Genomic DNA, 288,358 nt, shown 5'->3' with positions numbered 1-288,358 from the left:
CTCTGGTTCTCTGACATCAGGTATGTCCGTCCACGACCATTCGTTCTCTCAGGCTTCTCAGAGGGGCATCAACAACCTCGGGTTCAGACTTCTGTGAGGTCTCTTCACGACTTTTGGCTCCCTCAGATTTCTCATAGGTCTCTGCATGATCTTATTCCATTAGCACTACCCCCCCACGCCCCGATCAGGGTCTTTTTCAGGCAGACAGTATTCTCTCCCTCCTGACCGGGGTTCTTCTTACTTTTGGATTCTACAAGGAAGGACCCAAACATCAGGCCACCCTTCTGGTATCTGCATTTGTGTGTAGGACCGGTCCCTAGGTCTGTTCTCCAATGTAGCTTTAGCTCTTGAGGGATGTCAAATCCTGAGGGCCACGTGGATTAGTATACCTCCGTCCCCAAGCACCAGTCAGAGAGGGCAAAGTACTCGCTGACCGGTTATTGGAGCCACAGGTGGGGGTAAACAGGAAACTCCAGGGCCCGGGTGGCTGCAAAGAAAATACCAGGTTAGCTAATGGCTACACAGTATTCACAACAAGCATAAACAAGTAATAAGAAAGACCTACCCTGGAGGTGAATGATGAGTGACTTGAACATAAGTGAGTTTTCCCCCCAAGGGTCAGATGAGTAGTGCAGAGGGGATAACGGGACCACAGGATCTGAAGGGAGAGGAGAGGTGTTGATTGTAGGTGCACGGTCCTTGACAAAGTTCCAAGAGATCAAACAAAAGGTAGCTGAAGGTTTATCAAGCGCCAAATCCAAAGGTCAATCCATAAACAATCCAAGAAAACAGTTCAAAGTTCAGATAATCCAGTTATACAGGTCAGAAGAAATCCAAGCGCCAAAATTTGAGGGCAATCCAGAAGAAAAACAAAGTCCAAAATCCAAAAAATTCGATAAGCATGAAGTTCAAAACGCAGGAAATCGCTAAACGCCGAGAGATCAGCTGAGAAGCAATGTGTGCAAAGGCCAAGCCCCTTTTATTGCAGTCTTCCTGATTCGTTGGCCAATCGGGGACGATTTCCTGGTCACATGATCTTTCACTTGGTCACGTGATCTTTCACTTGGTCACGTGATCTTTCACTTGGTCACGTGACCCAGTGGTTCATTTGGTGCCCGTTTCTTGGAAGCCATGTCACATGACCCCTTCTTCGTGACGATCCGCGTCGAGCGGAGGACCGCAGTATGGAGTGGCGATCTCCTCCGCGCCTGCAGTCTCCAAGGCAATCTCCACTGCAGGCGTGGAAATCGACGCCAGGGATGCCTCAGAGTGTAGCGTCCCATTAACGATCGAGCAGAGGTGATCGCAGGAGGGGTCCATGTTTCTCTCCGCCGTCTGCATATCAACCGGTCGTGATTGGGTGAGTCTGAAAGCATGACAGAGCCCCCCCTCAAACGCACACGTCCTCGTGGGCTATGGGGGTTGTTCTTATGAAACTGGGCGACTAGGAGTGGGGCATGTACTTGATCAGCAGGTTCCCAAGATCTTTCCTCCGGGCTGTAACCCAACCAGTCCACTAGATAATAAAGACGGCCCTTCGTGAGACGGGATCCAAGAATATCATTGACCTCGTACTCTTCAGAAGTACCTTTCAATACAGGGGAAGGGGGTAGGATGATACGAGTGGAGAGAGGACATGGTTTGAGAAGGGAAGTGTGGAACACAGGGTGTATTCGCCAAGTGGTTGGCAGGGAAACCTTGTAGGCTACTGGGTTGATAACTTTAGTAATACGATACGGCCCCACGAAGCGAGGAAGCAGTTTACGACAACCGGGTACAGGTAGGTGTCTGGTGGAAAGCCATACCCGATCCCCAACTGCAGAAGTGGGGGCTGAAGTTCGTTTCTTATCAGCAGCCCGACACATAGAAGCCTGTGCTTCCTGAAGATGTAATGTGACCTGGCCATGGATGTCTTTAAGATGCTGTACACATGAGGAAACAGAAGGAGAGAGTAGGGGAGGTACATCTGGAATAGGAAGTATGCGAGGATGCTGCCCATACAAGGAATAGAAAGGTGACTAGCCTGTGGATGAGTGGGGTGCATTATTGTAAGCAAATTCAGCTACATGCAGTAGTTTGTGCCAGGATTGTTGATGTTGTAAGGAGAGACAACGGAGGTATTGCTCCATGGTTTGGTTGACACGTTCTGTCTGCCCGTCGGTTTCGGGATGGTAGGAGGACGAAAAACGTGTGTCAATGCCTAGTTGTCTCGTAAGGGTCTGCCAAAATCGGGAAGTAAACTGGGAGCCCCTATCAGAAATGACAATAGCAGGTAACCCAAAAAAACAAAAGACATGGCGGAAGAAGAGGTCAGCCAGGGCAGGTGCTGTAGGTATACCGGTGCAGGGAATGAATCGGGCCATCTTCGTGAAGGAATCAATCACTACCCAAATAGTATCAAACCCACTAACTTTAGGTAAGTCAGTGACGAAATCCATCGTAATTGTATGCCAGGGTTTAACTGGGAGAGGCAATGGTTGTAATAGGCCTAGAGGACGACCTTTTCTGTTTTTGCATTGGGCACAAACCGAACAGGAAGACACATAAGCCATTGTATCTCTGTTCATGGAAGGCCACCAACACCAACGTTGGAGCAAGGCCAGTGTGCGCTTCTGGCCGGGATGACCATTTATGGGAGCATCATGAGACCATTCTAATGCGATGGAGCGAGTGTCTGGTGTTGGTAAGTATAATCTGCCCTGTATATATGGTAGGCCTTCATACAATTCTATCTCCCACTCCCGTAGTTGTTCTGGATGTAACTTGACCCATTGTCGAACTAAGGTTAGTAAGTCTTTAGTTGGTGTACAGAGACAGATGATGTGTTTGCTGTCCAGAAGTGTCTCCGGAAAGACAGGCAAAGAAACGCCCCCAGGAATGCGGGCGAGAGCGTCCGCTTTGCCGTGGGCTATGCCTGGTCGGTGCTTAATGACAAAGTCATATGCTGCAAAGAATAAATGCCAGCGGACTTGGCGGCTATTAGTGCACTTGAATGTGGCCAAATCCTGAAGATTGCGATGGTCAGTATAATCCGTGACCTGATGTTTTGCCCCAAGTAAATGGTGACGCCAGACTTGGAAAGCATCTTTAATGGAGAGAAGTTCTTTCTCTGTGACTGTGTAATGGATTACAGCCTGTGTGAATTTTCGAGAATGAAAGGCAACTGGATGTAGGAGACCTGTGGAGGGGCATGATTGAGATAACACAGCTCCCAGAGCATAGGAAGAGGCATCGGCTTCAAGAATAAAGGGAAGACCTGGATTGGGATGCTGTAAAATAGGGGCTGTGGTGAAAGCCGTTTTGAGAGCTGAAAAAGCATCTTGTTGAGAAGAGGACCAAACAAACGGGGTACGGGGGCTAGTGAGTTGAGTTAATGGGGAAGCCAAGGCTGAAAATCCTGCAATGAATCGCCTGTAGAAGTTGGCGAAGCCAAGGAATGACTGCACTTCCTTGACAGTTTGTGGAATGGGCCAATCTGCGACTGCACGGATCTTGGTTGAATTCATAGCCAAGCCGCCAGACGTGATGTGAAAACCTAGGAAGTCTACTTCCTTGGCGTGAAATAGGCATTTTTCTGGTTTAGCGTAAAGGGAGTGTGTGCGCAGCCGACTCCACGTAGTTATCTATGATGTCGTGGAATATTTCATTCATAAACCTCTGGAAGGTTGCGGGTGCGTTACATAGCCCAAAGGGCATGACTGTATATTCGAAGAGGCCGTATTTGGTACAAAAAGCTGTTTTCCATTCATCCCCTTTTCGGATGCGTATGAGATTATACGCTCCTCGCAGATCGAGCTTGGTAAAAATAGTGGCATGTGTGAGACGATCTAGCAGTGGAGTGATAAGGGGTATGGGGTTTCTATTCTTGATCGTGATGTTGTTCAAACGGCGATAATCAATGCAGGGGCGAAGATCGCCTTCCCTCTTGGGTACAAAGAAAATAGGACTAGCTGCAGGAGACTGTGAGGGTCTGATGTGGCCTAAACGTAAAGAATGTTGTATGTACTCTTTAAGAATAAGGTCTTCAGATGCTGAAAGGGAGTATATGCGTCATCCAGTCTTATACTTTAAAAAAGCATTTACAGTTGCCGATTTGAATCTGGCCATCCTGGAGGATATTGGGACAGTCAAGAACCGACCTTTCAAGTAAAGACAGAGCTTTAAGATTTGAGGAAATATTATGAGCCTCATTACAAGTTTGGTGGTGTGGGAAAAAAGTGGTAGTAATTCTGGTAACTTTTCCTGCACTGCCAAATTATAGTTTTGGTGGAATTACCAGGTGGTAACTCCTCCAAAAATCGGCAGAATTAGCACTCGATAATTGCACCAGTGGTAATTCCGCCAAAAATTCCCAATGTCGACTAACACCACCGTACAACCGCTTTTGATTCTGTGGTAAACCCACGGGACCAAGTGGCAGTAAATGTAAATGATTTTGAGGTAATTTGGCAGAATTACAACCAAACTACCACCAAACTCGTAATGAGGCCCTATGTGTCTTAGATAAGAGCGAACCCAGGGAAAGTTTTTCCAACTCATCACACGTCCCCCCAAGTCCCGGGGGAATAAATGTTCTTGCTGGATGGCATACATACCCTGAACATTCGATAAGCCTGGGAAGGCGACCCACAGTCTGGGGTTCTCCATGACTGAGCCAAGGTACCACCCGAGGAGACCTCAGAAGAGCTGATGTTCCATTTCAAGAACGGTTTGGGGACTAGGAACTTTGGGGAGTCAGGACACTAGACCCTAAATGAGGCTAGGAAAACTTGGACCTGTGCATTAAGGAATAGGCATGTGGACAGACCATCCTATGAAGATCTGCCCTTGAGAAACATTTTAAGTTATACGCCTAGACAGGCACTTTTTGTGCAGCCATTTTGAGTTTTGGGTAACTGATCTGGCAGGAGTTTACTACAAGCCATTGTCTGCCTGGGAAACATAATGAGAATTGTCTCTAGTTGTGTTTATTCATTATCTTCCACTGGCCACAGGGAATAGCGTAGTTGTAGAGACTGGGGGCCTAAGTACTAAAAGTCTGAAACTGAGATAAATGTAGGTCTGTTTTTAGTTGCGGGAAAAGCAGGCAATGGCTAAGGGCACACATGAGGAAAGGGCACAACAGGGACAGCCTTTTACATCTCTCACCTAGTTGAGTGTACTTTACATAATGACAATCTTTAACAGGCGGCAGCAACACAGAGGAAGAGGGTGCCCCTGCCCTGCCCACCTCCATCTACCCCCCATGATACAGCAAAAGGCTTAACTTCTCAGCTCAGCGGGTTCTACAAGGCTCTCGCCTCCCAAAAATGAGCAACTCTTAAAACGGTAGCATAACCTTGGGCAGTGTAATAACTATGAGACGGGGAAACTGGCATGCCAGACTGGAGCGTTAATGGCCTTAGAGTGGATAACCAGGACACTGGCTTTGTTGCTGGCTCAATGAAAGGGTCAGAGGCTTCTTGGAGGAGCAGGAGGTTGTGGGGAAGGAGGTGGAATGTTAAAGGTATTTGTACCGCGCACCATCACCAGCGGAATTGGTCACCAGGCGCTCTGGTGGATCTGTAAATGATAAGGGGGGGATTGGTTAGTAGGATGAAGAGGGAGTAGGATAGTGAGAGGAGTGGTGTTCTGTTGGCAGATTCAACTCGGTGTACACCGGGTACTGAGCTTTGGTGCGGTATTGGATCGGTGTCGGTCCGCGTGTGCTGTTGCTCCGGCTTATGTGTTGTTGCAGTGTTGTGCAGTGCGTGCGGCTTGTTGTGCGAGAGATGGTTGTGTGAGTTTTTTGAGTGAGATAAGTATGCAGAGTTTGAGCTTATATTGGTTAGTGGGTTACATGACCTTTAGCATGCTAACATTCACAGTTTTGTCTAAGTGTGGCACTTGTTAGCCTTCACATGTGGGCATGCCTACATTCACAGACTTTTCTAGGTGCGGCGCAGGCCAGTGTTTAGAAATCTGTCTAGGTGTGGGCATGCTAACATTCCTAACTTAATCTGGATGCGGCACAGGCTGGTGTTCACGATTCTAAGTGTGGCACCTGCTATCATTCAAGTTTCATCTAGGCGCGGGCATGTTGTCCTTCAATTAATCCTATCTAGACGCGACGCAGGCCAATTGTCCACAATTCTAAGTGTAGCCTGTGCTAGTCTTCACATTTAGCGTAGGTGCGGGCATGCTAATATTCAGAGTCCTATCTAGATGCGACGCAGGCTAATAGTCACAAATCTAAGTGCGGGCATGCTAACATTCAAGGTCCTATCTAAATGCGACGCAAGCCAGGATTCACAATTCTACCCAAGTGCGGGCATGCCAACATTCAAGGTTCCATCCAGATGCGACGCAGGTCAATATCCACAACTCCATCTAAGTGTGGCCATGCTAATGTTCACAATTCTATCTAAATGCGTCTGCCGGTCTGAATATGGTGCGTCCGAGTGGGCGAGGGGTCACTAGAGGGCTTTCGTCTGGGTCTAAGTATGTGATCAGTCTCTGGAGCCTTCCTTTAGTGGCTATTTTCCATGATATCTTATGCTCTGTTGAGTGGTTGGTTCTTTGGTTTGAGTGTTTGTCCGATTTGAGAGAGGCCGAGGTTGGAGTTATTTTCATCGTTGTTTTAATGTCTGCGCATTCTAATGCATCTCCGTTGTGGTTACGCTGCGAAGAGCCATGATTTGAGGAGTTTCCTGAATGCTAGGTGGTTTGTTGTGTTCCGTATATTCTTAGGTAGGTCGTTCCAGGTTTTGGGTGCCTAGTGAGAGAAAGAGGATCCTCCGAGTTTTTTCCTGTTGTAGGGTTTTGGTTCCAGGTGTATGTCGGTGATTGATCTTAGTGTTCTTGTCGGTTGATGTAGGCGTAGTTTCGGCGTAGACCGACGTAAATGGCCAAAAGAAGGGATGACTTACTTTCGATATATGGGGTTCATGTGGCAGAGGATTAAGCACATTTTCTTGTGCGTTTCCTGTTCTGCGGTCAAATGAATGTGTCCAAGTCATCTGGACACCACTGGGGTTTCTTTTGAAAATCACTGTTTTCTAGTACGTTGTTCCAATTGAAACCAAAAGACTGCAATTACCAGAATGCAATGATCTGTTAAATGGAAGCCCAGGTCTGGAAGGGATGTGACCTGGGGACATGGCATCACCAGGCCAATCTATGCTGCTCCAGGGAGACAAAAAACAATTGTTTAGGTAGGGTAAACGCACAGAAAAACAAATATTGTTGCCTAGTAAGTTTTGTTGCTCTTCACGTTTTAGGTGAAGGGGTGCAGTTGTAAAATTAGATGGTTAATGGTTTAGAACAGGGAAAGGTTTGGGTCTTGCACGTGTGTGCATGTGTGTTAATGTGCGTGTTATAGACTGTCAAATACTTATATGTACAAAGGTAGAAAACAAGCAAAAGCAAAGCCAATAGTCTTGACTTGTGGATAGTGAGCATTTTTCGGTATTGCTACTGAAATTGTTGAGATCACATTGCCATGTGCCATCAGGATTGTTGCAGTGTTTCAACTGCATGTCCATGTTACCATCATTTACCAGGTGTTACCATGATATGTCGGCATACTCCAGTATATCATCATGTTACAATTATTTTCATCATATAGAAAGGTACCTGCAGCATTTCCAAGCGCTCGCAGACATTGTTAGCTTTTGGCCTCAGATGACAGCAACTTGTGCAATGTACTAGGTATTTCAATAAGTTTGCTTTATGCCTGCATCATATCATAATAATTTGGTGATTTGTATAGTGCTTGATCTAGAAAGACTCTAAGTGCTGTGATAATATAGTGTTGGTACCCGTTCAAAGGGCTATACGGGGGGTAAAGGCAGTGGTCCAAGTGGGCAGGAGCGGTGCTCCGCTACTTTTTGTTTAAGGTTTTATTCTTCCTATCCTTTAATTTTAAAACGAAACAGTTCCGGAATGGTTTCGCTTTAAAATAAAAGTGTAGGAAGAAGTCGAAATGTGCACTTCAGTGCAATGCACTGAACGTTCCCTTAAACAGCAGGTGTGTGTTTGGGGGTTTGGATTGCACATGGGAGGGGGACGTGGCAATGTGGTTTGTGGGGAGCGGGGGCAGGCCACATAGTTCAACTACTTGTTTGCGTACACTTCGACCACCGGGTAAAGGCCCAGCTGCCCAAGTTAAAAGCCAAAGCGAAGCGCAGGCATTTAACGAGTGCACAGGAACGTTATCCCCGGTATAGCCAGTGGAAAGGGTTACTAACGCCATAAGCAACCCTCGTTACTGAAGCGATAACCCCAGGTACTGATAGCACATTGTTTTCTATGAATGAATGGGACAAACTGCTCCAAAATGGGTGCCACGGAGATGAAAGGAAGGGGAGCCCTTCTTCTATTTCAGTTTCACCAAGCAAAGGGAAACGGCGAGTAGCAGCGGTGGCAGCGGGCGTCGCCACAATCAGGTAAATCGGGCTGGGGAGGGGGGTTTGGGATATTTTTTTAAAAGTTAACAGAGGGTGGGGAGAAGATGGCGGTCTGGTTGGGGGAGGCACCCTACAAGTTCCATGGAACGCGAGCTGAGATCAGTAGTTTCTGCCTGCAAACCAAGGAACCTGATTGGCCGGCCCCCACTCCGCCACGGGTGCTAATCCGTGTTATTATTAGACACTTGTGGTACTCAGTTTATCAACCTCAGAAGAATAAATTGCCTATTATGCCCAACTGGAATTTTGAACCTATGTAACATGCCATTGTCTAATTCTGGCATGCTGAATGACTCACAAACCCGTAGCACATGATCTATCCATTCCGGCGTTCCACCATTTGCCAGATGCTAGCATTATACATCCAGATACTCACACCATTAGGCAACTGTTGCCATCACATGCCTACGTACTCATTCCATTTTCTTCAAATTGCCATCGTATACCCAGGAACTCTCAATATATGCCAGGTTTTTCCACTAAGTGATCATGCTTAAAAGCTCATGGAAGTGCACTCTGGCCACTTGGCAGATATTGTTATACCTATTCTAAGATATGATATGATATTTTATTTGTATCGCGCTCCTACACAAGTGTTTCAGAGCGCGAAACATCATACATGACGGCTTTACTTCATAGCCTTCCTTCTTCTTTTGGCCCCTGTACCGTTTTGATGTAGCTTCAAGGGACTCAATGGCTCCAACCCTGTATCCTAACCTTACTTAATGTAGCTTGGAATTTCCCCCATTTCCCCCAACTCTTTCTTCTTCACCCGTCCATCATTCTTCACTGGGGCCTCCGATCTGTGGGCTCACTCGCTGAAATGAGCTACTTTTACAATTGAGAGCAAAATTGTTGGAAAAATAGATGACACTATCGATCGACGCCTTTGCGGCAGCCACATCTAGAAGAGTGCCCTTCATTTGGAGATCTACATTTTGGCGCACAATAATCACCTACATCTGCCCCACCCCTATACCCCTACTCCCTACCCCTAAATCTTACCTGCGTGGGCACATTTACCTTATGTCACTCCCACAGCGCTTTCCCTGCGACGCGAGTTCCTCCTTCCGATTGTGGGGTGGAAGTTCCGCTGCAGGGTCCCTTTTTATTTTTTAAACTTTCATTTTTCCCCGCTTTCCTTTTTATGGAAGCAGGGGACACCCCCGCAGCCCGGGCTCCCCTTATTACACATTTTTGGAATTCGTTATTTTTTATAATGCCGAATGCGCATAAGTGGCACATTCTGCATTTATTCTTCTCGACATTTTCAGACGATTCGTTTCATTTAGCAATAATTAAAATAAATCTGGAATAATTAAAGTGAACTCTTGTTTGTAATATAATCTACACGTCTACAACCAACTTGCCTAACACGGCCCCAGCAAATGAATCCTAGCAACACGGGCATGCCAGGCTCCAATCTGTACCCAAATGCCTCTATGCCCTCAACAGACCACCTAGAAACAGGTCCGCCCACAGTGCCCGGGTTCTTCCCAGCTGCATGCACACAGCAGGGAAGTTAACTTGCACTTCCCTCCTGTCCCCACCACCCTCTCTTTCAGATCCGCCAGGGCACCTGGAGGCCATGAAAATAGCAGTGGTCCCTGGTACAAATGCCCGTAACAGAACAATGATGTCCCTTTATTTCTTATAAATCCAAGGGCCTCATTACACGGTAGGAGGAAACCATGGTGCTAATAGCGCCATGGCTGCCTCCAAAACCTTAGCGACTCTGCCCTGGTGAATGGAGCAATTACCCGTCCATTCCATGGTTGGCGGGACCGGTAATTCCCCATTCACCAGGGCCCTTCCCCATTCCCACTTGAGCCCCCATAGGGCTCAATGGGAATGGGGCAGGCGCTAATAACGGTACCGCAAATTGCGGTACCGTTATTAGCTCTAAAGTCCCTCTGCGGGTCCTGTCCTTAACGCCTGGAAAAACCAGGCGTTAAGGGAGGACCCGCAAAGGGAACTCGTAGTAGGGTCAAAGGGGATTACCGGCACCAGTGCCCTTACCGGTAATCCCCTACCGCCTACCGTGTAATGAGGCCCAAAGTCAATAGAACGCTATTTATGTTGTAATGATTTAACGAGTTTGGAGAAGGCGTGCAGGGTTTGCGGTGTGGTATGTTGTCTGGGTTAAAGCAGGAATATAAGGGATCGGACTTCTGGGGATGCATTTCGCCAGCACTGGAAGAGCGTCCTGGTTTCAGTCCTCTTAAGAAAGAGTTGCTTGTTCCAGCCACACAAGCTGCGTGCCATGATGGCAACCTGCCGGAGTTTGACTTCTGGGAAGGGTTGCGCCCTACGGACATGCCATCTAGCCAGTGTCATCTAGCGTTGTCCCGACTAAGCAAGGTATAATGCCTGACCTCTAAAAATGTCTTCTCAATTAAAACATTATTTCGAAGTAAGACGCTTTCTATCTTGCCTCCTTTCAGGTTCGACGTTTTCACATTGCGGGTTGATGAGCATTTGGCTTCACATGTCTGTTTTACTTGGCAAGCTGTATTATTTGTTTCTGTTTGTAATTACAATCTACCACTGTTCCCTTCGGAAAGAGCTGTGATAGGAAACAGTGCATGCGTTCTCACGTCATCAGTTCATACTCCACTCTCATACGCCACTATGACCAATCCATCAGTGCCCGTGGCACTGAACTGGATGAGGTACGAGGGAAGGAATATTAAGAGAGTATTTCGTTTAGACACCTTGGCTTGTAGCCAGAAATGATGCAATATACACTGCACACATGTATAATGCACACACATAATGGAAGAGCCGCCGCCCCCCGTAATTGTTTAAAAAGGTAGACCGTATAAATGCCCTTCCTGAAAAAACTCAGACTTTCTTTGTCAGTTTGATACCATGCCAAAATGTAGAGTCCGTGGGCATTTTTGGCTGAAAATCAGAGTGTACTTGTACGCAGTAATATATATATATATAAAGCAGACACTTAATAGAGCGAAGAAAGGACCGACTGAAGACTCAGAACAGAGGCACATTGCACAAAAGATATGAGAGCCCTGCAAAAGGGCTGTGACGAATCAACCTCCGGGGCACCAGTGGTGCAGGGATGAATATCGGTTTCTAAACCATAAAAATCAACCCCACACCTTTAGTACACCAGAAGGGATCCGAACAGATTGGAATACAAGTGAAATATAAGACCTCCTTGTCCAATTTTTGGTCACGTGGACGGAACGGCAGGCTTATCTCTGCAAGGTCGTGGATTGTTGGTTAGTTGCAACACAGCGAAAATACAATTATTACCCAATGAAAAAAAGGACTGTCCAATCAAAGTTGTATAAAAATATCTACTTTATTATTAATACAACAGACAGTTCTAGCACACTACAAAAAACAACCCACCCTGTAAAGGAACACAGAGGACAGACAGTTTCGTGAAGGAAAGGGAAGCACTCTGAATACTGACAGGAGGGTAGTTGGTAAAGTAATCAGTCTTACTGTTCAAGGTTATTTAGTTTCGGCACCAAGGGGGCTAAAGGGTCATAACTGTCACTAGGGGCCTTTGTAGAAGGACCCGGTGGGTAGCACCACAATGTACCTGGTGCTGAAGAAGTTCTTGGTGCGCTACAGCATCAAGGTGGTTCCAGGGCGCTCCACAGCCCTTGAGCCAGAGTTAGTGGCGGGTACCAGGCGGCAGGCAGTTCGGCAAGCAAAGTTGGACAGACGTCTGCAGGCTGTGCAGCACGGCGGCTGATAGTCAATAATCGGTGTCTCTGTGCTGGTTGACGGATCTGGAATGCTGGTTGAGGCATCTTGGACGGCTCTGGTGACTGTGGCGTGACCACAGTCAGCGGTGCAGCCGGATGTGGTTCGAGGACTCAACTGTCTCGGAAATATCCTTAAAAGATGAACACTGGATGATGCTTGTCGGACACTCCTCCTAGCATCTTCACAAGGCTTGTGTCATCCTTTCAAGGTGGACAGCCCAAAGCTCTGGAGAGTGTTTACAAGCAACAGCCTTCTCCTTAGTCCAGATACTCTCTGGCACTTCCCACCTAGGAAACTTGCTGGCAGAACCTAGAAATTAGCATGGAAATTTGAAAAACACCACTTTATCCGTGGCACACATAATTAACTGCTCTAAACACACATAAATCATAAAGGCAAGTTAAAAAGAACAATTCTTTCTGTAAATTTCACTTCACAGAATAATTACACTGATCAATAAAGGCGGCTCTTATGTAATGTTGTGCGATTTTGGTTTTCCTGCAGGCTTAAAAGGCTAGCAGTAGGAGTTCAAGATTGGTAAAAATATATATGACAATTATAATTTCGCCCACAAATTTGGTTTAAAATAAACACGGGGTGTTTTCTTGCTTTGTTAATCAGACCCCCCCTTGCTTTGGTCTAGGTTGGTAAATCAGACTGAAAAATTGCAATGCTTTGGAGGAACTTTGGATTTAAGACCCCCTTACTGAAAGGCCAGTGTTGGGGAAGCTGGATAAAAGGGTTGGACTGATTTAAGAACAAAGACACCCCTCTTCCTTAAAGAAGTCGGGGTCAGTCGGACAACAAGGATTACCTAATTAAATTATAGACTTTTGTTTTCAGCGCACACTGTCATGTCAGCTTTGTTAATTTTGAATTTTAACAAAATTCACCGTGTAGTTTTCTGCCGAATGGGGAATTAATTAAAATAATATTTTTGGTTACATAGGCTAAGGATCTACACCATTTTGGCCCTTCCCCACCCACTATTGGTGGAAAGGATTCAAGGCAAGCAGACCCCCCCCAATCTTTTGGTTTTCCAGGGCTTAGTTCTACTTACATAGCAAGCCTCTGTTTAAGGTTCAGGAAAGCCAGTGGCATCTCAGGACACTCTGGAATGATAGGCAGGGGTCTGGTCACTCCACTCTCAAAGATGGCCTCCCGCTCACAACCACAGGACCCAATCAGCTTTGAAGTCTTCCTAGAAATAGACAGGTCCACCCAGATGCACTCTCAGCAATCTCCACTGGTGTCTCCTTACAGCTGTCGGATGGTAAGTTTCAGCAGCCTTCCTGTCTTTCTCCTTTTTCTGTCTCCCCGGTTTTTGTGTGTCCTCTGTCCTAGGGCTGTGCCTCTTATATAGCAGAACTGACATCACCAATTTTACAATCTTGGGGAAGCACCCATTAATAATTCCTGCCTCTAGGATTGGACAGTTACCGTCTCTCTCTCTGCCTCAAGTCAGTATTGGTTTAGTGTTTTTGAGCAGCATGTCTATTCCCATTTGTCATGCTCCTTTGTTCTCCTTGCCACTTTTTGGCAAAAACTAGTTATGTATCACGACTTCATAATTGTACTAGCAACTGCCATACTAAACATGTTTTCTGTTTTAGCTGATCATGGCGAATTAAATAAGCTGACCACCAAATCCGTATGATGTTGCACATTTTTGTTGTTTCCATAAAATAAACAACAGTTATAAAGATATAAGTTATTAAGCATATCCATAATTTCATTTTCCACCTTTTGACCATATATCACATTTGGAACATGTTCAGATCAGCCAGAAACCTAGTCTAACTGGTCATTACAGTTCCCAGAATCACAGGTAGATGCATTTTGTATCCCCAAAACCGCCTGTAGATTACATTAAAAACTGTATAAAAATAAAATCAGTCCACAGTATGGTTGCTGCAAAAAATGCCTAAATGATAAGTCTTTTAAATAATTTTGGAGTGTTCATGTTCAGCAAATGGGAGGTCTGCACATTCAGCACAGTCATCTGTCTCCCTGGGCCAGCCTGTGACCAGAGGTTTTTCACGAGTCTCTTTGAAGTTGGTAGTGTGCTATTTGAAGCGGGTGCCCCCAGTCTTCACACCTTTTAGTCATGCTCCAGTCAAGGATGGCTTTCTTTGAAGTCCCTGCTTTCCTAGCCAGCAGGTCTGGAGAATATTGAATTTTGACACCTTTGGCAGCACCAAATTTTATTGTGGGGTCTTTAGATGGGAGATGTGACATCCAGGTTGGAAGTGGGGTTTTCCTTTGTGAAGGTTTTCCCCTCAGCCAGAAACAGATTTTTCCTGAAGACTAAGTGTTGCTTCAAATGTCACTGGAGTTTTGTGGGTGAAACAGAATATACATTCTTTTATCAACCCACACACCATGTTTTGTTTTCGTGACATTTTTCTGTGAACAGTGATATTTTTTTCCATTGTGGCTTTTTAAAACCATTTTTATTTGCACACACATGCGCAGGCCGTTTTTGCTATCAATGTTTAAAAAAATCCTGTTTTCCTTGTCACAGGAATCTTACATTCCTCTTCCTTTTGTAAATTAAACTGCTGCTTGTCCATTGCTAATGACAGGTAGGCCCCTTTCCACATGGCTCTTTAACTTTACGTGAAAAACAAAAGCCAAGCCGTTTTTGTTGCAGTTTTTAAATGCCTGCCATTCATGTGAAAGGGACTTCTGTTTGGAGACTTTAAATGCACCCCACACTTCAATTATCTCTCATTAGTATGAACTGCCACCAGCCGGGGGACAAAGGAAAGCAGATCTATGGTGCCTTTGATATTTAAAGGTGTGTCTTCCCCCTCCTTGAGATGCTTTGATGTACCTGAGGCTGGCACATTCCAGCTGAATATGACAGGGGAAGACAGCACCTGTAGACTGTGTCTTCCCGGAGTACATGTGACTAGGAGTTTTGTGCAGGAATCAGGTGGACTGTTTGTGGAATGGCCTCACACAGTCCTCAGGAGGTTGGTCTCCCATCATTCCTTTTTCATTATTAAAAAATCAAAAAGGCCCAGGTGGGCAGACTCTCCCCATGCGGATGGTCAAATTCCTCACAGGGGGCAAGCACAGGGGCAGACTGAAGAAGCAAGTAAGTTATCAGAATGCTGGAGGATAAAAAAAGGGAAACTAAAATGTCTTACTGAATATTGAAATGCTTCAAGGGCCAAAGGACATCTTCACTTTTGAGGTACTTACATTTTCTTTAGCCAGAATTGGATAGTCCTTTTGAATTGTCCAGTTGGTGTTTTGGCGCACAATTTTCAGGATGAATCAAAGGATTTTTTCTCATCATTCAGTTCTCTTTGTTTTAATGTCTGGCAACTTTTAATATCCCCTACAAGTACACAATTCAAATGACTTTATTCAGTTATCATTAAACACAGAGTTTGGCTACATCTGCAAGCATTGAACATCAGTAACTTCTTTTAGTTATCTTAGTCTCAGGCTAGCATTCGTAATCACACAGGCCAGGATACAACATGTCATGTTATGTCAAAAGAAGTTTATAGTGTGCCCATTAGCACCATAGCTGTGTTACAATGCCAAGGCTTGTCCGGATAAGAGTGTAGTGTGCCCCCACCCAGAGTGAACTTGACCATGGACTGCAGTGGAAGGGAATGGGGGGGAAAAGGGTGAAAGGCTAAGAGGAGTAGGCTAGAAATAAGACATACAAATGGAAAGGTATAATTGCATTGAAGGGGAGGGTGTATGCTTCTGATAGTAGGGGTGCACGTGTAATCATTGGTATTGGATCCAAAATGTGTTGACCGGAAAGAAAAAAGTAAAACCCTCCCATGATACAGAGAAATGTTCTGAGAGGGTAGTTTCTAGTGCAGCGATTTTGGGGTACTAGAATTAGTCAGAGTATGGTTGTGTTATGTACTCGAGTCTTGCGTATTCATGAAGTGTGGGGCTTTTTTTTAATTTTTTTTATTTTATTGTTTGAACCTAGCTCAAGAGAAGAAAGGGTGTGTGTAGCCAGCGTTTGGGCTGACATCCTTAACAATAGCTCAGTACTGTGAGTTGCTGTCTCTGCGCCAATCGATTCATCCATTGGAATTAGTCCTTGGTCAGCTTTTGTAGAAAAAAACACGTTTTGAAAAAATGTGCGAAATTGGAGAATTGTGGGGCCATTCCGAGGCGATACTAGAATCAAGATCCAAATGACCCGTCTGTGACAAAAGGAGGATTGTTTGCGGATCCTCTTTTTTGCAGACACATTGTGATTCCAGCTAGTTGCTTGATTTACTGTGCAAGGATGTCTATCACCAGATATGTGGATCTTAGCCACAGGTAGACTGGTGTGCTACTTGTGACTGCTTTGCAGATGAATAAAAAAAGAAAAGCTATGGTTGCCAAATGCATTGTGACTGAGCCACTCTTTGATCCATTAGTAGACAAGTAGATCACTTGTCGGAGCTGCCTTGCTCTGTAGACCTCAGCATGCAACCTAAAGCTGATGTATTATAAAGTTAAAAAATTTGAACTACTGTGCAGGACGTTTTCTACTTATACACATGGCCGTGTTTCTCAATAGTACAAGTATATGGTTTCTCTATGTATAAACACTTTACATTGTCACTCGATCATACATGTGAATGCTCAGGATACCTTGTGCAGCAACAATGTATACCGGCATGACTGTGTAACAACAAAGCACCATATTAAAGTGAACTAAAGTACAGTAAAAGAAAGCTTTCAATTAACTCAGGTCTATGAGAGCTTATATAAGGACCGCCTGCACAGGGGCCCACATTTGTTTGCTTTGTAGATGATTTAGATGTGCCTTGCAGAGTCCTCCTTTCTTGAACAGGAGCAACGGTCTCCACGCAAATATGATGGCTGCATCACCAGTTGCTGGGAAGGTGTCCTGCATGGCTGCGGATGTATATAGATGGGAACGATGGGATGACAGCATTGGCCTCGATGTAGGACTTCCGAAGAAGCAATGAAAGACAGGTAGTGTTGGAATGCAGGGGTGAATATTTAGTGGGAAGATGGAAACAGTTAATTGGGAAATTACCTCCACAACGATTGTTAGATTTAAATGCATTAGCACGTTGTAGAGAAAGAGATGAAGTAAGGGAACATGTATATGGACCTTTTTGAGCTTAAAAATAAACTTGATAATGAATATGCTGAAATGTTTACCCCACCTGGGTATAGAAGAAAGGACGTTGGGAAAGGGAGGATGCAAAAGGCTATTGTTGATGAGTTATTATTGTTAAAACAGGTGGAGGAGGATTTGAGAGCATGCTTATTGAAGACGAGAGTGCTACTTCAGCAAGTAGCGGGACACAACAGAGGGAGGGGGAACGCACAAGGAAGGAGTAATTCAAATATGCATGGAGGACCGTTGGGACAGAATCAGTGTGCATACTGTAGAGAGGAAGGGCACTGGAGAGCGCAATGCCCACATTTGCAAAATAGAACTGGGGGTGGTCAGAGAAGACAGCACCGGGGCACCCAGGAGCAAATGGACCGAATAGAAATAATATGCAGCAGCACCAAAGTAACCAAGGAGGTCAGAATCAAGCTCAGCATCAGAACACTACCAACCAGAGTCAGTGCCAGAGTAACCAACATGGGAATACCTAGAATGGGGGAGCCAGAGGAAGGGATGGGAACATTTTTGATACACAACAAAATGCGTATTACAGCAATAGCAGTGATTACACATCGGACGATGTGTTATTCCCTCAATAGGACAGCCCAAGACAGGGGTCGGAACCAGTGTCTATTCCCATGAATCAGAAAGGACCCTATGTAGAGATGAGAGTCGGGGATACAGAGCACCGTTTTCTTGTAGATACGGGAGTGCAGAAGTGTTCAATAGATCATCACTTGGTTCCAGATATACCACTGTCAGGGCAAAAGAATATTTCTGTAGGGTTCCCAGGTACACCAGTAATTAACCCAGTGTCCCAATCAGTCCCAGTAACAATAGGTCCATTCACTGAGCATTGTCCATTTCTCTTAATTCTCTTAAAAGATAATTGTGGAGAAAACCTTTTGGGATTGAATTTATTGAAAAAACTAGGTGCAGTTATTCATTGCACTCCCGATGGTGTGTTTTTAACAATTTGGCCACAAGATTCACAGGTGTCTGAATTTTTGTCTAAACCCTTGCCAGGAGAGTTGAGTAAGGTGCCAATCTGTATATGGGCAATAAATGACAATGATGTGGGATGCTTAAAGATAGAGCCAGTAAAAGTGATTTTGAAAGAAGGGGTCACGCTGCCGCGTATTCCACAGTACAGAATTTCAGCTGACGGAGAGCAAGGATTGAAAAGAATTGTTTCAGATTTGATGAAATTAGGGGTAATTGAGGAAATTGCAGGTAGTACATGCAACAAGCCCATTCTTCCGGAATACAAGAAAGGAGATAACGAGGTACCCTATCGTTTCATAATTGATCTGCACGCGTTAAACAAGGTAGTCGACCCTCAATTTCCCTTAGTGCCAGACGTCACCACCATTTTGACAATGATACCTGCATCAGCAGAATACTTTAGCGTGATTGACTTAAAGAATGCTTTCTTTAGCATTCCAGTGTGCAAGGACAGTAGATATGTGTTCGCATTCACTTTATGAGGACGGTCATTCACATTCACGCGCATTCCACAAGGATACACGGAAAGTCTGAGTATTTACAGCAGGGCATTGAAGGAACAACTAGATATGCTAGAGCTACCAACAGGTTATGTATTGCTACAATATATAGACGATCTGTTGATGGCTGCAGACAGAGAAGATTTGTAAAGAAAGTACCATTTTACTATTAACACACTTAGCAGTGCATGGCCACAAAGTCAGCTTGAAAAAATGTCATTGTCGAAAGGAAGTGGCGTATTTGGGTTACTTACTGTTGAAAGAAGGGATAAGACTAACGCCAGAGCGAATAGAGAGCATTTCTGGTATGCCTATTCCAAAAACACAGAAAGGAGTCAGAGCCATAATAGGCATGGCTTCTTATTGCCAGCAGTGGATTGGAAACTTTGCGAATTTAATAATTGTGAAACCTATGGTGGCATTGACGAAAAAGGATGCTGTGATGCCTTTGCAGTGGAATGAAGAATGTCAGAGAGCATTTGAGTTGTTGAAAACTGCATTATGTTCTGCTCCAGTTTTGACACACCAAATTATGAGAAGATTTTTAGACTGTTTGTATGCAAAAGTGAAGGATGTGCATTGGCTGTTTTGACACAGGAACAAGGTGGAAGAAATAGGCCATGTGCTATTTTTCTTCCGCGCTGGACCCTGTAGCATGCGCGCACTGCCACGATGTTTGCGAGCTGTTGCAGCGGCTCCTACGTCAGTGAAACAAACGGAAGGGATGGTATTGGGGCACACTTTAATTTTGATGGTGCCACATGCCATAGACGTTCTACTAAATAGAACACAAACGCAACACCTCACCTCTGCTAGACTGACTAGATATGAAATCATCTTATTCGCGCCCCACATCCAAATTATGAGGTGTAGCGCTTTGAATCCAGCAGAATTAATGCAACTGCCCACAGAAGAACTTGGTGACAACAAATCACCTCCCCATGATTGTTTAATGGTTACTGAGGAAGAAACGAAGGTGGGAGTTGATTTAAGTGACACCCCACAGAAAGAGCCAGATGGAGAGTTATTTTGTGACGGCTCTTGTTTTAAATTACCTGATGGCACATCAACTGCCGCCTACGCTATCACTACCCTAGAGAGCATTGTAGAAAGCAAAGAAATCCCCTACAACTCGGCACAAGCCACAGAAATAATAGCCTTGACCAGAGCCTGTGAGATTTCTGAGAATTTAAATGTGAACATATATACTGAGAGCCAGTACGCCTTTGGCGTGGTTCATAACTTTGGCCGACTCTGGGCTGAGAGGGGTTTCTTGACATCACATGGGGCCAGAATCCAACATGGCCCTTAGATTGTACGATTGCTGTCAGCACTCACGTTTCCAAAGCACCTAGCAATAGTGAAATGCGAGGCGCATAAAAGAGTGACATGCAAAGTGGGAGAGGGAAACGCATTTGCAGAAGGGATTGCGAAACAAACTGCCACTGATTTAAATACCAAGATGATGACAGTACAGTCTGAGGAAGTGCCTTGCATGATAAAAGATGGGATTGCCACTGTCAAAGAAATGCAGGCCGAAGTTACTACTGATGAGATACAAGGGTGGCCTGAGGGCTCTGCTGAATTAGATTTGGAGGGTTGTTGGGTGGACAAGAGAACTAAAAACTGGATGTTGCCGAATTCCCATGTAAATGCAATGGTCACAATGGCCCACAGCCCTACCCACATATGTGCCAAGAAAATAATCCAGCATCTAGCTACGGTATGAGAGAATGTAAACATAAAAAAGAATGTAGAGAGGTTGTTCCAGAACTGCATCACGTGCTTACAGCACAATGTAGGAAAGGGAACGGAGACTCAGACAGGAAGGTTTGGCCCTCCCTCTATGACTTTTGGAGGTAATCCATTTTGATTTCATAGAAATGGAGCGATGCCAAAACTTGAAATATGTTCTAGTGGTAATATGTGCATTCAGTAAATGGGTGGAAGCATATCCTTTAAAGGACTGCACGGCAATGAGCACAGCAAAAGTAATGCTAAAGGAATATTTTTACCGGTTCGGCCTGCCCCGTGTCATATGGTCAGATAACGGTCCACATTTTGTGGGCGCAGTGATATTACAGATATGTGCAGGTCTCCAGAGTGATAAGCGATTCCATAGTTCGAGACATCCGAGTTCGGCCGGTCTTATTGAACGCCATTATGGAATCTTAAAATCTAAGATCAGTAAGATATGTGCAGGAAGCATGTTGAGTTGGGTGGACGCATTACCATTAGCGCTATTGTGCATGCGCACATCAGTACAGGCAAGAACTGGGCTCTCCCCGTACGAAACTGTCATGGGGAGGCCGGCGAATGTTTGGTGCGCACCTCAGCCTAAGCGGCTTTGAGAAGTTGAGCATCCTGTGCTTAGTACGTATTGTGGACTTTTAATACAGAAACTGCATTTGATTCATCAGCAGGTGCAGAAGGCTTTACCCGTGAGGTATAATGGTCCGGGGCACGCGCTGGAGCCAGGAGACTGGGTTCTACTTACAAACTTCGAACGAAAATCATCGTTAGCACCCAATGGCGTGGCCCCTATCAAGTACTTCTGGCAACGCAAACAGCGATTCGTGTGGATGGGAGCAAGGCGTGGATCCATGCCACGCATGCTAAAAAGATCCCACCGACGCTGAAACACTTGCCTGACCGAGACAACCAGAAAGAAACAGCAGCTCCAGAATCGAAAGAAACTGTTGCCAGTCCCTTACTACAGAATCTGCCTAAACCTGAAGTGAAGCTCGAAGCGAAGCCTGGAAGGATTGCTTTAAAGGAGAAAGGGCAAAGAGTGCCCCAACGTTGGCCAGCTGAATCTGCATCACTGCGGGGCCGACACAAAGCGTGTACCACTTTGGCGCCCACCAGCATCTGCCATTGTGCCACAGCCTGAAACGAAATCTGCATCACCGCTGCGGCGCCCACAGCCACTTGATATCGCCACAAGACTCCGAGTTTGAGTCTGGGAGTGCACCAGCACTATTCATTGACCACACTGTACCGGGAGCTAAACGGTACAATCTGCGGCTTCGAAAGAAGGAGTGATCGAATCTACATTTCATTGATCTTTCATCATTGCCTCTGGATCCCATCACGGATGGAGAGGGAACTGGAGGTCTAGAGGAGAGAAGCGTGAGAGTGGTGCAAATCGGGCAACTCAAGACTCGCGGCTCCTCAGTGCGATCATAAAAATCCATGTGTCCGGAACCCGAGTGAACAATCGGGGTGCACATGGTCAAAGGCAATTGCTAAACTGCTCTGGAGTTCTTTTGAGCAACATATAAATGCATAATGATCTTGCCTAAACGAGTAAGCAATCCAGGCTGCTAAGCACTGGTAGAATGAACTGTTGACATTTATCAAACTTATTGACATTCGGACGAATGCCACAAGGAGAGATATTCACGAGGACCACTGCAGAAGAAGGACTGTGAGAGAGAGAATGCCAGAACCAGCTTAAGCCTCCTCCTGCACCACTGGTGATAACAAATTAGGTATAAAGACTGAAAAGTCAGAAAAAACACATTGTCGAAAAAACTGTATGCTGATCTTAAGGATAGTTGTGTGTTATGAGTATGTTAGCACCAATAATGACAGCGTTGATACTATGGTACGTGGAAGCAACGCACCCATTGAATATGCTCTTGCCAGTAATTAATATCACCACCACTGAAAGCCTGGTTAATGTAATTACTTACACTTTGTCCCCAATGGAGGAGAGGCACAGAGAAGAATATGGGAATAATACCCTATTGCTCATAATGAACAGGACACATGCAATTTTAAAGAAAAATAATTGCTGGGTATGCGCCCATTTACTGCAGCATGCTGGGAAGGGAATAGGTTGGTATGTGCAGCCATTACCATTAATTTCTGCATGCAGTGCATCACTGAGTGCATTATTTTATGGGAAATGGAATAAGAGTGATACGGGTCAATTAGATAAAACAAACATGAATGAATCTGAGGAAATAATTATGAGACCCATAGGCTGTTCTATATTTCATAAAGCACGAATGATAATCCAAAAACCTACGCCTAAACCTATACGACGAGATAGATTGTCTCCACCATCCAAAACATCAGTAATCACATTTCGTGTTAGAGCAGAAAAAAATAAAGATGCAATGCCCCCTTCCTATACAGTGAATTATAGCCCACAAACTGTCCCTTTTTGCCTAAAGAAGAAAGGCTCCTATTCAGTAGGAACGTTTACTGGTTGCATGAATACAGCGGTTCTCAAAAGAGAAGTAGAACCAGTGTAAGTAGGTGATCCTGTTTATTTTATATGCAGAGAAAAAGTGTATCCCTGGTTACCCAGAAACTGGGGAGGCACATGTTATTTGGGTCTACTGTTCCCAGGAGTTTTCCTCTTAGAGACAGCAGATGTAGCAAGGCTATCCAGATGTATGCCGCGAAGAAGTACAGAAGGCGCTTTGATTACAGAAGACTTAACAAAATCATTCATACCATTTCTGGCCCAATCAATAAATTCCTATAACATAAGGCAACTGTCCAGAATATTAGAAAATACAATAAACATAACAGATATACTATACAACATGACGCTAGAAAAAAAGGGGATTAGATTAATGACGTTGCAAAATAGAATGGCCCTTGATGTAATCCTGATTGATCGTGGGGGGGGTTTGCAAAATCGTGGGATCAGCGTGCTGCGTATTCGTAAATGACTCCTCCACTACGAAGCGATAAGAAAGTTACACGCCCAGAGTTCTGAACTCCATACCATGAATGGGACTGTGAGGTAGGGTCCTGGTTCTGGGAGATATTACTTGGGTGGGGATGGAAGTTAATTGCAATACTAGTAGTAGTGTTCGGAATATTTATGACTTGCTGTGGTTGCATACACTGTTTGCCCCTAGTTTGCACTGAGATAAGTGAAAAGTGTATGCATATGGTAACCCAAAAACAAACATATGGCCAAGATCATGAAGATACTCATGAAATGAAAACAATAGAAGAATTCATGGCCATAAATATTGGTGAGAATGAAGACGCATATAGTGGCATGCAAGATTCAGGTTCAAATTCAAATTCAGATACTTCAGACACATCATCAGAGGAGGATGCAATGTATGGATAAGGCGTTTGGCCATCGGCCAAAAGGAGGGGTTTGTCAGTCTAGAAAAATAGATACCTCTCACAACCAATGGCAATGTATCATATTGGCCGACGACCATCCGTCTCATGTACTAAACGTCAGAAATACAGACTCATAAGTTTGACCAATGTGTGTCCATTTTGATGTAGCTAGAATCGCCATTTTGTTCACTAACGTTTGCTCATTGCTTTTTGTTCAAAACTGCTTAGCCGAAAGCTTATTCTGCTTATTCTGCTTCACTGATTACTTTGTTGTTCAAAGCGAAAGAGCAAGGCCGCGAGGCCGGGAGTTATTCGTTGAACCATAACGTAGGCAGCCCCAGAGAGGAATGCCCAATCCCCTCCCGCATATAGCCTTGGAGGAGAGCAACACAGCATTTAATAATTTCACTGATGCCAGCCAGTCTCGTTAATATGGTAGAAATGCTAGAAAGAAACAGCTGAGGGCTTGAATTATGCTTTTCTTAGGCCCCCCTTTCCTAAACCCAGCAGAGCGAGCTGACTCCCAGGAGACGAATAGCAAATAGGAGATAGCAAGGCCTGGAATGCGACTCTTCCCCCCCCCCGTACGCAGCTTGCCTGCAAAAACAGAAGCACTGTGTTCTGTTCAGCAAAGAAATATGTCTCTAGACTCGCAATGTTGCATATTGTTGCTAAAATAGATGTTTGAAGGTGTCATATTCGTCAAAATTGTCAATCATCAGACCCAGTTCAAAGAAACTGTACAATGGGCGCAATGAACATGTCATGACTGATTGCAGGATGTCCATTTTGTTTATATGTAACTGATGTACGTTATTTGCTCTCTTGCATCCCTCGAGGTCTGGAGACACATGTCGCGGGGCGTGAGACCGAGTTGGCCAACTGAGACTATTTGCTTTGCAATAAACCCTAGCTTTTGGGAATACAACCTCGTGTCTGACGTGTCAGTTCGTCTGTGGTGATTTGCCTTGTTTCCACTATGCGAGCGTCCCCTAGGGGCCCCTTCACTCCTACAGATGTCAAAGAGCGTACACTTACAAGGCCACTTTAAGCATGGCATCCATAAGTACAGTCCCATGGTCTAACCACACACTTGTAGAGTTCACGCTCTCCCTCGCCAAACTCCCCACCACTCCTGCATCTGTACTGAATACAGTGTTGATGCGCAACACCCTTATCTCACTCATGAACTACTCAAGTCCACTCTCCTGTCCATGCTTGCTTCGCTCACAGAACCACATGACAAGAGTCCCAAACATCTTTAATCTCTACCACCAGAGCCTCCTACATACTACATACTATGGATCATCATGCCCCGATTAAAGCTAAAACTCCTAAACTACACAAACTCACTAACATCTGGTTTCTAGAGGAACTCGTTACCTTGCGCAGAAACAAAAGAGCCCTCAAACATCTCTACCGGAAGCACCCCACTCCGTACAACCTTGTAATGCTTGCATCAGTTACAAAGTCCTAGAAGAAAGCAATTGTTATGCACAAAGCTAGCTCCTAGGATGCCTGAATTGCCAAAGCTGGATCCAATACCAAAGAGCTATTCTCCATACTAAGAGAGCTAGAGAACCCAATACCTATTTCCCCCCGACCCAGGCCAACAAATCATGATGTTCCACCATCCAAACTGTCCTATCCAATAAAATTGATTTACTTTGTTCAAAGATCACGGCAAAAAATGATTTACTCAATGCCCATACCTCTCCACCAGCTGTACAAAGCCCCCCCATCAGCAGATATGCCCACCATGCTCCTGCTCTTCACTTTTTTCAAAGTCACACAAGATAAGGTATTGGAAACTATCCTCGCCCTGAAACCCTCATACTGTAAAGGTGATGATTACCCAGCACATACAGGTAAGCTCTGTGAACCCACTTTGACACCCATTATCACTGACTTTGTGAATGCCTCCTTTTCTACCAATACAGCTCCCACCAGTTGAAAATCAGCTTTGGTCACTCCACTCCTGAAGAAACCATCGCTCAACCCTACACTCCCTACTAACTATCATCATATTACCACAGTCCCCTTCCTTCTCAAAATACTACACCGGCTGGCCTACTCCCAAATACAAGCGTTCCTAGAACAACACCATCTGCTAGGTCTCAGACAATCTGGCTTCCGCCCTAAACATAGTACAGAAACATAATTACTGGACTCAAAAATCCAAATGGACCACATCGGCGACTCAGGCAACCAGGGGAGTTGCTAGGTCTGGAAAAGACCCGGGGCTAAGCTGATGTCAGAACTGTTGGGACTGGGGGCTAGCTAGTCTTTTGGCTGTAGCTCCTGAGATTCTATCCGGGGCTACAACCAAAAGATCAGGGGCTATAGACCCCTTACCCCACCACACCTAGCAACGCCCCTGCAGGCAATTTAGCCATACTTCTCTACTAGATCTCTCTGCAGTGTTTGACTTTGGTGGCCATGATACTCTCTGCAAACACCTCAGCTTAAACCTCACCTTCTCAGCAGAGGCCACACCCTGGATTAAATCCTTTCTCAGTGAATGAACCTCAAGAGTCTTCATTGGTGACGCAACCACAAATCCTATACTGACGCCCCTTGGTGTTTTTCCAAGGCTCCTGCCTCTCACCTGCCCTCTATAACACTTATACAAAGCCCCTATTTGACCTCCTTGACCCCCTCATAATCACCTATACCAATTTCGCAGACAACACCCAAATCCTCATCTGTAAGCGATATTCAATCAACACTACAGCCAAGTCAATGCCTAGTCTGGGATGCTGAGGAAAACCCTTATTAATGTATTTTTATGTCTAGTTCAGTACTCTGGATGACCACCCTTGTATAACACCCCCCTCTTAGAATCCCCCTGACCCCACTGAGCCAAGAAGGAGGTTTGTTTTGCAAATTAAAAGGTTTATTTGAGAATTTAAACAATATATATATATATCACACTTTATAATAAATTAATATCTGATAGTACACTTAGACATATGATGTTGATCAACAATGGGTAATCTGGCACTAGCACACTTCTTTACAATCAATGAGGAGTTAGTATAGGATGGATAAAGTAGCAAAAATACTTTTATGATTTCAAGGGAAAAGCAATGAGGAATAAAATGCAGTACAGAAATACTTGATATGATTTTAGCAAAAGATAAGATGATCACTTTTTCTCTGGCAATTCACCCCCCTCCCCTATGCAATGTAAGAAATGGAAGGAGATGGAAAGAGGAGCACACAGTTCTCTGGAATGCAATCAAACACAATACGAAATTCAGTTCCCCCCCAGCAAGCTTAGAGAAAACAGGTAGGAGTTTGAAATACAGGCCCAAAATGCTTTTTAAATGTGATGGCAATGGATGGGAAAATGTACCAATGATTTTAATTCTCTCTAGAGATTCAGGGTGAGTGGGAGATGCATGTTGGTATTAGTTCAGGCTCACTTTAGAAATGCTCTATGAGTTATTACCAAGTTGCAAACGGATTTTAACAAAGGAAAGAATGAAGCTGCTATTTTGACAAGTGGAGAAATTGAGCCAAAATCGCAAATCGCGGTAAATTCGCGAGTGCCTGAATCGTGATTGCGGCAAAAGTATAAGTCGGTCCTAGGTTTGCTGGAAAGCTTAGATCCTAAGCTTTCAGCGGAAAGTTAAATCTCGTTCCTAGCCCAAACGGTTCCAGAGATACGGACGATTAAATAAAGGTAGTTTTTCGGATTTAAAGTAAAACTCAAAATGACAGGTGACAGCTTGCAGCTTCAGAATTGACAGGTGACAGTTGTGCAGCTTTACAAATGACAGATGACACGATTTCTAGGAGGCTGTTCTACTTAGTTAAAATAATCTAATCCAAACTATTTTAACCTAAGAGATTGGTTCTGCACAGTTCTGCTAGGTACTCACAAAATAAATTTGAACTAGGCCTCGTCACGGATCTGGTCAACACGTCCGCCTGCGGTTCTGTCTGCTCGGAGGGTCAATCAGGCACCGGTTCTGCTCACAGCGATCTGGGTCAGCTCTGCTCTGCTGGTCTAGCCTCTCTGGATTCAGCGGCCTCTGGTTCTGGATACTGCTCTGCTTTCCGGTCCGGATCAAGTGGATTCTGGATGTAACACTGCTTTCTGGGTACTGGCAAGAGTTCTTGGCAAAAGAATTCAGACAGCTCGCCCGGCTGTAGAATAGTTTGCAAATGATTTTGAGGCCTTCTGACAAATACTTTTGCTTGCAGTGGGCCTTCTTGGTTCAAAGTTCTGTAGTCTCTGTTCAGCTTGGAAGTCTAAGTGTTGGATCTATGGATGTGAAGTCGTCGGTCAGCATGCTCAGCAGCAAATGGAATTGAATGTCTCTACCTGTCCCAGCAGTCTCTTTTTATGTGTTTTGAAAATGGGTATGTGCCTGGGCCTAGCTAAGCCTGCCCCTCTCTACTTGTCATTGGCCCAATTCTCCCCTCTCCCATGATTGGGGGAAGGAAATGGATTGTCATCATGATGAGGTCTGTTTATGGGTCAGAGGATCCTCCCCTGGTCAGTTTGCCCACAAATCTATATTTGATTCAAATACATCTTTCCCAGATATACAATTTGTTGAAATTACATGTGCACATTATATATTCCTTTAGGTCCATGCTTGTCCGCCTCTGATCTTCCTGGGGGCTTGCATTCAAAAATGAAAACATTTTGCGCTTTTTAACTGGTTTTGCAATATCGGACATTTACCCACAATTACACACATGCGCGCAAGGAGTATGGACATTAATTGCTGAAGTGTCAGATTTTTAACATGCAGACATTTGGAGTGAGACCCTATTTTCCGCTAGCAACCGCCCAGAATACACCACAGGGTCCTAACGCCTCAAAATGTTCACAGAAAAATCACAAAAATAATGATATTACTTATATAATTCTGACAAGTCCGCACTATGAGTTATCTATCTTTTTAAAATTATGCCCTGGTCAATAAGGGGTGTGGCTTCCCACATCACAGGGTGGAATAACTGGTTTATCCACTTCCCCCAAGCTCAGGCTGCTAGCAGAGGCACTGCCCCTCCCAGTTTCCCCCAAGAGGAAGCCACTTTACGACGCCCCCAATATAACATTTGCCCTAGGGAGTTGCATTGTTCTGTTGCTTCCAGTTCCCAGGTGCTCCACCCCTAATCTAATCAGAGAGGTGACAACTCCTTTTGGTAAGGGGCAGCAGGATGCAGCTAGGCCTGGGAAGAGTGGCTGAACAGGTTTCTCCTGTCGGGGGTAGTCGTCAGGCAGAATCCAGTTTCACTAAGCCAGGTTTCAGCTAAATGTCACTTTTTGTTCCCAGTTTTCTACATTCAAATCAAACTGACAATTTGTACCTATACATTAAATAATTACTTCCTTCAAGTCATTTCAGAATATGGTTTTACATTCTTCCACCTCTTAGCAAGTCTTTCCTTGGTCTGGTTTTGTTTCATTTGTGCAGTTTTACAGAAAAGTCTGGTGGTTTTAAAACGCCGGCTTTCTGATAGTGGTGAGTACTGGTAATGCAACCATTTTTGGGATTAAGAAAATGAATTCCCCACAGTTATGGGTTGCTTTTGGCAATCAGCATTGCCATTCCCAATGGTTTCAGGCTACTGTGTATGTAGCCCAATGGTGGTTTTAGGCAGTGCCCTCCTGTGCTCACAACATAGGCAAAAATGGGTGGCAGCCTATTCTTCATGTTTTCCCTGTGCACTCTCTGGGGAGTTCTGGCCATCATGATGTTTTCCATGCCAGTACTGCACAGTTTTATTGTAGGGCTTGGATGCATGGGTAAAAACATCCCACACATCCCTATCACTGGCAACCGCTCTTGTGATTCTGACATCATAAACAATGTCAACAGCATCATCCAGAAATGGATGGCCACCCACAACCTTTGCCTTAATGACGATAACACACAGCTGCTCATTTTAGGTTCACCTCACAGACTGAAAAGCATTGAAAAAGCCTTTTCCAACTTCTGCATTGATGGCTCTGTAATATCAGTCGTGAAACATGTTAAAACTCTGGGCGTGCACTTGGAAGCAGACTTTACAATGATAAAATATATCAATGCACTGTCCTCAGGCACAGCCCACACTTCAAGATTCATCTCCCTGAGCAGACAATTACTCTCCCTGAGCAACTGATTTATAGTGACTAGGGCCCTCATCCTCAGCAAATTGAATTACTTCCATGTACTGCTCATACATGGCAGTGCCTGGCAGTCCATCACACGAAAGATCCACTTGTGATATGACTTGGTGGGTGGAAGTTAAGTCCTCGTCCAGGAAGATGTCCACTTTTTATGGCTCATCTTCTGGCCCCTCGCAGCCCACATCATGGGGTGTGGGCAATAGCTGCATTGGATGCTGTGCATAGTGTTTACCCACTACCACCCTCATTCTGTGGCAGCATAAAGAGGCAAAGCAGTAGGTGAAGCCAGGGATGGGGGAGATGCTTGCAAATTAAGCCGAACCTCCAAAAGAAGATCCTTGACAAATGAGCAAATTGCTGGGGTGGTTATAAAAGGTCTGCTTGTCTGGATGCTTGCCTCTTCCTGTAGAGAGGATCAGTCCCGCCTGAGAGAACCAGGAGCAGTGACAGACCCAGAGTATGTAGAGGCACTATATATAGATAATTCTGGGGGTTTGTACTGCAACAAATAGGGGGTCACGGGTAGCCCCGCTGATCGAAACACTACCTATCTGCCCTGTGTTAGACAAACTGGAAAAATTGAGTTTGCTACGCTGTACAGCCACATCATCTATTGAGCCAAGGCTTTTGTGCAGAGGAAGTGCCCTCTTCCTAAAGAAAAATGCCCATACCCCAGACATTCAGTGCTGGAGGCTTTTACCAAAGCAGAAGATTGCTGCGATTTCTTCTTTGGATATGATACCCTAAGCCTGTCAGACCCCTCCCTCATCTGCACATAAAGTGAGCTGGAATTAAAAGCTCCAGGCTCAGCCTCTATGGACATCTCTTGTAATTTAGAGCTGAAGCTGGGAACGAGAGTCACCTTGCGACCCACCCCAAACTGGACGATGATGCATAGGCAGAGCCACTATCCCCCTGTACTGTATTTGGAAGGCTACTAGGGTTTCCCTGCAGCCACCACCAACAGGCTGATGTTCTTGTTTTTGCCTTGCCTCTGGAAGGCTTCTGGTCGTGTGCCATGCTTGTAGAGGACTACCCAGAATCCTCGTCCCGATGCAGCCTGCAGCAACAGAGGCTCAGGAGTTTCAGTGAAAGGTTCAGAAAGACACTCACTCAGGCAAATCGCCTGTAGAAGAATCTGGAGAACCCTTCATTTACAAGTATCTGGGAGTCTATATCAGCAGCTGTAGTAAAGACCAACCCTATAACGAGGACATCCGTGCGAAAATAAACCATGCTATATCTCAAACAAAAATTATACTGTATAAATTCGGAAGGTTTTCAATTGAACCAGCAATTACCTTCTATTTACAAAAAAACGGTTCCAATTGTTTTGTACGGATCAGAGACGAAGCTGGTTAACCAGAAACAATGGTTAAAAATAGAAAGCCGCTATTGGAAGTCTATCTTAAACATGCCTAAATCTGTCCCGATGGTTCAACTGCTCTACAAATTGGTTTACCCTCATTACATGGAATGTACAAATGGAGGATTTGCTTGATGTACAGGAGGCTTGTGGAGCTCGAGCAACGACCATCTGTTCTTACTATACTTGCTGAGTACATGAAAAAAGCAGAACAATCATTTGCGCCGATTTGGAGAAAAACCATAAAACAGATCTGAGAAGAAGCGGACATTAATGAAAAAAAATACTCCTCTCTAATCCTACACACGCAAAAAAATACGATTTTTTTGTGCGACTGGGTCACAACTAGGAATTAAGCAAAAACATACAAATGGGGTGACGCTGCTATATTCATTGATAAGAAGTTGAAAGTGACAGAAGACTATGGGCCTCATTACGACCCTGGCGGAACGGGTTAACGGGTGCCGCAAAAGGATGCGGACCCGTTAAACCCGTTCCGCCACATTACGAGGTCCCCTCGCGGTACCAAGTAAGCACGCCTGGTAAAACCAGGCGTGCTTACCGGGTCCCGCGAGGGGAAGAGGGAGCAAACAACGGGCCACTCGTAATCGACCCGTTGTTTGCTCCCTCTCCCATTCCCATTCAGCCCTATGGGGGCTGAAATGGGAATGGGGAAGGTCCGGGTTCTTGGAGGGAGGAATTACCGGGCCCTCCGAACTCGGAATGGCCCGGTAATTCCTCATTCTGGGAACCTGGACCCGGACGTGATTTCGGCGGCAGCCATGCCGCCAATAGCGGCATGGCTACCGCAGAGGTCGTAATGAGGCCCTATGTGTTGAAAGCTCCTAGTGTAGACTATAGATAGACTATTTTACGATTTCGATTCAATATGCTCTACACTAGAGAAAAAAAAGCACATCGGAAACATCATTCATTTTAAAGACCGTAGTTGTAGATTTAATTGTGGCTGTACTGTAGAGAATCTCTTCAACATTTAATAAGCGAGTGCCACAAGTTGAGAAAGAAGATGATTTTTATTTTAAACACCTGTTTGACAACTCTGTAATAACTACACAACAGGAACTATGGAACTTGATACTTTTGACAACAAGAGGATTCAGAAGGCTACTGTAAACTTTGTTCAATATCTTAATTTGACATAGTACAGCTGAATGGTTTTAGGAATACTAGGTTTAGATATTTGTAAATGAAAATGTAAATACATTTTGTAAAGGTTTATATTAAACCAAAAAAAGAAAAAAAATATTAAGTTTGGTTACTGAAGTCATGAACCGGACACAAGCTGATAGAGTTTTACTTCAGTTCATATGGTTACAGCTCAAATGCAGATATATATAACACGAAGTAATAAGTATAGGGAAAGACATCAACCAGCCCCTCACTCTGGCCAGATCTCCATCCCCTGCCCTCACCAGAACTCGGAGCAGGGAACATTCCACACATCAACGTTCCAACCTACCTCACTCACTCAACAAACCTTAGAACATAACACTTAAGGAGTTGCTTTGCTGGGGGTGTCTCTATAAAAATTAAGGTATACCCACGTGCCTCTTCATTACAAAGCCTGGGAATCCAGTGGAGGAAGTCTAAATAAAAGCTATCCCCCACCTTTTGAGCCACACTATTTGCATCACACAACAGGCTGCCCAAGCTGTTGCACATGCTGTGCAGCATTATAAACCCTGTGCTATACACACGACGGAGAAAAAGAAAATCAAAAAGAAACTCCTTTAGGCACCTCAAAAAGGCACAGCTGCTCATGCATGCTCCTGCCCATCAGTGTAGAGAAAGGCAGACAGGTGGGGCCAGAAGCACACGCTTCGAAGGTTCCCTTAAGAAGAGAGTGAGTGACCCGTTACCCAGATTTCTTTCCAGGAATGTGAAGGGGGCTTTTGCAGATTTGGAGAAGGACTCCCCATTGAAACTCCGGGACCTTTTCCGCGAGGGGGAACCTCTCACATTCGACGAATGTAAGACCAAATTTAGCCTGTGTGAAACCGAACAGCTCAGCTACCTCCAGCTTAGGCACTGGAGCAACAACCCGGCAACCAAGAGGGTGGCTGCTCCCCAAAAGGACTGAAGGTTGCGAAAGACAAACTCTGGTGTTCTAATATTCAGAACACCCTAACAAACAAAATTGCCTTACTGCAGAATAAGATTGCTGATAAAAAAGCAGACCTGCCAAACCTTGATACGCATGTTAAACTGTCAAATCACTCCACCAATATACTGCAACAATTTAGATTTTCCAAAGTCTCTATTCTTGAGGTCGAAAAAAAATCATCTCTTCCCTTAAAACTTCTAGATGTCAGGGAGACAGCTGTCTGGCTCAGATAATCAAAGATTTAGCCAGAGATCTGGCGCCATTCATATCTAAACGAATCAATGATTCCTTCTCTTCAGGCATTGTTCCAAGTAACCTAAAAGAGTAATGGGACCTAGCCTTGCTAAAAAAAAAAAAAATAAATAAAAAAATTAAAAAAAAATAAATCTGGACCCTACTAGCCAGACTAATTATAGGCCGATCACAACGATGCATTTTTTACTTAAAATACTAGATAAAGTAGCACATCTGCAGATACAGAAGCATCTAGAAGCTAACCATCTCTTAGGTGTCTGCCAGTTGGGCTCTAGGCCACAACATGGCATGGAAACAGCACTAATCAACTTAAAAACTCAAATCGCAGAGCCTAAGGACAAAGGCAAAACTGCCTTGCTATTCCTCCTGGACTTGTCCGACGCCTTTGACTTGGCGGATTAGAACATATTATGTAAACACCTTGCCTCAGCGGCTCACTTTTCCAAGGACACGATACCCTGGGTCCAATCTTTTTAGTTTTAGAAAAATAGGACCATGAGAGTCTTCTCTCCGTCAGCTGCCACAGACCCTATCCCAATAACCAGCGGTGTACCACAATGCTCCTGCGTCATAGTCACAAAGTCCTTGTTTGACAAATTGGACAGTCTGGGTGTAACCTACACCAATTATGCAGATGGCACCCAGATCCTCATACCCCTTTCGGGCGACTACGATAAGGACACAGGTCTTGTGAATACAATGTACCTAATCATTCAGGCATGAATGGCAGCCTATGGCCTATGTCTGAATGATAACAAAACTGAGCTCCTGATACTTGGAACTGTCGCTAACCTGAAAAACTTAGCACCAACTACGCCACCTTCGATTCTGCTTTAACCTCGAGTAAACAAGTCAATATTACGGCATCGGCAACAGTTTACACATGCAATGCCCTCATACTCTCAAAACTGGACTAGTGTAATGCCCTATATTTAGGTGTAAGAACATTGTGAATAAAATTCAAATCTTGCAGAATAACGCACTTAGAACGCCACTTATCATTCCAAACAGAGATCATATCTCAGATTTGAGGAGACAAAACTGGCTGTTCATCAATGACAGAATCTTGCTTAAAACAGTCTCCCTCACATTCAAATGCCTCAACAATGCCGCTCCACCTTACCTGGTGGAAAGAATAGTCATGAAATCTACATTTCGCCCCACTAGAACAGCCAACTGTAACGCTCACCTGGCTCCCACGGAGGCGCTGACCTGGTCTGGATTGCTGTGACCTCTTCAAGCGTGATGCGCAGGATTCGAAACACCGACTGAACTGGACCCTCAAATCTGGCTTGTCTAGCCCATAGAAAAATCTTTCTGTAGGTGGAGAAGGGGGATTAACCGTCTGCAGAGTATTGTGATTGCTTCCCACCTCCCCTTTGCTCTTCTCTGACCACCTCCGAAATCCCCAATCAAGGTTCACCTTAATGTTTGAATGGATGAGCTCTCCATCCTGCTTCTGGTGCAGGGGCGCGTATTTGACCAGTTACTTCACTGGTTTCGGAAGGCGAAATGCCGTAAGTATGCAGTTTAATAAGTTCCAGAGTAGAGTCTTCTCTTTGTTTGCTTTTCTTAACCTGCGATCTGTCCTTATTTTCAGGTGCAGAGTGGAAGTGATGCTTCGAGGGATATTGCCGGAGATAAACTCAGGTGAGTTTGTGATAAAATGATCCCTTTAAATGTCTTTGAATCCCTCTAGTAATGTCTTTCTTTTTTCCCCTTAGGGGCCGGGGTGCGGTACCAGGCCAAGAAGTGGCGCCGACCCGAAATGAGGAGTGGTTCCGTCAAATATGGCCAGGTAAGTCTTGTGACGGAAAATCAGGCTTTCCTCATTTGTTCCTCCTGCTCACCTTTTGTCTCTTCTTCTCCCCTGCAGGTGCAGAGATGCGGCGGAATGCCCAGAAGGTCGCGGTGGATAGTGAAGAGCCCACGAGGCAGGTGAGTGATGCGCGGCGCTGCAACAAGTAGCGCGATGCTTTTAAAGAATGTCTATATTCAGGATCGCTGGCGTGATGGTTCCGGACACAGGTAGGAAGTTAGATTAAGTTCTTGGTTTTCACCTTTTCTCTTCCCTTCCTTCCTTTCAGGTATCCCAAGATAGAGGGGGGCGTGGCTGGAGGCAAGATGCAGGAGCAGGCACGGTGAGCGTTCAGCTGCTAGATGCAGAGCAACGCCAAGCACGTGTGGCAGTCCGGGCGTGGTTTAAATAGCCCTGGAAGAAGTTCCAGGTAAGTATTCTTCCACGGTCCCCACCCAGGTAAAATAGTTCCTTTGATAAAATAGTCCCTCCTAAGCCTCATTTGGCTTGAGGCTTCATGCAGCATGGTCTGCGTCAGGTAAGTGCACCAAACACCCTCTTTTATGAGCCTGGTGCCTACGGCGCCAGGACTGATGTCCAACATGAGCCTGGCACCAAAGGCGCCAGGACAAAGTCCAAAGAGCCCCTATTAGGGGCCGCTGGGCTTTTACCCGAGGGCATGATGCCTGCTCCCTGGGGTGCTGGGCCTGTCCTGGTGCTCCGGGGGTAGGCATCATGACACCAACTCCTTCTGACTGGTCATACCCAGATTCAGACTAAAAAAATCTGGAGGAAGTAGCTTCCCTGTCATGGCAGTAGAGACCTGCAACGCACTCCCACATTCCGAGAGTGGGCCAATCCTTCCACAATTTTAGGCGCAAGACCTTAAACTGGCTGAGAACTAACAACAAGTGATTTCCATTGTATTCGGATCATTCCTTGCACTCAATACTGTATTATGTAATATAGATCTCACCCGTGCTCATCACCACCTTTCTGTATTTACCATTGATGTATGTAACATAATGTCTTTTCTTCTATTCTGTCTTGTATTCCCTGTACATTCCAATTTGTATCATGTGTATATCCTATTTTGCAATATCAGTAAACATGAAGCTTAAAGTAAACTTGTAACCTTTGCACCCACATACCTGTGGATTCTGCACGCCATACAAAAAAAAAAAAAAAAAAACTCAGCGCCTCTCAAATGGAAGAGTTCGGGGGGGGGGGTTCAAACTTAGGCTTCTGGGAAATGGCAGTAAGCACCCTTACATGGTCAAGTGGGAAGAAGATTTAGGATGGGACATCCCAGAGGAGTCATGGGCTTAGATCTGGCGGTGAACACATACTAGGTCGAGGTGCACGCCGGCAAAGGAGGGGGCAAAAAAACTCTGCTATAGGTGGTACCTCACACCGGCAAGGCTCCATTGCATATCCCTGGAGCTGTCGGACCAGTGTTGGCACGGGTGCAGAGGGGTGGGAAACGTTGTATTGCCCCGTCATAGCTGTATACTGGAAGGAGGTCACAGATTAAAGAAATAACAGGCGTCCAGCTTCCCCTCGACCCCCTGGTGGTTTTGCTCGGGGACAACCCAGAGGATGGTCCCAACCCCCTCACAGGCCCTCAAGCCTCGCTGATATCCCAACTACTCCTAGCCGCAAAGATCACCAGAGCTCACTTTTGAAAAATCCCAGGAGGACCCCTCCCTCTGGCTTACTGGTGGACCAAGGTTTGGTAAATGTTGGCCATGGAGAGAATCACAGTGCTCCTGACTAATTCCATCCCCAAGTACATGCAGGCCTGGTCTCCGTTCCCTAAAAATGTAAGGGATTAAGGGATAGGGAAGCCCATTTGTTTCTACCTCGTCTCATGCAAAGCCTGTGCTTTCTGTGAACAGTTGATTGAGAGATACCTGAGCAGGCAGGGGCAGGTGTTCGGAGCTCCGGGGAGAAGGGAGGATGTCAACAACCTGTGGGCTGATGGCTTCATCATGGACTCTCTGTACTTTGAGGTGCTAGGGGATGTGGGACCGGTTGAAACGCTGTCCTGGCCTAATGACTGAAACCCGAAGAGGCCGAAGCACAAGCTGTAAATTGCAATAGTTCCCCTGTTTTTTTTTTTCTTTCTCTCCCAAGGGAGAGGGGGAGGGGTCTGGGCATTGGGGAGGGTGGGTGTAAAGAAACGGTCACTAAGCGGTTTAATGTTGACATTTACTGTATTGCTCTGAGATGTGAAGCATCCGCTGTCACATGTTTGGGTTTACTATTACGCTTTATTGCATATATATATAACATAACCAAGTCCATGACATAAAAGGGGATATGAATGCTGGCTGTCAGTCTTCCGTCTGCTCTGACCTCACTCCAACCGTCCCAAGACTCTCATGCTCCCTTCGTTTCATCTGCAATCTTCCTCCAGCTCCAGCATTCTGCACAATACTACACATCCACCTTCCTTCACACAAACACATCTTCCGGGTTTATTATGATTATTTGGCATAATCAACCAGATACCTTGCTCTGCGGTAGCTTCTCCCAAATCTCGATGTTGTCAGAAAAATATTGGCATCTTCTGACAAGGAAAATGCACTCCTAGCTTCTCTAGTTTCTCTATTCATCACCTTCCTCCCACTGCTTCCTTCACCATCCCTCGTCCGCATCATCATTCTTTCTTTGTTCCACACTCTACCATCCTTTGCTCTCACAGCATGCTTGAACACTTCCACAACTTGCATTGGTTTTGACCACTGACACCCATCCTCCCTTACCACAACTGGTAATTTGATCCTGACCCAACATCCCACCAAGGGAAACTTTGCTTTCTTAAAATGCCTGTTATCTTGCCATGACTTGTTGCTTAGTTGCCTCTTCCTGATGTTGCCCTTCACAGCATCAAGCCCCACTTCCACACCACTTACATCTCCCATCCAACCAGGAAATAATTTAGTGTTGGCCTTCCTCGTTCAGCTGAGCTCAAAAGGAGACAACAGTCATGCTATTGGGAGTGAACCTATGAGCCACAATCATGCGCCTCACAGCCACCATCCAATCTTTTCCATAAGACCATGCCTACCTAATTGCTTCCTTAATCACTCTATTGTATCTCTCTACAACACCATTCATTTTGGGGACGATATATGGCACTGGTTTTGTGAGCAATGGACCTTTCATTAAGGTACTTTTCCATGTCCCGTGACCTGAATTGCGAACCATTACCAGTCAAATTTTCTTCTGGGTAATACCTCACAACCACAAAAGTCTTCCTGAAAATCAATCAATCAATCTCTGTGTTGTTACATGCAGGGTCATTGTCAGCTCTGCCCATCTAGTCAATACATATATAACCACTATACAGTAGGTCTGACATCCCCCACTCCAGACAGGTCCTAGTATATCCATAGCGGTTTTCTTCCATGGTCTCTCAGGTATCTGTAAGAACTATCAGATATTTCTCACTCACACACACACTTTGTCACAATTGATACACAGAATACAGTTCCTGACACTTCTCTCAATTGCATGTCACAAGCCGGCAACCAATAGGTATTCCTTATTCTGTGTTTAGTCTTTACAATTCCCTGGTGACACTCATGTCCAAGGTGTATCACCTTCTCCGGAGCACCCATTTATCTGCTCTCATTAGACAACCATCTTGAAGATATAGCTCATTCCTCACATTCCAGTAGTCGTCCTGTACCGAGAGACTCCCGGCTGGCCCATTGAGTCGGGGTTTGCTCTTCAGTACTTTAAGATGCGATAGCTGCACCTTGAGACGGATGGGGGTGCAGGTTTTCTTACTCCAACACCAATCAATAAGGACAACTCAATGGTTTGGCAAAGGGGAGTATGTTTAATGAAAAGTACAAAAAACGGGGAACATGGAAATCGACAGTGGTGCGACAGCCTGTCTCGCTTTAACTCCCTCGAACTTCATGCAAAACATAGCTTTTGTACCAAAAACGCATCATAATCTGACGTGTAACACTCAAAAGTTAATATGCAATTCTATTGGTTGGAAAAAGGTAACTTTAATATAGGTGCTATATCTGTATATGGTAACGGAGTGAGGGGATTGGGTAAATACTGTCAGGTGGGCATCTAAGCCCTTCCTTCAAAAATGACTACTGTAGACATCACTAAAAGTACAACGTCTCATTGGTTCTACTAACTATAGAACCCTAGATTATTTGGTCTATTGTGATGGGGTTGGCATTAACCCCATGCATAAAACTCCACTTTGCTTAGCAGCACACAGAACGGTCAATCAGGTGCAGGGTGTCCCCCAATTCACCCTGCCTTCCTTTATTCAATCATTACTTTATGGGCTATGTGTCAATTAGTTCGCTGTGGTTGACCTCGAAACTGCATCTTCTGGTCTCGAAAAAGTTCTGGTATCTCTGTCTGGGTGGGTGCCAAGCATAGGTGTGAAACTGTGCCTCGTCTCGCTCGGCTGGTCACATGCTAGCACACAATGGATTTACTTTATTTCTCTCCATATGTGCATTTGATTTTCGTTTCACCCTGCCACCTGCCTTCGCTTTCTTATCTTGATTCTTCAGAGGCAGGATATTATGTTCTTAGCTTCAATTAAAAGTAGCTACTGTTCATAGCTTCTATCGATGGGACCTCGGCTTTCCTGGCATAAGCTGCCTCCGTCGAGTTTCGATTCAGCCTTTTTCCTCGTAATACCAAAATATGAAACTTCTTGTGTTTGCCTGTAATAACCTGGGTTAGTTCTGCTTTTGTTGCAAAGTGGATTTGCACTTGTATAACATGCTTCATTTTGAGGTAGATTGTGTACAATGGCGCTTGCCGCTCTATTCTTCTACTTAGCATAGCAAGGCGCACTGTTTTCTTTAGCTTTTTGCGGTTACAAGCATATGTACAGGCATTAGGTGGTTGAATATCTATCCTGCTTTCAGCTTAAGCTCCCTTGTATTTCAACAATGTTCTCTTCTTTTTGTTTCACAATATCTTTATTCATGGTGTTTCGTCTCTTCACATCATCCTTTGGTCATCGTATCTTCTATGGGTGCGTTAGTCCAGGCCCTCATGACGTCACCATTCGTCTTCCATTAAGGACATTTTGGTTTCTTTCTGTACAGCACTTAAACAATCTTCATTTTGTTTCATTTGCTGGTAGGGATTTCTTAATAGGTACCTTACTGCCCATGGTTGTCGGGTTATTGGTACTTTAATAGGTGTCATTCTTCTAATAGGTACGGGGCAGAGCCCCACTGCAGCTCTCTGCTGGTTTATCTGCTCATCATACGTCACATATTTCAGTGTGAATGTTCCTGGTACTTCAAAATGGGCGACTGGAGTGCAGGCTATATTTGGGACCTCCTCTACAGTCCATTCCTGCTTCTTTCATTTTATCTCTGCTCCATCCACCTGAGCATCATTTTGTCAACCCCACTCCTGTTTAGATATTGCAGACTCATATTTCAAATTATTTCCCGTTAATCATCGCTAGCATCCACATTGTTTGTCACCCCTGATAAACAATCTGCTGCATAGTTTCTCACTCCTGGAATGTATTTTACTTTAAAATAAAATTCTTGGAGTCTGGATAGCCATCTTCTTATCCTACCGGACACTTTGTCTAGGCCCTTAGTCGAAAATACCTCCACCAGTGGTTTGTGATCTGTATGCAGTTCAAATCCTACTCCCCAGACAAAGCTTCTGAACTTATCTGCAGCCCATCTGAGGGCCAGAGCTTCCTTTTCGATATTCGTATGTGCCTTTTCTGCTCCTTTCAGTATTCGAGATGCAAATGCTATTATATACTCCTTTCTTTCATGGATCTGTGTCAAAACCACTCCTGGTCTGACATTACTTGCATCTGTTGTAATGATTTATTGTGCATCTCCCTCTCTTATAATTCTGCAACGTTGGTGCTGCTACCAATGCTTCTTTTATATATTGGAATTCATTTGCACATTCATCATACCATGCAAATTTCTTATTCATCTTCATATCCCTCAAGGCAACAGTGTGATCAGCGAATTCTCAGATACATTTCGAGTAGTACTAGGCCATACCTAAAAAATGTTCTGACCTGTTCCTGGCAATTCGGCATGATCATGTGTTTTATTGCATCAGCCAGATCCTTTTTTGGTGCAATCCCTTCCTCAGAGATCACATGTCCCAGATATTCATTTATTTCCTGTTAATCTTTGATTTGTCTTTGAGAGTCATTCCGACATTGTGCAGTTTCTTCAACACTCTAGTCCACTGTTTTGTTGTTCTTCATTTTCGGCATAGACTAGAATATCATCCTGAAAGAAAATGACACCTTCCTCATCATAAATGCGATACATGATCTTATGAAAACACAGAAGCCGTAGATGTTAGTCCAAATGCTATCCCACGATATCAGAAAAGGCCTTCAGGCGTGAGGATTTCAGGCAGATGCCTGGATTCTTTGTGCAATATTACTTGATGTAAAATGCAGTGTCGAAAATACTTTTGCTGACCCATTGTTGAAATGAACTCTTGTATATTAGGTAGTGGATGTTTTTCAGGGATTACACATTTATTATGCTCTCAAGTCAATGCACATGCTGACCTTTCCTGAACTCTTCCTTACCACAACTAGAGGTGACACCCATTCAGATGCATCGATGCTTTCAATAATTCCTTGCTCTTACAATGTTCTTAGTTCCAATTTGACCTCATCTCCCATGGCAATCGGGACACTCCAAAGTTTTTGTGCCACTGGTTTGCACCTTTAAGTAGTATGCGATGTGTGAACCCTTTCGCACATCCAATCTGATCTTTAAATATTCCTATTTGTATTTTTCCTTTGTTCATTTCTGTGGTTTCATTTAGGAACACTGATTCCACATCATTTGGATCTAATCGCACCTTAAGCAACCTTTGGTGTGTCCAACTGAGAAGCAGAGATGTCCCTTTCGTTGAGACATAAATGCGCCCTTCAGCCTGTCTGTCTTTGAACCCCAAGGTTGCTGTGAACCAACCAATCAGGTCAATTTTTGCAGCACCATAGGATCTCGGTCTGATGTCCACTTCATACAAATATTCTGGTTCAGATTTCCTCCACATCACTTCTGGAAGGAGTGTGCATGTTGTGCCCGAATTCACCATCATAAGTATCGGGACACCATTAACCATGATAGTGGTTTTTGGACTATCAAAGTTCTCGTCTTCACCTCCTGCTGCAGACACACATTCTTCGCCTTTGTTAGCATCTTCATTTCCAATCCAATTCATGGCCGAGTTTGTATTCCTGCAGCATCTAGCCAAGTGTCCTCTTCATTACAGTTTCAGCAAACTATTCTTAAAGCAGGACAATTCTGACTGTTGGCCCGGTGGGATGGGCCATCACATCTGTAACATGTTCTCAATGTGGACCATCCCTTTCCTTGTTGTCCACTTCGACCACGTCAAAATTCTGTATTATGACCTTTGTCTCTGCACATTGTTTCTCTGGTGTCTCTGTTTTCACCATTATTTCTGTTCCCACTGTTGAACCTATTGTCGCTACCACCTATTCTCCTTATCCCTTAATGGCTCACACTTGCAACCATTGCTCCATCTGGATAGCTGCAATGTGTTTATTGTGGTTTTGATTGCAATTTCTTTTACTCTGCACTCTAATGTCTTCACACACTTCTCGGTGGGCTCAACCTCCTTAGCCATTCGTAGCACTGTATCTAGAGGTGGGTCATCTTCGGTCCACAGTTTTTCCTCGCACTTTACTACTATTGCATTCTAGCATAAATTGATGTCTCAATCTTTCTTCCAATTGTTGATTGAATTCGGACGCTGTCGCTAGTTTCCTAAGAGCTGTAATGTGTGGCTCAACACTTTCTTCCTATATACGCTTGGAAAATTTTGTATCGTTCTAAAATAGAGATTATTTTTTTCTCATAATGTTTGTTCATCTTTTATATGGATCCATCTCCTGCACTCATTAGAGCAGCCATTCTGATGTGTTAGGTAGTGCTGTTGCAAAGTTTAGGTGCTTTGTTACAATGCTGTTTTTTTTAAGATACTCCATGTGCTTGTACATACAAATTCACGACAATGAACTGGTCTCCTTTTCTATTGTTTTTATTTTAAATGAGTGAAGAAAAAAAAGAACATTTTAATAATAAAGCAAAATTAACTGGGACGTGGAAGAGGCTATGTAGGGTGCTTTCACTCTTATCTTTAAGGATTCCTGGCCTCTCAAAAGGACTTCCAGCTGCGTGATTGTGACCCACGTTGTTGTTCCTTTCCTATAATGTGTTCTTAACACTAACGTGCCTCCTTATGTTCCCCAAAACACGGTGCAGCCCTCACTCGCTTGCTGCTTGAACAGCAATGCATTGGCTTCATTACATAAGCCGGAACCACTCTCACCTCAAGTCTTTCGCTGCCTGCAGGGATCTTAAAGGCATGGTCTAGTAAAAAAATGTTATTGCCCCTACGGGTCGGCCATGTTTTTTTAAGCCTAAGTGGCTCGATTTTAGAAAACTTTCCTATGGACTTTACCCGAGTTTTCGTCCATTAAACGCACGCGAAAACAAGCACCAGGGAGCCGTCATTTTCTGATAATCCTATCTTTTCCCCGATCGCCCTGGCTGACCTGCTTTTGCGGCACTAAATCAATTCCCCCGCCCCTGAGCCTGACATTATCAAAACATTCATATTCCCCGCCTCTCTCCGTGACGTTTCTGTGCTGCGTAGGCAAACGCGCCCAGTCGTCTTCTACGCGACTTCACACAGAACCCGGAAACCAACACAGATCAGCTCACAACACATGCGCGCCACAATTCGGAATATGAAACCGTACTTTAAAATGAAACAGCAACACAGTACATTTGGTAAAGTACATTTATTTGACATTAAATGTTTCGAGAATATTCAGCAATTGCCATATGTATCCGCAATAACTGTTCCGTTTCATCTTGAGTCACGCGCTGTTCCTTTATGGTACACAGGGTGTTCATTTTCGTAAAAAGAATCACTTTGGAAGCACGGTGAACCGCAAGGCTGTTCCATCAACTAGGCACTAGTCCAGCCTAAAGGTTGATATGTTACTTCTAGCCACTAGTACAGCGTAAGGGCATATGGGCCCTTGGCGATCATCCCATAATATGGTGATCGTGCTCCAGTTGTTGACACGAAGCTGCAGGTGTCTGCTGAAGAATCCATCCGCCGGTGTCTCAAACAGATGGCAGTGGCAGAATGGGATCAAATACCTGTTATGAAAACAAAAAAAATTATAATTAGTCTCGCTAGCCAAACTTCATTAATATTACTCATTTTATTTATTACGGCCGTCAGAAACTATTTGCTTGCAAGGATAGTTCAATGGAGTATGTTCGTCTCTAGAATCAATGCGAAAAGTAACGAGATAAATCGAGGCCAAAACACAATGATAAACGACAGTTAGTCTACATGCGTGAGGAATGATATGATATGATATGGCATTTGTAACGCGCCTATACTCAAGTGTTTCAAGGCGTGACGAGGCAGGTGGGGAACAAGGGCAGACAGACAACGATCCTACTAGGCCAGGTGTCTTTCTGATAGCGCATGGGGAAGGGCTGTACATGGTTAGTTGAATACAAATTAAATAATAGGGCCAGCGGGTGGCAAGTGCAAGGTAAATGCCGGGAGAAGGGGCTGAAGCATACAGAGACAGTCCCGTAGTGCAGGGAAAAGTGGCTGGGCCAAGGACCGAGATCGGTGAGACCAGTGGACCTGCATGCCCATGTGCCCACTATGAACACGTTTTACTTGCTTTTCCTAGCTCTTCATTCATTCATTTATTCATGCATCCATTCATTAAATCTTCATTCCGGTATAAAAGCATGTAAAGATTTACTTACATTATATTTGAAATTTCCATTGTGTCTCTTCGTAATGCAGTCTGTAAAACGGACCATGCTCTTGACAACGATTTTTCGTATACTGAACTAAAATGAAACTCGGTCTAGTTTCTGAATTTTCTGCCTTATCGTCTCTTACGTTATTGCGCACTCCCTTCAAATGTAGTTCTTTCGGCATGGTCCCTGTCTCAAGGTCAAAAAACAATAGACCCTTATACTTCCAGTGCGACTTGTGGGCCTCATCTGGGCGCTGTCCTTCGCATTCTTTATTTGCAACATCACGTAGTATAGGCATCTGTGAGAACTTGAAGTTTAGAATCCGTCTTTGTAGTGCGCCTCAATGTGCAAATGCGAACTGGCTTCTCTCCCAAATGTCACGGCCCGCTTGGCTGGCGCGTTCTAAGTGCCCCAATTTTGTCCCCGTTGTCTGCGAGCTTTGCAGCCCAAATTGAGACATTTAATTTTTTGCGGAAGGTCAGGGAAAGTATAAAGTACCACAGGAGTTGAGTTAAAAGTGAGATTTATTGTTTGTTTTATTATTTGCAATACGCAAGCCTCACCTCCGTTAACAGTGCGAAGCATTTACATTTACATGAGATGAGACATGAGAGAAATATATACATACACATATGTGAGGTGAATAGAGAGAATTCAAAGATGACACCCAGCTTGTTCGCCACCCATGATGGTGAAGGTAGGGGTTAGGTTTACAGGTACACTGTACAATAACATTTATTTACAAAAAGACAAATTGTATTGCAATTATTTAAACCGGGATTTGTACTTCACAATCGGCTGTGCTTCGGGTGGGCATGGCACAGTCGCAATGTTCGGTGGCAATGGATCACTGCTCTGCACAGAAATGTCCAAAATTCCATATCTGTGCTTCTCTAACACAGCAACAATAAGGCATTTCACAAAGTCGAACTGCATTTCATCATAGACTGGTTTGATCACCCATTGCTTACTTCGTTTTGAAAACACCTTAGTGTAGCGAGGCATCCTTACTTTACCCCTAGTCCTAGATTGTTCAGGTCCGACATTGCTGTTATGGGCCAAGACCGCTAGTAGAGTGCAATGTTTCATGCCCCGAAAGCTAAAATGCAAGTGCTTTGGCCTGTACTTTAGGCACATATTGTGGAACACCTCCAAATCTCCTGTGTGACAGAATTCTGTCAGTCCTCCCAAATCTCTTGATAGAGTTTTGTCGAAAACAATCTTCTCAATGGCTTTGTGTGTCGGTGAAGATGGAATCAACCACTTCTTCTTCCGTGCCTCCTCTGGGGACAAAGGGCCATGTTCACATTGGTGGAAATGTTCATTTGCTGTCCAGCGGTGAACGTTGGTACAGTGGTGCATCAGTGACCGCCATTTTTCAAGTAGTATTTCCACTGACCCCTCACAAGTTTTTGAGCTCCACCAAAGATGGTTGGTGATAGAATGTGACCACTGCAAAATACTTTCAAAACCTTTTTTTTCCCCCTGCAGCCGAGATTTTCTTATTGATTGATTTAGCAAGATGCCATACGTCAAATTGATGTTTAATATGTGGGAACTGCTCTCTCATTGTCTTGGCAATTGAAACGTGTCTATCCGTGGCTATGAGGTCGATGTGCATTCCCCTTGATTGTAGATATTCAACTGATTTTATAAATCCTAGTTTCTCCATGGCCACTGAGGATGTACATTGTGTTACCTGCACGACCACCAAACTCACAATTGTCTTACTATCCATGTCCTGAAAGTGGTAGGTGCAGTACTTGGCAGAAAATCCAGGGCTGTCGCACTGTCCATCGCCGGCTAGCCTGAATTGTTTGCCTTCGAATGTACTTGCTAGAGACAATTTTTCAATTTTCCAAGCATAACTAATGGCCGGAAACAGATAATCACGTTGGTATATGTAGTACAGCGCTTTAGAAATGAAATGGAGTCCCACAAACTGAAAGAAAGCCTCTAACTTTCTAAAACTGGAGCCACTAAAAAGTGATGCAGCTGCACACAGTAGATTGCCTGCTGGCAGTTTCCCCAGCATCGGTTGTGCAGACCATGAGAACCTATGATTTAATCTACAGGCGGCATTTATTTTAACATTAATGCCTTTTATTTGACGAATCACATTAATCAATGGCTTCCCACATACTTTCCCTCTAATGGAATGCACACATTTCAGCATACTTATAATTTCCATCAAACAACTGTTGAATACAATGTATTTGCTCTCTTTCATTAGACGGTCATCCTGCGTCAACGTTGTTTCAGCCTGTGACGTTGTGGAGATTTCAACACATTGGAAAGTAATATCGCTGATATCAAGTTCTGATGAGTCTATGGATGCTGCGGCTGGTTCATTCTCTGTCATTTCAACCTCTATTACTTCAACATTGATGGCAGAACACAACAATGTCGACAGGTTTTTTGGTGGCAAATTTTTGGCGGGTGTAGATTGTGTAAATTGATCTGCAACTACTTCAGAGCTATCTTCAATACGTTCAATAACATCTTCTTGTGGTGGTGCGGTCGCACTGTAGCTATGGTCCAATGCAACTTTGCTGTAGTCTCCAAACACAGTTAATTCATGTTCTGGCCATTGGACATGAGCATCTCGAGCCTGAACACGCCTCGCCTCAATTAATAGTTCCTCCATAGTGTACACGGTCTGGCAAGCCACATCTCTCATTCGCTTCACTGTCTGTGTGTGTATAGTTCTGACACCCCCGGGTAACTGGAGGAGAGATTGGAAAAGGGATGTTCAGTTTAAACACAAGATGGAGTGTAGTAGAATTGACTGGAAAAAAACATAAAATAGTCCCCAGCACAAACATTTTTTTAAAGTTATGAACTGTTTGTAACTAACCTTTTTTTGTTTTTTTTTCTTTGCAACTTTTTTGACTCGACCTTCAACATCTGCACGCTGTAGCTCCGATTCGTTTCCGCATGTCCTCCCTTCCTCTTGCGCTGCAACGACTATATTTTCTGTATCCGCATAGACAGCACGGAATGAGGCTCCATCGTCTCCCTGAAACATAGTACTTTCATTACTATGTATCAAAATATTGTTAGCATAAAACACGTGAGGACGAACACACAGGTACAACTCAATAGCCAAACAAGATTTAAACATTGTGTGCAACAATCAAACGACAAGTATTCGACCAGTGATGATCTATTTCGATGGAACTGTCAGTATCCATACCTCTGCATGGACTGCCATGAATGGTTGTATTGGAGAGGAGGCATCCGCATCTCCCTGAAACACAGTACTTGCATTAGTATGCTTTTCAATATTGGAAACACAGCACACACTTGGGGTCGACGGCACAGGTACATATAAAGAGATAACTGCAAATGATGCATTGTCCAAAAGAAATCAAGGAAAATCTAAATATGATCACATTTTATTGACTTTTTTCTCCGATTTATTTACATCTGCATCATCTAAATTGGATGTTGTGATTGTAGTGGAAGCTTTGTCGTCTCCCTGAAACACAGCACTTGCGTTAATAGGGAAGAAAGTATAGCAAACGGAATCACGTTATATGATCACGCATGATGGAGCTGTCATTATCCATACCTCGTGCTGCTGAAGAATATCTATGGATGTTGCAAATGTAGTGCGCACTTCCGAAAGCTGTTGCGCCGATTCGTATACGCATGGTCCCGCTTCCACTTCCCCTGGAATTACTTGAATGTCAGGCTCTGCATCAAGTGCAGGGGTTGACACTCCATCAACTGCCTGAAACATAGTACTTGCATTAGTGAGGATTACAATTGTGAAAACAGAACACACACCTGGGGTCGACAGCACAGGTACATATCAACGGCTAACCACGAATGAAACATTGTGTAGAACAAACAACAAGAATTCCAGCTCTGATGATGACGCTCGATGGAGCTGTCAGTATCCATACCTCCTGCTGGTGAAGAACATCTAGAAATGTTGTAGATGTGGCGGACGCTTCAGCATCTCCCGGAAAGACAGTGCTTGCATTAGTATGGATAACACTAATTATAACTGAAAACAAACACCAGTGGACGATAACTAAGGTGTATACCAATTGGAAAGCACTAACCAAACATTCGGTAAAATAATTACACGATAGAATAAAACTATTACTTGACATGCATAAAACAAGTATGTAGCGGATTAGCCTAGTAAGATTACATGATACGTGCTAGAAGTGGTTGATAACTGCGACCACATCAAGGATGTAGAATGTTCTTGCTTCAGATTCAAGGGATAGTCAAGAAGTTGTAAAGGTCAATTAATGATTGATAATGAAATGCCAATATTAAAAATAGCCATGTAAGGCGACAGAATACTTGAAAAATGCTCAATACAGCACAGTTCCCTGTCCCCATATATATATACATTGCGTTTGTGGGTTATGAAATCGAAAAAGAATATATTGATAAATGTCATTGAAAAAACTATACACTCATATCAATATCGAAATTACTACAAGGGATAGAACACCTACAATATCAATTAATCCATTCGGCTACCTACACACTACCGCAAGGCCTAAAGCTAAATCCGGACACTTGACTCACCGGTGGCGGAATGTGGACGAATAGAGTGGGAATAGCGGTCGAGCAATTTCCGTGTCGTTCGCCGTTTATTCTTCTTTGTTACCCAAGATGTTGTGTACATGTCCAAGGAAAAGTGCCGGCTGCAGATGCGGTATCGATCACCCCGCTTGTCCTGTAAGACTTGTTGGACTCTACTTTCCAGCTCATCCAGTGGATATCCGCAATGTCTGACCCATTCTCATATTCGATCAACAGTTTTCGGGAATACATGCATTGTAGTGCCTTCAGATTTAGCATGGGTCTTCGAAGGGCAACCGCTAATCGAGCAGGCAGGCATTGTTGATAAATCTGAAAAGTAAATATCGACATTATTATACAATCTTCAAGAATAAAGATTTGATACAAAAGTAAATGAATCATACAATGATCAATGCAAGGTTTGTTTTGGTCGCAGGAACTATACCAGTTCATTATGTGCGGCTTAGTATTTGCATAAGTTGCAGAAATGTATAAATGATGTGACTAAAAACTGAACATGTGACTCATCCCTTGGAGGTTCTGTATTGCACGAGAAGGAAACATGCTTACATTATAGACTGGACCCCCGAAGGGTGCAATTCGATGACAATAGACACAGATGAAAATAAATAGATCTATTGATAGCATAGCAATGGAAACTCAAGTCAATAGCAATGAGACCAATGAACCTAGCACTATTGTGTACTCAACTCGTAAATAGATAGAAATTTAAAAATCTGCAAAATATGACTAGGATACATGGCCTTACCTTGACCAACAAACAGTTGGATTCAGCAAGCAGAGCAGTATGTTGCAGGAGACTAGGTGGGTGGCCACAGGTAGCACACTGATGGGTTTGCTCTAAGCGGTCACAGAAGTTCACGGATAGCACGACGACGAGCAGATTAGCGTAGATCTCAGTGGTTGCCAGGTAACACGTTCAGGAGTTGACTTGCAAAGCACAAAGATGTTCTCATGAGACATATCAAGTGGTTTATAAAGTATTAGAAACAGGGGTGCGTTTGTGAATGAATGACGTATGTCGTGGTTTTAGGGGGGCGGCCTGGCTGGAGACACGGGGTCTGATGAGGCCATGTGACCGATGGCCCCTTGGCGTGGGAAACCTTTGGAAGTGTACATGTAGTTTGGCACCTTGGCCGTTTGCGCCCCTCACAGCCCCCCATGCCAGCGCGCATCCACTGGCGCAAACCACCTTTGATAGAGGGTGGGTGGGATGGATGGGCCTGGGGCGTGCAGATAAGGCACAGGAAGACTGCTGAATGGAGACACACTTATGTGGATTGCAGGGGGGCGGCCTGCTTCAAGGGGAGGCATGGCTGGAGACACGGGGTCTGAGGAGGCCATGTGACCGATGGCCCCTTGGCGTGGGATACCTTTTGAAGTGTACATGCTGTTTGGCACCTTGGCCTTTCGCGCCCCTGACAGCCCCCCATGCCAGCGCGCATCCACTGGCGCGAACCGCCTTTATATCAATATATAGTATATCGCCTTTATATCAATGATAGTATATCGTTGCTTATCAATAACAAATGCCACATACCGAAGATTCTTGTGAACACAGACCCACACTTCAACCAGTGTATTATAGTGGTCAAGACCCTAAGGCCTGTATAATCCAATGGTAATTGTTAGTATAGATATATGTGTGACTTTTATAGAGACATAACCTACTAAAAGACTTTGAACAAGTATTATTTAGTGCATGCATTATCGAGAATATGTTATGTTAGCTTAGATAGATAGTGACCACCCTGCTTCACAGCGACCAGACCTTCACCCATTCGGAGCACAGATGTCTGACGTCCATCCTTCAATGGGGACACTTGATTAATTTAAAATATCGAAACACCCGTTGTTAAAATATATGTGGTGTTTTATTTTGTATCTTATTTTCATGACACAAAAATACAAGACTTTAAAGATTATACAGGTCAGGTTGCAGCACAGCGAGAGAAAATCCCCTGTACTGACCGCTGTCACTCGGGAACGTTTCTCTAATGGCACGAACGGCACAGGTGGGTATCACTCTACGAACGCGGTGTCCAATCCTCCCGTGGAGCCACCATGTAAAGGAACGATAGGCCACCAGCCTGTACCACCTGTGAAAAGGAATGAAACAAACTGTTTTTAAATGACCAAGATAAGTTTAATAAACGTTTGTTGTCAATGACAATTCTTGTAACTAATGGCATTCTACACGGACAAATGCTATCTAGACAATGCACACTATTGAACGACTTACATGCGTTACAATGATATGTAGATGTAATTTTGGATATAGTAGAAGAACATGAAATAGGAGTGGCATGACAAGCAGAGTATACTAACTCGTTACTCCGATTACGAAGACGAACAGTTGCGCGAAGTAAGTGCATAAGCACCATCATTATTCTCAACACGGCCCGTGTGAGGCAGGCTGCCCTGAAGTCTGGCAGCTTGGTGATACATTGCGGTTGTGGCTCGCCTTCCGAAATGTAGGCCAGGCATCCAGAGTTTTCTCGGCAGCAGCAGTTCTTGTCCTCAGTTGGCATTAGCTCGCACCGATTGCATGTGCACCAGGTGGAGACGCCGTCCATTCGACTAGGCCCAGGCTCTTCATCTGTTGATTCGTCCTGCCAACTGCCGTCCGAATCCCCATCGTTTCGCGTGCTTCCCTTTCCAGTAGTTCCTCCTCGGTATACTCGGGCTCGTACATATAGGCCATTATTGTAGCCATTGTGTGTTAAACAAACTAAAATAATTTATAGCGGTGGTACTGGTATCGGTTCACACGGGCTACAAGCGGCGAAGGTAGATGACCAGAGCACTGAAACGATTCACAGAATACTCAAAGTAACACAGAGAGAGGAATGGAATCGAAAATCTGCTGCTGTGTGTTGTGAAACGGTCTGTTTATACTTATTGAGGAAAGAGGCGTCCTGCCATTTCCATGGCGACACGTCATTAGCTGAAGCACAGCGAATGTTGACACGAGACGTGCTTTGGCGTTGGGAAATGGGCGGTACGAGTATGCTGATGACAGGCTCAGGGGCGGGGGAATTGATTTAGTGCCGCAAAAGCAGGTCAGCCATGGAGATGGGGGAAAAGATAGGATTATCAGAAAATGGCAGCTCCCTGGTGCTTGTTTTCGCATGCGTTTAATGGACGAAAACTCGGGTAAGGTCCATAGGAAAGTTTTCTAAAATCGAGCCACTTAGGCTTAAAAAAACATGGCCGACCGGTAGGGACAATAACATTTTTTACTAGACCATTCCTTTAAGATACTGGTGGTTTTGTTGCAGGAGTGCTCACTTGAAGCATCCGCGGTCACACGTTTGGGTTTACTATTATGCGTTATTGCATATAACTAAGTACATAAGATAAAAGGGTCTGTGTTCTCAGACTCTGGCGCTCCCTCTGCAAATCTTCCTCCAGCATTCTGGACAATACTACAAGATGCTATGTTACAGAAAAAGTAAAAGCTTATAAAAAAAAAAAAAAAACAAATTAAGAGTTTGTGTATTTCCCCAGGCATCGTTTTCTTTTTAGGAAATGCAAGGCAGTTTTGGACTCTGCTCTGGTCCTGCCCTTGCTTCACGAAATGACCTAATACACATGGAAAGGGAACAAGATATAAACTAAGTAGCTCATGTTTCAGAACTTTGAGCAGTGGGGAAAGAGACACAAGTCGGTAGTTGAAGTTCTTGTACTCAGCACATGGTTATTTCAGGATGGGAAGACAGTCGCTACCTTGAAGCGGGTTAGGAAGATTTCCCAGGGCGGTACAAGGTTGACAAAGACAGTAAGGGTAGGTATGGCCTTAATCACCTGAGGAGCAAAAGGTTCCAAGGATGCACCGGAAAGGTGGCCAGCTAGGAGAAAAAGAGAAAAAAAGGAAGAAAGAAGAGAAACAAAGATAGACAAAGAGAGAGACAAAGACAGAGACAAAGAGGAAAAGATTATGTGATTTCCCGCCTTAACCTACTCACTTTGTGATGCAACAATAAACAATTGTAGGGCCTTTAAATGGACTGATGGCACATACACTGCAGCTCTCGTAGCCTCACCGTGTAGGTTCGTCACAATTCAAGAAGGTGGCACAAGCACCTTTCCAGAACACTTCACCCAATTATTTGCCCCCACCACATCGCTCTGTAAAGGTAGGTAAAGGGTAGGAACAGAGTGCAGGATTGTATCAGGGATAGTGAGACCCCATGAGGCCCCGCGTCAGAGAAGACTACATTTGAGTCTACTTTCTTTGGGACTACTCACGAGTGGCAAGGGGTTCTATAAAACTCTCCGAAATTAAAGCTAGCCAAAATAAGTGGGCATTCTTTAAGGTGGTAGAAGGCGGGGCCCTGATCACAGGAGAGTTGAAAGGCAATGCAGGTCACACTAACAGTTTCAACATTAATCTTGGACCTTGCACAAGTCCTAGTGAAAAGTCACTTGAAGAACAGAAGCCCAGGCAAGTGATAGGAGGACTGAAACAGGAGACGAAACATTGGTCATCATTATTATTATTAAAGTATTTATTATGCGCAACCAATTTGGCTCGGGGCATGCAGGCGCAGGTCATGAACCAAGCACGTCCAAAACTGGGGATTTGACTCAATTTATTTAAAAAGGGGAGTCGTGAGTTTATTTTTAAACTCCTTAATTGTCCTTCGATTTCTTATAAGTGGTGGTAAAGCACTCCATTTGATTGGGGTACTCAATCAGAAAGGCACAGTTTCTTACTAATTCCAGTGAGGTTTTAGGAACCTGTAAGTTCCTATCTCCATTAGAGCGAAGTGAACCCGACGCCTGCTTAATTTTTAGTCTATTAGCAATCTAAGATCGTGCGTCACCAGAGTGTATGTAATGCTGAGCAGTCTAAACTCCACTCTTTCCTCAATTGGCAACCACTGTAGCTTTCTTCTTACCTCAGACACATGTACATATTTACGTAGGCCCATAATGGCTCTTACTTTGCTATTCTGCACTACTTGAAGTTTTTAAAATTGGCCTCATTTCCTCCAATAAGGAGTGATCCGCAATAATCTATTTTCGCGGAAATAACGGCTCTAGTAATGATTTCACACCGTGCGTGTGATAGAAAATATAATAGGCCGATGAAGTCACCAAGTTATTTACATGAGCTGACATATTCAGGGATTGATCAATTGCAATTCCCAGAATTTAGATTTTTTTCCTTAACCTGAATATCATGATCTGCAATGCGAAATGAAAGGTATTCTGTTGCCAGTTTGCTGAGTCTGGGTTTAGAGCCGACCAGCGTGAGCTCCGTTTTCCTGTGATTGAGGGCCATGCCATTAGCATCCATCCAATAACAAATGAAATCATATTTCTGTCACCATGATGGCGTCCAGCTCATAATTCCCTGAAAGTGTAATAAGGCACTGAGAATCATCAGCATTATTCGAAAAACAAATATTCTTTTTTTCCTAGAGCATTGAAAAAAGGAACCGTGAATAGGTTATATAAGATTGAGACAGTGCTGCTCCCTGTGGTATACGATAACTCATTGCTACTGGGTCTGCCTCGGCTTGTTTGCTGCATACACGCATTGTCCTTGAACCTAAAAAAAGGCTATATCCAGTTTCTTGCAGTGTCACTAAAATTGGCTCCATTCTCCAACCTCTCCAGGAGGAGCGGATGTTCCACCAAATAGAATGCTGCTGAAAAGTCCAGGGACAACAGTAACATGGTGGATCCCTTTTGATTTTTAACATATTTGATTTGAGTTCCAGGAGCGCTGACTCCGTACTGTAACCAGGACGGAAGCCTGATCGGCCATTGTTCAAAATTGGGTGTTCCTTAATATAGGCCGCCAACTGTTCTGTTGTTGTTCTCCCCTGCTTCCCCTCCCTTTCCTTGTCGCGCTCTGAAACACTGGTGTACAAGCGCGATACAAATAAAATATATCCTATGCTATTCTATCCATAACTTTTAAGATACATGAAGAGTTAGTAATTGGCAGATAGTTTTTTGCCTCTCCAGGATGTAGGTTGGATTATTTTAGAAGAGGGGTAATCCAAGCACCCTTCAGGCTAGTAGGGACTTTACCCTCTTTGAATGATGGATTGACAATCTTGGTTAGAGAGCCAATGAGCAGTTCTGAACATGCTTTAATGGCTGTGGCTGGGAATTGGTCGCCTTTGCAAGTGGAAGGCTTCAACTTGGCGAGAATGACCCCAAGTTCGTCCTCAGATATATTCTTGAAGCTAAACTCCGGTATTGTTTGGGAACCATTAATAATTTGTGCAAATTCAGAAGGATCTATGGGACCTGTTATGAGAGAAGGATACAACTACTACAAACTTCTTAAGCCATGGTGCAGCAGGAGATCAGTGGGAGAACGGGGACAGGCAAAACCAACCGGAAGATAGAGGCTGTACCGCCAGCGTATCCATCATCCAGGGTTCTGTGTCCAATTAGGAAGCGGGTGGGGGCTCATCTGGAGCACTGCCCAGTGCTTGTGACATGTCTAGAGCATAGTGTCCAGTTCTCAGGGATATGTCCGGACCAGCATGTTCAGTTCCAGGGGAACTCTGTCTACAGCATTCGAACCAGTTATTGGGCCAAATCTCATTCATAGTATCCAGTTCTGTGTCCAGTTTAAGGTAACAGGGGGGGTATCTAAAAAACATCTGGAGCATCACGTCCAGCTCGGGCTGTAGGCCATAGAGAGAATTTTGTAACATTGTGTCCAGCTCTTGGGTCACATCTGGAGCATTATGTGGAGTTCTTGGGACACATTTGCAGCAATGTGTGCAGGCCCAGAAATCCCTCTGCACCATCATGTCCAGTTCCAGGGATATACCTGGATCATCATGTCCAGTGCAAAGGGGTCTAACCTGTAGCAGCGGGTCCAATACTAGGGAAATGTCAAAAGCATGGTCTCCAGTTCTGGGGGATACATCTGAAGCACCATGTCCAGTTTGGGAGGGTTACATGCCCAAATAATATCCACATATGTGTTAGACATATGGAGCATGGTGCTGCATTTGAAGGGCGGGAGACACCCAAACTGAGCATTGTGTCCACATCTGGATCCTGACATTTGCCCGGTACAGTCCCATATAAACATCAGTGTGGCAGCATTGTAATCACAGGAGATGTTTCCAAGGCAAATTAACAGGAGAGGGGATATAAAGCATTGTTAGATCTGACCCATACAAAGCTGGGCATCTGCCCCCTTCCATTCAGAGAGGCGAGGTAGAGAAGGCCACTTTCAAGGTGTGCATACAGATTGGCACAGCCAGCCCACCAAGAACAGTAACGTTGGGTGGATAGCTGTGACACTTAATGCGTTTGTGGAGACCTCTACATCACCGTTTGTTGGGCCAGAAATAAATAAAATGATACCCCTGCTAAAGTAGAGAGAATCACATTAAGAAAGATAGCTCATTAGAAGTACTATGTCAGATGTGGAAATGGGAGGCCACAGCTGTAATCCTGGCTTCCCGACAAAATGGAATGATCAATATCTGCCAAAGATGACCTTGTGCCCAAAGTTACATTATCTGCCAAAACACAGCAGAGATGCGGACAGGTTCCAATATCATGTACTCTATAAACTGCATATTTGTAGTTTGCCTAGTCTGCCTGAAGTGAAAGATTATAAATTACTCACCATAGTGACTAACCTACTCTTAGCCCATAGTCTCCTTTCCTCCATACTGTATGGGCGTCCCTCGCTAGGGACGGGAACAAAACCTTTTTCACCAGAAAAATCACCTTCCCTTTAAATTTAGCTGCGCGCAGGGGCATGGTCCCGGGAGCAGGGGCCCCCTTGACGCCGCCCAGCAGCGGCACACCCACTCCCCTTTGACGCGTTGGCCACATTATATTAGCCTAATAACGCTTTTTTTTAAAACAGGGGCGGATGCTGGGACGTATAGACAACTATGGGCTAGGGGTACATTAGTCACTACGGTGAGTCATTTATAATTACTCCTATGTCCCGTGCTCTTTCCTCCATACTGTATGGGTGATTACCACTGATTGAAGCCCTGGGGTGGAGAAACTGCATCAATTATGAAAACAGTTGTTTAGCCGGTCCAATAGCACAGCGAGTAGAGCGCTCGCTTTGACATCTGTGCAGAGCCTGCTGACGCAGGTTCGAATCCCGGCAGGACCAAACTCAGCCTTTCATCCTTCTGAGGTTGATAAAGGAGCACCACACACAGTGGGTAATAATAAGCAGCGCTCAGATGCCTGAGGGTTCATAGCATTATATAAATGTGAAATTGTTATTAGGACCGCTTGGCCAAATACAGCATCTGATCTGGCACTGATGTCTAAGCAATAGTGCTTTCAGAAGCCCGATGGGGAGGCCCACGTTTCTGCCTTGCTAATAGTGTGCCTGGTACATATCTTTGGAATGCCACAGCAGTACCTTCGGCTTTGACCACATGGCGTGCATGTTTGCTGGCAACTTCATGCGCTGCCCCTCAAGCTTCCTTGATGGCCAACACCGTTCACCTTGCTATTGAGGGTTGACGCCCCGGTTTTGATCCTCTGAAAGTGATAAACAAAGCATCCTATCTACGTAAGCCTTTAGTCCCGTGAAGGTAGAATTTGAGCGCTCTCCTGAGGTCGAGACCTTTTCGGCTTCATCCTGCGGATTTGGGAAGAAAGTTGGAAGGAGTATTTCTTCATTGGAGGTGAAAGACACTACCTTTGGGAGGAAAGAATGGTGTGTCCATAGCACAACCTTGTCCAGATGGAAAATAGAATATGCTTCAGAAGCCATAAGTGCCTGAATTTCACTAATCCGGTGGACTAAGGTGAGGCCCACCAACAGTGCAAGCTTAATAGTAACCAATTTGATGTCTACCAAAGCCATTGGTTTAAAAGGTATATGGGCTAAGGCTACCAGAACCACATTGAGATCCCAGACCAGGTGTAGGCGTTTTACAGGTGAGTAATCTGTTTGGTCCTGCAAGATACCTTTTTACCACCGGGTTGAAGGAAGAGAAGAGGTGGTCGCCAGAGTTCCTATATGCACCAAGGGTAGGAGCAGCACATGTCCACCTGCACCCGGAAGGTGCCAGGTTTGCAGCGAAGTACATCACTTGGTCAATGGTGCACCTTAAATGGTATGCCCTTGTCCGCGACACAATGGCAGAACCTGGTTCATTTGCTTTTGTATTGGCTACAAGTGGATGCACGTCTTACCTCCTGGATGATGTCCAGATTTTCCTGTGACAAATGGAGGTGCTGCAGGGTTACATGCTCAGGAAACAGGCTGCTAGCGCTAACTTCTCCGGGAAGGGGTGGACTATGGCCCCCATCCCCTGCTGGGATAGTAGTGAAAATAGCCCCACTGGGAGGGGAACTGGTGGTTGATGGACAGTCGTAACAGTTCTGAGAACCACAGTCTGGCCGGCCACTGTGGCGCTAACAAGAGGAAACAAAGTCACCCTGTCTCCCTGACCCATCAGATGACCCTGCGTATAAGCAGAGTGGGTGGGAATGCGTATGCCCACATGCTGTCCCACTGAATTTTCAATCTATCCCCCTGGGAAGCTGTGCCTCGACCCATCCATGATGTGAACTGACAACACCTCCTGTTGGTCACGGTGGCGAAAAGGTCTACCTGTGGCTGACCCCATTTGTGAAAGATCTCCCTTAGGACCCTCCTCGTCAGTTGCCATTTGTAATTTTCGGTCCCTAGCCTGCCGAGCTTGTCTGCTTCTAGGTTGGACCTTCCTGGCAGGTGAATGGCCCAGACCAATATTTTGTTTGCTAGGGCCCATTCCCATGTCTATTGTCCGTCTGAATGCTGGGTTGTTGATTACTGGTAGAAAAGCTTTCAGGACTAGCCATATAGCCATCATTTCTAACCAATTGATGCGTCTCTCCTGGTCCTGTCTCGACCAAAGGCCTTGGATGCTCTGTTAGTTCAGTGGCTGCCCACCCCTGGAGGGATGAGTGTGGTAATGGTGTGTGTGTGCTGGTTGAGGCTGTCTGAATGGTCTGCCTGCCAAGAGATTGGAGTCTGTCCTCCACCAGAGAGGGTCCTGGTGGAGGTGGGTTGGTATGCTAACTAATTCCGCTTGGCAGTCAGTTTCCCAATTCCAAGAGGCCAAGAAATGCAGCTGTAGCCTCCTCATTTTGAGCCAGATATGAGGCACTGCCAGAAGACAGGCTGCCATAATCCCTAACAGGTGCTAGTACCACCATGTACAAGTTACCGCCCTGCTCATGAAATGCCCTGTAGCTTCTTTGAGTGCAGACACCTTGTCTTATCTTCTTTGCTTTTGTATCCCAAATGAGACCCAAGAAGGTCAAGGACTGAGTTGGCTGAAGCTGCTATTTCTTGAGGTTGATGGAGAACCCCAGTTTGTGTAGCATGTGCATAGGTCTGGCAGCTGTGTGTTTGACTTCCTCGGGGGAATCCGCTCTTACCAGCCAGTCGTCAAGGTATGGATATAGGTGGTGGCCTTGTGATCTGAGCAGTGTTGCCTGTAAAGACTGGAGTGAGGTATCCGTACTCCTGCACAGCGCACCCCAGCCAAGGTTCTCTATAGGGTAGCTATGGACGAGCAACCAAAGCTTAAGCTCTCAGGAGGTGATGCAGGCTGGTTCTTAAGTACAATGTAGTCCAGAGCCACCACAAAGGAACGTCCACACACTAAGTTATGTGCTAACAGTTCTATATATATATAAAAAAGGTTCACGATATATACATAAATCAATAGTCTGGCAATTCTAATATGGCAAATATATAAAATGTTTATGTGGTACTAATCTTAGCTATTGAATCCTTTAAAATGCATCAACGGCTTACAGTTATAATGGCATACAAATCATACAGCAATGGGTATCAGCATAAATCATAGGAAGGAAGGCAAGTGAAGTTAAACAATGGCAGAATGTTTTCCACCTCTACCAAGGCACAATTCTGAGTCCCAACTGGACTCCTGTGCAGAAAACAACACAGAACACACAGAGGGGCGTACAGGACAAGGACATGGAGCCCCTGTCCCTCTAAAGGCATTTCCAGCATCACACTGCCATCTCTTTCATTAGTCTTGTAAACAACATCAGGGCTGAATTTAGACCGAATGGGAAAACTTTGTATTGGTAGTGGAAGCCCATGACCTGGAATAGTAGGAAGGACCGATAGGCTTGACAAACTGCGATGTGTAGGTATGCATCCTTCAGACCCAGGGAGCATGTCCTATCTCCCCCACACAAGGACTCCGCTATTAATGCTGGCGTTACCATCTTGAACATTTGCAGGGATAAGACAAGGTTCAAGGTGGAAAAGCCTAGGACAACTCACAGGCCTGCCTGGTTCTTTTTCTGTATGGCAAAGATGTGAAAGTAAAATGCCAAGCCTCATTGCGTGGGGAGTGGGGGGGTCTTATATACTGCTTCACTCACTATTAGAGAGTAAATCTCCCCCAGGAGAGTTGCCGTGCCAATCTACGGGAGAGGAGGGGAAGACTGAGAACATGAGGTATAGGAAGGCGGAAGCCCTGGGGAACCACTGAATCCATTGGTCCGCAAACCTTCTCTGTCAGGAATAAGTGGAAGGCAAGCCTGCCTCCCACCACAGAGCTGTGGATCCTGATGACCCAATCACTGCATTTTTCCCCTCTGAGGCAGGTGCCTGGGAAGGGGACTGGAAAAACCCTTTTGTGCAGTCTTCTGCTGCTTATGGAGGTGTTGGCTATGGGAGACTGGTTGGGTTGCCTGGTGCAGCATTCCTGGAAGCCCCTAAAACTGGCAAAGGTACCTCGGTCAGACCTCGGGTGGCTCTGGCTGAAACATTTGGCGACCAGCTTTGCCAGTATGGCCAGCGATTTGGCCATTGGGGAGCTATTCTTTTTCTTATCAAACTCCTCGTCAACGCAACACGTTCCCTCCCTCAAATGGTAGGTTGAGGATACGGTCCTGTACATCTGGATTAAACCTAGTGGCCTTGAGCTATGCAGTCGCCCTCATGTGCGTAGCTACACATATGGCCCTGCTTGCTGTGTGGATGTGTGCCACCGATGATTCCATTAGGTCTTAAGCCACTATTTTTGGTTCTGCTAGACAGCCCGGAACCGAGCCAGTCTATGGACTGGGAGATCAGGAAGGACGTCAACAATCTCCCTCCACAGTTTTTGGTTAACCGCAGCTAACACAGTATCTGCATTTGCTCGTCGCAGGTGGACAGTGGCATTGGAGTAAACTATCTTTCCATAGGCCTCACTGACCTTTTCCTCTTTGTCTAGAAGGACCGAAGCGGATGAGGATGTGGAAGTTGGAGGTTTAACATACATTGATGCTGCCGCAATAATTGTGGAGTGCAGTTGATAGTGCACAGACAGGATGAGGGGAATCACCTTCCGCCTGTCTGTTGGTATCTAGGCACTTGTCAGCTGGCTGCGTTGAATGAGGTTTTGCCCAACCCTTCTCCGCAAGGGCCTCTACATCCTTTTGTAACGGTATGCCAGATTTTGTGGCCGAGCGGATGGTGAGTACCTCTGCGAGGACCCCAGCCTCTGGCTGCACCTTTTGTGGCTGTGGAATCCCATGGTACTGCACTACAACAGCCAAACTTTCATGGAAAGCCTTTATGGAGGAGGTATCCCAATCCTCCTAGTCATCCATGTCCCCCATTGTGTCTGTGGAATCTGCAGTTGAGGTAGTTGGCAGATCTTTTGGTGCAAAGTTAGGCTCCACGGGGGGGGCTCTGTGAGCTGCAGAGATGCCACTGTGATGTTTGGCACCAGAGGCTGTACCACAGACAGTTTATGAGGGAGGGGTGCTTGGACCCGAGTTGGCTGCTGCGGGAGCACTGGCGGGATCATGACCTGTATGGTTCCCTTAAGTATATTCCCCTCATCTCTGGTGATTTTATGAATGTGAGGAACTTGTCAAAAATAGCGCTTTTCACATGCTGGAGAAGCAAGCTCATGCATAGCCATGTGTGTTTGCACACAATGCGGATTCCTCCCTGTTCTTTGCCTGCTCTGGGCAAAGCCTGCATCCGTGTAGCACCCCTGGGTCAATGTGGATGGGTAAGAGGTGCACCATGTCTCCACTGGTAATAATTCCACCCTCTGTGTGAAGTCAGCCCTTTGTTGCTTGCTGGAAAAACGTGTCTCTGGACGAGCCGCCATTTTGTCTGGCTGCACGGCATTTTGTCCTATACTGCGCCACATGATGAATGCGTCTTGACTGCTTTACTGGGCCTGGTCTCCGCGTCTCTGCTCAGTGCGTATGCTCTGGCCCACCCTGCACCTCAGGCGGGGACCTGGGAGGCTCTGTGCCCTCCGACATGACTCCAGTAGTTCTTTCAGTGCCGAGTGTAGGTGCCACCTCAGGCTTGCGCTTGGTAGTAGAGCGAGCCCCTCATGTGAGTGCCCAGTGCAAGAGCCCTCTGGCCCCTCAGGGAGGACTCGTGGACCCCCTCAGCTGTGTGGCCGGTAGCTCAGAGAGCCTCGGTCCCCTTGCTGGTAGTAGAGCCTACCAGGCCCCTTCCACTTGGTCGCCTCCAGAAAAAGGAGTCACCCTTGCAGGGTGCCTTGGAGAATAATCTAATTACCTTTGGTTGGTCTTTCTCCATACATATTTCTTTGTGCTCTGGTGGTGACCTAGAGAACAGCTTCCTGCACCTGGCCAGCCGGTTCTTTAATGACTGGGGTGTAAGTATGTTGCACACCAAGCAGCCATCCCAGCCGTGGTCTTCGTCAAGGCACCGGTGGCAGAGCATGTGTGGATCTGACCTGGGAAAGGATCCGTCACAGGCTGGCATGCGCCAGGGAGGGGCATAGGCACCAGAAGACTGAGTATCTCGCTCTCTCTGTAAAACAGAGTGATTAGTAAAAATAGAATAAAAGGGAAAAATATCCCTGGGGAAGTCTAAAAGGGTGGAATTACAAGGAAAAAAGGGCCTCAACCACAGATTCGGTGAAGGAGGTCTGCTCCCGTTGATGCGGAAAGAGGACTGGGGTGTGGTGCTGTGAGCAGAGGCAAGGGAGTCTTGCCCCCGGGATCACACCCCCACATACATAACTAAATTTAAAGGGGAAGATTATCTGGTGAAAAAGGTTCCATTCCACTCCCTAGCGAGGGACACACAGTGTGGAGGAAAGGGGTCGGTACATAAGAGTACGAGATTTAGCTTCTCCAGGGTGGCTTAAACTGAAGGCAGAAGAGCTGCAGCACAGTATAATACATGATTTCTGCAAGTATGAATTGAAGGGTCACTCTTGCCCCAGGGAATCTAAAATAAAAAGCCATCTATCCTACTAATGGATTGGATGCAAAGATGTTGTCTCTTCTCACCGTGATTGAGGCAGAACGATTGCATCTCTCATCATTAACATCAAGTAGTGGGACAATATCACGGTGATTGAGGCAGAACGATTGCATCTCTCATCATTAACATCAAGTAGTGGGACAATATACCATCCTACAGGCCTGTAAACATACAAAGCTTCTCGCAACGCCTGGATAAAGCAGAGAATCAGGGCAACAGGTGAGTTATGGTCTCAGAGTACAAAAGGGGGGATAAGTAGGTGCACTACCAAGTGTTCAAATTGTAAACTAGACTTACTATATGTATGGTAATTTAGATATTCTTTTTAGGTGTGAGGGAGAACACGTGATCCTGGCACAGAATCACTAACGTGTAAGTAGAAAAAGAAACGAGGATCCAAAGGTAGGAGCCCTCCCGTCCCCTGCACTCTTTTCAAAATCCATCAATTGATGGTTCATAGATGTCAAATGTATTAAATACTATTGTTCCATTATTTTTAAATTATCTAAATAGAGAGAAAAACAACAATTTGTTTTGTAAGTGAAAACCAAGAGGGTTTTAATTTGTAGTCAAAATGAGTTCACACTTAGATTTTAAACCAGAAGAAAGCGAGGATAGCTGTCAGCAAAATGAAAAGCAATGATAGTCCATGTATACAATTGAGCAGTGGCTGACATGTTTCGGGATGAAGATCCCTTTTTCTTGAGCCAAGCAGGTTTTAACTGTAGAGAATAAATACATGGTAACTGTTTCAGTCCTCTCCAGTACAATGTCGAATTCATATACATATAATTGTTCTATCCATCCAAAAATGTTGAGTTCTTACATTGTATCAATAGATAAAAAAAAATATATAAAAGTCAAGTCATACATTTTAGAACCAAATAACAAAGATTATACAGGCTATGAATTTAGTTTACCCTGATAACAAGAGACGCCACCGTGGCCAGTGCGCATCGAGATGCTCATTGCAAATCCCAAGAATGGGGAATTCCAATCAAAAAGTGAGTTTATAAAAAAATGTCATCCACAATTTCTAATTTAAATACCTTGAGTATGAGGTGGATCAGAGCGCAGAAAAAGATGCAAACGATGTGTTCCAAATCTTCACACACCAATTTAGAAACAAATAATAATAAAAGGTTTTCTCCTGAATACGGAGCACCTAAAATACAAGGTGAGAGGCATGGCAATGACCCACGTAGTCAAAGTACCTGCAATGTGATACATATTAGCAGTGTCTTAAATTTCAAGGATAATCGTAACATTCTGCATAGAACTACAGTAAATATGTATATATGCCAGGGTACAGATGGTACAAAGACTGAGTCAAAATGTACTTATATTGAAGATAAATAAATAATGATGGCTTACCTCCCAGGTCAGTAGATCTGGAGGTCTGAGAAAGATATATCCTACTTCCTTAACAGATTGGCTAGCGTGCCGAACACCGTTAGTGCAAGAAGAGATGAGGTGTTCTGTGAAGAGAACAAATGGAAAAAAATATACCAAATAGGCTAAATTACTGCCAAGTAAATTCTGTAGTCGGCAGTGACTCGTAATCTATGTTAATATCTAATTCAAAAAATAATTCTACGCTCCTGCTTACCTTCACGATGTGCATCAATCGATCCACATTAGCGTGTAGAGAGGAGCTAGTTACTTCAAAGTGTGGGTTTCAGATGCCATGTGGCAAACGAACAGATGAGAGCGTTTCTCGTCCGTCCGGCGGTGGGTGTATACGTCTCCCTAGCAACCCTCTCCGTGTTGAGCAGGCCTTCTCTGGCTCGATACATGGTGGGTAGCATAGAAAATGAACTATTGCAAATACTAGAATGAGAATAGCTAAGCTAAGTAATGGAAATGAGAGCGCCATCTTGTAGTTTACGTGGTAATAATGTTTAATCTTGCATCTAACTACAGGGGTGTATAAAGACCAACACCAGGCGTCAAAACATGTGTAAAGAAAACGTGAGACAAATGTACAGCAAAGCTGTATTGTTTAGTGTATTGCATCAACTAGGGGCAGGTGCAGAAATAAACAATGGGAATTAGTCTTGTCTCGAGGCTGAGAAGTAGGTAGATTCTCAGAATCATGCCTTGCACTCTGGCCCCAGTCGGATATCTCAACTCCAGGGTAACATTCATCTTTCATGATTACATAAAATATAATAATTGAAAATACAGAATAATCACAGGTACCTAATTTTAGTCAGTGGGCCGGTTAACATGTCACGGACTTTTGATGGCTTAACATTTTATTCCACTGTGAGAGACTTAATGGTATTCATGTTATTTATACTCTGTCCCTATTAGGAACATAGTTCCATTTGTAAAAAAAAAAATGGTTAACCCCCACTAGGAGAAGGAGAGAAGAGTGTGGATAGAGAATGAATATGTCAATTATTCAGGAATCAGACAAAACACCTCAGAGAGAACTTCTCATTCAGACCATGTGGGCTTAGTGTATCAAGTAGGTGTATCCAAAACTTTTCCCTGCGGGAGAGGATAGATTGATAGTCTCCCCGTCTATGTGGTTTCTAAATTCTGGAATTTAAACTGGGCTATTGTATGTTAATGTTCAGTGAAGTGTCTTGCCAATGGGGACTTTGTGTTCTTACATCGGATGTTAGATTTGTGTTCAGTTAATCTTTCTTTCATTGCTCTTGTAGTCTGGCCTACATACAGTTTACCACATGGGCATTTAATTGCATAAATGGCCCCTGTTGACATGCAGGTGGCGTAATCACATAATTTATATTTCTTGCCAGATTGGGGATGTGTTATGTTTTCGTCCTTGATTACATTGTTGCAATGGGAACATCCCAAGCATGGGAATGTGCCTTTCTTTCATGTTTGTAAAAACTGCTGTTTCTCAGAGTACAGCAGAGTAGGGAAGTGCAGCCCTCTGAGAACTTGAGGAGTGAGCAACACCACCAATAGCGAGCCTCTAGGATCGGGTCAGCAGGCATGGGTTAAAAGGCCAGCAGGCACAGCCAAAGCCATACGAAGCCTCCACGGAGGTCCCGAGTGGAGACAAGTGTCCCTGAATGAAGTCGGCTCTCAGATGTACTGTAGACATTGTATAACCCAGACAGATACCAACGGGAACATGGGAGGTTCCATGCCATCCAAGGCAAAAATTGACTGCTGGTGAACTGCAGGGCCCTGGTTAGGCAGGGTTGGGAGAGGCAGCTACCCACTTATCTCCTTACCTCAAGCCAAGTTGATTGCACCAAACAAGCCTGTCACAAAACAGGGAATTGCTACACATGCAGGGAGAGGGGGTTGTGTCCCATTACTTGTACTCGGTGGGATGGTGGAAGGGGATTTCACCATGGAAATTAGCACCCCGACAAACATGGCCCTATGCAAAGAGGAAAAGGGCTCTTGATTGGTGGCATTTCCAACAGACACCAAAAGGAAGTTGGAAGTGGAGAGATGTAGGACTATAAGAGGAAATCCACAAAACTCAATTCAATTGTCATTCCCTTTTTGCCTGCCCCCCCAGGCCCCAAGAAGAATGTGGAGGAGAACACACAGGAATAATGAAAACCAAACCACCAATATAGCAAAGAAAGGGGGTAAGTAGAAAAGCCCCATTACAAGAAGATACTTGGACATATTCTTTATAGTTCACAGACAGTGCTACTAAAACTACAGGTGTAGTGCTGGTGCTTCTACCCAAAGAAATCAATAACAAGGCCTCACGTTGTGGACACTTTCGGAGCATAAAGTTGAGGCACTGCGTGAGTATTAGTGTGCCTGAGGGAGTACTCATTTCTTCGAGAGGAAGCAGGAGTAAAAGCAAGAAAAACAAAGGGAAGGAGTAGTTAGTAAAAACAGAAAATGAGACACAGGAGGGACAGAGTGGAAACCGGTAGAGGTGCAAGGGGGAGATAGTAGTAAGAGACGGGGAGTGGAACATCAGGACATGAACAGAAGAAGATCGAGTCAGGACAGTGTGTCAGAAAAGCACACCCCAGCAGCCTGTTTGGAACCAACAAGGTGGATAGAGTAGGACTAGGTAGGAATAGATGGCTATGGCGACTGCTTGCAGACCTTCCCTTTTTGCCAGTTAGGAATTAGACAGTAGAGGCAAGAAGCTCTATGAACTAACTTGGGATAAGGAGGCCTGGGCTATGGTTTGATTGATTATTTGTATAGCGCCAATGTGTTTCAAAGCACTTCAAGGGGGGAGGGAACAAGGGAAAATACAATTACATTCTTACATGTCCTTGAAACTATTTAGAATGTCAAAATAACTATCTTAATCAGCCTGGCGACATTTCAGATAGTGCAAGTGCAAGGAACAATTAAGGAGAAACAAGGGGAGGGAAGGATGAGACAAACCAGCAGTACCATTACTGTACCTGACGACAATTGTTGTAGTGCATGAAGAACAAGAGGAGGGGAGGTAGGGGGGTGGAGGGAGGGCGGAGGGGGAGAACAAAAGCCACTATCATAATAGATCGGACAACGATTCAGAATACTGCTGGGGGGAAGAGGGAGGAGAAGACAAGGAGGTAAGGGGGTGGGACAGACAAGCTGCTCTCAGAGGGAGGTCATGGTGAAAAACATTTCAAGACAAGAGAGTGAGGGACAGCCCCAGCACCCTGCTCAAACATACAATAAAAACCCTTGAACAATCTCTGGGAGGTTGGTGCTCTTTGAACCATCCGAGGCATCCACCTTGTTGTAAAATTGAATTTGTGTATCCACATCCGTTCCCAGTCATGGTCTAAAATGGAATGTTTAGCGATTAGGAATTGTGGATTGTAGTGGTTATTACTACCCTTGTACTGGAGAGACCCCCGGCCGGCCCATAGAGTCTGGGTTTGCTCTGCAGTACTTTAGGACAAGATAGCTGCACCTTGAGAGGGATGGGGGTGCAGGTTTTCTTACTCCAACACCAATCAATAAGGACAATTCAATGGTTTGGCAAAGGGGAGTCAGTTTAATGACATGTACAAAAAAATGGGGAAACATGAAAATCAACAGTGATGTGACAGCCAGTCTCGCTTCAACTCCCTCGAACTTCATACAAAACATAACTTTTAAACTAAAAATGCGTCATAATCTGACGTGTAACACTCAAACGTTAACATGCAATTCTATTGGTTATGAAAAGTTAACACATATAGGTTCTATATCTGTATATGGTAACCGAGTTAGGGGATTGGGTAAATACTGTCATGTGGGCATCTAAGCCCTTCCTTCAAAAATGACTACTGTAGATGTCACTAAAAGTATGACGTCTCATTGGTTCTACTAACTATAGGACCCTAGATTATTTGGTCCATTGTGATTGGGTTGGCAACAACCCCATGCATAAATCTCCACTTTGCTTAGCAGCACACAGAACAGTCAATCAGGTGCAGGGTGTCCCCCAATTCACCCTGCCTTCCTTCAATAAATCATTTCTTTATGGGCTATGTGTCAATTAGTTCACTGTGGTTGACCTCGAAACTGCATCTTCTTTCCTTGAAAAAGTTATATCATCTCTGTCTTGGCGGATGCCAAGCGTAGGTGTGAAACGGTGCCTCTTCTCACTCGGCTGGTCAGGTGCTAGCACACCATGGATTTACCTAGCTTCTTTCATTTTGTGCATTTGATTTTTATTGCACCCGCAGCCTGCCTTCGCCTTCTTATCTCGATCCTTCAGTGGCAGGATATTCTATTCCTAGCCTCAATTAAAAGTAGCTACTGTTAATAGCTTCTATTGATGACATTGGCTTCCGTGGCACAAGCTGCCTCTGCCGAGTTTCTATTCAGCCTTTTTCCTTGTGTTACTAGAATATGTGTTTGTGTTTGGTCTATAATAACCTGTGCTGGGTCTGCTTTTTATGCAAAGTGGACTCGCACTTGCATAACATACTTAATTTTTAGCTTGCCGCTCTAGTCTTCTACTTAGCATAGCAAGCCGCACTGTTTTCTTAGCTTTCTTGCAGTTACAAGCATATGTATAGGAGTTAGTTGAATATCTTCCGTTTAAGCGCCCTTGTATTTCAACAATGTTCTCTTCTTTTAGTTTCTCGATTTCTTTATTCATGGCGTTTCATCTCTTTGTGTCATCCTTGGGTCCTCATATCTTCTATGGGTGCGTTAGTCTAGACACTAGTGACGTCATCATTCGTCTTCCATTAAGGACTTTTTGGTTTCTTCCTGTACCGTACTTAAGCAATCTTCATTTTGTTTCATTTGCTGGTAGGGTTTTCTTAGTGGATACCTTACTGTCCATGGTTGTCTGGTTATTGGTACTTCAATAGGTATTGTTCTTCTGATAGGTTCTGGGCAGAGCCCTACTGCGGCTCTCTGCTGGTTTATCTGCTCATCATACGTCACATATTTCAGTGTGAATGTTCCTGGTACTTCAAAATGGGCAACTAGAGTGCTCGCTATATTTGGGACCTCCTCTACACTCCCCCCTCTGGTCGATTCATCAACCACTTCCTCCTTTGGATTCATCTTACTTGGTTCTTCTGTGTTCATCTGCACTTTGTCATCTGGGTTCATCCCTTCTTCATCTTCTGTGTCTACATGATGGTTTGAAAAAGTGTCTCTTTGGAGTCCATATTTCTTTTACTCCCCTCAGGCTTCCTGCTGTCCTTACATGTTCGTCTTTGTTCCATGTCAGCTGACATTGTCCATTTGGGCTGCAATAAATCCATCTTCCAAGTAATTTCTACGTTTCCTGGGATAAAGAAACTTTCTACCTTCTGGCACGTGCTTGCTAGCCTTCACAAAGTCTCTTATTTCTTCATCACTCAGATCTCTGGAGTTTCATCCTGTTTTGACATCAATCATGATCTTCATCCCTATGGCTTTCTTCTCAATTTTCTGGCATTGCGAGATTATTATCTTGATAACGCAAAATCCTAGTAATATCACTAGCAAGGCTCCCAAGAATTTGAATGCATCTGCCATCCATCGTGGAACCCATGAAAACAGTGATCCAAACCAGCTGTCATCATCAACTTCGTCGGTTTCATTGATCATCTGGTTCTACAAGTTTGTCAGCATACCTATAGCTTCTGTAAAAGTTCAATTTTCCTCATCATGAGATGGTATAAATGTGCAACATGATTCTCCTATTTTTGCACAAACTCCTCCATCCATAGCTGTGATCATGTCAAGTACATATCGGTTCTGGAGAGTCATCAGTCGGATGGCTCTTGATTGCATTGAATCATTTTATTTTCGTGTTGATGGTTTGCAGTAACTCCCATCTCGTTATCTGCAACCATTTAGTATTTACATCAACTTGGATTCGTGGCATGAAAATCGTTGTGAACACTGATGAAGTGAGGCTGACAGCCTGTGTTCATATGGGATTGCGTTAAATGCTTCTTCTGATTTAGCGGAGTAGTTCTCTCTCTTCATTTGGGTTATCAGTTCCACAGATTTCTTCTTCCTCAGGTGAGCATCTGCTTTCGGGAAACTGTTAATCTTCAGGTCGCTTTTCAGGATTACTAATGCTGGAATGTGGACATTCACTATAGTGCAAATGACTCCCCAGTTTTTCAGCAGTCTGATGTATGCTTTGGATCCACATGCCCAATAATGATCCATAATTACTGCAGTTCGGTGAACCATTCCTGGAGCATCAAAAACTAGTCCACAGTTCTGATTCTCTCCCATCTTTCTTGTGCCGTTATTTCTGAAACATAGTTTTGGGATTCCAGTGGCACTATCTGCAAGGGCCCTCCTCTGTCTTCGACCCACATCAGCAGCCTTGCTGTTTTGGCCACAATGGCTTGCAACCATTCTGCACAATGTCAACAGTTTCTTTGTAGAGTCCAGTGATCACCCATGCTCTGCAAATCACCACTCCTTTCTCCCATCCGTCTGGTGAAAGCACTGTTCCCCAAATCTGCATTTGGGCTCTGTTCTCCACTTTCGAGCTTCCTCTGGAGTTTTTCCTTGGACATTTATTCTTGGGTTTACTTCCCATCTTATTTCTGCTCCTTTAACTCCAGGCTTCTCGTACCTGATCACATGATTCCTAGTATGAGCTCCGTTTATCGTTTTAATGTCTTGAACATAATCATCTTCATCGGGATAGGCTGTTTCAGTTGCCCATATTAGGGAAGCATCACTTCCCATAAACTGGGCTCTAGTTTTGCACATGGCTACATGTGAAAGACCGTTCACTATCTGGACATCAATTTCTATAGCCACGGAGATCTTGGATTTCCCCATCCTGTACGGTAGGAGTGCACAAACAAAGCATTCCCCTTCTGAACTTCGTCTTCCAACATCCCTCATGTGCTGGTACCAAATGTTGTTACCTAGGTGTGCTGTGCTATCCAGGTTATCTTTCAGTTCATTGTCGTCTTCATGCATGCTTCTCTTGATTCTTAAGGTTTTCATGTAGTTTGCTATTACTACATCTCTGAATGTATCTGTGTGGCTTTTTCTTGCTGGAGGGTTCTCAGGTATCCTGGTCCATGGTGCAGGCCTCCTCATCTGCACCATTTGAGTGGAGAGGAGTCTGGCAGCTCTTTCCTTTTCTTCATAATTTTTTTCCCTGCTGGATGGAAGTGCCCATACCCACCAGCCTGGCACTGGTTCGGTATATGGCTGCACAGTGGAACTGGAGCTTGTCCCTTGTATTGGAACATATATGCTGGGTAATGCAGTCTCTGTGGTTTTGTTCTTAATTTCCTCGTGTAGTTTCCTTGCTCTGGCTATGTATGGGAATAGTAAGCCTACTAACATTTGCGTCCTTGAAGAGTTTTTCTGAGTTGGCCCTTGTTTTCTCAAGAGTCTCTGATAGGACTGCTTCTGTTGGCTTTTCCTTTAACTCTTCTTGTTTTCTCGTGACAGTTTCTGTGCCGTTTCTTATGGCAGGCAGTCTCTTCCCTCCTGCTGCTTTGGTTTGTGGTTCTCAGTCATTGATGCTAGGCCTGTTTCATGTACATTCAGTGTTTGCATGCGTGTATTTGTCAGTGATGTTACTTCATTAACCTCTTGCCAACCCTGTTTCTGGCTTTTCTTTTCATTTGTTACAACAAGCATGTGTGTATCGTTGCTAATTACATCCATTGCAAGTTCATTTACTCCACCATCAGATCTTCTAGGGTCTGGAATGACTATAGAAGGTCTGGGTGCTTTTGTGTGTTTCATGCATAAATCAGCTGGGTGTACTGAAATTGGAATGCTTTGTGCACCAATATAGAATGCAGTTTTAATTGTTAATTACAGTAAAATAATGATGAATACGATACATAGGTTGTGGATAATCTTGTATGTCAGGCAGCAGTATTTCCTTCCCGAGAAGGGGGGATGCCTCTCTTCTTGTGGGAGGACCAGGTTGCTGCTCTGGACCCCCATCTCGATCATTAGCCAAATGCCGATGTTACGATTTCCTTATCTAATATCGTCTTTCAAGTTCTGAGTTTATGAGTGTCTGGTGCTCAAAAGATGTTCCCCTTCCCCTTCTTGCAAGTGACAATTGTCTTTTATTTCAGGATAGAGTTCTTTTGCTAGACTATGGAAACAAAATCAAATTAAGTAATACTTCAGTGTGTCCCTTTACTGTGCATGTTCAAAGTAGGTGAGCTCCCAGTCCACCCCCCGAATCTGCTTCAGTCCTGAGGACATGCTGGACACTGATCAGTATGAGAAGAATAGGAAGGAAAAAATAACAGGTTCAACAAGTGAAGTTCTCAACTCTTCTTCCTCGATCTGTCGCTCGGCGGAAGTTTCATTTTTTTATTTTTTGTGCAGTAGCCAAAAGATTGACTTAGCACATTTAAACACAACAATACATACAAAAGATAAAATTCATCAATCACTATACATACTCTGAATACAACATTAGACAAAAACAGACATCACTGACGATCAGGAACAGAGAGAAAAGATGGAGGGGGAAAAAAAAAAGGAAAAATAATTCAGATCAACCCTAATAACTCAGTCTGTTATTAGCTCTAATTCCCTTAGAACTCTTCCCACTTCAATCGAAAGAACAATCTCATTACCCAAGGATAATCTTTCCCAAAAATCGTTATTAAGTCTAGACTCATCATGAACAAATCTACTGAAGTATCTAACCCTCATGCTCCAAGTCCCAAGACAATTGGATAATAGGTGTCCAGTAGTCTGAACTTCGTTGCTAAAACACCTATCGCAGATTGGTAGAGTCCCCCCTTTCTTATCTCTAGTAGCTAGTATTTCTAGAGTAGGAAGTAGATTCAAACGAAATCTCAAAAAAGAAGATCTGAACCTTGGGTTTGGAGACTTTCTTAAATAGGCCGGTACAAACGACAGTCATTTATACAAATCTGTTAGAGAAGCTGATCTTTTAGCTTTTCTCATATTATCAATCTTGCCTATCCACTCACCCAACTTCAGCTTTTCTTTCACCTTTAGTGGGTTCTGAAGTAGTAATTGAACACCACAATCACATCCAGACAGTATTTCCAAGCATTGTTGCCCAAATCTATACAGAAAACCATTGTTCCCCAATTGCAGCTCTAAAGCCGTTTCCTCAAAGAGGGAGTTCTTTGGAGGATCTAAGATTAATCTGAATAGAGCCAAATACTTTCATTCCATCCATGATCTAAGTGATGGAAGACCAAGTTCATATCTTAGGCAGACAATAGGTACACAGTCTGGCAATCCCAAAGTTTGTTTCCATATCCTAGCTTCTATTATATCCCAATCTATCTCCATAGCTACAGAGTTATAGTCCAAACCATATAAGATTACATGAACTACCTTACCTTTGTAAAATCTTAGGAGGGGAAGGATAGAAAATGTACCAAACTTGGAATTGATTTTTTTCATCTGTGCACCTAATTTCACTAACTTTAGATCAATAGATAACAACAAGCTATTCTTTGTTAGAAAAGATCTTAATGTGGCTCCCAGATAAGTTAATTCTTAGACAACCTCTATTGATAACGACTGCCCACTTTTCATCTGAGGCCATTAGATGGATTGAGTCGTTCCTTAGCGAAAGAACCATGCGAGTATTCTCTCCCTCGGCAGCAGCAGCCCCCAATCCCCATCACATGCGGTGTTCCCCAAGGTTCCTGTGTCTCGCCTACTCTATACAACATCTTCACCAAACCCTTGTTTGACGACCTGGACCATCTAGGTATCACCTACACCAACTATGCAGATGATACAGATTCTCCTCCCACGTTCTGGGGATCACAGTAAGGACTCAGATTTGGTGAACAGGGTATACCTTATCCAGGACTGGATGGCCACTCATGGCCTCTGCCTGAGCGATAAGACCGAGCTGATAATCATGGGCACTAATACAAACATCAAAAAACTAGGCCAGGAATTTTCCTCATTCAATATAGACGGAAATATCATCAAAGTCTCCAAGGAAGTAAAAACCCTTGGTTTCTACCTTGATTCCACCATGTCCTTTGACAAACAGGTAAAATCCTTGGCCTCCACCATAGCCTACACCTGAAAGCTGATAAGAGCTGGCAAGCCATTCCTCTCCAACGACAGCTGCATGATCCTAGCCAGAGCCTTAATACTCTCCAGAATCGCTAACAAACACATCATCTCTTCGGACCCCTAGTGTCCCCTCCTCCAGGTTGCGACCTTGTCCTGCCTTATACATTCCGCGTCCCCCTGCAAACATTGTATATGACTCTGAACAAGTGCATACTATAATTTATTCTCATCCTACTTTGATGACTTTGTGAATAAGTATATAGTGTAATTTATTCTTATCCCACTTTTTGACTTGCTGTAATACCCTATGCCTGTACATTTTGCTGTAATACTCTGCCTGTATATTTAGTAACCCTGTAAGCCTTGCATTTTCTTACTGCTGCGCCCTGCTACCGCCGGGTCTGGTGCGCATAAAAAGTGAATAAACAAACATAACTGACCAAAGTTCCAAGCATATTTCTTCACTATTTTATTTGGTCTCTTAAATAGGATCTTGGATTTTTTGAGGTTAATGTTCAAGTTGTTGATCCTAGCATAAGATTGTAATGCGGACAGCAGACATTGCAGCCCAACTTGCGAGTAGTCCAAGACTACTACGTCATCCGCATAGGCTAACCAATTTACTTTTGCATTGCCAATATATGGAGATATTAAACCTATATCCTGCAACCAGTTGGTTAGATCCACCATAAAGAGAATGAAAAGCAAAGGGGCTAATAAACAGCCTTGTCCAACCCCTCTAGCTATCCCGATTGAGTTTGAAAGCAAGCCCGATCTACCAAGTCTGACCCGCATAGAATTGTTGGAATGCAACCCTCAGAATAGAAAGTAAACGAGGGGGATTCCCCAGGCATCATGTTTTTTCCACAGTAGGTTCCTATCAAATCGTATCAAACACCTGGGATAAGTCAATTCAGGCTTCAAAAAGGACAGGGCCTCCCTTGTTGAATGACTTTGCAGCAAGACAGCTCAAGGCAAACCCATTCAATGAGGTAGATAGGCCCTTTCTAAAGCCGGATTGCTACTTTGGGATATTTCCTTTGGTTTTTGCCCAGGCTTCTAATTCCCCTAAAATGATGCCCTCATTTTTTTTGTTGTTGCATCTAACGGGGAAATTGTGTGATAGTTTGAAGCCAATAGCCTATCGTACATAGGTATAACTATGGATTGTTTCCAAGAATCTGGTATTCTCTTCTGAGTAATGGTGTTAATGAAAGAGTCGTTTTAAAACCTTCGCCCAGGTCAATGGATCCAATTTGAGAATTGAATTACCAAAACCATTTGGGCCAGACGCTCTTGATGCTGAGGATTTCTTAATTAGCTAGTTCAAGGTCCAAGACACTGAATTGCAGAGACCAGCTGGGCATTATATCCACAACCGAGCACAATGAAACCTCAGCGTCATAGATCTTGGAAAGGTGGTCGATCCAGACCCGCTCCTGGATAACAGAATCCTGTTTCTGGTGGTGAATTACCTCATTCATTCCCACCTTTGACCAAACATTTCGATAATTCCTAAGAGATGGAGCATAAAGCATTCTCTCACACATCATGTTGAAGCATTAAATACCTATGGGCACGAAGCCAGTTCCTATAGTTGTTTTTTAGGTTCATGACCCCTTCCCCATAGGCTTTAGCACTTAAGTGTGATCTCTTTAACTTAGATCTCTGCTGCCTTAATTCAATCTTTCGGGCTATAATTTGTTCGTTAAAAGAAAGTTAATGAATCTTATGAGATTTCTGTGAGAAGTGCTCCAAGGGGGCCAAATCAGACAAAAAGTGCAAGAAGACTGCAGGAGTACAGCACTCAGACAGTTGCTGAATAGAAAGATAATTTTCACCCTATTTCTCAATTCCTCATTTAGCAATTTCCCCCCTTTGGCAAACTTTTTAATAGCATTACCTGCAGTGTTAGTAGAGAGCTCTTGACCATAGCGCAGAGCCACTAGATCGCAATCATAGGTCATAGCCACCTTCAACATTGCGTGATCATCACCATTTCCATCCTCAACAAGCAGACGGCAACAACTCTCAAAGATATTTCTTGTGGCAAAGAGTTAGTCAATCGTAGAGAAAGAGGTGCCTCTATGCCAAGAGGGGGCATTCAGAATGTCCCCCCAGATGTTCCCATTCAACATGTGGAGATTCCACTCCCGCATGAAATCTACCCACATTTTACCATTGCTGGACTCCCGTTTAAAATTTCCCGACTTTGGGTCCAGCGTGGAAATACATCGAGTTTAGATCCCCAGCAAGAAGAATATCATCTGCCAGAAATCACAGGGAGCATTCAACTAAACGTTCCGAGAGGGCATGCAAGAAATCACATAAGGAAAGAGCACCTGGGTTCCAGTACAGATTTACTACTATCCAACTCGGGCACTCTACAGCACCTCTTCTTGACAGTCTCACCATAAGGATGCCCTGACTTCTGCTTAAAATAATAGCAGAGGTTTTAAACACTTCATTGCTGGCAGCCACCAGAAGACCCACCCCTCCCTTTGGTCTACCTGTCCCTGAACCCAACTGCAGAAAAATAGAAAAGCCATCCATGCCCACCACACAAGATAACCAGGTTCCTTGGAAAATAATTAAATCAAAAGGTCTTAAAAATGTTCGTTCTTCTGGGTTCCTCAGAAAAGGAGGCATAACCTCCAGTATTCCACGATATTACATTAATCTGATTCTTCCCTAGAGCTTCGGCTGAGTCATACCCATTTTAAGAAAGACTTGTGAGATTACTTCAGGGAACATATCCCACACATTCAATTGACTTGCTCCAGGTCCATCCTTATTTATTGCTCCCCTAGAATCCTCTAGATTGACTAACTGCCGAGAGCAAACAGAAACTGGACAAGTCAGGGAGATCTTCAAATCCCTCTGATCCCATGCCGCAGCCTCTCCCATAATTAGATCCCAACCAAGTCTTGACTTCAGAACTATTTCCACCGTGTTCGTGTCAGGACGAAGCGGAAACCTCACTGCCTCAATATCATCTGATGAAATGGACTTCATTTCCAGTAGGATAGAGGATCGATTTAGAGGCAAGTCATTTTGTGATGATGCAGGTTGTCTTGACAAAAGAAATCTCAAATCTGAATTCTGCTTGTGTAGATTGGCTTTCCTCTGGAAACCTAAGGGGATATTTCCATTGCCAGTCAGAATTCCTATACCATTAGAAGCTCCAATTCCAATTACTGGAGGCATTTCTTTCTGTTGCTCTTGTTAATATTCATCAGACCTTTGGAGAGCAGATCTTTTGGTCGAGCAATTGATGGATACGGCGGTATTTACTTGGGAGGTTTCAGTACTAGAACTCACATCCTTACTCCGGGGTCCAGAGACCGCCCTCTCAGATTTGTTTTTAGAAAAATAGGTGCAATTTTCACCAAAGAGTTAGGCGGTATCTTTTTCTGTTTAGCAAATAGAAAGATGGGTGCAATTTTCTTTGGTTGCTCAGTAGGTTCCGTTTGACTTCCCACAGTTAATTTTCCTCTAGGCACTTCAATTTCGGCCATTACCTGGTCTTTTAGAGCTTTCAATTTTGGGACTTTCTTCCCCTTTTTAAGCTCAAAAAGCTTCACAACCTTTTCTTTGAGATTTTTCATAATTCTTCAGGCCATTTTAACGTTCGCAGATGTTGATTGGTTTATGAAGCAATCTGCTTTTTTCCAGATTTTCCATTTGACTGGATTATTCAGTACGGAGGGGATTTCAGTTGCTGCTGTTGCCATTAAGTTTCTTTCTCCAGGGAACTGCCAGATCCGATTCTGAGGAGGAGATGTTAATTGGAACCCCGAATCCAGGTCCTTAGATCGGAGTTCATTTTCCTCCATCAAGGCCAATCTCAAAAACTCTTCCATCACGGATGCTGAGAGAGGAGTGTCATTTAAAGTAACCTCAGGGAGAATTTGGGCAGGAGTTCCTAGTACTCTAACCAAAGTCTGTTGTTCATGATGTTCAGCTTTCTCTAGTAGGATCACAGACACCTTTTTTAGGTCCCAACATAGTTCAGTCAAGTGATCCATTTTACAAGATTGCTCCTTGACTTCTTTATGAAGATCACTCAAGAACCCTACCATTGAATCATTGATTGCTGATTTTAAAGCCACCATAGTTATTTCATTTAACTCCAGATATGCCGATATGTTGGTGGACCTGTTTTCAAATTTTCGAAAACCTTAACCAAGGAGGTTAATACAAAATTTAAGGCTGTTATAGTTGGAGGCACAAGTTCCTGAGATGTATTTCGAGATCGATCATAAGGCCTCTCTTGTGCAAACAGTGAATTTTGTAGATCATAGGCCTTTCCTTTACTCCTCTCTTCAACTGATCTCAGTGTAGACTTGGAGATGGAAGCCAAAACCGCTGATTCCAGCGCCAGCATGTCATCTCTTGGCTCACCAAGATTACCAAAAGAGTGAGCCAACAGACCCTCTGATTGAGCTGAAACCCCACCCCTCCAGGGCTAGCAAAACAGTCGCAGTATCATTCAAAACTGGCTCACTCATGGATACTAGATGGTTTGAAATCACATTTTTCATGGTAGTAGTCCTCAGGGTAAAGTCGAGATTACCTTGGAAAAGGGCACGGATAGGGCGATTTAAAGGCGTTGACTCACCCCCAATCTGCCTCATCTGTAGCGATGAATCCCGAAATCCCGACCCTGTTGGAGACTTGTTATCCGTTGCATAGATACTGGGGGTGGAAGGAAAATGCCCCCTCCTGATTTGTAGGGTTTAAACAGTGATGCTCTGTCCCTTCCCTTCTCATTACGATGTGGCTTCTTGCCTACTTCAACAGGCATAATTTGCGTTGTCCCGTAGGCTTCTGGCGCAAAAGCTATGCAACTCATACATTTGTCCTTTTTTTTTATTCGAATAAGTAAATTTAGGCAGAAAAAAAGCACTTTCGGTTTGGTAAAAAAAAATATAACCAGTGTGTTTACCCACCATCAGTTTCTTTGTGCCGAGGCGATATCTCGGATCAAAGGCAATATAAGCCTGCAGTCCCCGATACCCGCTCCAAGGGCGGGTAAGACAAAAAGGCAAAAACCTTCACCTCCTTTTACATCAGTGCCAGCACAGGAGCTGGAGAGCCAGATGACCAGAGGGGGCCAACAAAAGAGTCCCACAGAGCCCGTCGCCAGCCTTTTCAAAGTTAAATTCAATTACGTGAACTTGTACTGACACACAAAACGCAGAGAATTGAACTTCAAAGTAGTAAGGATTTAGGTGCACTCAAGTTCTTAACAGTATTTAACGACAATATATGGTTAATGAAGGCAGCTGAACAAACCCAGTACGAAAAAAAAAAATAAAAAATAAAATAAGGAAGGCAGACCGCCAACTCAAATGATCCCAAACCGTGCAGGAACATTGCCACTTCGCCTCCTTGGCACCCATGGAGGTGGTGGGCTGGCAGGCGAGACGAAATAAAGCAAAGAGAGGCTGGCAGGTAACTTCGCTGGGACTCGAAGACCAGCCGGCAAACTGCTCAGTTTGATCTCTTCACGCTGAATCTCAGCATATATATCTCTCTCACCTCGCGTGAAAGAGCTGCCGTGGCCGCTCCTACATTGCTTGCAGCGCATATCTCTATCTCTCTCTACCTCTATCTCTACCTCTACCTCTCTCTCTACCTCTCTCTCTACCTCTACCTCTCTCTCTACCTCTACCTCTCTCTCTACCTCTACCTCTCTCTCTACCTCTACCTCTCTCTCTACCTCTACCTCTCTACCTCTACCTCTCTACCTCTACCTCTCTACCTCTCTACCTCTACCTCTCTACCTCTCTACCTCTACCTCTCTCTCTCTACCTCTGACAATCGCTTTCAATTGCACTTCTCCGATAATTGGAAAGTTCCACTTGAAGCATGATTCCATGCAGTAGAGTTCCCATTTGTGCAATATTAGCTGGATCTCTGATGAATGTGAGGACGTCAACATCGATTGGTCTCCCCACTAGCTCTGGAAAGTCAGCAACTAGGCAAAATGGAACATTATGTGCCAGCCTGCTGTCCTCTGGTAATAGGGACATCTGTCCAGTTTTCGCTGAGATTCAGGACCATAGGTTTCTTCCTTGATGTAAACAATGTCTGCACTGTCCATTTGCGTGGAGTGCGACTAGGATTATGGTCTTATCTAAAAGATGGTTTAAATGTTCAGTGTTTGCTGGGTCTCGAATAAATGTACATGTGTCTGTCGTTCTTCCGACAATGGTTGGACAATCTTCAATTATGCGAAGGAACACGGATGATAAACTCATTTATTTTTTCCTGTGTTCAGAACATTTGATGCTTTCTCACTGTTCTCGGAGTATAATAAATTGATCTGCAATGACAGTTTAGTTTAGTTTATTATTTGTATAGCGCGCCATACCCTGGAGTATCAGGGCGCAAACAGACAAGGATATGCTCAACTTAGTCAGTAAGCAGTTGTCTTATTTCAGGATCTTGAAGAAAGTCTGACACTTGCGAGCATTGCTACCAATGACGGGTATGATTTTAGCACTCGGTTGAAATAGGTGACCATGTCTTTTGTGAGCTCTACTGTGGGATACCATAAGTGATTCCAAATAGGGTCTCGGTGTGGAAGGAATCAGGGTACTGTATCTTCTTCCAATTTATGTGTCCTCGATCAAAATGTGTCATAGTTTTCTAATTAAGGCTTCAGCATGCCTCAGTCCAAAGTTCGAAGTCAACAGACTATGTTGTGGCTTACATGTGCAATTTTCTTCTTTACCTTGCAACTAGGATGCACAGCGTGTCTGTTTTTTTTATGTCCTTATCCCTTTTTTTGCTTAGAGGAATGTCCAAAATGAAGCCACACCTTTTGCACAAATGTTCTTTGTCTGGCTGGTCATGGATCTCGTCTGCACGTGCTGTGGTTCTTCCCCGTTGCTTCCTCTTGTTGGGGTGCAGGGTTTGATAACAGAAAAATCCATGCTCTCCTGCCCTGTAGCTTCACAGCGGACGGAGTGCTGTCCTCTATGATGAAAGGACCGTTGAATCTTGGTTCGTCCCACCTTTTCCTTGTATGGTTTCTCACCAGGGAAGACGAGTGGAACATGTAGACCTTGAACTGAGTCTGGTGTAGTGTCTCCTTCTGTTTTCTGTGCTGCGCTACACCCTTTTAATCGTCCTGCAGCTGGTCTGAAATTACAGTATGGTAAGATGTCATACAGTTCAGATAGTTTTGCATTTCAGACCCTAAGACCTCTCCTGTTGACTGGGCATCACATCTAGCTTTTTCTCGGAGTGTGAGGGGAGTTCTCATTTTTCTTCCTGTAGCGATCGCGTGTGGCGTAAGATGACGGTCAGAGACAGGTTGGTTCCGAAGAGCCAGTGGAAGGCAGTGCACCCATCCCCTCTTTAGAGTAAGCTTCATCTTGGCTATGATCTCCTTCAACAAACCGCTGAGCTTCTCACAGATCCCATTATCTTGTGGATGATACACCGACGAGAATTTATACCAAGCAGCAAGCTAATCTACTCGAACACTGCATTAACAAAATGAGGGCCATTATCTGATCTCATGACTTCGCACAGCCCTCACCTGGGGAACACTTCAATCACTAAAAATGCGGCCGCACAGGTAGAGTTTGGGTGTGTACATAGGCCTGCCTCTATCCATCTAGAGAATGGACACACCACAACAATTAAGTATTTGTACCTGTTGCATACTTGGATCATGTCGACGTAATCAACATGCAAGTGCTGAAAAGGCCCATTGGGCCTGGGGATGACTCCTCTCAGAACCTTTAGTGTGTGCCCAGCGGTCAATTGCTGGCAGATTATGCAGTTCACCATAAAAAGTGCAACATGCTCAGGTTAATTCGGTATGAGCCACTCTTCTGTGAGCATTGCTGCTAGATTCTCTTTTGACATGTGCGCCGGGTAATGTAACTGCTGCAGTGCTATTGTTAATAGGGCAACAGGCATTACTGGTTTACCAGTGCTGTCTTGTCACCACAAGCTGTCAGAGGGGTTTAAAGAACATCCTTGACGTTTCCACAGGTTCTTCTCTTCCTGTGGTGCCTCCCCTTGGAGTTCCATTAACTGTGTTTGCCCCAAATTGTGGTAACCTTCAGGTACGGTTCGTGCAAGCATCATTAGTCCATTGGCATGGATAGCTTCCACTGCCATAACCATCTCACTTTTGGATGCCATACGTTTGGCTTCTGTGTCTTCTGCATGATTTCCGCGTGAGAAAAAAATCTGTCCCTTGTGTGGGTGGCGCATTTCACAACCGGTATGCCCACTGGGAGCTGTAGTGCCTTAATCAGCTTGTCCAATAAGGATGTGTGCTGCACTGGCGTGCTGTCCGCTCGGAGGTAGCCTCTCCTTTTCCAGCAGTGTAAGCCTGCGTGCACTGTTGACGTCACATAGGCGGAGTCACTGTACACCGTTACTTCCTGGTCTGCGCGATTCTCAATGGCGAATTCTGCTGCCTGTGCTGAATAGTGAGATGGTATTTGTGCACTAAGAAGCACTTGAAACTCTCCATTCGCTGTGTGCTTTATCACAGCAACGCCTGTGTATCTTTGCCCATCACTTTGTTCGATTCTCGAAGACCCGTCAATAAAGACGATCTCTCCTCCTGCCAAGGCATTTTCTTTTACCCTGGGAATTTCATCATAGAATTCTTCATAATTCGCGCAGATGGGTTTACTATCTTACATCAGACTATTTTAATCGATGGGTTTGATATGATATAAGCAGAAGCTCTCTGATGTCAATGTGCCCTTTGGTTTCTCTAGAATGGCAAATGAGTGCTCGACGTACAACGTCATGGAGCATCCCATCACAATAGTTGCAGCCTTCTGTATGGCGAACGCTGCGGCAGCTAAACTTTGTTCGCATGGGAAGTGGCCTCTCATTACTGGGTCCAGATTCCCACTGTAGTATGCTAGGGGCTTGTACCCGAAGGAGGTTCTTTTGAGCGAGTACTGCCGTCATGACGGTGCCATCTGTGGGTGAAAACAGGTAAAATTCCTCTGCATAATTGGGAATTCCGAGAACTGGGGCTGTACAAATCACTCTCGAGTTCAGCAAACCCTTTCTCCGTGGCTTCAGACCATTCAATCTTTTCTTTTGTCAGTTGGGCCTTCTTTAGGGTCTGAAGTAAAAGCTTAGTATAAGAGCTGTAATAAAAGAAAACCCATGCCCTAACATAGTTGCACAGGCCTAGAAAGTTCTGCATTTGCTTTATCATGTGTGGCTTGGCCTCGCCATGTTCAATATGGCTTCAGCCCTTTCTGGGGTCACTTTCTTGCCGTCATGTCAGATCAGCTGGCCTATGTACAACATTTCCTGTTGGCAATATTGTAACTTTTCCTTGTCAACCTTATAACCTTTCTCAGCCAGTATAGTCAGTAGCTGCACAGAATCGTGCCTGCATTGCTCTTTTGTTGTGCTGCAAATTAGGATGTCATCCACCTATTGTAAAATGACACTTTCTAGTGCAATATTGCTCAAATCCATCTGCAGGACTCTGTTGAAAATAGACAGAGACTCACATTATCCCTGTGGCAGCCTTGTGCTTTTCAGACGCATTTGTCTGAACTTGAATGATGTCAGATCTTGTGAGTCACGGTGCTACGGGATTGAGAAAAATGCATTTTTCAAAGCAATCACCGTCAAATATTTTGCCTCAACGGGTATATTACATAGAATTGTAGCCGGGTTAGGGACTAAAGGGAACTCTGCCTCAACAATATCATTTATTTGGCGTAAATCCTGAATTAAAACACCAAGACCCTCCCTTTGATTCTTTGATCCAATAAACCGCAGTATTGCATGACGACTCTGACGTCACTAAGATGTCCTGGTCCATCATGGCAGAAATTGTCTTAAAAATCCCTTCATCTGCCTATCTGGACATGGGATCTTGTCGTGCCTTGGGCAGAATTGCTCCTGGTTTTAGTTTAATTTTCACTTCTCCCACCCACTTCAAGAGCCCTACGTCTTAGGGTCCAGCAGTCCACACTGAGACAGGCACTTTAGCTAGATCGTCATCAAAATATTCAGGACGTTTTAGTGCCAACATCATTTTCTGAGGTACCTCCCTTTTAATCATCTTTACCAGAAAGGTGAGGCTTACCTCTACCATTGTCTCTCCCATTTCTGCTTATTATTCAAACAGATCATCATCGGTGACGTCAGTCAATCGGTATCCTCCTTCCATGGCGATAATCTCGCACCATTGTCTGCCCTCTTTATCGTAACCGTCAACCAATACCACTTTCCCTCGCACTGCAGCTGCGTGCATCAAGGGAAATACTTGTCCCTCCTCCTCATGCATCGGAATCCTAGGTCTGAATAGGAAATCATCAGGGGTTCTCATAATTTTGTCTGCAATGCCTGGCAATCCCGCCATAAGCACACACATGCCATATGCGAACATTTCTGGCTCCAATGGTATGGACCTCATTTGTGTGTCCTGAGTATGCTCTAATCATTTCACATACATTTGGGTAGTGCATTCCTGGAGTGGAGCACACTATGCCCTCCTCCGTGAACGAAATTGTCATGTTAAACTTTGTCATTAAATCTCGACCCAAAATGTTTACTGGGGTCTGACTTGAATACAATAAAGGTACATTCATTTTGCACTCTCCTATGGAGACTGGGAGTGCGTTTGTAAAGGGAACTGGACTGCGAGCTCCTGTAAAACTGAGTATCTATGGCCTCGCCGGACAAGGAAAACTTGCCTTCACATATGCACGAGCGTGTTGTACCCGTGTCCACTAGGATGGAATATTCTTTACCCCCTATAGCAACATCCATCCTAGGTTCCCTGTGAGGGTCTGGTGTCACGGATAGGATAGAGCACATCAGGGTTCCCAGTGAGCTGTCCTAGTTCATATAAAGGTTTGGCCCACTGTGCACTTATGGATTTTCCCCATTCCCATTACTTCCCCTTCCAGGGTTCTGTGTCTGCTCTGTGCTCATTGCCTGTGACACTTGCAACAATGCCTGTTGGGTTTGTCTTAGTGGAAAACTGCCCAAGCTCTGAGGTTGCGCTCCTTGTTGCACGCCTGGCGCTTGTTGCACCGTGTGATTCTGTGCAACGCCCTGTTGTAAAACTGCAGGTGGATTCGCTATGCCTGCTCCCATTCCTTGGCCGTTCTGCATCATGCCTTGATTTCTGCATGTGCGCGCCAAGTGCCCTGTCATTCCACACAGCCAACTTACTGGCGTGGTCGGATTTGCCCCTTTGACATATCGGGTTTCCATTTTGCACATTTTGAAAGCCTCCTTGATTATTTTGAAAGCCTCCCCGATTGCTCTGCCATCCTCTTCGCCTAAATCCTCTTCCCCGTGGGTAAAACCCTACGTTACCCTGATTATTCTGTTGTGGACTAGCCACCTGCTGCATGTTTTTTTCAGCTGCGCTAGTTAGCATGGCTCTTTCAAAAGCATACTTTTATAGTTTCTTCTGCACCAATTTCACTTCCTCACCCTTTTACGATTCTTTTCGTGCAGCAGTCTACAATAATGTGCGATAGGTCAACTGTATTTCAGCCCAAGGTTTAGCCTCAGCTCCTACCAATTTCTTGAGTCGTTTCTGCACCGGTTCTGGCAAGCCTTGGCACAATATATGGTAAAACACACCTATTGATTTTGTCCAAGATTCATGCGTTTTGAGCACCCACACGTCTTGGAAATTCTGTGCATAAATTAACGGATCTTCAGAATCCTTCATTTTTTTGAGTCATTATAGCTCCCATATCGGAAGTATTTGGGTAAAGTACTCGTAGCGCTTTCCACACTGCTGCTCTACAATTGTTAAATTGCACTATCATGCACGGTATTAATTGTGGTTACGCCAGGGTAGCCTGTTCATGCCCACACATCGTCTGCTCTCATCAAGTATGCCAATTAGGAGGCCCTTAATGTCCCCTATAGCTAACGTGTTTCCTCCCGTCATTTTTTCTAACTCATGTATCCACTTCCCTGCGCCAGATGTCAGCATTGGAAGCTTGTTTTTCAAGTTCTCTCAATCCATGTGTGGCTATGGAATATATTGTGGTCTTACTCCCCCCTTCTCTAGTAGCGGAAATTGGAACGCGTAGCCCTCTTTTTCTTCTCTCATTATTCTCCTGTCTATTGCAGGGGTAATATTCCCACATCGCCGTCTACCTGGCAATGTCCTTAGTCTGTCTACATAGAGTGGTGAAGACACCCCCCTCTGACAATGAGATACTCCTTCATGTCGGTCAGACTGCGTGGCTGACCGATGCCCTCGGTGCAGACTCGCGAGTGTCTGACCATCGTATCCCGTTTTCCCTTGCGGGGAGTCTCTCGCTTTGCCTCCCTTCTTCATTTTCCTCACGCTACTCCCTTTCGGAGTTGGACATAGTTTGTCCCCAATTCACGTAACTTCTTGTATCTTCTTTGTTTCTACTGATTTCTAATCTATCCAGGGATAGTTCCCTATTCCCACTACTTTGGGTGACATCCTCAGTGTTATACAGCTGAGTGCTTTCTAAGCGCTCGTCCTCCCCCTCTCCTTGTGGTATTTGTTCTAGCCCCATTTCATCATATATTTTATCGATCGTTTCTCCGATGCTTCTGGTGTCAAAGTCATCTCCAATATTTAGCCTCGACGTGCCTGGTACTGAATCACATACAGGAAAGAATTCTTCAATGTCTTCCCAGTCTACAACTGGATCGGGTTTTTTAACTTCCCTCTCCAAATATTCAAGAGCACGTGCTCTCAGTCTTCGCTTACGTTCGATATCGTCAAATTCTTTGCGCTTCCTCGCCTCTTCTCAACCCCATCTTCTTTCTTTCTCTTTTCATTTCTAGGTTCATCTGCCCTTTGTATTTCCTCATCTCTTCGTCTCATTCTTTTCTCACAAATCCTTTGCTCTTCTTCTTACCTTTGCCGTTTGTCTGTCTTGATCGTAGGCTGCTCTTGGGTTGCAATCAAGCTGTTTTTCTTGATCCTCTCGATATAGCCGTTCTCGCCTTGGTCTATATTTCCTTCTTATTCTTTCGTCTCTTAACTCCTTTTCTTTCCCCTTTCTCTGTGGCTCATCTAACCTCTCCTTTTGTCTTGTGTCATCAATGCCTTTAGCATCGAATTTCAATAAAATTTGTCCTCCCATTCATTTGTCTTTGGCGATGCTATCACATCAGTTCTGTCTTCGCTCCCTTTCCATCTCTTCCCTTCTCTCTCCTTGTCAAGAGATGCACTTGTCTGTGCTTGATCCTTCCTTTCATCATCGCATCTCCCCTTGTCCCGCGGAGGTAATATTCTTGTCTTTATCTTTCCATTGATTTTCATCACTACTATGTGTAGGTGACTCCTATGCAGGGTTGCTGTACCCCGTGGCTGCTTTAAGTTCCCTCAACGGGTATAATCCCTTGTCCTTACTTCCTTCAATTTTCGTTTCAGGCGGGGCAGGTGGCGCAGTAGGCATCTCACCCCCCTCTGTGCATACATTTAGTACCCAATCTGTTGGCGGCTCTTCCTCCTTTACCTGTCCGTACATTCTCCACAACTTGAGAACAGCAAGGCATTTTTCTAACTTCTTGCCTGTATATGTGGCGTGCAAATATGTTGTAAGATGGCTTTAGATAAAGACCCATTTTGTGGCCATGGCATAAACATCTTGTGGGCAGTACCTTTAACGCACTCATGCTATATTCATTTAGCTTGGGTGCGTGTTTTGGCAATTGCTTGCATAAGTGTGCTAATGGAGTTATGTCTTCCATGCTTAAATCTATTCCCTTTCCTCTTATAGAACACTTGTCAATGTTTTTGTGTGGTTTAAACAACTTCTGGCAATATGAGCGAGCACCAAACACTGCAAGCTCCAAACCAAACTTTCCACAAAAATGTTGTATTACCCATTTGTTCCAAAAACATCAATTCATGTGCGATTCTGTCTCAGCTATCAAATCGCAAACTTTTAAAATCAGTTCTCCCCAAAAAATATTTCACATATGACGTCACAGCAAAACATGTAAGACAGACGCTTGACAGACTAGACGAACACCAGCTGGATACATATCTCTGCCTCTAATCATTACCCTGTCATGGAGTATAAACCTTACCCCGGTCACAACGTCTTTAAACGTTGTGGTAGCCTAATCGTTCCCCATTATGTGGGACTATGGGTACACGTTTCTTCTAGCTGCTATATTTAAAGCCTAGGAATAAGGCGAATCCTCTCACTTCTCGGGCGTCTCCCCAGGTAACCTCTCTCTTCTCCGGTGTCCACTCCGGTAACCTTTATTTAATTATTCTCAAGTCATTATATATATATATATATATATATATATATATATATATATATATATATATATATATATATATATATCTTTTCTCTATGTCTATATTTTGTTTTCCCCTCCTCCCTCCATTACCTTTTCCCTTTACTTGTTCTCAGGCATGCACGGTTTGCCAAAGCACTATATTTTTTCTTCACTCACCGTTTGCATAGTTCCTCTCTGGACCCTCGGGATCACCGCCTTTGTTACTGCCTTCTTCAGCTTTTCACTCGCTCAGCTGCCTGTAGGAATAGGAAGGGAAATGTGGGAAAACAGGTCCCTTCAGGCCCTGACTGCAGTCTCTTGCTTACGCTATCATTGTCTACGGGGAGCTTCATGGTCTACTCAGCCGAATGGCAAAGGACTTGTGATATTCCCAAAGACCTAGAGTTACTTTATGTCGACCGTCAATAGGTGTCTTATTTTAATCAATAATTGATAGTCGATAAACCATCCGAACTTGCTACCAAGTGTACTGGAGAGACCCCCGGCTGGCCCATTGAGTCAAGGTTTGCTCTGCAGCACTTTAAGACGAGATAGCTGCACCTTGAGATGGATGCAGGTTTTCTTACTCCAACACCATGGTTTGGCAAAGAGGAGTCCGTTTAATGACAAGCACAAAAAAATGGGGAAAAATGGAAATCAACAGTGATACGATAGCCCATCTCGCTTCAACTCCCTCGAACTTCATACAAAACACAACTTTTATACTAAAATCGCATCATAATCTGACATGTAACACTCAAATGTTAACATACAATTCTATTGGTTAGGAAAAGGTAACTTTAGTATTGGTGCTATATCTGTGTTTGGTAACAGAGTGAGGAGATTAGGTAAATACTGTCAGGTGGGCATCTGCCCTTCCTTCAAAAAGGACTACTGTAGATGTCACTAAAAGTACGATGTCTCATTGGTTCTACTAACTATAGGACCCTAGATTATTTGGTCCATTGTGATTGGGTTGGCATCAACGCCATGCATAAATCTCCACTTTGCTTAGCAGCACGCAGAATGGTCAACCAGGTGCAGGGTGTCCCCCAATTCACCCTGCCTTCCTTCAATCATCACTTGGGCTATGTGTCAATTAGTTCTCTGTGGTTGGCCTCGAAACTGCATCTTGTCTCGAAAAAAAAAGATATCGCTGTCTGGACGGATGCCAAGCGTAGGTGTGAAACTGTGCCTCTTCTCGCTCGGCTGGTCACGTGCTAGCACACCATGGATTTACCTTGTTTCTTTCAATTAGTGCATTTGATTTTTTTTTTTTTTTAATTTCACCCGCCACTTGCCTTGCCTTCTTATCTCGATCCTTCAGTGGTGGGATATTCTGTTCTTAGCTTCAATTAAAAGTAGCTACTGTTCATAGCTTCTATTGATCTGACCTTGGCTTCCCCAGCACAAGCTGCTGAGTTTCGATTCAGCCTTTTTCCTCGTGTTACTTGAATATGAAACTTCTTTGACCTATAATAATCTGGGTTGGTTCTGCTTTTAATGCAAAGTGGACTCGCATTTGTATAAGATGCTTCATTTTGGAGGTAGATTGTGTACAATGGCGCTTGCCGCTCAATTCTTCTACTTAGCATAGCAAGCTGCACTATTTTCTGAGCTTTCTTGCGGTTACAAGCATATGTACAGGCGTTAGTTGGTTGAATATCTTCATCCTGCTTTCAGTTTAAGCTCCCTTGTATTTCAACAATGTTCTTTTCTTTTAGTTTCTCAATATCTTTATTCATGGCGTTTCGTCTCGGTGTCATCCTTGGGTCGTCATATCTTCTATGGGTGCGTTAGTCCAGACCCTCGTGACGTCACCATTCGTCTTCCATTAAGGACTTTTTGGTTTCTTCCTGTACCGTACTTAAGCAATCTTCATTTCGTTTCATTTGCTGGTAGGGTTTTCTTGGTGGATACCTTACTGTCCATGGTTGTCTGGTTATTGGTACTTCAATAGGAATTGTGCTTCAGAGTTATTGGGCAGAGCCCTACTGCGTCTCCATGCTGGTTTATCTACTCATCATACGTCACATATTTCGTTGTGAATGTTCCTGGTACTTCAAAATGGGCGGCTGGAGTGCAGGCTATATTTGGGACCTCCTCTACACCCTCTTTTCAACACTCCTGAAATGGACAGACTCCCATCACACACCAAGACTGGTAAAGTGGGCTCTGAATACAGCCATATCAGCATTGCTCAAAGCCACAGCAGCGCCTCACTGACATTGGGCTCGTCAATGACGCTCCGTCCGAATCACAAGATGGCTGCTTCCAAAACACTTGGAACAGGTGAGGTGCTGCCTTATTTGAAAATGTAGTGAATTTTAACAATCTATTTGCAGCAGGTGGAAGGGCGCTCAGCCAATCAAGTGGCTGGAAACGCAGGCGTGAACTGCTACTGTACCGCCCGAGTTTCATCAGCCACCGTCCCCAGGCGCTGCCATGTTTTATTCCATGCTGCCCCCAGCCCCTCTCTATTGCCTCCCCTTACCTCACCCACCACCCTCAGATCCCCATGACATCCCACATCTCTTCCCCTCAACCGCCCTACCCACTTACCTGCTGGAACAAGCTTTCAGCTCCTGTCGCAGCGCTCCATCACATAGTTCCTGCCTGTTTTTTTCACAGGAAATTGGAATCGCGCAATACGCACAGAGATGGTCTCCCATGGGGGGGGGGGTTCCTATTACCAGACAGGGTGCAAATAGCCCAACACCCCCTTGTCACAGGGGTTACCAGAGCTTAAAACAACCCTGAGCCCTCTCTGAGGTCCAGACGGGCAAGCCATTAGCGGGCCTGTGCAATACCCCCCCCCCCAATACCCTTCTCTGGGTTCTCTTCATCTTCCCCCTTCTCTTCTAAATCTCCCTTCTTCCTACTACTCACTATTCTTTCTCCCCCTCCTTCTTTCTCCACCCCCCCTTCCTTTCCGCTTCTTTCTCATATGTAAATTGTTCTACATGCCAATTTTCTGGTTTGACTCATGTTTACCATTATTGCTTCTACTGTTCCATGTTTATTGTATATTTTGCTTTTCATTGTAAAGCGCCTTGGATTAAGGCGCTATATAAAACAATAAATTCAAATATCCCACACACAGGGGTGATCGCTATAAGAAGGCACTTACTGTGGTCCTACCCCTGGCTGTAATCCCCACCAATGCAGAGGCTTCCAAACAGCATCACACAGAACCCCGGCGTGGCTTCCTACTCACATTATTTTCGTTTTGCTTTTCATGACCGCACACAAAACATTCAAGTTATACATTCTTCCACAATGCTCGACCTCTGGAGCATACGGTTTGCTGCTTCCAGAAGCAATGACTGCAGCGTGCTTTCAGTACACTACAATATCAATAGCGTGTGGAAAAATACATAGTGCCGAGAAGCACAATCTGTGAACAGAAGCCCAAAAGGAGGATCCCACAGACAAGAACGTGTCCCTTTTGCAGAAAATCTTTTCATAGCACATCACGCGTCACTGCAGAGGAACAGAACGATAAACCACAGCCATGACTTCATTGTGGCAGGATCTTTTATTTACACTTTCATGGGAAACATGGGACAAGTGACTGGAATAACCTGTTTGTGGAACAATGACAGTACCAAAACCAAATATCCACAAACAAATTAGCAAACATCAAAGGAAGGAAAACAAGTACCAAGGCAAGAGAAGACAACATGTAAACATCTCTGGACCCGCAACTCCAACACACATAGCAAAGGAGGGTGGGGGTCGAAGAGCACCCTGCCATCAGAACAGCTAAACACAGAGAAAGAAAGGCAGACAAACAACACGAAGACAAAGTTAAAAAAATATTTCTTTAACAAACCAAAATAAAATATTGTTTTACCTCACGATTAAGGACCATATTTTTGTTTCATTGCCAAGTCACCCTTCCAGCAGCAGAGCAGTCTCTTCAAACAAGTCTAAGGAGTGTCATTCCAGGGATCTGCAATTTACAGCTTTCCAGATGTTTGGACTACAACTCCCACAATCCCTCCCCATTGACTGTGCTGGTGAAGGTGGATGGTAGTTGCAGTCCCAAACATCTGGAGAACCTATGGTTGCAGACCCTTAGATTAGATGCTGGCTGTGCTTCTAACCAGGGATGGTCACGGTGTGGCAGCAGCCGTGGCAGTAACATGCGGGGACGAGGGAGAGACGAAGGATTCCATGCTGAACAGGTCTCAACCCCCTGAAAGGTGTTAGCACTACAACTTACACAGTGGATGGAGGAAAACATGCCGGCTAGGGCCCATCGAGAGTAACAGAAGCCAAAGTGGCGTAAACTGGTGCTCATTGTCTTAATGTACTCGTCAAGTGGGACTCGGTACTCCGCTGAACACTACACTCAATGGACCGTTACTTGGCACCAAGGCAAGCCTCTTTCATGGAGTGGGCGGCACCATCCCTTGGTGGAAAACGAGAGCAATGGGGCCCAATAACAGCACGTGGACGGCTTCAGCAACCGGATCAGTCGACCGCCAAAACTGCAAAGCACTACCCCATTCTTTTAATAGCAGATTTTGCTGCCTATATCCACAACTCACTTCCGGGTCTTCATCCAAGTAGCTTTTTTGTCAAATCCCACTTTTCTTCAGCAATAAGGCAATGAAATAAAGCCATGTGCGTTTCAGAAACCTCCAAAAGTAATATTCAAATATCGTGCAAACGTTCAGCCTGAAAAACTACCTTAGAAGAAAAAAACATGATAGGAAAAAAAGAAAAAAATGTGCACGTGCAACTTCGAAGTCAACCAATAATGTTCAATAGGGTGGATGAATAGATTTTCTAAATTTGCCTAAAGATATGTAAACACGCCCATAGCGAAAGGGAAAAATGTGCCACAATATGGATGAGTGCAGTGAGGAATAGCACAAGGACCCCGAGTACTGGGATTGCAGAGCTCAACACTGGTGCTTGTGTTGCCCAGTGGATTTGAAGCCATTCCAAGGACTCGAGACAAATCGAGACCATTTCTCGCAGGTAGGAGCTGAGGGGGTGTCTTATTCCCGATGCTTCTACATACTGCCCCACCCCAGACGTGTTAGGCTGACTGGTCCAACTCTCCACAAATGACACCTGGCTTCACTAGTATCAAAAACAAGATCCCAACCGCAACAAATAAAAAAAAATAGAAGCAACAACCCCATATTGTAGTGTTTGATGCCTGTCCGTTCCAACCATTCTCCAGGGGCCTTCAGAGGAACACTGGTTTGGAGCCAATAACATCCAAGTAAACCACCGTGCAACGAGCACCAGTGTTGCTCTTACTCCACGAGTGCCATCGTAACTTGGGGGCGGGTGGAAGATTCAACAAGTAGGAGAGGGCAACTTGGGGTTCCATCAGCGGCTCACTGTTAAACATCCTGTTGATCCCGAGGCACAGTCCCCAGATCGTGGCAAGCTGCACGTGATTGAGACCGCTCTTCCATTATTCACTCTCCTACATCCATCCCTAAAACCAACCCCCTCTCTGCCGGCAAGCCCCCATTCCCCTCCAGCTTCTTAAATGCCCAGTTCCCGACCTTACCCTCAACATCCATGTGTACCGTCATTAACTGTGCTGAATCCCTCTTCTCTGCCATTATCCCCCCTCAACACCCATTTCCACACCAATCACTGACTGTCTCCTGTGCTTGAAACACCCAACATCGCGTGCCCTCAACATCCAGCCTTTAAACCAACTCCATCTTGGATTTAACCCCCCCCACCCACCCACCCTCCAACACACAACCCTTTTAGTGCCTTCTTCCAAAAGCCCTCCTCAGCGTCACTCCTTCCCGCCATAAGCCTGGCTGCCAGGGAACTTATTAAAAGCCTTCGGCGCAGAAGGAAATTGTGGCGAGGGTGGATGTTGAAGGCTCTTGCATTGGTTGCTCTCAACACCCACCCCTAGACCCATCCATCACCCCTACTCTCCCTGTACTTGAAAGCCTCACCAACATTATTCGCTTTTGACAGCGTTCACAATAGATTGTTTTTTAATCCGGTCCTGGTTGAAGCAATAGATTGAGTAAAGTGCACACCCCAACCCCCTAAATGAAAACAGAAGGTAGGCGTTTCGGCATTCACGGAGCTCGAGATTATAAAATTAAAGTTTACTTTACTTCAGAAATGTGTCAGTAGACTCCAAATGTAACTGCCACCCCCTACACCATCCCGTCATAGCGGCCAAGTACCCCCCCCCCCCATGTCATGCATGACACCGAGTCTGTCCCCGCTTTTCACTTGCACTTTACATGATTGGATTTGTAAGCCCTGCCTTATAATGGGAGAAAGAAAACTACAAGTCCCAGCATGCAAAGTGAAAAGACAAGACTGGCTCAAGGGATCACACATGACGTGGGCAAACTGGCACCGTTGCCTCCTACACCACCAAGAAATACATGTGTGCCAAGGGAAGGAAGAAGACATGCAGTCTAGAAGAACAGAGTCCCTCCTGTGGTATTCTACCCACCACCTGCGGGTGGTCTTGGCTTCGAATCGACACCGCCCTAGGACCGCTGGATCTGTACCTGCAGCATCAGTGCACTCACGAGGGCACAGGATTGGCCATGCAGAGACCAGAAGGCACGCCGTTACCATCATGGTCTCGAGTCCCCTCCTACAGCCGGAAACCAATCAATGCATTCAAACTTCTAACCCTTCAATTTCACCCGTGCAGTGATTCACAGAGTCTGGCTCTGGAATCTCAAAAGCATCCAGGAGGAACAGCAGCCATGACCCTCCTTAAAAGGATAGTTCAGGTCAAGTTAGGGAAGGGACCAGCTACTAAAATGTGAACAGTCCTCTTGCATGTCCGCACAAATCCAATGTCCTACCGGACACAGAACATACATTACATTTTCACAAGTGAGTGTAAGAGCTACCACTATAATGCACAGTGTTTTGAAAACACCTAACCTCCAAGTTAGAGAGATAAAGAAAGCGAGCACTTATTTAGAATTGTCAAACAGCACCCTCTGCTGCCCACTTATTAGAAAGACAACGCTGCCCATTGTCTGAAGATGATGCTGATCAAGCGCCTGGCGGGGGCCCATCATTGTCGTTTTTTAACTCAGTATATCAAATGTAAACTTAAACAGAAGGAGTCTCCCGAAACCCTGTAATATCCAGATAAAACAAAAACACACGTGTCATGGTCAGATGGCTGAAAGGCATGGGAGTAATAACTGGAGTGCGCCTTTCACCACCTGCTGTCCTCAGGGAACCTCGGCCCTTTAGTACCAGGTTGTTGCTGATAAATCATTCCCCAGTTGCACCCCCATGTGCACCCAGGAGCGACTTCAGCAGTAAACCGAGTTATTCCCCCCTGACGCAGCGCAAGTTTCTATAATACAGGGACACGCGCAGGGCAGTGTCCGAAGCTGTTGAAGTACAGTCCAGCAGTACCATTCCGTGGAAGTGAAGCTCAAGGCTCCCGGTTGTGTCGGCAACAAGCCCTCAGGGTCCAGCCATTGCAGGCCCATCACTGACGCATTAGATGAAGGTGGAATCCAGCTGACTCGAATCGTGGGCATTGCGGGCTCGTGCTTCGAAGAGCTGCTTGATAAGCGCCGACTTTTCTTGCTCCAGCTGCGTGATCCGGTCACTCTTGCTCGTCACCTCCTGCAAGAAAAAGAAAAGACATGGACATGGAGAAAAACGTGACAGAGGAAGTGCAAGCAGAGGCGACAGTTAGGCCTCCCCTGGAGTCCAAGGACAGATCCAAGAAGCCAAAGATGAAAGCAATCAAAGTTCTAGCCCAGGAGGGTGTCCATGCTCTAACATGGCGGCCATCGCAAGCGCTATACAACTGAAGCAGGTCTACGCAAAACATTGACATTCAGGGCGAGAGATAAAGCAGTATGCAAGCTAGTGGGAAACGGCGCTAGAATGACTGTTGCTACATGCATCTCCGGCACGCTCCCTCCAAGTGAACCTTTCATTTTGCAAAGTTATGCGGCCATCTTTGTGCAGCATGTAGGCATTACTCCCCTGCATTTGCAGCTCTCCAGCATTGGTGTCTGTCAGAGAATCGCACGCTTTGCATAATTAAGCATGGCCAGGCTGGGGAAACCTCACTCTAATGGCCTGCATAGCACTAATGCGCTCTTACTTCTAGCCAACCCATCACATACCGTGCCTTTTCCCTTGGATTAATGAGGGAGGGTGGGGGGGGGGAGCTCTTCACCCAGGAGAGAGCTTGTTGATTAATAGCAAAGCAATTATGATGCACATCGAAGTACAGAACTCTCCCCCACCCTCCATCCCCCCAACCCCTGACCTCACAGGAGAGGTAGTTGGGTTATGCAACAGACCACCATTTCACTTGAGACGTACTAGAAGTCACAACACCCTTATTCTAAACTGAAAATACTAGGTTGGGGCTGGGAGGAGAGCTGCAGGTCCTGGGTGGCGATCTAGAAGGAAGGAATGGAGCACTAAAGATAAAAACGCTACAATCGCCCACTCTAAATCTCCTCCACTTCCTGTTCAGGGTGCCTAACCTAGCCCTCAAGGCGCGCTGCTTTGTTGCTCTATAGAGATTCTGCTTGGTTCAGAAGTCATCACCCCCTAGGCCAGTCACCTTCTTAGGCTGTTTGTTATCAGACTACTACAAACAAAAACTTGCGTCATCTCGCAGCCTGCAATACATTCCTTTTCTCCCTCTCTTCACCTGATCTGTATTTTATGTCCAATATTCGTAGTCACTACAACTGTCGATCTCCACCTGCTCCCTCTGAACAACGCATCCATAATGCTGCTAACCTCTCCACTGTGCCTTGCTCTCCCATCCAACCCTCTCTTTACATTGGTAAGTAACTGTGGGTACGATCTCAAGTGGAAGGCGCTAGAGCCCCAAAATAAATCTTAGGAACGGGAGACTGAGTGTACCAAAAAACCCATAGACCACCCGTAAAGGCCTAGAATATATGTCAAGAGATAGAAAGGAATCGGGTCTTGGTTATCAGCACTCAACTCAGTTAATTCTCTTAAGATCCAATTCGAAGTACAATGACAGATTATTGTCCAATTAAATACAGCTGTCAGCACAGTATGATGCAGTCAATGGAATTTTAATAGTCCTATTAGCAGAGTTCCTCAGCCGACACGTGTTTCGACCCCCTCTGGGTCGTCCTCAAGGAAATTGAAACCAAGCTCTGTAATCCATTACAGAGCACTTATACATTTCGCTCGGGTATTTAACCCAGACTTGCAGCATCTGTAGCTTTACAGCAAAAAAATTAGGTCAAGATTAAAGACACATGATTTAGGAACTGAACCAATTTCAACCCTGTCAAACATATTGGGGTACTCTTAAGACATACGATTGATTCGTTTTTCCTTGCTCTATGCAGAGTTGGGGCAAGGACTTGGAACAGTGTTTGAATTGCCTTGAGGACGACCCAGAGGAGGGGGGGGGGGGGGGGGGGGGTCGAAACACGTGTCAGCAAAAGCACTCTGCTAATATTAAAATTCCATTGACTGCATCATACTGTGCTGACAGCTGTATTTAATTGGACAATAATCTGTCAATGAACTGGGTTGACTGCTAGTCATCCATGCAAGGATAGACAAGAAATCCCTGACACCACATGTAGTCTCTCATAGCCACTCCTCCCTCAAGGAGGGTTCTTCCAACTTATTCCTGTTGGTCACTTGGCAGGTGTGCCACCAACTGCAGCAATCAATGCCACACCTGGCGTAGTACATAGGTTTTACTGGCCCTGATGCTCAGGAAGGCCATGGCAGAACCCTTTGCATCCATACTCTCCAATATCTTGTCCTCCGGCAGTACCAGATAGTGTGAGACAGGGTTCAGTGTCTGGCTGCACCCAAAAAGACTGGGAAAGCATGGCCCGTAAAGGCAGAAGAGGGCATCATCAGGACCTTCATATCTGGTCAAGACTTACTGTGAAGGGTTGCATTGACAGAGGGGGCCTTTAGGATCGGCGTGCCCCCTTTCTAAATCATGTTAAGAATGGATGTGGCAGTGAGCAGCATTGCATGCTGGTCACCTCTCTCATATAGGAATGATTTCTTCTCCTCACTGGTCGGTTGAAGATTAACGGGGTGGAGCCAGGCAACGTTTCATGGAACCGCATGAATTTGTCAAACAGGGAATTCCATAGAGCTAGAACTCTCTGGTTGTCGTCACAATGGTAGCCGAGTGATCAATGACCAGACGCCCAGATCAACTGAAGATACAGGCATTCTTTATTAGGTAAAGTGCAAAAAGTAAAGGCAAAAATAATAAAACTGAGTGAAATAAGGTGCAATATGATAATTTATTTATATTGCGCTCGTACACATGTGTTTCAGTGCACTCAGAATCCCACGGGTCCAAAGTAAATTTACAGGGTAAAAGTCCAGAGTTCATTAGATGGCCATCATGCTGCCGGATTCTAGTCACGACAAAATGCCTCCCCAGGCTTAAGGGAACTACACCCAAATTCCTCCCTTCTAGGAGTTTTTGGCTGGTATGTGTAGGTAGGTGCGTGTATTTTTGCCTACTATAAAAACTATCCTATTGGGCAATGCCATCACACATGTTTATACAGGGGAAAATGCTGGCCCGCTGGGGCAAAGTCATTACAGGTGTGTGCTTCAAGCGGAAAACGCTGGCATTTGTTTGCCAAAGCCATCATGGAGTGTGACCCTTAGAGGGGCAAATACTGCAATACTTGCACAAAGCCAAGTTCAGTTGTTCCAACAGGGTCAGTACGGACCTTTTCTGCTGCCTAGAATGTATATGTACAAAACATTCCAAATAACATCTGGGCATCTGTTTGTCACTATACACCTCTCTTCACGTTCATTCCCATGAACCATTTGCACTTGTTTTCTCACTCCGGCATGTGCATTTGCTCCAGTGGAAGATGTTGTGCCCCATAAGGACCCGAAGTAGTACAGAAAAATATATTATTCAATTTCCTGGTCAATTTCTTAGATGGCATGACTAGTTTATAGTACATTTAAAGGAAAGACAACAGTAAGGACACAACATGCACAGACATGTCTCTTTAAACACATAGGATGGTGGGGCTAGCATCTTCACTTTAGGGCTGGATTTAGGTAGACTGTTACAGGGAAGGCTGCAGAGACCAGGGTGTTCTGCATAGCGAGTAGATGCGCTGCAGGGTTAGGTGGGGATGGCACGAGACCTCGATTTACTGCAATGGATGTCAATGGTGGTTTGTTCAACAGGCATGTCAACCTATGTAGCCCCCCCCAACACCAGTTATATCACATTTCCAACCACACCTATTTTGGCAAATAAGGGTGAACATATGCTCTGGCACAGGGAGTGAAGAGTTAAATGTACTTTGGAATAGGCAAGTAGCAGTAGTTGCTGTTCTTCGTAGGCAATGCAGGGTGGAGAGGAGTGCAGTGTCAGTATAAGCCGCCACGCAAACGCTCACTCACAAATTCATCAATTTCCCTTACATTCATTCTCACTCATTAGTACACTCCCATTTAAAAAAAAATAAATAATAAAAAAAAAATCACAAATCAGTGCATCAATCACAGTCCCACTTGCCAATCCATTCCTTACTCATTCCCACACCAATCGCCCTCTCACTTACCATCCACGACTCACCCTTTCATTCACTCACCAAGTCATCTATCCATCACGCATTTCTCCCCCCCCCCTCAAACTCACTCTTGGTCATAATCAACACATCCACCCCTCAACCTGTCCCTTACCAGCCAATGCATTCCAACACAAACCCTCTCTGGCTAATGCATCCATTAAATCATGTAACACAGCAACAGACCTAACACGTGCGCATGCAGAAAGCTGAGGTATGCACTCTTTTGTTTACAAGTGTCAGATTGACGTGTGGGTTGTTGATCTCAACTAGCAGTGATATGCCATGCACAAACACCAACTCACCAATCTATCCACCTATCCACCTATCCACCTATCCATGCATCCAACACACATTCTCTCAATCACCAACCAATCGATCCATCTACCCATTCAATCCATCAACTCAATACATCCAACCCTTCAAACCAACCCTCTCACTTTCCTACTTACCTTAGAGTCTAGTCCATCACCCTAATGTGTCATTCCCACAATCACTGTGTTGCTCGCTAATCAACTCCACACACCAAATGTTCACTGTCTCATGCAGACTCCGCAGTCCATCCAACGCTCACCTTTGCACAGATCCAACAGTGCCTCTGTTACCAAGATGCACATATATTCAACTATCAGTGTTCTAGTTCATCCAGCACACACCAATCCATCCATCCTCACCCGTTCACTCACCAGTCCATATAACCATCCAAACACTCACCCTCTCAATTTCCATTCATCCAGCCATCACCCTCTTACTCTCACCAAATGACTCACCCAGCACTAGTCCACTTACTCACAATTCATTAATGTATTCATCCATCCATCCCTCCATCCCTCCCTCCATCCCTCCATCCCTCCATCCCTCCATCTCTCCCCACTCTGCTTTCAGCAGCTTTCTGGAATGCTTTGCCAGCCCCTAAAATGGCCTCTTCCCAACCAGTATCATCCATCCACAGGATAGAATGGCAGCTGTGATTCTCCCATGGAATCCAATGGCAGGCCCATTTTCAACATCGCAGAAAGAAAAGAGTGCATAACATAAGTCTACCAGCGGCAAAAATGCACAGGTGGCTAAATCAGCATTAAGATACAATTAAGGATGTATTGAGCACACAAAGAGGGGTATCCGTGCATGCTTTTTTGGCAGCTGGGTGTTGATGGATACACAGGCTAGAGCCACAAACCAGCTGCCCCTCCTACTTACTCGGGATTTAAATGTGAAAACCACTACTTTAATCTATAAGCATGTTGCATAGAATACCTCTGATGTTGTCCTCATTCACAAAAAGAAAACAGAATGGGGAGTAGGAGCTACTACCAATAACCTACGTGCAAAACAAATGGATTTTTGAAAGTTTAAGTCAAGACTAAATCTGACCGACTACTGCAAATATGAACATATAATACATACAAATAATTGAAACCTTTTGTATAATGCTATACAGCCCTCCAGATAAGGTGTGTATGGGGCCTTTTTACACACAGAAATCTTGTAAATACAGCCCTTTTAATTATTCCTAGCTAATCATTCCTTATGTACAGCTTAAACAGGTTTACGGCAGCATCCCCATAAATCATCGACTTTCACTAGTGACAGCCTGGCAAGCAGCAGCTTGCAATTCAACTCTACTTTATAAATCCACACAGTTCCTCAAAAGAAGCAACTGGGAGTCCTGCTTTTTTTATTTTTTAAGCTGTCTCCTCTGTTAAAAATTCTATCAAGCTAATACTTTGAGTAATGTAGAAGGGAATTTGTGTTTTATTCACTTTTCAACTGCCTGCATTTTATAAGTTAGTATTAAGGCATTGTGAATCATGGACATGCTGCTTAAGGGCATGTAGTATTGTATAAAATTAAAATGGTCTTCAACTAGGGCTGCATTTGTGCATCATTTTCCTGTTTTATCAGCTTTAATAGAGGCAGAGCAGTGGCAGCAGCATGGGCATTTCATACTTTTTCCTTTTCATCACAGAAACACATCAATTGCATTTAATGGCTTGGGGTTCTTGATGTTGAAGTTTTAGGAGAGCCACCTAGCAATCAGTTGCTTGCCATTTGTGAGGAGGAAAAGCTTTTGGTGTTCTATACGAAGATGTGTTTAAGTCTTGCATGTCTTAATGTACATGCATGAAAGCGCTCTGTACTTAGTTTGTCATCTTAGAGAGCAAGAAATAGCTGGGCAAGTGGTCTGGACTACTTTAGCTCCCTTTCTGACCACCCACTGCAAGCCGGTATAATGGATGCAGTTAGAAGCAGTGCTGTATCCATTTTCATTGGCACAGATTGTACCGGTCCCTCTCAACCGGACCACTGTAAATTCAGGCAAAGTAGCCTAATTTATCAGCAGAGCTGCTCTACGCACGTCATGTCACAATGACATTTATTCACAGCAGGGCTGCTTGCATCATACCCACATTTCTTAGCAGGACAAATATTTTGGGACAGTACCTGAATTTCTTAATAGAGCTGCTGTAATGAGACAGCACGGACATGTGTTAGCATTTTCTGCAATAAGAGTGTCTGAGCTCTTCCCACCCGTATCGTTACAAACCATTGAATGCCAAGGTTAAAAACCTTGCATGGAAAACAATTTCTCCCAAACAAATAGATTTGGTGGGAGGGTTGGGTAGGGGTGTTTAATATAGTGGGTGGATGTAGAGGGGTGTGGGGGAGGAATCTTCCCACATTAAAAATACTGAAAAATGTATTGTTTTATATGCAAGATTTTCAACCTCACAGTAAAAACGTGGTATTTTCACATATATCCTTCCCACCATCCTCCCGAGCTGGTGTGATGCACACAGGTGAACCGTGTGAGAAGAGGACACTGCTGTCATACTTCAATCCCTCCTACTCAGTCATGTGCTTTTAAAAACATCTCTGCTCTTCCCTCCCCCATTTTCAATTACTGAGTCCCACCACCAAAAATATAGCATATTTCAAAGCCTCATTACGAATCTCCTAACTCATGTCGGATACTCCAAAGAGGCAGCGAGCTTTTGATAAGTCAGTTATGCCACGCAAGTCTCACTGCCAGTGTCCTAACCCTATAGGGCATTCCGAATCAGTCCTTTCAGAAAGGTAGCTCAGTGGGTCAATAACCCTGCTGTAGAGATAGTGTAACATGTTAATTCCAATCGAGTTGATGTGTCTGCATTAGAGGTGTGTGTAAGATGCAGGTAACATCCAATTGTAACAGAGCTGACAGCTATTGACTTATCAAAAATACTTCTAAATGTTCAGTGATTCAGAACACACACCTGTAATGGCATACGGTCCTGGTAAAACATCTGGATTCAAGCAAGTACTGAATCTGGTAAGACTAACCTCTCACTCTAATTCCCAGTCTATTGGCCAAAAGAAGGTTTGCATACATCTAAAAAGGATCACCCAACGGTAAAGCTGCACTAGATTTGTGAAGGGAGAAGGCATTTTTAGCTTTTGAATATTTATTGGTGCCATGTCAAAAGACAGAGCAAATCTGAACCTAAGCAATAGAGGAGAACAAAGTAGTGTGGGGGGGAGAGTCAGAGAAAACAGAGAATGTATTAGACATTCCAAAACAGGAATTCACACGGGAAGAGAGACCAATGAGCTACATAAGAAAGCAACAAAGAAAGTGAGAAGAGAAAGAGGTAAAAGGACACATACACAATAGGAGTCGGGAATGAATCGGAGCAAAAGAGACAGTCAAATGAGAAAAACACAGATTAAAAGCAGATGGGGAGACTGGAAATAGAAAATCCAGACTAGAGAAAAGCAGGCCAATAACATAAGAGGCAGTGGAAGAAATATAATCAAAAGGAGTAGCAACCACAATAGAGAAAATGAAAAAACAGGTATAGCCAGAGTAATGACATGAGAGAGGAAGAGGAGTTTTATCAACCCAGATATAGGAGGGGAAATAGCAATAACAGAATGCAGAGAGTGGAGAGGCGGAGACAGAGAAATGGACCGCAAACTGTGGCATAGCAACACTTATGGATGAGAGGCAGAGCATCAGAAAGTGAGAAGTGGGGGAAACGGAGTAGCAAAGGAAAGGAGCGATGAAGCAAAAAACAGTGTCTGTGAAGCAGGTAGTGCCAGATAGCAACAGCAGGCCCATGAGGCAAAGAAGTGAAGCAGGTAGAGCGAGGGACTTGATTTATGATGTAACTAGCTGGCATCTGTAGTAGTTCTGAACAGACTTTTAGTGTCCAAGTAGAATGAAAGCGAATCTGGGCAGTACGCATCGTGACGTTTTTTGACACAAATGTTTTCATTTTACACACACATTGGATAGTTGTCAGACACTTTTACTCGCTTGCCAAGGATGAAACATTTTTCCTCTTTTGAAATGCCATTATACCTGCTAGCACCGGGGACTCCATCCACCATTGAAACTTTGGTGAAAAACCCCCAAACACAACAAGGGAAGGATTGTACACTGGTAGTTCTGGCATTCATTGAATAAGTGGATGAGATTCTGAAGGCTCCATTAGAGGCAGTCAACAGCACCACATGCTTCTGCCTCCTTGGGCATCACCAGCGAGGCCCGGTTGTGGTGCAATGGACTCTCTTGGCACAGAGAGCAAGGGTTCCACTTCTGGAATCACCAACGTACTGACGGGGAAGCACCAAGAGATTGAAAATTTGCCAACGTCACACATTCTCCACCGAGTAGCACCACACGCTAAAATAGTTTGCTTTATGGGCAGTTAAGCACGCAGGAGAACCGCCCTACACCCTTTTTCTCAAGGAATAATCACTGCAAATAGTCAATGGTTGGACCCCAGTTTTTATTCTGGTATTTTCCATCTCAAAACATTCCACAGGTCCTACGCTAGGAGGAGGTTACTAGAGCCTTTCAATTTGCTAAGGGGGACCAAGATATGGATCATAGGCAAGCACTGGCCTGATGGCCATTGAATGCCCGCACTCATGTTCTAAGCACGTTTTCCCTCTTCCCTAAGCCCCACGTGGCACTCCAATCACACACTCACCTGGGTAAGGAGTTTGTTTTGCTCCTTCAGCATGTTGATGGACTGCTGCGGTCCTACGGTGGTGGAGGCGGACGCTGTTGCCGTGAACCCATTGAGAGCCGAAGAGGAAGAACTTAGAGTCTGAAAAGGCAGCAGGGGCGGACGTTAGCAAAGCAAACATTTATAATTTTCAAATGAACATTATATTAGTTCTGGATGTCTTCCAAACTCCGTACAATTAAACAAACGCAGAACCAAAAATGGTACATCTACAGTATGTCGATACTAGGCAGATTCTAGAGGCTTCGTGACACACACTAGCCTCACAGCAGGGAACACAGGAATGCACCCTTGACTAGCATCTGACAGTACATCAGACACCACTACACAAGCCTACCCACCACAATCCAGCGCACTAGTATTCCACCTGGTACTGGCAACAGTAACCCCCACATTGATCTTCACATGTTCCAGCAGACTCCAAATTTTGTTTGACAAATTCATGTGGGTACAGTTAATTTTCTTCCACCCAATCGACACCTACTTGCGCGCCCTTCAATAACGATTGTTTCAAAATGCTACCTTGGGCTACCGAACTAATGTCCATTCACATCGAGAAGATACGCAGGCATTGTCGATTTATATATGAACGCCGAGACAAACAAACAAAAACCATAAACTCATGTACTAGGAAGACTAAGAGTACCCTCTAAGTACTGAACGTTATGGTTGAATTGAGTTGGACTAGCATTACCCTACAACGGCAAATGATCTGGCATATGCCTTTAATAAAGGAGCAGATGCAGAGCAGATCAGAGTTTGTTAATGTTCAACCAGAAGTTGCTTGGAGACAACAACTCAAAAGAATAGATTCCGTATAAGCCCATTATACTGGAGCGCGCAATCATGTCTTTAGAGCAATGAAAGGGTTCAACATTTTTCCAACACCAAGTTTAACTTATTTCATGTAGATGCTTTAGTAGGGGTTTTCACGGATGGAAAATGTAATCAAAATGCTCTACTGGGAATCCTGTAGTTAAGGCATCTGCAGCTTGTTGGCTCCATTTACTCCAAATAGTTCAATGATGCATCCTGTCTGGCCAGTACATGCTCGCCAGACACTTCCATCGTGCCTCCCCTGCCATCGGGCAAGCTCACCCACTGGGGGTATGGAACCAAGTATGGAACATCAGCTCCAGGATAAGATGGCCGCCGCAGTAGCAATACAAATAGCAGAGCCTTGCATACTCGATGTCCCACCTTTCTGCAAAGCGGATTGGCTGAACTACAACATCATTAATGGAGCCAAGTGAGCCAGCAGGCGAAGTTAGCCCCCTCACAAGGACCCCTATCAAGGATGCATCTGTCTGGCCCCGTAAGGCCGTGCAGTCCTGCAGCACCCGTATCTAAGTTATGGCCCCATCAAAACAAACTACGGACGTCACTGCGCCTACCTTGCTTGCTCACCATAACCCTCCCCCCCCTTCACCTTTCTGCAATCCTGCACATTTACTGATGTTGTTGCTCTGTCCAATTCCCTGGCCAAACTGCCAGCTCGGACTCCTGCAAGCTACAAGCATGCACACGTCTCCCAAATGCTGACTGCCACGTGCATCGGTAGGTGCTGTTGCCTGTTTGCACAGACCTATTGTGCTTTTTTTCCTGGCCCAACTACAACAATATGCCTTCTGTGTAAAGCGGCATGGAAATCTTAAGCACCACCACCCGGCCAAACTCGTACAACTCCAGACGCAGCTGCCCGATTGCTCCCCCGGATGACACGCACATCAAGCAGCTGCAGAAAAGCACCCTCACCCGGTGACCTACACACACCATAACACTGCTTCATGGCCGCTGCGTACCCAAGGCTACCCGGACTCCAAGCAGAAGTCCACCACTGTCCAAACTTGCATCCAGTACCATTACTCTAGACACTCCTATCCCCACTATACCACCAGTGCCAACCCGACTTTCGTCATCCAACCAAGCTCAGTCCTGCACCTACCACCATCGGCACCGTGCTCGTTCAGACTCGCAATACTAACCTACACTGCACCTCGCAGACCATCACAGATAAGATGCCTGACTGCCTCACTCGCCAGGAACCCATCATTCGCCGCCCACTCACCCCACACCCACCCAGTGACAGCTGCTTACAATGGGGGCGGGGGGGCACCGCCCCACCCGGATACAGGGCACCCAGGAGTATGCAGAGAACATTCTGTTCTGCCGCGTGGCGTGGCCGAAAACTAATGTTGCAGAGCGGCAGATTCATTATTTATTTGCAGTATAAATAATGAATCTTCTGCAATGTGGATGGGCCTGCCACCCTTACACAGAGGGGTGTGTCCCGTTTTATGGCGCTTTTCCCTACTACAAAGTACATGGAGCTCGTAGCTCCGCGCACACTACGTAATCATCACAATCAAGGAGGATTGCAGGGCGCTCGAGGGGTAGTCCGCCAGTATTATAATCTGCGTGCAAACAGCGCACCAGGATCTCACTGTAAGGCATAGGCTGGCATAGCAACAGGTTTAATGAAGATCGTCATTGGCTGTTTGCCAGCCAATGACAATCATGAGTTTGCGTGGGGGATTGGAGGGCCGGCTAATGGGCGCACATGTGTGCCACCTTCTCTCACTTTGTGTGTTGAGTCTTGAGTGGTTGACTGCAGGACTCAAGCAGGCTCACTTCACGTGCACCGCGGCCTAGTTACCCAACCCTCGCCAGCTCTGGTAAATTAAGTTAAAGCACTTTGCGCTGCCTTTTACTCCAATTCCGTGCATTAAATATGCCAATTTCTCAGCCTACATCTAAATCATGTTAAGCTAAATGGTTTACCCGATAGTTGCTGGTTATGCGCCTACCTGTGCTTGAAAATCAAACCCGGTTTCCACAGGGTCGACACCCATGGGCGACAAGTTTATGCAGAGGGTCAACGGTCTAGTTTGTTTATTTCGTGTGTTTGACAATTGATATATCGCGAGGTCAGGCACCAAGACGCAGCAGAGCGCTTTGCGGAACATTAGCTGACGCAGCTGCAACAAGGGGGTTGAGGGAGGGGGTTTGAGTCGTGGGCCTTGAAATTGGGACGTTAAGCCGACCGTGCAAGGTTTTTACATCTTAACGAGAGGATATACAAGTCTGAGGCCACGGAAATGTGCAGCACTTTGCCTGTGTTTGGTGATGTGCCTGGTATCCCAATGCCTTGATCTATAGCCTTGATCTATAGCCAGCACTGTTATCAACTGCCAAGTCTGCTGTCGGCCCTCTAGCTGCTCCACACAAGGCTCTGCATGGTCTTCAACGCAGGAGAGCGCATACAACTACCTTCTCTCTCAAGGCTCTGCATCAATACTTTACCCCAGCTGGCAGTGGCTCAAGTACCACAAAAACTCTGCCCTTCGAGGCAAAGCCTTGCCACATTGGATGCACGCGTCACTCCTTTCAGTAGTATGGCACTCACATAGCACTTCATTTGGCGCTTCATTACACGCGCCACTCTCCATAAGGGTCAGCCACCTTGCCTCCTACGTCTACTACAACCCATCAACCATAATGCCAAGTAATCCTGACCCAGCCTGCTACACCGATACAGTTGCTGGCCCAGCAATCTGCCTATCAGAACATCTACTTCCATTAAAGGCCTTGAGCCTTCACCAGGTGGTGTGGCACACCCGCACAAGGAGACCCAGCGCTGCTCACAAGTTTTTATCACCATCTGCAACATGTAGCGCCTCTTTCCCCATGCTCCCACAACTCGCATCAATGTGCCAGCTGCGTACTCTATAGGACATTGCTACTACATGAGCTCTAACAACCACTCTCATATGTCCATGCATGTGCTGGAAAAAACTATTCTTCACAGCTGTGGTTTTCATCAGTCTGGCAAATAGAAGCCAGGAAATCCTCAGTTTTGTTTTTCCCGCACATACCGGTGGCACACATGCTTGACATACAAACATGCTTAATTCTTTGAGCATGCACATATGCTCGATTAAGAAACCTTGTCTGGTAGCATACCTCCCGAGCCCGCCAGTATTTAGGCCAAGTCTCTGTGGACTCCTCATTAAAGGACACACCCATCCTGCCACTTGTCATCCTTGGAGATCCAGTACTTGACAATATCCCAATAAGTTGACCACTAGACTGCGTTGCTTCCTTCCCTAAATTGCCCCTGATTCGCGGGCACAGGCCGGAGAGCAAAGCTATTTCTCAGGTTAGGCCTTGCTTTAGAGAAAATTATATTTCTCCATAATTACTGGATATCTATATAATAAATAACTTTATGCATACAACATACTTTATGCATACAACATAGTACCAGCTTTTCTCAATACAATCTACTGTAAAATACACCATCACACAAGAATAATGTACCAGCATTAGTATGTAAAACTTAATGCTTTTTATGTCATATTTCTGTGGGTTTGGACAGTAAATTGCGCATTTTGCAATCCATTTTCCAAGCTTTTCTCGGGGGCAGAACCCCACTTCACCCCCCTTGATGCAGGTTGGGTTTGCTCCCTCCCTAATCCGCCCAGAGAAATTTACGCCCCACCATCTTTCAAAGTCACCAGCCACCACTGCACCTACCATGTTGCAAGAAAGACTCTGCAAGTCCAGACACACCTCAGTTCAAACTCAGATCACCCAAACCAACCATCATCCGGAAAACCACACATCAGAGGGGCATTAATCAATGCTAGATTAGTGGCAGCCCATGTACTTGACATTGCGGACCTGCTCACTGCCAACAACTTTGATCTGCTAGCCATATCCAAAACATGGCTTCAGGCTCAGCCCCCTTTTTGGCACCCCCAACAATACTATAGCTGATGGAAGAGGTGGGTGGGGTTGCTATTATAGCTAAAGACTCTCTAACCATCAGAGAAACCAACACCCAAACCATCTTTTCAGGGGAAAATGAACTGTCAAACGTACTCTCTCACACAGCCACATCAACCATCCCCCCTGATCTACCCCCGCTCACCACCCCCGGGCCCCACAATCTCCTTCGAGGACATCTCACTTATCCTCCCTGCTAATTCCAAGGCCACCTCAATAATCAATCCTTGGCAACCTAAGTTTAGGATTAAACAACGACACTGACTGCAATGCCCTTGCCCTAGCCAATGCCCAGGATTTCGCTAGATTCACACAACGCATCACAACTCCCACCCACAACAAAGGCTGGTTACTAGATTGGCTTGACGCATCACACTCCTATCCAATATGTCCAGCCCTTGTCAGACCACAATAGTTACATTCCAGCTACCTAGACTACAGGCACAGCACACATGGCCTTGCTTGCTGCTTGCTGCCCGCTGCACCAACAAATGCCAGAAACATAACGCCTGCAAACATTCTGCCCTTTCTGAAACCTCTCACAGAGCAAGCTACACCTTGCAGTGACACGGCCATCTTAGTTAACAACTACAACCAATCCCTGGCTATAGCCATGGACACAGTAGCCCTGCTGACTAATCAAAAAGCCAAACCCATTGCCCACATCAACACCTGGTTCATCCCAGACCTGAAAATACTCCATACTTTTAAACACACAGGAGAACCTTCTTGGAGAAATAATCCCAATTTTAAAATAAAGCCCAATTCACTCCCACAACAAAAGCATACAAACATGCCATCCTCCAAGCAAAAAGCATAATTTACAAGGCCAGAATCGCCAAAGCCAACTATCACCAGGGAGTTCTTCTTCATAATACGGGAAATAGAATCCCCAGCCCCACCCACCATCAATTGCACCAAAGATACAAATTGGTGCACTAACATACAATATGCCTTAATGAGCAAAATATCCATGCTTCAAAAAAAGATCCAGCAAAAGAAAAATAAATTACCCACCACATATGACATCCCTGACCTGAAACCCCAAGTCAACCAGCATCGTTGTGCAAGCACTATGCAAGCACCTCCACTCGTCCGCCCACTTCTCCCCGGAGACTACTACATGGATTTCTTCCTTCCCATCAAACAGAACAATGAGAGCCTTTTCCACATCTTCCTCAGCTTAACCAGCCCAAGTCAGATGTGGTGTCCCTCAAGGATCATGTGCGTCACCCACACTGTACAATATCTTCACCAAACCACTTTTCCATCTACTCTACACTCGGGGGATCTCTTACACAAATTATGCTGATCTGCAGCTACTCCTACCCATCACAAGCGACTACCCCACTGACTCTTGATTCTATGAGATTAGTGTACTAAACTATCCAAGCTTGGATGGTGACACACATGCTCTGTCCCAACTATGACAAAACCGAGCTGCTCTTGGTCGTCTCACCACCGCTCCTAAACAAACTAGACCTGGCATACAAATCTTTCAACATTAACGGCATCTCTATCCAGGTCTCCAGCAGCATCAAAACTGAGTGTATCTCGACTCCACCTTATCACTTTACAGGCAAGTCAAGGCCATTGCCTCCTCAGCAGCCTACACCACAAAATGTATCTAGGCCTGTAGACCATTCCTGTGTAGAGAAAGCTGCCTCACTATCGCAAAGGCCTTGATGGGCTCCAGTTTGGACTACTGCAACCCCCTATTTGCAGGCACTTCTGCTGGTAACCTCAACAAACTTCACCTAAGGGCGGCCCTAAGCATAGCCAAAAAAAAAAAAATTATATATTTCTCAAGCCAGAAGAAATGCACATTGACTGCCAATTCGAGAGCGCATTTGCTTCAAAACACTGGCCATAATCCACAAATGTATCTCAAACTCTTGAAACTAAATTCACTAAAACGTGCGTCACCATACTTCCCCGATCATCCCACACTAATCGCCTCAACAACCCAAGATTCCGACTGCAAAGAGCCAGTGAAGCCAGCGTCCCGGTAATCGCAGCCAAGAATTGGAACACACTACCAACATCCTTGGGACTGGAACACTCTTATTGGGCTTTCGGCAAGCAGCTCAAACCATTGCTCTTCTCCCACAAATCATAGATGCATCCCTCATCTCCAAATATGCACCTTTGTACTTACCCAGCATGACCGTGTTCGGCACCTGTTAAGTCATGTTAATGATTGCAAATAAGTTCAAGTTCAGCTAATGATTGTATCCAGTGTCTTGACGCGTGAGGGTTTAGTGCGCTCTATAAATGCCAAAATAAATACCCGTTATTGGAGTTTTTCTTCTGCAAAAGCCCCATTCATTACCTTTTTCCTTTGCCTGAAGTCAAGCTGTTCACTGTGGTTAATTTATATTAATGAAGGCGTTTTGTACAACTTGCTGGTTGAAATCAGCCCAGACATGATTAATTGGGCCTGTGATCTAGTTTGGGATGATCATGCTCCTGTAATGCGCAAGAGGAAAAAATGATGATGTGGTGGTGGTCGAGGAACCCCATGTGTATGTCAGACAAAGCAGAGATTTACACAGATAAGGCTGGTCAACTAGATGTGTTCCCGTGTCATTGGAAATGTGGAGATCCTGGGAATTCCCAACATCTTTGTCTAATTTATTGACCTCCTTTTTGTGTCCTTTGGGTGGGTCGCAGTAGGTATTGGTCCAAGGGAAAATAAAACTGTTGCAGCTGCAAAAAGGAGGAAAACCAATGATCTAAAGCCAATGCAAGTCCAAGTCTAGTGATTTCAAACACCTGAATGTCGATATATCGTTTGTTAATGGCATTGATCATTTTCCAGACTTCTAAGAAATGCTATTTTCAAGCTGGGTTCTAACATGCCATTCTAATAGTGTTGAACTGTTTCGCATTATAAATTATTATTGGCAAAGAGATATGAGATGGAGCACACAGAGCGGGTATATTGCAGCTGGCTCTCAAGACAGCAGCTCCTGTTTGTACAGTTGTGTACACTTTGTCTCCTCTCCCGATCATCACACACTGCCTTCCCCATCACAACCACCGAACAACGAGAACATTAGGAGCGAGCGGAGTAACAATCTCACAGCTGCATCACCAGTCTGCGGGTGATGGGGAGCACCGTCCACCATCCTGCCATGACAGCTCATGTAAAGTGTGACCATGGAGTAGTCCCCACGAATGATCAATATGTTCCACTTCCTGCTCGGACCTCGAGTAAGTTTACGCATGAGCAAAACGAGGGGACAGCAAACAATGTAGCACAGCCTTCCTAAACCAGCTGCAAACCACCCACAGGGAACATCTGGAAAGTCAGTGAGACAAAGACAACCAACATAGGATTGCACGCCCCATTAGGGGACAACCTGGCCATTCATGATCAAATCAAGAGGTGGCGAGTCTGCCATCCAAGCACACTAGGGTAAGGGAGTTGCGACGGGTCAGATGAAGGATGCAGGCTAGTGTAAGACATTTCAAGTCTTAGCTTTATTAAAAGAAAAGGGATAACGCCCATGTCTTCCTCTTTCTAAGGGATGTTCCCTACCTAACAAACTAACGAATGTGCTCGTCAGCGAGTGTCTTCCACTGTCCAAACTAACCCTAACTGACCCTACCACTATCTGAACAACTGAAGACTGGAAACGGACTCCCATCTCCAAGAGTTTGGCTTCTTGCAAACTTCTATTTTAGTGGTTGATTTTCCAAAAGCCTCTTGCAACCTCTTTGACTAATTCATTGAATCCTTAAATATACTTTTGCTTCTTCGCAACATAGGGTTTGCTAAATGTGAAACTGATTTTCTCTCATCAAGGATATCCGTTTGTTTGCTATTTCTTCCTTTACTCTGCTACCAGGAGTTATTATTTTCTCTTCACAGAGTAAAGTTATCGAACCTTTGAGTTTCTCTCGATATGCACTTCCTTGATGGGTGGTTCACGACCTCTACTCTCCATATTATACTGGTCTTTTAAACCCACAGATTTGTTAATTCTCAGGTTCTTCCATTTTAATCTCACTCTCATTAATGATACTTGCACTGCCTTGGCTGCGACCAGTGGGAGTATTCCTATAAAGGATTCGTAGTCGCTGCTGTCTTTAAGTGTTCTACTCTCAGTATCTTGACTTCTATGTATAACAATAGTCCAATAAAGATTTTGATTCATTTCTCTTGTTTCTATTGTTATAGTCTTAGGATCTTGACTGGTACAACTAAGAACAGTATTGTAATGATTCTCAATCGCTTCTCTGGCTTTCAAGGTTATCAGCCCATTATCTTGACTGGGCAGAGTATGATTAGTCTTATAATAAATTTGCCTTCACTTCCCTTGCATAAGACCTTATCTTCTCATTATCCTGACGGGGATGAGCATGAACAGATCTATAATGATTCCCCCCCCCCCCCCCCCCCGGTCACCCATTTTCCTCATTACCCAAGACTCTCTCCTTTGGTCATCTGACTTCCTTGCTTCATTCACTATCTTTCTCCTTTGTGTTTGCTTTCCAATATCCCTGGTGTCTGGACGTTACACGGTTTCAATCCTAGTGGTGTCTGCATCGTTTCGAGGACTTCCGGTCCCCCACGTAATCTTCATGATCACACCACCACTACCTGCTTCTCTCGCGCACCAGCTTTCAGGACACCACGCGTCCAGCTCTCCAGTCTGAGCTTGGCAGCCTATTCACATCTTGCAGGCTTCTCTGGCACCTCAGTCTCTGCCCGATGCGTCATAGCCATGGGACTTCCCACTCGTACCGCTGTATCCCTCTCTCCAGGCCTCCTGCGGCCTCTCGTGTATATATACACACCTCACCATCCTCAACTCAGTTAAAATGTAGTTTTACCCTTAAAGGAATTTGCACACTTTCACGGTGAGGTCCCGCTTGCCTTTACCCAAGAGAAAATGTTGTGGTGTGGGCTCACCTCCCTAGCCTCACCGGGGTGGGGGTGGGCTCCCCATTGGGGAGAAGTGATGTATTCCTGTGATTGTCACAGAGCCCACTGATCAGGGGTCATTCCTAGACAAACATCAGGTACTACAGATGCAGGATGTCATGAAAGTAGAAAAAACCTATAGAAGCACCGGAAAATCTCACTGGAGCAAGAAATTGCAATTTACCAGAGTCAAGAGTCGGCCCAGAGTCCGATTCCCAACCACAGGCTATCTTGACACAGCCATTGTATTTCGGAGGAGCCAATAAAACAAGACTGCATTAGTTTTGGTCACATCAGAATCGCCACAAAAGTTTAAATGAAAAGGGGAGCCTCCTTTCTTGAAAGCATCAAGAATATGTAATGGAGCATGTAGGAAAAGGCTTGCACCACATTAACCCCAAGATGCATAGCTGTGGAAGGCATAGGTTTCATAAATACCTTTTAAAATGACCAGAGCAAAATTGAAGGTTCGAGCCCTGGCAAGGGGATGTTAAACTATTGGACACGTACTGCCTGCCACAAACCAATCACTGATGCCCTCACTTATTGATCTGCTGGGACTGTGATGGAGTAAGCAATACTCACGACTAAAAGTATCTTTCAAAACCTTTATTTGGACACAAGCAGCGGTTTGGTGAAGTCCTATAGGGTGATAAGACTTAATAAACCAGGATGTACTCTGGCTTTAATGTTTTAAAAACGCCCAGGGAAGGGAATGCGTAAACAAAAAAGAGGGAATACAAACCAGACATGGCGTTTATATGAACTTACCCCGAATCCCATCCCTCCGAGGGATGGGATTCGGGTTATGTTCCTGCCCCAGATGCATATCTTAATGTGGTGGAAAGGAGAGCGATGTGGGTTGAGTAAACTCCCACCGGGTCAGGGTCAGTTCCCTCCAACTCAAAAGAGCGATGAGCTCCACAACACAGTGGGGGGACGGGAGAAGTACAATACACGCTCAAGTTTTGATTATGGGGCAGCTGGCTAGTCCCCATTTCCTTAATGTCCATTTCCAAGATTAGGAACTCTTGTCTAGAGTCCCATAGTTTCAGAATAGTTCCTGAAAAATCAAGCATCAGTTTCTTCTCATAAGTTGCTTGCTAGTGGTTCCCAGGTTCTGCCACGAGGACCCTTTGCCAGTTGGTTGTCTACCTAGGTAGCCTTTAGTGGATGCTCCATACATCAGCTCCACGAGTCAGTCTCGTGAAAAGGGTGGCGTCTGCCAGTCCCCAGAGTCTACTGCTTCTTTCCCTCCTTCCACGGCCACCCTCAAACATGGCACTTCATCACAGGACACTCTGATAAAACTATGGCCAGCTCACCCACTACAGCTTGCTAGATGCGCACCCAAAATATGATCAGAGCAGAGTTGGGCCCTACATTAAAAAAAAAGAAAAAAGGAATCCATCCTAGAAGCAACCCATGACCTGCAGCTGAAGCCTTCAGGCGGTCCACGCCGGCATCTTTCACCAGACTGATCCGTAAACTGCCAGCAGAAATGATCACAATAACCTCTGCGGTAGGTGATCAGTGAGTGGGAGCACAGGGTTTACCTGCCTGAGGTAGGATCTATCCCAATATGCAGTGCTTTAAGTGGCCCGGGCCCTGGCAGTCTCCAGAAAGTGGGGCTGAGCCAGGGCCCCCGTCCCACCGCAACATTGGTGGGACACATTATCCTGTTTCCCCACGTCGCTGAGGCGTCTTTAACCCTCGGCGAACCTGGGGACTCGACATGTCTAGGTTTATAAAACATGGCTTGAAAAGTACACAATTCAAGCCCTATTTTATAAAGCTTTGCTGACGGACAAAGACGCCTCAGGCTTTGTCCATCGTCAAAGCTTTATAAAATAGGGCTTGAATTGTGTGCTTTTCAAGCCATATTTTACAAACATGGAAATATTTTAAAAAGATGGCGTGAAAAGTACACAAACTGTAAGGTATGCACAGAAATGTATATACATGTTATATATTTGTGTGCATACCTTACAAGCCACCTTTTATAAACCTAGAAATATGTTTAATATTTCTAGGTTTATAAAAGATATGCAACATAGAAATAGAAAAGACGGCTTGTATAGTACACACACTATAGTAAGGTACGCACATAAATATATTTGTGTGCATACCTTATGGTTTGCATACTTTAGGCCACGCCCTTCTCACAAGCCACGCCCCCGAAATGAGCCCTCCCACCCCGTATTACTTACCCAACATAAAGCCCTGCCAATATGCGATCAAAAAGGAACAATGGTGTACTCTCAGGGACTGTGTTAAATGCAATTGCAAGAGTACACAGAGCCCAACTCACCAAAGGCAGGAATTCGATGCAAGAGGTTGCCCCGGTGGATTTTAAAGGCTTAATGAAGGACATGAGCGTGGTCCCGTTTGAATCCATGCTCCGACAGCTAAAGGGGGTGAATATATCCCCTTTAGTGATAGTTACTAAATTTCAATTGAATGTTCTGTGGTCCCGTTTGAATACATGCTCCGACAGCATATGCAAGCAGAGGTAGGACCGCTTGGTGATGGAAAATCATTTTCACTACGAAGACTAGAGAGGAAACCTCTGGAGGGAGAGGGGAGATGGGGCAAATCTATGGAAAGGCGAAAGCTCCATGAGAGGAAAATGCACAAAGAACAAGAGCCAGCGGTCCAGGGCTGCCAGCACACAGAGGAAGGCAGTGGTCCCTTGCAGTTCAACATGGGCGTCCATGGGGAGGAGGATTGGTACACGTGTAATGATGTGTTCTTTGCAGAAGACAACATGCTTAGTAGTGCTGATTTTGGTGATATTGGGGGGGGGGGGAGGGAAGAGACAAGTCACTCAACTTTTGTGCCATGCCAAACTGTCCACCACCCTCCGGTCCCCCCCTAACACCCCTCCTCTTTTGGCTGGGACAGAGCAGGGCCGGGGAGCCACGTTGCAGCCGCTGCATCAATTAAGTAATTGGCCAGCACGCTCCTGGCTGTCCATTACATAAAGCGGGCGGCAGGCATACCCCACGCAGCTCAGTTCCTCAACCTGGCTGGTGGCCTGACTCAAAGTCAGCAGCCACTGCCACGGTGCTGGACTGGGTTGAATTCATAGTGTTCATCGATAGTATTCATATGTTCGCATTTAAATACATTTTTTCTTTTTTGGGGGGAGAATGCCTTTCTCAAAAGTTACCATTTCACATTATCTTTTGCTATGATCAAGTCTTAAAAGACAGCCTACAAGCCATTCTTTATAATTTAGTGGAATTGCATTTTTGTATTTGTAGTCTTCAAGATGGGGTGGAAATAACACATTTGTACTTATTGTTTAACATATTTCAATAAGGATTCCTATATTGAGGGAGTAGTTTAATTGTGATGTGTGTACTTTTCAGGTCTGATTTATAAAACAGTATTGCTGAAAGTCAAACATCATGGTGAGGAGGGGAAAGGATTAGAGGGCACATTTGTTCTGATGATTTTCCAGGTCCATGGATGTGGGAAGAGAGGTTGCTGGACAGAAGATGTTCTCCCTGGTCCTGTGTTGATTTTCAGGGTACAAGTTGAGATTACATGTGGGTTGACTGCGTCCGCTCACTTTTTTCACAGTGCAAACTACATCCCCCTTGGGTGTTTGAGGCCAGCATGCAAAAAATATTGTTCTCTCAAGTTTTCCCTCACCAGGATTTGAACCCACATAACCACATGAGTATCCCCAAAGCACACATCTCGTATTGGTATTTTGGTTTCCATAAAATATTTCAATATAGATTAAAAGGTGCACACCTTTTACACTTTGCCAGCAGTGTACTAGGAAAATCTCCCGTAGCTGTTTCTCTGGTTATTGATGACTCATTTTGTAAAAGACAATGTTCATTTCTATTTTGAATTTTCTTCCATTAGGAAAGGCCAGTTGATTTCAATTTGCGGATTTCACTGTAGGATAAGTTTATTTATGATTTATAAAGTGCAAACTATGGCCCGAAGGCATCAAGGCGCTGGGAGGAGGCAGTTTAGTAAACACAAGGGAAGATATGCAGCATGGACTCTAGGGTGGAATGGAAGGGCATTCCATAGGGTGGGACCCAGTACTGAAAAGGATCGACCACCCAAGCGCTTACAGTGCAATTTGGGAATTTTCAGTAGAAATTGAGTTTGACTGGAGATTTCCAGCGGGATGATGCCTCACCAGTTTTTTCCTCAAAGAATGAGGCCCCACGTTGTGGAGAGTGCAATGCACAATGCATCTCCCACTGAGCAATGCATAAAACCGGACCTCTATACCTACAGGGCAAGCTAAAACCCTCCCACATACCGCACACTCTTAGAATCAAGCTCTGCCCTCCTCCTAGTGATGCCAAACACCAACTCAGTCAGGTTAGGAGGATCATCCTTCTTAGCCTTGGCCCCCACTCTTTGGAACTCGCTTCCACCCCACATTCGACACACCGAAGACTACATGTCTTTCCGCAAATTACTGAAAATGTGCCTCTTCCCTTAAATAATCGACGCTTAGAAAAAACAGAATAAATAGACACAAACAGAAACCCAAGGTTGTTGAACAAAGAAAACAAAGAGCAAGGGATTGATCAAACAAATAGAAAAACTAAAACAGATAGACTGGATGAACGGACAAAGCGGATGGAACGGATAAAGACGACGAAGCAGATGGAAAGGATAGAAAGGATAGATGGACAGAACGGATGAGTGGACGCAGTGGATGGAGCAGATGGAGTGAACAGGATGAAGTGAATGGAATGGATGAAGTGAATGGAGTAAACAGAATGAAGTGGATGGAACGGACAAAACGGATGAAAAAGGGAAAAGGAAATGATGGAAAGGATAAAAGGATGGAATAGAACGAAGGGCGTGGATTGCATGAATGGAAAGGACAGTAGATGGAGTTGATATACCTCAATATACCCCTGTATCTCACATTTATGCCATGTGCATGCTATGTACCTGTATCTCCCATGTTATCCAGATCGCATGTTTACCCTCTCCGTCCTGTCCCTGTATATATGTATACCGCAATGTAACCACCTTGTCCTGCTGTTGGTTGCAGGCGCTTTACTGATAACCACCAGATCACACTACTAGGCTTACTCTCTCCTATACACCATCACTCGACTAGAACACAACAATACTAAGACACATTCGGTATAGCTGTTCTCATACTAACATGACCCCACAAACTCCTCATCAGCCTAATAAAACACAGCTAGCTGAGCACATACCACTAGCTTTAGGCGTCTCCTCAGTCTGGGTGTCCACCGCACAGACTGAACACATCCAACTGATTTCCTCAGCACCAAACCTACCGCTAAGAAGCAGTCTCTCCCTCTCTCTCTCTCCCCCTCTCTCGTTGAGCGCCAGTTTATCTGATCCCTACAGATATCAAAGACCATTTTTTTTTACTTCATTTTCTATGACCCACACATCATTTGCCTCCCAGGGCCTCACAACTCCTAGGGCTGGCTCGGACTGCGGGCTAACCCTGTAGTGAGGGGCTAACTTTTAGAGACTGCAGGAGTTGCAGGGAGAGGGGCAAACTGTGTGGGTGCATCTGCCTATACGAATGAGACTATTCTAGTCAGCTTAAATGTTAAAAGCTGTTGGCTCTCTGTGTCAGAAAGACACACTTAAGAACTATGAGAATGAGCGGCCTGCTGTCTCCCATGTCCTGCTCAGTCCCCTAACATGCAAGTACCAAGTCACTCATCAGGATTTCAATTGCCTAAAAATGTATGCATACAAATTCAGGTGCCAACAATGAAATGCACTAATTATTAGTAATTGCCTGGCCTTTGTTAAAAGTACACCCAAGCACTGTTTGTCAGGACCTGTCCTATGGCATTGTTGTTCAGCCAGGTCAAGTCAACGCAGCCCAACATTTCAGTTGTCCGGGCCAGGAGGGTGGGGGGATAAAGCATGGTCTGGTCAATGGCTTTGTGCCTTTGTGCCACTGTTTGCATGCGTTATTATGCATGTAATGTGCATATGAAGGTTGTGGGCACATACTGCATTTCAATGGAGATGCTGAGTGCATGTGTGGGTGAGTAGTTGAGTGTGTACAAGCATATGTGTGTTGACTTGTGTCTCAATGAATGATAAATAATACACGGTTTGTTTGTTCTGGGTGAAATTCATTTTGTTATGTTGCATTACTAGGTGGATAGAAGGCAGGAATAAAAATGTGTGGGAGCCCATTTTCACATGATGGTTGGGGGCCCCCTGCTAAGAGCAAAAACAGTGAGGCACCCGTGGGGTGCATGCATTACAATGGTGACAAAGATGAGGTTAATATCTGCCAATTATCTCGATGCGGCCAGCCAGCTAAATTCCCACGGAAGAGCTCTAAACCCTTCTTTGAAAGCAAGTGGCTGATGTGGAGGAACCATTGTTATAAGGTAAAGAGGCGATAACACTTTGGTGTATCCTGTGGGAAGAGAAAACGCAGTTTGTAATGCGAGCGCTGCAACGTGCACATTTTAAGCCCCAGAACTAAAAGAAATTAATATAATGCTGTGTTACAAGACCGGCGAGTGCTGACAACATGGGGGCTGGGGGGCAGGTGCGGGGGGGGGGGGCACCCCTGAGGCTCTGGCCTCTTTGAAAAGGTTGAAATGTCCCAATGCCGTCCATGGTGAATGGGTATCAATTTTTAGCTTGTGTGTATGTATCTGCATGCGAGCGGTGCGGTACTTGTTTATGGGGGAAATCGAGAAGGCAAATAAATATTACATGGCTATACTCGTGCTGGGATTTTTGGGCAGCCATTCTAGCCCTTTTTTACAGTAACATAACTTTATTCTGGGCATCTTGATAAAGCAAGCATGGTATGTGTTATTAATTGGATAGACTGCCATGTTTTACTGTTGTCAATGCAGTGACTTGTAAAGACACACTGTGGTCTTATAACTTGCAGAGGACTGGCTGGTCTGCGAATTAAATTTTAAAGATACGGCACCAGTCTTATGCAAGTTATAACAGAGCGTCGGCAAGGGACTCTTGTGGTGTCGTAGTTTAGCATTATCCCTCAGAGCCACCATCCACCTTTCCTCCACCCTGCCCCTTTTCCTTCAGTTGTCATGCCCCCCCCCCCAACATTTTCAGTAAAGTTACTCCACTGAAATTTACCAATACTACACAGCACACACCCCAGAGCCTGAATTGCCTCTTTGCACGGTGCAATTACCCAAATCAAAGGTTCAAAATGTATCGACCTCTGAAGGAAGAAGGGCTGAGAAGGCCCCTCTCAGGTTGCACACAGTTGTCAGAGGCAAGTGCTTAACTGAATATCAGTTTAAAGAGCCCATTTAGAGAATCTCATTGGAGCGATCTTGCTTTGTACATCAGTTGTTGGTTTTGCCCTGCGTTTAGGTTAAGCACACAGCAATTTGAAAGCAGTCGGTAAAAGGTTTGATGCATGACCAACAGAGGACGCTGCAGGCCAACCTCACAATTGAAAGAGGTAAGATTTCTGAAAGCATGGCATACACTATAGAGCAGCATCATCATTATTCCCGTTGCTATAAAATGCACTTGGAATCCGAGTGTTCCATTTTTTGCACCAACTTCCATGTCCAGAAACATAGCCGAAACCAAACGGTTTGACAACTCTATAGTGAAAATGTTTTCTGTTGCCATGAAGTGACCTAGGATGCCCAGGTAACCGCACAATTTGGCAGTTATTGCAATCTCGTGCCCAGGTACTAACATGTGTCAGCTTTTACCATGATATGCTAAAGTTTCCGCTTTCTCGCTTCCACTACTGCTCATGCACCAGACTGCTCCGTGCACTGGTCACCCTCTGAACTCTGGCCGAGGCACCTGCATGCAAAAATAAGGGGGGGTCCTGAGAGTCTTTGCCAGACATTAGTCTGGCTTGCAAGAGCCTTACCCAGAGTCTTTAGCTCACTATTTTTCACAGAGGAGAAATATCCCAAACTTATCGGTCTTTGTCCTGCCCGGGTGCAGTCCAGCACCGAAATGCTAGGCAATTCTCCTCTGAACAAGAGTACCAACAGCAACCCCAGACACGTGTTTCGGTCTGGCTGGGCCTCGTCAGTGAGGTGGAGCTGTTACCGGGGGTTCCGTTAGTGGTTCTCGCTCCAAGTACCATACCCCATCCCGCACCACAACGACTGTAGGCTGCCCTCCCTTGTTCCTTCATCCTCTAAATTCAATCCGCCTTCTTAAAGGGCTGTGGTCCTTTGGCAGAGATCACTATAAAAGCATCTGAAGTGAGCCCACAAATGAGCTGGAGAAGATTTGCACTGCTCAGGTCAGCGACGTAAAGCTCAGGCTCTGGCAATTCACATTTCTGTGGAAGGTTTAAAAAGTTTATCCAGCTTAGCTCCAGCGATAGAAGGAGCTTAAATGCATGCATGTATCCTGCCAACATATGGTTCACTTCCTGCAGCTTATATATTCATAAAACTCCATGTTCTCGAAAGTCTGGGGCAACAACGGTGTACAGAGATCTGGCATGGAGGATGGAAACTAGTCCTGTGCATGTCAAGAGTGCCATTTATTCATCCCAGGCAAGTGGTCACTGCATAGCGATTCTCTATAAGGGACAAGTTACTTACATGTAACCATTGCTCGCCAGCATGGGGTCTGGTATGGATTCACATGCTCATGAATATTCCCTGTCAGGCCGGGAATCCTCGGTAAAAGAAAAAACTGTTTCACTTTCACTCTAAAACTGTATTTCTCATCTAAACCAATCACTGTCCTCTGGATTATACTGCCCCATCCAATGACAGTCCTCTCTCTAAACCCCACCTCTGGCGGCCATATTCAGATTTGGTAAGCATGTAAAGCGGCAGTATGACCAAGAAGAGCAGCAGAGGGAGGGTTTGCATGTGAATCCATGCCAGACCCATGCTGGAGAACAATAGTTACAGGTAGGTAACCTGTTCCTTCTCCAGGCGGTCTGGCATGGATTCACATGCTCATGAATAACGAATACACAGCAGTACACATTACACAACCACGGGAGGTGGCAAGGCTCAACAGAAGTTATCAACACTTACCCATGGAACAGACTCACCTCAGGCGGACTGGTTGAACACTTCCTGGCTGACTCTGGACTCCTCCCTGGAATCCCGGTCGACGCAGTAGAACCTCATGACGGTATGGGTGGACCTTCACGTTGCAGCCCTGCAGATGTCGAGCAGGAGCACTCCAGAAAGGAACGCTGTCATTGCAATGATAGCTCTGGTGGAGTGGGCTCTCGGCCAGCACAGGAGAGGCCAGTTAGCCAGTCGATGACAGTGCATGGTGCAGCCGGAGAGCCATCTTGACATGAAGCCTTGGACAAGGCCTTCCCATTATTCACAGGTCCAAAGTTCAAACAATTGCAAAGTCTTTTGAAAACAATGTTTGTGGCATGCACAAACAACCTACGGCACGAAAGAGGGGTGCTTCCGCAACACCACCTTTGATTCATGGAAAGTCAGATATGGCTGCTTGCAAGACAGGGCCTGAATCTCACCCACACATCTGGCAAAGGTGATGGCCACGAGGAAAGCAATTTCCCATGAGAGAAACTCGAGTGGTGTTTGATACATAGGTTCAAAGGGTGCCCCCATGAGCCTCGTCAGACCCACGTTGGGTTCCCATGCCAGGGCAGGAGCCTTCACTGGTGGGAAAGAACAGAAAAGCCCCTTGAGGAATTATTTGACGAGCTTTTAGGACCACAGCGAGAATCTTCCCGGGATCTGGTATAAGATGAGATGGCCGCCAGGTGTACATTGATGGATGCGTGAGCCAGTCCAGCTTTGGCCAAGGACAGCAAGTATGCAAGATCTGTGGAGCAGTGACCCTCAGGAGGGGTAATCATCTGTGACTGGCACTTTGTAGTAAAATGCTTCCCTTGAGTCCACAATGCCCTGGCTTTGGTAAGTACTTCCCTGCAGTCTGCTGGCAACTCCTCCTCCTAAAGCTGCAGGAGCCATGCCCTCAGGTTCAGCAAAACTGGGTCGTGATTAAGGATTGCACCCCCCCCTTCTCTGGTGAGCAGATCTGGAAACAACGGCACCTTTCACCGGAGACGATGCCGACAGGCTGACTAAGTCCAAATACCACATCTGCCTCGGCCACGCAGGGCGATGGTATCATCTTGCATCGACACCGAGTGTGTTGATGACACCTAGCAGTAGAGACAATGGGGGACGATGGGGGGTGGGGAGAGGGGAGGCATACAGAAACAGGCCTTTGCACAGGAAGGAGAACGCGTCCCCCAAGCTCCTCAGTTGGTGGAATCTGCAGGCAAACTTTGGGCATTTGGAGTTCGCAGACATGGCAAAAAGATCCATCAGTGGTCTGCCCCATTTGAACAACAAGCGGTGCACCTGATCCTAATGAAGTTCCCCATTCGTGGCAGGAGCACAGCTCCCTGCTGAGAGTCTCTGCAATGGTGTTCTTGACGCCTGCCAGGTGGAGAGGGACGAGGCACATCCCCTTACCGATAGCCCAGTGCCACAAGTTCTGAGCTTCCCTGGAGAGCGCTGGCATACAGGTTCCCTCTTGCTTCCTGATGTAGAACATGTTGTCCGTGAAAATCCTCACCACCTTGCCCTTCAAAGACCGCACGAAAGACTTTAAGGCCCAGAACACTGCCCGTAGCTCCAGGATGTACATTTGCAAATCCTTCTCTGGAAGCCACAGACCTCTGGTGCGTAGACATCCGGTGTGAGCCCGCCCCCCCTGCAACATTCCAGAGAGGCATCCATAGGGACAGTCTCCTGGTATGGCATTTCTGAAATCCCGTCCCCTGGGCGATATGGGAGCACACACCCCCACCATTTTATCACCCGCCGGAACTCCTCAAGAGGGATCTTGTCCATAAAAAACTCCCAGACACTTGTATCCAACATGCATCCAAGAATTCCTGTAGGGGGTCGCATCTGCAACCTGCAGAGACAAAGTAGATGCACGACATCATCATGCCCAGCAACGATTATTTGACGGGCCACGCTGTGGCAGTCTTGGCTGACAGATGTTGCACCTTCCCCTTCCTGCTAGCCTAGCCTCTCCACCAAGGGTGAAGCCAGGCAAGTCACTGTATTGAGTCTGGCACAGAGGAACAGCGCATTCTGCGATGGGATCAAGCAGGACTTTAGATTGTGTACGGAAAATCCCAGCTCAGTCAGTAATTGAATGATGATGATCTTCATGTGCTCATTGACCAGGTCCAACGAATGGGCACATATCAGCCAATCCTCCAGGTATGGGTATACTTGTATGCCTTGCATACGCAGATGGGCCGCCAACAGGGCCAGGCATTTCATAAACACTCTTGGGACGGATTTCAAGCCGAATTGCTAGTGCTGGCATTGCACCACGAACCGGAGGAACTCTCTATGTTTCCTGTGGATGGGGACATGGAAGAACGCGTCCTTTAGGTCCAACAATGTCAACAAGTCCCCTTCCTCCAGTTGGCCAAGCGCATGCTTCAACTGCATCATCCTGAATTTCTGGGACTTCAGGTACTTGTTCAGATGGCGCAGGTCCGTCTTCTTTCTTAACAGAAAGTATCTGGAATAGACTCTGGAGCCCCAGAGTCATTGGAGAACGAGCTCCATCGCCCCTTTCTGTAACATGGCTTGAAACTTCCAGGAGCTGAGGGATGTGGCGCTCCCGACGAGAAACCGGTGGGATACCTGCATTGGAACTCCAAGGTGTGTCCCTGGGCTAGAGCGTCTAGCACCCTTCTGTCAGTGATTATCTTTCTCCACTCGCTGACGAACCTAGTCAGCTTCCCTCGCCCCTCAGGGCGCATGAGTGGGGGGGCTCAACGTCTTGGTTGGTCCAGGCCTGTTTGGGCGCTGGAGCCCTTCCCTGCGAGCGACAACGCTGCTGACCTCTGCTACCGTAGGCCTGGAAGGGACCTCTCTAGGCTTCCTGTCATGAGGATCGGGGAGGCTGTCTGTATGATTAGGAGAATCCCTTGGATGATCTGCTCGATTTACCCCTGGAGAAGCAAAAGGAAGATGAGCAATGCTGTTGAAGAGTGCCAAGGTAATGGGCCGTCTCTGTATCCGTCTTTATGGCTTGAAGGGACTGTCGACCGCCTTCCCGACAGATTCTTCCTGTCGAAGGGCATGTCCAGCACTTCGCCTGAATGACCTGCCAGAATGTTCATGGCCTTCATGCATCCCTGCCGACAAAGGCAGACTCCATTTCCCATCTGTGGGGAAACCCGTATCAGCGATGTCCACTGCCACCATAAGGGCGTGGTCTGACACCACCTGCCCTTCTTGAACGAGGGCTTCCATCTTCTTGTCATCGGGGAGGAACTGCAGGATCGGGCCCAGCTTGTACCAAAAGCTCCCGTTCGTATCGGGCCAAGAAGGCCAGAGCATTAGCCGCCTTGATCATGGATGCCATTGTGTAAATCACTCTTTCTCATGGCATCCATCATCTTCCCCCTCACTGTCCGGGGGAACTGATTACAAAGCCGCGTTAGCCAAATGTTTCCTTGTGGAAGCCGCCACTATAGAGTTTGGCAACGGTTGCAACATCAAGCACTTGGGCACAGAGTCCGGAACCCTATATTTCTTCTGTAACCTGTCCCTCTTGGTTGGAGCTGTGCATGGGTTCTTCACGAGGGCTAGGCCTTCCTCCCAAAGGTCATCCAGAAAGGGCACCGCCATGATTGTCATCCTCTTGGACTCTCGTCGCTGATACAAGAAGCCCGCTTTCCTGGTTTCGTCAGGCACCAGCTGCAACAGCTTGGAGGCCAATGATCACACCTCATCTGATGGAGAGACTCTAGGAGGAGCGCCCAGTTGCGGCGATTCATCGTCTGCTGCAAAGTCCTCATCCTTTCCCCTGGCCGTCGCGTCTGTGTCCGTTGGTGGAGTCTTAGCCAGAGGTGGTGGAGGAGGCTGATGTGGAGACGTCGGATGACCCTTTCTATGTCTATGTGGCTGGTCAGGGGCCTGTGGCACCACCGGTGCCTGTGCTGGGGCAACATTTGCTGGATCTCTGTCACCAGGGTGTGGAGAGTTGATAGGATGTCCATGGATATGACCCGTGGTTACAAGGGAACAATGGATCGATAGGCCCTGCACCGCTGCCGTCATCCTCGTGGACCGTATGACGGACTCTTGGTCGGCATGCTTGGAAGAGATGTCTAACGGTTGGATTTCAACACTGGAGAGCTGTTTTGGGGCCTCCACGCCCCCCCCTTTTTCCTCCCTGAGAATTTTTAACCGGGATCTGGCCTGGTGCTTACCACTTGCCCCACCCCCAAGGAGTACCTGCAGTCTTTGCTGCTACCTCGGCTGCCGTAATGCACCTTGGAGGTAAGGAAACCCTTTGGGCCATAGGAGCGACCCTGGTAGGGTCAACACCGCCTGCCGCATCAGTCGGTGTCATGGGAGTGGCTGACGAGAACTTGGCTGCGCTGGTTGAGCAGCTTGGCGGCCTTTCTCTTCCTCCTGCCTAGGCTTAGCTGAACTGATATTCTCTCATAACTCGGCTGTGGTGGACGACTTCCTCTTTGAGGAGGAACTTGATGGCAGGCTGGCTACAGAGGCTGAAGGCGATATTGGTTGTGTCCTTCCTGGGGCCGGCATCATCGGCAAACCTAGTAGAATTGGACTTGCAGTTTTGGCCTTATCTTGGACACTCCACGGATGGGGCGACCTCAAAAAGGACTTGGATCTCTTCCCAGAGGGAGACCGCTCTTCGGACCGGCCGGTCCTGGCCGAGTCAGGACCCTGCCCAAGAGCATGAATTGAATTGAGCCATGCTGCCAGCCTGCTATGCCCCTTCTTTTGTGGTCTTCTTGAGAGAAGCCCAGGCATCTCACACTCTACCTCCTTGTGGTCCTGGTGTATGCAGTTAAGACATTGTAGATATTGGTCCTCTACGAAGACTTTACGTAGCCAGCATTTGGTGCAGGGCCTGAAGATGGTCCTACCCTCCATCATGGCCAGAGGGCGCAAAGTAGGCCCAAGATGTCATTCCAGAAACTTCAGAATCTTTGCCCCGGAGGGGAACAAAACATCACTGCCAATGGGTCCCAGCAGCACACAGTCTCTGGTGGAAACAAAAATCAAACTTTTCAGTGAAAACTTGGAATAAAAATGCACAAATAACTTTGAGCAACTCAAGGACTCAACACTGAAGCGTGCAGCCAAAATCTGATAAGGCCGCCAGAGGCTTTGGGAGAGGAATGTCATTGGATGGTGGCAGTATGCCCCAGAGGGCAGTGATATGACAGGGAATATTCATGAGCATGTGAATCCATACCAGACCCCATTCTGGAGAACAACCATCAATATAGACATACAGGGAATAGATCATAACATCTTTGGCGATGACACCCTTTGCGTTGACCTGTTAATTGCCGAGCATGTGATATCTGCATGAAGTGCTCCGTTGGCAAGCAAGGAAACTGACATTTTTTCCCTCAGCGTCACCTGGATGTCCAAGCCATACCTTGGACTAGATCAGAATAGTGGGAGGCAGAGACTCCCTAAGGAAATCCATCTTTATAGACAGACATCAAAATCAATGCTTCTTTGGCTTCAATTCTTAATCCCAGGAAAACTGATAAAACTCTCCATTACCGATGGAAGTGATATACTACAAAGCCTGCAGGCTTTGTAGTCTATTTTGTGATTTAAAAAAATAACCAACAACACGAAAGATAAAGTGCGTCATCCATCAGAATTGCACTGGATGAAATGCTGGAAGAGCACCGATTGTTGGGCATAAATCTGGTGTGGAAAGATTTACCATTTAAGTATTAAAAAGTAGGCTTCACACATGCAAAAATAGAACCCAACCGAAAAATTAAGCCTTCTCTTTTTTAATGAATTTGACTCAAATACAGATGGACACCACTCCCGTTCTTTTCAGTATTGGTTTATAAACAATAGGGGCGGGAAAGCAGTGATACAGGGCTCTTGCTTAGCTCTCCAGGGTGTCCATCATGCCTCGTAGGCCAACGTCTGTGCAAACAGCAGCAAGGCATACCAATGCATGTATTTCCATCTGAAGTTATTGAAAAGGCTACAGAACAGAAGTGCTTCTCAGGCCAGCAGTGGTTTCACTTTAAAGGGAGGATGAATCTTAGCGTGATGTGCAAAAACCCAGCTCGAAGTTTCCAATTACAGGCATCCAAGCACTACATTTTTTAATTTCAATACATCTGGAAAAGTACTAGCTGGATTAATACAGATGTGTGTGTGTGTATATATACACATATATATATATACATATACATACATATATATAACACCAGGAACCTTACTTGCAAAGCTTAAAAAAATAAAGGAGACATCAAAATGTGTGCTTTGACCAAAAGGCCTAAAAACAGTATTGGGAAGATTATGGTAGCCATTTTACACCACAGATCATTTAATGATACTAGGAGCAAACCTCTTGCATAAAGTCATCACACTATAGCCAAGATGAAACCCAACCTCCAACTCAAAAGGCTGCGGCAAATACATTTTAATTTGAACAATCTATTTGAACCAGGAGATGGAATGGAAAGTTGTTGCCTAGTGTATTTCCTGTGGTGCACTGCAGGAACCCAGGCTTTTCATTTCTAATGTTTCCTCACGAGCATTTCGGAAAAACCTGCGAGCATTGCTTAGGGGGGGTACTAGACAAAAGTGATGGCATGGGGAAGGTAAGCAGTAGCATTTGTGTGAGACATATAGATTGCATTTTGAGGACCAATCAAATTCTACCATTTACGATTATTATTCTTTGTGAGCAATTGAGGAAATGCAAGAATCTAAAGTTCTAAAAAGGATAGAAGAGTAGGAGCAAGAGTATGTGACCCCAGGGAGGAGTAATTGGTGTTCCTTGGTGGTTTAGGAAAACATCATTTTGTCGGCTTGTAAATCATTGGGACTAATCCCCATAAGCATTAAATTCAACTGCGCAAACTGGTCACTTGATATTTGAGGCTATTGGAAAAGGTTTTTAAAAATAGCGAGAAGGGAAATGTTCCCCAGTAGGTGTTGTGAGGAGGGCAAGTGAGCATTTGTGAAGATTTGGGGTTTGTATAGAGAAGCATTGATCTGCTCTGAAATGCTCACGAGGAATATTGGTCTTGGAAGTAGGACAATGCAGAATACTAGTTTGAATCCTGGTCCCGCACTACTGTAATAAGCACTTTATAAATGATTAAGACCACGTGCAGGAAAGGTGTTGGGACAGCCCCGTTTTTCCAAAAAATTGAATATAAGAAAACTGGGTGTAAATGTAAATGTGATCCCTGCGAGGAGGGGTGAGAGTAAATGGGGGTATTCGTGAAGATAGGCAAGTTAACGACGCCCCAAGGTGGAAACACGATCACTTGGCCTGGCCAGAGGTCACGTCCAGTGGCTAAACCAGATAGCTGGGCAGGGCATAAAAGCAAAGTAGCCACTGGCCACGAAGCTGCAGGCCATGGTCTGTGCGTCATGCACAGGCAATTGGGGCCTGGCCTCAGGCTGGGGTCAACAGCTACCTTGACTGCCATACACTCAGTACACTCTAAATCCAACCTGAACACTCAATTCAACTACCGTACTGACGTACTGACGTAACCAGCTCAATCTTTGAAGCTGGTTATTAAGGTTGGATTCGTAGTGGTATAGAGCCAGCGTTTATACTTCAAATGTTAGGGTTGAATTAGTAGCGAGTTACAGAGATGGTTTGTACCGTAACCATGTTATTCTGGCATTTGGTAAACTTTGCTTTTCGTTAGATTAACCTTACAGTTATTAAAGAGGTTATACATTTCACTTCCGTCTTTTGTGGGGAGTATGGCACAGGAGTGGATTGTATGCGAGCATCCGACATCTGAGTGAGCAGTGTGCAAGTTTCAGGTTTACAGAATACGGACACGAGTGTTTGGTGTCAAGTCGTGGTAAATGCACATCTTGCACACCTCCTATACGTATGTACATTAAAATGAGGTTTGAATTTGGTGCAAGTTCTTAGAACCAAGCGTATAAAGTTACTACATTTCGTACATGTGCAGAACTTAAATCTCGAACGTATAGTTGTGTACATGGATGAAATGTAGGAGGGTGGCACAAGTGTGGTGCAGAAATCATGGCCTACAAGAACACATGGAACAAGGTGTCCTAAAAAGCATGGTGTATGAGCGTGCAGTGTCAGCACATGATGCAAGTCATATGGCTTAGGCCAGCATAGCATATGAATGCTTGGGGTGTATGCTATATAAATAGCGTAGGAGTGTTGGTGGGTAAAGTCATGCCCTATACATATGGAAAATCCTACGTGAGCGACGTTTGACTTTCATGTGAGTTTTTCTACATATAGAAGGCCTATAAGAGTTTTCCATTAAACACATTTACATCTCATACATGTGAAAACTAACAGTCATGATCGATGCGAGTTTTCAAACATGTATTAGCATACATGGACATTAAGGGGAGCAGGGAGCTATTTAGCTCGTGCTTCTAGCATAGTAGAGCCTTGTTAGCTTGAAACCAACAGCTACCAGGAGCTACATTTGGTTTCTAGGGCCAACTAGTGCCTTCCAAACATGTAAATGTCACATTAACTTTGGGAATGTTAATAAAGAAAAATGTCATTTAAGCACAATGGTTCATACAAAATGGACACAAGGTTAAAGGAGCATCTCTGGTAACTCCTGCCTAGAGATTGATGCAGACACCCAGGAGCTGGTTTTGGCTCCTGTGCATCGAATCTCAATTTAGAACCCTGTAAACATGAAAGCTGACATTTAAAGTGTGGTTTAACTTTGATATGAGTTTTTGCACATGTAGGAGGCATACATTTCATACATGTATGAAATTTACATCTTCAATGCGTCCAATATACCTGTGAAAACTGACATCAAAGTTAACCCTGACCTTGAAGTGACTTTTCAAAACACAGTAAACATATATCTTCCACACGTACATGTAGTTTTTTTTTTTTTAAAAGGACATTCATTCTGCACATCCGTACAGAGGAATATGAAACTAATATGTGAAAATGTGCTTGCTCTATTAATCACAGCTCTTTTTATTGCATCGATTCATTTTAAGATCTAGGAGCAAGGCAAAAATCTTTAAAAAAAAACAAGAGGCTAATCTTGAGATATTTGGGTCAAAAACCACATGTTCAAGGAAGACCACCAGGGGGCGAAGAGTAAATGGCCACCTAAAGCAACTGCTCCCATCTCAACCCCCAATAAATACGTGAGGTCTGTCCTGTGAGAATGTAGAAGGGAACAAGCCTTCTGACCTGGCATCTGCACAAAGGAGGAACTGGAGGACGTTATAGGAGCCCAAACAGTGATGTGGATCCCAATAGAGGAGGTGGCAGAAAACAGAGTGGGAGCGAAGCACCGTAGGCCACTTTGCCTGCGGGCAAAGAGGAGACTAGGAGGCCGCTGCGATCCTAGAACCGGGAGTATACCCTTGGTGTCAGGAGTTGGTGGCAGTTGCTCCAACAGTCTATACCCCCACCCCTCTCCTGCCCTTGACTTGAATAGAGCTCTGGAAAGCATACGGGATACCCTTTGTAGAAGAAGCAAGGAGCCGGAGTGACCGTTTGGCCATGCTCCGAACTGACTCCAAGGAAGCCGGAACACAGCAGGAGAGGCCTGGGGGGGGCTGTGGCGAGTGACAGCGATTAAGCAAAGGAGGGGAGGTGGCCTGATCCACCCTTGGAAACAGTGTACAGGAGAAAGAGCTGCTCCTGTACACAAGGACAGAGGGAGGATTACTACAGAGATCCCGTGGTAGAAGGCATGGAGAGCTCCCACGTTTATCTGGAGGAGAGCACAGTGTATCCAGAGGGGGTACCTGGTCACAGGAAAAGAGGGAAGGCAGAGGCACAGATTAGCTCTGGACAAGGGGCCTGGTAAAACTGGCCTGAAATTAAAAGGGGTTGATCACGGCCACAGTCTTGCAGACAAAGGAGGCTCAGGGGGTAAATCCCGGAATGTAGCGGAGAGAGCCCCAGGGACAAACAGGCCCCAGAGACTGGCAGAAGTGGGCCAAAAAGATACCCAAGTCAGATTGATGCAGCAGCCATGGTTAAGGATAAACCGGTTAGAGCCACACAGAGCAAGATGGAGAGATCTACCATGAGACAAGAGAAACTACAAGCGCAAGCCCACTCTAGACAGATCCAATGCACGCATGGCGGACTCTGAAGGGGAGGAACCTACGATGGCACAGGTCTTGAGGGCATTGAGGGAATCAAGATCCAGTCTCGAGAACAAGATGGGCCAGGTGGGGCTGGATGTCTCTGCTCAGAACGTATTTGAGAACGGTCTCTGAAAGGGTGGCGAAGCCGAGCAAAGGATAGAGCACAGTTCAATCACTCCACACACAGGTGCAGGAACTACACAGCGGATCCTGTGTCTTGGAAGAGAGAAGAGCGGAAGACGCAGAGATGAGATCCCAAAGAGTAAATATCCGGATAGTGGGTCTCCCCGAGAGAACGGAGGGGCTGGCGATGGATCTTTTTCTGGAAAAAGTGGATTAGGGCGGTCCTACATCTGAAAGGATTAACTAACGAGGGCACACTGCCTGGGACGCGGACTACCCTCACCTGGAGCATCTCGGAGACTGGTGGTGGCAAAACCTTTCAACTTCAGAGATCTGGACATCATATTACAAGCCGCAAGAACCAAGGTGAGCGATCAAAGTGGGGAGCACCAATGTCATGCTGTTCCCGGACTTTACCCTGCAGGTGCAGCAGGCAAGGAGAACCTTTGAATAAGTGAAGAGACAACTGCGTAACAATCACCACAAGTACATGCTAGTCTCCCCGACAAAGCTTAGAGTGATGGTGGGAGAGAGATCCTGAATGTTCCAGGACCCAGGAGAGGTCTGGGATTGGCTGGAAAACCAGGCACACACATTGCAGGGGGCCAGTGGGAAAACGAAACAAACATATCTCAGAGGTTCCGGAGGCAGGGGGCCGATACCCAATGGGCACAGAAGAGTGGAAGGGGGGGGGCATGGGGTCAGGATCGAGGTGGGCAGAGATGGTACACTGCAAAATTAATCAAGGAACGGCAGCAGAGGCTAGCCAGCCAGGAGTAACTCCTACAGCAGTGCCTGGTGGCAGTGTGTGTACTAGTGGTGTACTGTTGCTGCATTGGAGGATCAGCCATTGCACCCGTTGACTGGGACAATGCATCGAGATGAGAACCTATTGCAGTTCTGATGGGGAGGGTGGGAGGATTGGGGCGGGGAATGTGGGACAAAGGCTCTTAGAGGGGCATCACATGGGGCTTAAAATGAGCAAGGTGGTCTGCGGGAAAGCACAAGGCGAGAGACAGTGGGGTAGTTGGTGGGGAGAATTGGGGGTTAAGTTTCTACATTTAAATTTTCAAGTTCTGTGGTGACAGGTACTTCACAATTGGCAAGGAAATATGGGGTAGGAGAGACAAGAAAAGGGGGGGGGGCAGTTGTAGAAATCCGAGTCAGACCGCAAGCACTAGGTGGAGGGAGTGAGGGAGGTAAATCCGGTTAGAGGTATAGATTGTGGGCTTATCAACATGGATAGTACGGGCATGTTGCATTGCATCTCCTGGAACGTCAATGGGTTGAATGATACAGTTAAGGAGAAGTGCAGTGTTCCAATATCTGACATGACAAACCGGACATGGTGCCGTGGTGCTACTTCAGGAAATGCACCTTTTGGAGGACATGTGTTGTATACTGGGAAGAGGCCATTATAAATGTGTGCGTGGTGCATGTGGAATTCCAGGGGAGCAGGGATTATCCCAAAACAAAAGAAAAGGGCCATCCAGTTTACAAGAACATTCCAAGACTATAGACAGGTTTTTGAGGAATATGGGAAAGGAATATTTATCTTTTTTTTTTAGCATGCATCCCCCCCCAACCCCCGTCTCCCTCCGTACCCCCACCTTGACACGGTTGTCCGACATCTTTGAGGGGCTAAAGAGGGTTATCCTGGGTGGGCAGGCAAGGATAACTGGTGGTGGAGGACCGAGGTGGCCCAACTCACACTGGACAGGTGGAAGGGATCCCTACAGGTGGACAGTAGAGACAAAATTGGGAGGTTTCTTGGACACAATGGGAATGGTAGATCTATGGAGGAAGGCTCATCCATTGGAAAGGGAGTACTCCTCTACGGCACAGGAAGACCATGTCTTCTCTCCACACTCAGACAAGTACAAGGTGAAGGGGGAAGGGGAACAATATCCTAGGGACATGTCAAACCACGCACCACTGACATGGAGAATACGAATGCAGGCTCACACTTGGGGAGGGATTTGGAGTGGGAGCCTACCATTTGTTCGATTAGGAGATATTGGCAGTTAAGGGAAGGCAAGGAGCAATACTTCCAAATCAACGAGAACACAGTGGAATCAAAAATAATTTCTGGGAAGCGTACAAAGCCGTACTGAGGGGGAAAGCCAGAGCAGTAACAACTGATAAAAAAAGGAGGGAGAGACAACAGGAAGAGAAAGAGGCCAAAGTGATACAGCTTGAAGTATGATGGAGACTCCCTGACGGGAACTAAAAAAGACAAAGGAGGAGGTCAGGATTGGGGCGCTAGAATGAGCCACGCAGGAATGATGACATAAGGGGGTGTGTATGTAGAAGTGAGATGACAGAACGGGTAAATGACTGGCTTGATTGCCACACAGAGGAAAGTAGTAGGATAATTCCATAAATCAGGATTGGGACAAGGAGACAATTCTGGACCCACAGGACATAGGGCAGGCCTTCACCTCATGATCAGCGGCTATATAAAAACACAATCTACGAAGTGAGTCAGAAATGCACCAGTTCTTGGATCAAATACCGGTGTCCACCATATCAGCAGAACAGAGATGCCATAGAGGGGTACCTTTGGGTTCAGGAAATGGCAGCAGCAATGTGGGGGTGGGTGGGGTGGGCGAGCAGGGCCAAATGGGCTTGGACTGGAGTTATAGCTGAAATTAAAAAGGGGCCACGTTGGCACTACTGGTGGAAGTGCTGAAGGAGAGTAGGCGGAAAGGAATCCCACCTCCAGATCTGAGGTAAGCAGTGATTGCAGCGATACCAAAAGAGGAAAGATTAAGCTGAGGGAAGACTGTGGTTCATACAGACCCAGCTCCTTGAGAAATATCAAAACCACGATATTGGCCAAGGCCCTGGCGAATGGGGTTTAAAGAAAAATAGCGGACATAGTGAAAGATGATCAATGTGGATTCATCCCAAATAGATCCAGATGAATGAACAGACACTTGAATCTGTATTAGGAATGGCAAAAAGTATACAGCAGCCATTGGATTCCATTGAATGGTCGCATTGGTTGGCAGTAATAGAGAATGGGATTCAGGGACGGATTTATGGGGCGGGGGGGTTGGATGCTGTACAATGGTCAGAAGGCCAGTGTAAAACTAAACGTGGTGTTGGGTAAATTCGAGCTGGAATGAGGAACCAGACAGGGCTGTCCACTATTGCCCATGTTTACCCTGGTGTTGGGGCCATTGGCTGAATGGATAAGGATAGACACAGACATGATGGGATTTCCATGGCCGGACGATAAGCAGGAACGGATATCGCTGTATACAGACGACATCCTATTCTACTTGATGAATCCAATGAGCTTCCTGCCTAGAGTGATGGCCAGTCTCAAGGAATGTGGCCAGTACTCTGGACTGAGAATAAACTGGGACAAGTCCATCCATTACCTGGTGGAGTGGGGTAGGAAAAGCCAGAGACATAACCTACTGCTAAAAACAGATGGAGGTTTCAGAATGATACGATATGGCATTTATAAACGCACCTATACACAAGTGTTTCAAGGTACAACGAGGCAAAGGAGGGGAAGAAGGGGAAGACAGACAACGATCTTACTAGGCCCGGTGACATTGAGATTGCGCAAGTGCAGGGGGTGGGAATACTGTACATTATTCAGCCTGCCCCCAGAATGATCAAGACCTAAGATTCGGATACGATTGTCAAGACTGAGGGAGTTCCTATGGTGGCGAAAGACTCCCAGAATAAAGTTGGAGACTCAGAATAGGGGGGGGGGGGGGGTTAGGGGTCTCCAAATGTATGGCTCTATTACTGGGCTCCACAGTTGTCTGTAGTGAATCGATGGGCGTATCGGGGGGGGGGGGGGGTGCAAAGGACAGTTTAGTGGACATAGATCTGGTACTGCTGGGAAGGTACAGGTGGGGGGGGGGGATGCTATACGGAAGGAAAAAAAAAAAAAAAAAGTGCCGCAGATAACTGCTCCACCAATCACTAATGCAGAGGGGAATCACCTTGATGCAGGCCCATTGGCTCTTAGGGCCGGAAAAACAGCTGATGTGGGGGGGGGGGGAATGGATTAATAAAACGACACAACTCCCGAGGTGGGAAAGTAATGGAATTAAGGTGGTGGGAGACGTGGTGAAGATGCCAGCATTCAGAACCTTCCAGGAGAGGAATGGGGGCTGGGCAGACAAGACCATTCCAGATATTTACAACTAAGGCATGTCCTGGCACCACAAACTAGGAGGGTGGACAAAATAATTCAAGCACCCCCAATTGAACATAACGTATTGGAGGAGAAACCAAGCCCTGGCATCACTCTACGACACAGCTGGACGAGCTGAAACAGAGGTGGGAAAGGGATGTGGGGTGACATGGATGGGGAGGAATGGAGCACAGCACTACAATAATCCAGAGAAGTGGCAATAAGAGCCCAACTCAGACCAATACCTACACAGAGTCTACTGCTCCCGGGATAGACCGAGAACGATGCGTAGAGGGGAGGAGGATACATGTCCTAAAGGCAACGTGTACACGGGAACATTCTTCCACATGCTCTGGCAGGGATCGGCATGAAGGAGGTACAGGGGGAAGAGTGCAAAGGGAGGTGGAAGGAGCTTTGGTAAGGCCAGCTCCACTGGAACCTAGAGGGGCGTTGCTGGGGAGAAGGGGAGGTGGACAGATATGTGGGGATCTTTCCCATCATTGCATGGGCAGTGGCCAAAAGGGCCATTGCGTAGACATAGATGTAGCCCCAGCCAAGACGATAACAGCTTGGCAAAGAGGGATGGATGCCATTCCGAGATGGGACCAGTTGGTGCATAAGAAAATGGGGGGGGGGGGTTGCCTGGGGATAAGGTAGGGTGTAGGACTCAGACAGGTTAAAAGGTAGAGAAGAGGGGGGTGACAGTAATGGGACACCTGGGACGAGGGTGGTGGAGAGGAGGGAGGGGGAAGGCGATAAAAAGAAAGTGGGAGAGGAGCAGGGAGAGGGAGGCAGGATACAGATCCATGGCGCCAGTATCCATGAATCCGATCTGTAATATTTTTGGACTGGACTTGTACAAAACAGCCAAACATTTAAATAAAAACATTAAAAATGCGGTAAAAAGATTTTTATTTTGAAATATGAAGCCGTCCATCAAAAACTTATCTTCCATGTAGGAACAGATGCCGGGACATATAATTTGCGAGATTGTTTTCTGAATTTTTCCATTGACGGGTTCAAAGGTTATTAAGAAATGTTATTTCTTGAAATTCCATAGGGAATTCGAGTTAAACCTGAACCAACCAATCATTAGTGTGCTGGCATGATGTGCACATTTTATTTATGTGTTCCAGACGAATAATCGCAAACTAAACAGCGTAATATCAACACCACGATACAACGACCATAAACACAGTTGCATACAAAAATATATCTATTACTTGGATAAAACGATATAAAGTTAAAATTTCAACATTTATTACATTTCATTAATCAGTGTTGACACCGAGAATAATTTACAGGCCTCAATGCTTAGCAATTAACTTAACCGCACTTACTAACTGTAGCTAAGCTCCACTGTTAACTAGTAAGGCGATTATGTATTTATAAAGCCCAATGCTTGTAATACTCTTACGTGGGGAGCTGAACTTCATGTCCCGCAATTAATCGCTCTCAAGACATCTCAGAAGATAAGACTGTCCTCCAGGGCCACAAACCGACCCAAAAATCTAACTCTCGTCGCCCACGTACCTTTGCACCGAGTCATCATGTGTTTGAGATGGTTTGCCTTCCTCTTTACAATAAGAAAAAGTATCTCACTTGTATTGATCAAGTAGAGACGAAATCTTTGAAACCTCTAGCCTAAACACATTAATATCCACCCTCCCCCACCCCCCTTCAAGACACCATCCCCTTTAGGGCAGGTATGGGACTAGTCTTTACAGGTATGTAACTGGAGAACTCCAAACAGAGCCACACTCACCTTCCCAGGAGTAGAAACAAGTTCCTTCAGGCAGTGATGCACTTCCTGCAGCCTCGGAAGAAGATGATTTGGGTACACTTGGTTTTCTTCGAGACAATCCTGCCAAGTTAGAGAAGAACCATTTTAAAGATTAGTTTTGCTTCCAGAGAGGAAGCATCATGGAAAATTGGCCCAATTTTCAGCGCCAGAAGATGGGCAATTAGGGAAAAACTAGAAAAAAAGAGCAGAAGAGCTTGTCACTGGCCCAAGTCGGTCACCAAGAAATATCATGCATGCCGTCATCAGACATTGATGTCCCTTCTTTTGAACCTGGCCTTCAACAAGCCGATTTAATTGTTTTCATAGTCAGTGATTGCACAATTTACTCTTGCAGCCACACTGCACAAGGAAGGAATGTTCCGCAGGTGCGACCGCTCAATTGGATGGTTATGGTAAGAAGCACTTGCCACACCGAACTCTCTTCCTTAAAAACCTGCACAAGTGCACTTCCCTTGCGAGAAGTGCAGACCGGTACACACGCCTTCCTGACGCTGTCCCACCACCTCAACTCGTAGTATATAGAAGACCCGACTATTGACGAAAGACTGGAAACACTGTAGCAAATCTGCTTAAAAAGGGAGACTCCACTCAGTGTGCTCTAAAAATAAATAGCCAACTGCCCAAATATTCTTGATCCAGTTTTTGCCTGGCCTAAAAAGCATAAAGAATTCAGTTCATACAACAGCCCGAGAACCCAACAGGGGTCAGCTCTCATGAATCCACTTGCTTTGCTCAGTAGTTCTGCCAGCACAACATCAGGAATCATTGAGGGCACCGACACACAACCGTGTGACGAGGAAAGATTACAGAACAGCGACGGCACGTGTGCGAATCCCCTCATTGCCATCTGAGGGGACTCCATTCGTGAGTTTGGGCTGAATTTTGCAAGCAGCATAGCATATTTAAATTGAGGTAAGGCCTCCAGACTCACGTTTGGAGTTTTGCTCTTCCCCAGCTGTTTCTGACGCTCCTGCACAAGTTGGATTTGTTGGTGGTACCAGTCTCGGGCCCGCTCCAGAGCTTCCAATCCTTGGATCAAGAAATCTTTTTCCTGCTCCAACTCCTTCATGCGTTTCAGCTAAACAAACACAAGAAGAAATGTTAGGTGGCAATTTGAAAGTGGCAAATAGGCAAGAGATCGCGGGGGAGGTGGGCAATCGGGGCGGGTGCTGGTGAACATAGCCATCACATAAATCACTTTTACTGGTAAATGGTGGTTTCCTCGACCACAGTTTATTAATGGGCAATTTGTTAGACCAGTTTGGATAATTCGATCCTCAAATGTATGTAGCAGTAAGCGTTATGCCCCCCTTTAAGAAAGGAAATCAAAAAAGGGTCAAACTAATCACAATTGGCCAACTAAATGCCCACTCACAAACTGGTGGATGAAACCTCACAGAATTGGTGTGGACCATTTTTAAGGTCAAAATACCACCAATCTTGAATGAAACCACATATGCTGTATTCGCAGCTAAGTTGGACATTTCGATTCCAGGACATTTCCCACGGTTTCCAGGGATTTACTGTTACAGCCCATGTGGTTCCGCCGAGGAAGTTTTTTGTTTTGCCTGTGCTGGTTGTGTAAAAGTGGGTTCTATGGCTTCAAAACTGGTGATATTTTGACCTTAAAAACGGTAAACCGGTAAACATCTGTTAAAATTGCATTGGTTCAAAAGCATTTGCAGTACGAAAACATGCTTGGTGTGCACTATTGCGTGACTGGCAATTGCTTGCATATTAGTATGGACTGAAGTCAGAGCACACATTAACCCCCAAGAAGACTACTCGGTTATTGCAGGGGGCATCACGGCCAAACAACTACTTCCTCTTCTTACCACAAGGTGGTTTCCGTGGACGCTTCCCTTAAAGAAAAATACAATACATAAAGAGAGTTCCAAGTCAACCAATTATCATAATCAGAAAGTGGCAGGGGGGCAAGCTATACACATTTACACGCATAGCTCAGTCCTGAAAATGCTCTGAATCCTTCGTTGGGTGTGCACCCTCATATTGCTGCGGCAAATGACCCCAATTGGAAGCCTACTGGGGCCTTATGTGATGAGCTGGAATTTCCTCCAGTTCACCTGAAGAGGCCTTTAGGATGAACTGCACACATATCCTTGACCAATACCGAGCACTTCCAGGGTTTACCCAATAGTGGTGGAGGGCTCACCACAACCCTTAATGTGTCCTCCGACAATGGCGGGGGATTGGTCTGAACTGCGGCAAAGCGTGCGCGAGCGGGCCGTTCTGTAAATAAACCGAGAAGACCAGGATTACCACCTCATGGTGGGTCCAGCAAGCAGTGGTGACGCGGGAGCCATGCCGAGAACACGCTGCTGCAATGCATCGAACCCAAGCATCAGAATCTTCCATACACATCCCTCATATGCAAAGATTGGGCACATTTATAAGCCAGGCTGCACGCTGCGCTTCAAAAGCAGGTCAATATTGAAAGCGTCTAATTGTTCTCCCTATCTGGTAGAGGAAGCAAACCCCCCGGCTTAACCCGAGCAATAAAGACCAGACATTTTTCCAATGAAGCGCGCACACCAGCAGACCACGAATTGCTCCTCCGGACCCAAGAGCCCCTCCTACATCTACAGCTAGCATGAGCTCCTTATTCCGAACTGGTCCTCGGAAGCAAGTAGGGGTTCCAGTTAACTCCAGGGAAAGACGCATGCAAAGTGGCTAATGTCCAACCTGCACATAAAGTACCCCTTTCAAAAAGTCATAAATTGCCAACCATTCGATAAAAATAAAAAGACAACTTTTTTAATTTTTGTCCGCTTGAAGATGGGTGTTCTAATCCCTGCATCCCCATTCAAATAGTGTGTTAAACGTAGGTGTCACTTGGCGTTATAAAGTACTAGATTACTCTGTGGAAGAGAAGAAACATCCCCCGCCCCCATTAATCAGAGCCAATTGCACAACTTAAATGGCATCATTTTCAGTGCCGTCGATTAAAAGCAAGATACTGCATGGGTTTGTCTATTAAGGTATTAATTACTTTCCATTTTCCTTTTTATAAAGCAAGTGCATGTTCTCTGCACTATGCAGTAATGAAGTCGGGCGCCCTGCAGCCACCGCGAGGGGCACGGCTGTACCGTGTCCTGGGGATACTCAGTCGAGGCCAAGAAAAGGTCTTCCTGAAGTCCTGTTCTGGTTGCGGTACAGGAGCTCTTGCTCCACGGTGCATGACCGGAACCAGGAAGCTCACCCGGCTTCTCTTTTGGTATGAAGCATGGGAGCCAGATGCCTGCCTGAAGAGTCGCCGCATGCTGCCAGGAAACAGCAGGCAAAAAAAAGAAGTGTGTGTGTATATCGGAGGGTCTTGCATGCTCATGGTGTATGTTCGTATTTATAAGCATGCAAAGATGTTCTCTAATATGCTGTGTGTGGATGATGTGGGGTGGCTTGGTGAATGTTGTGTGAATGGTGTGTGTGCAAATGAGGGTGTGAGTGAATGTTGTATGAATGTGTGTGCACGTGTGTTTGCGCATGGGCCTGCCGAGGAACTGATTTTTGCAGGTGGGGTTGTGCTACTACTGGGTTTTTTAAAAATGGGCATCCATAATAAAGCAAGTATGTGTTATTACATGGCTAGGCTGGCATTTTGGTGACATAATTTATTCCAGTGGCATGACATGTTTTCCTTGGTATCTATGATTAAACAAGCATGACACTTATTACCTTGCAAGGCTGGTCTTTGGGTGCCTCCAGTTTAGCCATTTCTTCATTGCAAATGGACCTTTTTTTGGTTACTATGGGTATTTGTGGAGATGTGTGTAGTGCAGTTATTGGCAATGTTGTAATCTTCGATTCACGCTAGTGCTGTACTTGCTATAGACGGTGGGAGGCCTAATAGGGAAGAAGCAGTGGAGCTTAGACAAGTCTTTTGCTGGATCCACATTTTGTTCATCACATGGAGTGTGAAATGTCGCTTTATTTGCAGGATAACAGGGGATTCATCTGTTGATAATTTGTTCGTGATTCTTTAAAAGCAACAATTCGCTCTAAGGAGATTAGCTCTGCGTCTCACAAGAGAAAATAGAAAGAGGCGGTGCTAAAGAGGCATGAAATGAGTGCAGACTAGCTGAGGAAAGACCCAACGGTTCACCCTCAATTGTTAACACGTCCTCTCTGCAGAGTGCTAAGCGTTCCCTGGATTGTGAGCTTCATCAAGGGTAGAGATAGCTTGGTTTTTACCAGGCAGTCTTTTTGGGAGCAGAATGAGAAATCTGGTACGCTCTTGGCAAATCGTCTGAAACTTAAGGGAAAGGGGAAACCAGTGCTTTTTATTGTGATGAGGAGGGATCTATTCTGAGAAGCAATGAGGATATTTGCGGTGCTTAAACAATTGTATGCATCGCTGCATAGGGATGATGGGCATGTTACCGAATTGGATCTTTGCGATTATCTGAGAAAGGTGGATGTTCCCTGTTTTGATGATCAGGACCGGTCCTACCTGGATGCAGAGATTTTATTCAGGAAGTGGTGGACTCTAGCGATGATGGCAACAGGGAAACGCCCGGGCCCAGATGGGCTCCCTGAATCTTTAGCTACTTTTACTCCTTTTTTGGTACAATTGAATGTGGAGGTAGTTAGAAATGTTACCTACACCATGTGTTTCACGGTGATTAGTTATTCCCAAACCGGTGACTAACCATTCTGATTGTAGCAAAATGTGCCCGATTTCGCTGATGAACACAGTTGTGAAGTTTCTGGCAAAAATGTATGCGAGAAGGCTCAATGGTTTGCTGCCAAAACTGGTTCACAAGAATCAAACTGCGTTTGGGTGTGGTAGGAGTAGTTATGATCATTTGAGAGAGCTGCTGAATGTGATACGCCTCGAACAAACACCCTGCAGTTGCTTATGCAGCGGTTAGTATTGATGCTGAAAAAGCCTTCAATAGGGCGAATTGGGTTATCCTCTGTCAAGTTTTGCTCAAGGTGAACTGTGGTATGCAATTCATGCAGCTTTTTAAAGCTTTATACAATGGTACAAACGCCACAGTGACTTATGGTTACACATCGGGTAGGGGTTGCCCATCTGTTTATAGCACCACTAGTTGTACTTGGAACACACCCAGACATAAAAAGGTATATTTCAGTTTGAGACCTTTTCAAAAGTGCTTCGTTACACTGGTGATTAACTGACCCGGAACGCTTGTTTCGGGTGTTAGTGTCCACATTACATTTGCTTGGCAGTGTCTCAGATTATAAATGTTAAAGGTATTTGTACCGCGCACCGTCACCAACGGAATTGGTCCCCAGGCGCTCAAGCGGATCTGTAAACGATAAAGGTGGGATTGGTTAGTAAGGTGAAGAAGGGAGTAGGATAGTGAGAGGAGTGGTGTTCTGTTGGCAGCTTCAACTCGGTATACACCGGGTGCTGAGCTTTGGTGCGGGTATCAGATCGGAGTCAGTCCGCGTGTGCTGTTGTTCAGGATTATGTGTTGTTGCAGTGTTGTGAAGTGTGTGCGGCTCGTTGTGCGAGAGATGGTTGTGTGAGTTTTTTGAGTGGGATTAAGTGTGCAGAGTTTGAGTTTATATTGGTTAGTGGGTTACCTGACCTTTACCATGCTAACATTCACAGGTCTGTCTGAGTGTGGCACTTGCCGGCCCTCACATTCCCATCCAGATGCGGCGCAGGCTAGTGTCTGGAGACCAGTCCAGGTGTGGGCATGCTAACATTCGCAACTCCATCTGAGCGCCACGCAGGCTGGTGTTCACAACTCTAGCTGTGGCCCATGTTAGCATTCACGTTTTTCTAGGTGCGGGCATGTTATCCTTCAATCGCTCCTATCCAGATGCGACGCAGGCCAGCGTCTATCTAGATGCGTCTGCCGGTCTGGATATGTTTGTACGGTACGTGCGAGTCGGAGAGTCAATTGGGATTCCATGTGGGTCTAGGTGTGCGGTCAGTCTCTGCAGCCTTCTTTTGTGGCTATTTTCCATGATGTCTTATGCTCTGTCGAATAGTTGGTTCTTTGGTTTGAGTTTTTGTCCAATTTGAGAGTGGTCGAGGTTGGAGTTATTTTTGTCATTCTTTTAATGTCTTGGCATTCTAGTGCGTCTCCGTTGTGGTTATGCTTTGAAGAGCCATGATTTGAGGAGTTTCCTGAATGCTAGGTGGTTAGTTGTATTCTGTATATTCTTAGGTAGGTCATTCCAGGTTTTAGGTGCCTGGTGAGAAAAAGACAATCCTCAGAGTTTATTTCTGTTGTAGGGTTTTGGTTCCAGGCGTATGTCGGTGCTTGATCTTAGTGTTCTTGTCGGTTGGTGTAGGCATAGTTTGTCGCTTAGGAATTCTACGCCTTGTTTGTGTATTGCTCTGTGCGTGATGCACAAGGCCTGATATAAGGTTAATGTCTCCAAGACCTTGATCTTTCCAATCTCACCCTCGTGTCATAGGGGCCTGTTTGACGTTGAGCGCGATCTGTGGACCACTGGTGGTTGTAAATGTTTGGGAATTCCGGTTTCTAGGGATATTGAAGCACTTCTTGTGCACAACTTTAGGCTCATACTAGTGGAAATAAATCAACTGTGTCGGAAGTGGGAAAAATTTAACTTAACATTGTGGGGCAAAATTAGTGCGATTAAAATGACGCTGCTCCTCAATTTGCTGCATCTATTTAACATGCCCCCCCCTTCCGGGTAAACTAGTCAGAAATAAATCATTCAAGAGGTTTTTGCTGGGTTAAGGTTGTAACTTTTCGCTCCTTTCGGATTCAATCTGGCATCTCAGCAAGGTAGGAATAATTGGGATTCAGACTTCGGTTATAACATATCTGATATTGAATGGAACAGAGTGTGTGCAGGCCCCAGTAGGTTTACAATGGACTGGATCTGGAGGTACGTGCAACAGAGGATTGCCCATTATAATTATTGGTCCCCATGGACCATGTGGTCCTGTAAATTGATACCAAACAGCACCTGCTGAACTGTGGGACGGACATGGTCTACGTTGCATATGGTCTGGAAATGTTCTGAGATTACGTTTTTTTTAGCGGATAGATCCAGCTGGGTCTTTCCCTTCCACGTATGCTACCGATGTGTGTGCTGGGCTGTTCCCTGCTACGGTTGGTCTGCTGATCAGCTCTTTTGGGGGATAGCCTTCTTGATGGCTAAATACACATCTTGAGGCTTTATTTATTTTATTTATTTGACGTTCGTAGAGCGCAGCAAACCCGTAGGTAACTGGGCGCTGGACAGGCATGTAATGCACAGGTTCACAGTAATGATAGAAAAAATATAATTATACATAATTATTAGGTTTACAGTATGTACATGATTTAAAATATCTATAGCATGGCTAGGCGGCACATAAAGACAGCGTACTCTGAATACAGGAGAAATGGGGAGCGCCCGAGACATTGTTACGGATTGAATGTTAGTAGCCAGGATTTGAGCTTTCTGTGGAAGGATAAGTGGGAAGTGTCAGCTCTGATGGCTAGTGGGAGGGTGTTCCAGTCTTTTGCCGCTACTACCGGGAAACTTCGGCCTCCGGCTTTAGCGCTCTTAAATTTCGAAGTGTGATGCAAACTTCCATTGATGAAGAAGCGACAAACTACACAGCTGATCAAATAGGGAGAGAGCGTCTCTTCAAATAAAAAAGCAGCAGCAGATATTTGACAATATTTGGGGTACTTTCAAGGATTTATATGGCTTAGCATCCCCCACCTTTGTTTTGGTATGTTTAGGCTGACTGACTTGCTGTTCTATTTCAGTGTTCGCTTATTTTAATTGATCCCGTATTTTACATACCATTGTTCTTTCTGATGTAAAGCCAACATAATGTATTTGATTTTTTTTGTATATTTCAAACACTTCTCCCTAAAAACACCATAGAATGGACCCCTTTTCCCACATGTAGCATAGCTAAGATTTCAGCGTTGACATTGCTGAACTTTTTGCCACAATCAGCGGATGTAAACATTTTCAAAATTCGAACATCTCTGCCGTTGCTAATTTGTTAGAACTTAAGCGTACTTTGGAATGAAACTCTTGCCAGAGTTCAGCAAACTCTGAATGTTTGGAACAAACGAGACTTGCACCATTCTCAGTTTAATACCCCAGTCGTGACACCATGGTGGTTTATTTCGAGATGGACTAGTGCTCGATGGATTCGGCTTTTCCTATGAAAAACTCCCAGCCTCAAGTACCTTGCATCACAAGTGCCATTTTAATGGCTAACTATAACTTGTGGGGGTCTTTGAAATCCCCCCACATGCCCGACACAGAATCCTTGACTCTGGGAATGGTTTGTTTTGAGAATAGATGGCGAGGTTTCGTCGAGTCTTAGCTAACATTATGTGCTGGAAATGGAGACGGGAACACCACGCAAATCCCTTTTTGCTTCAGATCCATCTGCAATAAACCATTGCACACGTAGGTGCAACTTGACATTAGAGTCATCTTTGTCATGTGACTTAGCTTTCCATAGCCCCGAAGTGTGTCTATGTTGTACTAAACAAAGTATACAAAATGGTTGGCTCATCTTAAAGTATTAAGATTGATTATCTGCATAAACTTGCCCCACAGGTTTGTAAAGCTTTCTGCAACCAAATCAATAAAAATTACCAATACCGGGTGTATCATACGCCAAGCTAGTGCGCCCACTCCCTCGCTGTGGGCGGGAGTCATCTTGTCAGTTGTTCAATTGGTACAGCAATCGCAGCCAATGCAAACATCCGCATGACCATGGGGGGAGGGGGGGGGGATGACAGGGGGAGGGGGCGGATGCAGTGATGGGTACATTCTGCATGAGGACAGCAGCAAAAGAGGCATCCCCTGAGACAGGGGCCAGCCTGTTATATGAAGACTTACGTTGTTATCACGTGTATCATGCAGAAATGTTGCCATTGCATGGAGGGCACACATTGCCCATGCCAGATGGGGCCTGCAGGGTACTGGGGTTCCGCCAGATTGTAAGTGACCAGAGGATAAGTCCTGTAGTTTCTACAATGGAATTTATTTTCCATTTTTTATAAGAAATTCGTCTTTGGTACCCTGTGATACGTGTGTGGGTTTTGCAGCACTACAATCAGTCACTAGCAGGGAAAATTTAATATTGTCTTGAAACTTTAGATCATTGGTTGTAAACCAATTTCAAAGAAGGAAGGTTATTTTGAGAAACAATAATGGTGTGTATTCGACAAAATAAGCCATTAAAAGAAAGTAATTGTACCACATTGTAAACCTTTTTAAAAGCAGTTTGTAAACTAGAATAACCATATAATGCATTTTCTAAATCATTTCAAGAAGGCCCATCTGGTAAAATCCTAATATTCTCTTAGAAAAAAAGGGGAACAAATGGCACCAATGAGGGTTCCTGGCTTCCTTCCATAAAATCAAAGTGCTGTTTGGGTACATAAAAAAAGAAAGGTCTTTAGATCTGACAAATGGGTCTGTGATAAAAAAAAAAAAGGCGTGTTGTGGGCTTGAATCACTAAATACATAAAGCACACTGAACTTGGTGCACATTTAATTTTTCACAACAGTTGCCCAAACATTTCTAATCAGGAACCATATTCAGTCATTCAAACAGCCTCAGGATATGAATGGGAGGATGCAATCGGTTGTCATCTAACCATGGTCCAGGTGCCATCCTGCCTCTAATTTCTGAAGGTAAGATTTCCTCTCCCATATGAGGGCAACCTCTCCGAATTTTAGGATACGCTGTGTCTCAGGGTAAGAGTGCCTGTGCCCATGGGGTTGTCTGCATGCCAAGTCCCAAAATGGACAGACATCCTAAGAGATATAAACACACAACACACAAAACGTGCACTCACCACTAGCCATTGGTGATGATCAATTGACTCTTGGCCAATATGAAAGGGCACGCTGTGCATATGTGGAGAATTGAGGGGAGAGTCTTTTTATGCCTAGCTAGAAGCTTATATCCCACCATATATAGATCATAAAAAGGCATATATATATAAATCGGAATACAGAGTTCCCAATTGCAAGGCAGTGGGACCATCTTCGCTCCTGCTTGCAGCCTCGAAACCCCTGGCTATCTTGACACAAACAGCTACAAGCAGCTACTTTGGACTCCATGAGCCAATTGGTGCCACACAGCATACCTGCATGCAATAACAGCGTTGGAGAATGCATACAAAGGAGAATTAGGACAAATCTATAAGGCATGGAATTCATAATAGATGACATAGAAAATATAGAATGGACAAAAGATTTTAGTGTAAATCTCGTAGATGCAAGATGTGCAACTTACTGTGTGCTGGCTCCTTATTCCACAGTGGAAGCTCCTGCTTCCTAGATGCCCGAGACACAGGAGCTCATTTTAGCTCCTGCCCATCAGATCTCCATTTCGACCCCTGCGATTGCACCATACGTAAGGTGAGAAGGAGGATGTTGTCGAGAATCAAGTCATGGAAAATATCCATGAGTATTTGTAAGGTGAATAGGGCCACTTGTGATAGGGTTCTGTGCATCATGCATCAAAGACTGTGGGTCAGTGGTTGAGGTTAAATGCCGCTTGTTGTAACCCGCCGCATGCATTCCCAACGGCACCAAGTGAAAACACTGTTCTAGGTCTTAAAAGAAAAAGAAAAAAAAAGAAATGGCAGGAGGAAACATTCTCGGATATCGGCTGCCATTCACTGGTGCCCACTGGCATGGATCTTACAAAGGCAGACCATTCGTTTTGTACAAACTGCCTCGGCTCATGAAGTATTGCCATTCCCACCTGTGCAATGCTGCTTTGTCAACCTCAGAATGATCCTTACATTATCTGAGAAAAAGGTGTAGCCTGAACGTCAGTCTAAGCAGGCTCACCTAGCTGACAACTCAAACCACGAGTCAGAGGAGAATATGACATTTTGGAGCATTTACAAAAAAGAATAATAATATCACAAGGGTCATCAGGACAACTGCCTGGGGGGCTTGTTGGAAGTTGTGGCAAGAACAAATGACCGAAGTGGCAAGTAATGGTCAGTTAGATCAACCAGGCTTCTTCCGATGTCATCTCGGCCAGCCTGAAGAGAGGGACTAGCCAAGGATGGCTGGGGATTCCTGGGGTCAGTGATCAGAGGGCCTGGAGGTGCAGGCTAAGTTGGCAAATAGTAATTGATGCACAATGTATGCCTCTCCAGTCCATCTGGCAGACACCTGCTGCCAATGTCTGGGACCATGCCCAATATGAACACTTCAACTGCACGGTTTTGCCACAACAACAAAAAAGCAGCAACTGAGTGCAAGCACTTCTGACCTGCACCTTCAAGGCGCCACTTCTATCCACCATAATAAGGAAGGCCTTGCGGCCTGGCACTCACCTTCACCGATGCCTGGCTGTAGGGATACGCACCAGCAGATGTTTGGATAATCTGGCACCAACCTGGCTACTCGAGTTTCGGCTCAGTCTACTCCCCTCATCTTTGGATATGAACAGTTTAAACGGCCACCCTGTATCAGACCACTTTGCAATAGTCATTGGACATTCTGTACCTCATTAAATGCAATCATGATGAATTGCTTATTCCTAGGGATTGGGCTGCCAGCGCTCGTTCCTTGGGGCTCAAGTCCAGTAAGGGTAGGACCCCAGTCCAAGAGAGAAACCAGAAACAATGTTTCTGTTCCCAGTACTGCTTCCTGCACAAAGACCCATTCCTCGCCTAGAATCCAAGGACAATGATCCCACATTGGCAGGGTCACCTAACTCTGGATCGGGCATGTGTGCCATTTTACCAGGTTTTATGCACATGCAATGCAGTCTTGGCCCAGCAATTCAGGCATCGGTTCTGGGAATTCTGGCGTGGGGCCATGCAACCCACAATAGTGAAAGCTACGTTAACTTTGAACTACAAGGTAACTCACAAAGAGAAAGCGCATGAAAGAATAACACACAGAACCTGCCCTAAAGTAGAGATGGTGTGGATGGCTCACACCCTCATGCAACAGCGGGATGCAGGAAATGCATCACAGGCACACAGGAGATCCAATGCAGGCACGCAGGAGACCTATGGCAGGCATGTAGGAGCCCTATGGCAGGCACGCAGGAGACCTATGGCAGGCACGCAGGAGACCTATGGCAGGGCCAGGACAGAAAACGTGCCAGTGAATATGACATTTTAGCTAGGCTTGCAAAATATGAACAATTCGCTTAACTACTAAAATCAAAGTTTGCGCACCGTGCATGACTACCACTATACCACGGAATGAAAAAGCTAAAATGAAAGGTAAGGACATAAAAGCAGGCAGATTTAGACAGGCACAGTTGTGTAGATCTGTGTTTGGGCATGAACTCGCATGCCCACGGCTAATCACAGCACAGCCTTTTGTATGTTTAATGGCATCAGGCAGTAGATTATCCGCAGTGGAGCAGTGGAGGTCAAGATGCTGGCATATCTGCTCTTGGCAGACGTTCTCCGGCTCAGTCTAGGCCTTTGAATTTGCCCTCAACGCCAGTTGTCGTTCACCTGTGTTGAAGTGCACATGCCCCATTCTTGTGCCCTGCTGCATCAATTGCATCTACATCATTGCTGGTAAGTGGAGCCTAGTGAATTTTTGCCATGGACTGCTGGTTCCACCCTTGCCACAAGGGCAGGGAGGGATCACTACATCCACCCCCAACTCTAGACCAGCTGGAGTGGTGGCACAGATGAGAAAGCTACAGGAAAAGAAGGTTCACAGGGGATGGGCTACAAGCCTGCGCTCTTGAGACCCTGCAAGTTGAGAAAGAACAAGCCACGAGCATCTTTTGCCCCGACGGGAACTCTCTGGACAAACATACATGCTCTGGGATAGCAGCACTCTCAGTACAACTCAAGAGGCCCAATCTTTACCACCGCATATTAGAGGATGGCTGGCTACATGCTACACTCCGACACCACCCCTCCCAACAGTGCATGGTGGTTGGAGCCAGGAATGGGCAATTGCTTTTGCGTTTCCCAACATCTCACTGGAGCAAAACACCCCAACATTTAAGAGCAACAAGCACTGGTAATGGCAACAGTTTTGGCGTTTACTGATTGATCTTTGCATTTATAGGCACCTGGGAGCAAGGAGGAGAGTGCAAAGTTTTAAAGGGGGCTGCCATAAGAGATGCAGGATAGGCAATCGAGGAAGCAGTTGATAGAGGGTACCACTGCTAAACAAGAGGAAATCTGAGCGAGAATGAGTCGGAGCGAGAGGGTAAGAAATAAAGTGAGAGGTGGGATGAGGAGATAGGGAGAGGGGAAGAGTGAGAAGAGGATGAGGGGGGTGAGAGGGGATAGGAAGAGGGGGGACGAGAGGGGATAGGGAGAGGGGGGACGAGAGGGGATAGGGAGAGGGGGATGAGAGGGGATGGGGATGAGGGGATGGTGAGAGGGGCGAGAGGGGAGAAGGGGGTGAGGGGATAGGGAGAGGGGTGAGGGGATAGGGAGAGGGGGAAAGGGGGATAGCGAGAGGGGGAAAGGGGGATAGGGATAGGGAGATGGGGATAGGGAGAGGGGGATAGGGAGAGGGGGATAGGGAGAGAGGGAAAGGGGGAAAGAGGGAGAGGGGGAAAGGGGGAAAGGGGGAGGGGATGGGGATAGGGAGAGGGGATGGGGATAGGGAGAGGGGTGAGGGAGGATAGGGAGAGGAGAATGAGAGGGGATAAGAAGAGGGGAATGAGAGGGGATGGTGAGAGCAGGGGAGAAGGGGATGAGGGCATAGGGAGAGGGGGATGAGGGCATAGGGAGAGGGGGATGAGGGCATAGGGAGAGGGGGATGAGGGCATAGGGAGAGGGGGATGAGGGCATAGGGAGAGGGGGATGAGGGCATAGGGAGAGGGGTGAGGGGATGGAGGGAGTGAGATTTGAGGGCGGTGAGGGGAGGGAGTGAGGTGAGAGGTGTGAGGGGAGGGAGTGAGATGAGAGGGGTGAGGGGAGGGAGTGAGATGTGAGGGGTGAGGGGAATGGGAGAGGGAGAGGGAGATGAGGGTGATGAGGGGAGAGGGTGATGAGGGGATAGGGAGAGGGAGATGAGGGTGATGAGAGGGGAGAGGGCGAGGGGGCTGAGAGGGGAGAGGGCGAGGGGGCTGAGAGGGGAGAGGGCGAGGGGGCTGAGAGGGGAGAGGGCGAGGGGGCTGAGAGGGGAGAGGGCGAGGGGGCTGAGAGGGGAGAGGGCGAGGGGGCTGAGAGGGGAGAGGGCGAGGGGGCTGAGAGGGGAGAGGGCGAGGGGGCTGAGAGGGGAGAGGGCGAGGGGGCAGAGAGGGGAGAGGGCGAGGGGGCAGAGAGGGGATAGGGCGAGGGGGCAGAGAGGGGATAGGGCGAGGGGGCAGAGAGGGGATAGGGCGAGGGGGCTGAGAGGGGATAGGGCGAGGGGGCTGAGAGGGGATAGGGCGAGGGGGCTGAGAGGGGATAGGGCGAGGGGGCTGAGAGGGGATAGGGCGAGGGGGCTGAGAGGGGATAGGGCGAGGGGGCTGAGAGGGGATAGGGCGAGGGGGCTGAGAGGGGATAGTGAGATGGGATAGGGAGAGGAGAATGCGGGGGATGAGAGGGGATAGGGAGAGGGGTAATGTGGATGGAGGGATAGAGGGGGCGGATTGGGGTCCAGTGTGTGTGGGCCCGCAACGGAAAGGATCGGAGCATGCCGGGAAGAGTTTAGAGTGTGCCGCTCTCCTCCAAAATTAAATATCTGTAGTATAATAGTTTGACAAACCCATCAAATAAATACACATACATCACAGCAATACAGGTTATTTCAGTGAGAAGACACGGGTGGATAGAGAACTGTCAATTCACTGACAGCATTGGAGAATGTTGTTTGGAGAACAATCATCGAAATAAAAATAGCATTTTAAATATATGTGGTTCTTCACTCGCTGAAGAATAAAGTGCATTTTATAATTTGGTGCTGCAGAATGAACCATGTTCTGAGTGCATTGTCAGCAATTAACAGGTCTTCAAAGGAATTCCCACACTAGAGAGGCTTGACTTTACGTCAGAAAAGAGTATAAAAAGGAACATCTTCACAAGATTTAAAATAATAAGATGAAATGACAACATTCCTCAAAGGATAGATTGAGCAGGCATATACTTGCTCTAAACTAATGAGTACACATTCACTCATTTACACGGAGAGAATACGATGAAACACTTAATCTTCAATAGTAAACACCACGTCGCAAACTGACCACTACAACAGCGACTGTCAGAAAATAATTAAAAGATACTAAATGTTTATATACATTTTGGAAAATTGATGTAACAAAAGCAATATTTAAAAATAACATATCCTGAATACAAAACGCGTGACAAAAGTATTTTGTTTAATATTGTAGGTCACGCGCCTGTGTGCCAGGAATCGCTGGCCAGTACAATAAACGAACAAAACGTTCCGGCCACGCGCGATATGATGTAATACCGTCTACATATTTTCTGTGACCTGGCTCCGTCCTTCATACAATACGGGTTGCTATGCACGCGCAGAACAAACATCTGGTTTGAAGGGAAATATTTTCCTGGAACTAGAAAAACAGTACCAAAAACCATCTATCACGGGGTACAGTGTTGAGATTAGTTCGGTGTTGCGTGCCTTCCAGAGAGGACGTAAGGGACACAATTAACAGCGAGAATGCACGCTACAATCGCAGCATCGCTCACTTCCATGTCCGCAGGAGAAGGAGACGATGAACAGGACTCTGAGCAGGAGAGCTCGTTTTCCATTTCAATGGCATGGTGTCCAGAGGGCACTAGAGCGACAGCAAACAGTGTTTCCATAACAGGCTCCCGGCGAGGGCTGCCAGGCCACACACTGCTGCTGCTACAGCCAGCTTTGCAGTCTGCGCACAGGGGCTGTGAGGCATCTGCTCTTAAATGAGACTGTCCCCCCCCCAAAGCGATCAGAGCAGCCACTGCTTCCAACTCCACGACAGAGCTGCCCGGTTGGGGGATCCTTGACCGGAGTGTGCCGAGCCACACCTGCGCTCATTTTCCCGGCCTCCGACGCGAACAGCACAAGGCGCTGCATTGCAGAGCTTGCTGCAGGCGCTCCCTCCGTCACACTTACTTGCAACAAAGTTACCGGCAAACTCAAGGAAACAAGACTTCTCGGACCGCTGTTTTGCTGCCTCATGGATACCCCCCCCCCCACACACACACACACACACTCTCACCACTACAGTGCTTCGGTAAGGGAAGAGGCGCTCCGATGAAGCTCGGAGCAACCTGCCTTTCTTTTCTGGGCTGCTCCGGTGCGTGCTGTGTGTCTGCCACAAGAGATCCCCTTGCAGCTACGGGCAGGACAAACAGCACAGCTGCAGTGTTTGCTCTGCTGATTTCCAACAAGCCGCCGCACACGGAAACCGATCACTCCACGGCAGCTCAAGCAAGACGTGGCAGTACTACCGATTTGGAGAAAAGATGTTAAACAAGCAACTATTGGATTACATCCGTGTAGTACAACACGAATGTATACTTTGTGCGCTGGGAATTGTATGGCAAAGCATTTCCAGTTGTCATGCCAACCATATAGACTGCTTTCTTGGAACCCCTTTCTTCTTGTAGCAATTGTTTTGGGATATTTGGTGGCTTATGACACCAAAAAGCACCAAAACCAAAAATCACTCATTAACCAGCCTACATATTTAACCTTCGTGACAATGTATTCATTTTTTGCATTTATTTCAGCACACAAAGCCCAGAGGCATCTAGGCGCTAGTTACAGAAAATGCATAGTACATTAAAGAAGTACTCCTATTGGTTACAGACAGGATAAGTGGTGTATACAAAATAGTGAGGCCGCACCTCATTCGGCAGGAGGCTGCATCTAATGTGCAGGTACAAATAGGTAAGATGCAACAGAATATAGGACTAAATGAGTGATGACACTAAAGTCAGTGGAGGGATAGCCGCGGCCAAAGAACAACAACAACAACAGGAGACATGCAGGTAAGCACACAGACTTGCAAAGCCACGCCTCATGGTTCGAGGGTCCTCATTCTGAACACACGTATGCTGGAGACCGGTAGGCACACATTCTGGTAAAGGTTGCAGAGTTGTTGGGCAGTTACATATACTGCAAAACGGTAAAGTTTAGGTCATGTGGGTGCCAACTACAACAGTTACAGCAGCGCTATGGTGCAAGGCGCCAGATGGTATTGGTAGAGCAAGTCATGGGAGGGTAAAAGAAAACCCGCTCCCGTAATACAATTGGACGGCATGGTAGCGGTATCCTATGTGAATGTGGGAGGAGAGGATTCTGTGTGTGAAGTGAAGGAGGGTCGCGGGAGCAGTGGAGGTGTAGTGCGGTGATGGTGAAGAATGGGCATGGTTGTGTGTCGTGGGAAAAAAGTGAGCAGACGGAGGAGTAGGCCTTGAAGGAAGCCGTCTGAGTAACAGTGACGCAGGCGAATGGGCAGACTTTGTAGAACCATGCGTAAGTTAGGTAGCATCTCGATAGTGGGAGAAGAATCGGTGTTCTTCTTACCTTTAAAAAGGTGAAGATGGCTGCATACAAAGGCGCATGAGAAAGAAGATTGTTTTTGCATTGTCGATGCACCATTGAAGGCATCGAGAAGCGAGAAGGTAAAGATGGTGAACTCTGGTGCTGGAGAATGCAAAGCCATGCAGTGCAGCCGCTGCCCCACTTGAGTGTCCCAGGATTGAGCCCAAGAAGAGCAGAAGAATCACAGGTTATAGCACGATGCCACACTCCCAACCCCCAAGCAGCATGTAATAACTCCAGCAATGGGCAGCTGTGGTTTGCCACTGTCCCAATGGACTACCACAATTGGGGGGCCCCATATGTATTTCACTGCCTGCGGCTCATTGTTCGTGTGAATGTCCTAATTATCTGGGACGTGGAACCGCATTCGTGCATAGGCCACACCTTCTCACTCATCGGTTTTCTCCAAGTTCAGCTAACATGGGATGAGTGATCAGAGGCTGCTCACACAATGAGAATGTGCGTTAGTGGCATTCAGGCAGAACAATCCCACACCACGGATCAATTTGCTTGCACCCGCCCACTTCACTGCCCACTCCTTGGCCTGGAGTTTTTTGTTAGTTGTCCTTCCCATGCTGCTCTTGCTCATGGCCCAAGTACCGAAGAGGGTGACAACCATGTCATCATCCCATACACACTCTGGAGCCGCTCACCGGATAGCCGAGCAACTGGGCTTCAGATGCTCCCAGGGATACTCCACAACTTTCTGGACCAAACAACTTGCCAGCACTCCACCACACCCGCCGAGGTTCTGGGTCACCGGGACGGGGTGTTGCTCCCTGCGGCCTCTGCCCCAGTCTTAACGGCACATGCAGCATCTCTGCTGCACCTCCTCTCCCAGGCCACACCTGGGATTTTGTAGTATTTGCTGGCCCTTCCCAATCACAAGGTCCAGCAATAGGATACATGCACTCTCTTCCCCACACCTGGCACGAGTCCTGGTGCTTGCAGCCTACAGAGCCCGATCACACTGGGCTAGCCCTCCCAACTCCTTCCCAACGTAGCAAGCACCTGGGAATCGTCGTCCTCCTTGCTTGCATTCTCCAACCTTGCTGGCTCATCCCATTCTTGGACGTTGGGGAGGGGAAAACCACTGTACATTGTCTTTCCCAATATTCTGAAGTCTCCCCTACAATAAAAACACACATGGTGCAACCCTTTCATCAGGCACAGTAAAGTAAAATTAAGCAATACTGATTGGACAATCCAAAACATACTGTTCTATACCCATGGGGAACGTTTGCATGTATTTATTTTATGCAAGTGCCCCATTACCTGCACTAAAGGACAGCAACCGAAGTGGGCCCCCATTGGGCCAGCGTCAACATAAGTATCCATTCATGCTTGCATAGACGCTCCGTTTAGAGGCCCAACATCTCCAATCACACTACCCGACAACTTCCATATGCTATAAAGGTCTCTCTCCTCATAATATAGCTCACTTCAGGAGTCTGCAAGTACTCTCACTTTACAAGAACTTACAAAGTGTTAACAGACCAAATCCAGTCTTCCATGAGCGTTTCTTCAAGCTGCATCTACGACATAAGGCTTCTGGGAGTCTAGAAGAGTGTCGTGTTCCAGTAAAGGTATTCCTAGGTTTAATGTTCTTACAGGAAAGGTGATCGTTCATTTGTTCAAATGGATACCATGCAACAAGAAATGGAAGTTCAAGTCTGCTCAGTGCTGCGATGCCAGTGCCATATAAAACGAAGGTGTGTGTGTAATCCAGAAGCAGGGCGATTGCTTAATCGTTAATGACCCCACGGGTACTGGCCTCCCAGTATCCAGTTAGGCATCTACAGACCCCAGTCTCTCGGTCCCAGTGTAGATGACTCGTGGACTTGGCTCATACTTTTGGAAAGTAATACTTCACCCACCTACACCCCCGCCCCAGCATTGGGCTGGAAAGATGCTACATACCCATAGGAAGAATTGCAGGGCCGTCAGACTGCAGTCGCAGTCACGCGGGGGGATGAAGAGGAGGCTAGAGGCAGCGCACGCACCCATCAAGCTCCCGGGGTCGCACGCGGATGGGCGCCCCCAACTCAGCCGAGCTCGCCTCCAGACAGTTACCATGGAATCCCTCGACGCCCTCCAATGAATGGGCAAGTCCCTCAGCCCAACAAAAACACCAGGAGTCCACAGCTGTGTAGAGACGCAGCAGCCCAAGAGTTCATTGTGTGATGGTAAGGGGAGACGGGGGACGGGTCGAGGGGGCTGGACTGTCTTGAACGAAGCATAGAAATCCATACAGCGAGAAGTCCCTTTCACACGTCAAATAACCCACATTCCTCTCCCAAAACTGCCGACTAACAGTTCCCGTCTCTAAAATGAAAGGACGGCCGGCAACTGTTTTTGCGAGCCAGGCCATGGGCTTTGTAGTCTCCAACACACCGCAGGTATTGCCAGAAAAAAACACAATCACTTAGAACACTGTGTGCGTTTATGAACAGGCAGATAAAGTAATCGTTTAATGTAATATAACTACAACGGTCTACCCTTCCACTCAGGGGTACTCCAAAAGGACCTGGGGAAGAGTTAAAGTGTTACACGCAGGGTGTACAGGTCAGAGGGCGGGCCCATATGTGAATATTTAGCCAAAAAAGGTTTTTCCAATCTGAATCCTCTAGCCATCTGGAACCTCTCACTATCCAGATGTTTCCACCTCCAACTCTCAAATTACTTCACCACTCTCAAAAGGTGAAAGAGTATGGGAGTTGTAGTCCAGAACAGCTGGAGAGACATAGGTTGCAAAAACCTCCTCTGAATGAACACTAAATGTCAACAACCCTGGATGTTGTTGGTCTTTCTGGGCTTCACAGGATATAGGATGACAATATTAAATGTACTCTTGCGAAACAGGCTAAAACGCAGAGAAAGACCGAGAGTACTGCCACACAAGCTAACAGACGACTACTGTTTACTTATTTTAATGATTGTGCATTTGTTAGTTGCTTATACAGTAAGTGAATCTGTTTCAAAGCACCCACAGCGCAACAGGGAGGGAGCATGGGATTGAAAAATAATGAAGACAGTGGAAGATAAAGACAGACCTACTAGGCCTGGAGCATTCAGTGCAAGTGCAGCGAGAAGCGGGGAAGTGGGGGAGTGGGGGATGGGTGTTAGTGCTGGAATGTCCGCGTGGGTGAGCAGGAGATAAGTGGATAGTATGGCAAGTGAGGCACATGTGCAAGCCTACAGGTTTGAGGCTGGTGGACGATGAGGCAAGTGCTGAGAGGTATGCAGAGGCTGGTGCAATTAGGTATAGGAGGCCAGGTCCCCGAGGCATACATAAGGGCCCTGGCAACAAAACACAGTCACTGTGAGATTAGCAGCAGAGGGACGAATAGAAGGAAGAGTGAAGAGGAAAGTATTGTGGAGCTTCCGGAATATGAGGAAGTCCCGCTCAATACGAAGAGGCTGTTCCATTAGAGAGCCAGTTCAAGAAAGTGATCAGCCTCCAGGCCTCTGTTTAGTGAAGAGGGTTGGTGCCAGAGGACTGCAGAGGTCTAGAGGGAGTGTATTTAGTAATCGAGAGTTGGAGATAGCGTGGCCCCAGAACCTTGTGGATGATGCAGAGGGATTTAAATTTAATCCAGGATGGGGACTCCATAGAGACCCCCCAACCCCACTCCAAGTCCTTCTGATAAGGTATCAGGAATCAATATGATCAGCCCACGTATCCATCTTCTGGCGACGTAGAAGCACATTGGCCTGCACTGGTTTCCCATTTACGCAGACACCTCAGAGGGAACCTCATTTCATTTACCCACCTGAAATACAGATGCCAGTGAGACTGCTTGTTAGTTGAGCCCTCCCTCACTGGCCGACTTGCAATTAGGTGTATGTTACGTTTACTCAGCGTCAGTCCAAGGAAGACAGAGCGAGGGTGAAGAAGGCCGTGGATATGAATGAAGTAAGTACTAGGTCAACTCCCGACATGGGAGCCGCACCATCCAGACTCTGTGGACTGTTTGCTGTCAGTGCAACGTCACAGGAGCATTCAAAGGACACTCTTGTATGACCCAGCACGGGGAGACAACGGATACAGTAAGAGTCATCCTGTCCAGCGCAGTCCCCACAGCTGGACACCACTATAGTGTACCAACTGCCCTAAACTTTCACAAAAGGCGGTGCGTTCTACCACACCTTCAGATAACATACCCGAGAGCAACTGCATGGCTATCACTAGCCAGCATGACCTCAAAATGGCAGACGGGCTGTTTAACCACTTTGCCACCGTTCTAATGAGCCCAAACCAGCAGGGTAATAATTAAATGACACATTTAAAAAGGTAGGGAACCCGAGCCTGGGAAAAGAGGGAGCAACCATTCATGATTTGGAGAAAGAGGAAAGCTAGGGAATAACTAATCAGAGCCATTGGTGGATAATCACATGACTCAAGCATACTATAAAAGAGGCTAGGGCTTGAAGTAGAGGAAATGAGCTGCAAATTGTGGAAAACAAGTCTAATTTTTCAGGTATTCATAAAGTCCGACAACTGCAACTCCCTTGATTTGTGTCACTCGTCAACAAAACAAATCCCATTTTCAAAACCAATGCCCTGCCAGTGAAAAAAGATTAGAACTAGACCGAGTAAAACCATAAGGTTTTGTGGTAATCTGTGAGAAAATGGAATAAACCCAGGGCAGTGCCTGTGGTTCAGATAGATTCAAAGCTTTGACTTTTAATAATAAAAAATATATATCTTGTCCACCTAAAATGGGTTCATGCCCAGACTGGTGTCTCTGGCTCGCTGTCCCAAAGGGAATCAGGTTTCAACTCTCGGACTACACCCAACGAGGACGAAACATGCCTGGGATTGCTTGTATTCCCAGGCAGAGGGGACCTGGCCTAGCAGTTTGCGTGCACTGCTTCCATTGTTGGCAGTGCCAAGACGGAGTTGTGTGCAATGTCGCCCCCCTTCTGTTATGGGGCAGATGGATTAAACACTATGGAATGTAAGCTTGCCACTGGTTACATGCGATTCAAAGCTTTGCGTTCGTCACTTTCTCTTGTACCAATTCTGGAAGCAATGCTGCCCACCCAAGTCTAAACAAATATCCGAAGGTAACCACAATGGGCAAAACAGTGATGGTCTCCAAGCAGTTCTTGCAGGCAAAAACTGGCAGCGGGATTAACGTTTCACATTAATTCTGGTGAAGACAAGACAGCAATTTGGATCCATTATTTTTAGAAAAAAAAAACGAAACTTCACTAGTTCCTTAAAAAAGTTACCCAACTCACACAAACATGTTTAATGCGCACATTCTCAACAGGTATCTTCTTGCCCGGGTTCTGAAGCGCTCACCACAACTGCATTTTTTTCCATTTAAAAAAATAAATAAGTGAGAAAAATATCCTTGAGAGCCTTTAAACAGTTGCAGTCTCACTTTTGAGAACCTTGGCAATAGCAGTGCACAAGCTTTCCACATAGAACACATGCATCGCTGCCTGGTTCTCATCATATGAGACGGGTTGCAGCAGACGTGGTCTATGGGAGGCTGGCACTGGTGTGAATGTGTTGGCCCTTGGATGAAGCTTGCGTTGCCCTGGCTTCCAAAAATGCTCACCTTTTTCGTGTGCATCTTGCATATTCCAAAATCAAAAAAGTGTTCACATCTAAGCTATAATGATAGTTCGACAACATTACTCTTTTTTTAACATACTCCTGTACTAAATGCTCTGTGGTAGTTTGTGCGAAAAAAGTGTGACTTGTTTTGCGCCATCAAACTAGCAGTACGTGAAATATTGTCAAGGTCACTACGGTGAGTGCGGCATGTAGTATGGAGGTCGTCATCAAGAGGACCGCCAACTAAGTACATGAAATCTTCCACACCTGATTTTGATGGATGGATTTTAATTTCCAAGGTGTTTTTTTGAAGGAGATTTTGGTCCCAACAAAATTTACTCAGGAGTTAGTGGGGCCTCAAAATCAATACACATAGTACATATAGTCAATTACAGCACACGCGTTATACATGTTCAGCTCTCCATTTTGTTTTGATGATCAACCATCATCCAACGGCAAGCACTCCGTGGTGAAGGGCTGTCATTTGCGATTAAGTGAACAACAACAAAAGGAGGCTTTAGGTCAAAACTCAAAATCTACTTGTTGCTCGATATGAAAGGGGAATCGAAGAAAGGGAGTATAAGACACCCTGCAGACCACGTTTGGAAATTCAGCTGCATAAAAAATAAACCAAAGTAGTGTAAAACAAAAAAAACAAAAAAAAAACAAAATAAGCCCTCGCAGGGCAAGGCTGCGGTTTGGAACGACGCAGGAGATGCTGCCCAATGACACATAGCACGTTCGCTACATCCACACTACCAAGCCTATAAAATCTGAGGTTTAGACCCTCTGCGGCAAAGCCCTCGAAGGACAAGGCCACAATTTTGAACAGGTGTTTGGCGACAAAGGGGTCTGCTGCGTAGGCAGTGAGTCCAGACTCCTTGCGGCCCTGTCCGCGACCGTCAGGTTCCCTTTGATCACTGCTCATTTATCTAATCCTAGCTTTGCCTGGTTGTTCCCAGCCGTGTCCTCTTTCAGGTGCCCTAGTCCTAGCCATGTTTGGGTTTGGAGCGCTATACAAATAATAAACAGAGGTAGAAGGGCGCTTAAGACAGTTACAGAGCGAGATATATACAAAATCAAAATACAATTTCAGAAAGGCAATTACTAGTAGATTTCAAAATAGCCAATTTCTAATACATACAAATATATAATATAATACAGCATTTTACAGATTTTGCAAGGATTGTTAACCGGACGAAGGTGTACACATATTGGGTGAGGGGGGTGGGGGGGGGGGTATGTGTTACTCTTTGTTCAGGAGCCAGCCGATAACCTGTTTTCTGAAGGTCTGGAAGGACTCATTAGTTTTAATGTTGAGTGGTAAAATGTTCCAAAGTTGGAAGGCAAGTACTGTGAAACTGGCACCTCCAGCTCTTTTTAAAGGAGAATTTGGGCACTGTCAAGCATAAGTGTTGGAGGATCTGGTGGTGGGTTTCATGGTGAATTTATTGGTGAGGTATGGTGGGGCTAGGTGGTTTAATGCCTTGCAAGTGAGGCAGATGGTTTTTAGACCGATTTTCTGTCGTATGGGAAGCCATTTGCATGATTTCCTAATCGTGGATATGTGCCCTCGCCTGGGGATGTTGAGTGCAGCTCGTAGTGCGTTGTTTTGAGGTACCTGCAATTTGTTGATTATAGATTGGTTAGCACCTAGGTACAGACTATTGCAGTAGTCCAATTTAGACTGTATGAGGGCTCTAGCAAGAGTGAGGCAGTTATTAGACGATAGGAAGGGTCTACTGGCCCGAATTACTTTGCCTGTGTAGGAGGCTGAGGCGATCATGTTCGTTTGGTGAGGTTAGAGTTGGCATCAAAGTAGAAACCTAGAGTTTTTACGCTTTTGGCGATGGGGCGACCATCGATAGTGATGTTGTAGAGGATTCAGTTTAGACAGGTTACTAGGAGAGCCGACAAGGAGGAGCTCCGTCTTCTCATCATTCAGGCAAAGGGCATGCGAGGCCATCCATGCCTGAATGATGGAGCAGATTTCATTATTCCGAGTGACGTCCATATGGTAATTGCCTGTGAAGGTGAGGCGTATCTGGGTGTCATCTGCATAATTTGTGTAGGCGACACCCAGACAGTCCAGTTGGTCGAATAGAGGCTTTGTAAATATGTTATACAAAGTAGGGGAGACACAGGATCCTTGTGGGACACCGCATGTGATACGGATGGGGACAGCTGTTGTAGAGAAAACCCGCATGGTTCTGTTCGCCAAAAAGGATTGTATCCAAGTGACGGCAGAGGGGGAGAAGTGAGCTGCGGTGGCTAGGTGGCTGCAGAGGATTTTGTGATCCACCAGGTCGAAGGCCGCTGAAAGGTCTAAGAGGAGTAGGATAGCGGTATTACCTTGGTCTTTGATTTCATCAATTTGACTTTTGAGGTCAACAAGGGCAGTTCCATGTTGAGGTCTGAAGCCAGATTGACGAATTCCTAGCAATTGGTTGGATTCCAGATATTCCTGAATTTGGATGTAGGCGACTGTCCAGGATGTTTAATAGGAAAGGGACTGGGGTGATGGGTCTGTAATTAGTGGGTATGGCTGGGTCTAGTTATTGTTTTTTTTTTAAGTGGGAGAACCCATGACTTTTTGAGGTTGCTGGGGACTGAGTTGTTGATGAATGATAGGTTGATAAGTTTAGTGACAAAGGGGGATAGATCCCTAGCTGTGTCTTTTATGATCTGGGCGGGACAGCTGTCCCCTTTGCAGTTAAAGGGTTTTAAGGAGGTGATGATTTTTTGAACTTCTATTGTGGTTACTTTCTTGAACGTGAAGGCTGATTTGGTATCGATGGGTGTAGGTGAGCTAGGGTTGGTAGACTTGTTGGAGAGTTGACATTTGTTCTCAATTTTAGTTTAGAGTCCAATGATTTTGTTATCAAGGGTGTTTTGGATGCTGGTGCACCATGGTTTCTCTTTCAAACAAGTGTCTAGGTGGGTTGGGATTTTCTAGTTCTTTTAGAATTTTAAATAATTCTTTGGTGCAGGACCCTGCCTGATCGATCCCGACATTGTATGCATCTTTTTTGGTGCAGATTATCTCACTTTTATTTAGAGTGGATATATCCATAAGATTTGATATCTGCAGAGGGGTTGGTTTTCCATAAAAGTTGTGCCTTAGCTTTCTTTTTTCTGAGTAGTTTAAGTTTGGGGGTGTACCACAAGTTCAGATGTGCTCTTGGGTTGTCTTTGCGCAGTTTCAGAGGGGCAATGGAATCCATTGCACTGGCCATGGAGTCATTGAAGGTGTCAATCATTAGGTTTAGATCAGGGTTGGCTGGAAGCGTGTTGAGGGTGGGTAGGACCAAGGGTAGTAGGGCCTCGGTAGTAATGTTGTGTTGGTTTCTGGTAGGGCAGGCTGGTGCCATGGGGCACTTTTTGGGTGCTACATGATTAATGTTGATTTCAAGAGATCCCCATACAAGAGATTGGGGATCCTTACAGATTGTGTTGCAATTGTAAGTCACTACCCAGTCGATAGTTCTACCTTTCTGGTGGGTGGGGAGGGCATTAAATTGTGCAAAGCCATGTGCCGTTAGGGCATTGGCTAAGAATGCAGCAGGGGCGTCGTTGGGGTCGTGGTAACCAAGGTTAAAGTCTCCAAGGATAATGATTTGTGCTGATGGCTTGGAAATTTCAGCAATGAGAGAGGCGATGTCTTCTTCAAAGACCCCAGGGGTCTATATACAAGGTGAAAGGTGATCGTATTATTAGGGGAATTTTGCAGCTTGACTGAGTAGCTCATGTACAATACTGTACTTCTGTATGTTGTCACACACTTCTCCTTAGGTTCCCTCGATCTTAGTTTTCCAGCCTCTGCCTGGGTGTTTCCCTGCTGTGTCCTTTTTCCTTTAGTTCCCCTCACTCTTACTGTGTTAACCTGCACTGTTAAGACACCGGCTGTCTGTTTTCAATTCCATTTGATTACTCTCCTCCTTTGTCCCTCGAGCCCTTCGTCTAATCCGATTATTTGTTACTTATTCTTGTCTTGTTCCGTCTTGTCTGCTTGCACGCCCCCCCCATGTCTCCCAACCTTTCAGTTTTTCCTCTCTCACCCCTCAACCCTCCCCCCCACCTCTGCATCCTCCATGGTGCCCTCGGTTTCTCCTATCTTCTCCAACTGCTTTTCTATGGACCATCCTGCTCTTCTCACCAAGTCTGGGAGGAAGACGTTCAAAAGGGATATTGTGGTCTCCAACCCAGGACTCCCCATCGCTGATGCCTATACCAGTGCTTTCTCCAGACAGACCCTCACCAACATGCCCTTTGTTGTTCCTTCGCGTTACCTATGAACTCCTCGTCTCTGTGCTCTCTCCTTTTTCTTCCTCTCCCATTAATGGCGGCACCCGGTGGGAGGCCCTCTTGGCCCCCTTCCACTCCACTAAGGTAAACATTAAGTTTTACCTGAATAGCACCGTCTTGGTCCAAGACCCTCAGGCCAACTTCCTCCTCTTGGATAGACGCCTCCCACACCTTATCAATTTCTGCTGTCCCTTCACTACCTTCTTCAGCTCCCTTGCCTCCTCTCTGCCACCTCTAGCAACCCTCATCCTCCTCCTTTGCTATCTTGCCCTCTCCTCCCTCTTCTGCCCTCCCTCGGGCTCAGGGAGTACCTCTGATCTGTACCCCTCCCCGGAAGTCTTCAAGGTTGGTAACCTTCTCCACCTTGCCACTCAATTCTCGGTCAGCTGTAAAACACTCCCGACATGGATCCCGGCCAGCTCTGTCACAAGCTTTGACACACTCCTCCCTGACGGCTACAAGATCCTCTCCCCACGCAGCCCCAACCATTCCGGTGGGGGTGTAGGCCTACTCCTCCTTTGAATGCCTTGTCTGCAGACAGTCTCTCGCTCACTCTCTCACTGTGGCTACTAGCTACCGGCCACCTGGTCAGATAACCTCCTTCCTCTCCAAGTGGGTGGACCTCTTCCCTCCTGACCACTCAACTCCTCCTTGGAGACCTCAACATCCACCTGGATGCGTCCAGTCCCTCCTCTGCACTCTTCACAACCCCAGACTCGCTCTCACACTTTCTCTCCATTCTTCCCTCTAGCCCAACTTCTGCAGGGCACACTCTGGATGTTCTGATCACACTGCCACCCACCTTCTCAGTCATTCGACCCATGAAGCGTGCGTCAGTTGAAGCTTTCACAGCCACTTGCTCTCCTCCTACACCTCTTCGCATCCTGACACAGCCCTCTCCAAGCTCCACTCTTCTATCTCTGATACTCTTGATGTACTTGGCCCAGTCATGAGGATCCACCTGAAGCCCAAAGTCAAGTGCAACTCCTGTTACGGCTCAGGCCTCATCACTCTTAAATGCAAGTGTAGAGGAAATGCCTGGCTGCCTGTGCATCCTCTGGCATGCAGCCTGCTCCAAAGGCAATCCAGACCCTGTCCTCCCCAGGAAGAGAGCTCACATCCAAGCCCGCATTTCTGCGGCATCTAACAACTCAACCAAACTATCAGCAGGAGCTGGCCAATCCTGCTGCAGCCTCTACCTCCCTATGTCCCCTCTCAGACCATCTGCACAGCCCTGGCTTCTCATTTCATCTCTAAAACCCAGGACATCCTGTCCACCCTCCACTTTCTCCTCTACCTCCGTCATCCCTGGGGCCACCTCTCCTCCTCTCTTCTCTACCTCTCCTCCTCTCTTCTCTGCCTTTCCTCCTCTCACCCCTGATGAGGTTTCTAGACAAGTCTGATCTATGAAAGTCTTGTCAAAACAGGTTCTTCCCTGTTCTTCCAAAACCATAAAGGACCACATTGACACCCTTGCCCCAGCCTTGGCCAACTTCTGCAACCACTCACCCACCACTGGAACCTTCCTCTTCCTCTTCCTCTTCTCCCCCCCCTCCCACTCCCCTTCCCCCCCTTCCCCTTCCCCCTCCCTCCCTCTTGTGCACCCTCTTCTCAGGAAATCCTCAGCCAACCCCCTCCTCGGCCAACTATCGCCCAATCTCCATTACTCCTTTCCTGGGCAAACGCTTGAAAAAGCTGGCCATCTCCCAGCTTAATCTTCACACTGAATCTGTTGGTTGTCTCCATGACCATCAGCTTGACTTCAGAGCAGCCAGAAGCACAGAAACTGCTCTTCTGAACATCCGCAAAGACCTGCTCTCTAACCTTGATGCTAATCACCCCTCTATCCCCATCTTACGTGATCTTGCTTCTGCTTGCAACATGGTCAACCATACCATCCTGCTCAACTGGCTCTGTGATAACCTGGGTATCACTGATCAGGCCCTAGCCTGGCTGACCTCTTTCACCTCGGACCGACCCTCCCAGGTCCAACCTGGGTCCTTCCTCTCTATCTCACTCTCCATCTGTGGTGTTCCGAGGTCTAACTTTTCTCTCTGGCTGTTCAATTATCTGGCACCTCTCGCCCACTGCATTGCGGTTCCCTGCTCAAACTGTCAGTGCTATGCGGACAACAATAAGCTCGCTTTCAGGCTTCTCCCCCCCCCCCGCCCTCATCCTGGATCGTCTCTCCGCAATCAAGGAGTGGTGTGCCCTCAATGATCTCTGCCTCAATGCCAGTAAGACAGAGATCCTCTTCAACAGCACACCTGCACCTTCATTTCCAGTCACTCTGTCCGGCCACTCTTGGCCCTCTTCCTGCTCCCACCTATGAGGCTAAGAACCTAGGGGGTCATCTTCGACTCCACACTCCTCTCCTCACATCTCGGACATCTCTAAGTCAAACTACCAGCTGCACCTCCTCAGAGGTATTCTTTCTTTCCTCACCTTCCCCCAGCAGCTCACTGTCCCCAGAGGTCTGGTTCTCTCTAGGCAGGACTATTGCAACAGCATCTTTTTATATCTGCCTGCTACTACTCTCCGCCCTCTACAACTCATCCAGAGCAGGACTGCAAGACTTGTCCTTGGCCTCAAGTCCAGGCATCATATCTCTCCAGCCCCAAATCTCTCCATTGGCTCGCAGTAGCTGCAAGGATCAAGACCCTCTGCATTGTCCACAAGGCCTTCTGGGGCCTGGGACCGCAATAACGACAACTCTCTCTTCAGAAATATATCTTCCAAGTCAAGCTCTTCCCTCCTCCAACTGCTTGAGGGTCAGTCGCTTCTCCAAGCAAAGAGGTGGGGGCAGATCTCTTTCTTTGACTGGCACCTCCCTCTGGAACAGCCTCCCCTCCCTGCCTCTCTGAAACTTGATCAGAACCATCTCTGGTTCCGGAAGCACCTCAAGACCTTCCTCTTTGCTTCTGTCTTCTCTCTTCCTCTTCCCTGCTAATCTCCTGTCTGATACTGCACTGGTCATCTGGTTACCCTCTGAATTCGGGCCCAGGTCCCTGCCCGTCCAGTTGCACCCCTGCACTGCCTCCTGGGAACCCTTGCACTTTAGTCCGTATCTGCAACCCTACAGTCCCATTACCTGCACTGTTAAGACACCGGCTGTCTGTACTTCAACACTCGCACTTGCCACTGGTGGCTGCACTACTTGCTTTTATCCCATGTTCACCACTGGCCTATTCTCCCCTCCCCTAGGCACTTGGGCAATCTCAATGTCACTAGGCCTAGTAAGATCTTTGTCCTCCCTAATTTTCTCCCTCCATTGCCTCGTCGCGCCTTGAAACACTTGTGTATATGTGCGTTATAAATGCCATATCATCAGGTGGCCATGTTCTCCTACAAGAGGTATACATAAAAAGGTAATCCTGATAAGACTATAGGCCAGATACAAAAACAACTACTGGCTTAACAGAAATATGCTGGGAAGAGCCAAGTTATCAGTAAGAAGCTTCCCTGTACACAATTACAATGCATGCTTTTGCAATGAGACATGAAGCTATGAGACATTGCACACTTGCACTGTAGATGCATGCCAGAAGAGATGTAAGAGGCAGTTCAGGTGAGCGAATTTAGCCAATGGAAACTGAATATGAAGGAGTTCATCAATACAAACTCATGAATAGGACATAGATCACAGAAACGTTATGCAGAAAATGCACACGTTTTGCAAAGTGAAAAGAAACTTCCAGAAACACCACGGAACGTGACAGAATGTGCAAGCCAGGTAGAATTAATTGGCTGATTATTAGAAGCCCTTTTGAGCGGTAAAGTTGTCACATGGGCAGATGCTGAGTGACACTTCAAAGACATCAGTTACTCAAAAAGGTGTCAAAAAGGATCTTGAGAAAATCCCTGAAAACAATGAAAATAAATGTTTTGACAGGAATGCCCAACACTACGCCAGTCTCCAAGGACCAATCACAGTGCATTTTTTGCGCTTTCAAATAGAGAAGAAAGTTTTCAACAGTCTGATTGATTACTACAGAACACCATCATGGCAGACGAGAAGTGGAAATTCAGAGGTTCCATCACTCAGGGCAAAATTTACAAAACCAATACCACAAGCAGTGTTACTCTTTGCAAATGCTTCTCACTGATGGTGTTAAGAAGGCCAATGATAAAGGAGATGGTTTAAGGGGTTTTATTATACAGTTTTCAACTGAGGCTGATGAATCTTGGCGCGCGTGACTAACAGGATATGCTAATCGCGGTTCCTGCTCCCTGGAGCTTCCCACATTCCTAGCCCAGGCTTCCATATTACCGATGTTGGTAATGAGGGAGCAATAACGCCCATGGTCTACAAAGCAGGCTACTGTTGGGACTCCCTATGGTTATCTTCTGGTGAACCCATCGCCAACGGCCATCTAGGTCCTACAATCGGAAATGGTCCCTTCAAGCTGCTCAGTTCTCAATCCCTCTTCCACAATCTCAGGTTTTACCTACTCTTCCTTCCACCCACTCTTGCACTCCCTTCTCCTCCCACTTTACTCTCCTTTGTTGGCACGATTCCCACCCTATTCTCTCCACTACTCTCCACTATGCTCCAATCCACTATTCTCGCTCTATCCCACTCCACTCTTCACTCCCCTGTACACTCTACCATGCTCTCCTCTCCATTACTCCCTGCTCTTCAAACCTCCCAGTCTCGTGCTCACCCTCCTTTCACTCACAGTCAACCTTCTCCATCACCTACTCGACCACTTACCCTCAGTCACTCACTCACCTGATTCACCATGCACATACTCTCATCCAAATACCAATTTCTCTCACCAAACAATACTTCACCTTTAACGTAGTCTCCTCCACCATCCTTCCACCAGCTGATCTGTCTGTGTCCTCGTTCTAAACTCCCCTCTTCTGGTCGGTCCCTTTTATGGGCTTTCTCGTCCAGTTTGGTCACTTGTACCCCTACCAATTTGCAGCTGGGTTCCTCTGGACAATCTATTGCTTTTCTCTCAAGGCCGGGTCTCCCAGGGGAGAGGTTGCCAGAGGTCCCTTAAAACACACCGCCTTCTTCCACACAAGTCTTGTTGCCAGCTTGACAGAGAAACGAGGCCCACCAGTGATGGAAGTATCTCCAACGCGATATGCAGTGCGTGCTGTTCAGTTTGCTAGCGAGTTCCCGCCATCTCTCTCACGCAGGTGTCAGGTGTGTCCCTGTTCACCACAATAGATGCTAAAGCCAGTAGTTGTGAAAAAGAGTGAACACTGGTCATGGGAGGATTGAGAGTTCCTCTTCCTACTAGCAACCAAGCACATGTGGGAGGGCAGAGACAGGAGGGTCTCAAACTCCATCACCCCACCACTAGAGCAGGACAGGCTCTGGCCAACACCCTAGTGGGGCTCCTGCCACAGGTTGAGGGATCCCTTTTGGTAGCCCCCTGCCCCCTACCCCCCCCCCCCCCCAACGGGGTAAGGTCCCTGAAACATTTACATGGTGGGAGAAGAACGTTTGATAGCTTGCAGGTTGAAATTCCATATTTAAACCAGAAGGCAGCTGCTTTGCGGCTGAACAGAAAACCAGGCCCCAACATGTTGGCTTAACTTGAATAACGTTAAGACACAAGTGATCGTCCAATTTAAGTTGCAGTTGGCCCAACGATATATTCCAAAACATGCAGCAAATTCTTGGTGTTGCTTGGGTTCCTCGATTGACTCAAGTGTCTTGAGGTAGCCTTTGCTAATGGGAGCTTTATGTATGTTGCTGCAGATAGCTTGAACTTACTTGAGAACCCACCCAATGAAACGAGAACACTTCATGCAACGGTTATTACTTATGACAAATCCAAAATGTCATAACAACCAGGCTATGTAAAAGCCTGGCGACCCAGGCGGGCTGCATGTGATACTCCCATATTACCACTCCCATATTACTCCCATATTACCACTCCCATATTACTAAGTGGAATGCAGACTTCAAATCCCCACCCAACATCCTGGTAAAATGTGTAGGAGGGCAGCAGGATCCCCAAGCTGCACTCAAGTGAATGCTTATAAACTACTGTTCAAATGGTGTCTCGCACCCATTTGGATTAATTAGAAGTTTCCAAAAACATTGCCCTTTTGTTGGTGGTACCTTCTGGGAAGGGGAACTTTACACAGTCTTTGGTGGAAATGTTGCACAGTTGCACCTTTTTGGGAGAAGCCTGGAGACTTACTAGTGAGATTATAGGTGCCATCCTCCCGATGGAAAATCAAGTTATTTTATTAGGAGACGGGAATCAGGAAAAGCTTTTCACGTTAGAAGGATCTAAAACGTATGCCATTATGTGGACTGCAACCAAGCTAACCACTACCCACCAGAGGAAATCATCCTGAACTAAATGAATGGTGGTTGGCACAGTTGATTTATGGGGATGGGCAAATTATCAGCTGCCCTGAATAGAACAATGTTGAAATGTCAGGTTGCCCTTCCTGAAATATGTCAAAACCAAAGATTTCGCTACTGTGCCTCTTAGTCCTAGTATTATGAACTACTGCCTTTCTAATAAAAAGGTCAGAACAAAATAGTTTATTTAAGCCAGGTACTGGTTTTAAAAATAAACATTTCTTTGTCTGTGCCCTCACAAAATTAGCGAACGATTAGGTTGGACTATCCGGTAGTCAATAGAGCAGATAAACCAGATGGGGTGATCGACCATGGAAGTTAGCAAGGTTTATCCCCTAGAATTAGATGCTTTCTCATTTTTCAGAGATGAGTGTTGGTTGCTAGCAGCAGAACAATGATAAGAGGACACCAATGGGAGGTTACTTGTTTTATATGATTGCAATGTTTTGAAAAGTGATATTATTGAACAGTGCTTTAGCATAGGGCATGCAACAGAACACGTTTGCTGAATCGTTCATTACAGCACCTACCCTGCTATGCGACGAACTTCCTCTCCTATAATGACCCAAGTACAGTTTTTAAGGAACCTGATGTGAACATAAGATCCAAGGATTTTAATGCCTTTTATGAAATGTACTTGGCATGGCTATGCAAAATGTGAAATGTACTAATTTGGACTACTTTGAACATTGAGATCATAGAATTGGCAAAAGGGCGGATGATGCAATGGTTTGAGACTGGCAAAATGAACACACGAAAACAATTTCTATGCCGAGCGGGATGGACCATTTTCAATTCCACATTGCAAGAATAACCAAAACAACTTGCATACATGTAGTACCGATTATATCAGCTACCCCAACAGACAAATCAATCTGTTGATGGACAGATCTGAAAAATGCAACAAAACATTTGTGGAATAAATTCAAAATGTGTTCTAACATTTGGTTTGAGTCTGTAATCCTGTGCGACAAATGTCAGTTTATTTGCGATTATTGGTTTTCAATGGGCTGTGCTACACATTTCTATGTCATTACTTTGTGCTTTTGGCACTTATTAATGGCCTCAGAATTCCTGAAATGCGAGATAGAGTGTATAGGGAGAGCACTGGACAGCAAATCATCACAGGCAACCATTTGATGCACTCAAGCACACACAATAAAAAGCACTTGTTGCACAATATACTTTCTATATCGAAGTGTTCAAGAAGCATACATGTGCAGAAATTATAAAACAAATTATCAAGAGCTGCAATATTCAAGACTTGGTAGCAAACACGAATTTGAAAGGTCCAAAAATAAATGAAATAAACGAAGGAGTTTGAGAATGTCAAGGACAGTGTTACCCAGCATTTAACGAGGTTGTAGAGACCCCCGAGGGCAAGAGAGGAATGCAGGGTGAACTGGGCTTTCTTAATTTAAATCGCAAGCTGTGCTACGCAACAAATCAAATTGCATAGCAAACTGCTATACAACACTGCTTATTTTATGCCTCGAGATGCTCGAGTTCATACTAGAGTTTTCTTAACAGTTTGTCTGCTCCCTCCGGGACTTTCGTTAACTTCAGTTACCTGTATTGGGGTCAGGATACTTTACCAGGTCAGTAGGATTTCAGAGGATGGCGTCCACCTTCGCTGTTGTGGGTTGCCAATTCTTGGGGCCTCGTACTGCTTGGGTCTCCGATAGATAGTTCCTTCGATCGTCCTTCACATATAGGCCCGGGTGCCACCAGCACTCTGGTTTTCCACGGCTTGTTCGCACTTCTCTATAGCAAGCCTGGGGTAGTGGTCTTGGCCTCGTTGTCGGACCAGATGGTCCACTCACTACAGGTCACGTCATCACTGTACAGATGATCTCTATGTTGGACCCTCTGCAGAGACGCTTTCCGCTTGTCACGGGAATTAGTCTCACCGGGTGAAAGGCCACTCATTCTTGGTTGCAGTCTTATTTTCACCTGCCATCCACCAAGTGTAATTCTAATAATGTTTGGTGTTCTTTCTTCATACAGAACGTAGGCTCCAGTTTCTGCTTCTACTTCTCCTCCCAACACCGGGGCGGCCAGCTGGTTGTCCACGTGCATTCTCCTGAACCACTCTCCCTCCACGCCCCTTTCTCAGGCAGTCCGGTTCCTCCTTCTGCGATATGCTTGGCTTTGATTGCCAAGCCCTGCTCGTTCTTTCACTCTCCCGGCTTCCTCCTTGATCTTCGTTCTCATCCACAAGTCGATCTCTCCAGCCTTCACTTGCTCTCGCGCTTCCTCCTTTCTCTGTCCCTCTCTGATTCCGATACTCTCTCTGGTACTCTCCTCTGTACTCTTCCCTGTACCCTTCCGTCTGTGTTTGTTTCCGACACCCTGATATAGTAAGGCACGTCCTGACGTAATGTCCCTTCTATTGACTACAGATGTTCTGGTACTTTCGCCCATCTGCTTGCATCATTCTCAAGTGCTTCACCACACTTGGACTAATTTCAATTAACAGCCTGACTAGAATCAACAAGGCAATTCTCACACTGTGGGAGGGGGGGGGGGTTGGTTTAGCTACTTGCAATTTTCTGTTTGTATTTACAGTTGCTACCATGAAACTGCAACAGAAGATCCAGGAACACTGATCTGATTTAGAGTCCACTTACCATGCCATAGTCCACCCCGTTGGTGATTGTATGGCGTCTGTGATCACCACGACTTCTCTGGTGCTGCGAAGGGTCCAATAGTCCTGCTGCTGTGCTCTCACTCTGGGACCGCACCATGCCATTTCCATCCACACCTGTATGATGAGCAAAAAGCAGGTCAATGGCAAGCTGAGGAAGCCATCTTAGAGACGCTACAATATGCATATACAGGAAAAGTCTACACTGCCCTTCAGCGGCATCCTAAAGAGACACCCTGTGTACTTAAGAAACATGCACAATGTGTTTGACACAGAAGACCCTACCCAGGATACCATACGCAGCTGAGGATCAAGCCCATCTAGAATCAGAGCCAGATGTCTACAAATGCACAATGTAGGTTGGAACTCACAGCATAAAACCATTGAGCACACACACAAGGAACTACACCGTAATAAATAAATAAATAATTCATTATTTACTCCAAATTACTTTAAGAACATCACACAACTTTAAGATACGAGACTTGACATCTTTGAGGCTTCTCTAATTGAACATGTCTCTTTAAGAACATAACATAACTTTGAGACATAATACTTGCCACACTTTATCTTTAAAGCAATATTGAATTGCATTACACATCGACTGTGCACGTAACTTTAAAACGAAATGAATAGCATCTGACCACACAGTATAACCAATAAAATATTGCCCATTAGCAAGATGGCCGCCGGACGTGAAAGCACAACATCATTGCGCTAAGTTTTTAGCGCGATGACGTGATCACGCGCTACAAAAAGCAGTCATTTCCGGAAATAGAGCCACAGCAATCGAACCATCGCACTATACTCGGAAAAGCAGAACCCACATCCGAGAGGTGAGACTATTCTGAACTTGAAATCTTTTTTTTTTGTCAAAACAGAGTATATCTAACCGTACCAGTCACTGCCATTAGATTGGTTAACATGGACAACATCCATGCTATATTCAGAAATGTAGCATTTCAGCATACACACAATGCAAACAACTTTTCAGTAAATCTGAAATTAGGACAACCTAGATATTTAAATTGATTAAAGTAAGCCGAACAACCCATTTTCTTAAATTGGGCCTATATGTAAATATTGAATATAGGCCACAATTCGATGCTTATATTATCTCTTGTTTTAGGAACATCACATTGTAACAGCAAATAAGGGACTGTACACCTTAAGCACTTTACTGTGTTTTCACTGAAGACATCATGAGTACACAACCATGCGAGTATTTCACCTCACCCATTACGTGCCAACTTGTCACCACAAGCACACAAGCAACTTATTTACTCACACCCTGCCTTCTAGGTCAACAATACGTAACTTTTCAAACATGGAATCCAAGTTGAAATTGGAAAATCATAAATTGAATTGCCGAATCGACTGATTTACCTCCTGAGGAACCACTCATGAACCCGAGTGGGTAAACACGTGTTGAGGTTTGGAAATCCACAACTCAAAGCAACTAAACCACAAGGACTTCAAGTGGCAACATTAGGGACTTAAAACAACAAACCCAAGAGGTTTGAAACCAAGTACCCAAATCAATAAGCTCAACTACAAAGACTTAGAGCGACAACATTAGGACCGAAACCATCAACCAAAAGTATGAAAAACAGACCTCGAGATTGGACTTAATCTAAATTTGAGCTATACTTTATTTAATGCATCCTTTGACAGATCTTGAACTATCCTGTCGGACACTGTTCATCTTTTTATTTTTTGAACATTAAACCATCTGTTGAGATTCACCATTTGAATTGACTTTTTATTTTAGAGAAAGAGTAACTCTGGAATAAAATCTACTGATTTTGTGTTAATACAGCCCAGGCCAGCCTAGGAGGAGACCCTAGGCTACAGAACTTTGTTGCAATTAACACACTCCTTCAAATAAGGTAACTAAGGTGGGTGCCATCACTGTCCAGGAGTCCGAGCACGTCACAATAGGTTGGAACTCATACCTAGGAAAGGCAAGGTGGGGGGGGGGCCGTGGGGCAGGACTTCGGTGGTTAGCCTCTTAAGAGTGAAGGACGTTGCTTGGAGGATGAAGTTAATGTTTTGCCACATGCTTGCATGGCCATAGCAAGTGGTGTTTGTTTCCAGAGGATTTCCTGCTCCCACATACGTGTTATTTGAGGATAGGCGCTTTAGCTAGCACATAGCTACAGGAGATGGTAGCTATCCACATCCCTAAGGAGGTGTCGGCAACCATATGCCTCCTATATGTTAGGAGACGTGGCATTTATATAGCACCTTATGTATCATTGGTATGACCTCAAAGCGCTGGTAGGTTGAACGCCCTCAAGTCAGTAGAGCGAGAGAATGTGGTATGGTGCATGGGTGCACCGGATATGTGTGCAGCTGGTGTGGTTGTTGCACAATAGCTGCTTCATAGCGGTAAGCGTGGTGCCGAGGAAATCAGTTGGATGTGTTCAGTCTGGAGGGTGGACACTCGGACGGAGTTCTGGCCGTGTTAGGCCTGAGGAGACGCCCAAGCTAGCCAGAATGTGCTCAGCTAGCTGTGTTTTATAAGGATGGTGAGGCGTTTGTGGGGTCATGTTAGTACAAGACCAGCTGGCCGAATGTGTCATAGCATAGCAGTGTTCTAGTTGAAAGATGGTGTATAGGAGAGAGTAAGTGTAGTAGTGTGATATGGTGGTTTATCAGTGAAGCGCTTGCGGCCAGGCACGAGAGCAGGACAGGGGGGCGTACATAGCGGTATATGTATATAAAGCGACAGGATTGATAGGGTAACATAGGGATACAGGTACATAGCATTCATTCCGTCCGTTCCATTCCACATATGACGTGCAAGTGCAATGCAATGTAGCTCAAGTAGACACAGAACTAAGATATATTCAATCCAACAAAAAAGTTTTCTACTCAATATAAGCAAACCTGCGACAGTCAACCTGGTAAAAGGCCTAGATAGAAGCTTGGCCAACCAATAACAAACTAGCGCTGACGACGCCAAATGTTTTGCATTCGTAGTATTACATAAGTAATTTGTTAAGAATACTGATGTTCTCCCCTCCCCCTCCCCTAAATCGCCTCCTACAGATAAAACAAGGGCCACTCGAGCAGACATGGAAAGGTTAAGTGCCAATGCATACTATGTTTCACCTCATTAAAAAGATGTGTCTTTATCTGTCAGACACATACCTATGTCATGTTTCTGCAGACAGCATCATTGGAGTGAAAATTGCATTTCTCTAGCATTAGCAGCAACCAAACATTTCTTTTTTTTGTAAAACCTACCAATTATCCAAAACCGCATTGCCAGACTAGTAAGCAGTCCCAAACCTCCAATTTTGCACAATGTCCATTGGCCTCCAGTTCAAACACATAACCTCTTTAATATTACTACTTTAGTACACACATCAATTTACCAAAACACCCTTTCACCTTACAACTGAAACACATGCACACCATCCTAAAAGAACACCAAGGTCATGGATGCTCACCTGTTAGAAATACCCAGGTTTAAGATCAGCAGGAGTCAGAACTTCCTGTACAAGGTCCCAGAATTTGGAAAAACGCTCAGTTAGGCAGAATCCTGTGTAGTACCCTTAGGGACCACTACACAATTAAGACTACAAGTGGTAATACAAGTTCACCTTTGATACACGCCTGTACTACACTGTTAAGAGTGGTAGCAGCAGCGGAGCAGCCAGGCTTATCTCAAGAGTAAATGAGCAGTAGCAGAGATTACACAAAAGATCACAATTACTGTGACTCAAGCAAACACTGACTCAAGGTTTCAGGTAAAAAATATAAGTACATTTATTTTTAAACCATTTGTCTTCTATAAATTTAAAACCACAGGTAATACACACCACACACAACCAATTCCACTAAGCCGGTCTGATAGCACAGCGAGTAGAGCGCTCGCGTTGACATCTGTGGAGAGCTTGCTGACAAAGGCTCGAATCCCAGCAGGGCCAAACTCAGCCTTTCATCCTTCCGAGGTCGATAAATGAGACCACACACCGTGGGTAATAATAAGCAGTGCTCAGATACCCAAGGGTTTGTAGCGCTATACAAATGCTAAATTATTATTAAGTAAATTCAAGATAAGTACATTAGGATTTGACAGACCATTGTTGCGATATTAACGCATGCCCGCGGATAGAAATGCTCACGAAGTTAAAATACACTTTGTACGAAAAGTGAATAAAAATCATAGGCAATACTTTTTCAAGGCAAGGAGACTCGAGGACTTCTTCAAAGATACAGATTAAAGTCAATAGGGCTGCGCAAGGGTCAAATGGAGCAGATGCTCAGTTGCCGAGGATTACACGTTGAACAGTTAGAGATTCGAAATGCCAAGAGTTCGTAAAGATTGTAAAATGGAAGGAAAAGTAAGAAGGAGGGAAGGAAGAACAAATCTTCATGGAGGAAAAGGGTTCACCCAGATTCTGGCTGGTCAGGCGGAGAGAAAGACCAAATGTGCACAGTACATTATTCCGTTGGAGAAAAGCTGGTGCCACGGCAGTTGTTCTTGGTAGTTCCTGCAGACTCATGGTTCCTGCGGCTTCAGTCGTGGGGACAAGAAGAAGGACACCTGGAGCGATCTTCACTACCCAGGGATGAGGCCAGCAGCAGCGAAAAAAAGACAAGGATGAATAAAAGGTGCGCTCCTTTAAAATCAGGAGAGGGCTCTTCTGATGGCTATCCGGAACACTACAGCACAGCAGTGATTTCGACCCAGGAGAGGATTCTCGGACTGAAGAAAAGACGAGCTGGTTCATCCCACCAGGCTCAAGGGAAGAATACTCCGGACTGGATCTTCTCTTAGTCGTCAAAGGGGTAGATAGCTCAGGACTGCAGCAGGGCTTCACCGGGACTCGGGGTTGCAGCAGCCATCTTCTTCTCCGCTTCTCTTCGGTTCCTCGTAGTTCCTGAGGCAACTCTGCCTTCCAGCTCAAGAGTCCTGCCTTTTATGCCAAAATCCAACATTCACACAGCCTGGCTGTCAATCACTCAGAAGGGGGAAGGTGGGGGGGGGGGGTTGTCCAGCCCGGACAACCACCTCAGCCAATCAATACAAAGTGCGACTTGGGTCTCCAAGGAGACCCTATGCAAGGGGTGACTACAACCCACCCTCACATTCAGCCCACCTAGACATCCAGGAGGGCTTCTGGTCAGAAGCCGCCAAAGGTCAGCGAACAAAGGAGGCAAATCTTGTTTGCCGCGCAAAGAAAGACCCAAGAAGGATGTTCAAAAAAAAGAAATGGCGATTAAACCCAACTGAAGCCAAAATAAAAAGTATTTGGGCTTGTGGGTTTAAAGTTCGAGGCTACTAAAATAGCCTCAAACAATACTACGTTATGTAATATAATCGCAGTAGGAAAATTAGGGTAGATACCACTGCCACCAGCCAAGTCTTAATGTTAAGGGAGCGAAACAGTGCTTCAAGAGGTACAGATAAAAAGGGCTAAGAATTAACCCTTTCCAATACTCCATGTAAGATAGGGTGTACTGGATCTGTGGTTAAATGACTATGTAAAGTTAATGGCAACTTTACCCTTTTCTGGGGGACAGTAGTCAGCCCCAGAATAGCAGTCAGTGGCAAGTCTAAAAGACAACCCTGTGTCACTGCATTGAAGGTGCTGTGTAACACACAAAAGAGTGGGGCTACTGAAGTGGTGTACTCCAGAGTCCACAATCACAGAAATAGATGAAATACACATGGCATAACACGTAAGAGTTGGGGAAAAGCTCACACACTTACCAAGTGGAAAAGATAAACTTCAGAAATCCAGCAAAGCTGCTGAGGGACTCACTAGGTAAGGGAAATTAGCCATAGAATGAGAATTCTCCCTAACAACCTCCTTTAGAAGAAATTAGGAAATTAAGGACACAGCTTTCGTCTACACTTAAATAACCAAGTCATTACAATTTCTGAATACCATCTCCTATATATCCAACTTTACTTCGCATCATTTTAATCCAGTACTGCTACAGGGCCCTCAGCACAAGTATCACAATGTTGACTGGGTAAATTGTTCGCCATTAAGTTTGTTTTGGTGTTTGCGTGTGCTAACCAGGCTGGTTTAGCTGTGCTTCGAGAGACAGCATCATGGTGCAATGCCAACAGCAAAGCATAGTTGAGACGGCCAAAGATACAAGAAAGCACCCGTGCAATGGGTGAAAACATCAAGTTGGAAGGTCTTAACCATTCATAACACGCTTGGGCAAAGCCAATAGTTGGGCATTTACTTCTCTTTGTTGCATTTGTATGCACTAGGGTGCAAGGAGCAGAGTGCAAACTTTCAAAAAGGAGGATACAATAAGGGGCATGGGCAAGAGATTGAAAATGAAAGCCAATAGAGCAAGGGAGAGACCAATTGAGAGAGGGTGCCACTGATGAAGCGTAAGAGGAAATATGAGGGAAGAAGGTTGAGACGGTGGGTAAGAAGTAAAGTGAGAGGAAGGTGAGAGGGTGGATTGTAGAGAGTTGGGTGTGTCGAGAGTGGGGTGGTTGGGTGTAGAGAGTTGGGGTGGGTGTCGAATGGGAAGTTGGTTGGGGACAAAAAACATGAACCAAGCTGCCTTGGGAGGACTTGTCCAAAGTAGCCCAAAAAAAATCCCAACCAGCTCACGTGAGTGGGGTAGAGGTGGGTGGAGAGTGTGGGCATTGGGGTGGGGCAGGGGTTTGTCCTCCTGAGGCTGCATGTCTACAATCTGCCGTCAAAAGTAGCTCATGTATCAACGGAAATAGCCCAATATGAAATCACTATGCGGCTGGAAAATGGAAACCCAAGCACCTTGTGCAAGGGGTCAATACACCTCATATAAAGATAAAGCAAAAGAACAAAACAAAAAATATGGCGTTCTACCAGAAATTCCCTGATGGGCGCTATATAAATATCTTCCTAAAATGTAGACGAAATCCTATCCCGACGGGGGGGGGGGGGGGGGGAAAGCGAACACATTTTGTGCTATTAAACAAGAATACCACATTATGAAAAAATGTTGTTGTGCATTACAAATCATGAGAGAGGAAATATACACAAGATGTGTCTATGAGGAGAAATTGGTTGACCACTGATGAATTCTGGGGACGACTGTTTAGTGGTAGAAAGGCCACCCTTACGATAGCTGTAGTAAAGTTTTTAAAAATTATTGATATTTGATGGAGTTCATAGATAATGAAATATAATAATTATACAATTATTAATTATAAATGATTTATCAACATTGTGTAATGTTAAGGACTGAAGTTGTAGCATTGCAACCGTAGGACAATTCTTTTATATTCTTTTGATCTTTTTGTTCACATTTTGTATAAAAAGATATTGTAATCTAATACAATAAAAGCCAGGCACCCGATTTGCTTATTACAAAGGTGTGGATTGGAGCAAATGGTGTAATCCCTCCCTCTCTCCTTTTCATTTATGCCATAACCGTCACAAAAATTGGCCAAAACGAAAACGTCACTCACCATCTCAACTCCCCACATGCACACAGTTTCTTACTTGCCAAGAGTCAATTATCACTAGCCAGCTGCACGTGGACACGAAGCTTGCATGTACTATGGAGTCTATTCTTCTGAATTCCTGGTTATGTAAATGACACAACAGAGTTTTCCCAGCGGAACTATCAAATGAGGGAGGGCTTCAATATGTACGTTCCTGGGAGCAGTAGGAACCCTATATCTGCTCTACGGCCTGCCAGCTCCTTTTGGGGTTCCAGTCTGAGCCAGTGCTAGCAGAGTTTAATACATAAGCATTTTGCGCCATTTACCAAACTCCCTTCCATTGCAGCAGTTAGTTGCAAGTAGTACCTTTCTGAAAATGTTATTTAGATGTTTGATACAACGTTCAATCTCTACTTCGCCCACATTCAAACAAATTGGCGCATTTGTTGACAGTGTCAAGTCTGAAGTTTAGGCCTCATGTTGCTTAGTGACTTTCAATTACCCAATGGGTTATTTTCCCCTTTGTGGGCGGTTTGGGGGGGGTGGGGTTTAACGAGGGGGGAATTATGGGCAGGCGGGGGCGGGGCGGCCTGTGGATTTTTACCAGCACTCAAATCATAAAGGATTATATAAATATACCCAACCACTTTGTGCGACCTGCTGTCCGCACGTCCACATCGTTATGTGGGCGGGTCACACTTTAGGCCCGCGCGCGGAAGCAAGGGGACATGACGTTGGGTTAGGGAGGGGCGGGCACGGGTTTCCGGCAGTTGCCGGCTTGTTGAAATAAAGAATGGTCGCAATCTATATCGGCTCGGCATTTGTTATTTAAGGCCACCTGCCCGCGCCCTGCGAGACCTCAACAATGGTGACGAGGGGCGGCCAATCCACCTGTGCCTAGGAAAGAGGCCTGCCATCGGGCAGTGCAGCACGTCGGCGTGCCTCCCATGCACAACGGATACCAGCAGAGGCCGGGCCTGCTATACGAGCATGCATAGTATGCGCGTCTGTAGCAGGGCACACGCCGCGCCCACGGAACTCCAGCATTACAACGCTCCCTCCAGCCCAGCAGCACACGAGTCAGCACCTGCACGGCAGGCCCCAGAAAGGGTGTGGTGAACCCGCAAGCATAAGCGGAGGTGAGACAATGCCATTCTGCCACGCCCAGCTGCCGCTGCTCCTTGCAGAGGAGACAAAATTAGAGCAGCCTACATAATAGGCATCTAGAACATATCATGAGGGTAAGCACCCCAGGATACCGCCCAAAAGCACAAGAAGAACTTCACAAGCACCAAGGACAGGGAGAACACTTGAAAGAGGGAGAAATAGGGGAAACACGCTGACAATAATTACAAATGACACCACCCACAGTAAGAAAGTCGGCAAGAACAAAGTACAAGGCTCATACACAACCATGTCAGACACGGCACAAGCTACTACGTCATCGTCAGGAAGTGCAGACAACACACAAGGTGATGGTCAACCTGCGCAGTTGGCGGGCGGCACGGCACAGGTCATGCATATGCCAAGCCCATTTGAAATACGAGACACATCAAACCTAGGGCCCGACTGGACCACATGGCTCCGAGATGTTAAATGTTACACAGGAATTATAGGCCCGAAAGGTTGAGAGGCTCAAGAACGTGCCATTTATGGCTGTGGGGCCAGCAGTAAGACATTGCGGGTGAATTGTTAAATGTAGAAACTAGAACGTACGGAGAGAACTCCACGACAAGCTCTCACAGTACTTTGCACCGCACAACAATATTGATGATTAGCGCCATATATTCCACACCACAAGACAAGAGAAGGGCGGATCCATGGACAATTTCATCATGCGCCTCTGCATCAAACTGAAACACTGCGAATTTCACAAATATTCAAATGAAGAAGCACTAAGATCACAAGTAATGTCTTTCACAACCTTTCCGCAAGCAACTGTTACAGAAACAATGATCTTTAGATGAAATTCTAGCTCTGGCTCGCATGGAAGCTGCGGTAGAGTCACAACTGGACAAGGTTACCATACAACAACCCACAAGCAATCCGGACATCAACAAACTCTATGCAGCCCCCAGCCAAGGAGGAAAGCGCCCCGAGGCCACCCATTACAGATGCGGGTATGAATATCCACACACAGGTGAATGTCCCCACCATGGGGCAACAGTGTGCCTCGTGCAGGGGTATGGATCACTACAGAATGATGTGTAAAAATGCACCAGGCCCTACCACGAACAGACAACGAACCCATGACAGGCGAAGAACAGCCCGCCACACCCCTCCCAACACCAGAAGAGAAGATGAACCCACTACGCCCCGCAGAGAAGACAGAGACCGCATGGGCCCACACCCACGTGAGGATAGGCGCTCATGTGAAGGGACCAGACGCTCCCAAAGAAGACGGTTTGTCAGGTATATCGAGATGCAGTCTCCCACTAGTAGTGAAACACCGTTGTCGGAAGAAGACCAGAGGAAAAAGGGATACGTATGGGCACTTAAATACAACACAGCCATCCAGCATAGCCCAATCCTCACGCTACATGTAAACACCCCATTAAAATTCCTAATTGACATGGGAGCAATGGTCAACATTAGAAGCGAACAAGCATACGAATCACTCCTCTCCACTGAAAGTCAAACAGGCTATGGTAGACATTTACCCATACAGGGAAACACCACTACCATGCAAGGGCATGATTACGGCGTGGTGCACCCACAAGGAGCAAGCTGCGAAAATTCCCCTGCACATACTAAAAACGGAAGCCAACAGCGAGTGCATCCTGAGTTTTCAAACTGCAGTGGCTATGGGACTAGTGCATATACAATATCAACTGATGGCACAAATACTTTGCTAAAACCTGAAGCCATAGACCAGGTATTCCCCAAATTATTCAGAGGTTTCGGCAAACTAAAAAAACAGGAAGGTGCACCTGCACATCAACCCGCTGGTCCAACCGGTAGCGCAACACTATCACGGCATACCGATCAATATTCAAAGACAGGTGGAGGACGAACTGGACAAACTCATCAAAATGAACGTGATTGAGCCTGTCTCGGGCCGCACACCCTGGGTATCGCCCATCATTCCCGTCCCCAAAAAGTCCCCGGATGGATCCATACGGCTGTGTGTCGACATGCGAAGAGCCAACGTAGAAATGAAGGGGGAAAAGACATCAGGCACCCAGAATAACGGACATGATCCACCTCCTTCAAGCGGCGAAAATCTTCTCAAAACTAGATCTAACTCTAACTAAGGCATACCACCAGATCGAGATACCACCAGATCGAGATAGCCCCAGAATCCAGGTACATCACCTCATTTGTAACCCAACTCGGACTATTTCAGTATAAACTGCTCAGTTTTGAGATCTCTTCTGCAGCCGAAATATTTCAGGAGGAAATACACAGGGTGATCAGACATGTTCCTAACTGCCTGAACTATTCGGATGATGTACTCTTACATGGAAAAACACAGGAGAAACATGACAGATCACTACACAGGGTGTGCCAGGCCCTGGAAGAAGCAGGACTCACTTTGAATAAAACCAAATGCGAATTCTCCAAGGGAGCACTGAGATTTTTTGGCCATATCTTTTCAGAAAAAGGGATGCGACCAGACCCTGATAAAGTCAAAAGCTCTGAACTCAGCCCCACCCCCCAAAAATACATCAGACTTACGCTAATTTCTAGGGCTAGCCAGTTATTGCTCCAGATATTTAAAGGACTACGCCACCATCAGCAACCCACTACATCTGTTAACAGACACATCTTTTACCTGGTCCACGGAATGTCAGATGGCATTCGAGATAATCACGAATGCCATCTCGCACGCGGAGGATATTGCTTACTTCGACGCACAGAGCGAAACCAAAATCATAGTCGATGCCAGCCCGTTGTGTCTCGGCGCCATCCTCACCCAGAAAGACTCCACGGAACGTCCAATGTTTACAACGTAGCATACGCCAGCAGGAGTCTCACCGCCACGGAGCAGGCATACTCCCAAGCAGAGAAGGAGAGCTTGGCAGTAGTGTGGGCGTGCGAGTATTTTCACTTATTCCTGTTGGGCAAGAAATTCACAATAGTTACGGACCATCAGGCCCTACTGACCATCTACGGTGACCCAAGAGCACGAATGCCCCCCCGCCTCTCGCCCCCCCCCCCCCCCCCGAGGATAGCCAGGTGGGGCCTATGTCTACAGGATTACAAATTCATTGTGGTACACCGCCCAGGCAAGGACCCAGTAGACTACCTATCCCGACATCAGCCGAGTCGCAACCCTCCATAGCAGATGCATACATAGATTATGTAATACAATCACCTACAACCACTGCCTGTAGGATGGCCCGAACTGGCCACACACTCGGAACGAGATCCAGCCCTCAGGATGGTGAGACACTGCCTACAATCAAACAAAAAAGCGCTCATGAGACAACAGGCTAGGCCTGAAACGGAAACGGTTTGCGAGGATGTCAAATGGCTCGATCAAGTTCGAGATGAACTAACAGTAGTAGAGGATCACAGTGCTCAAAGGATGCAAGGTAGTCATTCCGAGGGAGCTCCGTGAACGGACAGTGCACCTGGCTCATGAGGGACACAGAGGAGCTGTAGAAACCAAGGGCCTCCTCCGACAAAAAGTATGGTTCACGCAGCTCGACAAGCTGGTAGAAAACAAGAAAACATCGTGAGCGGTGGGGGGGTGGGGGGGTGCCACATCTGTGCGCAGGTAGCACCACCTCCACATCCAAACCCATTACAAATGTCACCGCTGCCGAAGCAGGTATGGGAGGGCACTTGCAGTGGACCTTTTCGGACCCCTACGAGATGGCACCCATGTAGTGGTTCTCATGGATGAACTCACGTTTCCCGGATGTGCAGATAGTGGAGAGCAGTGCAACTGCCAGTGTCATCCCGGTCCTGGACCGAATGCTGTCGCATACGGGATCCCCAAAATCATAAAATCGGACAATGGCCCCACATTCGCAAGCCACGAATTCCACAACTTTGCCAAATACATGGGGTTCCAACATTGCAAGATTACCCCTCGCTGGCCGCAAGCAAACGGCATGGTCGAAAGGTGTATGGCCGGTATTAAAAGGACACTCCAATCGCAAACATTCAGAACAAATCATTTGAACAGGCCATCAACCAATTGCTGAGGGAATACATGCACACACCCCACAGCACGACAGGAATATGCCCTGCGGACCTAATGTTCCCAAGACCAATCAAGACGAGGCTACCCGAAGATCCAAGGATACCGGAAATGACAGCACTGGAACAAGAAGCCAAGGATAAAGATGAAACAGCAAAGGCAAAGATGAAAGAGGTCGCAGACCGCAAGAGACGAGCTCGAGAGACACCTATGCAGCTAGGGGAGGAGGTATGGCTTCGGCAACCAAAGACGAGGAAAGAAGATGCCACATTTGCACCTACCCCACTCATCGTGACACAGGAAGGGCACGATGATTACCGCACAAGGAAACGACTGCTCGTCAGTGACCCGAAACGTCTCACTTTAAACGGGTGATCCCGAATCAGGGGAGGGGGAAATGAACAATTAAAGTGAAGAAGAAAGAATGCTGGACGAACCCTATCAAGGAGATGGAGAGGGGTCAGAAGGGGAACAAAACACTGAATCTCCAGTAAATGTGCGGTCGACTCCCAGAAGTTCAAGGCGACCGCGGAGGAGCCGCATGAAGCCACTTCGCCTCATAGAAGAAATGGGGTAGGGACTGATAGGCTAAAAAGGGTGGGGAGGGGGGGGGGGGCGAAAGGCCGCACGTCCACATCGTTATGTTGGCGGGTCACACTTGGGGCCCGCACGCAGAAGTAAGGGGACATGACGTTGGGGTTAGGAAGGGGCGGGCACGGGTTTCCGGCAGTTGCCGGCTTGTTGAAATAAAGAATGGTCGCAATCTATATCGGCTCTGCTTTTGTTATTTAAGACCCCCTGCCCACGCCCTGCGAGACCTTAACACCTGCCACTAACTGAACTGGCCCCTGCAGCAAGAATACAAAAATCATCACGAATACAAAAATAAGAACGTTCACACAAACTGGGGCTAATGGAGACAATGCTTAAAAAACGGGTGAAAAGGGAGGAAGGCTGCACACTTGTCGTTTGGAGGAAAAAAAGAAGAAAAAAAAAGAAATAAAAAAAAAGAAACCACACAGCTCCTTAATGTGCAAGGGTTGTTCCGACTTTCGGCTTCTTAAAATCATTTGCTAATCTTTAGCATCAGTATTTAAAAATAGCATTTCGGACAGCTCTGCCAACAGTGTCTGGTTTTCTTTTAAGCACTTAGCTGTAATGTTTGACACATATTACACCTCCTGTCCCCATAAACCTTGAGGACGGGATGCCCTTTAACTTTACATGAACATGCATCTATGTAGTGTAAGGATTCGCAGGCAGTGAGACACAAGAGACCCAGAAGAACAGTGCCAGGAGCCAGCCAGGCATGGCTAGAATCGTCCATCACACAATCAATAAGTGTATGTATGCTCCCTTATAAGGCTGAAAAAAAGAAAGAAAAAAAACCTGCGTAACTTGCCTGCAGTGAATGATTTCTGGCAAAGACATTGATGAAAAGGTCATTCACATTACCGTAGGCAAGTTATTCCACAGATAAATAACTACATTGTATAGTTCTCTGTATACGATCCCGCATAGTCTCTCCAGATGTTAAAACGTATGTTAAATTACGGTATATGCTCCTTTCCTAGACCCACAGTCTAGTTGGCCATTGAGGGCCCTAAACAATTGCATTGTTTATTTATATAGAGCCTATACAAAGTAACGTGTTTCAAAGCACACAAGGAGGGTGGGAACATGGGGGTAAAAACAACAGTCGCTCAGAGCCCTTGAAATTCTGAGACGATAATATTTCTGCACAGGCAGAGTAAGTGTGTAAAATACATTTAACAGTTGAGACACAGTGAATGGGCCTGATCGTGATTGTGCAGTTTTACCAGTGCAATTAAGGGGAGAAGACAAGGAAGAACAGACAGACCATCTTCAGGCAAGTTGCATTTGGATCGTGCAAGTGCATAGACGGTCACAGGGAAGGGGAGGTCAAAGTGTTCACCCAGTCGGTGGAGACTGGGAAGTGCAGAGAGCCACTCTCTTGGGTTATTTATAGGTACAGTGAAGGTGGGTAGGTGTAGGGCCCTGAAGCAAGTGCGAGAGAGGGCTGGCAGGGGTGACCGGGACCAGTGAGATTTTGAGGTACACCAGGCGGACAGTCAGCAAGCTGTAAGGAAGAGGAGGGAGAGATGGAGAAAGTAGAGAGCTAGGTTAGCAGTGTAGAGGGGGAGAGAAGGAAGAGGAAAGTCTTGAGGAGTTTCAGGAATTTAAGGAGATCCGGCTCAAGGCGGAGGGCAGCAGGCAGGCTATTCCAGAGGGAGGCACCTGCTGAGGATAAGGATCTATCCCCAAATCTCTGCTTGGCACTCGCAGAAGGTAGATGAGCAGAAGGCTTGTGAGCGACAGCATTTAGGTAGGCAGCGTTGCAGGTAGGTAGTCAAGGTAAGGTGTGTATGGGTCCAAACCCTTTAGAGTGCGCTTTGACCACTGGTGGTAACAACTGTGGCAAGCTGAGTCACCAATACCATAAGGTCTGCCCATAAAGACCTCAGGTAAGTAATACAAAAATAAATATGAATTGGCGTATTGCGCTCTGCCTTCTTGTTAGTTGTACAAGTTGTTTATAATGATAAGTCAAAAATATTTTAGTTCCCAGATTTTCATCTGTTAGTGATTTCATTTCCAATAAATCGGCGGACTCTTGATTTCGACCAGAGTTGTCCTCAAGGCCTATTTTCCCCTTATCTGTGGAGTAGAACAGCGTTAGTCATTGTGGTTGGTAGGGAATAATTCCTTAAGAAATGGTCCGATTATTCTTATCAATACAGGATTGTTTACACCTATAAATGAAATCAGTGGCTGCTGCCCTTGTTATGTACAGATTTATTTTGTAGTCAGTTTCTAGTAGTTACTATGCGTTCTAGGTTCAATCCTAAAGTCGATCCTTCGTCTTCAAGGCCTTGCTTGAGTGCATTCCAGTAACCTGACTTGGTTAATATTTTATTAGATACATTCACTACCAAATCATTGTTAATCATTTCCCTAGTTGTTTTCTGGTGTTGGATCTGGTCGGAATGCACTCAAGGCAGCCAGTGAAGGGATTTCAGTACCGGAGCGATGCGGTCCCTGGGCTTGAGGCCAATGATAAGTCATGCGGTTCTGTTTCTGGATGAGCTGCAGAGGGCATAGGGCAGAAGAAGGCAAGTTGAGGAAGAGGCTGTTGCAATAGTCCAGCCTAGAGAGAACCAAGGCTCTGGAGACAGTGAGCCACTGGGGCAAAGTGAGAACAGGTAGAGTACCTCTGAGAAGGTGTACCTGATAGACTTTTTAGAGATGTCAGAAATGTGAGTGGAGTATGACCCCGTGGTTTTTTGCCTCGCAAGCGGGTACAGGCGCAGGGGCAAGGGAGGCCGGCCAGAGTGAAAGTAGGAAAGCAGGAGCAGGGGTCCCAATCCAAACAATCTCAGTCTTACTGGTGTTGAGGCAGAGGATGTTTGCAGCACACCATGACAGACTAGCAGACAGACCGATACGAGCGAAGAGGAGGAGGAGGTGGCAGAGGGTAGCCTGAAAGATAGTTGTGCGTCATCCACGTAACACTGGAATTTAGAGGTGAAAGTGGCAATCACACATGCCAGAGCAGCCATATAAATGTTGAAGAACCAGGGGGAAGAGGTTAGATCCCCGGGAATGCCACAGGTTGAGAGAGCAACAGGTGAGATAAAGGCTCAGAGTTCCACCTGGGATGGGCGGTCAGAGAGAAAGGAGATTAATCACTCCAGAGCCTGACCTGTGATTGCCAGGTGTGATGGAGACCTGCAATCAGGATGTTGTGGTTAACCGTGTCAAAAGGCAGAGAAGAAGTCAAGGAGAATGAGGACAGAGGGAGTGTTAATGTCAAGATTTGAGAGCATGTGTCCAGAAGAGCAGTTTCCGTGCTGTTGGGGAGAAGTTGGACCGCCCCCACAAGGCTTCTGGGAGGTCCCAGGGTATGGGAGGCCCCAACACCTCCCATTTTGCCCAAATAAATGCAGCAGAGTTCCAAACAAGCATGTTGCAAACCAGATTTGTAACACTGCAGGCTGACATCACAAAATTGGACCAACTCCCAGAATCCTATCTCATCCTGAGATTGGCTGCCGGGGGGTAGGTGGCCTATAGTGCCCTAACAGGAAGCCCAATCATTGGACCTTCAAGTCAGAGGGCTGGATTGGCTGCTCCTCCCCCATTACCTAATTCTAAAATTTTTGCATTGTGAATTTGTTCCCATTAGTTTTAGCTGAGCAGGCTTTTCGCCCCTGGGCCCTCAGTGTTCATTGGCCTGAGCCGAGCCATTCTTGTTACAATTATCTTTCAAATGCTGTCTGGATCTTGAAAAAAAGTCTTTTGTTCCCAGAGAAAAAACACGGGGACCAGGGTGTTCTACTCCGAATTAATAATTTATGAAGAATTAAAAATGCTTGTCTTGCCAGAATTCACTGTTGTTCAAAGAAAAGAATCTGATCTTACTGCAAGGCCTTGAGCTGGTCTCCTGAAGCCAGCACGAATCCCCACTGCGGCTGGTGTTCAGTGAGACAAGTGTACTTGGCTGTAATTTTCCTGAAGCATGGCTTTACACTGTGCCATATGATAATGCATGAATTGATGAGTTATAGTGCTGTTAGATTAATTCATGTGACCATCTGCAAGCCTTTAAACAGGAATTTGTGTGTTTTGTAAATTCTGCATGGTGGTACTGCTGCATTTGAGGCTAATGTAGCATGTAGGTTGCAGTGTTGGTGAAGTGGGTGTCTTTCAGCATATTTGTCACCCATGGGTGCACTGGGGTCTGGTGCAAAATGATGTGTGCTCCTTATTCTTCCTGCTGTTCTTTCTTTTGATGTGCCTGGGGTTAAGGGGCAGGAGTTTGATCTCAATTTTCCCTCTTCAGTGCTCTAGAGGCTCTAAAGCCAGACTGATGGTCATGGAAGCAGCCAATAGATGCAGTGTGATTGGTCAGCTGAGTGATAGTCAACAATGAGATAAGCTTGTGTCTGCAATTGAAGACAAAGCCGTAAACTCATTTAGAAAGGACAGTGTCCTGCTCATTGCCTTCCTCCTCTAGAGGCCCGAGTGCAATGGGGTGGATCAGAGGAGGAGCATAGCCTTTGGCAGAGGAATTAGGCAGGGATGCAGGAAATCCGGTCATCTGGCCCCATTTCAAACAGTACAGCTGAGCTGGTCTGCTTAATTGAATGTAAAGGGCAGCGATTAAAGAGACTCCAAGCCAAAAAGGTAGGTCAGGGAGGGGGAAATTCAACCTCACTTCTAATCTTTATCCAGGTCAGGCAATTCTAGACTGGGGTAGGACTCGGCTCAGCAGGATCCCTCACTGTAAACTCGTGCTTTTCAATGCAAATGCTTGTGCCCGTTTCACATGCACAGACCTAAATAACAGAACAGACCCATTAATCTTCTAGACACAATTTTTAGACTCGGCTTTTTAGGTGCCGCTGAAAGCGCTACCTATAAGATGAAACCATTGTCATTAAAAAAAAAAAATAGATTTAACATAAGAACTTCAATTAAGGGCTTTGAATGAGGGTCTGTAAATCTTTTCAATGCCGATGGCATCTGAGGATAGATGTGTGTTTGGCTATGTGTCCCACCTGTTTAACGCCCATCTCGAAGTGAAATCTATATGACTTTCTTCCCATTCCAACCCATTTCATCCCAAACCACACCCCTTTTGCACTCTTCGCCTTCATTTGTATTGTGTGCTGAATGTGTCAGCCAATTTATCTTCCAAAATGGCAGGCGCCATGTGTTGATGTTATTAAAGTTATCGGACATGTTTGATGCTTTCAAAAAAATATTTACTATTGATTTTAATGTATGCAATATTTATTTTGGATCAAAAACAACTAACTGGTATAAGTAAGTTCTGTTGCAAAACAGCTCTAAAAATACCTGTGTACTTCTTTGTGTGTGTTGATCTAGTGTGTTGAAATGTAAACAGTACCCGATTGGTTGGCAGCACGTTAAGAGTGATGTCAGTATGATGTGATTGGCTCTATGAACATTACTGTAAGGTGAAATTGCTGGTTTCGAAATGTATATTGTTCAATGGGGGCGGTCCTTGAACTCAATGCACAGGTCTCAGAGGGGAGCTGCTAAGTGCATACACTCAGATGCAGGTTCCAGCCAGCAGCTGAAGCAAAGCTCCAGGTGGCGGGGGGGGGGGGAGAGAACACCCCCGCAGCGAGGTGACATGACACAGGCAAGAGAGCAGAAAGGGGCGCACCAGCGAGGAAGACACCATGCAGCGGTGGCAACAACAGCCCTGTTCATGTGTGGGGATTCTACCGCCACTGGATCAAGGCCTCGGAAATACTACGAATACACGGTCATATGATGGCAGTGAGCATTGCCTCTGCCAGTGATTTTTTTTATTCTGTGTAGGAATGCATGATACGTTCTTTCCAGCTGGGAAATGTGAGAAGGCACGTTATATTCGTCAACATAGCCCACTTCCCCCACCCACACCCACCCTCCAAACCAAACATCCCTCCTTGGGGAAATCCAGCATCCCAAATCCTATCTGGAGAAAGGGTATAGAAATCCCCTACTTGATGGGCATTGTATGAGGATGCTGTGGGGGCAGAGCTGGACTTTCTCTCACACAAAGGACCACATGGAACCAGCAGCCCAGAGGCAAGGAGGTGGCAAGAAACAACAGCACCTGTTGGCGGCAGCATCTGTGTATGTGGAGGGCGGGCCAACAAAGCTTTAAAGTGTTTGCACATTTTGCAGTTTTAGTCACCCTTTCCCGCTTTCAGACAGTTCTTCAAGTCTCCTTCTTGTTGCTGCCGTGCCTCAATTTGGTCAGCTTTCGTTCTTTGCCGTCTCAACATTATTCCTTGGGACTTATTTAAAATGTATATTTTTTTTGCATCAGTACGATTTTTAACCTGCATTTGTATTTGTTTCAAGTCCGTTTCTCATACCAGCGTTTTTGTTCAGGCTCTGTCGCCGCTCGTTTTGCACCCATGAACCGTTCTGTAGCACAGCAGCAGGTGAGTGAGTACTGCTGTCTACATGTCTTGGGTGTTCATCAGTTCAGGGGCGCATAGGCAAGGGTCTCTCACGACGAGGTACACCCAACATGGAACAGGTGAAGATCTCCGAGCTTAGTGAGTCGGTCACATGGGCCAGGTGCTGGGACTGGGTGAGACTCTCCTACATGAAATGGAAACGCTGGACCCGGTGGGGTGGGTGAGCCATACATGACATGGGATGGCATGCGATTGCTCTCCCCGGATGCTGCTCACACCTGGCCCAGGCCTAACAGAGGTCTCTGAATTGAGTGAGATATCCACCCTTCACATGGGAGAGTGTGAGATCTCTGGGCTCAGTGAGGGGACAGCTCGAGGTCCCATTAACAAGTGAGACAATGCCTGACGTGGGCCAGCTGGAGACCTACGCATAGAGTGAGATTTCTCTGCTTTTAGGCTTTCTATTCCCAACAACATGGACATGGCAGCTTTTCCTATGGTTTTGCACTGCGTACAATTGCCACTCTAATAATTGTGCGCCACGCCCTGCCAGAGGAAGCCAGAGTGTGCCTGGATTGGAAGGAGAACAAGAGCAGGAATGGACTAAGAGGATTGGGAGTGTAGAAGGATGGAGTCAGGCAGCAGGGGGGTGCGGGGGGGGGGGTGGGTGGTTGAATGCTTGGTGTATTAGTGGGTGCCTGTTGGACCACTCTAAAAAGGACCATCTTCCAGCGTCTGTGTTCGGTGAAAATACGCACTACGATTCCAAGGCTCTTCTGGAAGAACTATAGGTTGTTAGTTATGGGTATGCAAGGAGCTTGAGAATGTGGGCGGCCCTCTTCGATGCCAGGTTACTAGCTTATTACCCCAATTAAGTAAATGACTGCTCCTCTCTCTAATAATACTTATAAAAGATTCATAGAAGATGAAGAAACGTCTTATTTGATGCGAGCACTGGCGTAACCGGGACCCCCGCAGCCCCCGTACCGCAGGGGGGGGGGGGGCTCACCAGCACATGTCCTGGGAGGGGCACCCTTTGCAAAAAAAAAAAAAAAAAAAAAAAAAAAAAAAAAAAAAAAAACACACTTTTCCTTTTTGAATTCCCTCTGCATTTATAAAGAAATTATTCCTGTTACAGAAATTATTTCTTTATGAAGTCAGACTTCAAAAAGAAACGATGGGCCTCATTACGGGTTTGGTGGCAACCGTGCCATTGCTACCAGCAGGTTGCCGCCAGACCCATAATGATTCACCAGCGCCCGACTTCCCGGCAGGCGCGTTGCTGGGGGGGGGGGGGGGGGGGGTTAAGGGGGCTATAGCCCCTGATCTTTTGGTTGTAGCCCCGGATAGAATCTCTGGAGCTACAGCCAAAAGACTAGCTAGCCCCCAGTCCCAACAGTTCCGACATCAGCTTAGCCCCGGGTCTTTTCCAGACCTAGCAACTCCCCTGCTTCCCGGTAAAACCGGGGGATTACAACACCGGCGGTCTGGGAAGTCAGGTGCCGGCAAATGGTAAGTCCCCATTTCCATAAAGTCCTATCGGACTCTATGGGAATGGGGACCATAGAAGCACCGGCACCGTTAATAACGGTGCCGGTGCTTCCGTGAAAAATATGCGGGTGGGTGTCGTTCTGCCCGGCAGGTCTGACCTGCCGGGCAGGACGGCACCCACCCGCAGAGCTGTAATATGCCGGCCCGGAAACAGTGCCAAAGAGCTTAACAGCACCGTTGTTTACAGTCCGCCATAGTTGTAATGATGCCCAATTTCTTTTTTAAGCGTTAGGGCTCCCTCAACCCCACAACGTGAGCGTGTGTGAGTGTATGTTGAAAGGGTTCACACTTAAATGTATAGGTGGCTGCCTGTGTGAGTGTATGGGGAAAGGGTGCACACGTAATTTTATGGGCGGCTGCCTGGGTGTGCCTGTATGGTGAAAGGGTGCACACTTAAATGTATGGATGTCTGTGTATGCTTGCGGTCAAGGGCGCAACAAAACCTACATTTCGGGAGCTAACCTTTCAAATGTTGGGAGGGGTGCCAACTTCATGGGCGGTGGGGGAGGGGCAAACTTATTTGTTTGGGTCATCTAATTTCTTTATGCATTTGTATGAGACTATTCTAGTGCAGCTTCAATGTTACAAGCAGTTAACTCTCTCCTTTAAGGTTTAAAGCACCCACTTATGGACTGCTGTGAGAACGAGTAGTCTCCTGTTCCCTCTCTACCCTTCCAATCACTCCCCTGGCATGCAAGTATTAAACCCACATCACGATTTCAATTTCCTAAAAAATTTGGCATTTGAATGCAGGTACTAACAGTGAATTGCTTTATGTTAGTAATTGGTGGGTTCTTGTTAACAGAGAAACCCAGGTGCCATTTAACATCTGTGTCCTTTTCTGTCTGGCAACTGCTCTGAAGGTCAGCCAGGTCTGGTAAACATAACATTTCAAGGGGGGAGGGGGGGGGGGGGGAAGGGTAGGTTCTGGGTTGAGGTAGAGGTACATGGAAGTAATGCTCGATTTAGCTACCTGAAATCTTCATTACTCCTAGTCCCACTCTTCCTCATTCCAGTACTTACCTATGAGGCAAGGAGCCTAAACCGTAAGCTCGCAAGGAAGGAGGGACGTGGAGGTAATTCTGTGGAGGTAATTCTGGGCCAAGGATCTAATTTTGGAGGGAGAGGGGAAGTGTGGGGGGGGGCAGGATTATACGACAAATTATAATGGCTGTCCATGTCCAGGCTAAGCAGGCATGATATGTGATATTAGTGGCTAGAGAGGCATTTTGGTGCAGCCAGTCTAGTCATTCCTCAGTTTGGTATGACTTTTTTTTAATGGGGCATTTATGATAAAGCAGTCCTAATTACCTGGCTGGACTGCCATTTGGGTGCTGCCACTCAGCCGTTTCTTACTGCAGCATTGTATATTTTTATGGGCATCTGTGATCAAATGATATGATACAAGTCATTTATAACGCACCTGCACACAAGTGTTTCTAGGCGCGACAAGACAAGGGATGGAAGATAGAGAAAGGACAAGACAAACGATCTAACTAGGCCTTGAGTCATTCAGATTGTGCAAGTGCGATAACGAGAAGCGCAAGGGGAAAGGGGAAAGGGACAGGGGAAGTGCAAGGGTGAGGGGAGGGGGAAAAACAGGGCAGCAATGCTCCGAGTAAATGCTGTCAGGGAAGCAAAGCTCTGGGTAGTGCAGGGAGAACAAGGGACTGTAGGGGTACAGTTACAGCCCCTAGGTGCATGGTAGGACCAGATGCAGTGCAAGGGTGACTGATCAAGAACGTCTCGACTCAGTGAGACTCGGAGGGTAGCCAAGCAACCAGTTGGTACAGCAGACAGATAGGTCAGGTAGGCCAGCAAGTGAGGGAGAGAGAAAGCAGAGGAAAAGAGGAAAGTTCTGAGCTGCTTCCAGATCTTCAGGTGGTCTGCTAAAGCTTGAGAGGGACAGGGAGGCTATTACAGAGGGAGGCACATGTAGAGGAGAGAGATCTACCCCCCCACTCTCTTCCTGGAGAAGTGTCTAACCCTTAGAGAGTTGTAGGTAGCTGAGCGAAGGGCTTGAGAAGGAAGATATTTTGGAAGAGAGTGTTGGATGTAGTGCGGGCCCCAGGCCCAGAAAGCCTTGTGGACAATGCAAAAGGTCTTGAACTTGATACTTGCAGCAACTGGAAGCCAGTGGATCGGTTTCAGGGCTGGAGAGATACGAACCCTGTGCTTGAGGCCAAGGATAAGTCTTGCAGTCCTTTTCTGGATTAGTTTCAGGGGCTGGATAGTAGAGAAAGGCAGATTGAGAAAGAGGCTGTTGCAGTAGTCCAGCCTAGAGAGAACCAGGGCTCTGCAGACAGTGAGCTTCTGGGGGAAATTGAGAAAGGGAAGAGTCCCTTTGAGGAGGAGCAGCTGGTAGTGGGACTTCTTGGCAACGTCTGAGATGTGAGGAGAGAAAGAGTGGAGTCAAAGATGACACCAGTGTTGTTTGCTTCACAGGAAGGCAAAGGAAGAGGGCCCAAGGCGGGCGGCCAGAATGAGAGAGGGAAGCAGGGGCAGGAGTCCAAATGAGAAGGATCTCCATCTTACTGACATTAAGGCAGAGATAGTTGGAGGCACACCAATCCTGAAATCGCGGATAGACAGTCGGGAATGAGCGAGAGATGAGGAATCTGAGGGGAGCCTGAAGGAAAGCAGAGTTTCATCCGCATAACACTGAAAGTTAGAGGAGAATGTAGAGATCAGGTGGGTCAAAGGGGCCACTTAGAGGTTGAAAAACCAGAGTGAGAGGATGGAGAGGGGAGAAAGGGACCAAGTTGGACCTGGGAGTGGCAGTCCAGAGGAAGGAGGTCAGCCACTCAAGGGCCTGATCCGTGATGCCCAGGTTCTCATGGAGTCGATTGATCAGGATGGCATGGTTGACCATGTCGAAAGCACAGGAAAGATCAAGGAGGACGACGACAGAAGGAATGCTGGAATCAACGTTAGAGAGCAGAATTTCACAGGTGTTCAGGACAGCAGTTTCCGTGTCTCTGGCACCGCAGCCAGACTGATGGTCATGGAGACAACCAACAGATTCCGTGTGGAGAATAAGCTGGGAGATGGCAGCTTTTTCAACAGTTTGCCCAGGAAAGGGGTGATGGAGATTGGGCGATAGATTGCCGGGCAGGCAGGATCAGCAGAAAGCTTCTTGAGGATTGAGTGCATAAGGAAGTGCGTAACGGGAGAGGGGAAAGAGTGATTACAGAAATTGGTCAAGGCTGGAGCGAGGGTGTCAATATGTTTGATGGTTCTGGTGGAGCAGGAGAGCACCTGCTTGGATGACACTTTCATAGATCGGACTGGTCTAGAAACCTCGTCAGGTGTTGTCAGAGAGAAAGAGGCGAAAGGAGGAAGAGAGAAAGATGGTCAAAGGCGGGCCGAGAGAGAAGAGGAGATGGAGAACAGGATGTCCTGAGTTGTAGCATAGAAGTGAGATGACGGAGCCATACAGAGGGCCTGGGAGGGAACAGGAGATGTAAAGACCTCAACAGGATTGACCAGTTCCTTTTCAGATTTTAAAGAGTTTGGCCATGTTGTTAGAGGCCACAGAGACACAGGCTTGAATGTGTGTTCTATTCTTGATGAGTGTTATTGCTTCGACTGCCATTTTGGTGCAACCAGTCTAGATATGTCTAAATGTGGCCTGGCAAGCTTTACTATTTTGTTATTACATGTCGACACTGGACTTGTTTTCATTGTGGCATGGCATTTTTAATAGCAAAGCTTTAATGTTCCTGTGCTCTGTTGGTGACTTGCATGTATTGGAGTTACCCTACAAAACAATTTCAAACACTCTGGCTTTTTAGCCAATTTTTCCTCAGACAGTGTGCTGTATATTATATTAAAACACATATGTATATCTTTCTCCTAGCGCAGTGTGCGGCATATCCGTTCAGCAGCACGTTTGTGCATATTGCTCAAGTGTGATAATCTAGGCTGGCCCAGAGTGGCGCGACCCTTGATTTGTTGCTGAGTTGGGGGGGGGGGGGGGGGCCTCAGCATGAATCGCAGGGGGGGCCCCCACATCTTTTGTTACGCCACTGGATGCGAGTGACAACGAATGAACCAGGAACATTACAAGATGAGATTTTAAGACCTCCTGTGAGTACTAACACTTAGCATGACATTAGAAGATGAAGCTCCCACTTATAGGTCATGACTTACAATACTCGCAAAAGGATGGGCCCCACTTACCTGGTGTGTGTAATAATAGCAGCAAAAGAAGTCTACAGTGGCCACTCCCCTTCTTAGGAATAATGGTGCCTGGTACAGGGCACTGATCAGAGGCACACCAACATACCCACTGTGACCCACTAATGACCTGTTACTAGTATGCCTGCCTACAGCAGGTCAGGAAGGCTCATCTTTTAATAGCAAATTACTGGTATAATACAACAAGGAAGATTGTCTAGAGCACTGGGGAAGAAGTTCAGCAAGCAAATGGTTATATATTTGAATTATGGAAAGTGCGGGGGGAGACTTGACGCACCAACATTGGATGACGCAGCAACATTGGATGCTGACCCAACAAGAGGCCAGTGGCGAAAAGCCCATCTGCCCCTCCTTCCCCCTACACCTCAAGACCACAAATCCGAAAGCACAGCAGTGGGGTCCCAGGGATTATATCCAGCAAGGGAATTAAGAGCAACGGCAGGGTATACCAATTCCATATTTGTAGTTCCAGCATATAGCAAAAAGGGAGGGAGGGGTAAACCAAGACCAAACAAGCGAGCAAAGGGAGCGCAAGGCGCAGTCAGCGAAAGCAAGGAGCGCAGCAAGAATCAGGCATGATTGAAAGAGAATGACACAGGAAAAGGGGGAAACGTGGAAGGATGGGAGCCCATAGTTTCGAAAGAGTGGGCAGGCAGAAAAATATTGCTTAAACTATACGGGAAGGTAGCAAGAGAGACTGGAGGCACTGACATCGAAGCCGTGGGTTGTAAGGATGTAGATGAAGCGAGAGAATGGGCAGCGGTAATGGAAGAAATAGAGGCAAGAGAAAGTAGAAGGAAAAGAACAAAAGAGTGTACAGAGAAGCAGAAGGCAGAAGCTCTAGATCGTGAGGAGAGGGAAGCATGGAGACAGAGCAAGCTAGAGGACATGGCCAGGAGAAGGAAAGGCAAGTGAAAAAGAAGTAAAAAAGAATGTTGGAGGTGGAACGGCTCCTTAGAGAGCGACAGCGCAGAGACAGAGGTAGGAAAAACCCAGCAGGGCTACCCCACAGGTGGCTAGAGACAAGATTGCTTCCTCCATGAGGGAGAGTGCAGAAGCGCAGGTCACTTCGAGAGGCAGCAGGAAAACAGTGTTGAGGAGGCATAGCTTCAAAGAAAGCTTTGACAGCAGAGATTGGGACATGGGGTCTGATAATGACTTCTTGGGAATGAGGACAAGGGGGAAGGGAAACCCTTCCGCTGTTACCAAGGGAACAACCCAGAGACACAGAATGTGGGGAGACAACAAAACATAGACAGAATAAGGAAGGGCCAAGGGGAATGGCTGCAGCATTCTGGGGATACATTGTGTAGCACAAACCGTGTTACCCCATACACACAAAAGCTCAGATCTTCCAGCACAAAGGAGGGAGAATTAGCAAGGGCGTTCACGGTCACCAAGGACACAGGGCGACAAAGCAGAGGGGTAGGACAGACAGTGCCCACTATTAGAGAGGGGAGGGGGACAAATATATACCATGGCAGCAGATAGACCACGATAATTTAAGGTGCAAGTTACCTTCATTGACAGCAGGAGCTTGGAGTGGATTTATGAGATAGAAAGGTTAACAGCAGGGACGACATTAGTGGTGGGTAGCAAGAAGAGCTTACTTTCAGCCATTCTTGGAGGGATTACAGACAATGTCTGTAAACGGGCCGGCTATCAAGGAGTAACGGCACACAATGGTTCGCAATTCAACAATTGCCTAGCGGCTATGCAGTGTGCTCCAAGGATACAATACCCTGACAGACATTAGCGCGATTATGGCATGCAAAAATATATTCAGGCTATCCAAAAGAAATGGAGACTTGCGACGCGGGATAAAACCGTTGGATTATTTTATCATGTATTAGGTCAGGGATTACCTGAGCAGGTGCAATGACAGCTCAAGGAGGTTAGTGTGGATGGAGGCCAAAACCGAGGTCTATACTTTAACCCATTATAGTACACCATTGTAGACTAATGCAAGAGAATGCGAGGAAGAAGCCTCAGGAAAGAAAGCAGAAAAGAGGCAAAGTTAGTGCAGATGAAATTGTCAAAATATACTATGGAAGGGGTGATGTTAATGAGTGCAGACGGGACAGGTTCACTGCATGCGCAATACATTTGTCACCCATAGGTGTAGGGTTTATGGGGTGAGGCCACATGCACCACAGGTCAAGAGTTAGAGGAGGAACACCTACAGAAAGAGGTGATGGACATCAGATGCAACAGGGTCAAGGAGTTTTCCGGGGGCTATCAGAGACCACTGGGCGGTCCACCTCCCTGTTGGATGTGTGGACAGATGGGGCACATCGAGTGTGCAGAAGCAGAGGGGCATGTAACAGAATGGGGGAATGCAATACCAGCCTACATATCAGGGAGAGCCGACCGACTATTATTCTCAAGACCAATCACAGCAGCAGGTGCAGACTCAAGATGTGTGCATGCAAGCGTAACAGCCTATGGTACAGAAACACCAAGTGCAGGGGCCCGCGCAGCCATACCCACTGGCACCACCTGCACCGCAGATGCAGGGTCACATGCAGTCACCACAAGCGGCATAACAGAATGGTGGGACATTGACACACGCAGATTCAATGGGATTAACGGGGGTGAGACTAATGGGGGGGCAATCCTGTTACTCACAATAGAACAGCCCACAGACGGACCAGATGTGTTCTATCCGATCAATTACACCCAACCCAGCAGAGGAACCACGTATGGGGATGACGATAGGCAACAGTGTTTTCCTTCTTGTGGCCACCGGGGCAACTAGATGCTCTATCAGGGAGGAAAGATAACCAATGTCAGGCAATGCCATTAATGCACAGGGATTCTCTGGGGTGACTAATTTGGTTCCCTTTACAGATGACCTTACACTTTCTATAGGGGAGCAGGACTTTGTTGGGAATACAATAGCGGTAGAGCAGACACCAGTAGAGACATCATGAACAAACTAACATGACCATCTCATTAACAGACCATGGGATAGTGTGTTTCACATCTGGGATTCACTTTCTGAAGGCAAGGGTGATTATTCAGGTCTATTGCGGGCACACAGTACAGAGGGAGGTGCCAGCAGATTTGGAGCTAGAATAGCATGGCTCCAGGGGATTCAGGGAAATATGGGGTCTTCCTAAGGAGTTCATATTCAGACCAGAACTACCATTAGATGAGCCAGAGGGGACAATGATCTCACTAGAACTAGATGCAGTGATAGTGGGAGAAGACAGAACAACATCACATGGTACAGAGGACACCGGACGAGTGTAACGCTCACCTGATTTCCACGGAGGCGCTGGGCTGGACTGAGCTGTCGCCGTGTCTTCTAGTGTGACTCGTAGATCTCGGCCTTCTCCTAGGGCTGGTCCCCTTCTCACGATGTACCGGACGTGTAGAGTGAGGTGTCTGCAGACGGAAGAACAAGGATTTAGGAACTGGATTGACTGAACTTCTCCTTCCTCAGTCCTCTTATTCGAACCAAGGGCGTGGCTTGCTCACCTTAGATATATTAAGGTCGGGCTCTCCATCCTGCGTCATTGCAGGGGCGCAAGTACCAGTTACTTCACTGGTTCACTGACAATCCTCTTGATTGCAGAGGTTGATGTTGGAAGATACCGCCGTTTACCGCACGAGCGGTTTCTTGATAGTTATTGGAGCACCCTTAATTTAGTCCCTTGCTCAGTCTCAGGGTGTCAAGATTGAAATTGTAGAGGAATGATGCGGCGAGCAGGTGAGTAGGAAAGATGACCAGCTGCTGTCACCCTTTCTAATGTCTCTCTTTGTCCTGCTGGTTTAGGTGCAATGGACGCTGATGAATAAGTGCCCAGGATCGTGCAAGCGCGTATGTACAAAGAAGATGAAGCGCGGTGCACGTAAGTAAAATGACTGCTGTTTGTTTCAAAAGCACGCCTTAATGTCTCTTTTGTCCTTGCAGATCGTGGATGCAGAGAGTGTTGCTAGATGGATGCCGGCAAACGTGCGAGCGCGTAAGTAGAAAGTTTATGGTTGGTTTAGAATGCGCCTTAAAATGTCTCCCTTTGTTTTGCAGATGCCGGCATCCAGCGCTTCTTGAAGTTCAGAACGTGCGGAGAGCAGGTAAGCAATTCAAGAATGCAATGCTTAATCAAGTCCTTTTCTTTGCAGATGTCGATGGGGAGCCGAAGAAAGCGGCGGAAGGCTTTGGAAGATGCCGCCGTATTTGGCAAGTAAGAGCGCTGCTCTCGAATTGAATTCTGCTAACCTGTTGCTTTGTCTTGGCAGGTGCAGCGGAGGATCGGATCTCTAGCAGGTAAGGAATTCGTTTTCACAGGAACTGGAGCTGAAGAATCTCAGGAAGACTGGAGCGGACACGGTGAGCGTCCTGCTGCAGATGCAGAATAACGCGAAGCACGTTTCATCAATCGGGTGTGGTTTAAATAGCCTTCTGTAGTGCTTAGGCGTCTTCTTCCACAGCCTCGCCAGGTAAGAAAAGAGTTCCTGTGTTCCGATTCCAGGGAGTGGCTCCTGCCCCACCCAGACAGGAAAAGTAGTTCCAGGCAGAGAAGGATCAGAAGACCATCGAGCTGGTAAGTAAGCAGCATGGTCTGCTGCAGGTAGGTCCACCCAAGCACTCTTAAGCATTATGAGCCCGGCGCTTCCAGCGCCGGGACCGGTCATCTTTATGAGCCTGGTGCCACTGGCGGCAGGACAAGGTCCAAAAGGTCCCGATAGGGACTGGCTGGTACCCAGGATCAAGGTTATGGGCCTGCTTCCAAGGATGTGAGGCAAGTCCTGACCCCTTGGAAGCAGGGATCATGACAACAAGCTTGGAGGACAGCAATTGCAGTGGGGGAGGGTTACAGGTTTACTAACGTGACAGATGAGGAACTGTTTCAGGACAATCGTTCAGATCACTAAATGGTGTTCGACATTAGCATCACATACTTGGTGGGAATACACTACAGGGAAGGGCCACAAAAAATGGTAATGATCCTGCAAGCACCGCAACCATTTCTCGGGGAAGATTTGGCAAGAGTACCCAGTATCTTATGGGCCATGAGTCCCTATGATGTGAGGCTCTTGAAGGGATAGGAGCAGTGAAGATAAAGCTCAAAACAGGAGCAGTTTTACTGAAGGCGAGGCAATATCCCCCAATCGAGAGAAGCAGATCAGGGCATTTATAAGAAAATTGCTGCATTAGTTAAACAGGACATTATGATACCATCAGAATTACAGTGCAATACCGTGGTGTACCCTGTGAAGGTGGCCACAGGGGTATCGTGGCATTTTATGCAGCATTTGCTCCCTTTGAACCAGATTGTAGAGGCAGAATTTTCATTAGTTCCATATTCTGTTGACAATTTGTGTAGCATTCTTACGGAACCTTCCCACTTCACGGTATAGATTTTAAGAAGGTCTTCTCTATACCACTTCACCCAGAATCACAGGACTGGACTTCATTTCTATATAGAAATGAAAAAATGGAAACATACTCAGCTCCCACAAGGGTAAGGGTACTCAGAGTCCCTTTGCATATTCAATAGGGTCCTTCAAATGGCCGTAGGCAATGTACAATTAGAAAACACCATCATACAGTATGTAGAGGACATTTTGACATGCAGCAAATCAGAAATGCAGCGTAGAAAGTACTCAGTACACATGTTAGTCGCACTAGCAGAAAAGGGATACAAAAGTGGACAAAAGCTAAATTACAATATTGGCAGAAAGAAGTGCTATACATTGGTCAGTTAATATCACAAGAAGGACTAAAGGGCAGAGGCAATTCGCAAGATGCCAAAACCCATGACAGCGAGACAAATGCAGCAGTTTTAGGTCTCTGCAATTATTGCAGAGCATGGGTGTTAGATTACAGCACATACGCAAGGCCTATCGCTCTGAAAGAAACCCAGAGAGGACACATTACAATGGACAGAAGACACTGGTGCATTTGAGGAGCTGAAGACAGCAATATGCACAGCTCCAGTGTTAGGGATCCCAGACTATCAAGACTAATTTTATTGGTTCTCAAACTCAATGGAGTGATAATATCCATGGTGCTCACTCAGAAACCAACAATGGGTTAGCTTGCTAGAGAGAAAAATTATATACAGTAATGAGAGGACACTATTCTCGCGAACAGTCACTAGCTGCTGCTGCATTTGCGGTAGAGAAGTACGCAAGCATTACCATGGGATGCAGCACCACGCACTTTGTGGAGCATGCTCTGATATTGGAACGACCCATGATCACACAAAGGGCTTGGGGGAATTGAATCCAGCTATTAAAAATAAATACATTTAAAAAAAGTAGCGAGATGCAGGACTGTGAACCCAGCGGCATTTGTCACTGAGCCCATAGAGGAAGTAGACCATGTACACGGCTGCACCGCAAACATAGAAAGCTGTGACAACATTTCAAGAGAAAGAGCAGATATTTGGGCGGGGGGGTTAGAAGTACTTTATATTGACGGTTCATCAACGAAAGACCAGACCACGGAAGAAAGACACACTGGCTGGGACGGCAGTAGTAAGGCTAAGAGCGGATGGAACAAGTGAAGTAGTAGCAAGCGCCCCCTTGCCGTCACATTTCTCAGCACAGGCTGCAGAGCTAGCGGCCCTTATATGGACAGTGTATTTGTATTCAGCTTAAGTGACATCCACACTCTGGGCCATCATGCTGGCTCCGGGGGGGGGGGGGGGATGCCGGTGCAACACGCACTCTTATTGGGTAGACTGAAGAGAGGCGCTCCGATTCTCAATAGGCATATTGGTAACAAATTGCCAGGCCCACACGAGTGGGACGGGGGAGGGGTGGGGGTCGCATCTTGAGGGGCAACAAAGCAGCAGACGCAAGAGCAAAGCATGCGGCATATTTCGGAGATATGCTAGACAGAGAACCCATCCCGAGCGTGTACCTATGCACGGACTATGGTACTAAAGGAAGTATACAAAGTATTAGCAGTGACAAATCATGGAGATGCAAGGGAAAGCACCAAGAGAACAAAGGGGAGTTATGGACGAGGAGAGGGTATTGTATATTCCCCTCGGATGCCCTGTGACAACAGGAAAGCATGGGCAAACTAGTGATGCCATTTTCCTCATTACACACTGCACCATCATGCCCACATTGGAATGGATGTACTTGCTGATCACATTGGAGGAGACTGGTTTTGTCCCAATTTGGTGGAACATGTGGCAGAATTTATGACCAATTGCATGATCGGCAAGTGTTTCATAGCAGGCCATACATTAAGGGTAGTGAGAGGAGCCATACCTCACCCACTGGGTCCATTCCCACACCTTCATGTCAACTATGTTGACATGCTTCAAGTATGCCAGGGGTACCATTACATGATAGTGGTTGTGTGCTCATTTTCTTGATGGATTACAGCTGGTCCCCGTTCCCATCCCGATGCCCTTAGAGCAGCAAAGAGAGCTTTCCCCAAGGTGGGGTGTGGGCGAGGTCCTGCGGTCCGACAACCGCCGTCACTTCGTCAACTAAATGTTACAACATATGGCAACCTTGCAAGAGATTCAGCACAAGTTCTCCTGTGATCACCCACAAGTGAACGGGTTGTGCGAGTGCCTCAATGCGTTGCTTAAGGAGACCATCGTCAAAATAAAAGCAACCTTGAATAAGAGTTGGCTCAACGGTTTGCCTTTAGCTTTGTTCACATTGTGCAATAAACCAGGGCCCGACCACCACTTAACCCCATACAAGGTGGTTAATCGGACGCTGCATTATACTCCTCTCCCCCCGCCACCCCCGGCTCCTCCCAATGGGGCATTAACTGATGCAGAGCATGTGTCCAATTTATTGGGCAAGGAAATGTCTGATTTCACTGCTGCCTTTAAGGCTAGTGCGTCTTATTTCTTCCCATCTGCGGGCATGACGGGAGAGGTCGAAGAAGCACAAAGATGATAACAGTGAGCAGGTTAGTGAAAATTATCTCAAGCCACCATAGCTCTACCCAGGGGATATAGTCCTGCTTTGCAATTTCACCCAGACCTGGTACAAGCCCCGATTCACAGGTCCACACAATGTAGAGGAAGTGACTGATTGAGTGGTCAAAATATGTGGAAAGAAAGCTTGGAATTTCCTGGGGATGTGAAACCTGGTCCAGCATGGGCCTCTCCTAGCAGCGACGAGGATGGGACCAGCATCGTGCAAGAAGAAGAGCCAACCATTTAGCAAAGACAGTCACAGCCCAGCGAAAGTCCTCCAACGATCACACACTCTTGAGCAAAAGAGATAGGGAAAGGACTCCCTACAAATCCAGGAGAAAGGCACATACTCTAAAAAAATAAATTAACAGTTATTCATTGTGAAAGTAGTGACTGATTCTTTTGTGTCCTACGATTCCCTAGGACCCTCATCTCACAATCCATCAGGGTCAATTTGTCCATTTTGTTAAAAGATCCGAACAAGAAAGAAGACCATCTCCCAGTTTATTCTTTCATGCATTTCTGATCCACGTGGCCCAACATATCCACAACTTCGCAGAGGAAGTCCCTCAGCAAATGAAATCCTTCGTGACTCTAGAATACACTTGTGGGAACGAACATTTTTTTTTTTTAAATCGCACTCATACAATAATTACTGCAGAGACGGAGCTAACCTATATACTAACAACGTAATAACACATTTTTGGTGAATTTCAGGCGGGTTCATCATCACAGTGAAGCAGAATAAGTTGTGGGTATCATTTTTAAAGTGCCTCAAACTGAATGCAGATAACTTGTCAAGCTGATCAATAGTTCCAGTATAACAAAATATTTAGACTTCTTTGGCAGGAAAGCATAGTATTGACTGCCAAAATGACCCCGAAGGGGCTGCCAAGGCTGTTCTTTCTCTAGGCATCAAAGAATTTATAATGAAGGTCAGGAGGATTTCACACAAAGTTAATTAGCCTGTATGCCAGTCAAGTGAGGTCTGCCAAGTTGTGTCATATGGGCTTGATGAGTGGCAGTCAAGCCAACCAACCCTGGAATGAAAAAGGGGCTGTCTTCAGTTTTAAGAACCAAACTGTATTGTGCAATAAACTGTAAAATTGTCTCAACCGGAGAAAAGTATAAAAGGAGGAGCTGTTTCAAGAGCTCAGTGCTGTTATTTCTGATGTATGAACAAAGATGATGTTTGAAAATCAGCCCAGGTTCCCGTCTTCCTCTCTGCCTCATCGGCCCAGTCTCTGCTGCCTTCATCTACAGGTGTCTTTTTCCAGGGAGGGCATGGGCCCTCCTCTTCAGTGCAATAGTGATGTCTTTTCGTTTCTTTGCATCTTTACCATCATTTTCTGTCAAAGATTACTTTCTATAGAAGGGCAAGCCGTGACCCCTACTAACGTGACCCCAGCTCTGGCAGATATGGATACCAGGTCAGTCAGGCAATGGGTACTGCCAAATCAGTAAAGAGAAATAGGCACAGTGGCGATTTAGATATAAAAGGGCCCAATCCCTATCGAACTGATACAGCACAGGTCTCTAATAACATATGGTACAAGCACATGATGAAAGTAGGCAAACAGCACTGGAGAGAGCTGCTATGTCTTCTCCCTCATCCCCTATGCTATGAGGGACTCCAGGACATTTGTAGCACCTGCAATCCCAGCAGCAAGAGCACAATGCCTCATGTACCCATCAATGTGCACCACAAGGGGAAGATTGTAAGGGGTGAAAAAAGCAAACGGTGGATGTCTAAAATGACCTTTCCATATGAAAGCACCTACATTACAACCCTAGACATGATAGACAATTACTGGAAAAAAAGATCAAGCTATAAAATACATAACTGAAGGCCCACAAAAGGGAGAAAAGAGCCATAACATTAAAAAGGAGTTACCCTGTCCCAAGAGGGGACCAGCAGAAATAGGGGGAGAACCAGGATGCTGGGAAAACCAGGATGCTGGTGTATGGTAAAGTATACACAGCTGACGAATGGAAAGAAGGAGTGGTGGGGAGCAAAGCACATACGCGCCTAACTGTTCCAGTTCGTATAGTACAAGAAGAGAATGACAAATGCTTAAAAAAAAAATGGGAAGCAAGTGCGTAGTTACTAACAGGAGAAGACAATGAAGCTGGGCCCATGCCCATAGTACTAAAAGGAGCAGCATTACGTTTCCAGAACGACGGTCCAATGAAAGTTGGAGAAAACAAAAAATGCAAGCAGGCAGTAAAAGTTCCAGGCATGAACATGGGAACAGCAGTATTAATGGATCATTATTGGGTCTGCGGATCAAAGGCATATGAGAAGTTAGCACCTAACTGGGGAGGAGTCTGCTTACTGGCGCAGATCAACACACCAGCACTGGTAGTACCACAGAAGAACATCAAGATGGATAGTCTCCTCTCCCCTCTACCCCCAGATGGAGGTCTGAGCCAACAGTGGCGAAAAGCGGAAACTAAGTATCATCGAAAATGGAGGACTCCCTGGATGCGATACCACCCGAATATAGAATGTTCAGCAGCAAGGAACTGTTTTTCGCATCCATTGTTCCTGTAGTGCAGACCAACGCAATATGGCTACAGATCATGTGCTTGATGCAGACAAATTCAACCGTCAAGGGGTTCAATGCGATAAAAGAAGAGCTCCGAGCAGTAAGGTTAATGGTGCTCCAGAATAGATATGTTCTGGACGTTATGACAGACATGGAAGGAGAAGTTTCGGATCTTCTTGCTGTACATTCATTCCAGCAAATAACAAAGGCAATGGGACACTCACTGAAGAAGTTACCAGATTATCAAAAATGCATGCCAAAATGGAAGCAGAAACTGATGGTTTAGGAAAAGATGAAGGCTGGCTATCATACATCTTCTCATGGATACCAAAATGGATGGCCAATGGACTAAAGCCATTAGTTGCAGCATTAGTACTGGGGTAGCTGTATGCATCACACAATGCCGAAAAACAGAAAAGACTGTTGCTATGTTTGTTATGCTCACCTGGTCTCTGCGGAGGTGTGGGGGCATGGTTGCAGCCCTCCCTGAACTTCAATCACCCCCTTCAGGCCTCTCCCTCAGTAGAAAAGCTGTGAGCTGCGGTACATGGCTATACTGCTCCTGCGTGGAGATAAGAGTGTGTGAGTGCACCAATCTGTGATTGTTGTACCTCTTGAACCCTTCACCCCGAAGTACAGTTTCTGTGAGAATACACCGGCCCATAAAGCTCACCTGGGAATTATGGAAGATGAGCTCTCCATCCAGCTACTTCTGGCAGGGGCGTGTCTAATGAGATCTAGTTCCTTCACTGATCCCTGATAAGGATTAATCCAGTCCAGCTGTGACTATGCTTCTCCTCATGATTGATAAGTCTTTGAGCTCTTGCGACTCTGTTCGTTCTGTTTAATGTCTTTATTGCGGACATAAATAGGACCAACACATAATGTCTCTCTTCTGTTTTCTTCCCTTAGATGGCAATGCAGCTGTGAGATGCGAGACGCGGCCGGATGGAAGATGGATGCTAATACAATTTTTCGACAGCAGGTAAGTGATGGTTTAAGGAAAAGCGTGAAGTATGGCGAAGTGCAACCTTAAACTGACTGTTTTGTCGAGGTCTAACCTGGTCTTCTGTTTTTCCTTGCAGGCGCTGCTGTCGACGATGGAGCGTGTCGTGTTGCCAAGATGTAGATTTCAGCATTTCAGAAAGTGTAAAGATGAATACTTGGTTCGCTGAAGAGATGTACAGGTAAGAACAGCATCCCCCAGTTGGTAAGTATGCTGGCAGGAATCAGGATGTCCAGGAAGCAGGATCTTCAAAAGGTAAGCCTGACCTCAGGCGACGGTGAGCGTAATGCTGCTAGCAAGTGCAGAATAATGCAAAGCGTCTGTCTTTAGGATTGGGGCCGCTTTTTTAGCTGAGATCATGGGCATGCCCATTAGGGCCGGCTTAAAAGCCACATCCTGCCACTCCTAGAGTGAACACGTGCAAAGGCAATCCATTAGCAGCCACACCCAAGAATACACTTGGAATGTTCAAGGTTAATGCATCTGAAGTGCTATGTCCATAATAAAAGCTTTTTCGTGTTAAATGGATGTTCTTATTTACTTTTGTTCATGAGCCTGGTGACAAAGGCGCCAGGACAGTGTCCATCCAGGTCTCCTGTGCATGCGACCCCTGCATGCCTGTGCCCCTGACAGGTATGAAGGTACTGGTAGAAAAGTTTGAGATACCCTAAGAGTAAAGATTGTCTTCTGTTCCCAACTGGAGTAGTAGTCGACGACCCGTACAACTCCAGAGACTATAGGGGAAAACTGGTTTGGTGCATGGAGTTTAAATGACCATGCAAGATTCTATGGACACATCGGGGGAGTAACAAAGACTTGGCTCCCGAAGTTGAAGGTGGATAGGTTTAGAGGAATGGTTGACAGATCAAACAGAGGGGGCAGGGGAACTGAAGAATGGGTCCCTGGAATGACCCTCATGTCCCCGATGTGAATGTCAACCCACAGAATGAAAGATGTAACTCGCTGTTTGGCCAGCCACCAGACACACCAATGTATCCTACATATGGAAAGAGATATTCTCTCAGATGACCTTTCAAACCATATGTGATTGACGTCTCTTCGAAGCCAGGTGTTCCATCAATGGAACAAGTTGACAGAAAGCAAAGTCCAACCGTGATGACATCACTAGTGACACCACGACATAGCAGCGTTAGTCATGAAACAAATTTGCATTCCTGCATGAAGATACGCAGACACACACAAGCATACATGAAGAACATGCTTACAACTTCTGTAAAGAGGATGAATACATTTATATAATGCCAAAACATGTTTTTCTTTAGCAAAATGCAGAAACAAAAGAAATCCAAAAATACTTGGACCAAGCTTGCAGCTGCTTTATTGTAACAAGGAGCTACGGGAACATAAGGAACCTATAGGGCTAAATGTCGATTTATGTCTAAGAAGATATTCGAACACATAGGGAATCCATAGAATGACTAGTGAATACACGACCACATCCCTCAAATACATATGAGAGAGAGAGAGAGAGAGAGAGAGAGAGAGAGAGAGAGAGAGATTTGCATCTACAGCATGATGCACAGAGAAAGTGTTCACAGCCAAGGACAAGGGTGGGTGGAAAATTCCTGGTTACCGAGGTGGTGAGCCACCTGCAAGAATTCAGAATAAAATCCTCATAAGTGCTGACAAAAAGGGTTCATTTTGCAGTCTTTGCACACATGACCCAGCAGAGCCAAACAAGGGCCATTTACTCTTGGTGAGAAGAGAAGCAGTTCCCAGCTAAGCAGTGAAGACTGATACATGTGTTGCCCACCAAAACTTGCAACCTGAAGGCACTCTCTCAGGCTAGGTGATCAGACCAGTGGCAACAATAGGAACACATAGGCCTTCCCATTACCTTAAAAAAATGGTACACCGAGCTCTGTGAACAGAACAGGGTCCCAGGCCTGGGTGGACCCGCTTTAGCCGAACGACGCTCCGATCGTGGCGTGTTGTAGAATGTTAACACAGGCCAGTGGTCTTCATGCGTCCCTGAAAAAATGTTGTATGGAACTAGAACATACGCACAGGGTGTGTGCTTTCGCCTGGCCTTTTTTGAAGTTTTGGAATTAAAATTAATGGTGGGCGATCAAACTCAGAAATTGTGTGAGGCTAACTGCACACATTTTCATATGCTTGCCGCACAACAAACACATAGTCAAGTGTACTCTGAGGGGAGGGCAGTGACACAGCATACAGGCGCAGTCCTCCCCATCACATTTAGCTGGAATGCGACAGCCACAGGTACATCAAAGCATCTCTGAAGGGGGAAGGCAACACCTTCCTCCGGCCATGGCCAGCCTAATTAAAATATCAATCGGTCCATGGATCCGTCCCATTCTATAATCAAATGTCTGTGCGGTGGCAGGTCAGACTGATGAGAGTTAAATGAAAACAGGCCTGCGAAGAGACTAACACAAGGGACAGGAAACACCAACACCTCTTTGATATGCAATGTGTCAGCTTAAAGCTAGCTCCGACCCCTCTGTATGAAGGGCAGTGAATGTCATGTCTGGGACAACTGTTTACACTAGGCAATCCGATTTGATGGAGACAGAAAGTCTGTTCTTGCCAAACTTCAAGTGAGACCTGCTCTTTGATCAGGAGTCACAGAGAGCTCAATTAATCAGAGCGACACTTTGATCCACAGACAGGAAGATGGGTGGGACTTTGTAGTACATGTCACCCCTTACCTTTCCTGTTGGAAAACACTCTGGTTATGACCTCACGCATAACAGAATATTGTTAGTGGGGACCCAGGATTGGTTCATTAAGGTAGGCTTAGCCTGCACCAACCACTGTGGCCCATTTGTCCTTAAAAGAGAGCTGAGCCCTTCACTTAGAAGATCATCTGACGACTTTGTAAGGAGGACTCATTTGGACCCTGGCCTAAAGGTACGGTCTGCCTTGCAGCTTGCGCCAGTGAAGGAAGGCCAGGATTTCCAAGAGGGAAGCAAGATACCTCCCCTAAACATCTCCCAGGGAACCGAGATGCCGGACACAGAGGACCCGTCCATCAGCTCCAGAACTGATACCCAGCCAGCACACAGCGTGCCCTGCTAGGAACCTAGGTGGGAAATGCCCAAGAGTCTTTGAACAAAGGACAAGGCCATTGCCTGCAAACACTCCTCAGCTTTGGCCCGTCTGCCTTAAAGAATGACACGAGCCCTGCGAAGAAGCTATTAGCAGTGCCACAACAAGCAACACCAGCAACCATCTTTTAAAAGACCTTTTGAAGAGTGTCTAGCCCTCCAACCGCGACCGGCTGCACCACTGACTGTTGTCACGCTGCAATCACGAAAGCCATCCGAGACGCCTCGACCAGCATTCAAGATCTGCCAACCACCACCGAGATAACGATTCTTCTCTGACATGTATGACCCCTTGCTCCCTTGGTGATGGAAACAAATAACCTTGAACAGTTAAGACGGACTGCTTTACCGACTACCCTGCTGTCAGTATCCAGAGTGCTTCCCTTTCCTTCGTGAAGCGATCTGTCCTCCGATTTCATTTAGTGGGTGGGTTGTATTTTGAATACTGCTAGAACATAAGGGTCCCATGCCTAGGAGGACACACTTTAGCCAATCCAGACGCTCCGATCATGCAGTGGTGTAGAATGTAGCACAGGCCAATGGTCTTCGTGCGGCCCTGCAACAATGTAATAGATTATTTTTTTTTTGGGGGGGGGGGGGGGTGTCTTGGTCGAAGCCACCTAACAAGTTATATAAGACTCAAGCTACACTATTGGGATACCACTTAGATTTTTGGGATGGGGTTGATTTTGTGACAACACCGGGGTATAAAACCCAGTGACATGAGCTCAGAAGTTGCGATTGCTGGAGATTTGTGATTTCCTGTATGATCCCCATCTATTGGGGAACAAAAGACAGTACACTTTGCCCCATGGCTGAGTCTTCTGTTATTGCCAGGATAGGGGAGGGCCTTAGATAGTCTGCTGACTTGTGATATCATTGATGCACACCCTCCCGCCCCCATTGTCCTCTGGCATACTATTACAAGAGCCATGAAGGAGTCATTCATGTCGTCGGTCCCTCCCCCACATCTACATCATAAGAACGAGAGGAGTGCATCATTTATGGTGTTTGCATCTTCCCCGCCACCATACCGTAAGTACAAGAGAAGCTATTCACTAAGGCAACCCTACCGGACTTATCCTGGAACAATCGAAGAAGAGATGAATCTGCACGCTCAAGAAGAAATTAATATGCTAGAAACCAAATATGTCGAGAAAAAGTGAGATCGCTGACAAAATGACACGCGTAGATGAAGTAGATAGGCATTCACCATGAGGAAACTGACACTAGGTCAAGAACTTGCATTTAGACAAGAATGTTACCTGCACCACGAGACATTAGTAAACTTATCAATGCATACACTGAAACGCAAGGCAAACATGCAAAGCTTTCGAAGCATAGAAATGCAACGGTAATGAGTTTAATAAAATGACGGCACAGCCATGTTAGAATGAATGGGGAGCATCGAAGAATCCACAAAGGTGCAGAGGTATTTAGCTTGCTGAATTATCTGAAAATACAGAGCTGTGCAGCCCCCTCTAATGTTACTAGTGCAGAGGAGGAGCCAAGCAGCCCCACTCCATTACCTGAAAAGAATGAACCAAAGTATGTGACGTATAATACACCAATAAGAAAGCAAGAAGAGGGGCAACAACTCTGTGGTACCCTTTAGAATACCTATACCCAAGAGAATATGAGACGAGTACCCATTGAGGAAACCATACCTACATCCAAGACAACATGATGGCCATTTGAACACGATTCCTGATGAAATAAAGAAACTGAATGACCAGGATGAAGGGCGAGGTCATACAAGACTGAATCAACTCCATATAGAAGATAGACCAGAGAGGCAGACGATTTATGAAGAACGAAGAAGTACCAAGTATAAGTGACATCTTGGGATCAAGATGAAGAGATGTATGCCAAAAGCATGATGAAGATACTTAGTTCAAACGTGTACAGCTGCAACGAAACGCAGGCAGGCAAGCAATCATGAAGCTAGCCAAATGCTTATAGTAAATAGATCGCAGCAAGCGCTAACATATACATATATACCTCAGACACATATGGATTGAATAAAGAATGAATGTCCCACTACGTATATAGCAGTCTTGAGCAACGAGGAAGGCCTCAATTCAGTGTCGCAGTTACAAAAAGCAATTGAATTAAACAGAATATATTTCAGCTAAGGAGTTGGCTGAACCAAAGTCTTATCAGAACTAGAATTGGCTGACATTGGATACAATTAACGTGAAAGAACAGAAGCTCCTGTTCAAGAAGGTCAAGTGAGAACAAAAGACTTCGAGACTATTAGAGAATAAAATCAAATATACGAAAAGGCTCAAATCGTGGTGTCCAGTCACGTGAAGGAAGAAAGTTGAACGCATGAGAAGATCATACCTGTGCACGAAAGCTAGACAGTACCCACACTCCTTAAAAAAATCCCAGAGAATAGTACAAACTCAAGCCCAATTTCAAACACTAATCGACACTGAACCATTGAGGTGATGGAGTGTACTTTGAATTGGTTGGAAGCTGGTATCAAGACAAGCTCACCCGCACCTGGTTGTTCAGTCTGAGTGCTGCTCAGGTAGGTGGAAAGTTATTGACAGGGGCTAGAAATCAACCAATTGTAGAGGACCACGTAGTTGGGGTCCTATAGTTTAATATAGCCAATGGGACGTCGTACATTTAGTGACGTTCATAGTGGTCATTTTGAAGTGAGGGCTTAGTTGCCCCACCTGATGTTAAGTATCCAATTATTTCTCTCTGTTACTCTATACAGATATAACACCTATGCTTAGCTATTCACTTACACCCAATCCCGCTTCCAAATAGGTTTTAGAAATTTGCCACATAGGAAGACGTTGGTAATGATGCAGGTCAACACTTCAGCTATGACCAATATAGGGTTTAAGAACCCAGCTTTTTAATAAAATGATTGAGAGTTGAGTATCGAGCGATTGCGGATGTTCGTTGTACTCCCTGTTTTAGTAACTTGCATTAAAATAGACAAACTTTTGCCAAGCTATTTGTGTCTGAATTATTGATGGTTGATCAAAATCTGCATTCCCATCCATCTCCAGGGTATTGCTACTCATCTTAAAGGGCTGGAGGTCTCCAGTTCACTGTGGGAAAAGGGAGGTTTAAATATCTCTGAAGAGAACAGAATATAATAATTCCCAAGTGTAAGACTAATTTCTCTGAGATCAAGTAAAGATACAGCCCTTGAAAGCCAGGTGCCCATTAATTAAGGCTTAATATTTTAAGAGAAGTAGCTTGAACAAGTTTTCAGTGGCCAGAGAGGGCATAGAGATGGGCTAAAATACTAATAGAGGTTGAGCAGAATAATTCAAAACATGCATGCCAAACAAGGTCGTAGAGCTGAGCTGTGGAATGTGCGATGCCTCAGGTCCGGGCCAGTTTAGGAGCCCCACCTGAGAAGTACACAGCTGACAACACTACTGGCTCAAATGCCCGAGGCCAGAGGTAGCCTCGCGGATATGACAATGCATTTCCCAACTGCAGGCTATACTCCTTTGTTTTCTCAGAAATTGATCCGTTTGTTTTTATATTTGCCGTTTTATGGGTGGAGAATGGATTAAGCCACTCTGTCTGCATTTAAAGACGAGTCACGCCTCGGGGGGGGGTAAGGGGGGGGTGGGAGGGTGGGGGTAGAGCAGTAAGCAGCCATCCCTTGCACTGGTGCGTTTGTATTACAGCTCGTTTCTCTCTACTTCTGGTCTCCTGTGTATTATTTGTGTCAGAGTGCCTGAAGTGTTGTGGGGAAGAAGGACGGGCCTGTAACAGATACCAGACAAAACCAAGTAAAAAGCTAAAAGTACTGGCTTGTGGCCTAGGAAATCATAGATGGCATGTTATTTAATTTGGAGAAGCAGCTCCTTGATACCACTCCCCATACCACCATTCTTGCTCATGTGCTGATGGCCTGCCAAATACGTTGGCAAAGCAATGCCAACCAATGAATATTCTCAAATGATGCCGTCTTTTAACTGTTGCTGTCTTTTAACTGTTGCAGAAGCCAATAATGTTGTTATGATGGCAGTATTTTACCTGCATCAATTTAGGGGTGGTCCGAGGTGGGGGCCTTCCAAAAAAAAAAAAAAAATTATATAACTCAATAAAACACCAAATGTAGGCAATTCGCTTAACCGATCCCTAGTCCCTGTAGGTTTTTGTAACCAAGATTATGATGAGATGTCGATCGGCACGTAATTTTTATTCTTAAACTGTTATGCTTGAGAACGATGAGGGTGTGGAGACCTTGGTTTTCATTGCTGTCCCTATTTTATATGGATTATTAATAAAGCAGACCTTTGTCATTTACCTTGACCATTTCTATAATTGTGTGCGGGACTTCCTGGCCTGTCTGTTCCGCTAGCGCTGGGGCTTTCCACTGCTGTAGCTTTACAGGTAAAAGGTTGCAGGGGATTGGATAAAAACAAGATGGTATAAGGAGTCCAATCCATGCAAAGTTAGCAAGTCACTTCTGCCTTCTTACATCATATCTAAAGTGCTCTGTTCTTGAAGAAGCGGAGGGGACACTGAGGCAAGAAGTCCACAGAAAATTAGATCGGAGGCTCTCTTCCTCCAATCCCTTCTCAGGGATCCAAATTAAGATTAGATAAGCAGGAGCTAAAAGCAGCTCCTCGGTCTCTGGCATTAACGAGGAGTTACCACTGCAGAAGGAACAGCTAGGACGTGGCGGTCCACAAATCCAACTTCCACATAAAATGCAAATTAACATTTTGTCCAATCATTATGACCCCTTAAGATTTAAAATGGCATGTCGATGTGTTATGGTGCTTTTTTAAAGATCTTTCCAAACATGCAAAGATTGTGACAAATGTATCTTTGTTCGACACCAGTTGGATTGCGGAGCCAATTGTAGCACCTGATAACTGTGGGTGTTAAGGTAACCAGACCACACGCAGAAGCTAAAACAGCTCCCCTCAAATGCAAACTCTGCCTTCTGCTCTGTCTGAATGTTCCAACTCTGTCCCCTTCCCAAACCTACAGCTTCAAAGAGGCTATCCCTTCTGTTATGCATGTGTCTCTTTGAAGCAAAGTTCAGAAGAGCTCTCCTGGGGGCTTATTGGGCTGAAGCCGGCATTACCCAACCTCAACTGATCCACGAGAGACAGCCACCATCTCGTTGTCCAGCTGCCTGCATCAGAGACCGGTAGCCTGGCTACAAATCCACATAGATTAGAGTTCACAGGGTGTGCATGATACTAATCAGATGAGGCTGTAACAGTTGTCTGTTCTATAAGTCACCATACAAAAACCAGTATGGCTCATTCATAGAGATGGCCCTGCCACCAAACGAATAGTTTGCAAAGTTTTGGAACAAAGGTGCAGATTTAAATGCAATCTGTCTGCAGTAACTTTGGGGGAGGTCACAGCAGCTGTCAAACAGTAATGACACACTTTGAACCTACTGTGTTATTGACAAGCAGGAGCTGCAGATCATGATGTAGCAGAGTATAGAGGGGGCAGTTTATCAGACCACCCTTTGAGATGGATTACCAGCATCACTTTTTGGTTAATTAAAAAAAATAATAAATAAAAAAAAGCCTGGGTTTTTGCTCCCTTACCAGTTGGCAATCTTTCACACTTGGTTAATACCGGCTCTACTGCTACTAACACCTCAAGCATAGACACATTGCCATAAGCTACCATTACTCCCTTACGACTCCCCCAACTGAACGTCCTTCAAAGTTGACATGTTACTGGTTCCCCCATCCTTCCAGGTGAAGTTTCCACACCAGCAGGAAAACTGGGTCTTCCAAATCCCCAATCCTCACTTGAAGGCAGTTTGACGGGAGGATGGGGGTGTTAATAAGCTAAACAAGGATTACGTTAATCAGAAAGGTGATTTTAATTTAAATTTCAGCAAACACATGTTTCAATTCTCCTGGGTCTTTATCAAGGTGTGTGGTCCTTTCCTCGAGTGTCATTGGAGAGAGATTGCTGCAACCATCCATAACGTCTCAAAGCAGGCCCTACACGGCCTCACGGTCCTAATACCACATGGGATGCATCAGAATTCCACTCTCAATGACACTCAAAAAGTTCACATTCCTTGATAAAGACTCAACAGGGTCGAAACACATGTTAGCTGGAATTCAAATAGAAATGACCTTTCCAATTAACAAATTGGACTAGGTCTAATCCTGGTTAACCTTATTAACACCCGCCTGAACTAAACTTGCATTTGTCTAGAAGAGTGCATACAACTTGATTGCCCCTTTTGACACTTTGGATTGATGTAATAGGTCTCCTACCAACCACATTTCCATGGTATTTTGCAGTTTCCTTTCAGCATTACCCTGAGTAACCACCTACACCCATTTAAGTTCCTGCCAAGGAATCAGTCCCTGTGACTACCAACACAATATAGTGGGCACACTGTCGGGCATGCACGGCTAATCCCTACTCTTCTCTCCACAACCCCCAACTCTACTTCAGGTCTGCCCTAGTCTTATTCATCAAACACACTGCTGCCTTATTTAACCTTCTTGGACAACCTAGTTGAGACCTGCTAGGAACATGGACACGGAACTGGCTGATGTACTAAATTGTGCCGTAAATATTGTAATGCCATCAAAACACAACCTACAAGAACAATGTAAACATGGGTCTTAGTTCAATTCGCATTGCTTATAGACATAATTGAGGAAACTGAACAGAACATCCTGCACATCTTGGTCTCACTAACCTCATTACAGGCCAGCTTTGATACTTCCCCTGAGGAACATTCTGGCATCAATAACTAGGTCATGCAGACATTTTTTGCTGAGTAAGTGGTGCATCTGCAAGTTGAAATGCAGGAGTCATCGATTGGGCAACAGACTCAAGTACCCTAAAATCTGAATTAAGGAACATTCCTTTGGGTGACTGTGTGAACGCTGACTAGCCAGTATTGGCATGGTGTGCTATACAATCACTCTTACCCTTTCGGTTTTCCTAGATGTGCAAAATAGGATTTTCAGCATTGGCTGTACTCAAGACAAACACTTCACAAGGCTGGCAGGGGAAGACAACCTCAGAATGGAAGTCTCAAAAATGAAGCCACAAATTGACTCTTTCTGCAAAAAGAGAGAGGCCCATCATTCCCATTAGAACTGCTCACTCCAGAAAAATCATACTGTGTGTAGGTGGATAATTTTTTCTCTGCCGACAGTAATTCTCGGTTTGGATCGGAAGTGATTTTCCTACTGTCCTGGAATGTTTTCCCAACAAAATATCCCTAACAAATTCAAGGATCACGCAGCCAACGTCTACTGCTGACAGAGGGGTGGTTTTCATCCCTCATGGTTAGGCTTTGCATTATAAAAAGTTTGAAGACCACTGAAACATCCAACCCCCATGCAATCCACTCCGCTGGCTGTTGCTCAGGTAATTGTCTACTAGCAGTGGTGCACTTATCTAGAAAGGGGTCTGCAACCTTGGATCTCCAGATGTTTTGGACAGCATCTTTCCTCAGTCATAGTCAGCATAAGCTATCTGCGTCAGAGTCTGAAACATTTGTAGAGGCTGAGGTTGCAGACCAGTTTTCCACTGGATGCTACTCAGGGAACTAAATAAAGATGTAATCATCAGGAGCTAAAATCAGCACTTGGAGTAGTGCCATGAACCAATGAGTGCACGCCGCATCTTTGGGGGTGCCGGGGGGAAAGTACATATCATGCTGAAAGAGAACTACACGGGATGCGCTATACACATTTCTGTCCTTTCATTTCATCATGTATGCAGGCCTCCAGATAAGGTGTGGACCGGCCTTTTTATGCATGAAAATCTTGTAAATACGACAGCTTTATTATTTTCCTGTGTACATTTACACACACGTTTACAGCAGAGGGCAGTGCAAAGGTCAGGTTACTTGACAGAAACCAGAAGGCTTATTTTGATCATTATCTACATGGATGTAATTGCAAGCCATGGATAAAAGCCTCGGAGACAGAATGTATTTCTCGAAGCCTTTCAAAAAAAGAAACTGCACACTCTTATAAAAGGAATGGTTTATTTCCATTCCGCTTCTGACGTGTTTTGCTGCTCCTGGAGCAAACAGAAGCACTGTGCATATTTTCCTAGCATTTTAGAACTGTAAAATTAATAAAATGGAAAACTAAGTTGCAATTCTGAATTAATATTTTGTTACAAATTATGCTTCCCCCCCCCCCAGAGTTCCTGTGGTGTGTGCATAATCATGCTAAGGCAGATCATGTGTACACTCCAATTATAAAAAGAAATTGACTATGCACAATCTAGTGTATATCCATTCAACCTTGCAGTCATTACTATAAATGGTTAGCCCCCAAAGATTAATGATCATATACGCAGACGACATTGCAATATTAGATCAAAACACCCATTGGCCTGCAGAGGAAGATTACAGCTTTTAGTAGATGAGATCAACATAAAAAAACAGATCCTGATCCTAAAGAGCTTGCAGGGTGCCAACAAGCAAAAAGCCAGCCAAAAACATCAATGGAAGCTAGGGAATGATGCCCTGAAAGTGTTCACAAACGCAGGCATTACAATCAGCACAAGTATTTATGACAAACCTATAACAAAGAAGCTGGTTTCGAAATGCAACCAATTTGCTGCACAAGCTGCTAAATTTCATGCAAAATTTACAATGCTCCCAGTCATACGCTTTTACAGAAACAAAATCATTCCGGCAATGGTGTACAGAGCTGACACTATTTGGGTGCGACCACGAACTGTGGTTAAGATGTGAAAATGTTATATGGCGAAAAATACTCCAACTGCCCAAAGGATTTCCAACTGCCTGTATGAGGTATGAGATGAGTCTGTCTTCTATTAATGCAACCGTCATATGGAATGCGCCAACTCTATACAGAGAAGTATCTGGAGCAGATACCATCGCTCAGTTGCACATACTAAAAGAAAAAAGAAAAGAAAAAACCTTCAAGTGAAGATCTCTTGGGCTGCTAGAGATCTTCCTGTGAGACGATCCTTAAGCAGCTAAATGTACAAGCAGCTAAATGTACACAAGGAAATACTACTGAAGAACCCAATTTTGCTTTAAAAAAAATAAACTACTTAAACAGGATATACAAGAACGAAAAATAACCCACTAGAAGCAAGAAAATAGAATTTCCTCCCCAAATACATGACTCAATTCCCATGCAAAAGGAGGAGATTAATGTTCCTTAAATTTAGATTAAATGTATGGGTAACTAAAGATACCTCGTACCAGAGAAAGCAGAGCTGTGTGTCTGGTCAACTATGTAGTTTCTGTCAAGGAGCAGAGGAATCTTTCTGTGTAGTCCAAATATGGGAGAAGCAAGAACGAAATGCATGGCACAAGAAATTGATGTACCACGCATACTGCTGAGAAATGGTAGAGCCTGATGCACTTGGGGGGGAAAACAACAAACTGATATTTGCTCGGTCTACGTTTCTAGAGACAATAGGTGAAAGACTTAAGATGAGAGATGGCTATATGAGAAATCGAACAAACAAGTATAGTTTGGCACTCAGAATACAGCTCTTGTATGGAGCATAAACTATGATACAGTAGCTTTATTTTAATCTTATGTAAGACTTACCTGTTTATAAGGTTGTTGCACCACCCCCTGTGTCAATCTACATGGAAATAATGATCTTTAATTTTTGTTTTAAAGGTTTGTAATAAACCAAATAAAAAAAGAAAAATGGTTAGTACCAGCAGAGTCTTTGCTCAAGGCCGAGTGGTTGCCATTATACCAATCACAGGAGTTCTAGGCTCTCAAATCGTCAAGACTACAATTGAAACAGCCAAGCATTGTTTAAAAACAAACAAAAGTTACATTTGTAATTGAAATAGAAACTCAGCAAAGCCTGTCCCTATGATAATCCTAATAGGTATTTAACTTTATGTAGCGCTTCATACATGGTTCGTCCAATATCTAGGCACTGTGATTATTATACCTCAGTCGATACTCATTTAATCGACCTCTGAAGGATGTTAGCCAATAAAATAGCTCAGCTGGTTGAACACTGTTGCTACAATGTGCGAGTGATCGTTAGGTTGCAGGTTCGAAGCCAGGCCAACTCAGCCTTTCTTCCTTTCAAGGTCGATAAAGGAGTACCGACTTCGGTTTGGTGATAATTGTGATAAATATGTTCTATGTACAGCTCTTTGCCAAAAGCTGTATATAAATGACCATTTGACCCTGAGATTAGATATAGAATTTAGCATGGAGTCCTCGCCTCTCTGCACTGTTGTAATCATAACATTGGCATACCATTAGGTGGCAATAGCTCCAGGAAATGAGGACTCATTAAACATCAAAAGACAATTCTGCTATCAAACCTCAAAACACACAATACAATCCATGCTTGCATTACTATGTAATTGGTTAGGGTTTTGTGTTTTCAACATTTAAATATAGACACAGGAGAGATCAAATGACCTTGGTGTATTCTGTCACAATGCAAATGCACAAAGCTGCCGCCGCCGCCGCCCCCGCCATCATCTGCTGGCACTAAATGAAAACTCCACCGTGGGAGTGCCTACCTAGTAGCCTACAAGACCTTCAAGTATGCATTAGCCAACTACTGGCACTTGCCAGCACGGCTTCTCTGGAACGTGCATTTAGGAAAAGCACCTGCACTTAGATTTCCAATAGCGCGAGAGTTACTGAGTCTGAGGTGAGGTAAGCGGCGTGGTGGGTGCAATATTGCCATAGGGCGGCAGGGGTTCAAGCCCTGCTCTATTCTCACCTGTTAGCCCTCCGTGGATCCTCGGCGGTCCCTTTTGCTCTGGGTGGGCCCGATGCTGCGGTGGTATCAACTCGTGCGGGCTCGGGGGCTTTGCCACACCTCGGGCTACCATCTCACAGCTACCGTTCATGTAGCGGGTCCCTAATGGAGGGGGCTTCTTCGCAGCACCCTTGGGCTCCTCGGTCAGCTGCTGGATGACACCCCACTGCTTGTCTTTGCCCAACTTGACCCGCACCTGACCCAGGTGTCCAATGTTCTCATCGCCGCCCCCGGAGTAGGGCGCCCGGACATGTCCCAATTCCGTTTTTGACAGGGAGCTACGAAGACCCTGCACGAAGCGCTCGAAAGTGAGCAGACCGCTAGGGGGCGCCGCCCGGCGCAAGCACTCTAGCACCCCTCGGGGTAGCTCCAGGGTATCTGCACCCCGCCAGCGGGATTCGATCTCCTGGATGTGCACGGCTCCCCTACGTCCATCATCCAGGATATCAAAGAGCGTCCGTAGGCTGTGCAGGAAGGCGCGGGGGAGCCCTTCAGTGCCATCCGTCGCCTCCACCGGCATCGGGCGACGGGGATCTGAGCTCAGTGCAGCGGCCATGGAGCCCCAGCCCGGGGAACGGACGTCTTGCTGGGCCCCGTCCCGGTGACAGTGTGAGCCCGTCCGCAGCAGGCGCTGGTTACTGTAGCCTTGAATGTTCTGGGATGGATACAATACGCTACAGGAAAGTTGCACAACGTTCCGCGAAAGAAAGTTTCTTTCCGTGTCCACACTCTACCCTTTCTTTTGGTACGTCGAGACTTATTAGCATGCCTCACTATTATTGGTTGCAGTCACCTGTCCTCTACGTTGATTGGCGGATGGTTCTGCATTCACAGATTTGATTTTGGTTGAGAACGAGATGCATGTGGTTAGCAAAAAGGGAAACGGGGTTAGTAAAAGTGTGGCGTTTTCGATGGCCCGGGCGATAGGATGATGTGCGGAATGGACGCTTTCCCTCGTTAGGTATGTCACAGTTTTAAACCTTCATATTTGGTTTACTTGCAGATAATCCTCATTAGCCCTAGTCATGATCTTCCTCGTCGCAGTAGTGGCCCCATGATGCCCTCAGGAGTACGACCGTAACTCTCTCCTAAAAAGTTTTGCTTCTTTTTACTTGGCTCTGCTCCCTTACAACATGGGGTACAAAGCCATACCATACACAGGATGCCTCGGTTCCAGCCATAGCAAGTTACGGACCCAGGCACCCCCTAAATGGGAGGGTCCCTGGATGTAAGTACGGTGACGAGGAAGATCAGGGCTAAGTGGCCGTGTAATGAAGATTACTGGTTAGTAATCCAATCATTAGCTCCAGTACGTATTCTATGAGGATGGGCAGTATTGAGATGGATGGATCAGTAAAGACTCAGACTTCCAAAAAATGCTGCAATACTCAAATTCTTTATTGTCTCCTACACCATTTTACTGTTGTGTTACTGCACACTATCTCTGTTGCGTTCCTGCTGCAACCTGCTCCTGGTCTTCCGGTCGACAGGGACGCAACATTAAGAAAAACCAATACACAATGTTTTGTTACATCTGTCTTTATTACAGACCCTATCATAACTATCTCTCATTGCAGGAAACACCTGTGACGTGTTTCCTGCCACTTTGAGAGTCAACATGAAAATTTTCGCTCGCGGCCCGAACTAGAACACTAAATCCCCCCTGGTATAAACCACAACATACATTAGTTTATTCCATTACTTCAATCCATCTCGTAGGTCGACGCACAACCCTCTTATTTGGACTTCAACCAGGTGGCAGACCATCGGCTCATTGTTACTGGTGTCATCAGTGTTCATATCAGCGTCCATGTCGTTGGAACCGCTATCACTAAGCTCTTCTTCTGATGAAGGCCACTCCCTGTAGGGTTTGCGGACCTTCCGAAAGAATGATGAATTCCGGGTGTTGAAGGGATCATCATTCTCCGCTGAGACTATGGTTCCGTTGATGTCGGTCATGCGCTGTGGCTTGGGATGGAAGGTTGGCATGTGAAGAGGGAAAATCCGAATGTCCATTGCCTCCTGAAGGGGCCCCCAACCGGAAGAAGCACCCCCGACAGAATAACCACTGACCATATGAGGTTGCACCAATCCCCACCGCTACCAGCATAACCACGCACCACGAATGGTACACAGCCGCCCGACCATATAACCCTGCGATGGTACGGACTCTATCCAAACAAAGCGACGACAGTCAAGACCGAGCTGGAGATGATTATATTGACTGAATCGACTGAATCTCCCGCAAACCATGCTGCAGGTCGTTAGAGACACTATGACGCCCTAGCTGCGTTAGACAGGAAGCACATGTGCAACCTGCACAGTCGGGACACTAACACCAATCCACATGAAGAACATGCACATTAATTTCTCTGAGTTAGAGGACAGTGACATTGTCAGAATCCGTATCAAGATTGCCCTTGTAGTGTAGATGACAGATTCTTTCTAGCAATAGAACCTGATGTCCATAATATGGTGGTCGGTCATTTTTTCGAAAAAATAATGTCGAATGACAATTTTTTCGAAAAAATAATGTCGGAAAAAAAATGTCGAATTCCGTTTTTTAAAATTATATATTTATTTTGGGGTTCGGGATAAAAAAAAATGGGTAAAACAAAAAAAAAATTCAAAAAAAATGGGGGTGGGGGAACCGACATTTTTTTTTTTTACATTTATTTTTCGAAAAAATGACTTTCGACATTATTGGTTTTCGAAATTATGACTATAAACCCCATAATATAAACAAAGAAACAGGATGTATTCCTCGAAAGAATGGACCCAACGATTCACCAACCAACCTAAGACAGAAGAAAGAATCCTTTTAGACGTTTCTTTCAATGCAGAATAGACAGAGATGTACCTAATCTTGACTAACCTTATCAGGTGGTAGAGATAAGTGTGCCGTGACATGACCAGATAATGGTGGACAATGTGTGAATCTTCTACCAACCGTACCTCCAAGACCTGTAATATACACACCCTGCTATTAGACAACGTTAAGGTACAATATCAAATGTCTGTGAGTGTGTGACAGAGTACAAACTTATTGAAAATCACTGGCACACAGTCCTGAAGATATGCACCGTTGCAGTACCAAGGTAGGTGGAGTGTACCCAAAGGAACCTGTTCCCGACGGCACGCGTAAACGAAAGAGTCTCTAGTCCAGTCACCTAACCCGCCGGCATGCGGACGTCTGGTGGAAAGCAGCCGCAGCACAGCAAGGAAGTGAAGAGGAAGTGTCGCGTATCGTCCCCAATCCAGTTGCCCCCTCCCATTGCCTATTGAGTTCACACAAAAGTATTTGACGTATGAAGAACAGTTAAATCAGCAGAGAGCAGCATATGGGCTCTGCCCAGGAGCTATCAGGATGACAGCACCTGTTAATATACCGACACCTAAGAAAACCTGGACAGTAAGGTACCCCTTAAAAAAGCCATACTTACATTCTAAACAATATGACAGTTGTTTGAATAAAATACCTGAGGAAGCAAAGAAGATAATGAAGGAAGATGAATTGTGACGTCATAAGAAATCTGACTGACGCACATATAGAAGATATAATGACCAGAGAATACTGACAAGAGACAAAATACCGTGGATAAGTGACATCTTGAGCCCAAGGTGAAGAAGTTGATGTGAAGATGAAGAAACTTATGCCACATACATAATGAAGATATTTAGTTAGTTTAAACATGTACAGATGCAAGTAACTGCAAGAGGCAAAGACATTGTTAAGCTTGCTTATGCTTTATAGTTAATAGATTGTGGCAAGTGCCGACGTTTACAAATATATACCTCAAGAAGCACTTTATGTATGAATGTAATTCCACTACGCACATAAGCAGAATTGAACAAAGGTTACAAAAGGCCTCAGATGGAGTGTGTCGCAGCAAGAAAATCGAGAATCCAGACAGAACAAAACTCAGCTAAAGGATGACCATGCCAAGAAGCCAAGGTTTTATCTGACTGTAATGGGCCGACATTTAATACAATTAAGGAAAGAAGAGAAGAGAGGATACTGTTCAGAAAGGTCAAGATAAGCCACAGACATCAGAAGTCTGGTAGAATTAAATCAAATATATACGAAAAGACACAGAGAAAAGACGATTTCACGGGTTCCAGTCACGTGACAGAGGCAGGTTGGAAGGATGAAACTATCACACCTACGCATGGATCTGTCATGAACCTTGCCCCTGGCCCTCACTGGCAAGTCAGCCTTCCAGTTAGGGCCAGGTCAAAGGCCTTAAAACCTCATCCAAGACTCTCTTCGAGTCAGTCCTGGCGCCTTTGGTGCCAGGCTCATAACCATCATGAAGACCAACATTAGAATGGGACTATTTACTTGGGACTATTTAACTTGGGGGGGTTCACCCAACATGGAGGCACACACATAGCTCAAATACAAGGAACTGAGCTATGCGGTCTAGTCTTTTGGGTGTGGCAGGCCTGGGACTACTTTACCTGGAATACTTTGGGTGTGGCAGGCCTGGGACTATTTTACCTGGACTACTTTACCTGAGACTATTTAAACCGCACCCAAACAGCAGAACATGCTTTGCATTATTCTGCTGTGGTCAGCATAACGCTCACCGTGTCCAATTATTTGATGCCGGGTTACCTGAAACCAAGGACCTGCAGAGAGAGAAAGAACACTATGAAACTTACCTCGAACAGTATCATGTCTTCAATCCATCGCTGACTTCAGTTCCACTCACCTGAGGAGAAAGAAAGACAGCATTAGTAAGCGTTTGCTCACGTTTCCTCCCGAATGAAGAAAGCCACACAATTCTTACCTGGGTAGTCATCTCCTGGTCAGTATCATTGCTGGAACATTACGGCGCTCGGTGAGGAACATCGTAACCTGCAAGGAGAGAAAAGACACAGGTTAGCAATATAAAAGGCGAAACAGCGCCGCGCATCACGCATTACTCACCGGACAGCATCGCGCACACCGCGATTTCGCCTACCGGCCCATGCTCATCTTCAAACTGCATGACAACACCAAAACACCTTTCCATACCTAAAAGGAAAGAAGCAAGACATTATTATTCGAACTAAGAGGAACATAAGAACTGCATATAAAGACTGTAAAGCAGCAAACCTACGGAGTCGCAGCAGGCCTGGATTCCCACAGGGGGGCTTGCACCAGTGAAGTAACTTGGTCACTGCTCGCCTCCCACATCTACGCACCCCTGCCACGAGGAGCAGGAAGTAGAATCCACCTTTTACAATATTAAGGTGAAGAGAAGGCCCAAGGGGGAGGAAGGGGTTGAGGCCAAGGGAGGTGGGAAAACATAAAGACAATCTGGTATTTAATCCAGCTCTCCTATATTGCAGACCCATCTTTAACCAGAGGCCTTCCAAGGGACCGGGAGAGGGTTCGAAAGTGCAAATCATCCAACCAGGGCTGGGTGGCGACCCGTGGATACCAGGTGAGTGTAACAGGATCCCTGCCATGCCTATACTCCTTGAAAGATTTCAGAGCACAGAGCAGACTCAATGCCAAACTACAAAGCAGTAATTGACACATGACTACTGAGGTGATGAGTGATTGTAGCAAAATTGGTGGTAAGATGGGGTGCAGACGAGCTTCTCTGCACCTGGATGTTCTTTTGCATGCTGCTAGACGTAGGTGGAAAAGTATGAGTGGGGTTGATGCCAACCCAATGATAGGGGGCCATGTAATCTAAGGTCCTATAGTGATTAGAGCCAATGGGACGTCATACTTTTAGTGACGTTCAAAGTGGCCATTTTGAAGGGAAGGCTTAGATGCCCCACCTGACGTTTATTATCCAATCCCCTCTCTCCTTTACCATATACAGTTATAGTACCTATGTAAAGTTACCTTCCTATAACCAATCACGTTGCATGTTAGTTTTTTAAGATTGCCACGCAGAACGATGTTAGTACATGCGCAGGTTGTATGTCAGCAGTGACCAGTTTTTGCTAAAATATTGTGTTTTTTCTAAAAGTAAAGAGAGCGAGAAGATAGAGCGGTTGCTAATGTTCGTTGTACTCCCCGTTTCATGAACTTGTCGTTAAATGGACTCCCTTTTCCAAACTATTGAGTTGTCTTAATTATTTGATGCATGATTATGAATCTGCATCCCCATCTATCTTGAGGGTACTGCTACTCATCTTAAAGGGCTGTTTGGAGATCATCCAGTTCACTTGGTAGCAGAGATTAGAAGGTTAGATTAGATAAAGATACCCATCGACCAACGACATAAGTATCTTCAGGTGCTCGGCAATATCACACGTTCTTTGCCATCCAGCTGATAGAACGAGAAGCTCCCCATAGATAGGGGATAGATTAATTAAAAAAACTGCAGGTTAGGTGTGATGGGTTCCTTGCTTTCCCCCAAAAACCCCTCCCACTTCTACGAGTAGCGGATCAGATGAGCGGCACGTAGAGGCGGTAACGAAGGCGGTGATCCCGAGTGTCCGTAGATGAGACATGCGAACAGTGAGTAAAAAAGACTGAATGTTTTGGTAAAGCATGCATGGCTTAGAAAACAACTAAAGCAAAGGTAACGGAGGGCGGCGGGATAAAAAATAATATTAGAATAAAAGTGTGATATATATATAAGGGGAAAGAAATTGACACGAGTGTGGCCGAGCAATATAAAGAGTTATCGTGAGTGTGGCTGAGATAAAGAGTATACGCCTAGTTCCTAGATTTTAAAGAATGCTAGCAGAAGCCCGTATCTAAGGTCCTGATTAATAGGATGATGTAGGAGACCAGATCGATTAAAGACAATCTGAAAGAGATAGGCTTGAACTCCATGAAGGAATGAACATAGGGGTAAGATGCTTCTGAGAGAGCAGACGGCATGAGGTTCATGTGGCTGGCCAGAGTTTGGCTCTTTGTTTTATGTGTTTAAGTAAATTCATGACATCATAATTGAAAACTGTTTTTTGTGAAAAAAGAGCATGAAAATTGCACGATTGTAGAAGGAAATTGGTGCATGACATGGATTGATGGTTGTTTTTTTTTAGCAAGATTAAAGTAAAACATATTATTGAAATAACAGGATTGGAGCTTGCTCATATTGTTGATTGCTGAGACACAATTGTAATAAAGTGTAAAGTAAAATAAAATAAGCACATGTTATATGAATAAGGGATAAACCCGTTAAGCATGGAAGATATCACTCAGTACACATGTGCAAACAGTTGGCGAAACACGCACCTAAGCTTAACCAGTACAGTGCGGAATGGGTTAAAGGGGCCGCAGAAAAAATGTTTATGCCATGGCCCCAAGGCGGATCGCTATCTAAAACGGTCCTGCAGCACATGGTGACATATTTACATGCTACATACAATGGAAAAAAGTTAGACAAGCACCTGGCTAGTTTAGAACTTTGGCAAATGTACCAGGAAGAGTTAGGCAGAATTATATGCAGTACCCTTTGGGAACACCACACACAATTAAGACTACAAGTGACAGTAGAAATTCACCTTTGGTACAAGCTTGTACTACACAGTTAAAGTGGTAGCGATGGCTGAGCAGCCAGACTTATCTCAAGAGTAAGTGAGCAGTATCAGATAGTTACACAAAGGACAGCAATTACTATGATTCAGGCAAACACTGACTCAAGGTTTTCAAGTAAAAACATATACATTTATTTTACTCTTCAGTTTTATAACATTACACTATTATAAGCAGTTTAAAAATCACACTCTTAATACACCACACCACTGCCCTTAAATTCCAGACAAGTTAAGCTCACAAAATGAAGCGGGAGCAAAATGGCACTCCAGCAATTTAAAAGGGAGTTAAAGGCAAAGTTAATAGAAATTAAATCTCACCAACAGGTAAGTACTCAGGGCAATTGAACAAGAGGAATTACAGTGATAGAATCAGGCAGAAAAGGCTTAGAGCCAAAGTCAATGGGTCAAAAGTCTTTTGCTCATGATCACACGGTTCAGGGTAGTTTTCGGTAAAGTTTGTGTCACGGATTCCGGATGAAGTTGGTTGACAGAAAAGTTAGTTCAAAGAGAAGAGAAGGACAAGCCCTCTATTGGAGAAAGATTTCAAACACTTTCACCGCGGTTGAACGAAACGAACAACCGGATTTGTACAGTACCTTAAAACGGAGAGGAAGCTGTAGCTGAGGCAGACGTTCCTGGTAGTTCCTGCAGGCTCACAGTTCCAGAAGCGACTGTCGGACTGACAAGAAGTAGGAAAGACTGGAGGGTCCTGCACTACCCAGGGAAGAAACCAGCAGCAGAGCAAAGCAACAAATAAAAGGTGCACTCCTTAAAACCCAAGCAGGGTCCTACCTTCCTGGCTATCCGGCCCACTGTAGCTCTGTCCAGTGAATTTGACCAGAGGAGGGGTCCTGGCTTGCAGTTTGGGCGAACTTGTTGGTCCCACCAGTTCAAGGGAAGAAGTTTCCTGGAGGATCTTCTGTGTCGTCGGATTCTGAAGATTCGGACCTGCAGCAGGGCTTCACCAGGCAGTTCAGTCGTTGTAGGGGTCCTCTTCTGTCAGCTCCTCATTGGTTCTTTCGTTCCACTGGCGACTCTGCCTTTCCAGTCCCAGAGACCTGCTTTTTATGCAGTTTTCCCCCATTCATACAGCCTGGCTGTCAATCACACAGCAGGGTGGCTGTCCTGGCAAGGACAGTCCCCTCAGCCAATCAAACGGGAGTGTGTGACTTGGGTTACCAAGGGAACCCATGGCAGGGGTCCAAAGATCCCTCCCTCACATCCTGCCTACCCAGACTTTTAGGTGCCTTAAGGAGGGCTTCTGTGCAGAAGCCCGCAAAAAGACGTCGAACAAAGGAATCATCCCCAGTTTGGCGCGCACAGTAAAACACGAGAAAGACTTTAACAAAAAGAAATGGTGAATAAACCCAGCCGGAGCCAAAATAAAATGTATTTGGTCAAGCGGGTTTATGTTCGAGGTTAATATAATAGCCTAAAACAATACATGGTTATATAAGATAACCGCGGTAGAAAAGTTAGGGAAGTTACCACTGCCACCAGCCAAGTCTTGATGTAAAGGGAGCAAAATAGTGCTCCAAGAATAACAGACAAAAGGGATAGGAATGAACCCTTTCCAATACTCCATGTAAGATGGGGTGTACTGGGTCTGTGGTTTAAAGAGACTACATAAAGTTAATGGCAACTTTACATGTTTCCGGGAGACAGTAGTCAGTCCAGAAAAATGGAGTCAGTGGGAAGTCTAAAAGACAACCCTGTGTCACTGCACTGAGGGTGCTGTGTAACACACATACAAATGATGCTCATGGAGTAGGTGAGGCTCCAGAGCCCAAGATCACACAAATGGTAGAAATACACACAGCAAAACACATGTAAGAGTGGGAAAAAGGCCCACACTCTTACCAGGTGAAAAAAATAAACCCTAGAAATCCAGAAAAGCTGCAGAGGGACTCATTGGGTAAGGGAAATCAGCCATTTATGAGAATTCTCCCTAGCACTCGCCCAGACTAAGGGACAGGAGGATTTAATCCACTCCCGGATGAATCTCTACCTCTAGTCGGTTAAAAACATCCTAGAGAGACAATCAGCATTTTGGTGGTGACATCCAGCTCTGTGCTCAATGGTGAAATCAAACCCTTGCAGGCCATTGACCATTTTAGAAGTTTTGGGTTCTCCCCTTTCATTTGTATTAACCATCTCAAGGGTTGGTGGTCTGTCTGAATCACAAAGGTAGATCCATACAAGTATGGTATAAACCTCTTCAGAGACCACACAATGGCAAAACATTCACGCTCTATGGTTGCCCACCTTGTTTCTGGTTCCTTCAATTTCCTACTGATGAAGCAAATGGGGTGCTCCCTACCTTTCTCATCCAGTTGACTAAAGACTGCACCTATACCTATATTGGAGGCATCTGTCTGCACAATGAAGGGTTGGTGATAATCAGGAGTTCTTAGGACTGGGGCTTGACAAAGGGCTTTCTTCATTGTTTCAAAGGCTTGAGTACACTCCTCATTCCATCTAAACCTTTTAGGGAATTTTGGAGAGGAGATCACATTCAAGGGAGAAGCTATGGACCAATAGTGCACTATGAAATTCCTGTAATATCCAGTGAGACCTTGGAAAGCTCTCACTTGGGTTTAAGTGGTAGGGGTGGCCCAGTTTTGCACAGCTTGTACTTTGCTGGGCAATGGCCTTATCTCACCTCCTCCTACCTCATGACCAAGGTAGACCACTTTACTCTGACCAATTTGACATTTGCTTGCCTTTATGGTCAGATGGGCCTGCTCAAGAGCCTGCAAAACATATCCCAGGTGATCAATATATTCTTTCCATGTAGGGCTGACCACTGAAATGTCATCCAAGTATGCCATGCAGAAGTCCTCCATCCCATTCAGAACTTGATTAACCATCCTTTGAAATGGAGCAGGTGCTTTTTTTAATTCCAAAACGCATGTCCCTTGAATTGGTAGAGGCCTGCTGGGGTGGAAAATGCAGTTTTCTCCTTGGCATGGTCTGTCAGTGCTATGTGCCAATAACCTGAGGTTAGATCAAATGTACTGAGGTACTTGGCTGAACAAAGTCTATCCACCAGTTCATCTGTCCATGGCAAAGGATGGGCATCAGTCTTAGTGACTGCATTTAGAGCTCTATAGTCCACACAGAATCTCAACTCCTTGGCTCCTGCATTTGGTACTAGAACAACTTGACTAGACCATGGACTTGTAGATGGCTCTATAACCCCGAGATCAAGCATCTTGTTGACCTCTCCTTTGATGTGGGATCTCACATGCTCTGACATTCTGTAACCTCTGCTTTTCACAGGTAAACAGTCACCAGTGAGAATATCATGCTGGCGCCAAGGGGTCAAGCCTGGTGATAGTGAAAACAGGGAGGTAAACTGATTTAATAGAACTTTGCACTCCTCCTGTTGTTCAGAAGTCAGATGAGAAGAGAGATTAACTCCTTCTATTTGTTCATCTAAAGGTTGACCTCTGAGGAGGTCAGATAGAGGTTCGCTCTCCTCTTTCTATTGAGCTGAAGCTAGAAGCAAAGCTCCCACTTCTGGTCTCGAGCCATAAGCCTTTAAACGGTTGGTGTGAAAGACTCTGGGAGCCTCCTTAGGTCTGCCTAAGACCACCAAATAGTTCACCTCTTCAAGTTTGCCCACAACCTTGAAGGGTCCTATCCATTTATCCTGAAAGGCCCTCTGCCTTGTTGGTACCATAACTAATACAAGCTGGTCTTGAGTAAACTCAGCCATGCTGGCCTTCTGGTCATGCCAATGTTTGACCAGAGCCTGACCTGCTTTTATCACTTGCGTCTGCCATCATGTGTGACATTCTCCTCCAGAGACCTATCACATAGTCAGTCACTCTGACTGGCTATGGGGAAGGAGCACTCTCCAGCCCCTCCTTGATCAGGGCCAATGCACCCCTGACTGGATAGCCATAGAGAAGTTTAAAGGGACTGTAACCAACTCCCTCCTGAGGGACTTCTCTATATGCAAAGAGAAGGCATGGCAGTAGAAGGTCCCACTTTTTCTTAAGGGCTTCTTTTAAAGCACCTATCATGCTCTTCATAGTACGATTAAACCTCTCTACCAGTCCATTTGTCTGTGGATGGTAGGCTGTAGAGAACTTGTAAGTGACACCACAGTTTTTCCACATGGCTTGCATGTAGTTGGACATAAAAATGGACCCCCTGTCAGATATCACTTCTTTAGGAAACCCTACCCTGGTAAAAATACCAAGTACAGCCTTAGCCACAGCCTGAGCCGTAACACTTCTCATAGGTATGGCTTCTGGGTATCTTGTAGCATGGTCTACTGTAACCAGGATAAACCTGTTCCCTGAAGATGTGGGAGGGTCAAGGGGACCGACAATGTCAATGCCCACCCTCTCAAAAGGAACTCCCACCACTGGGAGAGGCACCAAGGGTGCCACATTCTTGGCTCCACTCTTGCCAGAGGTTTGGCAAGTGTGACAGCTTAATTTGTTAAATTCTGAACCCATTTTAGGCCAGTAGAAGTAGAGAGAGAGCATTTCCTTGGTCTTCTTGAAACTGAAGTGACCAGCCAAAGGTATCCCATGGGCTAACTGTAGGAACTGGAGTCTGTTGGCAAGGGCACTAGAATTCTTTTGCAATCCTCAGGGATAGACTCAGTTGGTTCACTGTAAAAGAGGCCATCTTCCCAGCTTAACCTGTGCTTTCCAACTTCTTGCCCATCAAGTTGGTTAGCAGCCTGTTGTTGAAGACCTTCAAGAGTGGGACACTCTCTCTGTCCTTTGCTGAAGTCTGCCCTGTTGGGTCCACCTTCTGCCAGTAAAGACTGCAGCTCAGGATGGTCAACAGGGTCAAGATCTCCAACTAAAACAGGGGCCCTCATTCTGAGTTTGGAGGTAAGTAACGGCCCTTACCGGCATGGCGTAAATAGCGTGTCCGGGCAGTCATCAGTCCGCTAATAGAGGACTATTACGACTTTGCAGGTACGAGCTTTGTGCCATGCCAGTAAGGTCATTACCGCCATGCCGCTAAAGGCACCTAAAATGCCCTTAGCGGCATCAAGCATAGCGCAGATAGCACTACCGGCATGGCCCAATGCGGCATTAGCGGTGACCGTTATTAGCGGTCACCGCTAATAATGGTCACCGCTAATAAGCGGAACCAGAGGTAGCGTCATCGCACAGGAATGGAAAGGAGTGTGGCGGCCATCTTTAAAAACACAATCCATTGCCAACCTCACCACACAGGACCCATTGGACTCTGCTGTTGTCGTGAAAATATCCTACTATCACACCACTATGCCCAAGGCCCCGAAGAAGGGAGCTGCCTGCCTGCGGAAGGAGAGATTTAATGAGGATGAGCTGCAGATGCTGGTTGTACACACTGCAGGAGCATGCTGGGACAGTTTTCTCAAACAACATGAAGAGGGAGGCAATACTGAAAAAAAGGAGATCTGGGCTCTTGTTGCTCAGAAGGTCAGTGCTGTTGGGAACACCCCACGCCCAATCAAAGACTACCGTAAGCACTGGGACGACCTGCGACTTAGAGTTCAAAATATTCTGTCAGTGAACAGGAGCCAGGCAATGGGAACAGGAGGAGGTCCCAGCTCACCAATCAAGCTCACCCCATGGGAGGACATCTGTGCCAGCATGATATGAATGGAGGGGATAGAAGGTGTTGGCGAGATGGAGTATGGCGCCACAACATCGGACGATGGAGGTGAGTGTCCTAAGAAAACATTGTAATGCCAAGTCTAATGAAAGTCAACCAATATGTCAGTCCAAAGAGTCAAGCAATGGTCCAACACACACACACTCCCAGCAAAGTAGGCGGACGCATCACAGACATATGCAGATGTCTGCTGCAAGGCAATACCGTACCTGACACATACCACACAAAGATGTAAATGCCATGAGTCACACAGCGTGCAGGCCCAAAATACTATGCATGTCAGATAGCATTGCTCTTGGCCAACATGAGTGACGGCGACATATGCTTGCATAACCCACCCATGTATCAAACAACGTGCTCATCCAAACACAAATGCCTATTACCCCCAATTGTGTGGATGATCAATTGTCCAAATGTATGTATGTTGCCTATCAAAACATCACTCATGCCGTCCCTCTCTTTGACCCACACAGGCTCTGACCATGACAGCAATGGGCAGGACACAACCCCCGCAAAGGCCACACCCTGGAAGAGGTCCCGGGATGACGCAGACCGCCCTTCGACCTCGAGGGGACAGCCCAGGGGCCGCCGTGCACCAACAAGCAAGACACCCCAGGTAGCCATTACACCGGTGCCGCTAAGGCCCGTAGAGGGCGAAGCACCAGTACCACCCATTGGCCATCCTGAGGAATCAGGCGAGGTACCACATTCAGAGGAGTCCAGTATGGCTGGGGAGGTGGCAGCCAAAGCACCCCTTGCTGTGGAGGACCCGCAGGATGACATATGGGTGCCCGTTGAGGACGATGTTTCGGAAGTGGTCCGTACGCCCAGTCCACCGGCATCCCCCCAAATATCGTCCCTCGAAAGTGACCACGCCACCACCCCGGAGCAATCTGGTCAGGAGCTGATGGAAGGGAACATCAGTCCCATTTTGCCAAGTGTGGAGACTGAGCAGAACAGCCAGGGAGCATCAACCTCCACAGGTGCACCCGCAGGTGAAAAAAATAAACCCTAGAAATCCAGCAATTTTAACCAATTTGTTGTAGCAACTTTTAGGGACAACCCAAGTGTACCACCTTACCCGTCCTTATCCACTAATATTCCTATAGGTTTTGTGACGATTTTTCCCAGGTGACATGAGTAGCACGGGCTGAGAGCAATCCCTGCCGTTATCCTAATAAACAGCAGTAATTACTTTGCTCTTGTGTGTTCCTCATACTCCTTTTGGGACGTGGGAGGAGTTGGGGCCTCCCCAGCCCTGGGGGTCCGCGGACGGCTCTGCCGGCGCCCGGGAAATCACCCCGACAAGTTGGTGGCACTGCTGAGATCTGTTGGAGGTCTACCTAACCTGAGGGCATCACTACCAGGCCTCTTGCAACGAGGCAGCCCGGCAGCATGGCCCCCCTCTGCCATTGGCCCCTTTTGAGGACTGCAGGACCATCGCGGAACTGTGAGAAGACCGGATAGTGCAATCCGGACATTGGCCATCGGAAGCCGACTTGAAAAGTATCCCGCCCGCGGTTGGCGAGTGTCCTGACGTGGTCCAGACGAGGGGAGGTGGTGAGCCGTTTTGAAGAGATGCCCGCAGTCGAGTGGCCCCGGCTCACGAGGACTTGGTGAGTATGGCACACCCAACCAGCAACGTAATGTTGTGCGGGAGGGGGGAGGATTTGTAAAGAGGGAGGCGGGTGGTTGTAGGAGTGTGTGGAAATTGATTTTGACTAATAAGCGGCGACTGAGGTGTGAGGCGTAGCGGGACAGGCATGAGGGCTGTCCCCAACAGCATCACAGAGAGAGTTGGGTGGGGCCCTAGGCACCTACGTACGACTGTTGGAGGGCGCAGATTGGTTTGAGATCGCGGACACCTGTGTAAGAGGGGGGTGTCTTTCCTATGAGTTCACGTTGTAGATCAATGAATAGATGAGGATCCCTACTAATTGAATATTGAAGCTTGTTAAGTAGATGACGTTTTGCCACAGGGGGTAGCTAGGTTGTTTACCGAGGGTGGAAGATAATTGGCTGGTTAAGCTCCTTTGGAGATGGGGCGTATCACAAGCAAGGCGACGCAGCGTGCGCAGTCCGATTATAAAAGTTTATTGTTGATGACCTTGCTCCAGATGATGCGAGAAGACAGCTGTGTGGCTAATGGGGATACAAGTGTGAGAAATAGCACGTATTAGTAAGGGTTTGGAAATTGTACATACTTACAGGATATTGTAGAGGTTGGTGACGTCACCCGTAAGGCTTGTATAGAACACTGCGACCATCTCGCGTCCATTAGGGGCAAAAAGGTGTACGGGGAAAGGCAGCCGCGCACGGAGAACGCCGGCCGCACTCGAAGGAAAAAAAAGGGGGGGGAGGCGGCCACGCACAGAGAAAGCTGGCCGCGCTCGACAAGGGGTTGCATGAGAGGGGGAGCGGCCTGAACAGACAGCGGGGATGGGAGAAGGAGGAGCTGGGCTAAAGGTGTGTTGAGTAAAGGAGGAGAAGGAAGGTGGGGCAGCCTAGAGGCACGCCACACAGGACACAGAGCCACAGGAGGCTCTGTGCGCCACAGCCGAAGGGGGCCATAGTAGTAAAATTGGAAAGAAAGGAATGACAAAACTATATTCTTGTAACATTATAATTGCCTTTCCTTACAGCGGACAGTCAGAAGTCCCCAGTTTACAGGGACAGGTAAAAGTTAACTATTGAGAAAATAGGAGTGTAAAATGGCAAGGTATTATGGGTCGGGGCAGGAGCAGGATTAGGGTTCAGAGCAAGCGCTTTAACCACACCACTCCAACACATTTGCGCAACATTGTCACCGCACAGAGAAAAGATCATAAAGTATAGTATAGAATGGACCCAAGGAACTGACAACAAAATAAGGGTACCATGTCCGCCCAACGGCAGCTTCGATACATACACACAACACTATTTGCTGACATATTTGCATAATACTTACAAAGGGAAAAAGTTAGCAAATCATTTAGCAGTTTTCGATCTTTGGAAGATGTTTCAGCGAGGCACACTGGGGGCCCCAGGAGTGTACGCAGTAAAGGAGGTGAAAGAAGACAATATGGAAGGAGGGGATGTGGGTAAGACAACACAGAAACAGCTCAGCACTGTAGACAGTGAGGAGGAGGAAGAAGGATCATTTGCGGTGGCAGAGGCAAAAGTTAAAAAAGAAGGGGAGGAGGACGTGCAAATGGCTAAGGTAGTAAAGAAGGAGGAAGGGGGGTTGTACCCACTAACTGAACTCAGAGAAGCAGTGCAGCAGCAACTAACGGCTGCTGAGGAATACTCCAACGTCGCGTACAGCCCCCCACCATACGCACCCCCAGACGAGTGTCAAAAATGAATGGGGGCGGCAGGTATGGTAGATTCCACCACCACACCGGTAGGAACGGGGGGTGACAAGAACGCCCTGGGAAGCTTTGCAAACATAGGGCAAGATGAGTGGATAACGGCACAGGTACTACTGAAGCTACGGGGAACACTAACAAAGGAAGAGGAGGTGTTAGGCAGAAACCTGTGCAGTTCCCTCTGGGACCACTGCAAAAGATTTAAGTCTACTGGTGTTGGCAGTAAACCCACTTGGTAGCAGTCCGCACCACACAGATTCACTGTGGTAGCTGTGGCTGAGCAGTCAGACTTCCCTCAAGAAGAGTTAGGCAGTATACAGAGGATACACAATAGATACAGAGGCACAGTAGCACAAGCAAACACTGACCAGAGCTAGGTGTAAAAGTATAAACTTATTTATTAAAGGCACACTCATAAATTACACTAGCACATTAGAAAAGGTAAGAAAGTCAAACACAGTTACTATTACTCATATGTACATCCCTAATTGTTTGTTAGACAATTCTAGGTTAACCCCACTTATTTTCAACCAGAGGTGAGCGCTTAACGTTAGATGGTACTCCAACAAGTATTACCAAAAGGGAGGGAAAAGGCAGAAATAAAGAGAGCAGTAAGGTAAAACACTTTCCACATAAGGTTAGCAAAGACAGTCAATGGTGGAACAAGGAGAATCAGTTCGGGGCCCGCTTTAGAGGGAGCCGGGTGAAAAATGTGCCCAAGATCACACAATGTCACAAGTCTTTGCAGGTAAGAGAAAAGGTTTTACTACGGTTCTGAAAAGTTTAGTTAGGGCATCCCAGACCTACCCAAGTTCGAGAGCCGAGGGCTAAATCTACCTCGTACAATCGGTGGCAAGGGAGGCCGGGCGGAACACAGTACCTTTAAAAGTGGAAAGATTCCTCAGCGGTGGTAGTCGTTCCTGGTAGTAGGTGCAAGTCGCGGCGTCGTCCCGAGGAAGAGGTGATCTCGACGTAGAGGAAAGCTGCAGGTCGTTGCACTACCAGGGATGAGGCCAGCCGTGGAGTTTTCCGGTCAAAAAGGATTTTTACCCTTCTTTCGCGGTTGAGGTAAAAAGTGGTATCCCGGTTGCCGGGGTGCTTGGCACAGGCAAGGCGGCCACGAGATGCTTCGGGACGGCGAAAAGAAGGCAGCAACTGGTTGTCCCCACCAGTTAAGGGAAGAAGACTCTCCGGCGGGAGATCTCCTCTGTCGTCGGGAAAAGTGCTGAGACGGTTCTGCAGGGCTTCACCGGTGGTGTCGTCTTGGCAGGTCGGCTCGGCTTCTCCCTCTTCGGCTTCTTAGGTCCTGTGGCGACTTCTGAAGAACCAGTCCCAAAAACCCTGCTTTTATGCAGCAAACCCCCATTCATACAGCCCAGCTGTCACTCAAAACATGCTAAGTGGTGAGCGGGGTGGCTCACCACTTGGGCCAATCACACTAGAGTGCGACATGAGTTGGCAAGGCAACTCAGTCCAGGGTGCCTAAACCCCCTCCCACACCCCCTGTGGTACCCAGACAGAATGGCACCACTTTGGAGGGCTTCTGTGCAGAAGCCCGCCAAAAGTGGAACAAAGGCTCGACTCGGGTTCAGGGTTACTGAAGTGAACCTAGACGCCATTTTGGCGGAGAGTTCCGGCAAAGAATCCCAACCGGTGAATTTATATTAAATAAATAAACCGGCGGTATCTTTAACATTGCACCAAAAAGTGGTACATCAAAAACAATGGGAAAATCCCATTGGGAAATATTCCGGTGGAATATTTCCGTGGTATCCACTGCCACCAGCCAGAACTCGGTGAGGGGGGACGGGACAGTACCCCCTCGACAACAGACCCAGGGGCAATCTAATTGCCCCTACCAGTACTTCCACAGTAAGATGGTCTGTACTGGTTAAGTTCCTAAGTTAAGACTAGTAAAGTCAATGGTAACTTTACAGACCCAGGGAGACAGTAGTCAGCCCCAGGGTGTGGAGTCTATGTTTGGGGGTCTCTAGGACACCCCTGTGCTACTGCACTGAGGGTGCGGTGTAACACACATTCAAAAACCAATGATGGCCTATGGGGAAAATTACCCCCTAGCCCATAAGCACATAGCAAGTCACATAAACACTCTCAAGTCATGTCCAAGAGTGAGGGTAAAAGAGTCTCACTCTTGGCAGGAGAAAAAAATGAACCCCAAAAATCCAGCAAAGCTGCTGGGGGACTCACTAGGTTAGGAAATTCAGCCTAAACAGAGAATTCTTCCCAACAGGAGGATACAGTGAGGAAGGCAAATAAGGAAGAGAAGGACGACACACAAAAGGAGCACGAGGTAAGTAAAGAGGGAGAAGGGCGGCTCTCGCAGGAAGAGAAAGAGATACTAGAGGAAAGGTTGGCGGAATTGAGGAGCGTACGAAGCGCACTGATCAGAGAGTCCAAGAAGGAAACACAGAAGAGACAGGAAGAAAAAAAGGAAAATAAACAACAGGTGGCGAGAATGAAGAAACAGGCGGAGGGAAGGAAGAAGGAAGAAGAGCGCATAGGAGCAATAGCAGGAAGTATGGCACGCACAGAAAATAGGGAGATGAGAAGGAAAGAGGAGGAGACGGAAGAGAATGATAGGAAAATGGGAATGTGGAAAAAGAAGATAATATTTGAAAGCGCACGAAAATATGAAAAAGGTAAGGTTATAGAAAGCATATTAAAAAGGGAAGGGAGAACATGGGGGAGAAAGGAAGAAGAGGAACGGAAAATAGCAAGGGTGAGTGAGGAGGTATTGGAAGAGCTCCATCGGAAATGAGCGGAAATAGGTGGCGAAGTAGTGGAGACGAAGAAAGAGGAGAGAGGAGACAGGAAGATGGAGAGTGGAGAAAGGAAGCATACATGCAAGGACAAGGAGGTGGCATCAACATCAATGCAGGGGGCTGAGGTTTAAGAAGGTGAGTACGCAGATGTGGATTTAATAGATTTAAGAACAGTGACAGTAGGGGGGAAAAGCACAGAGTGGGGATTGGAATTTTCAGACAGATTAGGATGGTTTGAACACCAGCGGGAGAAATGGCAATAGGGAAAGTTTAGACAAATTGTACATAACGTGCACTAACTGCGAGTCACCATGGGCATGCAAGAGGCCGGGACAACAAAGCACAGGAGAAACAAAGGTGAGGGAGGCAACCAGGAAAACGCTGCACCCACTAACACCAACACCTACACCAACACTGCACCCGCTGACACCAACTCCCGCGCACACCCCATACGTTGGCAGACTTAGGGACCTCCCAGGGTGCAGGCAGGAAGAACGAGCGAACACACCAACAATAGGACAAGAAGGTAATAAGAAGGGCAGGAAGGATGTAGGAGGTACAAGGACAACCCCCGGTAACATTGACAGTATTGAAGAATTACCAGATGTGGAGGAAGATTATGAATATACTAACATAACCACACGTAGGAGGGCAGGGGGAGAAGAGACGGAGTACAATTTAATGACACTATTAGAGAGAGGAGGAGCCAGACCACAATATATCCCCTGTAAACATGCCGATAAGGAAAATATAAAATGTAGGCTTCTGTCATTGAGCGCTGTAGCTGGGAAGTGGATATATGAGATGGAAAAACAAACTGCGGGGCAAAACGTTAGCGGAGGGTGACGTGAAGGGCCTCCTGATTTCCATACTGGGGGATGCTGCTGATGACATTTGGAAAAGGGCGGGATTCCCAGGGGTGACAATACACGACATGGCACCTGACGGGGCCCCATTCGCCAACTGCAGGCATGCACTCTGGTAGGCATTGAGGGTCCAATATCCAGACACATCAGACATAGGAGCAATAACGTCATGCAAGATGTGTGAGAATGAAGATCCTGTTGATTACATCCAGGAGATTCAGGAGAAGTGGCGCTTGGAAACACGGGAACAGTGGGATAAAACACCAGCAATTTTTTACCACATACTAGTCCAGGGGCTCCCGGAGCAAGTACAGCGACAATTGGAGAAGTTGGTGGGAATAGAAGCAAAAGCATGGCCAGAAATACAACTGACAATAGTGCACTACTGTAGGATGTGGCAGGAAAAGATGAAACAAAAGGAGGAAGATAGGAAGGTAGAAGAAGAAAATTGGTCCAAAAGAAGTTATCAAAATATGCCATGGAGGGAGCAATGATAACAGCACCGCCCACACACAGGCCACAGTGACGCAAAACACAACACAACAACAGGTATCGCCGATGCAGCAAGCACAAGTAATGACACAGCAAATGCCTCCACCCCCACCATATACGGGAGGGGGATATATGAAAATGGGAAATGGGTACTCGAATAACTACAGAGGGAAGGGCAGGTAAATGAGAGGGAGAGGATATGGCCCACCCATCCAACAACAAGGGGAGGATTACGGGGTTATGGTCAACCAGGACAACAGGGGTACCAAGACAATATGAGGGGACTTCAATGGCAAGCACGGGAACCACCGACGTGCTGGATATGTGGGTTGGTGGGACACATGTCACGCACATGCAGACTGAGACCGGCACAGCCAGCTTGGGGGGAGCAAGGACAGCAAGGATCAATGGGGGAACAGCAAGTTTACCAACACCAGGGGACACAGCGACAACTGCCACCACAACAAGCACCGATGCACCAAAAACAACAACAGGCACTGAAACCACAACAGCAACTACAACCACACATGCAAATGAACATGGAAACGCACCAGCAGCCAATTGCAAACCAACAACAGCAGGTCCAAACAGTGCAGCAGCTCACACAAATACAGGACAATGCAATAACATCCACTGACACGCCTGTAATACAGACACAGCTAGGGAAGGTGACAATATTGGGTCACAACCCATACACAGGAAATGGCCAGTCACTGTACCCACAATAGGACAGCCCACAGATGTCTTTGATGTTTCCCATCCTATCAGTAACACCTAACCCTGTGGAGGAACGATAGGTGACAAAAAAATGTCCTTCTTAGTTGACACCAGGGCCACTAGGTCATGCATAAGGGAGGGAAAGTTTCAACTGTCAGGCGAGGCCATGAACACTCAAGGATTCTCTGGGGCTCGAGGGTTGGTTCCCTTCGCTGATAATATCGCCTTATTTGTAGGCGATCATAATATGTCCCTCCCATTGCTATACTGAAAACAGTCACCAGTAAACATACCAGGTAGGGACATCATGAGCAGATTGAATATGACTATCTATCGCCTTTACTGACAAGGGGATAATATGCTCCACACCAGGCATAAACATGCACACAGCACAACAAATACTACAGGCGTACTGTGGCACAACAGTAGCCAGAGCAGAGCCAGTAGATGGAGAACTTTTCCAATATGGGACAGACATGGCAATAGCATGGTTACCAGGGATTGAAGGGAAAACATGGAGGAGGCCAGCAACTTAGCTCAGGCCCGAGACACCAGCCAGTGAAAAGGAAGGGACAAGGATGTCACTGAGCATTGAGAGTATTGTAGCAACACAAGACTACATTGCAGTACACACCCAAGAGAGGGAAGTGAGAGCATGGAGAGCAGTAATAGCACTGGCAGAGGGGTGCCGACTAACCCAGGTATCTGATGAGGAGCTCTTCTCAGATGATAAAGTTGAGGGGGTGATGGTGTTCGAGATGAGCGTTGACATCTGGGCAACAGTGACATACAGAGACGTAGCACAGAAGATGGCATTGGCGCTAGAGGCACCAGCCACTACCACTGTACCATCTTTCGAGGACGATTTGGCAGCATTTCCTGCATCTCCATGGACCACTAGTCCATATGACGTGGGCTGCATAAAGAGCATTGGAGGGGTGAAAATAAAGTTGAAAAAGGGAGCTATACTGCCAAGGGTAGAGCAATACCCCCTATCAAAAGAAAGTGGCAGATGAGGGGATATACGAAACAATAACAACACTAATAAACAAGGCATATTAGTACCATCAGAGTCTCCAGGCAACACTGCTGTGTACCCTGTGCGCAAGGCTAAGGGAGGGTCTTGGCATTTCATCCAGGATTTAAGACCGCTCAACCACATAGTGGAAGCAGAATACCCTATATCGGCTAAACTGGCCACTATACTATGTGGGATACCAGCAGAGGCGTCACGGTTTACCGTGATTGACCTCAAAAACGCATTCTTCTCAATACCTTTACACCCTGACTCACAAGACTTGACAAGTTTCACATACCGCAATACAAAATGGAAACACACCAGACTAGGAGAAGCTGCAGTACTGCCAAGAACAAGTGCTGTACATAGGCCAGCTCGTTTCGCAAAATGGAAGGAACATTGCACCACAAAGGGCGCAGGCCATAACCAACACACCCCAGTCACAGACAGTGAGAGAACTACAGCAGTTCTTGAGCCTATGCAACTACTGCAGGTCTTGGGTTTTTGACTACAGCTCGTACATAAGACCACTGCTTGAGGCTTTCAAAGAAGCACAGAGGGGGGAGAAGAAGTTAAGGTGGATCACAGAAATTACAGAGGCATTCCAGGAACTAAAACATGCCATATCAACGGCACCAGTACTTGCTACCCCAAATAATAAAGCACAATTTTTCATCTTTTCACATTGTAGCTCAGCAGTAGTGAGGGCAGTGCTGACACAAAAACTAGTATGGGACACAAACCAGTAGCCTTCTACAGTGGACACCTGGACCCTGTAATGTTAGGTCGCTTCCAGTGCAAACAGAGCCTGGCTGCCGCCCCCTTTGCAGTAGAAAAATCATCATCGATAACAATGGGCTGTCCGATAACACTGTATGTAGAGCATGCCCTTTTTGCAATACGGAACAAACCAAAATCAACCTTGACCACTCAGAGGGCATCAGGGTATGAAGTTATCTTGTCTAGGCCAGAGTTAATAATTGTCAGGTGCAACAACGTCAACCCAGCGAGGTTCATAGCAGAGGTAGTGGAAGATGACAAATACTCTCATGATTGCACACATGCCATTGACACTTACTCCAGCACAAGAAAGGTGAGGAAAACGCCCTAGAGGGGGAAGAGATACTGTACATTGATGGGTCTTCAACAATTGACCAAGGTGATGGGATACGCAGAACAGGAGCGGCAGTGGTGAGACTGACAGAGGATTTAATATATGTTCCAGTGAAATGTGTTCAGTTACCCCAATACTACTCTGTCCAAGCAGCAGAATTAATGGACCTAATTTTAGCACTAAAAGAAAGCATTGACAAAAGACTAACCATATATTCCGCGTACGTCACATCAACTGTACATTCTGGGTTAATAAAATGGCAGCGAAGAGGGTTCAGAAGAGCAGATGGCACACCAGTGCAACATGCCCTACTACCTGCTGAAGTAATTGAAGATCCCAAAGAGATAGCCTTGGTGAAGTGTCAGGCCCATACAAATGGGGATGACCCTATTTCCAAAGGTAACGAAACAGCAGACGCACATGCTAAACATGCTGTGTATTTCGGTGAGATTTGGACCCCCCCAGAAAAAGAAAAAGAAAAGGGGAGGGCGGGGGCAAGACAGATGTTGTTGAAGGATGGGTACACTCACATCCCTGAAAATCAAATTATGGAATTACAGGCAGCAGCACCCATGGCAGAGAAGCAGCTATGGTAAAAAGGGGTGCACAATGTCCCCCCACAGACGCATTATGGTGACAAAACAATACAGGCAAAATAGTGATGCCCCTGGCCCTATTGAAAACAGCCCTGGCCCAACTACACCATCCCACACACACAGGAAAAGAAGTGATTTCAGCAAGGATAAAGGAAGGGTGGTTTTGTCCCGAGCTAAACTCGCATGTTGCAAACTTCATCAGTAATTGTCTTACTTGTCAACAATTTACTGCCGGTCACACGCTGCAAGTGATCAAAGGTGTTATACACCGGCCGGAAGGTCCCTTCCTACACCTCCACATTGACTACGTTGACATGATCAATGTATGTCAAGGATACAGGTACATGATTGTGGTAGTATGCCCATTCTCAAGGTGGATTGAGGCCGGCCCATGTTCCCATGCTGATGCTTCAGAGCTGCAAAGTTCTTAGTGAGAGAAGTTTTCCCGAGGTGGGGGTATGCGAAGTTTTGCGGTCTGACAATGGTCCGCACTTTGCCAATGAAATGTTCCAACACATCACTGCCCTCCTTGGCATAAAGCACAAGTTTGCATGTGTGTATCACCCACAGGTGAATGGCGTTTGTGAATACCTCAATGGCCTCCTAAAAGAAGAAATAGCAAAAATAAAGCAATCTATCAAGAAAAGCTGGCTGTACTGTCTCCCCTTGGCCCTATTTGAGTTAAGAAACAGGCTAGGGTCGGATCACCACCTCACACCCCATGAGGTGATGACCGGATGCCAAATGCATCTCCCATTGTCACCTCCATCAAGGGCTATAACAGATAGTGAATCGACTCAAAATGTTTTTGGTGATGAAATGTACGAATATATATCTTCCTTGATTACTAGTGTAGCTTTTATCCCTCAACAGCTCGAGCAGACGCGGGGCGGGTCAAAGAACATCCAGCAAGAAGAAGGAGAAAATGAACAACAGGAACAAGCGACAAAGTGGACAGTAAGTGAAGGCGATAGAGTGCTGCTGAGGAACTATAACCGCCGGTGGAATAGCCCCCAATTCAAAGGGCCCCATCTGGTGGAAAAGCAGCTCCAAGCTCCAAGACAAGAACGTATGGATGCATCTGCATGACATCAAGCCCTACAAAGATCAGACCCGCCCTTGTGTCAACGACAGGGCCAACGCAGCAGCAACAGCAACAAGCGACAATGGCAGCACAGCCCCTGACCCCTCCCAAACGCCAGACACCTCCAAGGACTCAAGTGGACAATTGCCCCTAGCTCACCCATGGTCACGAGATTGCAAAATAAGAAGAACACTGCCCCGATAAGCCCCGTTCAAACAAGCCCCGCCCTTACTGCCACCTAAATGAAGGACATTGCCTAACAAATTAAAGAATTACACCACACTTCTAGACATGTGCATGTTCTCTTTTTCTTTTATTCTCGCACATGCAACTACCGTAAAAGTACTGTTTTAGTATAAAGATAAGTGCAATAATTAAAAGCTTACGTTTTGCCCGGGGTAAATGCTGCCCACAGAAGCCGATACCCCTGAAGCCCTGTCACATCAATTTGTATACGCCATAAAGAGACCAAAATATTTAAAGAAAAGGAAAATACGTGTGTATTATAACACGTTAATTTTGGCCATAGAGCAATCATTTCCACATCTCCACGAGCCCTTACCAACCCTGAGAGATAGGACATTAAGGTACGCGTGGGAACAGCTTTTCGCCTTGGCATTAAACGATTACTTGATAGGGAGAGCTTGAATAATAAAGACTAACAAATTAATGGGCATTTTCTAGACATTTTCAGCCGGGCATCTATATCATCAAAGGTATAAAGCTGCAGGACCGCAGCAAAGGTAAGAGAAACATGCCAGTGATATTAGCTATTGTAATAAAATGTATAGGTCTATTGTTTATCACTGGTCTACTTGCTGCCACTGTCTGGCAGGCACACTATGCTTCCGATGTCATGGCTGCACCACCTACTAATATTCCCCCTACCACGGCTGCGACAGGTACGGTATCAGGTGGTATAAGTAACGCAAGAGTAAAAGGGAAGAGGGTTAAACGTAGAACAGATATTGATAATAATGGGGTAGACACATATTTTACAGAGTCCGCACACGTCTCAAACAACATGTGGTACCAGCACATGTTCAAAATTGGTAGAGGAACAACTAAGGACAACTGCTATGTGTGCTCGCTGATCCCATATGCTATGAGCGCTTCCAGATCATTTGTGGCCACTAAAGTACCTGCAACATCAGTAGAGTGCCTGATATACCTGGCCCTGTTCCAAACAAAAGGACGATTTCAAGGAAGAATGGCAATAATACAGTGGAAGACGAGGGATACATACCCGTATGAAAATAACTTCATCAAAACACTGCGCATGTACAATAACTACTGGCAACTAACACAGGGGCTCCAGTATGTGACGGATGGACCAGAAAAAGGGGAAACAAAGGAAGTAACATTGAATTACCTACCATGTGAATGGCGTGCAAAAGAAGTTTCTGGAGTACTTGGGTGCTGGGAGAGACCACTGCTAGTAATATATAGAAAGGTGTCCACGAAGGAAGGGTGGACGGATGTAGTAGTGCGGAGTAATATGGTAACATTTACAAAGGCAACGATGGAGAAGATGGATGGAGTAAATAACAAGTGCTACGACGGATGGATTAAGAGTGCAGTACTGGTGACATGGCTAGAGAAGGATGAGGATCCAGTGTTACGCTCACCTGGCTCCCACAGGGGTGTCGATCGGACCTGGACAGCTGCAACCTCCTCCAACGTGAAGCGAAGTGCAGAGATGACAGACTGGACTGGACCGCCTAATCTCATCTGCTTGACCCGTAGAAATATTCTCCTGCAAGTGGAGAAAGGGATTCAGCCACCCGTGGATTTTAGTAATGGCACCCCACTGTTCTCCCCACTAATCACCACCGATATTCACTTTCTGTAAGCTCACCTTATGTTTGTAAATGATGAGCTCTCCATCCTGCGTGGAATGCGGGGGCGCGTAGATACCAGTTACTTCACTGGTTTGAGGGCGTTGGAAGAGTTGCGGATGAATATTGACTCCAAGGTTCCAGGCGAGAACCCGTAAGTATAAAGTTTCAAGAGTTCAATATGTCCGATGTTCACTCTTATACATTCCTTTCTTGTGTTGCAGCTGGGTCCAAGGGAAGATTGTCTTGTGGCAGCTGATGTTGTTAAGGTAAGAGTCTGTATTACCCAACACTGTCCGGCAAAAGATGCGTGTATTTAAATTGCTGGTTTCTCTCTCCTTACAGGTGTGGCGTAAGAAGTTGCGGTTTGCTACAGAATAATGCCTCCGGTTGTTAATCAGGTAAGTCCATGGTGGAGAGGTTGTATTTGTTGGTTCTCTCGGCTCACCTTATGTTTCTTTTGTCCCCTAGATGGTGGAATTCGGTGGAGAAAATGATGGAGGCTGCGCCGAATCGAAAAATGCTGTGAGGACTGGTGAGTATGGCGCGGCACTGCAGCTGGTGATGCGACGCGTGTAGAATAATGTCCTTTTCAAGTTCGAAGACGTGATGGATCCGGAATTCAGGTAAGGATTGAAATAATATCTGTTTTCTAACCTTTCCTTCTTCTTTCTTCTATTGCTAGGAGCTCTGGATTCGAGACAGGCGTGGCTGAAGACTGGATGCTGACTGCAGGCACGGTGAGCGTTACGCTGCTGGATGCAGAATAACACGAGCATGTACTGCTGTTCGGGCGTGGTTTAAATAGCCTCCAAAGTAGTTCCAGGTAAGAAGTCCCTAGAACCACACCCGAGTAAAAAATAGTCCCTGTAGAAAAATAGTCCCATCCAAGCCTCACGTTGGCTTGGATTCATTTGCAGCATGGTCTGCATGAGGTAAGTAAAGACTATGAGCCTGGCACCTATGGCGCCAGGACTGATTTATTTTATGAGCCTGGAGCCTAAGGTGCCAGGACTAAACCCAGACAGCCCCCAGCCGGGGCTGCTGGGGTTTTATTAAATACCTGGATGCCTGCTCCCGGGGCTGATGGGCTTGATCCGGATGCCCGGGAGTAGGCATCATGACAGCACTCCCCCCAAGGCCCCTCCTAAAGTTGCTCTTCCCCTTGGTCCTGGTTTGTCTGGGAAGTTCCGATGGAATTTCTTCACCAACCGAGGTGCATGAACGTGGTCACTAGGTTCCCATGACCTTACTTGTGGTCCGTAACCCTTCCAGTCGATTAAATAAAATAGTCTTGATTTAACCATTTTAGAGTCCAGGATATTCTTTACCTCGAATTCAGGTTCTCCATCTATTAGGATGGGGTCAGGTGGTTTGGTTAATCTTGTCCCAGGTTGAACTGGTTTTGGAAGTGAAACATGAAAGACAGGATGAATCTGCAAATTAGAGGGTAATTCCAATTTGACGGCCACCGGGTTGATAATGGCCTTAATGATGTAAGGTCCCAAATATCTAGGATTGAAAGTTCCAGTTCCCTTGAGAGGTATGTGTTTTGTAGCTAGCCAAACTTGATCTCCAATCTGGTATTGTGGAGTTTCACTTCTATGTCGATCAGCATTTTTCTTGTATTTCTCCTTTGCTTGTTTCAAGTGTTCTATTGCTTCCTTAAAGGCTTGTGTAATAGTAGAGTGCAGATGAGTCACTGCAGGCATTTCTAAGTGTTGAGGCGAATCGAGTTCTGAGGTTCGAGGATGATGTCCATATATGGTATAAAAGTGGCTTTGTCCGGTTCCTGAATGTACAGAGTTATTGTATGCGTATTCGGAAATCCATAAAATATCTTTCCAATTGCTTTCGGTTTGGTGTAGCATACAACGTAGGTATTGTTCAAGAGTCTGGTTGGTCCTATCCGTCTGACCATCAGTTTGGGAGTGGTGACTGGTTGATAGCCTTACGTCGATTTGTGCCAATTGACAGCATTTCTTCCAAAATTGCGAAATGAATTGACTACCTCGGTCAGAGACCAATACGGAAGGAAATCCATGGATTCGAAAAATGTTTGCGAGAAATTCCTTGGCCAAAATCAAAGCGGAAGGTAATCCTTTTAAAGGAATAAAGTGGGCCATTTTGGAAAAAAGATCCACAATAACTAGAATGGTGTTAAATCCATTACACGGAGGTAGATCTGTAATGAAGTCTAAAGACAAGGTGTGCCATGGTGTAGGTGTAATGTCCAAAGGTTGTAAAAGGCCAGCTGGTTTTTTCTTCTGACTTTTGTTTTGGGCGCAGATACCACAAGACATCACAAATGACTTTACATCCTTTCGCCAGGTGGGCCACCAGAATTGTCTTTTAATTTTAGCTTCAGTTTTTGCGATACCTGGGTGTCCTTCCATAAGGGCGTCATGATAATTGGAGATGACTAGTTCTTGTAGTTCCTTGTGTGGTAGAAATAGACGTCCTTGATACTAAGGCAGGTCATTGATAACTGAATACTGAATAATCTTGGCCTTTCTTTACCCAGTCCTGCAGGGCTGCTGGATCGAAAAGTTGTTGGATTTTTAAAAGAATGTCTTCTAGAGTCTGTAGAGTAGTTATGCCAAGAATTCTTTGTTCTGAAATTATAGGCACCGGTTCCGGGTTCGAATATACTTCTCCCATCCCTATTCCGGATAGGGCATCTGCCTTGCCGTTTTTACAACCTGGTCGATAAGTGATCACGAAATCGAATTCGGCAAAGAATAATGCCCACCGAAGTTGACGCGATGATTGGGCCTTGGCTGTTTTCAAATACTGCAGATTCCTGTGATCTGTGATTACAGTGATGGTATGCCTGACACCGAGAAGATAATGCCGCCATGCCTTGAAGGCGGACTTGATGGCTAATAACTCCTTATCAGTAACCGCATAGTTTAATTTGGGTGCTGAGAACTTTCTTGACCAGAATGCTACTGGATGAAGTTGACCGGTTTCGGGATCCTTCTGGGACAGGACAGCTCCCATGGCTAAACTGGATGCATCGGTTTTAACTATGTATGGAAGCTCAGGGCGTGGATGCTTTAAGACAGGTGCAGACGTGAATTTCGATTTTAGCTCTTGGAATGCTCTTTCAGCCTCTTCAGTCCACAAAAAACGTTTGTTTTTTTCGCAAAAGTGCTGTGATGGGGTGTACAATGTGTGAGAATTCAGGAATAAATCTGCGATAGAAATTAGCAAATCCAAGCATGCTTTGTACCCCTTTAACAGAACTGGGTGATGGCCACTTGAGGATTGCGTCCACCTTTCGAGAGTCCATTTGAACTCCTTTTGGAGTCAGGATAAATCCCAGGAATTCAACTTCTGTAGGATGAAAAACACATTTCTCCAATTTCGCATATAATTTGTGCTGGTGTAGTTTCTCTAGGATTGCACAAACGTGCTTCACATGGTCTGATTCTGAGGAGGAGTACACTAGAATATCATCTATGTATACGACAACACAGACGTCAATGAGTTCAAGAAGGACATTGTTCATAAAATACTGGAAGGCTGCTGGTGCGTTGCACAACCCGCAGGGCATCACCGGGTATTCGAATAACCCGTACTTGGTGCGAAAGGCAGTCTTCCATTCATCGCCTTTCTTTACCCGTACCAGATGACATGCCCCTCGGAGGTCTAATTTAGTGTAGATACAAGCATCCTTTACTTGGTCTAGTAATTCGGGGATCAGAGGCAATGGGTATCGTTTTTTTACTGTAATCTGGTTTAATGTGCGGTAGTCTATGCACGTTCTAAGGTCACATCCTTTTTAGGCATGAAGAATAGAGCTGAGGATGCAGGAGATTTGGATGGACGAATGAAGCCATTAGCAAGGTAATGGTACAGATATTGTCGTAAGTGAAGATTTTCGGGTTCCGTAAGGGCGTAGATTCTACTGCATGGAGGTTGTGCACCGGGTACTAGGTCAATTTGACAATCATATGATCTGTGAGGTGGTAAGGTATTTGCCTGTTCTTTTGAAAAGCATCCTGAAATTCTTGATATTCCTGAGGTAACTGCACAACTGGATTAGTAACGGTGGCCAGGCTTTTGTTCAAGGTTTTTTCCAGGTAACAGGTGTGTGCACAATCTGGGAAGGTCACTCTCTTCTCTCGCCAATCAATACAAGGATTATGTGTTTCCAACCATGGCATTCCCAGAATTATTTGGAATTGAGGGGCCTTGATTAAATCAAACACAATAGTTTCTCGATGCCCATCTTGACCCAACAGTATCAGCTCAGTAGTGGAATGAGTTACAGGCCCAGAGGCAATTTCAGTTCCATCGACTGTGGTGATGACATCCAAAGCGGTCTTTTTGCAAAGGGGCAGATTCATCCTTCAGGCCAATTCGTGGTCCATGTAGTTTCCGACGGCCCCGCTATCAATATATGCCCTTACTGCGTGCATACGTGATGGCTGCCTTGGATCAATTAGGACCATTGGTATAATTAGGTGGGAGGTCTGAGTGTCCTTCTTTTAGCTCGCCAAGCGGACCTCTACGCTTGTCGGGCGTGGTCGTTTCCCGAATCAGGCTCTATTTGACTTTTGTCAGCAACTCCTACTACTTTCTTGGGTGGTTTTATAGGGCAATCCAGTAGAAAATGTCCTGAGGTTCCACAGTACAGACACAATTGCATCTGCCGTCTCTTTTCTCTTTCCTTTTGAGTTAAGGGTCCTTTAACCCCCCCGATCGGCATAGTTTCTGATGCATCTGTTCCTTTGGGGGTGACATTGGGTTTAACCCATACCCGACTCTCGAATCTAGCTCGCTCAGCCTTTCTATTCTGAAGTCGGTGGTCTAACTGGACCACTAAGTCTATATATTCTGCGCAATCCTGAGGTGGGTTCACAACTTGAGCCAAAACATCTTTGAGTTCTCCCCGAAGCCCACGATGAAATAATGTAATTCGTTTCTCCTCAGGCCATCCGGTTTCCACCACCAACCTATTGAAGGTTGCGATATAGGTTAGCAGATCCTGATTACCCTGTCGAAGGGATAAAAGTTCGTTATCCAGGGCCTTTCCCTGTGAATGTCTGGCAAATAGTCTTTCCATGCTTCTTTGATAACCCTGAAAATCCCGAAGAAGAGGATCATCCTGGTTGACTAGTGGAATTGACCAGTCAGCTGCGCTGCCACTAAGATATGATAGTACAAAGGCTACTTTGGCTTGGTCATTTGGAAAAGCTCAAGGTCTGCATAAAAAGTGCAAGTGGCATTGATTCATAAACACTGCAAACCTTTTTGGGTCCCCAGCAAAGCGTTCGGGTGGAGCTAAAGGAATAGCCCCTGGTAGGATTACTTGCACAGGATTGCTCGATGAAACAGGAGCTGGGTTTCCCCCGAGTCCAGGTAGGGGTGTTTGCCCAGCTTGATTTTGCAGCAGTTGTCTAGCAAGATCATCTGTGCCTTCCTTTGACACAATCAGTTCTCTCCTGAGGGCATTAGTCTCTTGGCGCGCAGAGTGCACTTCCGCCCTAAGTTCCCCTAATAATTGGGCTCGTTGGTCTGTTTCGGAGGTTTCCAAAACGCCCGGGTGGGAATTTGTAGATAGGCTTGGTGTTCTGTTATGCTCACCTGGCTCCCACAGGGGCGTTGATCGGACCTGGACAGCTGCGACCTCCTCCAATGTGAAGCGTAGTGCAGAGATGACAGACTGGACTGGACCGCCTAATCTCGTCTGCTTGACCCGTAGAAATATTCTCCTGCAAGTGGAGAAAGGGATTCAGCCACCCATGGATTTTAGTAATGGCACCCCACTGTTCTCCCCACTAATCACCACTGATATTCACTTTCTGTAAGCTCACCTTATGTTTGTAAATGATGAGCTCTCCATCCTGCCTGGAATGCAGGGGCGCATAGATACCAGTTACTTCACTGGTTTGAGGGCGTTGGAAGAGTTGCGGATGAATATTGACTCCAAGGTTCCAGGCGAGAACCCGTAAGTATGAAATTTCAAGAGTTCAATATGTCCGATGTTCACTCTTGTACATTCCTTTCTTGTGTTGCAGCTGGGTCCAAGGGAAGATTGTCTTGTGGCAGCTGATGTTGTTAAGGTAAGAGTCTGTATTACCCAACACTGTCCGGCAAAAGATGCGTGTGTTTAAATTGCTGGTTTCTCTATCCTTACAGGTGCGGCGTAAGAAGTTGCGGTTTGTTACAGAATAATGCCTCCGGTTGTTAATCAGGTAAGTCTATGGTGGAGAGGTTCTATTTGTTGGCTCTCTCGGCTCACCTTATGTTTCTTTTGTCCCCTAGATGGTGGAATTCGGCGGAGAAAATGATGGAGGCTGCGCCGGATCGAAAAATGCTGTGAGGACTGGTGAGTATGGCGCGGCGCTGCAGCTGACAATGCGACGCGTGTAGAATAATGTCCTTTTCAAGTTCGAAGACGTGATGGATCCGGAATTCAGGTAAGGATTGAAATAATATCTGTTTTCTAACCTTTCCTTCTTCTTTCTTCTATTGCTAGGAGCTCTGGATTCGAGACGGGCGTGGCTGAAGACTGGATGCTGACTGCAGGCACAGTGAGCGTTACGCTGCTGGATGCAGAATAACACGGAGCATGTGCTGCTGTTCGGGCGTGGTTTAAATAGCCTCCAAAGTAGTTCCAGGTAAGAAGTCCCTAGAACCACACCCAAGTAAAAAATAGTCCCTGTAGAAAAATAGTCCCATCCAGGCCTCACGTTGGCTTGGATTCATTTGCAGCATGGTCTGCATGAGGTACGTAAAGTCTATGAGCCTGGCACCAAGGGCGCCAGGACTGAATTGTATTATGAGCCTGGTGCCTAAGGTGCCAGGACTGAAACCAGACAGCCCCCAGCCGGGGCTGCTGGGGTTTTATTAAATACCTGGATGCCTGCTCCCGGGGCTGATGGGCTTGATCCGGATGCCCGGGGGTAGGGATCATGACATCCAGTGACAATACTCCCACTAACTGCACCTACACTTTGTTATCAACACAATAGAGAGGTTCATGTTGGAAGGAACAGCAACTGCAAAAGAATAGTAATGATAAATGAGGAGGGTGCCGGTACAGCAGTATTAATGGATCACTATTGGGCTTGCGGAGAAAAAGCATACCACAGCTTGCCGCCATCGTGGGATGGAATATGCACTATGGTACACATAAATGTACCATCCCTAGTAGTGCCACATAAACATGTTAACATGGGGAGCTTCCCTAAGATGGACGAAGGGAATAAGAGGAAGAAAAGATCAGTGAAAATTGGAGAAGGACAGGGGAAAAACGACACAATAATATTGCCAAGAGTAAAAAGACAAGGAGAACCAATGACGGGGAACTATCTGTGGGGAAGATCGGAAACTGCACTTAGTGACATTCCACCGTGACACGGACTATTCAGTAGAGCAGCAATGTTCTTTTCATCTATAATACCTCCAGGACTGAAGGCTTATGCAAATGCAAAGTGGCTCCAGATAACAAGATGGGAGCTAATGATGACAATAAACTCAACCGTCAATGGGTTCAATGCGATAAAAGAAGAACTGAGGGCAGTACGAATGGTGCCACTCCAGAATAGATATGTGCTGGATCTCCTTACTGCAATGGAAGGAGGGGTTTGTGCAAAAATTGGAAGATCATGTTGCACATTTGTCCCTGCCAACGACGCAGATAATGGTACTGTCATGTCTTCGGGTAGTTCCTACGGCCATGTCCCGACACCCAGTCCAGTGACCTACCCCTCCCATTCACCTGTCTCCCGGGGCTCACGCAGGCAACCCAGTTTGGCTCGCGCGCTAGCCAAACAAACGCCATACACCCTACAGTCACGATTGCGGCCGTTTCTCCATTGGCAGTTGCCATGGAGATTAGGCCACCGCACGAGCAGTAACACACTCGCTCGTACCGTTGTGGCCCGATCACGTGACCCGAGGAAACGGTCACGTGCCCCGGGTTCGCGGTCACGTGACTCCGTTTAACATCATGTGACCAGGAAGTGGACGATATTTAAGCAGTGCAGTGCCGGTATCCTACGCTTCACAGCTGATTTACCAGGATAACTCTGTTTGGCTTTCTTACCTTTGTTGCTTACCTGGCTTCCTTGGACTTGGCTTTCGTTTTCTGGACTTCTTGTGGATCACGCTTGGATTTGGCTGCATCAGCTTTTCTGCTCATCACGGCTCCTGACCCCGGACTGAACTACGGACTTCCTCTGGATCACGTTTTTGTTTTTCCCTTTGGTTCGGACGGCTCTTCCTGGCTTCAGACCTTCTTCTGCAACGGATCTCTTTTGGGCCTCCCTGATTGCACCTCTGCACGGGTAATCTCACTCTCCAGTTGGTGGCTGCCATCTGATTACCTGGGGCCCATCTACAATACACTCTCCAGGTGGAGACTGGCGATGAACATCTAGATCTATCCCGCAGGGTGGGTCCTTTGCCTACGTGAGTCCCGGAACCATCCTCCCGTTCAGGTTCACCATCCCTTTCATCAGATCCCCGGTAAGACTCTGATTGTCTTCGGATTATTGTATGTAGTATCCTGTCTGCTTGGTATCTAACCATTGCCTTTTCTCACAGCTGCCTTGGGGTTCCTAGTACTTCGGTTCCGGCTTCGGATTATCTCCACCTGTGGCCTCAAAGGTTGCACAGGGAGTGATTTAGTGATTCTCCCTGTGCGGCACTTGGGGACGGAGGTCTTCTATATCTTCACGACTCTCAACACAAGACAGACTGTGAAGCCTTGTCGTGCAAGATATGGAGGGTGCCGCCGAAGACCCCCTGGCCGCTGTCATCCAAGCAATCACGTTACTACGGGCCGACATGGTGGCTGCTAATACCGCGGTCCATCAGTGTCTTGACTTGTTACAGAGCACCCAACACCCCTTACCCGTGGACCCGGAGCTCGGAGATGCCCCTCCAGCACCGATACCCCTTGTACACCCAATCCCGATTCCCTCGGCTCCCGTTCCGGTGGTTTTGCCTTCTCCCTTTCCTTTGGCTGCCCCAGAAAAGTTCCATGGGGACCCGAGAAGGTTTAGGACTTTCCTTAACCAGTGTAAGTTGCACTTCTTGTGTCGACCTCTTGTTTTTCCGGATCCTACCACCAAGGCGGCATTCACTCTCTCTCACCTAGCTGGCACGGCTGCTGCTTGGGCAAACCCGCTGTTAGAAACCGACCATCCTGCCCTCTATGATTTCGATCAGCTAGTATTGGAAATCTCCCGAGTGTTCGACACCAGGTATAAAGCTCAATCCCATGATCTAGAACTGCTGGACCTGTCCCAGGGGAAGGGCTCTCTTATTGAGTACATCACAAGATTTAACCAACTGGCAGCAGAGACCTCCTGGCCTGAAAGTAAGAGATCGGTTGTATTCTATAGAGGGCTAAGCAGCCCTATGAAAGACGCCTTGGCTATGGTACCGTCTCTACCAGTCCAGTTCCCGGCCCTGGTGGACCTGGCTCTCCAAGTAGACGCACGACGTTCTGAACGCAGGGCTGAGGCCGGGTTTTCCCAAACGGCCAGCTCTGCTATCCCGTCGTCTTCCTCTGAAGCCACCGGTGAGCCTATGCAAATAGGGGGTGTTAGGAGTCCCATCACCTCGAGAGAGAGAGGGAGCGCAGAAGGGCTGAGAATGCCTGCTTTTATTGCGGCTTAGGGGGGCATTTTGTGAAGGAGTGTCCCCGGAGACCCCGACCCAAGAAGCAGGTTTTTCATCCAGCTCAATCCTAGATACGGGGGTAGGATCGAGTTCTCCATGCCCTCCCCCGAAAATCATTCCATCGTTTGGTCAGATCAGGCCCATTCAGGTAGAAGCCACCATACAGCCTGCCTCTGGGATTATTCACCCCGTGCGGATCGTTATCGATTCCGGGGCCTCCGGGAACTATATTGATATCGCTCTGGCTCAGACATTAAACCTACCCCTGATCAATAAACCCCGACCCGAACCGGTTCAAGCAGTTGATGGGACGGAACTCGCTTCTGGTCCCATTAAGCAACAGACCACCCCCCTCGTCCTAACTATCCTATCAGTCCATAGGGAAACCCTCCATTTTGATCTGATATCCACGCCTCAGTTCGGCGTCATAGTAGGTATACCCTGGTTACGAGAACACAACCCGCATATAGATTGGGGAACGGGACACGTCCATTTCGAATCTGAGCTCTGTCAGAACTACTGCCTCCCCGTGGACAGAGAAACAGACACACCAGCATTAGCACTTGGTGCTGTCGCCCAACTCACGATACTGGGCGACGACTTTCCCCCTGCCTCACACATAGTGGGTTTAGTCACCGCTCCCATCCCTGTGGCTTATCAGGATTACACATTGCTATTCGATCAGGGCTCCTCTGAAGTACTCCCTCCTCACCGCTCCTATGACTGTCCAATTGACCTTGTGCCCGGGGCCTTGGTACCTTCAGGCCGCATCTATTCTTTGTCCCTATCGGAAGACCTGACTCTTAAGGAGTACATCGATAAGGCGCTGTGTTTGGGTCACATTCGTCCATCTAAGTCGGCTGCAGCCAGTCCCATATTCTTCGTGCCCAAAAAAGAGGGCGACCTTCGTCCCTGTGTGGATTATCGTCGGCTTAACGCCGTCACGGTGAAGAACCGCTATCCGATTCCACTCATCTCTCCCCTCCTGGACCTGTTAACCCACGCCTCCATTTATACCAAGTTGGATTTGCGGGGGGCATATAACCTCGTCCGCATCCGAAAGGGTGACGAATGGAAGACCGCCTTCTGTACGCGGTATGGCCTTTTTGAGTATACGGTCATGCCCTTCGGCCTGTGCAACGCCCCTGCCACCTTCCAACATTTCATGAACGACATCTTCTCGGACATATTAGACACGTTTGTGGTGGTGTATCTCGATGACATACTCGTCTTCTCTCACACTCTGGAAGAACACATACAACACGTACGAGAAGTATTGTCCCGACTGCAGGAACACTTGTTGTTTATCAAACCCGAAAAATGTCTGTTCCATGTATCTAACGTGGAATTTCTAGGGTTTAACATCACACCTGGCGGTCTGGCCATGAATCATGCCAAGGTTCGAGCGATCCTCGAATGGCCAACACCAAAGACCCTGAAGACATTGCAATCTTTCTTGGGTTTCGCCAATTTCTATCGGCGCTTTATCTCTGGGTTCTCTTCTCTCGTGTCACCTCTCACGTCCCTTACCAGTCCTCTTGTTCCTTTTGAATGGCAGGAGATACACCAGCAGGCCTTCGAGGCGTTGAAGAACGCTTTTACCACTGCCCCTGTGCTCCAACACCCCGACCCCGACCAACCATACGTCGTTGAGGCCGATGCCTCTTCCTTCGCATTGGGGGCGATTCTGTCACAGGTCTGTCCCGCTACAGGGCGGTTGCATCCTGTGGCCTTCCATTCACGTAAGTTCAGCCCCGCAGAATCCCACTATACCGTAACCGAAAAAGAGCTACTGGCGGTGATGGACGCCTTCCGAACTTGGCGTCACCACCTGTTGGGGGCCAAACATAAGGTTACGGTATACACAGATCACAGGAACCTGCAAGACCTGGCAGCCTTGAAATGCGTAAACAGTAGACAGGTCAGGTGGCATCTGTTCTTCGCCGCTTTTGACTTCCAGATTAAACACCGCTCTGGTACAGAGCATAGCAAGGCTGACGCTTTGTCTCGCTCCCCTGGGGGGGTTTCGTTACCAGTGTTTCCTGACACACTCTTACCCCGGGGACATGTTGTCTGCACATGTACACCCCCTCTGGCACTACTAGAAGAGATTCGTTCTTGGGTTCTAAAGCACCCCGATCAGCTGTCAGAATGGGATCCCACTTATCACAATGGTCTGCCATATGTACAGGATCGCCTAGTACTCCCTTCCACTGACACCAGAAACCTAGCCCTGGAGTGGTCCCATGACGCCCCGATCAATGGTCACCCGGGCCAGGCCCGCACCTTGGACCTCTTGAAACGATGGTGTTGGTGGCCGTCCATGAGACACGACGTGGGCTGTTACGTAAACTCATGCTCAGTCTGTGCTCAGGGCAAACATCGTAGGGGTCGTCCATTGGGGCTACTGCGACCCTTACCCGTGCCACCAAAACCCTGGCACACCCTGAGCATGGATTTCGTAACCGATTTACCCAAGATCCAGGGTTACGACACCGTATGGGTAGTGGTCGATGTCTTCACCAAGATGGCTCATTTCATCCCTTGTCATGGTATCCCGTCTGCCCCTGCCTTGGCCAAGATGTTCTTTGACACCGTTTTCTGTCTCTACGGCCTTCCCCATCTCCTAGTTTTCGATCGGGGCTCTCAGTTCACATCCCGTTTCTGGCGTGCATTGACCGCTCTGCTAGGTATCGATGCCCGGTTCTCCTCCGCTTATCACCCGGAAACCGATGGCCAGACCGAGAGAACAAATCAGTCCATGGAACAGTATCTGCGTTGTTTGATGCTACAACAACAATCAACCTGGTTACAGAACATACATTACGCTGAGTTCGCCTACAACAACGCTACTCACTCCTCCACGGGTCTCTCTCCATTTTACGCCATGTATGGCCAACATCCCAGGGTCCTCCCTATCCCCAACATTTCTCCCACCGAGAACCCTGCAGCAGTAGCCTGCGTTCGGGATATGTCAGCCCTCCATACCCAGGTCCTCGTTCATCTGCAGGAGGCACAGGCATCCATGAAGGCCTCCGCAGACGCTAGGCGTACCATGGCCCCGTTGTATCCCGTTGGGTCCCGGGTTTGACTGTCCTCCCGTCATCTCCACTTGAAGGGCTGCCGCAAACTCATGCCCCGTTTTGTGGGTCCTTATGTTGTTTCCCATGTCATCAACCCGGCGGCCTATCGCCTGGTTCTCCCCTCCTCTTGGCGGGTGCATCCTGTGTTTCACACCTCCCTCCTCAAACCCTGCCCATCCTCGACGCGTCTTCGCCCTTCTCCTGCCCCCGTTCCCTGGATGCGCCTGATGTTTTCGAGGTCTCGGGCATATTGGGGTCCCGTTTCCTTCGGGGTCGCCTGCAGTACCTGGTCGATTGGTTGGGTTTTGGTCCGGAGGAGCGCACCTGGGTCTCCGCCTCGGATGTCCATGCCCCTCGATTGGTTTCCCGGTTTCATCGGGAGCATCCTTCCTGCCCACGGGGTCGTGGGCCTTTGGGGGGGGGCTCTGTCATGTCTTCGGGTAGTTCCTACGGCCATGTCCCGACACCCAGCCAGTGACCTACCCCTCCCATTCACCTGTCTCCCGGGGCTCACGCAGGCAACCCAGTTTGGCTCGCGCGCTAGCCAAACAAACGCCATACACCCTACAGTCACGATTGCGGCCGTTTCTCCATTGGCAGTTGCCATGGAGATTAGGCCACCGCACGAGCAGTAACACACTCGCTCGTACCGTTGTGGCCCGATCACGTGACCCGAGGAAACGGTCACGTGCCCCGGGTTCGCGGTCACGTGACTCCGTTTAACATCATGTGACCAGGAAGTGGACGATATTTAAGCAGTGCAGTGCCGGTATCCTACGCTTCACAGCTGGTTTACCAGGATAACTCTGTTTGGCTTTCTTACCTTTGTTGCTTACCTGGCTTCCTTGGACTTGGCTTTCGTTTTCTGGACATCTTGTGGATCACGCTTGGATTTGGCTGCATCGGCTTTTCTGCTCATCACGGCTCCTGACCCCGGACTGAACTACGGACTTCCTCTGGATCACGTTTTTGTTTTTCCCTTTGGTTCGGACGGCTCTTCCTGGCTTCAGACCTTCTTCTGCAACGGATCTCTTTTGGGCCTCCCTGATTGCACCTCTGCACGGGTAATCTCACTCTCCAGTTGGTGGCTGCCATCTGATTACCTGGGGCCCATCTACAATACACTCTCCAGGTGGAGACTGGCGATGAACATCTAGATCTATCCCGCAGGGTGGGTCCTTTGCCTACGTGAGTCCCGGAACCATCCTCCCGTTCAGGTTCACCATCCCTTTCATCAGATCCCCGGTAAGACTCTGATTGTCTTCGGATTATTGTATGTAGTATCCTGTCTGCTTGGTATCTAACCATTGCCTTTTCTCACAGCTGCCTTGGGGTTCCTAGTACTTCGGTTCCGGCTTCGGATTATCTCCACCTGTGGCCTCAAAGGTTGCACAGGGAGTGATTTAGTGATTCTCCCTGTGCGGCACTTAGGGACGGAGGTCTTCTATATCTTCACGACTCTCAACACAAGACAGGTACACATTCTGAGGCAGTATCACAACTGGCCAAGATGCACACCAAGAAAGAAGAAGAAGCAAAGGGTGCGAAGAGAGACGGTAGCTGGTTTTCATACCTATGGTCATGGATGCCATCTTGGCTGTCAGATGGGCTCAAGATAATAGCTAGGTGCATAATATTGGGAATGGCAGCCCTGTTAGGTCGGAGGTTGTGGAGGGTAAGGACAGCGCGCACAATTGACGAAATTATGGAAATGATTGGTATGCACGCCCTAATGCCAGCAGAAGATGACAAAAACACAGAGATCGTCTTAAAAGAGGGGAGAGATTGCACAAGCAAGTATTGGAAGCAGACTCACAGCTGCCATCAGTGAAGGTGGAGAACCCGAGCAACCCAAAGAATTATGTTGGGAAGTGGGTCTACTGCAAACCCGGTGGTGGATGTGTGTATATGTACTGGTCATTTGAAGACCATGTGAACCAGTATGGACACCTAGCTGGAATAACAAAGGTTTGGAGACCACACGGAGAAAAGAGAGGAGATAATTTTGTGGCCGACAAGTTGACCAGAGGGGGGACTGAAGTGGGAAAATGGGACAACACCCTTCCCCCTTTCTCATCCAGACCTTGGCTTAGAGGATCACGGGCCAAGCACCCCCCACGAGATGAGTTTAACCCATTCACTTCATTACCTGACAACACGGCACCATGTGTCCACAGTCCCCACAAACGAGGAGCATGCCCAATAGCAGGCCCTGGTCAAGCCGACGTCTGCGACATGGACCAGCTCAACTAAAGCAGCAACCATGAAAAAACCCAACATCTTTAGAGATGCCATGACGACATAGCCAACTGACAAGAACACACGTGCCACCAAGCACACTGGTCACTCACACACCAACTACACGAAGAACATACTCAGTGCTATGACGTAGCGGACTGGCACACCCACGGATGTGCATCGTTGTTATTTTTCACATAGACCTCCTACCACACCGCAGAAACGCAAGATGCCTGAAGAGCTTGTGTATACGCTTGCCGATGCTTTGCCACCCCATCCCCATAGAGACGCCATCATATATGTCTGCTGCTGCTTGTGACACTCTGTCATCCTGTGACACCCACATTATGTATCATGTACCACCACCCAGAAGCTAGGCCCGAGTAGGCCGCAAACAAGAGTCCCCAGGCAGGAGCCTCTCAGACAAAATCCTCCCAAGGCAAAAAGCAAAGCGCTGATCATGCAGAACGAGCCCTAACGAGAGCTCACCACCAAGGCCGCAATGTTGCAGCCCACATGTCGCGCTCTCAGTGCCAAGGTTACACCTGCCACCGCCAAGCGCCCCTCAGAGCCGAAATACAAATCAAATGCTCATAATTCTGCTCCAGCAACAGTCCCTCCACATGTGACCAAGCCGAACGGACAAAATGCCAAGCTCAAGAGACAGAAAGTCGGCGGGGTCCCACGTCTAGGACACAGGTTGCAACAACGAAGCGACAAGTTGGACACCTACACCGATGGGAAAGGCGTGCTCATTAGCCACTAGCTAGACCTGTCCCTTGTCCACCATTAACACATAGTTACACGTTGTTGCCACCATCAGGTACATCGCAAGCTGAAATAATGATGGACGTGGGAATGCCTGATGTGCATGAGAAAATGATTGTTGTAAGAAGTGAGCCGGAAAGGCTACAGTAACATGTCAAATACTCAGTAAATGGAGCTCCAAGGGGAGGCACTGCAGGAAGAAAATAACCTTTGGAAGCGAAGAGGGTGTTCTTTAAACCTCTATGAGGCTCTATGGTGACAGAACAGCACAGGTAAACCAGTAATGCCTATAGCCCTACTGAAAATAGCAGTGGAACAGTTACACTATCCAGCGTTTTATAACAAGTGAGAATATAGCAGCAACCATTGCCTAAGACTGGTTTGTACTAAACCTAGCCAAGCATGTTGCATTTTTTATGATAAATTGCATAATCTGTCAGAAATGTACAGCTCGGCATACACTACGTGTGATCAGAGGAGTCATCCCAAGGCCTAATGGTCCTTTTCAGCACTTGCACATCGACTATGTCGATATGATTCAAGTATGTAACGGGTACAGGTATCTAATTGTTGTGTTGTGTCCATTCTCTAGATGGATAGAAGGAGGTCCATGTACACACCCAGACTCTACCCATGCGGCCAAATTCTTGGTGAGGGAGGTGTTTCCCAGATGGGGAGTTTGTGAAGTAATGACATCAGATAACGGTCCTCATTTTGTTAACGCAGTATTTGAACAGATCAGCTTGTTGCTTGGTATAAAGCACACGTTTTCATCGGCATATCATCCGCAAGGGAATGGGATATGTGAGAGGATGATTGCACTGCCTTCCACTGGCATTGTATGCACTCAGAAACTAGCCTGGTTCTGACCACCATCTTATGCCACATGAAATTGTGACAGGCAGAAGAATGCGGACGCCTTTAATGATTCAAACTAGAGCTAGATGTGATGCAAAGCCAACAGGAGAAGTGCTAGTATTGGAAATGCAAAACTACCTGAACTGTATTTCAGGACAGCTGCAGTGACGACAAGGAGGGTGTAGGGCAATACAGAACACAGAAGGAGATACTACAGCTGACAAGGTTCCGGAGTTACGTGTGCCTCAACTATACCCTGAGGATACTGTGTTAGTTTGGAATCACACAAGGAAAAGGTGGAACGAGCCAAGGTTCCACGGTCCCTTCATTGTAGAGGATATTACGATATCTGCAGTCAAGTTACAGGGAAGAAGAGCTTGGATCTTCCTTGGAGACATCAAGCCATATAGGGGAGAGGGTCTACAGTTCTTTTGCCACAGGATTTTTCGTCGCGGTACTTTTCATCGCCGTTTTTTTAATTGAAAAAAAATCAGTTTTTTTTTTGGGGGGGTTAAAAATTAAATAAATATTTGTGGACGAAAGGGAATAAATAAACAAAAAAAGGGGGGGTTGGGGTGTTAACCCCCTCAAAAAAAAAAAGAGTTTTTTTCGATAAAAAAACTGCAATGAAATGTCCCGTGACGAAAAATCCAGCGGCAAAATAACATAGAACCAGCGGAGAGACCCCTCTGCCCGCACCCCAACCCGGAGAAACTACAGACAATGGGGAAGAACCACAGCACGTGCAAATAAAATCTATGACGAGGAAGAAGGATGTATGACAAGTCAAGTGAAAAAAGCACGGAAATCTTTGTGATAAGGTTGTGGCCCAGTTATAAGATATTTCCTTTGAGCAAAATAAATGAAAAAAGGACATAAATATGAACACTCTGCGCATCATAGTTGCAGGGTAAGAGAGTAAGAATTGCATTTATTGAGCCACAGGTAGCTTATTGACTTTGCACCAAAGCACACTAAAAGCCTTGATAAGAAAAGCTATGCCAAAGTTTTATCGAGGATATATAAACTGGAAAAGAATACAATATCCTGAATCCTTCCATACTGAGTCTTTCTTTAAACCTACCTACGGTGTTACACAATAGTGACCTCAGCAGGCCCATACTGACCTATTTCGAATTGGTATTGAGGTCCTACCCATCACTGGTGAGGAGACTTACAAGCATAACAGAATTTTTTCAAGATCCTGATAACGAAAAAACAATAAGAAGACTACACAGTGATGCAGAACAGTTTCTTTACTTCCAGAGTACAGCGAGGACAAGACAAATGCCCCTATCACCAGAGAATCATAGACTGGCAAATGCAGTATTTTTTCGTTTAATTGAAGACTTTCCCCACCTTGTTGGGAGACATGCCAATGTTGATGTACTCACGTTCATCCGTGATCCAGCCAACACTACTAATTTGAGTATGCTTCTACATAGCATAACAATACAGGTTGCACTTTCTTCTCATCAAAATCACAGAAGAGTGTAGAGACTTTCATTTGAGGGACAGATTGTGGAAATATTGGCAAAAATACACTTTTGTTGACAGGACAGGGAAGCAACATGTCATCTGGGGTGAAGCAGATTCGAGGTATAGACAAGGAACTAGTCTATATGGACCACGTATTGTAGACTTACCGAAGTCATTGTTCATTGTTGGAACATTGCATTGCAAACAGAACTGTTTCCAGAGACAAGACACAGTCCATTATCCAGAATCAGAGGACAACTGGTCCAGAACTATTGATCCGTAAAGCAGAGACAGCAGAATCCAGAAAAAAGTGATAATGTATTAAAGAACCAGTTTTTGCTTCCTTAATTGATCGAGAAGGGAAGCCAGAGCAACAGCATTGTTCTCCCTCAGGAGGTGAGACATTCATATTGCCCAAGGAACAAATGCTGTAAGTCACCTTACCGATGCATTGTTTATGCGTGCATTATATTCATAATCGTATTACTGTCAGAACTGCATTTTTCTATAGGTGCACAAAGTGTAGTTCCCGTACACCCACCTGAGAATGCACGCTTGATACCCACAAGAGCGCCCACACCTTTTATAGTCATTCCTGTTCCAAGAAAAAATGACAGAGTGACTGAGCTTGAAAGGGATGTGGTAAGCAATGACACACACACGACTCTTGTTTTAGCAAATTAGTTGAAACGCCGGAGACAGGGTCTGCAAGGTAAACCAGACAAGGGGTTGATGAAAGTTACACATACACAGATAATGAGTACAAACACAACTGGTCTAGTGTCCATGATTTCAGAATAACATTCCAAAGAATGGGGAGAGTTTGGACAAACAACGATGAGAAGCTCCCCACCATGAGAAGTTGAGAGACAAATGGAGAAAGATGAACTTTTGAAGGTGGAGCGACACAAGAATCTGCTGCAAGGTGTAAGGCCGAGAGAGGCCACAGGTTTTGCTAACTGAATATTGAACTGTATAACAAAATACATTTTTGCCCTTGTACTGACAGCAAAACATCGAAATCCTCAACTCGAGGTCAGATAAAATCACAAACAAACAATGATGTACCACAGAGGTGGGGGAGGGACAATATGCGGTGGCCACGGGACCATAATGACCCCAATTCAGCACATCTGTAAAACACTGCCTATTTGTAAAGATAGAATAGTGAAATACAGCGTAGAATGGACTAAGGGTACGGTAGGAAAGACAATGTAGAGGAGGTGCTAAGCTCGATTCACACTCTAACCGCCCATTTTGAAGTTCCAGGAACGTCCACGCCGAAATATGTGACGTATGATGAACAAATAAACAAGCAGAGAGCCGCAGTTGGGCTCTGCCCAGTACCTATCAGAAGAACAGCACCTGTTGAAGTACCGACATGCAAGAAAACCTGGACAGTAAGGTACCCATTGAGAAAACCATATCGACAAATGAGACAGAATGGCTATTGTCAGAATGCAATACCTGAAGAAGCTAAAACAATACTAAAGGAAGACGAATGGTGACATCACAAAAACAAGGACTGACACACATATAGAAGATATGACGACCTGTGAATGATGAAAAGAGACAAAACACCATGGATAAAGTGACATGCTGAGCCTAAAGTGAAATAATTGATCTGAAGATGTCAGAAATTATACCAAAGGTTACTAAAGGTCTCAAGAGAAGAGCTTCACAGCAAATAAATCAAGAATTAAAGACAGAGAGAAACTCAGATGAAGGCAAATTGTGCCAAGAAGCCAAGGTCATATCGGCTGATATAGACCTACAGTGGATACAATTTATGAAAAGAAGAACAGAGTATACTGTTCAGAAAAAGGTCAAGATAAGCCACAGATGGCTGGCAGAATTAAATCAAATACACGAATTGCATAAAGAATAAGACGATTTCATGGTGTTGAAATCACGTGACCAGACGAGCAAGAAGGGATGACACTTTCACACCTACGCATAGACCTGTGCCATGCATTGATGTCTTAACTTTTCCGGGCCAATAAACAGTCTTGAGGCCAACCACAAATAAATAATTGACACATGACCACTAAGGTGATGACTGATTGTAGCAATAATTGGAGGGAAGCTGAGGGTGCAGACAAACTCCCTGCACCTGGCTGGCTATTCTGCACGCTGCTAAGCAAGTGGAAAAGTATGGGTGGGGTCAATGCCAACCCAATCATAGTGGACCAAGTAATCTAGGGTCCTATAGTTAGTAGAACCAATGAGACGTCATACTTTTAATGATGTCTACAGTAGCCATTTTGAAGGAAGGGCTTAAATACCCCACCAGACAGTGTTATCCAATCCCCACTCCCCATTACCATATTCAGATATAGTGTCTATATTAAAGTTAACTTCCTAAAACCAATAGAGTTGCATGCTAAAGTTTTAAGAGTTACAGATCAGTGATGACAAGTTTTTGTTATAAATATTATGTTTTTGCTGAAATTAATTGGAGTTGAAGCGAGAAGGAAGATCGAGCGATTACTGATATCCATGAAATCCCCTTTTTTGTACTTGTCATTAAACGGGCTCCCTTTGCCAAACTATCAAGTTGTCATTATTGATTTGATGCAAGAGTATTAAACTGCATCCCCATCCATCTCAAGGGTGCTGCTGCTCATCTTAAAGTGCTGTTGAAACCCCCATTCCTATGGGCCGGCTCGGGTCCTACTGCACACTTGGTAGCAGAGATTGATGTTTAGCGATTATCGATTAGATAAGAGACCCATTGGCCATCGACATAAGTAACTCAGGGTCCGCAGCAATATCACAAGTCCTTTGCCATCCGGCTAAGTAGGCCTAGAGGCTCCCCGTAGATAGTGGATAGTCTAAGTGAAAACCCTGCAGGTTGAGGTCTGAAGGAATCTGTGCTTTCCCCTACAAACCCCTTCCCCCTTCTACCAACAGCTGATCGAACAAACAGCAGGGAGAGGCAGTAACGAAGGCGGTGATCCCGTGCATCTGGAGAGGAAAAAAATGCAAACGGCGAGTGAAAAAAGACTGAATACTTTGGCAAAAAGTTGCATGCCTTAGAACAAGTAAGGGAAGGTAACGGAGGGAGGTGGGACACAAATAATGTCAGAGTAAAAGTATAATGAATATATAAGGGGGAAGAAATATTGACTCGAGAGTGGCCGAGCAATAGAGAGAGGATACTGGGAGGACACCCGAGCAATAGAGAGAGGATACCGGGAGGATACCCGAGGTGGAGAGAGGATACCAGGAGGATACCCGAGCTAGAGGATACGCCCAGATACCTATGCTTTGATACAGCGCTAGAAGAAGCCTGTATTTAAAGTCCTGAAAAAATAGGACGCTATAGGTGACGGAAACGATTAAAAAGATGCTTTCGAAAGAAATGGGCTTAAATTCCATGTCGGAATAATGATAGGGGCATGAGATTTATGTAGCCGGCCGGAGTCTGTCTAGTCTGTCATGTCTGTTTTGTGTTTTTCCTTTTTCTAACATCACGAGGTAAGAAACATTTTGGGGGAAATAGCATGAAACTTGTGTGATTGTATAGCCAGGATGTTGTATGACATGAATTGATGGTTGTTGTTTGAAAAGGTAAAAAGAAAAAAAATGTTGTGGGAAAACGGGATTGGAGCTTCCGACAATTGGTGCTCGCTCATATTGTTGATTTTGTTTGAGAAACGTAAAGCATGACAAAGTGTTATATGAGGAGGAGATAAATAAATGTAAGCATGGACGACGTTACACCATTAGTACACTTGTGCAAACAGTTGCCAAAACATGCACCTAAGCTGAAAAAGTTACAGTGCAGAATGGGCTAAAGGAACCACCCACAAAATGTTTATGCCATGGCCCCAGGGCGGATTGCTATCTAAAATGGTCCTACAACACATAACGACATATTTGCACGCCACATACACTGGCAAAAAGTTACACAAACGCCTAGCTAGTTTAGAGCTTTGGAAGATGTACCAAGAGGAAAAGGAAGAGGCACCACCGTTAGATTGGATACTTAACATATACACAGAGGGGGGTGAAACGCCTTCTGCGCCACCCACCCTGTCTGTAACAAAGAGCGAAACCAGCAAAGACAAAGGATTATACCCTTTGAGGGAGCTTAAAGCAGCCACAGGATATAGCAACCCGGCGTATGAGTCACCTACGCAAAGTAGTGACGAAAACCCAGAGAAGGATAGAGACAGAGATATCACCTCATACGTCCCGAGGGACAAGGAGAGATGCGAGAAAGAAAAAGGAGACCAGGCACAAGCAAGTACATCTCTAGATACATATAGAGAGGGAAAGAGATGGAAAGGAGATGAGGACAGAACTGATGAGATGGCATTCACACAGAACAAATGGATGGGAGGTCAGATTTTATTGAAACTTGATGGTAAAGGCATTGAGGACATGAGGCAAAAGGGAGAGCCAGATGATTCAAGAAGGAAGGAGAAGGAAAAGGAAAAAGGATTGAGAGACAAAAGAATCAGGAAAAAAAGATAAACAGAGATGAGAGCTGTTGTATCACGAAAAGCAAGAAAGGAAACACGATCATAAACAGAGAGCAGCTAATGATCAAGACAGGCAAGAACAAAGGAGAATAGAAGAAGAAGAATAGAAGATACGGGAAAAGAGAATAAAGAGATGAAGGAATGAGGAAATACGAAGGGCAAATGAACATAGATATGCGAAGAAACAGGAAGAAGATAGGGTCGGAGAAGAAGCGAGGAAGCGTATAGAGTTTGATGATGACATAGAACGTAAGCAAAGACAGAGAGCATGAGATTTTGAATATCTGGAGAGAGAGGTTAAAAAAACAGATCCAGTAGTAGACTGGGAAGACATAGAAAAATGATTTCCTGAGTACGATTCAGTACCAGGCACGTCTATGGCAAATCTCGAAGATGACGTCGACACCAGAAGCATCGGAGAGACGATCGATAGAATATATGATGAAATGGGGCTAGAACAAGTACCCCAAGGGAAATGAGATGACAAGCGCCTGGAGAGCAATCAGTTGTACGACACTGAAGACGCCTCCCGAAGTAGCAGAAATAGAGACCTGTCCCTAGATAGGTTAAGGCTAAATATGAACAAGGAAGATGAGAGGAGTTGCACGAGCTGGGCACAGATGATATCAGATGCAGAAAGAGAGGAATATGAGGAAAAAGAAGATGAGAGAAGACGCGAAAAATTCTTCTCTGGAGGAAAAGGAATAAGATGGTCAGATTCTCGTGGATCTGCACCTAAGGCATCAGAGTCAGCCACACAATCAGATTGACACGAATGAGTATCTTACGGTCAGAGGGGGGGGTCTCCACCACCATATGTGAGCAGACTAAGTACATTGCCAGGTAGACGGCGATGCAGGAATATTACCCCTGCAGTGGATAGGAAAATTATGAGAGAAGAAAAGGAGTGCCATGTGTTACAATTCCCGTTGCTCGAAAAGGGAGGTACGAGGCCACAGTATATACCATGGCCACACATGGATCGAGAAAATCTGAAAAATAAGCTTCCAATGTTAACATCGGAGCTGGAAAATGGATACATGAGTTAGAAAAATGACGGGAGGGAACACGTTAGCTATCGGGGATATTAAGGGTCTTTTAATCGCCATACTTGGTGATAGAGCTGACAATGCATGGACACGTGCAGGTTACCCTGGCGTGACTACAGTTAATACTGCTCATGATGGAGCACTGTTTAAGAATTGCAGAACCGCGGTATGAAAAGCATTACGATTGCTACATCCGGATACTTCAGACCTATAATGACACGTAAAATAAAGGAGTCAGGGGATCCTTTGCATTACATTCAGAATTTCCAAGATGCATGGGTGCTGGAAACTCGTGAATATTGGGGGAAATCCATACCCATGCTTTACCATATATTATGCCAATGGCTGCCAGATCAGGTACCGAAACAGCTCAAAATTTGGTAGGAATTGAGGCCAAACCGTGGTCTGAAATACAGTTGACCATAGCCCACTATTGCAGGCTGCTACAAGAAAAGAATTGGAAAAAAGACGCTGCACAAAAGCTGAAGAGGCAAAGTTAGTGCAGACAAAATTGTCAAAATATGCCATTGAAGGGGCAATGATAACTAAAACAGACGGATCAAACATGCAGCAGGCCAATAATCAAGGGCAGGGAGATTAAGGCAATAACGGGTTTTACCCAAGGGGTAGAGGCCTTCGAGGAAGAGGATGGCAGAGTAATCTGGGAGGGCTCCAGAGTAATCAGGGAGGTTTTCAAAACATGCAAAACAGCAATCAAGATATGTCAAATGGGCAAATAATCAGACCTCCGCCAATATGTTGGACTTGTGGGATGACAGGGCATCTAGCACACACATGCAGAAGTCAAGGCATGGTACAAAATGACCAAGTAACAAGAGTAGGGATGGTGAATCCACCTGTATTTTTACAGCAGGCTGGAAATGGAGTTGCACAAAATCACACGGTGCAGCAGCAAGTGAGAGGAGCACAGCAAAACTTGCAACCTCAGAATATGACAAGTTTTCCACATGGACAGTCCCAACAGTCACTGATGCAACTGTCACAGATAACAAGTACAGGACAGGTACTGAATTCTGGAATGAGAAATAACACGGGTGATGGAGGAAGTCGATTCACAAAGTTATATATGGATTAGGACAGCTCACTGGGAAACCTGAAGTGTTCTATCCTATCAGTGACACCAAACCCTCACGAGGAACCAAGTGTAGATGTTGTTATGGGGGATAAATAACATTCCTTCTTAGTTGACACAGGGGCATTAGTATTCAGGGATTCACAGGAGCAACAAGTCGTGTTCCTTTTGCAAACAAACTTCCAGTTTCTATAGGAGAATGTGACATGAACGTGCCACTACTATATTCAAGGGAGACCCCAGCTAATATATTGGGTCGAGACCTAATGACAAAGTTAAACATGACAATATCGTTCACAGAGAAGGAAATAGTATGTTCAACTCCAGGAATGCATTATTTGGACGTATGCAAAATTATTAGAGCATGCACAGGACAAACGGCTATGAGAGCTGTTCCATTGGAACCAGAAATATTCGCATATGGAGTACGTATACTAATGGTGGGGCTACCAAGCCTAGCAGACAAAACCATGAGAACCCCCAATGAGTTTCTATTCAGGCCAAGAATACCTATGCGTGAGGAAAAGGGACAAGTGTTTCCCTTGACAATACACACAGCTATAGTATGAGGAAAACTGGCTTTGATCGATGGTTGTGATGACGAAGGCAGACAGTGGTGCACAGCGATCGCCATTGAGGAAGGATACAGATTGACTGACATCACTGATGACGATCTATTTGAAGAGCAAACAGGTATAGATGAAACACCAGTTGAGGTTAATCTTGTTTATTGGGTGAAAATGATCAAAAGAGAGGTGCCCCATAGAATGATGCTGGCAATAAAACATCCTGAATATTTTGATGACGACATGGCAGAAGTGCCTGTCTCAGTGTGGACTACAGGCCCTTATGACGTAGTTTTATTGAGAGGATTCGGAGAAGTAAAGATTAAATTGAAGCCAGGAGCAATTTTACCAAAAGCACAACAGTATCCCATGTCTAGGGAAGCAGAAAAAGGGATTTTCAAGAAAATGTCTGCTATGATGGAGTAGGGCATTTTAGTGACGTCAGAGTCGTCATGCTATACCGCAGTGTAACCTATCAAAAATCAAAGAGATGGTCTTGGCGTTTAATCCAAGATCTAAGGCCGATAACTGATATTGTAGAGGCCGAGTTCCCTCTAGCCCTTACCCATCCACAATCCTATGTAATATACCCGTATATACCCATTCATGGTGATTGACTTTAAAAACGCATTTTCCTCAATCCCATTGCACAAAGACTCACAAGATTTGACATCATTCACGTCCAGGCAAATTCGTCTGAAAATCACAAGGGTATCTCAGGGGTACTGCGAGTCTCTGTCAATTTTCAACAGAGTTCTGCAGATGGACCTAAGTAATATTGCATTAGAAAGCATTGTCTTGCAATATGTGGATGACATCTTAATTTGTAGCACAACAGAGGAAACATGCAGACACGATTCTATTCAGCTAATGACTATATTGGCTGAGAAAGGATATAAAGTTGACAAAGAGAAGTTACAATATTGTCAGCAAGAAGTGCTGTATATAGGCCAGCTAATCTCACATGAGGGGAGAGGGGTTACCCCTGAAAGGGCTGAGGCCATATTAAACACAGCCAAGCCACACACGATATAACAAATGCAGAGGTTTCTAGGATTATGCAATTATGTCAGGGCATGCGTCTTTGACTACAGCTCTTACACCAATATCTATACAAAGAGGCCATTTGCACGGCACCAGTTCTAGCAATTATGCAGAGGAATTCTACCTATTTTCACACACGAATGGCAGTGTTATGACGGCAGTACTCACACAGAGAACCACATTGGGGTACAAGCCCCTAGCATACTACAGTGGGAATCTAGACCCAGTGTTGAGTGGTCACTTCCCGTGCGAACAAAGTTTAGCTGCCGCAGCGTTCACCATAGAGAAGGCTACGACCATTGTGACGGGATGCTCGTCGAGCATGCATTATTTGCCATTGTAGAGAAACCGAAATGCACATTGACACCTCAGTGTCATGCCTGCGCCATGGGCGCACACATTGGCAACCATCATGGACTATTTGTTATTCATTTATCTTCAGAATACTCTTGGAACAACCCCTATTCAGACTTTGGTACTTAATTCCCATTTGCGTGACTTTGGTGCCTTCTTATATAACTCAACTAACTACATGTACCACAATGCACCTTGCTGCAGCTATCAATTCCTGGCCATTCCCATTCATCAGCATTGGAACCACAATCCCCAGAAGCCCTAGGGATCAGTGCTGCTTCCACCATCTGAGGACCAGAGAGGGAGGAGACAGATTGTATTCAGGTGTGCTGCTCCAGGTGCTGCCAATTAGCCTGCCTCAGTACATGGCAGGGCGGTATTTAAGCAGCTGCCTGCAGGAGCTTAGTCTCTTGCATCAAGAGTCCTCCTAGCCCCTTTTTGCCTTTTGTCTCGAATTTGTATGCTCTTCCTGCTGCTACATTTTCTTGCTTTTGTTCCAGTGCTCTTTCTGGGCTTCCTGCCATGCAGCCTGCTACACCCTGCTGCCTACAGCCCTAGCCTTTTGGGCTCCCTGCCTCACAGCCCTGCTCCACTGGGCTTCCTGCCTTGTAGCCTGCTACACCCTGCTGCCTACAGCTCTAGCCTTTTGGGCTCCCTGCCTCACAGCCCTGCTCCGCTGGGCTTCCTGCCTTGCAGCCTGCTACACCCTGCTGCCTACAGCCCTAACCTTTCGGGCTCCCTGCCTCACAGCCCTGCTCCTCTGGGCTGCCTGCCTTGCAGCCTGCTACACCCTGCTGTCTACAGCCCTAGCCTTTTGGGCTCCCTGCCTCACAGCCCTGCTCCTCTGGGCTCCCTGCTTGCAGCCTGTTACACTCCGCTGCCTACAGCCATAGCCTTCCGGGCTCCCTGCCTCGCTGCTCTGCTCCTCTGTGCTCGCTCCTTGCTGCTCTGCTCCGCTGGGCTCCCTGCCTTGCAGCCTGCTACTCTCTTCTGCTTTCAGCCCTGACCCTCGGGTCTCTCTGCCTCTACACCCTGTTCCTTTGGGTTTGCTCCTTGATGCCCTACTCCTCTGGGCTCTCTGTCTGCCGCCTACTACAGCTCTCAGTCCTGCTCCTCTGGACTCTCTGCCTAGCAGCCTACTACAGTCCTCTGCAATCCACTACAGTTTTTCTGTACCTTGTTCCATTTGGTACTGCAGCCCTGCTTCCTTGTTTGCAGCCCCCCTCTTTCCTGGCTGCTGCTCCCTTGCTCTCTTCCTTGTTTGCAACCCCTTGTTCTTGATCCCTGTCCTTCTCTTCCTTGACTCCTCTGTCCTCCCCTTTAGTTTACCCATTTCTATTGTACTGTTTCTTCCTTCATTCCCTTCTGCTAGATTTCTCTTAGACTTCCTTGTCCCTGGTTATTTCTGTTCTTGTCTCTCTTGTGTCTTATGTTGATCCTTTGTACAGAGCTTGACTGTTGGTTTCCGGCAGGCAACCTCTACCCCTTCCCTTGTTGCGTTTTCTGTTTAACAGACACCCACAGCTGTTGTTCCCAGCCATGAGCAGACAGAGTGGGCCTCTGTAATAGTAATCCATGCAGAAGGCTGGGGTTTCCAAAGGTCCGTGGAACACTCTTTTTCCATGTCTGCATGCACCCCAAGAGGGAATCCAGTTTGTTTGTATCTTTGTATTTCCTGCCCCTTTCTGTTCACAACTACAGTTGCCTACTTTTCTTTCTTGATGAGTTTCCTGCTGTGTGTGTACTTATCTGTCACCTTACATCAACACAGCCACCCAAACCCTACCTGGGGGCCCTGTGCCACTCTTGACAGAGTGCCATCCTTGACACTAAGAGAGCTTTTGCTTATGAAGTGATTATATAGAATCCATCGATTAAGATAATTCAATGTAAGATAGAGTGAACCCAGCTATGTTTATAGCAGAGCCAGTCACTGACAGAGAGCCAATCCATGACTGTGTGAACTATGAAGAATTCTATGATGAGATTCCCAGAGTGAAAGAAAATGCATTGGCAGAAGGAGAAATTGTCTTTGTTGACGGTTCTTCGAGAATCAATCAAAATGACGTACAAAGATACACAGGCACCGCTGTGATGAAGCACACAGCAAATGGAAAATTTAAGTACTCATTAGTGCACAATTACCATCTCATTATTCAGTGGAAGCTGCAGAATTATTGGCGCTGATCCTCGCTATCGAGAATCACGCAGACCAGGATGTGACCATGTACAGTGATTCCGCCTATGTGACATCAACAGTACACGCAGGCCTAGCATGCTGGAAATGGAGGGTCTACCGCCGAGCGGAGGGCACGCCAGTGCAGCACGCAGCCTTATTGTATAGGCTAATTAAGGCATTACAACTCCCAGGAGGCATAGCGGTTGTGATATGCACCACGCACGCAAAAGGGACAGATTTGATCTTACAGGGAAATCAAGCAGGAGACATGGAAGCCAAGCGTGTGGTGACCAAGGACGAAATAATAATGAATGTGGAAATAACTGATGTGCATGAGAGAATGATTGTTGCACGAAGTGAACCTGAAGGTTATAGTAACATGGGGCAAACCCAGTTAAAGGGGAGGCACCACAGGAGGAGAAAAATCTTTGGAAGTGGAAGTGGCGAGGGTGTTCTTTAAACCCCTCCGAGAGCTTGTGGTGACAAGACAGCGCTGGTAAACCGGTGATGCCTATAGCCTTATTAAAAATAGCATTGGAACAGTTGCATTATCCAGCGCACATGACAAAAGAGAATCTAGCAGCAACGATTGCTGAAGACTGGTTTGTACCGAATTTAGCAGAGCACGTATGCATTTTTTATGATGAACTGTATAATCTGCCAACAGTTCACGTCTGGGAATACACTACGAGTAATTAGAGGAGTCATCCCAAGGCCCAATGGACCTTTTCAGCACTTGCATGTCAATTATGTCGATATGATTCAAGTATGTAACGTGTACAGCTATCTAATTTTTGTGGTGTGTCCATTCTCTAGATGGATAGAAGCAGGTCCATGTACACACCCAGAGTCTACCTGTACAGCCAAATTTCTGGTGAGGGAGGTATTTCCCAGATGGGGGGTATGTGAGGTCATGAGGTCAGATAATGGTCCTCAATTTGTTAATGCAGTATTTGAACAAATTAGCTTGTTGCTTGGTATAAAGCACAAGTCATCTTCGGGGTATCATCCCCAAGGTAATGGAATATGCAAGAAGCTCAACGGCTTGTTAAAGGAAAGGATAGCCAAGTTGAAGCTTACTCTAAAGAAGGGATGGCTGCACTGCCTTCCACTGGAACTGTATGCGCTCAGAAACCAGCCTGGTTCTGACCACCATCTTACGCCGAATGAAATAGCGACAGGCAGAAGGATGCACACACCATCGACACCCCGAGATAGAGCTAGATGTGATGCATGTAACGCTCACCTGATTCTCGCAGAGGCGCCGGTCTTGACTGGGCGACTACCGTATCTTCAAAGGTGATGTGTAGCACCCAGTTGGCTCTTTGGGCTGGACCTCTGTGCACTGTATGCCTGACGTGTAGAGTAAGATGTCTGCAGATAGAAAATATGGGGTTAATGAACTGGGGTTATTGGGGTGTCCCTATCTCTTTCTTCTTCTCCTCTCCTGTAGACCCCCAAAGGTTAACGCTCTCACCTTAGGTAAGTGAATGCCGAGCTCTCCATCTGCCTCGGGGCAGGGTGCTGTAACCAGTTTCTTCACTGGATAGGTAGCGCAGGCCTCTTGACTTCAGAGGACTGCTGTCCGTCGTTTACTGCACGAACGGTAAGTTTCGAGTCATTCAAATGTCTTTAAAGTCTTTAGTAATGATGTCTCTTGTTTTGCAGGGTTCCGGCGATGGCGGATGACGGGCTGAAGTGAGTTGAAGATGGAGCCCGTGTGATGAATAGAAGCGCCTGGAAGCACGTAAGTAAGCGCTTGTTGCCTGCTTCACTATGCGCTCTAACTGTCTTTTTATTTTGCAGCTACGAGTTCGGAGCGGCTGCAGGGTGCCGGAATACCCACTGGATTAGATGTGGAAAGGAGTAATGGCACGTGAGTATTAAAGTTCCCCAATGTCTTTAAACGCACCTTGTTTTGTCTTTCAGATGCGGGATGCAGCGCCGAAGGCCTCCGGAGCGTGCGAAGAGTTGGTAAACTTTTGCCTTTCAGATGCCGGAATGCTAACCTGTTCTTTCTTGTCTTTATAGGTGTTGCTGAAGACTGGATTCAGGATGGTAAGCCTTTGCCTTTCAGATGCCGGAATGCTAACCTGTTCTTTCTTGTCTTTATAGGTGTTGCTGAAGACTGGATTCAGGATGGTAAGCCTTTTTCCTTAGGCCCAGGACCGGATGCAGAAGACACGATGAGCGTTCTGCTGCAGAGGTTGCAGAATAACGCAAAGCAAGATTCATCCACCGGGTGTGGTTTAAATAGCCTCCTGTAGTGCTTAGGTGTCTCCTTCCACAGCCACGCCTAAGTAAGAAAAGAGTTCCTGGTAAGAAAAGAGTTCCTGCCTTCCAGAAGAGTTCCAGTGTTCTGAATCTAGGGAGTGGCTCCAGCCCCACCCAACAGGAAAAGTAGTTCCAAAGAGAAGAGGATCAGAGGCTCAACTGGCAGGCAAGTAAGCAGCATGGTCTGCTGAAGGTAAGTCCACCCAAGCATTATGAGCCCGGCGCTTCCAGCGCTGGGACTGGGCATATTTATGAGCCTGGTGCCACTGGCGCCAGGACTGGGTCCAAAAGGTCCCAATTGGGACTGGTTGGCACTCGGAACCTGGGTTATGGATCTGCTTCCAAGGGAGTTGGGAAAACCCTGACCTTTTGGAAGCAGAGATCATGACAGTACCCCCCCTCAAGGCCCCTCCCAAACCGGGCTTCTCCGGGGGTTTTGGCTTGTCAGGAAATGTTCGGTGAAATCTTTTGATTAGGCGAGGAGCGTGGACATATTCAGCAGGTTCCCAGGATCTCTCTTGGGGGCCGTAGCCTTTCCAGTCAATTAGGTAGAATAGTTTAGATTTGGAGATCTTGGAGTCCAGAATGCTTTTGACTTCAAACTCGAGTTCTCCATCCACTAGGATAGGTTTTGGAGATTTGGTTAGTCGGGTTTGAGGTTGCACGGGTTTTAATAGAGAGACGTGGAAGACCGGATGTATCTTCATGTGCAGGGGCAAGTCCAACTTGACCGCTACTGGGTTTACTATGGTAGTGATGGAATAGGGACCAAGGTATCTTGGGTTGAATGTGCGTGGCCCTTTTAGAGATAGATATTTGGTGGATAACCAGACTTGATCCCCTACTTGATAGTGAGGGGCTTCCTTCCGATGTTGATCTGCTCCTTTCTTGTATTGTTCTTTAGCCCTTTGAAGGTGAGAAACAGCTTCCTTAAAGGCTTGGGTGATTGTAGAATGCAGGTAGTCTACTGCTGGTGTTTCAAGATCTTGGAGGGGATCCAACTCGGAGGTTCGAGGGTGACTGCCGTACAAAAGAAAAAACGGGGTTTTCCCAGTTCCCGAATGGACAGAGTTATTGTAGGCATACTCGGCTATCCAAAGGATATCTTTCCAAGTTTTTTCAGTTTGTTGCAGCATGCAGCGTAAATACTGTTCCAGAGTTTGATTGGTCCTCTCGGTTTGTCCGTCGGTCTGAGGGTGGTGACTGGTCGATAGTCTCACATCAATTTGAGCCGACCGACAGCAACTTCGCCAAAAATGAGAAATAAATTGACTACCTCGATCCGAAATTAGAACCGAAGGAAAACCGTGCAGTCGGACAATGTTTTCGAGAAATTCTCGGGCCAGAGTTGCTGCTGTTGGCAAGCCTTTGAGCGGAATGAAATGCGCCATCTTGGAGAATAAGTCCACGATTACTAGAATCGTATTGTATCCGGAGCATGGAGGTAGATCGGTGATGAAGTCCATAGAAAGCGTATGCCAAGGGCGAGGTGGGATGTCAATAGGGCGTAAGAGGACTGCTGGTCTTTCCTTTTGACTCTTGTTTTGGGCGCATACTCCACAGGACATTATAAAGTCTCTGATATCTTTTTTCCAAGACGGCCACCAGAAGTAGCGCTTGATCTTTTCTGAGGTCTTGGCTATACCGGGATGACCTTCCATTAAAGAGTCGTGATAACAAGAGATTACTTTTTTCTGTAAATCTGTGCTGGGTAGGTATAATCGTTCTTGGAAATACAATAAGTTGTCCTTTACTGCAAAGTCCTTTCCCTGCAGATGCCAATTCTGTATGTCTGCTGGAGTTACAAGTTGCCTGGCTTTATCCTTAACTTCCTCTATGGATTCTGTGGCGATTACACCCAGAATT

At 46.1% G+C, this 288,358-nt stretch overlaps 1 protein-coding gene across 1 annotated transcript; it reads right to left on the bottom strand.

The window, feature by feature from the left end:
- Positions 1–96,052: 96,052 nt before the first annotated feature.
- Positions 96,053–229,136, bottom strand: SAPCD2 (suppressor APC domain containing 2). The gene is made up of 6 exons (XM_069609736.1): positions 228,351–229,136; positions 177,788–177,921; positions 142,436–142,582; positions 141,466–141,564; positions 106,523–106,642; positions 96,053–97,575 (listed from the first exon to the last, which is right to left on the bottom strand). The coding sequence occupies exons 1-6, from the start codon at positions 228,943–228,945 to the stop codon at positions 97,447–97,449; spliced, it is 1,224 nt and encodes a 407-aa protein (XP_069465837.1). The 5' UTR covers positions 228,946–229,136; the 3' UTR covers positions 96,053–97,446.
- Positions 229,137–288,358: the final 59,222 nt, after the last annotated feature.

Source organism: Ambystoma mexicanum, chromosome 8 (genome assembly GCF_040938575.1).
Source record: "Ambystoma mexicanum isolate Mex_15411 chromosome 8, UKY_AmexF1_1, whole genome shotgun sequence".
Classification (NCBI taxonomy): Eukaryota; Metazoa; Chordata; class Amphibia; order Caudata; family Ambystomatidae; genus Ambystoma; species Ambystoma mexicanum.
The sequence above is the reverse complement of the archived record's forward strand: the minus strand, read 5'-3'. Positions and strand labels throughout refer to the sequence as shown.

Coding starts and splice junctions, on each gene's coding strand:
- SAPCD2 (XM_069609736.1), bottom strand. CDS start 228,945: ATGGCCGCTGCACTGAGCTCAGATCCCCGTCGCCCGATGCCGGTGGAG. Junction 177,922..228,350: donor GATCCACGGAGGGCTAACAG/GTGAGAATAGAG, acceptor CTCATCATACAG/GTGTGGATGGAAATGGCATG. Junction 97,576..106,522: donor AAAACAAACTCCTTACCCAG/GTGAGTGTGTGA, acceptor TTTTTCTTGCAG/GAGGTGACGAGCAAGAGTGA.